Raw genomic sequence first — 239,918 nt, forward strand, 5'->3', positions numbered from 1 at the left:
TTCCGTGCTTTTCAATACTTGAGGATCCCCTTTCCATCAAACGGGGCGAAATGAATTTATTCTGTGTTATTCTTTACGCCACAGATCCTACAGGTCAAACAGTTTTGACCACTTTATTTAGACTCATCATCCCATCGGCAAAAGGAAGCTCGGTACTGTTGTTGTCACCGTCGTTAGGTGCCGTGTTGCACAACATTGCGAAAATGGTCTTTCCAGGACCATGATAGTTTTTGGCATTTTTTTTTTCCGAAGAACTGGCTTGCCACTACCTTCTTCTGGGAAGTGTGTTTACAAGACGGGTGACCCCAGCCATTATCAATACTCTTCAGAGAGTGTATGGCCTGGGTCTGTGGTCGTATAACCAGGGCTTGTGATATTCACCAGCTGCTCATAGGACAATCCACCATCTTTGCTCATGTCTTCAAGGGACCTGATCGTGAGGAGTGGGTGGAGGGTGTAGGCTGCAGCTAACCAGGTTCTACATCTTGCCCAAGGGTGAACTGCACTCTAGTGGAGAGGAGGAGCATTTTAGAACTCCTTTTGTAGTAACATATTCCCTCCAGCTGGTGCTGAAACATTCAAATCTATGTTTTAATCGTGTTTAATGTGCATAGGCTGTAACGTTGTGTAGGCGCCAACGTTCCCTCTATCTTTTTTCACAGGGGTGTGAACCAACCATTGTTCGCAATAGGAAACGTGACGCGGCCTGAAGACTGTGCGGCACTTCCAATGCGTTGTTTTTTTTGGCAATATGCACCTATGAATATTTAGAATGAAATTTAAATATATCATATACCTTTGATTTTATTTATCAAGTGAAGGTATTATATAATACAGTACAGCAAAGTAAAGCTTTCACGTTTCGGAAATGTTTTCTAGTTGTTCACAATTCCATCCGCGCTGCAACAGATGCCACACGCGCGGGAACTGACGTCACAGCGTGGCCGCGCGACCCGTGGAGCTCAGAGGGGACAATGACTCCCAACACCACACCACCATGACAGTGTTTGGTGCATCGCCGTGTCAGCGACAAAGTGTTGTTGCAAAACAGGGGGATTGCAAAAATTAGGCCGAGATCTCATCCGTGCTCATATTCGAGATGGGCGAGGTGTTGTCTAAATGGGAAATACAGACAGTGGCCATTCTATTAGGGACACCTGTACACGAACTCGTTAATGCTGATTAGCTAATCCCGTGGCGTCAACACAATTCATAAAAGAACATGCCGTATGTCAAGAAGTTCAGTTGTTGCTCAGTTGAAAGGCCATAACGTGGAAGACATGTGTTCTCAGTGACTTCCACCGTGGAATGCCAGACGGGGCATTATGAGTATCTCAAAAACTGCTCATCTATCCGGGATTTTCACACACAATTGATTCGGGTTGCAGAGAATGGTGAGTAAAAAAACCAATAAAGGAGTCAAAAGAATTGAAGTGAGCTGCCGTACTGTGAGTGAAAATGTCTCGTTAATGAGCGAGATCAACGAGAATGGCCAGATTGATTCCATCTGACAGGAAGACGACCGCAACTCAAGTACGCATGAGTTAAACAACACGATGAAGTCTGCAGATGTTGGAAATCCAACGCAACACATACAAAATGTTGCAGGAACTCAGCAGGCCGGGCAGCAACAAATGAAAGGTGTAAACAGGTAACCGTTTAGGCTGAAACCATTCTTCTGAACATGAAAGGAAGGGAGAACGTCAGGACAAGAAAATGGGGAAGGGGAGGATTAAGTACAGGGTGGAGTTTATAGAAGAATCCGGGAAAAGGTCAGGGTGTAAAGTAAATGACTGGGCAGTTGGTTAGTGAAAGAGATAAAAGGCTGGAAATGGGATATCTGATAGAAAAAGACAGAAAGTCACGGAAGAAAAGGAAGAGGGGAAGGCCCTCGATAGAGTGAATATGGAGAGGCGGGTTCCTGTGCTGGGTATCTCAGACCAGCCTTTTCGAACAGAAGTGAACAGGAATTTAGTTAGTCAGAGTGGCAAATCTTTGGAGTCCGAGGCAATGTGTGTATGTAAGGCAGAGGTCGACCGATACCTGATTATTCAGGCGTGATGGGATACGGGGAGTAGGGCTGAGAGGGAGGATGGATCAGCCATGATGAAATGGAGTAACAGACTCGGTTCTGTGTTTCTGCTCCTCCGGCTTATAGTCTTATGTGTCAACTAGTTGTTCCATCACTGACCAGCAGTCTCACGTAAAGGAGAACGGAATGTGTAATTCCTTTCCTGCAAGTGCATTCCCTCTCCAAGACCAAGCCTCATGTGGTGCCTTCTAACCGGCAACACAGGGAAACCGAACACATTTCAGTCCCAGGCTCGACTACAGAAGACAGGGAGGGGTTCGGCCCATGCACTCGTAGCACGCAGGCCCACCGGCGTGTGGGGATGCCCTGGTGCTCGTGAACCAAATCCCCAGCTATAGGTAATTACCCCACTGCATTGTGGCAGCCCCGAAGGAGGAGAAGGCTACAGGTTTAAACCCAGACAGAAAATCCGGACTGAAGCCCCTAACGTGCTGGACGTCACAGGACATCCTTCCGGCAGCTTTTGAAGCCAAGCCGGTAGAAACACAATGCTTCGTTTCCCTCTGGACTACACCGGTGAGACCGGGGTGGTGGGTGGATTTTGACGACCGGGTATCTTAAGATCTCCGTACATTCCACCCAAGCTCTGCCCTGGAGAGCTCACGCCACTGCCGCTGTTTGCAGCAACAGAACCAACATAGGAGGAAGCTGCTAAGATCAGAGTGGGTCGCCTCCACAGCCTGGCACAACATTCACCTGCAGAAACTGCAGCTAGACCTACCCCACCGGATGCAGAAGGTGTGGCAACTCTACAACGGACTGACCCATAGCGCAAAGTATATTTCCATTGTCCTTCCAGACAGACGGATGCCGTCATGATCATCAACATCATCATTAGCATCATCATCAATTTCTCATGGTCTTACTGTCGAAGTATAAAAACGGCACAGCACCTTTAGTGTTTTCGTAGAAGTTTGTGAAGATTTGGCATGGCTTCTAAAGCTTTCTTGACGCGCGGTGGAGCATAGGAGGGTGGTTGATAAGTTCGTAGCCTAAGGTGGAAGGAGTCAATTTTAGAAAATCCAGCACATTTATTTTTCAACATAGTCCCACCACCCACATTTACACACTTAGTCCTGCGGTCCTGGAGCATACGGATCCCTTCTTTGCAGAAGTCGGCGTCTTGGACCTCCAGAAGTGGTCCACAGCATGGAGTGATTGATAAGTTCGTGGCCTAAGGTAGAAAGAGATGAGTTATTAACTTCAAACTTTCTGCATAATCACTCAAAGAGTTGACTTGAAGGTGCAGTTAAAGAGAGCTGTATAACTCATCTCCTTCTACATTCGCTCAAACACACACACGGACGCAAACAGATACATGACTACACTTTCTTATCCGCATAATCTCCACCCTTAGAGTTTGATGACCAAGCATTGGCGTTAGAGATGCTTCCCTGACGATCCCTAGATGTTCGGACCGTGAAAGCGTGTCACTGAACAAATTGTAGATATTGAAGTGTTTAATTCATCATTACGAACAGGCATTTTATTGGACACACTCTCGAATGCAAATCTAAAACTCAAGTTGCAGCAGAATTTATAATCCTGGGGAAATGGTCATAAAAGGTCATTCTATATAATTTCGCAAGATACAATGACAGAATTTACTTCAATATTTTCAGTCTGATAAATAGTTCCTTTTACAGTGGAAGCACATTGTCATTGATAACTCTTTTGAAGGCTTAGACTATTTTCCTGAGTCCAACTAATTTAAACTAATTATCAAAAACATCTGAAAACAGAGAACCCAGGAGCTCAGGATGACTCTCTGTGAGGATGGGTCAGGCAGGGAATGCAGGAGACTGATCGTGTGTTGGTAGCTGGGATCTGTTTAATGTGACATAATGGTTAGCACAGACACTGTGGGACGAAGCGTCTGTTCCTGTGCTCTCCCTTTCTCCGCACTATGTAGGAGCAAGACAAATAGAAGGCAACAACGTTTCATTCCAAACATTTCTCTCAATGGTGATGAACGTAGACACGTCTTTGAACCAGGACACTGTTCGGTACACTTCACACAAACCAGCTGAGAATGGTTACTGGTAATCGAGAGTGAGAGATAATGTTACAGTGAGAAGAACTGTGATTGTAGTTGCTGGAGGATCAGAGTGGAAACGCCGGTTCACTCAGTGCATCTGCTCAGCCGATGGACAAAAGTCATACCGACACAAGATGAACCGGAGAGTTGGATCTGATGGTGTTTGAAACAATATCCCCTTTGCTAGAAGACTAACACTGGCAATTTACACACCTTAGCACCATCACTGTCACAATTGCTTGCAGTTTCACAATTAATTCACTCAGTTAATCACAATGTTGCACTGCGGAGATTGAACCCAGTAGTCCAAGATTGGACAGGCAGGGAATGCAGGAGGCTGATTATGAGGCGGTAGGTGGGATCCGCTTAATGTGACGTCATGGTTGGCACAGACACTGTGGGCCGAACGATCTGTTCCTGTGCTTTAGCTTTCTCTGTTCTCTATGGGAGTAAGAGGAACAGCAGGAAGCACGTTTCTTTCTGAGACCATACGTTTCTCTCAATGGATGAACATGTTTTTGAACCACGACACTGTTCGGTATCCTTCACAGAAACAAACCCAGGATGGGTGCGGGTAATCGGGACTGAGAGATAAGGTTACAGTGGAACGGCCATTTTACTCTCATTGGGTCTGCTCAGCCGATGGACAAAATTTGCCCCCATACAGCATGAAGTGGAGAGCTGTGTCTGATGGTGTTGAAGACAATATCCCCTTTGCTGGAAGAATTTTGGTCACCTAATTACAGGAAGGATACTAATAAGGTTGAAAGTGCGCAGAGAAGGTTTACAAGGATGTTGCCGGGACTTGAGAAACTGCGTATCAGAGAAAGATTGAATAGGTTAGGACTTTATTCCCTGGAGCGTAGGAGAATGAGGGGTGATTTGATAGAGGTGTATAAAATTATGATGGGTATAGATAGAGTGAATGCAAGCAGGCTTTTTCCACTGAGGCCGTGGAGGAAAAAGAAAACAGAGGTCTTGGGTTAAGGGTGAAGGGGGGAAAGTTTAAAGGGAACATTGGTTTGGGGGGCTTCTTCACACAGAGAGTGGTGGGAGTGTGGAATGAGCTGCCAGATGAAATGGTGAATGCGGGCTTACTTTTGACATTTAAGAAAAAGTTGGACAGGTATATGGATGAGAGGAGTTTGGAGGGATATGGCCCAGGTGCGACTAGGCAGAAAAATGGTTCGGCACAGCCAAGAAGGGCCAAAAGGCCTGTTTCTGTGCTGTAATGTTCTATGGTTCTATGGTTCTAATGCCTCTTACAATTTACACCCCTCATACGATCGCAATTTCCATTGTTTGCAGTTTCAAAATCAGTTCTTAAAATAATCACAATTAACCGCAGGAATGCACTTAGGTGACGTAATCGGTTTGTAAATAATTTATAAAGCTTTATTTTCACATCTGTTGAAATGTGCCCCTGCGGAGTCGCTGGATGGTATTAAAAGCCCAGGCATGTGCTGCCTCAACATTTCATTCCCAGAGATCGCTTGAGCATCGAGAGTGAACTCACTGGACAGAGACTATGTCTACAATGCTGGACAGGTACATGAGCGCGCATAAAGTATTGATCGTGTTCATTGGCGTCATTGGAGTTCCTGGTGAGTGAGCAGAGCATTTCATGTTTGATATATCTGTGTGTTAACCGGTATGAATCTACTTATGGTTATTTATAACTTCCAATATCTGTCATTGCTCTCATGTCCGTCAGTGATACAGATCCTGTCAAGTCAACATTCTGAAATTTCATATTTAATGACGTAACAAATTAAACCTCTGTCTCTCCTCCAACTCACGGGATCGACTCCAACTTTGTACTTGCATTCAATGGCACGTTGACCAGTGTGGTACCACTCTGAGGACTGGTGGCTCACCGGGAATGCCTGACTATATTGTGTAGTTGACTGTTCAGGAGTTATTGACCGGAGTGAACACTTGGTTCTTTGCTGACAACTTGTCTACAATCTGGCCCAATGCTGGATACAGGCAGCTCTCCCAGAAGGGGTTTCTAGGAAGGATCCAGTGGGACTCTGGCGGAGTTGTATCAGTGCAGGGGAGAGGTAGCTCTGCAGCAAAGTGTGAAAAGCAAGCGTTCAGTGGGACCCTGCCTAGAGTTGTACCAGTGCTAGAGACAGGAGGCTCTCTGGGAAGGGGTGACGAGGAGGGTTCTGGTAGGACCTTGTCTAGAACTTTCCCAGTGTTTTGGGCATATGTTTCGCCGGGACGGGGTGACTGGGAGCTACCGAGTGGGACATTGCCTGGTGTTGTCCCAGTGCTGGTGTCAGGCGGCTCTCCAGGAGAGAGTGACCAGAAGGGCTTCATTATGACCGTCTCCAGGTTGGTCCTGGTCTTGGGGTCGGGCGGCTCTCGGTGACGGTGTGACTGGGAGGGTTTTACATTGTGACGTTCACGGTTTCTGTGTTATTGATTAGAGTGAACCTCTCGTCGTGTGTTACGCGTCTCCCTGTGAAGTCTGTCACAGTCAGATCCCACGGCTTCTTAGTTAAAATTTGGGTCTGATCACATGAACCAGTGTCCAGGATCTAGTGATGTGTGATATCGAATAGAACTGCGCTGTGGAGTTAATCCATTAATGGAGCATTCAGCATCTGGTTACTAATTAGTTTCTGCTTTCCCTCTAAAATCGTCTGGAAACTTCTGAGAGTTTCTTTAATTCCAAGAACGCTGAGTTCCTCCAGAGTTTTGTGTGTTTTGCTTCGCTCTGGATCCCTCTTCGGTCCCGTCGGGTGCTGTTTTCAGGGCCTGGACCGTCAAGGTTATATCAGTGAAACTGGCCTCATCAGTAACTGGAATCGGGATTGCTACTGATCGTACTGGTTGACCCGACGCAGACTAGGAGTCCGTTTCGCTGAACACCTACGCTCTGTCCGCCAGAGAACGCAGGATCTCCCAGTGGCCACACATTTTAATTCCACGTCCCATTCCCATTCTGATATGTCTATTCATGGCCTCCTCTACCGTCAAGATGAAGCCACACTCAGGCTGGAGGAACAACACCTTATATACTGGCTGGTTAGCCTCCAACCTGATGGCGTGAACATTGACTTCTCTAACTTCCGTTAATGCCCCTCCCCTTCTTACCCCATCCCTGATATATTTAGCTTCTCTCTCTCTCTCTCTCTCTCTCTCTCTCTCTCTCTCTCTCTCTCTCTCTCTCTCTCTCTCTCCTCTCCTCTCTCTCTCTCTCTCTCTCTCTCTCTCTCTCTCTCTCTCTCTCTCTCTCTCTCTCTCTCTCTCTCTCTCCCCCCATCACTCTTCCTGTTCTCCATCTCCCTCTGGGCTCCCCTCCCACTTTCTTTTCCCTAGGCCTCCCGTCCCATGATCCTTTCCCTTCTCTAGCTCTGTATCCCTTTTGTCAATCACCTGTCTGGCCGTCAGCTTCACCCCACCCCCTCTGGTCTTCTCCTATCATATCGCATTTTCCACTCCCCCCACTACTTTCAAATCTCTTACTATCTTTCCTTTCAGTTAGTCCTAACGAAGGGTCTGGGCCCGAAACGTCGACAGCCCTTCTCCCTATAGATGCTGCCTGGCCTGCTGTGTTCCACCAGCATTTTGTGTGTGTTTTGCTTGAATTTCCAGCATCTGCAGATATCCTCGTGTTTACTACTGATCGTTCTTGTTCCTGACGATTACCCATAAATCCTCTGATCTCCATAATGAGGAAGGCAGTTCGGACACAGCATGACCCGTGTTTACTGTTAAATAGGGTGCTAATCACGGCCACCAGCACTCCTGACCTTTGGTTGAAACGCGAACCTGTATCCATTCCCGGCGAATATGCTCAATAATGTCCAGTGTCTGTTCTCTTCTGTCTCTCTCCCTGCAGTGAATTTAGTGGCGATTGTGATCCTGTCCCGGGGAAAGTGCGGACTCTCCACCTGTACTACTCGCTACCTGGTGGCCATGGCAGCGGCGGATCTACTAACCGTAGTCATAGAGATCCTTTTGCGTCCAGTCATGAATTATTATCTTCCGAGGAATTTTCTGAACATTACCCCTATCTGCAGAGTTAGCGAGGTACTGAGGTTCACAGCCACATACTGTTCTGTCTGGTTCACCGTCGCCTTCACTTTTGATCGCTTTGTGGCGATTTGCTGCCAGAAGCTGAAAACAAAATATTGCACCGGGAAAACTGCAGCTGTAGTTCTAATAACAGCCGGCGTGATGTCCTTTCTGAAAAACGTTCCCCGCTTCTTCCTCTGGGAACCCAGAGAGATAATCGATAATGTCCCGTGGTTCTGTAAACTCAGGGCCAGTACTTACACTGACCTCGGGTGGGTACTGTACGATTGGCTCGATATAGTTTTAAATCCGCTCATCCCTTTCGCTGTGATTCTGCTGCTCAACGCTCTGACGGTCCGGTACATTTTAATGGCCAGTCGTGTCCGTAGGGGGCTGAGGGGTCATATCAAGGGGGAGAACAGCAAGGACCCGGAGATGGAGAGCCGAAGGAGGTCTGTGGTTTTACTCTTCACTCTCTCCGGCAGCTTCATCCTCCTGTGGATGACGAACGTTGTAAATTTCATGTATTATGAGATCAAAGGGATAGGATTCAATTTCAATGATTCTGAAACGATCTTTCATTTCGTAGGAGCTTTGCTGAAGTATTTCAGCTGCTGCACGAACACATTTATTTATGCCGTGTCTCAGTCGAAATTCAGGGAGCAGGTGATCAGCGTGTTAAAATGTCCGTTCACCTTGTTGCGACAGTTCGTTAATAAAGCTATGCCATAGGCACAACCCAGATTCACTGCCTGATCCCGGGTGATATTCCCGGGCAGATTGTCCCACGGGTCAGCAGCTCCGGGTAATTAGGAACAGCAGTGGTGTGGATCATAAGGCTAGGAGGAGAGGGGATCGAGAGGTATGGAGACTGGTACGTGGTTGCGAGTGGAAGACGTGAGAGAGTGGCTGAATGAGGTGATGAAACGAGAGCGGGGCACGCGTGCTATTGGTGAGAATGGGAGAACGAGAAGGATATTATGTGTGTGTGTGTGTGTGTGTGTGTGTGTGTGTGTGTGTGTGTGTGTGTGTGTGTGTGTGTGTGTGTGTGTGTGTGTGTGTGTGTGTGTGTGTGTGTGTGTGTGAGTGAGTGAGTGAGTGAGAGACAGAGAGAGTGGGAGAGAGAGAGAGTGGGAGAGAGGGAGAGAGAGACTGGAAACGAGTTGAATGTGGTTAAACTGAGAGGAGTAGAAAAGATTTTCGAGAAATATGCCATGACTAGTGGGTCTGTGTTATCTGGGTATTTATTACTTGGAACTTCGGACATTGAGAGGTGACCGAATCGAAACGATCAGGGAAGCTGGACGGTAAGAGTTCAACATCCGCTGACCAATGGAGTCTACGATACATCTCTACTAGAGTGACCCATCCTGTTGGTCAGCTCTGTGTGGCTGGAGTTGAGGGGAGGGGAGGCAATTCGCGTGTATTTCATTAGTTTTGCCATCACTACTGCAGTGTTGCAGGGGCGGGTACAAATTCTGGGATCAGCGCACATATACTGTGAGTTCGCAAGATTTTGCGAGCAAGACGTGTCCCGTTCGTGTTATGTGCTTAATAAAGCAGACGGACTTTTACTTCCATTACGAGGAAACAAAATAGTAATCCCCTTACATTGTCGTCGGTATGTCAGGCACCAACTCTTAATAGGAACACAACAACTCAATGGCGGTGTTTGTGAATTATGTCCCACCGTTTCCATTACAGACCATTTGTGCCATTTGCCACACATTAACATTACCCTACAATTGAATCTGAGAGTAGGGTCTGTGGTGGCGGAGGGGAGAATCGCTGGTGCATCTCCCTCAATGTTGGGATCATGGCACAGTCCCTGTAGAGTCTCCTTTTGGTTCGAATCCGGTCCCGACCACCAAATTGGTGAATCATTTCTGCACCTTTCTGGACTAAACACGTCCTGCCTGAGGCTGATGGCCAGAGATTCACACAGTCCTCCAGCTGTGGTCTCGCCAACATGGAAATGTACAGCAGGGGAACAGGCCCTCCTGCTCACTGCGTTGTTTTGAACCAACTGAACCGGCAATTCCATGACTAACTAGAGCCATTCCTTCTGCCTGCATAAAGTGCACATCCTTCTATTTTTACATATTCATGTGGTATCTGATAACCTCCATCGAATCGGCCTCCACCATCACATACGGCATTCCTTCCAGACACCCACCACGATGAGAATGAAAACACTTGTAAAGCACATATCCTTTAAATATTCCGAGTCTTGTTTGACATCACTGGCTTGCATAAGTTTTTTTTTTAATTACAGCAGGAGTGGACGGAAATGATACAAAATTACACCAGGTTTTAATAAATAAATGCTCACATACATAAATTGTGCCAGAAAAGGAGTAAAAGGGTCTCGACCACAAATGTCGACGGCACTTTTATTTTTCATAGATGCTGCCTTTCTGCTGACTCCCCGAGCATTTTGTGTGTTTGGCTTGGATTTCCAGCAACGGGAGATTTTCTCTTGTTTGTAATGAGGTTCCGTTTCCCCATTGCACCTCAGGTACATGCCCTCTGACATTAGACATTTCTTCCTCAGGGAAAAAAGGACCCGGTTATCCAGTCTGTCTGCGACCCTCATTCTCCTCTGTGTGGCCTTCCTCAGCCTCTACTGTTCCAGGGCAAATATCCCGAGGTTTCCCAATCTCTCCTTATCCAGGCACCGTCATGTTCAGCGTCCTACTGCCCTTCCCTTCATATTAATTGGCATTACCATCACTGAGTTCACCACCGTCAGTCATTGGGGGAGGGTTCAGGGGGAAATTTATGTTGAATACAGAAACTGGGGATGCCTGTTTGCATTTTGGCGATGCAAAAGTTGCTGCAGAATTTGCAAGTGGGAAGAAGTGGAGTGATATTTGGAAATCTGACTTTTTAAAACATAATTTGGCAAGCAAACCACATATGGACAATATGCAAAAGCTTTGGGGAGAAAATCCTTCATTACCCGTTACAGGCCTGCTACATAGTTTGTGTGAGTGTACAGATGAACTGGATTGAACACAGAGGCCATCAAATTTCCTATCGACAGTGATTTGCTAGCTGTGAAAATGAATACCTCTCTATATTAAATTCACTGTGCACATCTTGTCACTGGGTAAAAAATGCCCAGTACAAGATTTATCTGCACACCAGTTATTACAAATTAAAGGGGGTATTTGAGGGAAGGAGGGGAGACCTCCAGTGTCCCTGATGCCCTCCCCTACACGATGTGCATCCAGCTGCAGCTTGTAACCCTGCACTTCAATGAGCTGCAACTTGAAATGGGTGAATTCCAGATAATCCAGCAGTTGGAGGGGATGATAGATATGACATTCAGAGAGGTGAGTTACACCCAAGATGCAGGACACAGAAAACTGGGTGAGAGTCCGGAAGGGGAATGAGGTTAAATATCCATCGCAGAGTACTCTTGTGGACATTTCACACAACTGGTGGACCACTTTAGAAGCTGTTGGGGGAAATTACCTGGCAGAGGAAAGTCAAAGGGCTGATACGGGATTCGTTAGTTAGAGGAACAGAACAAGAGGGGACGAATATCCTAGTGGTAAGGCTTGCCAGTGGTAGTGAACAGGGGAGGGGGTGATGTGGTTAAAATAAGTTGTAGGGGGAATGGGAGCCAGAATGACAGAACAGATAGTGGAGAGGGTGAATTGAATTGACTTTATTAGATACATATTTCATAAACATGAGGAGTAGAGATCTTTACGTTACATCTCCATCTAAATGTGCAATGTGTAATTTATATAGGTAGTTTCTACATAGGACAGCCAATATAACATCAAAATGCAATTGTATCAGCATGAATTAATCAGTCTGATAGCCTGGTGGAAGATGATGTCCCGGAGCCTGTTGCTTCTTATGCTGTGGTACTGTTTCCTGGATGGTAGCAGCAGGAACAGTTTGTGGTTGTGCTGAATTGGGCCTGTTTGTCCCCGATATTCTTCGGGCCCTTTTTACACACTTGTCTGTGTAAATGTACTGAATCGTGGAAAGTAGATTGTGCAGTGTAGAATTTCCTTGTTTATATTTAGAGACATTTTTTGGTGCATAAAATGATGAGGGGTATTGAGCATGTGGGTCGTCAGAGGTTTTTTCCCAGGGTTGAAATGGTTAACACGAGGGGGCATAGTTTTAAGGTGCTTGGAAATAGATATCAAGGGGATGTCAGGGGTAAGTTTTTTTTTACACAGAGAGTGGTGCGTGCGTGCAATGTCTTTCCAGCTGCGGTTGTTGAGGCAGATACAACAGGGTCTTTTAACAGCCTCTTAGATAGGAACATGGAGCTTAGAAAAATAGAGGGTGATATGCTGGGAAATTCTGGGCAGTTAGTAGAGTAGGTTACATGGTTGACACAACATTTTGGTCTGAATGGCCTGGAATATGCTGTAGATTTCTACGTTCTATTTTGAACAGTTAAGTAACTTCATTTCTTTAAACTGTACAGGGTCCACGATATTAATGCCGCTTTTCCACCCTCCCATAGAATCTTTGTCCATCTCCTGAGTAAATAGAGATGAAAAATTATTTAAGATCTCCCCCATCTGCTTTGGTTCCACACGTGGATTGCCATTCCGGTCTTCCAGAGGACCAACTTTGTGCCTTGCAATCCTTTTGCTCTTAATCTATCACTAGAATCCCTGAGGATTATCCTTCATCTTTTCTGTGACAGCAACCTCATGCCTTCTTTTAGACATCCTGATTTATTTCTTATACTCCATAAGAAACTGCTTGCCTATCCCTGTTATGCAACTCCATTTTGTGCTTCACCAGGGTCTCAATATCTCTTGCAATCCAAGGTTCCCTACAGTTTCTATCTTTACCTTTTATTCTGACATGCACATACCCACTTTGCACTTTCAAAATTTTGCTTTGAAGGCCACCCATTTACCAAGCACACCTTTGCCATAAAGCAGCCTGTCCCAATCCACAGTTGCCAGATGCTAGTGTTGATTCCAGGTGTTGATCCATGCCCTGAACACATCCACCTTTCCTACGCTGCTCCTTGTATTGAAATATACAGGGCTCAGCATATTCACTGCACCATGCTCAACTTTTTCATTCCTGACTTTGTCTGAGGCCTGAACAACATCTGTCTCCACAACCCCTCCACTATCATTCAGGCTCCCATTCCCCCTGCAACTTTAGTTTAACCCTCCTTACCCCCACCTCCCAGCATGCAGATCTATCACCCCTTTGGCTTTCCTCTCCCAGATCAATAAAAAGGAGGTGCATACCAGGTACAGGCATATAGGAACAAATGGGGTATTTATGAAATACAGGAAATTCAAGTGAACACTTATGAAAGAAATGAAAGAAGGCATGAGGTTGCTCCAGTAGACAAGGTGAAGGAGAATCCTCAGGGATTCTGCAGATATGTTACGAGCAAAACGATTGCAAGGGAAAAAATTAATTCTCTGGAAGATCAGAATGGTAATCCATATGAAGGGATATCATAGACTTGGGGAGATTTTTTTTGCATCCGTATTTACTCAAGAGATGAACACAGAGTCTATAGAAGTGAGGCAAAGCCGCATCAACTTCATGGACCCTGTACAGATTACAGAGGTGGAGGTGTTTGCTGTCTTGAGGCAAATTAGTGTGGATCAATCCCCAGGGCCTGACAAGTTGTTCACTAGGACCCTGCGGAAGACAAGTGCAGAAATTATCGGGGCCTTAGCACAAATATTTAAATCATCCTTAGTGACAGGTGAGGTACTGGGGGATTGGATGACAGACAATGTTGTTCTGCTGTTCTAGAAAGGCTGTAAAAATAAACGAGGAAATTATACGTTGGTGAGCTTGACATCAGAACTGGGAAAGTTATTGGAATGTGTGTGCAGGAACCAAGTATATACTGTAAGTATTTGGATAGGTGTGGACTGATAAAGGATAGACAGCTTGGCTCTCGCCAGTCTTATAGAGTCTCTCGAGGAAGTTATCAGGGAAGTGGATGAAGGCAAGGCAGTGGATGTTGTCTACATGGACTTTAGCAAGGCACTTGAAAAGTCTCATATGGGAGGTTGGTCAAGAAGGTTCAGTCACTCAGCATTCAAGATGAGATAGTAAATTGGATGAGACACTGTCTTTGGGAGAAGTCAGAGTGTGGTAGCAGATGGTTGCCTCTCTGACTGGAGGCCTGTGACTAGTGGTTGCCACAGGGATCAGTGCTGGATCTGTTATTGTTTGTCATCTATATCAGTAATCTGGATGATAGTGTGGTTAACTGTATCAGCAAATTTGTGGATGAAAACAAGACTGGGGGTTTAGCAGACTGCAAGAGGACAATCATGGCTTGCAGTGTGATCTGGACCAGGTGGGAAAATGGTTTGAGAAATGGAAAATGAAATTTAATGCAGACCAGTGTGAGTTGTTGCACTTTGGTATGAGCTACCAAGGGAGGTCTTTCACAGTGACTGGTCGGGCACGGAGCAGTGTTGTAGAAGAAAGGGACCTGGGAACATAAGTCCTTAATTCACTGAAAGTGGTAGATAGGGATGGAAAGAATGATTTCAGCCCATTGCCCTTCATGAACCAAAGTACTGATAACAATGGATGGATGTTATGTTGACTTCTAGAAGACATTGGTGAGGCCTAATTTGGAGTATTGTGTGCAGTTTTGGTCACCTACCTACAGGAAAGATGTAAAAGAAGTTCAGAGATTTCAGAGAAAATTCACAAGGATGTTGCCATGTCTGGAAGACTTGGATTATAAGGAAAGATTGAAGAAATCAGGACTTTATTCCTTGGAATGCAGAAGATGAGGGGAGATTTGATTGTGATAGAGTGGCACAGATAGTGTTAATGCAAGCTGGCTTTTTCCACGAAGATTGGGTGGGACGACAACCAGAGGCCATGGGTTAAGGGTGAAAGATGAAATGTTAAGGGGAACATGAGGGAAACTTCTTCACACAGACGGTTAACCGGCTGTGGAATGAGCAGCCAGCACAAGTGGTGCATGCGAGCTCGATTTCAACATTTAAGAGGTTTGTGTTGGTACCTGGATGGTAGAGGTGTGGGAGTGGGCTGTTTAAATAGTTCAGCACAAACTAGATGTCCCAAAGGGCCTGTTTCTGTGTTGAAATTTTCTATGACTGTGACAACAACCTGAAATAATACAAAAATTCACTCTAACCCCATTTGACAGCTGTGCGAACCAACCAGTCATTTCAGCAGGAATTTTTTATATTGCGTTAAAACTGTGGCACTTTAAGTTAATAATACATAAAAGAAGATCCCAGCTGCACGTCAAGAAAAATTATTTGTGTGAGACTGTTTCAGTTACTGTGGGGCCAGGCACCCATGCAGCTCAGCAGGAACAGGGAATAATACCAATGGAGAGAGACAAACTGAGCCAGGTCACAGATTGGAGATGGCAGAAATGCCCCATTCTTATAGAGACAGGAAGAGCATCAGGGAATTGATGGTCATTCCAGATACCAGCACTCTGCCCAGTCAGGAGATGATTTCTCTGTCCAACTTTCGTTGAACCTCACTGTAACAGTGTGATACCAGATCAAACCTTGGCAACTCAAGTAATCTCATATGAAATGTTGTCCTATAACGATTAATGGATTTTGTAAATCTTTTTACAGGTTAAAAATGAGAAGGAATTCGTCTCCAGGAAGCTCAAACACGGCACACCAGTTTTGTTGTCTCTGTCGAGATATTTAAGAAGTGGAGCAAGGGATCCAATTGACCATCCTTCCTGCTCAGACTGTGGGGAGGGATTCACTCAGTCATTTGACCAACTGGCACGCCTGTAATTTACACAGGAGAAAGGCCTTTCACCTGCTCAGACTGTGGGGAGGGATTCACTCGGTATCACAATTGAAGGTACATCAGCAAGTTCACACTGGGCAAGGCCATTCACCTGTTCTGTGTGTGAGAAGGGATTCAGTCGGTCTTCCCACCTGTGGACACACCAATCAGTTCACACCACACTGGGTAGAGGCTGGTCATCTGCTGAATTTGTGGGAAAGGATTCACTCAGTCATCTGACCTAATGGCACACCAGCGAGTTCACACTGGGGAGAAGCCATTCACCTGCTCAGTCTGCGGGAAGGGATTCACTCAGTCATCCAACCTACAGAGACATCAGCGAGTTCACACTGGGGTGAAGCCGTTCACCTGCTCAGTCTGTGGGAAGGGATTCACTCACTGATCCCAACTACAGAATCACCTGCGAGTTCAGACTGGGGAGAAGCCGGTCACCTGCTCAGTCTGTGGGAAGGGATTCACTCAGTCATCCAACCTACAGAGACATCAGCATGTTCACACTAGGGAGAAGCCATTCACCTGCTCAGAATGTGGGAGGAGATTCGCTGACTCTTCCACCCTGCAGAGTCATCAGTGAGTTCACACTGGAGAGAGGCCGTTCACCTGCTGAGAATGTGGGAAAGGATTCACTCAATCATCCCACCTACTGGCACACCTGTCAGCTCACAATGGGGAGTGGCCATTGTTATGAATCCCTAGGTTTTGCTTGCTGTGGACTGTCATTTTAAGAGAGAGAGAGAGGAAGAAGGCAAATCAGTCTGGCTTGCAGCTTGTTTACATCGCGTGCAGCTTGTTTAGTTTTAACCGAGGGCACAGACACTCAGAGTCAGACAGAGACGAAGGAGGAAAAATGGAAAGAATCGAAACCAGGGAACTAGTGGCCAAGGGTCACTGTTTGGAACTTTCATTTGCCCACTGGGCTATAAACATGCAAGAGCAGTGGGTGGTTCAGTGCTTTGCTCAAGGACACACACGCTGCCTCAGCTGAGGCTCGAATTCATGTCCTTCAGATCGCTAGTTCAACACGTTAACCACATGGCCACGCACCACACATTATGACATAGTGAAAGCTGTGCTCAAAGCTTACGAGTTGGTCCCAGAAGCAGACAGGGAAAAGATTAGAAATTTGAAGAAATCTGTGAACCAGTCATAGGGAATTTGCTTATGAGAAATTTGTATGTATTGACCACTGGTGCACATCTGAACATGTAAATGATGATTTTAACAGCTTGAAAGAGTTGGTTTTAATTGAAGAATTCAGAAGGTGCGTCCCTTATGACAAAGACATATTTAGATTGAAATGATGCTGCCACTATGCAGGAATCTGCTAGATTAGCAGATCAGTTTGCTTTAACTCATGAAGTTATGTTTACCCTGAATAAGAGTTTCCAAAAGGCACTTGTCAAGTTGTGGGTAAACCTAATGAGCTCACCCCAGTGGCCTATACCTGCATTCGGTGAACCCTGTTCCAAAGTTATAGTGGATTGTGCTGGCCCTTTGCCAAAGACTAAAGCTGGCCATCAGTATCTGCTAACTATTATGTGTACTGCATCCAGATTCCCAGAGGCAATACCTCTCAGAAATATTACAGCTAAAACTGTGGTGAAGGCTCTTACCAAGATTTTCACTTTATTCGATTTGCCTAAAGAAATCCAGTCTGATCAAGGATGTAGTTTTACATCTGGATTATTCCAGCAGGTAATTTCTGAACTGGGAGCAAAACAAATTGCATCATCTGCATACCATCCAGAATCACAAGGGGCTTTAGATAGGTTTCATTCTACCCTCAAAACAATGATTAAGACATATTGTGTTGAAAATGGAAAAGACTGGGATGAAGGCATACATTTGTTTTGTCCACAGAAAGAGAGTCAGTACAGGAATCACTGGGCTTTACTCCATTTGAACTTGTATTTCGTCGCAGAGTGACCTTTGACCTTGTTAAAAGGAACGGTGGATTGATGGGGATGTAAATGTTAACTTGTTAGACTATGTTTTGAAGTTCAAAAATAAACTACACCAAGCCTGTAGTCTAGCGAGACAAAACTTAAAGATGTCTCAAAACAAAATGAAGTGTTGGTTTGATAACAGGGCTCATGGAAGAAAACACCAGGTGTGAGATAAGGTGCTTGCCTTATGTTGACGAATCCACTTCAGGCGAAATTCAATAGACCGTATGAAATAGTCTCTCAAATTAATAATGTGAATTATGTAATTAAAACACCCAACTGACTTGAACTAACACAGGTGGTACACATAAATATGATAAAGCCTTTTTTGACAGGCAGGTACCATCTGTGTGTGTTGTTGTCAAAACAAATGAAACTGGCAACCCTGAGAATGAAACAATTGACTCGTCTGAGACTTTTCACAAGCCAAACATGGTCCCAGTTAGGCTAATGAACTCGGTTGTTCCAGAAAACATTGATAACAAGTTGTCTCATCTGCAGCCAAAGCAACAACAACAACTGAAGGAATTAATTCTGAAGATTAAAGAGTTTTTTCCCGTTGTTCCTAAGCAAACCACAGTCGTAGTACATGATGTAGATGTTGGTCAAGCCGAACTGATTAAACAACACCCATATTGCATGAACGTAGAAAAGTGTAAATTTGCTGACCAGGGAATTGAGTATATGCTGGAGAATGGTATTATTAGGCCTTCAAAATGAGATTGGAGTCACCCTGCATTATTGTGCCCAAACGTGATGGTAGTGTTAGATTTTTCACTGATTATAGAAAGGTAAATGCAGTAACAAAAACAGATGCCTATCCTATCCCTAGAGTGGATGATTGCATTGATAAGGCTGGAAAAGCTAATTTATTACAAAGATTAATCTGTTGAAAGGGTATTGGTGTGTTCCATTGACGGACAGAGGTAGAGAAATTTCTGCGTTTGTGACACCATCTGGGTTGTATGAATACAATGTTTTGCCTTTTCGAAGGAAAGATGTTCCAGGAACATCCAGAGAATGATTGATTCTGTAATTCGAGGGTTAGAACACACAGATACCTATATTGATGACTTAGTTACAGGGAGTGGCACTTGGGAAGCGCATATCTCTGCAGTAGAAAAGCCATTTGACAGGCTTTCCTAGGACAACCTTACAGTTATCTTGGCTAAGAGTGAATTTGGCCATGCCAGTGTGACCTGTCTTGGCTATGTTGTAGGTAAAAGGAAGTTGGCTCCTGTTCGGGCAAAAGTCCAGGCAATTTCTCAAGTTCCTATTCTGACTGCTAAGAAGGCTCTTAGAAGGTTTCTGGGAATGGATGGATATTATCGTAAGAACTTTTATTTCTGTTAATATTCCTCCAGGCTCACTGGACAGGAACACTGTAACATCAAGTGAGAAACAGCAGGAGGCCATTCAGCCCCTCTAACCATCAGCAAGATGGCGGCTGCTCTCCCATCTCAGCCACATGTTTCTGTCTGATCCTCATTTCCGCGATCCCTTCGGTCTGCACACATCTGCCGGCCTCTCTTTTATGTGAGGACAATCACCGAGTCTTCACCGCCCTCTGTGGAGGGGATTTACAGATATTCATCACCCTCGGAGTGAAGACATTTCCCCTCATCTTAGTCCCGGACAGTCCACCCACTGTTTCAGAGACTGGGATCCCTGGTTCAACCGGTAATGATGTTGTGCATTTCAGTGTGTTCACCTCTCAGTCCTCGATTCTCCAAATGACAGGGTTATCACATTTGATCTTTCTTCATATGATGACCCCACCACTCCAGGGATCAGTCAGGTGAATCTTCATTGCACTCTCTGTAACAAATATTCTCTAACCTCTTTGTTCATCCTCTGTAGAATTAATTTCCATATTCTGTAGCCCCGTGTCGCCCCAACCACTCACCTCCCACCCCTGTCACTATTTCCACCTGCCCACCTCCCCCCTCACCTGGATCCTCCTCTCACTCCCCAGCTCTTGCCCCATCCCCACCCCTTACCTCTTTTCTCTGACTATTTCCCGTCCACTCTCAGTCCAGAGGGAGGGTCTCGGCCCGAAATGTTGACGGTCCATTTCCCTCCACAGATGTTGTCCGACACATTGAGTTCCTCCGGCAGTTTGTTCTTTGGTCTGTATAACCCGTGTTAGTATGGGGAGCGGGATTTTACACCATATTCCAGGTACAATCTCAACAAAGCACAAATAATTGTCACTTTGCCCGGACCATCGGCCCCGCTTGCAGGGCAACAGTCTGCCGGTGTTTGCCCCCCAATGTGGTGAATCCCTCCGCTCGACACCACCGTGGGCTCAGACATTTCCACAGATGAGCCCCTCCTGTCCCCACCGGGACAAACATCCTGTCCGCCCCCTCTCACACCATCTTCATCCTTCCAATAAAATCCCCTCTCTCCCTCCCTCCCCGGGGAACCGGCATTAAATAGACCGGCCGAGCGGGCTCCTCCTACCTCTCAGCGATACATCAGACTCCGGCAGCAGAAGACGCTTCACAAACGCCCCAACTTCCCGCGGAGGGAAATGGAAATAAATCAGAAAGCGGACATTTACTTTGAGGTTTTCTCCGCTCCGATGAGGCGGTCGGCGCTTGAGCGGGAGACGGACTCAGTGGGGTAACGCCCACTCGGCTTGTTCCCCTCCGCGACTGGTTGTAACCAGTGATTGACATCGCTTCGCACCAATGGGAATAGCGCAGCTCCTGAATCCTCTGTTGACAGCGGTGAGGGAGGGGCTGGTCACGTGATTATTAGCCCAGCTGTTCAACCGATAAAGCTCGAGCACAGCAGCGCGTGGGTGACGTAAGACACCGCGCACGTGAGGGCAGATCCCGGTGTGGGGAGCCCATGTGTGACGTCACCTGTGGGAGAGCGCTGGCATTTAAAAGCACCTTAATGGACCTTTCAGTGGGACAACAACCTTAATCACGGGTTTCATCACTGAATCCAGTGTTGTGGGATGTAAAGTCCCCTGTTTTGTGTCCGGCTGTGCCGTGTTGTTAGTGGAGTGGGCAGCGTGGTGTTTGTCTCGATTCGGGTCACAACACCAGAATTGCCAGCGGGGTCCACACACAGTGTATTAGTCAACAGAAAACCTCTCGTCCCTGCAGTCTTTGTCTCCTGGTAAACTCAACACCCTGACAGTGTGGACCATAGATACCCCTTCCTCTCAGGGTCAGGGGATCACTCAGACAGCTGATCGCTGAGAGGAATTATATTTATTGGTCATTAAAGTTCACCCAGATTCGTTTGGACGGATTTGATGTGGAGTTCGGGGTGTCACAGTGAAAGGGCCGGACGGCCGAACTCTCTCCGTTGTCCAAACATCCTTCCAGGTGAGGCGACACTTCACCTGTCAATCTTCCGGGGTCGCCTGTTGTGTCCGCTGCTCCCGATGCGGCCGCCTCTACATTAGTGACACCGACTCCTCTGCAGTTGTGCGGGGTAGGAGTGTTTTTTCTGTGGGGGGGGGGGCGGTCGATGATATTGTTCCCTTTTGTGTGGGAGGGGTTGATTTTGGGGGTTTGATGATCGGGATGCTGTCTTTTTGATGCGGGTGGAGGTGGAAGTTTGATTTTTCTCTCTGAACGACTTTCATGCTCTTTCTTTGTTTCGTAGTTTTCTGAAGAAGAAAAAATGCTCAAAAGCTGTTTATGGATACCTGCTTTGATAATAAATTAACCTTTGAACTATCCGCTCCGAGCGGGACTTCCTGTTGTCCAAACATTTTCATTCCGATTCCCTCTGGGGAATCTATTGATGTAGGTCTATGATCATAAACCTCTGATTGCATTGTTTTATGCAGGGAGTGGGGTGGGAGTGTGATTTTTCTCTCTGATAGATGCTGCCCGGCCGGCTGAGTTCCGCCAGCGTTTTGCTTGTTGTGCTTTGGATTTCCAGCATCTGCAGACTTTGTCGTGTTTGTCATTTACCTCTCCGTTGTTCCTCCCGCCTCCGGCCAGTGTGCCTCTGTAGGGACCTCCGGCCACGGCTGGTGCAGCCCAGAACCTCCTGCTAAACGCAGGCGCAGTGCCGACCGTTATTCTGTTCAGCCGTCCGTGAATAAGGGTCTGATCTCGGGTTTGTGGAAATTGGGGGCCGGTTGGCGTGGAAGCACAACTTTGTGGGCCGAAGGGCCTGTATCGTGCTGTAGGTTTTCTATGTTTCTATGAAAAGTGCCGGGAACGAGTGCCGGACGGCTGGAGGCTCCGGGCTCTCCGGTCCTGCAGCCCCGGTTTTAGCTTTGCGCCCGAGCCCGGGCTGTGGGATCAGTTAGTTGTGGTTCCCAGGCTCGGAGGGGTTTGGGGTGAAGGGGATCTGTCTGTGTGTGTGTGGGTAGAGGTTACGGTGGACTGTGGGTGTGGGGTGAGAGGAGTGATGTTTTGTGGGACCGTATTCGGGGTGGGGGGGTGTTGGGGGGTGGGGTTGCTGTTGTGAGAAAGTGGGATAATCGGACGTTCCGTGACCCGGGTCAAATAAAGTTGTAAACAGCGGAGGATCTGCTCCGTTGTATCGGAAGCTCGCGTGTCCTTTCAGGAAGCAGCAATTCTCTTTTCAAATGAATTACTGTCTAATCTTGCTGTTACAAAGCCCCAGTGTCTGGAAGAGCTGTCACCGTCATGGGCTGTTGGTGCAGATTGGGATGGCGGTGGGGTGTCAGTGACCTCTGTATCAGAGAACAACACGGGTTTCTACATCCTCCTGTGAGATATAAATGTCCTCACAGTGGATTCGGATCAGCTGGCATAGCTGGAGATTGCAGAGGGAAAGGGAATAGGGAAGGGGCTGAGGAGACAGAGTTTTAATCAGCAACCCATCGTCCGGGATGGAGGGGTACAGGAGCTGTCTGATAGATCGTTTTACAGTGATTGTATTTTTATATAATCTCACAGATGGTGACTGAGGAAGAGGCTTGTTGAGGGAGGATACCCGGAGGTGAGCAGGTCAGACACGGTATCAGGAGAGTGACAGTGATGTGATTTCCTGTGTCACGGGTACAGACAGTCGTCTCAAGTGAGGAGTTTGTGTGGAGATGCAGCTTCCCTGGAGGTGGAGGAAAGAGGACACACCAACAGGTGGAACCAGCTGTGGGAAGACATGGTTTGTCAGGTCTGACGAGCTGAATGTACCATAACCTTCAGACTGAATCAGAAAATCATTTTGAGGGTATTTGAAATGTCAGAAGCAGGGGAGATGTGATCCCATGTTTCCACCAGACCCTCAGTGAGATGGTTCCAGTTATAACGTGCAGGGATGAAAGCACAGTGTTTGGGGTCTGATTTAATCACTGATTCTGACACAGTGAGAGGGTTAGTTTTGCTGTAAGGCAGCAAAATTAATGGAAGAAACTTCATCAATTGCCAGTTGTTTAGCAAAAGTGATCAACTTGTATGTTACCTTGACAGAAACAGATACTCACAGTGGTGATAAAAGGGTGCAGTCTGGTTCATTTCAGGTTAGAGAGGGGTGTGGAGTTTTGAAATCAATGCCTTGCAGTGCCGCCATCGTTAATTTAGCATGTCCGGAGCGGTGGATCACACAGCACGGAAACAGGCCTTTAGCCAGCCATTCCTGTTCTGGACCTATTTATCAGCACTTGGTTCATAGCCGACTGTATCTCGGCAGTTTCAATGCTCATCCACTTCGTAAATGTTGTGAAGGGACCTGCCTCCACCACCACCTCGGGCAGTGAGTATCAGAGTTCAGCTACCCTCTGAGTGACAAATCTCCTCCTCAGATCCCTCTAAACCTCCTCATCCTCTGCTTAAATCCATGCCCTCTGATCTGTGACTCCTCTGTCCCAGGATCGGGGCCGATATGGGCATCAGTGAGGCCTTTGATAAGGTTCACATGGTAAGTTGCTGTGGAAAGTCAGATCACGCGGGATCCAGGGAGAGCTGGCTCACTGGATGCACAGTTGTCTTGATGGTAGGAAGTAGAGAGTGATGGTGGGAGGCTGTTTATTGGACTTGAGGCCCGGGCCTAGTGAGGTTTCCCAGGGTTACACCCCATTGCTCTCATTATTCATTGATATTTAAATATATTTGCATTTGCACAGTTTGTTGAATTCTATGCTCCACTTGATCTTTCATTGATCCTGTTACTATTCTAAAGATTTGCAAAGTGTTCCTGTAGGAAAAACAATCTCAGGGTTGTATGTAGTGACATATACGTACTCTGATAATAACATTTACTTTGAACGTCAACCATTATTGTCATCTAGATCAATAATCTGGTTAAGAATGTACAGGATATGGAGAGTAGGTTTGCAGCAAGTTCAATTACATTTTTCTGAAAGATATTAAGTATAAACTCTTCACTCTGTTTCCCTCTCCGCACTCGAACACCCCCTCCCCTTACTGTCTTCCCTCTCTGCCCCGTCCTCCTTCTCACCCTGACATTGGACATAAGTTCAGGGTGAAAGTGAATTATTTTTGGGGAATCTGAAGGGGAATTCTTCACTCGGAGGTTGGTGAGAGTGTGGAATGAGCTGCCAGTGGAAGTGGAGGATGTGGGTTTGATTTAGACACTAAAGAGGAATTTGGGTGAGGACGTGGATGGGAGGTGTATGGAGGCTCTGGTGCAGGTAGTTGGAACCAGGCAGTAACAACAAAAACAGGTCAGCATGGACTAGAAGGGCCTGTTTCGGTACTGCTGCTCTCTGTGACTCGAATAATATTCTCATTTGTAATTTCCACAGTCATTACTTTGCTACTTATGAGTGAACCCAGAAATTTACTCAAACAAGAACTGAAAGACTCTTGGCTGGCTACAAAAAGTGTTTACAAGCTGTGATACTTGCCAAAGGGGATGTTACTCAGTACTGACCATGCAGGGCGCCCAAACTTTTGTTTCTGGCCCTTTTCCTTTTTTGTTATTTTGAAATTGTAAAAGATGGAAATAAAAATGTAATCTTGCTTAAAATATTAAAGGAATGTGTCATTGTTAACTTTATGCCTTTTGTAATCAGGTCATCTTTTACTCGCTTAGCTATTCACAGGAACAGAAATTTTGACCGCGGTGCCCAAACTTTTGGGAAACAAAAGGACCTGCAGATGCTAGAAATCTAGAGAGCTACGCACAAAGTGCTGGAGGAGCTCAGCATGTCAGGCAGCATCTATGGATGGGAATCAACATTTTGGGCCAAGACCCTTCACCGGGACTCTTGATCCCCACGTATCTGGAATATCAACAAGTGAAGAAAATAGAAAGTAGTGCAAAATAGGGAAAACCTTTGACAAAATTCAGTTCAAGGCTTTAAAAAAACTACCAAATAGAGCTCAGTAATTAACAAATACAACACAGGCAATAAACACTTTCATCAATACTGACATCGACTTATTTTAAAATAAAAATATCTTGGTCCCATTTCAATCAGTAAAATTTAGAAAGATAAACAAGAATTTAAGAAAGCTTTAGAAAAGACTATTTACACTCAAACCCACTGAGATTAACACTACCTTGGACAGATGGAGGAAGAGAAATAACACACATGAAATAAAAAATATCACAGAATAGTCAGATAAAACTTCTAGGTATATATATTTTCATCAAAAATGAACTGGATTCAGCACTCCATGTGTGTATATGCAATTGTGATATGAAATACAGACCGGAAATCTTAAATGAGAGGCCAATTCAGAAAAATTAATCATCACTATGGAAGGAAACATTAATCAGTTGAATGAGTACGACCCTCCATGGGAGACATCCCAACGATCTGAGCAGATGAGATGGTGACAAGATTATATGTTAATCAATACATTATTTCAGATAGGACAATCCATAATAACCATCTGGATACAATATTACAAGATAAACAAGCAGGAACAACTCCCTTAATAGATAAAGCATTTCCCAACACACACACATGTTCCTCGACCAGTGGAGCACTTCACCACAGGTATTGTTCGTGTCATCAGTCAAACAAAAGATTTTCTCTGTCAATCAGCTTCAAAATGTTTCTACTCTGACATTGCCACGCCTCACTTCTGATTTCCTTCTCCTCGACTTCTTCACTCTGCAGAAAACTCAAAGGAAACCTCTTCACCACAGAGTGGTGTCTGTTTGGAATCCGTCACCACTGGATGATGGATCCAGTGGTGGATCTCACCATCCAGGGAGAGCGAGAGATGAACAAAAGGAGAGGATTTAAAAGGACTGTCGTGGAACTGAATCACTGGCAGCGTCCAGCTGGCCTGAGTTGATTCTCTACTGTACACTAGGTGTGTTATAAATTCAGTAAGTACCAGAGACAGAGTTTAAAATAGAACTGATGTATTTGTCTCAGAGCCAGAATATTAAACTCCAGTCCCATTAAAGGTGAATGTGCAGCAGAAGAATCTCCTCCCATGCCCAGTGACCAGGGTGCAGGACTGGGTGTGGTGAGTAGCAGCAATAATTGCAGAGTTCAGCACCGACAGTCACTTTCAAAGTTGCATTCAGCAACTGTGATGGACAAATATCCAGCTTGCAGCTCATTGAAACTTTCTCCCCAGTGTGAACCGGCAGTGTGTCACAAGTCTTACATGCTGTAAGGTTTCACTGCTGATGTAACGACCTCTCAGTAATGTTTCCCAGCTGAGGTAATGGTTTCTTAGTAGCAGCAATGTTTAGGCTATGACTAGAGATAACAGGGTTTTGGAGTATGGGGCTGTCCAATAACAGAAATGTTCTTTCCTGTGAGTCTGGAAGAGTGATTTTCATGGTCTTTTGCCAGGGAGAGATGAGAAAATGCAAATGGAGAGAGTGGGCCCTTTTTCTTTTTTTTATTTGTTTTCTTTACTAACCCTCTGGTCAAAGTAAGAATTACAAAGCTCAATTGTTTAATCACATATTGTTTACTGTTATTTCAGGGTACTGATTTGTAGCAGGGGACACATCACACAGCATCCATCCAAACGAGATTTCTTAAGTTTAGCCAGGCTGTGGTCTATCACCCCTTATATTAAGCTGCTAGCTGAAGTGAGAGTTACACAAGGTTAATTCACTGAGTGAATTGCTTCCCAGATTCTCAGCAGGTGAACGGAATCTCCCCAGTGTCAACAGTGATACACATTTGGTGGATTTGGCTGAGAGAATTTTTTCCCAAAGTCTGAGCATGAAATCGGCCTCTACCCAGTGTGAACTCGCTGGTGTCTCTGTAGTTGAGATGTCCGAGTGAATCCCTTCCCACAGTCTGAGCAGCTGAACGGCCTCTCCCCAGTGTGAACTCTCTGATGTACCTTCAGTTGAGATGATGAAGTGAATCCCTTCCCACAGTCTGAGCAGGTGAATGGCCTCTCCCCAGTGTGAACTCTCTGATGTACATTCAGATGAGATGACATAGTGAATCCCTTCCCACAGTCTGTGCAGGAGAACGGCCTCTCCCCAGTGTGAAATCGCTGATGTATCTTCAGTTGAGATGACGAAATGAAACCCTTCCCACAGACTGAGCAGGTGAACGGCCCTTTCCCTGTATGGGCTGACTGGTGTGACAGCAGGTGAGATAACCCATTGAATCCCTTCCCACAGTCTGAGCAGGTGAACCGCCACTTCCCAGTGTGAACTGACTGGTGTCCCTGCAGGAAAGATGATTCAGTGAATCCCTTTCCACAGACTGAGCAAGTGAATGGCCACTCCCCAGTATGAACTAACTGGTGTCTCAGTAGGTGAGGTGACAAAGTGAATCCCTTCCCACAGACTGTGCAGGTGAACGGCCTCTCCCCAGTATGAACTCGCTGATGTACCTTCAGTTGAGATGAGCAAGTGAATCCCTTCCCACAGTCTGAGCAAGTGAATGGCCGCTCCCCAGTGTGAACTCGCTGATGTAACTTCAGTAGACATGACTGAGAGAATCCCTTCCCAATGTCCGAGCAGGTGAATGGCCTCTCTCCAGTGTGAACTCGCTGATGTACCTCCAGTTTATATGACCGAGTGAACCCCCTCCCACAGTCCGAGCAGGTGAACAGCCGCTCCCCACTATGAGCTCTCTGGTGAGCCATTAGGGTGGATGATTGAGTAAATCCTTTCCCACACTCTGAGCAGGTGAATGGCCTTTCCCCAGTGTGAACTGACTGGTGTACCAGTAGGTAGGATGACTGAGTGAATCCCTTCCCACAATCTGAGCAGGTGAACAGCCTCTCTCCAGTGTGAACTCTCTGATGTATCTTCAGTTTAGATGACGAAATGAATCCCTTCCCACAGTCTGAGCAGATGAACGGCCTCTCCCCAATGTGAACTCGCTGGTGAACCATTAGGTCAGATGACCGAGTGAATCCCTTCCCACAGTCTGAGCAGGTGAATGGCCTCTCTCCAGTGTGAACTCGCTGGTGAGCCATTAGGTCAGATGACCGAGTGAATCCTTTCCCACAAATTCAGCAGATGACCAGCCTCTGCCCAGTGTGAACTTGCTGAAGTACCTTCAGTTGAAATGACTGAGTGAATCCATTTCCACTGTCAGAGCAGGTGAACTCCCATGTAAAATGACGGGCATGCCAGTCGATCAGATGATCGAGTGAATCCCTCCCCACTGTCTGAGCAGGAAGGATGATCGTGTGAATCCCTTGCTGCACTTCTTAAATATCTGGACAAAGACAGCAAAACTGGCGTGTTGTGTTTGAGATTCCCGTAGACAAATTCCTTGTCATTTTTAACCTGTAAAAAAGATTTACAAAATCCATCAATGGGTGTAGGACAACATTTCAGATGAGATCACTTGAGTTGTCAAGGTGTGATCTGACATCACACTGTTACAGTGAAGTTCATCCCAAGTTGGAGAGAGAAATCATCTTCTAACTGGGCACAATGCTGGTATCTGGAATGACCATCAAACTCTCTGATGCTCCTCCTGTCTCTATAAGAATGGGGCATTTCTGCCATCTCCAATCTGTGACTTGGCTCAGTTTGACTCTCTCCATTGGTGTTATTCCCTGTTACCACTGAGCTGCATAGGCTGGTGGCCCCACAGTAACTGAACACTCTGATGCAAATAACCTTTGTTAACATGCAGATGGGAATCTCACACAAATGTCTGGAAGCGCATTTCACGCACCCACCACTACCTGTGTAGAAAACGTACCCCAAAATCCCCTCGGTATCTATTTCCAAGCAGCTTAAAACTATGCCCCCTCATGTTAGCCATTTCATCCCTGGGAAATTTCAACCATAGAAACATAGAGCATTACAGCACAGAAACAGGCCTTTTGACTCTTCTTGGTTGTGCCGAACCATTTTTCTGCCTAGTCCCAATGACCTGCACCTGGGCCATATACCTCCAAACCCATCTCATCCACATACCTGTCCAAGTTTTTCTTAAATGTCAAAAGTGAGCCCACATTCACCACTTCATCTGGCAGCTCATTCCACACCTCCACCACTCTCTGAGTGAAGAAGACACCCCAATGTTCCCTTTAAACTTTTACCCCTTCACCCTTAACCCATGACCTCTGGGTTTATTCTCCCCTGGCCTCAGTGGAAAAAGCCTGCTTGCATTCACTCTATTTATACCCATCATATTCTTATACACCTCTATCAAATCACCCCTCATTCTCCTACGTTCCAGGGAATAAAGTCCTAACCTATTCAACCATTCTCTGTAAATCAGTTTCTCAAGTCCCAGCAACATCCTTGTAAACCGTCTCTGCACTCTTTCAACCTTATTAATATCCTTCCTGTAATTAGGTGACCAAAACTGCACCCAATTCTCCAAATTCAGTCTCACCAATGTCTGATACAACCTCACCATTACATTCCAACTCTTATACTCAATACTTTGATTTATAAACACTAATGTAACAAACCTTTGGCTATCCACACGATCAACATCCCTCATCATTCTATAAAATTAAAAAAGTCTCTAAACATAAACAAGGAAATTACACATTGCTTTGAGGATTTGTCAGAAGTCTACAAAATAATGAGGGAGAAGATTGGGTAAATAAATGCAAGCAGCTTTTTCCACTGAGGTTGGGTGGGATGACAACCAGTGGTCATGGGTAAGTGGGGAAGGTGAAAATTTAATGGGAACATATGCAAAAGCTCTTCACTGAAATGGTTGTGACAGTGTGTAATGAGATGTCAGCACAAGTGTTGGATATGAGTTTGGTTTCACCATTTAAAAGAAGTTTGGATGGGAGCCTGGATGGTAGGGGTATGGCCGGCGATGGTCCCAGTGCAGTTAGTTGCATTAGACAGCTTAAATGGAAGCATTGGAAAGTCAGGAGGACACAACCATGGCTGAAATGAGAAGCCAAAGCCAACATAAAAGCCAAAGTGAGGGCAAACAAAAGAGCAAAAACTATTGGGAAGCTTTTAGAATCCAACTGAAGACCACTAAACAAAAAGTCAGATAAGCTCAGGGTGTGGCATTAATTACTGTACTCATTAATGAGTCTTGGTTGCACCCAACAGTCTGAGGCATTTAGAGGAACAAAATATCCAGGGTCTCAATATCTCTTGAAAACCAAGGTTCCCCGCACCAGTTACCTTACAACTTTTATTTTGGCAGGCACATACAAACTCTACACCCTCACTTCTGAAGAACTCCCACTTATAAGTACTCCTTTTCTAGAAAAACAGCCTGTCCTAATCCACACTTGTTAGATCTTTCTGATACCATCAAAATTGACCTTTCTCCAATTTAGAATCTCAACCCATCGTCCAGCTCTCTCTTTTTTCATATTTACTTGGAATCTTATGTCATTACGATTGCTAGATACAAAGTGTTTCCATACACTAATTTCAGTCACTAACACTGGATCATTTCCTAACAGTTTATTACACACTTCTACGTTAGGAATTCCACATCCAGATTAAGAGCACATTTGACAAGCTCTTCCCCATTTAGTCCTTTTACAGTATGGGAGTTCCACTCAATATATAAAAAGTTAAAATTGCTTACTATATCAACCTTTGTTTCTTAGCACAGTCTGTGATCTCTACAAAGTTTGTTCCTCTAAATCTCTGAGTGTTGGGTGCAACCAAGTCCCAATAATGGCTACAATATCATAATTCCCTGTCCTGAGCTCATCGGGCTGTCCTACGATGCTTCTTGCATTGTGATATACACAGCTCAGCACATTCATCGCACCAGGCTCAACCATTTGATTGCTGACTCTGTCTGAGTTCTGAACAGCATCTGTCTGGGTGTCTAGAAAGCAACCTCTCCCTCAATGTCACAAAAACAAGGGAACTGGTTGTGGATTACAGAAAGAATGGAGACGGGCTAACCCCTATTGGCATCAATGGATCTGGGGTTGAGAGAGTGAACAGCTTTAAGTTCCTTGACATAAACATCACTGAGGATCTCATGTGGTCTGTACATACCGACTGTGTGGTATGTGGCCGTATCCACATATGGTATGTATATGGTATTCATCCACCCCCCCAACGGTTTATAAAGTGGTCTACCTGTTGTTGTAGGAGATGGCCCCAAGGCTATTCTGCGATGGTTGTTTAACCTCATTCCCCTTTCTGACTCTCACTCAGTTTAATGTGTCCTGTACCTTGGGTGTAACTCACCTCTCTTGATGTCTTAACTATCACCCCCTCTGACTCCCAGATGATCCAGAATTCATACATTTCCAGCTCCAGCTCATTGAAGTGCAGGGTTACAAGCTGCAGCTGGATGCACATCTTGTAGGTGAGGGCATCAGGGACACTGGAGGTCTCCCCACCTTTCCACCAATGTCCCATCTAATTTGCGATGACAGGTGTGTCAAAACACCTTGTGCTGTGCAATTTTCACCCACTGACAACAAGACGTGCACACTGAATTTTAAATAGGGTGGTATTTCTTTTAACAGCTAGCTAGTATTGTATGTAGTTTTGCTACAATAAATGTATGGGACTTTGGAAAAGATGTTGAATTTCCCCATGGGGATGAATAAAGTATCTATCTATCTATCTAAATCACTGTCGATAAGAGCTTTGATCTCATCTGGATTTGATCGAGTTCATCTGCATTCTCACACAAAATATGTCGCAAGCCTGTTGCAGGTTATGAAGGATTTTCTCACTAGATCTTTTGCACACCCTCCGTATGTGATTTGCTTGCTAAATGATACTTTACAAAGACAGATTTCCAAATATCACTCCCCACTTGTAAATTTTCCAACTGTAATCGCCACAATACTGTAACACCAGTTTCTGTATTGTACATAAATATTTCCCCTGAACCCTCCCCCAAGTGACAGATGGTGTTGAACTCAGTGTGGCAATGCCATTGAACATAAACGGAAGGGCAGTAGTCTTTCTGTCTCATTGGAGTCTGGCACATTTGTGATGTGAAAGCTATTAGTTGCCCAGGACAAAGGTGTTTGATATCATTATGTGCCCAGAGAGAATGGGACAAAACATGTTCTCACCGGTAGAAAAGTGCAGACCGAGAGGCGGTAGCTCAAGCAACACACACAAAATGCTGGAGGAATTCAGCAGGCCAGGCAGCATCTATGGAAAAGAGTACGAATGCTGAGTTCCAGCATCTGCACATTTTCTCTTGTCTACGATTGGAGAAAGAACAAAGGTGATTTTCTCAACTGGTGATGTAAAAGATGTTTTTTTTCCCTTTCTCCGAGTTCCTAATCCTTGCATTTAGATAGCTGGAGATCAGCTCTGTCCGAGAGATCCATCAGTTCCCATTCCCTCATCAGCCGGAAGCTCACCGGGGCCCGCGTACGGATCGTGGGACTGAGAGAGAGGGAACAGAGCAGGACTGTCCCAGGATTGCGGACTATGATGTCCAGAGTTCACAGCAAATGTCCCTCAGTCGGTGTTTAAGATAGTAGCCCGGAAAATCATTCTTACCTTTACCGATCATCCGGAGGTCCTTTGTGTACGGCGCGCATGCGTGCTATTCGGTGACGTCATCGACCTTGATGCCTGCGCATTTGATCGTTGCTTCAGAGGCAGCGAAATTTTAAACCCAGGGGCTTATGGGTAATCGAGGTGCCATTAAACGTTCCTGCTAGCACCGGTTTCATGTCTACACCGCAGGGTTTTTTCTGTGTAGAAAACTTAGTAACTGTTTTAACGTAGAAAGCGGCTCCCAGAAACAATATACTCAACATCAACAGGCATTCCATTTATCTAATGCCTGTCGGACAACCCTCTTACAAAGGCAGATATAAAACACAAGAGATTCTGCAGTTGCTAGAAATACAGACACACACACGCACACACACACACACACACACACAATGCTGGAGGAACTGTGCAGTTCAGGTAGCAACTAAGCAGAGGAGTACACAGTCTAGGCATGCTAAAGGGGCTCGGCCTAAACGTCTATTTATTCCTCTCTACATTTGTTGCCTGATCTGTTGATTTCCTCCAGTATTTTGCAGAAATTAATCACCTTTTTTTCAATCAAACAGTTTCCAAATGTGTCTGATCTTTCATTTGTAGCCACATCCTGCAGGTTCAGTTTCTCTTCTTCCTCCTCCTTGTAAACTCCAGGCCCCATCTCTTTCTGGAGCCCCAAATCCCTGACTGGCAACTTGGTTTCTGACTCTGCTCCATCGAAGATTCACTCGCTAGTCTGCTGTCAGACTTCAGAGGTGCATTGTAACAACCCAGCAGTTCGAAGCAAAGACCTTTGAAATTAGTGAGAGTGACCTAAAACATTGAAAAGAGCGGAGAAGAAGGAGTTTAACCATCTTCGTCCAGAGCCCTGAAGAACGTCACAACCACAGTGAGCTCATTGTCTTATTCAGCCTGGAGAAAATCATGCAGGAAATTCATGCAGGTGTATAAGATGATGAGAGGCATTGGTCGTGTGGATAGCCAGAGGCTTTTTCCCAGGGCTGAAACGGCTAACACGAGGGGGGATAGGTTTAAGCTGCTTGGAAGTAGATACAGAGGAGATGTCAGAGCCAAGTTTTTTAAACAACAGTGGTGTTTGTGTATGGAATGCTCTGCCAGCGACGGTGGTAGAGTCGGATAAAATAGGATCTTTTAAGAGACTCTTAGATAGGTACATGGAGCTTAGGAAAATAGGGGGCTATGCGGTAGGGTAATTCTAGGCAGTTTAGAGACTAAGTTACATGGTCGGCGCAACATTGTGGGCCAAAAGGTCTGTAATGTGTTGTAAATTTCTGTGATTCTATGGAATTCACGGGAAATTTCCTATCCCACGGAGTGGTGACTAGTTGCAACCTGTCATCTACTCATGGGCAGAAACCAGATGGGCCGAATGGCCTCTCTAGCGTACATTGTGAGTGCGGTAGAGACTGTAAGTACCTGAGACACGGGATCTGATACAGGAGTGATTTATCTTTCACAGATCCACAATATTAAACACCAGTCTAGTTTAAGGCTAACATCAGCAGAACAGACTCCTCCAATGCTCAGTGACCAGGGTTCAGTCCTGGGTGCGATGAGCAGCCGCAAGAACTGCAGAATCTGACAGTAACAGTCCCTCATGAACCTGCAGCTGCCTTCAGTCACCGTGATGGTTAAACATTTAACACGGAGCTGATTTGAACTTCCTTCCTGATGTGAAGTTGCTGGTGTTGCAGCAGCTGGGATGATTGAGTAAAACTCTTTCCTCACTCCGGACAGAAATGTGGCCTCTATTTATTGTGAACTCACCGGAGCATCACAAGGTGGGTTAACTGAATGAGTCTCTTCGCACACACGGAGCAGGTGAACGGCCGCTTCCCAGTGCGAAGCTGTTAGTGTATCTGCGATGGCCAACTGAATCCCTTCCAAAATGAGAGCCAGTGAATGACATCCCACTGCTAAACGTCATGGCAATGTATCCAATCAGATCATGGACCTTGACACATGTTCGGGCTCTCCTTGTAGCGAGTGGGGCGCTGACTTCTCCGCCATCTCCGCCTCCACATTCAAGGATCGGCGGCATTCAAGCGCAGGTGAACTGACAGATACAGCGGAACTAACGAGCAATCACAAAGCAACTAACGTGTTTGTGATTCCCATACTCAAATCCTTTGACTTTTCTAAACTGTTAAAAGTTTTCAAACCACGTCAGTGGGTGAAGGACAACATTTCAACTCAGATAATTTTAGTTTCCATGGTGCCTTCTGAGAAAAACACTGTCACAACTCAAAACAATTTGGGGGGACAAGACTTCATCTTCTAACTGGCCACAGTTCCAGCATCAGGCACAACATCAAACGCTCTGCTTCCCTCTCTGTATCAAAATGAATCATTCCTCCCCTTCATCAGTCTGTGACTTGGCTCAGTTTGTCTGTCTCTTTCCCATTCTGAGCATGCGCCACACACCTACTGCGATCACATTTTATTTACACGGCTGTGACTAGAGACTTTCTGATTATTATGTCTCTCCCGTCATTTGACGGTGGTAAACTGAGAGTCAGCAATGGTATTGAACATCGGGAGTAGGTGATTAGGCTTTTTCGTTGGAGATCGATAAACTGCCGGTGGTGTGTGGCTGGATGAGTGGGCCGTTTTCAGACTGGAAGGAGGTAGCGTTTGGAGTACCCCAGAGATCAGTCCCTGACCACAGTTGTTCACAGTTTAATGTCCTGGCGGAGGCAGCGAGATGTGAGATGTCCCAGTCTGCTGGTGACGCAGAACGAATGGAGTTGGGGGAGGGGAGGCTATTCACATGCAATTTCGTAGCTTTGCAATCAGTACATGGTGCACTGTGGGGAGCAGTGGCGGGTTCCAATCTGCTAATTAGATTTGTTGACTACACTACATTGATCGGCCGAATCCCAAACAATAATGAGGTAGTGTACAGAGAAGAAGTCATCACCCCGACACTGTTGTGTCAAGAAAACAACCTCTCCCTCATTGTGACAAAAACAAAGGAGCTGGTTGCGGATTACAGGAGGAATGGAGACAGGGTCCAAATTCAACATTTCCAAGTCTATTATTGACACAAAATGCACTTTTTAATAGTGATCATGACACAATGTATTTTATATATTGTAAATGACATAAAGCATATTTATAGATTGGTACTGACAGCGAATCGTATAATTTGTGTTCCGTGTGTTAGCTGAATGTACTTGCCTGCGATGCTGCCACAAGTCAGTGTTTCTCTGTCCCTGTACCTTCCCGTACTTGTGCACTTGGCAATAAATTCAACAGGACCTGAGAAATCTCAGTGAGATTTGATTAGTGATGATCATCTTGGCAGCTCGGTAGGTGGAATGAGAGAGAGAGAGAGAGAGAGAGGGGAGGGAGAGAGAGAGAGAGAGAGAGAGAGAGAGAGAGAGAGAGAGAGAGAGAGAGAGAGAGAGAGAGAGAGAGAGAGAGAGAGAGAGAGAGAGAGAGAGAGAGAGAGAGAGAGAGAGAGAGACTTGAAAAGTTGATAGCTTCAGTTAGTCACAGCTGAGGCTTGGAACTCTCCTATGCCCACAAGAGTGGGTTGATCATCGGTACACGGAACCACAACGAACGTGTGTGGCTGTCACTTCGTATAATCCATAGGAGTGGATTTTGGAATATCTTGTGTTAACCCTTGCCTGGGTATGCTGTGTGGTAACCCCTGGAAGACGAGATTTACGAGAGTGACCTTCATCCAGAAGGTCCTGATGGACTGTTGCGGTTTCACGATCGACGACATCTACTGCATCCAGGACTTGGCTGAGTTCCTCGATGTCAGCTTCCGATGACCCGGAGGGTGGCAGAAGTTGCTCCAGCTGTTCCAAGCGAAGGGGAGAGAGGCGCCGCTGTCGCTGCTGCAAGCACAGCCCCTCTTTGCTGCCGCCCAGCAGGAACGGACGGTGGCCGACGTTCTGACATTCCTCGCTCGGTATGTGGAGAGCGTAGGAGCTTGTCTGGACGTGAAGGACAGCCTGGGATGCTGGACAAGCAAACGGCAGGTGAAGGTGAAGCTGAAGGTCGACTCCAACGGCTGCGTCGTCCACCTGCCCTCAGTCTTCGCCATCGGAGGGAACTGAGGCTACCTGGTCTACGCCGGGCAGCCCAGGGTGTGCCGCAACTGCGGCAAGGCGGGGCATGTCAGCCCAGTGCAGGGCGATAATCTGCAAGAACTGTAAGGTGGAGGGCCGCCTCACCAAGGACTGCACGCAGGCCAAGTCCTGCAATCTCTGTGGAGATACCGACCACCTGTACAGGGCCTGTCCGAAACATGCCGGGAACCTATGCACAGGCGGCCATGGGAGGTGCTGGCACTGGAAGGGCCCCGGCAGGATCGGATGTACCCGCCACCCCTGCAGAGGCGGCGCCCGAAGCGATGGAAGACGCCAGCAGAGGAGAAGGCGCAGCCACCCCGAGGGCCCCCACCCCATTGCAGACCCTCCAGGACCCTCCACAGGAAAAGGAGGAGGAGTCCATGGAGGAGGGGAGAGCCGAGGGGGAGGAAGGCTGGAGCGTTGTGGGCAAACGAAAGAAGGCCCAAAAAGCTCCGGTCAAATGACAGAGGGCGGAACGGAAGGAGCTCGTGAAGAGAAAGGCAGGGGACCGCGCAGCCTCCGGTAACCTGTCCACGTCAGACGAGGAAGGAGTTGGGGGAGGCCAGCAGCAGCCCCAGAAGACAAAGCAGCGGGCAAAGCCAACGGAGAGGAGGAGAGAGAGGGTGGGGAAAGTCTGCTGGCCACCCCCCAAGAACAAGCACAGGAGGCGGAGACCACCAGAGACCCCCAGCTCCGGGAACCCGGGAGCGGAGCCACGTATGGAGCCTCGCAGCCTGAAGGGGCAGCAGGCCTGGGAGACACCAAGTCCCCAGGCACAGAACAGGAACTGCCACACCCAGGGGAGGATGACCTGCAGTTCCTGAGCACACAGAAGGTGAAGGACTTCACAAAGGCCGTGGGCATGAAGGCTCAGGACTGCGAAGGTAAGGACAGTGTGCTTCTGAAATAAAGAACCGGTAAAGGCCGACGTGACCTTCCTCCAGGAGTGCGGACTGCCACACCTCCGCAACTACCGGAGGTGGTTGCATTGGTGGACCCGGGGTTTGTCGGTGTGGTCGGGGACGGTCTGGTAGCAGACGTCAAATACCGGGACACTCCGCTCCGGCTGACCACCGTGTGCGCCTCCCCCGTGCGGAGCGAGCGGCTCCCACCGCTGCTGGTGACGTCCCGGCCGGAGACGTCAACTGCACCATTGATGCGGCTGGACCATCCGGCAGCGCCGACGGCAGGCTGGACAGTACCTCTATCACGCAGATCTTAGACGACGGCAAGCGGGAGTGTCTGGAGCAGCCACTGACCCTGGACGAGCTGACTGGCTCCGTCCGTTCCTCTGAGTCGGGTAAGACTCCCGGAAGCGACGGCTTACCGGTCGAGTTGTACTCGGCTCTGTGGAACCGGATGGGCCCCGACCTGCTGGAAGTGTACAACGCTACGCTCCTGGCAGGCAGCATGTCAGAACCCTTGAGGAAGGGCATCATCACCCTCATCTACAAGCATAAGGGGGAGAGGGAAGACATTGGGAATCGGAGGCCCATCTCACTCCTGAATGTGGACTACAAGATCCTGTCCAAGACTATCGCCAACATGGTCAAGTCTGCACTGGAGCTGGTGATCCACCAGGACCAAACCTGTGCTGTACCGGGCAGGAAGATCTCAGACAGTCTCGCGCTGCTGAGGGACACCATCGCCTGTGTGCAGGACAGGGAGGTGGGTGCCTGCCTGGTCAGCTTGGACCAGGAGAAAGCCTTCGACAGGATATCGCACATGTACTTGGCGGATGTACTCTCCAAAGCGGGATTTGGGGAGGGAATCCAGAATTGGATCCAACTGCTCTACACGGACATTTGTAGCGCAGTCCAGGTCAACGGGTGGGAAACAGACAGCTTCCCCATCAGGTCTGGAGTCAGGCAGGGCTGCCCTCTCTCCCCTGTCTTGTTCATGTGCTGCATAGAACCCTTTGCCGAAGCCATCAGGAGGGATGAGGGCAGAAGAGGGGTGACGCTGCCAGACAGCGGAGGGGCACAAGTCAAAACCTCCCTGTACATGGACGATGTCACCATCTTTTGCTCCGATCCGAGGTCAGTTCGCAGGCTGATCAGCGAAAAGTTTGAGCTGGCGTCGGGGGCCAGGGTCAACCGCACGAAGGACGAATCCATGCTCTTCGGCAACTGACCCGACCGATCCAGTGTCCGCTTCACCATCCGGTCTGATCACGTGAAGGTGTTGGGGATCTGGTTCTGAGGGGCCGAGGCGTGCAGGAAGAACTGGCAAGAGCGGACTGCCAAGGTGAAACAGAAACTGGGATTGTGCTGAGGACTCCCCCTTTCGATAACGGGCAAGAACCTGGTCATCAGGTGTGAGGTGCTCTCAGGGCTGCTGTACTTGGCGCAGGTGTGGCCAGTCCCCCGCTCCTGCAGCTTGGAAATCACCAGAACCGTCTTCAGATTCGACTGGGGATCGAGGATGGAGTGAGTCAGACGGGCAGTCATGCACAAGTTCCTGGACAATGGGGGCAAGAACGTTCCCAATGTCGCCCTCACCCTGATGGCCAGTTTCGTGTGTGGATGCATCAGGTTGTGTGTGGATCCCAGGTACGTGGGCACCAAGTACCGCATTGTGCCGATGTTCTACCTGTCCCCCTGGCTACGAAGGATGGGTCTGGTCCCTTTCCCGCGCAACGCCCCAGTCAGCTGGTCGTTGCCGCCATACCTGTCTTTCTTAGAAAAGTTTTTCCAGGTCAAAGCCTTTGACCACAGGGCCATCAGGCAATGGTCCTGCAGGCACTGCAGGAGAAGGACATGATGGACACAGTGGGGTGGTTCCCTGAGCAGACCACCTATTCATTTGGCAAAATGTCTCATAGCCAGACCTCACCAACAGGCAGCAAGACCTCGCCTGGCTGGCCGTGAGAGGGGCATTCCCAGTCTGATCCCTCCTGTACGCCCGGAACGTCGTCTCCGCACCCTGCTGCCCACGGGAGGACTGCAATGAGGAGGAGTCAGTGACCCACTGCTTTGAACACTGAGGATTCATGGAGGAGGGTGGAAGGGACGGTGTCGAGATTCATCCCCAGCAGCTGCGTGACAGAGGACTCTCTGATCTACAGGCTGTTCCCGGGGACGCACAAGGAGACCAACATCCGGTGCTGCTGGCAGATCATCAACTCGGTGAAGGTCCAGAAACTTGATGGTCTTCCAGCACACGGAGATGACCGTGGGGGAATGCTGCCGACTGGCACCTTCTCGGTTGCAGGAGTATGTGCTGAGGGACGCGCTGATACTTGGTGCAGCCACCCCAAGGGCCCAGTGGGGAAGGACCACGGTTTAGGGTTCTTCTCCAGCAGGAGTGTGTGGGGTTGGGTGGTGGGGAGTTCACCCCTCAACAATGGTGTGTAAAGATGAACCAACAGAGTGCCACATGAGTGGCTGAAAGTGTGGAAATGCATAGAAACATCTGTTAATGGGAACATCTGTAAAGGACAGAGTCATCAAATGGTTTGTTGTAAATAATTTTATTTTTGAATAAAGTATATCTTGATTTAAAAAAAATCTCATGCCATAGAACAGGAGAGGGCGAAATGGACAGCGCGGAGGGAGGCAAATTCACTCTCTGTCTGACCCCGGGAGTGTGTGATGGGACGGTGTGGAGGGAGATTTTCTCCTCGTCTCACCCCGGGAGTGTGTGATGGGACGGTGTGGAGGGAGCTTCACTCTGTGTCTGACCCCGGGAGTGTGTGATGGGACAGGGTGGAGGGAGATTTACTCTGTGTCTGACCCTGGGATTGTGTGATGGGACAGTGTGGAGGGAGATTCACTCTGTGTCTGACCCCGGGAGTGTGTGATGGGACAGTGTGGAGGGAGCTTCACACCGTGTCTGACCACAGGAGTGTGTGATGGGACAATGTGGAGAGACTTCACTCTGCCTTTAACGCTGGTATTTCATCCCCCATCCGTCTTGTACTTGGGACTTCATGGACACACCTCTATTATAGTCGATTTTATCTGATGCGGAGCAGTTAGCCACGATGTGGGTTGGGTGGAGATGAGATCCTGGGCACCCAGACTCAGCCAGTCCGACCTCCCTCAGCCTGGAGCTGAGACGCGACTGTGTCAGTGTGAGGAGCTCCGACCCACTGTTGCAGTGCACAGGGTGCGGGGGGCAGCAGAAACCTCAAATAAAACTCGAGTCCGGCACCAGGACAGGAAGTTACAGCGGTTTATTGATTTCATCATGACAAATGTAAATTAAACAATGTGTGAGCTGCTGACGTGCGGGAATAAATAAGCTGCTCCCGACTCACTCACAGTCACACACAATTAACTGACCGGCGACAACGAGTGACCGGTTGAATAATCAGTCCCGTTTCTCACCGTCACTCTGCATCGGGGAACCGATGATTATAAAATCACACTTCAGGACCGTGTCCGGGATCGCAGCAGATCCAGGGTCACTGCCGAGGGATTTGTCAATTTAACATCATTATATCGGCCAGACTGCCGAATGCACCGTCCTCAGCAAAGGGAGCAAAAGGATTCTCACCTTGGATTATCCCACCCCGGGACACCGCTGTCCCAGACTGAGCCCTGGACCCCGGACTCTTCTGGTCTTTGTACTTCCTGGGGCAGTCTCGAACCCACACAGGTGGCAGCTAGACAACAGGCGGAAATAGGTCACTGCGGGACGGCTTCCGATGTCACCGAGCTCGATACTGGAGCCGGTTCCGTTAAAACCATTGGGAATTAAATCCGGCACGCGGCCATTAAAGGTAATGGCGGGCGTTAAAGGGGAGGGCGGAGAATCGGGCAAAATGCCACCATTCCACGGACAGGGATGTTCACACATTCAGATGTTCACAGATCACTCTCAGTCCGGGTCTGACTCCCTGCAGACATCTCAGTTCCTTACCCCCGATCTCACTGAACTGATTCGACCCCAGGCTGAAACAGTTGGGAGAATAAAGATGAAATAAACAGATTACACAACAGTGTCAGTAACAGGGGACTGGGGTTAATGTTTTAACAACTCTCACAGACAAATATCACCAGAACACCCGTAGATCTGCTGATATTTTATCACATTAAACATTAACACAAACACTCACCAGATCCACTCCAGACTCGGGAGGGTCAGTATGAGGCGGCAGAGAGCTGGAACAAATCGGTCTGTGAGCGAGTTTAATCCCAGGTTCAGCACCGTCAGTGATGGGTTTGTACTGAGAGCGGAGACGAGATCCTCGGCACCAGAATCTGTGAGACCGACCTTGTCAAGCCTGGAGATGAGAGAGAGTGAGGGTGAAGGACACAGAGAGACAGGAGACGGTACAAATCCCCAGTGTTTATCAGTAACACAATTACTGATCACATTAATGTTCAGTGTCAGACACCCAGTGACGGTAAACTCAATCTCCCACAGTCTGGTACTTACCACAGTTTCTGTATTTTACACTCCGGGTTCCTCAGAGCCGCAGACACCAGTTTCACTCCTGAATCCCCCAGTTTATTACCACTCAGGTTCAGCTCCGTCAGTGATGGGTTTGTACTGAGAGCGGAGGCGAGATTCTCGGCACCAGAATCTGTGAGACTGACACGGGTCAGCCTGGAGATGAGAGAGAGTGAGGGTGAAGGACACAGAGAGACAGGAGATGGTATAAATCCCCAGTGTTTATCAGTAACACAATTACTGATTTTTTTCTTCAGCATGACTGCGCAAGTCGGCCAGTGAGAACAGCAGAAAGAGTTTAAAAGGAAGACAAATTTACAGAGCGAGCGTCAGAGGAGCGGGAGACAGAGTAGGAAGGCTTTGGCTCAACGGGGCTTCGGCGATAAAGGGTCGAGGCGAGGTAGGTTATCTGTTTACAATACAGACAGAGTATGTGTGTGAGGCTGGTTTTCTGTGCTCGGTGTCAGATGTGGGAGATCCTGGAGACTCCCAGACTCCTGGACGGCAACATCTGCACCCGGTGTGTCGAGCTGCAGCTCCTTAGGGACCGAGTTAGGGAACTGGAGATGCAGCTCGATGACCTTCGTCTGGTCAGGGAGAGCGAGGAGATGATAGAGAGGAGTTACAGGCAGGTGGTCACACTGGGGCCACGGGAGACTGAAGAAGTGGGTCACAGTCAGTTGAGTGAAGGGCATGAAGCAGGTACTAGAGAGTACCCCTGTGGCTGTCCCCCTTGACAATAAGTGCTCCTGTTTGAGTACTGCTGGAGGGGGGGAACGGCCTCCCTGGGGGAAGAGGATGGCAGCAGTAATAGGGGACTCTATAGTTAGGGGTTCAGATAGGTGATTCTGTGAACGCAGGAAAGAAACGCAAATAGTAGTTTGCCTCCCAGGTGCCAGAGTCCAGGATGTTTCAGATCACATCCAAGATATCCTGCAGTGGGAGGGAGAACAGCCAGAGGTCGTGGTACATATTGGTAAAGGAAAAGGGAATAATTCCTGAAAACAGACTACAGGGTGTTAGAAAGTAAATTGAGAAGCAGGACCATAAAGGTAGTAATCTTGGGATTACTGCCTGTGCCATGTGGCAGTGAGAATGGAAATAGAATGAGGTGGAGGATAAATGCGTGGCTGAGGGATTGGAGCAGGAGGCAGGGATTCAGATTTCTGGATCATTGGGACCTCTTTTGGAGCTGGTGTGACCTGTACAAAAAGGACGGGTTGCAATTGATTACCAGGGGGACCAATATCCCGGCAGGGAGGTTTGCTAAAGCTATTAGGCAGAGTTAAACTAGAATTGCTGGGGGTAGGAACCGAACTGATGTGATGGAGGAAAGGGAGGTTGGTTCACTAATGGAGAAAATTTGGAGACAGTGCGAAAGGGAGGATAGACAGGTGATATAGAATGGACGCGCTCGGTCCAATGGTGTGAGATGTGTCTATTTTAATGTGATGAGTATTATGAACAAAGCAGATGAGCTTAGAGCGTGGATCAGCACTTGGAGATATGATGTTGTGGCCATTACAGAGACTTGGAGGGTGCAGGGGCAGGAATGGTTACTTCAAGTGCCGGGTTTTAGATGATTCGGGACGGACAGGGAAGGAAGCAAAAGAGGTGGGGTTGTGACACTGTGGATCAGAGATAGTGTCACGGCTGCAGAAAAGGAGGACGTCATGGAGGGATTGCCTACAGAGTCTGTGTGGGTGGAAGCTAGGAACAGGAAGGGGTCAATAACTCTACTGGGTGTTTTGTATAGACCACCCAACAGTAACAGGGACATCGAGGAGCAGATAGGGAGACAGATTCTGGAAAGGAGTAACAATAACAGGGTTGTTGAGGTGTGAGATTTTAATCTCCCAAATATTGATTGACATCTCCCTAGAGTGAGGGATTTAGATGGGGTGGAGTTTATTAGGTGTATTCAGGAAGGTTTCTTGACACAATATGTAGATAAGTGTACAAGAGGAGAGGCTGTACTTGATCTGCTATTGGGAAATGAACCTGGCCTGGTGTCAGATCTCTCAGTGGGAGAGCATTTTGGAGATAGTGATCACAATTCTATCTCTTTTACCATAGCATTGGAGAGGGATAGGATCAGGCAAGATAGGGAACCCTTTAATTGGAGTAAGGGGAACTATGAGGCTATCAGGTTTGAACTTGTAAGCATAATTTGGAAACAGATGTTCTCAGGGAAATGTACCGAACAAATGTAGAAAATGTTCAGGGGATATTTGCGTGGGGTTCTGAGTCGGTACATTCCAATGAGACATGGAAAGGATGGTCGTGTACAAGATCCGTGGTGTACAAAGGCTGTTGTAAATCTAGTCAAGGAGAAAAGAAGGGCTTACGAAAAGTTCAAAAAACTAGGTAATGATATGAATCTGGAAGATTATAAGGCTAGCAGGAAGGAGCTTAAGAATGAAATCAGGAGAGCTGGAAGGGGCCATGAGAAGGCCTTGGGGGACAGGTTTAAGGAAAATCCCAAGGCATTCTGCAAGTACGCGAAGAGCAAGAGGATAAGATGTGAGAGAATAGGACCAATCAAGTGTGACTATGAAAAACTGCATATGGAACCGGAGGAAATAGTGGAGGTATTTAATGAATCATTTGCTTCAGTATTCATGACGGAAATGGATCTTGGCGATTGTAGGGATAACTTGCAGCGGACTGAAAAGCTTGAGAATGTAGATATTAAGAAAGAGGATGTGCTGGAGCTTTTGGAAAGCATCAAGTCGGATATGTCACCAGGACATGGCGGGATGTACCCCAGGCTACTGTGGGAAGCGAGGGAGGGGATTGCTGAGCCTCTGGCAATGATCTTTGCATCATCAATGAGGACGGGAGAGATTGCGGAGGATTGGAGGGTTGTGGATGTTGTTCCCTTATTCAAGAAAAAGAGTAGGGATAACCCAGGAAATTATAGGCTAGTGAGTCTCACTTCAGTGGTTAGTAAGTTCATGGAGAAGATCCTGAGAGGTAGGATTTATGAACATCTGGAGAGGCAAAATATGATTAGGAATAGTCAGCATAGCTTTGTCAAAGGCAGGTCATGCCTTACGAGCCTAACTGAATTTTTTTGAGGATGTGACTAATCACATTGATGAAGGTAGAGCAGTGGATGTAGTGTATATGGATTTCAGCAAGGAATTGATAAGGTAACCCATGCAAGGCTTATTGAGAAAGTCAGGTGGCATGGGATCCAAGGGGACATTGCTTTGTGGATCCAGAACTGTCTTGCCCACAGAAGGCAAAGAGTGGTTGTAGATGGGTCATATTCTGCATGGAGGCTGGTGACCAGTGGTGTGCCTCAGGGATCTGTTCTGGGACCCTAATCTTTGTAATTTTTATAAATGTCCTGGATGAGGATGTGGAGGGATGGGTTAGTAAGTTTGCTGATGACACTAACGTTGGGAGTGTTGTGGACAATGTGGAAAGCTATCAGAAGTTACAACGGAACATTGATAAAATGCAAAACTGGGCTGAGAATTTGCCCATGGAGTTCAACCAAGATAAGTGTGAGGTGTTTCATTTTGGAAGGTCAAGTATGATGGAAGAATATGATATTTATGGTAAGTCTCAGCAGTGTAGAGGATCAGAGGGATCCTGGGGTCCCAGTCCATAGGTCACCCAAAGCTGCTACGCAGGTTGGCTCTGTGGTTAAGAAGGCATACGGTGCATTGGCCTTCATCAGTCGTGGGATTGAGTTTAAGAGCCGAGAGGTAATGTTGCAGCTATATAGGACCCTGGTCAGACCCCACTTGAAGTATTGTGCTCAGCTCTGGTCGCATCACTACAGGAAGAAAACAATAGAAATGGTGCAGAGAAGATTTTCAAGGACAAATCAACATGGTACAAGCAAGCTGGATGAACTCAGCAGGTCAGACAGCATTCGCTGAAAGGAGCAGTCAATGTTTCAGGCCGAGATCCTTTGTCAGGTCTCGGCCCGAAACGTTAGCTGCTCCTTTCAACGGAGGCTACCTGACCTGCTGAGTTGATCCAGCTTGTTTGTACGTGTTGATTTGACCACAGCATCTGCAGTATGCTTTGTCTTTACAAGGATGTTGCCTGGATTGGGGAGCATGCCTTATGAGAATAGGCTGAGAGAACTCGGGCTTTTTCCATGGAGTTACGGAGGATGTGAGGTGACCCAATAGAGATGTATAAGAGGATGAGAGGCATTGATCGTGTGGGTAGTCAGCGGCTTTTTCCCCAGGGCTAAAATGACTTGCATGAGTGGGCATAGTTTTAAATGTGCTTGGAAGCAGTTACAGAGGAGATGTCAGGGGTAAGTTTTTTACGTAGAGTTTGTTGAGTGTGCGGAATGTGCTGCCGGTGGTGGTGGCGGAGGCGGGTACGATAGGGTCTTTAAGAGACTCATGGATGGCTACATGGAGCTTAGAAAAACAGAGGGCTGTGAGTAAAGCCTAGTTAGTTCTAAGGTAGGGACATGATAAGCACAGCTTTGTGGGCCGAAGGGCCTGTATTGCGCTATAGGTTTTCTATGTTTCTTTGTTTCTACTGATCACATTACTGTTCAGTGTCAGACACCCAGTGACTGTAAACACAATCTCCCACAGTCTGGTACTTACCACAGTTTCTGTATTTTACACTCCGGGTTCCTCAGAGCCGCAGACACCAGTTTCACTCCTGAATCTCCCAGTTTATTACCACTCAGGTTCAGCTCCATCAGTAATGGGTTTGTACTGAGAGCGGAGGCAAGATCCTTGGCACCAGAATCTGTGAGACCGACATAGACCAGCCTGGAGATGAGAGAGAGTGAGGGTGAAGGACACAGAGAGACAGGAGACGGTACAAATCCCCACTGTTCATCAGTAACACAATTACTGATCACATTAATGTTCAGTGTCAGACACCCAGTGACTGTAAACACAATCTCCCACAGTCTGGTACTTACCACAGCTTCTGTATTTTACACTCTGGGTTCCTCAGAGCTGCAGACACCAGTTTCACTCCTGAATCTCCCAGGTTATTATTACTCAGGTCCAGCTCCATCAGTGATGTGTTTGTACTGAGAGCGGAGACGAGATCCTCGACACCAGAATCTGTGAGACCGACATCCCCCAGCCTGGAGATGCAGGAAAGTGAGGGTGAAGGACACAGAGAGACGGGAGACAGTACAAATTCCCAGTGTTTATCAGTAACACAATTACTGATCACGTTAATGTTCAGTGTCAGACACCCAGTGACTGTAAACACAATCTCCCACAGTCTGGTACTTACCACAGTTTCTGTATTTTACACTCCGGGTTCCTCAGAGCCGCAGACACCAGTTTCACTCCTGAATCTCCCAGTTCATTCTGCCCAAGTCTAAACACAAACAGCCAAATTGATGAACAAAGTCATTCAAACAGTGGGTCTGAGGGAATCTCTCTCACTCGGATATTTCAGGAAAAATTAAGCCCTTCAGTAAATCACTAATCGAGGTTCCCATCACTGTCGATGTCCCTCACTGTCCAGGTCCAGCGTATTCACTGAATATCAGTAATTTAGTCTGTTGGTGTGACCCTGCAATCTGCACATCTTCTGTCTCATTCCCCGATGGTTAGAAAAGTGTTCCTGATGTGAGAGGGTAGGGAGGGGCAGTGATGATGGATGGGAGAAAGTCCCACAGTGAGGAAGAGTTGTGAATATGGAAATGTCGATAGGAGACGGTGGAAGAGACCCCACCTGAGGAAAAGGGATGGGAGGACAGAACCTACAAGAGGAAGGTGGATGAGTATGAGAGGTTCCACTGGAGGAAGTGGGGACAGGGAAGAGATGTCCCACAGGATGAAGAGGAATGATGATGAGAAGTCCCACAGCAGTATACCAATGGGAAAAGATAATCCAATAAATTGAGATAATCCAGAAATAGATTGCATGGGAGGGGTGTGTCTGAACTGAGACCCACAATCGGGAGAGGAGATGCGCCCATGGGTTTTGGGTATCTGGTAGTGAGCACAGTCACACAGGTGGACTGATGGTGATAATCATACATGGGGAAGGGCAGGGGAGGACAATCTCACAATGGTATTTCTTTCCTTCTCACTGGGACAGTCTGCTGACGGTCTCTTGTCCCTCACCGGGAAGGGGATGTGATTCTCTGACACACCTGCTGCAGTCAGTGTCTGTCTGGGTGTCAGTAACAGTGAGAAGGAACATTGTCAATGGACGTGTCACAGGCAGCGAGAAACATGGCCATTCCTGTGAGTTACTACCATTAAACCAATGGCCGTTGTTCACTGATCTGATGAAGTCTCCAACATCCCTTCACAAGGAACCACAGAACCCTCCCGTCCTTGGGGAATTACTGACCGATCCCCTGGGTCATTTGTCACAATTCATCACAATCTGATTTACTGCAGTTTTAAGCAAATCCCTTTACATTTAAACAATGCAATGGAACAGTTTCACAGTTCAGAGTGAGAGATAAATCAAGTTACCTCAACTCATGGCACTTGTGCAGCCTGGGTCCCAGCCGCTGGATTCCTTGACACTGAATGTGGCAGTTCCAGAGGTCGAGCTGTTTTGTTGTATCACAGAGTCCGACGACATGAGACAGGACTGCGCAGTCAATCTGGGTCAGTGTCATTGCACGGAATGAAAGTGTTTCCACAGATCCCAGCGAGGCCTGAGCCAGTCCACGATTCTGAGACTCAAACAGGTAGTGCAATGTGTTCAGGAGGCTCCTTTTACCAGCTTCACTCCTCGTGTTTCCACTCTGACGTGTAACCTCCTCCTTCACCCAGTCAATCACCCGGCAGATTGTTTGATGAGGAAATGGACCCAGAAACTCCTCCAGGCCCCGAGCTGTCATTGGGGAGGAGAGACCCGCAACAAAACGGAGAAATACTTCAAATCGCCCATCTGTCGTGTTGTGAGCTTCAGTGAGGAGTTTCGTAATATCTCTGCCATCTGAAATCAGGAATTGTGCGACTGCAGCTACAAACTCTTGGATGGTGAGGTGTGGGAATGTGTACACCACGCTCTGGGCAGAATCCTCTCTCTCCAAAAGCTCCATCAGGAACCCAGACAGGAACGGGGAAGGCTGCAGATTGCTCTTCATCAAATCTCCATCTGTAAACACAATCTTCTTCTCGGACACTCCTCTGAAGGCCATCTGACCAACCCTGAGTAACACATCACGGGGGTTCTCAATCTCACGGCTGTGGTTTTTCAGGATGTTGTAAATATAGTAGGAATATAGTTGGGTGATGGTCTTGGGAACTCGCTGTGGGTCCCTGACTCTTTGTGTGAAGAAGGGGCCCAGTGCCAGAGCGAGGATCCAACAGTAGGAGGGGTTGTAGCTCATGGTGTACAGGATCTCGTTCTCTTCCACGTGTTTGAAAACAGCAGCTGCTACCGTCTGATCTTCAAAATGCCTGAAGAAATATTCCTTTCGTTCTTTACCAACAAATCCCAGGATTTCAGCCCAGATACTGATCTTCGCCTTTTCCAATAAATGTAGCACAGTAGGACGGGTGGTCACCAGCACTGAACACCCTGAGAGCAGCTTGTGCTGGATTAAACTATACACAATATCAGACACCTTGCACTTGAATTCAGGATCTGTGCATGTGTACTGAGGTCCTGTGTCTCTCTGACTATCAGAAAAATCAATTTTGTCATTGAATTCATCCAAACCATCAAATATAAAGAGCAATCCCTCTGGGTTCTTCCAGACCTCTCTCAGGATATTCCCAAAGTAAGGATACAGATCCAGAATCAGTTCCTTCAGGTTTATTCGACAGTTAGTACTGTTTAAATCCCGGAATTTGAAATTGAAGACAAACTGGAACTGTTGGTATATTTTCCCTGTGGCCCAGTCATAAACAATCTTTTGTACCATTGTTGTTTTCCCGATCCCTGGGACTCCGGCCACTGCTGCCGAAATCACAGATTTGGATTTACTCCGGGAAAAACTGCTCTGGAACAACTGATCAGTCCGGATTTTTTCCACATTTCTGCGGAGATGTTCCTCTCTCAATTCTTCATGGTGTCTACCTCTTGACAGCAGCTCATGTTCCACCAGTCTCCGATCTCGAACAGTAGAAATGACCGTGAGCTCAGCGTATCGATCAACCAGCTGGAAAACCTTCACCTTCTCCCTCATCAGGATCGTGTTCACTCTCAGTGTTTCAGTTTGTGCCCGCAGAGTCTCCTTGTGTTTCTGTTGAACATCTTCCATGGGAACAGAGAACATAGCCAAAATGTTAAATGGCTCAACTGACAAAGAATATTATAACTGCATTTCAACATTCAGTGTTTGAGATTACATGAATTAATTTCATACTTCCATAGATATTAGAACAGAAAATAAAATTCTTTTCACAGACACCACGACTGACAGTGATGGGTGTCCCAGAAAATGTCCAATCCTCATATTCTGGTACTAATTACTTGTGAAGTTGAACATTCCCCTAATATCCTATTCCAATCCTGACTGCTCTCCCGTTACAACATTTCACTATATTTAAAACATTGTTTGCATCATTAACAGATAATGTTAATGCTGATCTGTTGTGGAACTATAGAGAGCAGGACACTCTGCATTTTAGCAAAGCTGCACACTGGGGAGTCAAAGGTGTCCACTGCTCTTGTTTGCATCAAAACAAGAGCAGAGTATGTGGGAAATACTCAAGTCAGGCAGCATCTGTGAAGAGAATCACAGTGAGGTTTCAGATCGATAACCCATCGGAATGACAAGAATGAAAATGGATAGTTTTCAGTCTCAGTGATGGAGGAGCAGAGGAAAGATGGAACGGAATCTCCATGACTGGCAAAGAGCATAAGCGTCTCAGTGGTGTACATCGTGTGTGTGGAGAGGGTGGTGAAGTCTTGGCAACTGCTACTGATCAGTCTGGCCGGTGGAGTGTGGGGCACTGTATTATGATGCCTCCGCCTATCAGAATTGACCATGGATATTGTGTCCCAGCTGACTGGATACGCAAGACAGGACACTTTTTCATTGGTTAACTTTCTTTTCTTATGATAGTTTCTTCATTTTTATGGCTTATGTTTTCATTTCTGTTCAGTGATGTGTACCGCTTATCAGAATTACATATGCCTGTACAGAGTGCTGGCGTTGCGTTGATGAAAATATATCCTTAGAGCTAATTGTGGATTTCAGTAATGGCAAGATGAGGGAACACAACACACCAGTCCCCAGAGAGATCTGATATGGAAAGAGTAAGCAATTTCAAATGCCTGGCTGTCAATATCTCCGAGTATCTAACCTGGCCCCAATATATCGATGCAGCTACAGATAAGGCACAAAAGCGGCTATATTTCATCAGGAGTTTCCAACATCACACAAATATTTCTACAGGTGTGACTTGCAGAGCATTGTAACTGGCTGCATCACCGCCTGATTCATTAGGACTACTGTACAGGATCGGATTAAGGCGCACACTCAATGATTCAGGAACAACTTCTCCTCTGCCATCCAGTCTCCGAATGGACATTGAACCCATCGATAGTGACTCACTAATTTCTTTTTTTTTTCTATTTCTACACAATTTATTTAATTTAATTTTATAGAATCACACAAATATGCATAGCTATATATGCTGTATATGGTTTCTTTGGAAATTAGTACCATTATTTGAATTAATTGTGTTAGCTTTAGTGATGCAAGAACTAATTTCCAATCATCCCTGTATAGCTGTGTCAAAGTATAATTTAACATATAACATATAACAATCACAGCACGGAAACAGGCCATCTTGGCCCTCCTAGTCCATGCCGAACTCTTAATCTCACCTAGTCCCACCTACCCGCACTCAGCCCATAACCCTCCACTCCTTTCCTGTCCATATACCTATCCAATTTTACCTTAAATGACACAACTGACCTGGCCTCTACTACTTCTACAGGAAGCTCATTCCACACAGCTATCACTCTCTGAGTAAAGAAATACCCCGTGTTTCCCTTAAACTTTTGCCCCCTAACTCTCAAATCATGTCCTCTCTCGTTTGAATCTCCCCTACTCTCAATGGAAACAGCCTATTCACGTCAACTCTATCTATCCCTCTCAAAATTTTAAATACCTTGATCAAATCCCCCCTCAACCTTCTACGCTCCAATGAATAGAGAACTAACTTGTTCAACCTTTCTCTGTAACTTAAGTGCTGAAACCCAGGTAACATCCTAGTAAATCGTCTCTGCACTCTCTCTAATTTACTGATATCTTTCCTATAATTCGGTGACCAGAACTGTACACAATATTCCAAATTTGGCCTTACCAATGCCTTGTACAATTTTAACATTACATCCCAACTTCTGTACTCAATGCTCTGATTTATAAAGGCCAGAGTTCCGAAAGCCTTCTTCACCACCCTATCTACATGAGACTCCACCTTCAGGGAACTATGCACTGTTATTCCTAGATCTCTCTGTTCCACTGCATTCCTCAATGCCCTACCATTTACCCTGTATGTTCTATTTGGATTATTCCTGCCAAAATGTAGAACATCACATTTCTCAGCATTAAACTCCATCTGCCAACGTTCAGCCCATTCTTCTAACCGGCATAAATCTCCCTGCAAGCTTTGAAAACCGACCTCATTATCCACAACACCTCCTACCTTAGTATCATCGAAATACTTACTAATCCAATTTACCACCCCATCATCCAGATCATTTATGTATATTACAAACAACATTGGGCCCAAAACAGATCCCTGAGGCACCCCGCTGTCACTGGCCTCCATCCCGTTAAACAATTATCCACCACTACTCTCTGGCATCTCCCATCTAGCCACTGTTGAATTCATTTTATTACTCCAGCATTAATACCTAAGGACTGAACCTTCTTAACTGACCTTCCACGTGGAACTTTGTCAAAGGCCTTGCTGAAGTCCATATAGACTACATCCACTGCATTACCCTTGTCAACATTCCTCATAACTTCTTCCAAAAATTCAATAAGGTTTGTCAAACATGACCTTCCACGCACAAATCCATGCTGGCTACTCCTAATCAGATCGTGTCTATCCAGATAATTATAAATACTATCTCTAAGAATACTTTCCATAAATTTACCCACCACTGATGTCAAACTGACAGGTCTATAATTGCTAGACTTACTTCTAGAACCCTTTTTAAACAATGGAACCACATGAGCAATACGCCAATCCTCCGGCACAACCCCCGTTTCTAATGACATCTGAAAGATCTCTGTCAGAGCTCCTGCTATCTCTACACAAACTTCCCTCAAGGTCCTGGGGAATATCCTGTCAGGACCTGGAGATTTATCCACTTTTAAATTTCTTAAAAGCGCCAGTACTTCCACCTCTTTAATTGTCATAGGTTCCATAACTTCCTTACTTGTTTCCCACACCTTACACAATTTGTTCATTATTTTTTTCTGATTTGATACCTGATTTGTGTCCATTTCAGTAAATTAGACAACCATAGTGGGCTTTGTAATTCGCTCTGGAAAATGTCTCCATTTATTTTGATAACAGTGGTTGTTCCTCGGTGGTTGTTAATATGGCGATTATCGTACGCAAATGCTTCATCAGATGTTGTAGAAACTTAACAAAGATTGGGTGCATCTTATATATATTAGGAACTTCTCTTATACACACGAGGGACAGAATCAAATGGTTTTTGATAGACAATATTGAAAGATTTCTGCTTTCCCCAGGGCTTGCTATAGAATTGCATAATCTATTATCAGTTGTTCCTTAAATCCGTTCATACCCAAACTTATTCTTACTGCTCTTCTGTATGTCTACTGTGGCTATCTGTGTGTGGTAATTAGTTACAAGATGCACGATATTACAATATCATATGTAAAATTGTCTTGTCATTGAAAAGCCAATAATAACATATTTGGTGACCTTTCAATCGTCTTATAAATGCAGAATTAAAGCTGTCCTTGAGGCTGGTGGTACATACATTCAGCCTTTTATATCTTCTGCCCCATGGGAGTATGAAAGAGAGAATGTTTGAGGTGGGTTTAGGGTTCAGCAGCGAGGTTTTGGGGGGGGGGGGGTGGGGGAACTTGCGTCTTGCCAACTTGATTGAATTCTTCCAGGAGGTGACAAAGGTGCTGGACGAAGTTGCACATGGATATTGTCTGCTTGGATATTATTTGGGTGTTTGACAAGATCCCACATGGGAGGCTCATACAGAAAATTAACATGCTTGAGAACCGTGTGAATTGTCCTGGCTGCCGGGGACCCATACTAGGAGAAATTTCTTTCGCTGCTGGGTGGTGAATCTGTGAAATTATTGTCATAGATAGCTGAGGAATACAAGTCATTGGGTCTATTTAAAATGCAGGTCAATATGTTCCTGATTAGAAAGACTGTCGACGTTTACTGGGATAATGGGGTACAGAGGAATTGAAAAGCAAATTCACTGAGCCGAATGGCTTAATTCTGCTCCTGGATCTCATGGTTTGAAGGAGCATCTGGAGTATTGTGTTCACTTCTGATTGTCCATCTCTTGGAAGGATTGGAGAGGGTGCAGAACAGGTTCATCAGGGTGTTGCCTGGATTTGGTGACATGTGCTACAAGCAGAGATTTGATAAAGTTCATTTGTTTACTCTGGTGGTAGAATAGAGATATGACAGAGGTGTAAAAGTTTGAGAGATAAGAGTTTAGGTACACAACCTGTATTTTGTTGTTTTTTTTCACATATGACTGGTGTCTAGTACCTGAGGGCATTTGGTTAGGGTGAGATGGGGTAAATTTACAGCACATGGGTAGATTTTTTTCACATGGTAGTGGGTGACTGGAATTTATTGCCTGAGTCATGTCGGAGGCAACTATGATATAGATCCTCCTAGATATACACATGAAATGTGCAGCAAAGCAAGGGTATGGTCAATAATATAAAAGAGGATACCAAAGTATTTTTTTCTTTCCTAGATATATAAAGAGTAAAAAAAAGTGAGAGGGTCAATATCAGAATGCTGAAAACTGATGTTGTAGATTTAGTAATGGGTGAAAAGGAAATGGCAGACAAACTCTGTGAAAGTCACTAGCAGAATTTCAAAATGTAAAGAGCCTCCGCGGACAGAATTGAAGGCAGCTGCTATTATGAAGGAGAAGGTCCTTCGGAATCTGAAAGGTCTGAAGATAGAAAAGGCACCTGGACTGGGTCATACAGTGTATCAGGAGCCTGTCTGGGGTGTGTGGGCATTCCCAGAGCAGCAGGAACAGGAGTGAGGGTTTCAGCAGTCACAACAGCTGGATTAACACATTAACAGCTGAAACAGCTAGAAAAATACATTTTAGAATATTGAGGCTGCGACGAGAGATTATCTGAATTGTAACCTGAAACTGGAGATCAGTGAATGATTAATGGTGAATTTTTAATCCCAGGTTCTGCCAAGTCACAGTCAAACATTTGAGATCTGGTTTGAACAGAGCATTTCATCACTCACCTATCAGGTGAAGGGATAACTCAGAGAACCCTTGGGCGATGTTCATGTATTCCAGTGGATCAGGACCTGTTTAAATCAAAACAATGTCCATGAAAACAGAACTAAAATAATTAAAACTGTTTATTTCAATGTGACTTTGTGTTCAGTGCGTGTTTTTAATGTACCAAGTTCCTGTATTTCCTTCAGTATTTTGTCCAACTTCGGTAACTCAGTCCTCCACATCACAAAGGATTCCCACATCGCCCTCCGGGCCCGGGAACCTTTGACCATCACCAAACTGAGGAAGAGTCTGGAACTCTCTGTCCGGTTTCCCTTCTCTGTCAGTTCAGTGACTTTCTATAAAAGGAAAACAATGAATTTATTGTGGAGCAGACAGACAGACATGGAGAATGTGCAGGAAAATATCTGTTCATGGCCCCAGTAGCTTCAGAACAGATGCAGTCACTGGGCTGCTGCTTCATCCTCCCTGGGTTGTCCTTAACAGAGAAACAGTAACTGAAGGAAATTCCAAATCAATATTGTGTAAGAATAAGGATTCACTGACACCCTGCAGTATATTCAACATGATTAATTTACTTGTCTGTCGATGTGCAACATTACATCAAAAAGATGTGACAACAGGAACGGAAGAGAGAGGGAGAGTGAGAGAACAAAAAAATGGATGACAGGCATCACTGAATCGTGGCTGAAAGAAGATCTTAGTTGGGTGATTACGTCTATGGATAAATACTTCATCGAAATGATAGGCAAGTAGGTGAAAGGGTTGGGTTGATTCCATGCTCATAGAAAAATAAATGTCCTTATAAAGAAGTGATATCGGATCGGACGACAGAGATTTTAAGAAACCACATCATAGGAAAAATGACCCTGATGGAACAGTAACCAGGATGTGGGCTACAAATTCCTGTGGGGGAGAGAAGAGGCATGTAAACAGGTTAATATAGTGATGGGGAATTTCAATACGCAGGTAGCCTTGGAAAATCAGGTCGGTGCTGAATCCCAAGTGAGTGAATTTATAGAATGCCTATAAGATGGCTTTTGAGAGAAGCCCATGGTTGAGCCCGCTATAGGAAAGGTGTATCTGGAGTCTGTGTTGAGAATTGCAGCAGATTGGTTGGGGAGCTTCAGCTAAATAAACCCTTAAGAGGCAGTGATTGTAAAATAGCAGAACTCTGCCAGCAGTTTGAGAGGGAGAAGGTAAATGTTAGATGTATCCATATTACAGTGGAATAAAGGAATTACAGAGGCATGAGAGAGAAGCTGGGCAAAAATAAATTGGACGAGGACACTAGCAGAGGCAACAACAAAGCAGAAAAAGATGAGGATTCAGGGAGCGATTCGGAAGGCGCAGGTAGAGGTAGATAATCCCAAAGATGAAAAATTATACCAGAGGGAGGATGATCAACCGTGGCTGACGAGGAAGTCAATGCCAGCACAAAAGCAAAGGAGAGAGCATAGAATATAGCAAAATATAGTGGAAAGCTGGAGGACTGGGAAGCTTTTACTAACCAGCAGAAAACAACTAAAAATCTGTAAGTAGAGAAAATATGAAATATGAAGGGACGCTAGCTAATAATGTAGAACGGCTCACCAAAAGGTCTGTCTGATATATATGCCCTTTCAGGACAACCTATTTGAATTTTGGTGTCATATGTTATCAGCTTTGTACATGGTAATTCATGTCTAACCAATCTTAATGTTTTCCCAGGAAGTTACCAGGAAAGTTGATGAATGGAAGGAAGTGGATGTCGCCTCTATGGACTTTAGCACGGCATTTGACAAGGTACCGCATAGGAGGGTGGGCAAGAAAATTCAGTTGCTCAGCATTCAAACTGGATTAGACAGTGGCTTTTTAGAAGAAGACAGAGAGTGGTTATGGACTGTTGCATCTCTGACTGGAAGTTTGTAACTCGTGCGGTGCCACAGGGATCGGTGCTGGGTCCGTTGTTGTTTGTCATCTATATCGATGATCTGGATGAAAATGTGGTTAACTGGATCAGCAAATTTGCGGAGGACACCAAGTGTGGGAACGTGTAGCGGAGAGTGAGGAAGACGACCAAAGTTTACAGTGGTGTCTAAACCAGCTGAGAAATGGGCTGAAAGATGACCAATGCAATTTAATGCAGACAAGTGCAACATGTTGTACTTTCGAATGACCAAGCAGGGTCGATCTTATACAGTGACGGTAGGGCACTGAGTAGTGTGGTAGAACAAAGTGATCTGGGAATACAGGTCCATAATCATTAAAAGTGGCAGCAAAGTTAGATAGATCGGAAAGAAAGTATTTGGTACACTAGCCTTCATAAATGAACATATTGAGTACTGGAGATGAGATATGATACTGAACGTGTATAAAACATTGGTGAGGTCTAGTTTTCAGTATTGTGTGCAGATCTGATCATCTACTTAGAGGACAGATGTAAAGAAGTTTGGAAGAGTACAGAGAAAATTTACGAGAATGTTGCCAGGACTGGATGAATGACCTGAGGTATAAGAAAAGATTGAACAAGTCAGGGCTTTATGCCTTGGAATGCAAAAGATTAAAGGGTGATTTGATTGATGTACACAACATTATGAGGTGTATAGATAGGGTAAATGATGGGAAACTTCTTCACTCAGGGGGTGGTGAGAGTGTGGAATGAGCTGGCAGTGCAAGTGGTACAAGCGGTTAAGAGAAGTCTGGATAGATACCTGAATGATAAGGGTATAGAGCGCTACGGCCCAGTGCAGGTCAATAAGAATAGGCAGTTTCAGTAGTCCAGCTTGGACCAGAGGGACCGTTTCTGTGCTGTAATTTTCTATCACTATGCCAAGTCATCCAGTCAATGTTCGGGAACTCAGATGGAGACCAGACCAGCTGTGGTTAGCAGGCTGCCCTCCCTCAAGTACGGCAGTGAAGCCAGTTGGCCCAATTTACAACCTGACAATTTCATATACATCCTGCATTAATGAGCTGAAATGAATTTGACCGATGGTCCTGATAAGATGCAAAATTAATTTTATACTGAATGCCTGTTCATCAGTCCAGATATGCAGCCACTGTTCTTATATCACACGGATAAATACAGCAGGTGTGAGAGGAAAAGGTGATACTGTACCTGTAATTCCCAGTGCTCCCCCGCCCCCTTATCAGCTGATATCAGATCAGTTGGAAACAATTAGAGATGAAAGTCTCCGTTGCCATGTAGAAATCCTAGAACGTGCTGGAGATTAATATTGATCACTATTCCCACCGATATCAGCAGTTCGGTGACAATACACTAAATACACTCACCTCATTTTCTTCTCTACTGAAATGTCCCTCCTTTGTCAACATCCAACCGAGTCTTTCAACCTTTTCTTCAATCGCTTGTTTGAGTCTGTCCCTGTAGAACTTTGTCAGTTGGTACAGTCGATATTCACCCCCCTCTGCCAGGAGTTCGGAGATTGTAAACTCTGGCCCTGTGAATATAAAAAGAGAATGTAGTCACAATATCACTTGTCTCCACCGCTCTCACACAACTCAACAAACCAATCATGTCTTGAATCTCAGTGCTCACCTGCTTTTAGCTAAAAACACATATTTTGCCCTAATCTCCAACACTAATCTTAAAACTGACCCATCAATGCGCTGGGCATGACTTACCAGAAGGACCACATTGACTAGAAACCTGTCTCTCCCACCGTCCCACTCACTCAACAATTTTGGTTTAAGATGGGCAATAAATGTTGGGACTAATGACAGTCACTTCCTAGAGATACTCTCTCCATGCTTGCGAATACATTTCCTTTCACTCATAACTTGGAAATACTCTCTTATCCAGATAGCTGCATTTCCTCCGATACACATCCTGGAAATTATCAGAACAAGTAGTACATTTCCTGTAGTGGGGTAACGGGTGCCTCACTATATCACATACACCACACCCACACATTTCCCCTCTCTGACCAACCCTCTAACAAGCAAACACATTTACCCGCTTCCTGCCTTATTCTCCGAACACATCACCCGCATATTTCACTCACCTGCACCTTGTTGGGGAGTTGTCAATTCCGTGTTTAATGAGCTTCCGAGCTGACAGGCGGTCGTCTCACTTGTGCCGGTTCTGGGGTCCTGATCAGTGTCTCTTACGCCACTGTCTCTGGGCTGAATTTGCTCCAATTCCACTGCAGCCGGACCGCTTTCCATTGGGACATTGCTCTCAATCTGACCCTGCTTTGGTACCTTGCTTCCCGTGTCCCGATCATCTTCCTTCGATGAACTGCCTGGTATAAACCTCTTCAGTACTCTCCGTGCCCGATTTAATTTCCCACCTGAAGTAAATGATGAATAGCAGGTTTGGAGTGATTTATACTCGAACAAAGATTCACAATGGGTGGGTATAATGGAGCCGAGACTCCAGCTGACCAGATTTGGAGTGGGACGTTGCTGGTGACTTTGCATGCACTCCCAGAAAAAGAACTGGATATACACAGCAATACTGCTCACCCACTATGAATTATTTGAACACACTGATAACCAGCGGTTATTAATGGAACAGCATCAGGTGATACCAGGAATTATCACTGGGATTATCTTCCACAAACATAAACCTCCCTGGATTACAAACTGTCCAGTCACCTGTGTCACTCACAGACAGGCCACTGGATTACTGATGGTCCGATCCTCTAGATCACACGTTCTCTGTTTGCTTTGTCACACACTGTCTTGTCCCCTGGGTCACAGACTGACCATTGCCTTGAGACAAACAATGTCCAGTCCCCTGGGTTACAGACTGACCATAACCTTGAAGCCCATGATGCCTGGTTCCCGGGTCCCATCCCGTCTCCTGGATGATGATCGTCATGGAACAACTACACAAGTCACTGGCAAAGGGAGAGTCTTGAGTGAAGTTCTAGGAGCTAAACTTCAAGTCTCACTTTTGCAGTTGCTAATCTATAGGATGGGTGTGATTCAGCTGGAGAGTGCAGAGGAGATTGACAAGTACATTACTGGACGGGGCTGTTTGGTTTTTGTGTTATATGGTTCGGCTGGGACAGTTTGCCCCGGATCATGGGAGCTGGAAGGGTGACCTTACACAAGTACATAAAATAATCAGGGGTGCAGATATGGTAGATGGTCGTAATCTTTTCCTCAGGATAGGTGAGTCTGAGACTCGAGGGCAGAAATTTAAAAGGAACTGAAGGGGCATTTTTTCACGTTGCGGGTGACGGGTTACGTGCAGCCAGGGGAGGCTGTAAACACAAATAAAATTACGAAGTTGAGAATATGTGGCAGGAAAAAGGATAGAAGAAGTCTGCAAGGGAAATTTGGGAAAAGCTGCTGGGAAATTCGACAAGCTCAGAGACATTTAGAACAGCATGAATTAGTTGGGCCAAAGGACCTGTTTCCACACTGTAATCTCCGTTTTTTTCCACCTAAAATCACAGAGTTGAGCACAATCATAATGTCTGCCGGAGACAGAGACAGTTGGTCATTGGTTATACCGGGTCTCCGATCAGAGATACTGCGTATTTAAATTCAGGTAGCAGGTCATCTCAAGAGGGAAATATTGAGAACTCACGTTCACCATTTGGCCACAGACCGGACATGGATTGTGGTATTAAAACAGAATCAGAATCAGGTTTATTATCACCAACATGTGACGTGAAATTTCTTAACTTAGCAGCAGTTCAATTCAATACATAATCTAGCAGGGAACAAATAATAATGGATAAAATAAAATATAATAAACAAATAAGTAAACTAATTACGTATGTTGAATAGATTTTAAAAAAACATGCAAAATCATAAAGAATGTATATTAAAAATAAAGTAAGGTAGTATCCAAAGATTGGATGTCCATTTAGGAATTGGATGGCAGAGGGGAAGGAGCTGCTCCTGAATCGCTGAGTTGTGTACCTTCAGGCTTTTGTACCTGCTTTCTGATGGTAACAGTCAGAAAAGGGCATGCCCTTGGTGCTGGAGGTCCTTAATAATGGACACTGCCTTTCTGAGACCCCGTTTCCTAAAGATGTGTTGGGAAATTGGTAGGCGAATACCCAAGATGGAGCTGACTAGATTTATAACCTTCTGCAGCTTCTTTCAGTCCTGTGCAGTAGCCCCTCCATACTAGACAGTGATGTACCGAAGCAGACCACAACTTTATCTAAAATGAAAGGTCTCCTGATCCTCAGCTATTTCCAAGGCCGGCAATGTTCTCGGCTCAGCTACAGAAAACAGAGTTTGAAAAATTCCCCTCATCTACTTTGCGCATTGAGGGGGGAGTTGATAGCTGTCCTGACAAAACCTGAAATGTATTATCACAGAATCTCTGAAATCCCGGAAATGCTCTTATCACCTGCCTCTGAATTTTATAAATGATAGTAGGAGATGTCTTTCACCTCTAAACAGTCCCTGATGTGTAACAAACCCTGAACCTGGACTTTTACGTAACAAACAACACCGCTGTCACATTCCTGTTTGTGTTTCACTCTCAACCTGCTGATTCAGGGTCTCCTGCTCCTTTCACTCAGGTGAAGCTTTGCATGGTGGGCGGAGTCATTCGACCATTACTGGTGTCAGGTCCCTGCGCTGGAACTGTTGGATTGATCGACTACACAAAGCTGCTTTACCAGTGGGATCAGTGACACTACTTGATGAAACTTTTCTCTGCCCTGTTAGCGCCTGTGTAAGTTTCTTCATCTGAACCACTGTGCACCAACAGGGCAGAAGTTTAATTATAAAGATCCCAGTGAACATACCTGTAGCCATTCTGATTCTGACTGTCGATTGTTGATTGTCGTCGTCTTGTTTACACTTTGATCACAGTGCAGGACAGCTCCATCTGCTGGTGATGCCCTGAATTACACAAAACAAGCATACAGGGAGTCAGAGAGGGTAGGATTACTTTACAAATGTTACAGTATCGCCATCCTCTGTATCAGAGCAGCAGTTTGCTTAGGGACCAAACATTCCCTGTTAACATCAACTCCCACACCATGTCTGTATGTCTATCCAGTGATATCTGTTACATCCTACTGATAGAGGCACAGAGCAAGAGAGCACAAACACAGACACTTCAGCCCATTGAGACAATGCTGACCACAGTGCCCACACAGATGGTCCTTATTTTCTAAGTTGGGCCCATTTCCCTCCAGGCCTCTTCATTCCATCTTCACATCCCAACTTCTAGAATTATACAATCATGCCTGCCTCGTCCACTTCCTCTGGCAGGTCCCTCTGCATCATCACCAGCCTCTGCATGAAACCATTGCTGCTCGTGTTGGTTTTGCAATCTTCTCTGCCCATTTAGATCCCCTATAAGCTACGATAATCTTCATCATGAGTACCATCTACTAATTTTGTGTCCTTGCAACACCTTGGGCTTTTGTTTATCCAACTTCTAAAGGACTCCTCATGTTCCTTTCAACCTCTAAATCTCTTCTTAAGCTCCTTCCAGGCTACCTTATAATTCACTAGAGCCTTGCTCGAATGTTGCTTCCTAAACCTAAATAATGCTTCCATTTCCCTTTTGCTAAAATGTTCTCATCTCCTGAGAACCACGGCTTATTTATATAAACATTCTTTCACTGTGTGTGGAACAAACCTACCCTGAACCACATTCAAGTGTTCCTGAAACAACCTTCACAGTTCCATTGTGCATTTCCCTTTGAAAATGTTTTCCCAATTTGCACTCCCATTACGAATACCATTGTAACTATCCATCCACTGATTAAATACTGCCTCCTATCGTCTGCTACTATCCTTGTCCATGACCATGATAAAAGTTGGGGTGTTGTGGTCACTGTCTCAAAAAGGTCACCCATCATGACATCTGTCACTTGACCAGCATCATTGCCTCCTACTAGATGCAGTATGGCAAATCCTCCAGTTAGCCCATCCACATACTATGTCAGGAATCCTTCCTGGAAGCACAATGCATTCTGCTCCATTGACACATTTTGGAACAAGGAGGTGGGATCAACATCAGGAAAGTTGAGGTCAATAATGATAACAACCTTGTTGCTTTTGCACCTTTCCCAAAACTGCCAAGTTATCTGATCTCATCATCCCTATGGCTTTGGGGGAGGCCTGTAGAATACTAACAGAATGATAGCCCCCTTCCCGTTTCTGACTTTCACCTACATTGATGTCCTCTGTTTATGTAGCTGTCATACCATCCCTAATTAGTAAAGACAATTCTCCCTCTTTCACCACCCCCCCCCCCATATGTATTATGAAACAACTAAAACCTGGAGCATCAAACACCAATCCTGCCCTTGTAACAGTCAGGTCTGTGTAATGGTGATAACATGTACCATCCATGTTCTAAGTTACTCGTATTCTTAATACATATTGTATTGAATTAAAGACATTTCCAACTGACTACATGATGCCCTGTCCACAACTGATCCTTCCACAATCTCTGTGAACTTAGCATCTACCTTTATATCAACTCTTCTATCATCTGACCCAACACTCTGGTTCCCATCCCGCAACGACTGAGTTTAAACCGACCCCGGCAGCTTCAGCAGTCCTGGCTGCAAGAACGTTTGTTCAACTCAAGTACAGATATAATCTACGCCTTTGGTACAGGGTCAAAGGTGAACATAACTTCATTGTAAAAGCTAATTCTGCTTAATCACAGATTCGCAGGTTCGGACAATTTATTAGTAGAAAAGTACTTGTATGTAAATGTAAATTATTGGTTGGCATTTGCTAGTTAGGACTGAATGAAATGTGGTACTGGGACATTTGGCTTCAAGAGGGTTTGCTCTTAGCAGAGGCTTGCACGACGATACACTCGAGGACAAGTATATCATTGCAGCTTGCAATAGACAGAGGAGTCAATGACATGTTGCTGTAGTTCATGGTAATTCCACATTTCTGCAATCACTACAGCAGGAAACAACTGCGGCCTCTTATAAAGGGAGAAAATTCTCAATGCATTTTGAGATTATTGTGAGCTAACACAGCCAAGCAAGGAAACAGCAGAACTGATAAGAGTTTGAAATGAGTAAACAATATGAGGGAATGTGTGTGGCTTCACAGATCTGGGATGCTGACAGCACATTAGCAAACCTGGAGTAATTGCAACTGGCACCTCTATATTTATTCAATCCCGCTCCAGCTATTTCCTACCTTCCTTGGTGCAGAAATGTAAAGTCTAAAGGACCAGTGTTCGAATAAATGGGACTCAGTTTTAAAGGGAAGCTTCTTTATTCTGAGTCTGTGCTCACAGATCGCAGCCTCCCCATCTAATGGAAACAGCCTCTCCAGATCCACTGTATCCAAGCTTGTCAGCACCTGGTAAGTTTACTTAACCATACATTTCATCCCCCCACCCCCCACCATTGTCCCTCGGAACTGCATTGAGCACAAAGCCCAGAACCATTGACTAACGGATAGGTGACAGTGAGGGGGAAACTCCAAACTTGGTTTAACCACTGAATCTCCTGGGTCCAATTCTACTGCTACAAACATTTAATGACCACATCACCCTGTGAGGGATGGAATGAGAATTCAATGCTCTAATTAAATTAGCAGTTATTTTTTCTGAAGGAACTCCAGAAACAAGCAACTGAGACCAGACCAGAAATACTCGCTCAGCACCTCATAAGCCCAAGTAGCTTGATCCCCAGAGCCATTTTACCCGGGTCAAAATCTGTGATATCCCAGGACCCAATCTCACAGGGCCACACAGCTGAATCTGCCACTTACTGACCCTGGAATCCTCACACATCATCCCACATCAGGGATTCTGCAACAACCAATGCCCAGCTGCCTCAGATTTCTGATTCATTGTGGAAGAAGGAACATCTGCAGAAGTAGTGACCTGGGCCAAATCCCAAATACTGAGAGTTCCCTAAGCCCAGAGTCTCCATCCCAGGATAATAGCCCAAGCACCAATTTTCCCAGGACTCTTTGTTGCCAGTAACATGCTGCAGTGACTCTGCCATTCAGAGTTCAAAAACTAACACTCCTACCTCAACCTGTGGCAGAATGGGAACCTGATGATCCTTTGACCAAGACAGCGATCAGGTTGGAAAACCTGGGTGTGGGTCACTAGATACCAGAGATACATTTCACATCGTCTCCAGCAGCTAAACTGAACACATTTTATTATCTTATTGTTAAGTGGAATCTTGCCCAGCACAATTGCCCATCACATTTCCTGTAAACTAACAGGAATAAAATGCTTTTAATATAAAATTGAAATTAAAATGCTGGAAACTCGGTACATCAGATTGGATGTGCAGAAAGAGAAACTGTGGAAGACCCAGTATCAGAACTGGAACTGTCCAGGATGCTGCCTGATCTGCTGAATGGTTCCAGCATTTTCTCTTTTTACTTCAAATGATGCATTACTATTGACTGATTACAGGATGTTTGTGACGGTCTGAACAAATTTGCACAAATGAAATGCCCACATTCATTAGTTTTCCCTTTATTCAAACACAGGGTTAATACAGTCGACACAGTCAATGCTCACAACATCCTCCCCACCCCACTATCAAGCTGTTATATCTACTCCTGAGGCCACTAACTCTCACTGAGGGACAGTGAGCAGAGAGTGAAAAAATATTCACCACTCCCTGCACATCTGGTGGGCTGTTACTCTGGCAAAGGAGAAAGCGCCTCTCCAAAAATGACCGGAAAAGAAAATAACTTCAAATTTTAACTTTATCTTTAAAATTCAACTTTAAATACAGCAAATTACCTTACCAGAAAGAGTAGCATAATGGCCATTTTGTAATTTGGAAACTAAAATTGTAATGACTGTCTTTACCCTTCCTCATGCTGCATTCAATAAATCCTCTGGTAGTTCCAGGTAACAAACACCGATTACGGAAATAACTTAGTGAGACAAAATACTTCACAATGAAGACAATGGAGGAGAAATATTGTTGATATCTGCTAATGGTTGATATATATCATTGAGGTGGTGGGATACAGACTGGACAGAGGTTGAACAAGATGGTTGATATATATCATTGAGGTGGTGGGATACAGACTGGACAGAGGTTGAACAAGATGGTTGATATATATCACTGAGGTGATGGGATACAGACTGGACAGAGGTTGAACAAGATGTTTGATATATATCACTGAGGTGATGGGATACAGACTGGACAGAGGTTGAACAAGATGGTTGATATATATCATTGAGGTGGTGGGATACAGACTGGACAGAGGTTGAACAAGATGGTTGATATATATCACTGAGGTGATGGGATACAGACTGGACAGAGGTTGAACAAGATGGTTGATATATATCATTGAGGTGATGGGATACAGACTGGACAGAGGTTGAACAAGATGGTTGATATATATCATTGAGGTGGTGGGATACAGACTGGACAGAGGTTGAACAAGATGGTTGATATATATCATTGAGGTGGTGGGATACAGACTGGACAGAGGTTGAACAAGATGGTTGATATATATCATTGAGGTGGTGGGATACAGACTGGACAGAGGCTGAACAAGATGGTTGATATATATCATTGAGGTGATGGGATACAGACTGGACAGAGGTTGAACAAGATGGTTGATATATATCATTGAGGTGATGGGATACAGACTGGACAGAGGTTGAACAAGATGGTTGATATATATCACTGAGGTGGTGGGATACAGACTGGACAGAGGTTGAACAAGATGGTTGATATATATCATTGAGGTGATGGGATACAGACTGGACAGAGGTTGAACAAGATGGTTGATATATATCACTGAGGTGGTGGCATACATGCTGCACACGGGCTGAATGAGGTAGGAAGTAACAGATGGAACCAGGTGGGAGAAGGGATCAAGGGTGATCACTGATGGTTCTCAAGCAATACATGGCTACCGAATTAATGAAACATACTGTGCTGCTCTGGGGAGTGGGTGAGGTCGTGGTCGACAACCCACCCCTGCATTCCTAATCACCAGCACTGTTCGTTGTTCTTGTGTTAAAATGCATTTGCGAGATTATGGTGGGAATATCCAGTTCACTTATTGCTACATTTTAACCTGGGTTATACAGTAATTTGCTCTTGTTGTTTGTGGGTCAGACTAACTGTAACCGGGGTGTGTGATGGTCTACTCTCCCATCTGTTGGAGACTGGTTGGGTTCACTCTCCGTGTCACGGTGCCCAGTCTTTTTGCGTTTATCATAATAAAACCATTATTGAGATTAAGCAGCACCCTCGTCTGTCATTATGGACCAAATGCTCGCCAGAATACCACTGTATAAATGATACCAAAATGACAATGCTAGAACAAACTGTATGAATTTTGTCATATACACTTTGCCAATCACCAAATTTTATCAATGCATCATAAAAAGTTTTCCATCCGGATACTTTACGCCTTGGTATGGCGACTGCTTTACCCGTGACCGCAAGGAACTGTAAAGTTACGGACACAGATCAGCTCATCACAGAAACCAGTCTCCCCTACGTGAACTCCTTCTGGACTTCCCGCTCCCTCGGTAAAATCAAAGATCCCCACAACCCGGGTTCTCCTTTCTCACCCACACCATTAGGGAGAAGACACAACAGTCATTAAGTACGTATCACCAGACCGTGGGTGGGTCTCCCCGACAATGAACCGATTCTTTAAGACAGGGGTGTCAAACTCATTTTAGGTCACGGGCCGGATTGAGCAAAATGCTGCTTCATGCGGGCCGGATCAGTCGGACACGTGCAAACGCAGCTTTCGTTGCCTCCATTTTTTCAGCCTGCTCTCATGTGTCTCAGTCTCTGCTATAACTACAAAGTGTTTCACTTTACAAGTTCCGTTTCTTATGAAGAAGACTGCTGAGCAAGACTGCCGAATAAACACTAAAAACCCTGAAAACCTGGTACCTGAATAAACTCAGCATTAGCCATATCATACGCCATAGGCGCTTCAATTACTGGGGCCAGCTTTAATAGTAATTAGATATTATCTCGTGGGCCAAAGATAATTCCACCGCGGGCCGGATTTGGCCCACGGGCCTTGAGTTTGACATATATGCTTTAAGACATACGAGCATAATTAGGCCATTTGGCTCATCAAGTCTGTTCCGGCATTCAATCATGTCTGATCCTTTTTCCCTCTTCAGCCCCACTCCCCGGCCTCCTCACCGTAACCAATTAACAACCTATCAATCTCCATCTTAAATACCCCCAAACTGGCCTCCAAAGCTGCCTCTGCTAATTCCACAAATTCACCCACACTGGCTAAAGAAATTTCTCTGAGTTCAGTGAAGCGTATCCCTCTGATCATCAACACTGTTCAGGGTTTTGCATTTAACAGTGTACTGTCTCATACATTCGACCTACCGAGCTGCCAAGATGATCATCACTAATCAAATCTCACTGAGATTTCTCAGGTCCTGTTGAATTTATTGCCAAGTGCACAAGTACGGGAAGGTGCAGGTACAGAGAAACACTGATTTGTGGCAGCATCACAGGCAAGTACATTCAGTTAACACACGGAACACAAATTATATAAAATCTCTGTCAGTAACAATATAGAAACATGTTTTACGTCATCCTGCTAATAGGACCAGAACAACAGGGGCTGAGCGGCGGCTCATCTCAGACGGTTCGGTGTGAAGGTCTCACAACCCGGACCGACCCCGACAGATTCTGTGAAGGAAGCGAGGCGAGGCCGCCAGTTCGGGAAAGTTCATCCCCTCCCCCTTCAGGTTTCACCGATCACCTTGTGTTTCTCTCTCCCTCCCCCACCCCCACCTTTTATTCTCCAGTCCTGCCGAAGGGTTTCGGCTGCTAATGTGACTGGAATCTTTTCCTAGATGCTGCCCAGCCTGCTGAGTTCCTCCAGCATTTTGTACACGTTGCTCGCATTTCCAGCAACTGCAGATTTTCTCTTGTTTGAGTTCGGGAAAGTTAACTCACTCCCCAACGTCAGACCTCCCGCTCGGGACAGGCTTCAATACTCACCAAAGGAAAATTGTTGGTATTGCCCCGCAGAGAAGGAACCCCTCCCAATGCCAATCCCACTGCTGACCCACTTCCAGAACGAACGGAAAATACCACTCTTCAAGGACTCAGCATGCGCAGTGTGAACATTGCGTCATCTGTGCGGAAGGCGGGGCTCAAAAACGAACCTGCAGATGCTGCAGCTCTGCGGCAAAATGGGGTCACGTGACAGGTGGAGAGTCTCTCATGTGACCCGGTGACTCTGCTCCTCGCCCCTCACACGCTGCCCGACCCACAGCCTCATCTACAACACTATTTCATATTTACAACAGCTACATTTGTAATTTTCTCTCTGCATCTTCCCCGTCCCATCCCACTACACCCGGGTCACAGAGTTTTGGGTTCAGTTCCCATCCTGATCCGACACAGAAGTCAGACACAAACAGGAACTGCACAAGTCGCATTTAAATCATTTTATGTTTATAAGCACTAATTCGGTGACCAGTGGTGGGCCTCAGGAATCTGTTCTGGGACCCTTACTTTTCATGATTTTTATAAATGATCTGGATGAAGAAGTGGAGGGATGGATTAGTAAGTTTGCTGATGACACAAAGGTTGGGGGTGTCGTGGATAGTGTGGAGGGTTGTCAGAGGTTACAATGGGACATTGATAGAATGCAAAACTGGGCTGAGAAGTGGCAGATGGAGTTCAACCCAGATAAGTGTGAGGTGGTTCATTTTGGTAGGTTAAATATGATGGCAGAATATAGTATTAATGGTAAGACTCTTGGCAGTGTGGAGGATCAGAGGGATTTTGGGGTCCAAGTCCACAGGATGCTCAAAGCAGCTGTGCAGGTTGACCCTATGGTTAAGAAGGCATACGGTGTATTGGCCTTCGTCAATTGTGGAGTTGAATTTAGGAGCCGAGAGGTAATATTGCAGCTATATAGGACCCTGATCAGACCCCACTTGGAGTACTGTGCTCAGTTCTGTTCTCCTCACTACAGGAAGGACGTGGAAACCATAGAAAAGGTGCAGAGGAGATTTACAAGGATGATGCCTGGATTGTGTAGCATGCCTTATGAGAATAGGTTGAGTGAATGCGGCCTATTCTCCTTGGAGTGATGGAGGATGAGGTGACCTGATAGAGGTGTATAACATGATGAGAGGCATTGATGGTCTGGATAGACAGAGGTTTTCTCCCATGGCTGAAATGGCTAGCACAAGAAGGCACAGTTTTAATTGCTTGGAAGAGGAGATGTCAGGGGTAAGTTTTTTTTCACGTAGAGAGTACTGAGTGCGTAGATTGGGCTGCCGGCGGCGGCGGTGGAGGTGGATACAATAGGGTCTTTAAAGAGACCCCTGGAGAGGTACATGGAACTCAGAAGAATAGAGGGCTATGGTTAACCCAGGGTAATTTCTAAGATACGGAGATGTTCAGCCCATTATTGTGAGTCAAAGGGCCGTATTCTACTGTAGTTTTTCTATGTTTCTAATTTCTATTCACATTCCTCTGGCCTCACTGGACAGGAACACTGCAACATCAAGTGAGAAAAAGCCCCTCGTCCCTGACCAAACCATCAGCAAGATGATGGATGCTCTCCCATTTCAGCCTCATGTTTCTGCCCAATCCTCATTTCCTCAATCCCTTTGCTCTCCACACATCTGCCGGCCTCTGATTTATGTGGGGACGATCACCGAGTCTTCACCGTCCTCTGTGGAGGGGATTTACAGACATTCACCACTCTTGGAGTGGAGACGTTTCCCCTCATCTCAGTACCGGACAGTCCACCCCCTTTTTCAGAGACTGGGATCCCTGGTTCAACCGATCATGATGTTGTGCATTTCAATGTGTTCACCTCTCAGTCCTCGATTCTCCAAATGAAAGGGTTATCGCATTTGATCTTTCTTCACATGATGACCCCACCACCCCAGGGATCAGTCTGGTGAATCTTCATTGCACTCTCTATAACAAATACTCTCTGACCTCTTTGTTAATCCTCTATGGAATTAATTCCCATCTTCTGCAGCCCCGTGTTGCCCCAACCACTCACCTCCCACCCCTGTCACTATCACCACCTTCCCACCTCCCCCCTCACCTGGATCCACCTCTCTCTCCCCAGCTCTTGCCCCATCCCCACCCCTCACCTCTTTTCTCTGACTATTTCCCATCCACTCTCAGTCCAGAGGGAGGGTTGACGATCCATTTCCCTCCACAGATGCTGCCTGACCCACTGAGTTCCTCCAGCAGTTTGTTCTTTGGTCTGTATAACCCATGTTAGTATGGGGAGGGGGATTTTACACCATATTCCAGGTACAATCTCAACAAAGCCCAAATAACTGTTAAGGTCATTTTCATTCTTATACCCAATAACTCTTGCAATAAATACATTGTACCTTGGACCTCCCTCCCTACCCTCTACACCTCAGTCCATCTCCATTGAATCACACTCGGGATTTTGGTTTGTCCTACAGAAGTGGGTGATCTCACATTTCCCACATTGGGCTCCAGCTGACCTGTTGTTCCCACTCACTTATTTTGCCTCCGTAACCCCGAAACATTTGACAAGAGACACAGAACATAGAACAGTACAGCACAGGAACAGGCCATTTGGCCCACAATGTTTTGCTCAAACTATTCAATTAATCAAATTGCCAACTAAACTAATCCCTACACAATTTTCCCTCACATTCATGTGTCTATCTAAACATCTCTGAAATGTCCCCAATATATCTGCCACTACCATCACCCCAGGCAGCACATTCCAGCAACCCACCACTCTGTGTGAAAAAAAAATCCCCTTAACATCTTCTTTCAAACTACCCCTCTCACTGCAAATGCATGCATCTTGATTTAGACATTTCTACCCCGGGTAAAAAGGGAGGATCTTGTCCAGTGGATCAGACAGCTCAGCTCGCATGTCCTTTCAAGATTATATTAATATTAATATAATGTTCATATTAATTACCATTTATCAATTAATCATATTGTTGTGAATATTAATATTCATATTTACTAATTCATATTTATTGATATTCATATTAATTACTGTCGAATCTTACTGTTAACATTGTGGTTATTACAAAGTCCCAGAGTCTGGGACATCTGTCACCAGCATGGTCTGGGAGTGCAGATTGGGAAGGGGGAGGCGGTGTCAGTGACCTCTGCACCAGAGAAGGACACGGGTTTGTACAACCTCCTGTGAGATACAAATGTCCACACAGTGGACTCAGATCTGGTGGCATATCTGGAGTTGCCGAATCTTACTGTTAAATGGGATCTTGCCCAGCACAACTGGACATCAGGCTAACAGGAATAAAATACTTTTAATATAAAATTGAAAGTAAAGTGCTGGAAACTCGGTACATCAGATTGGATGTGTGGAAAGAGAAACACTGGAAGACCCAGTATCAAAACTGGGACTGTCCAAGATGCTGCCCGATCTGCTGAACGGTTCCAGCATTTTCTCTTTATACTTTAAATGATGCACAACTATTGAACGTTCAACCCCACTATCAAGCTGTTATATCTGCTCCCGAGGCCGCTGCTCTCTTTGAGGGACAGTGGCCAGAGAGCGAAAAAACGTCCACCATTCCGTGCAGGTCGTGGGCTATTCCTGGCAACAGAGGAAGAGGCTCTCCAAACATGACCAAAAAAGGAAATTGCAGACTCAACTTTAAATGCTGAGTCTCCTTCTGACAAAGATTAACGCAGCGGTCATTTGGTGAATTGAAACTAAAACTGTAGTGACTGTCTTTACCGGACCTTGTGCTGCATTCAAGTACATTTGCTAATTACGCGTAACAAACACCGATTTCAGAAATAACTCAGTTCGGGGAAGTTACCGGGACTCAGTGCCCAACATCAGACCTCCCGACCCGACACGGGCCTCAATACCCACCGATGGGAAACTGATTTCTCCCCCGGCTCCCCGCCCGAGGGGGCGAGGACCCCCTCCCTTTCTCTCCCGATCCCACAGACGATCCGCTTCAACAACAAACGGGATGAAAACAAATCACCGCCCACGCGGGGGCTGTGAGCACGAAGGGTGATCATTGTGTCATCAGAGCGGAGCGTCACCCCAGGGGGAAAATTCCAGCGAACGACCCAGCAGACTCCGTGGGGAACACAAACTCGACCCTCACATCTCTTTTAAACTACACCCCCCCCCCCCCCCCCACCCACTTATCTTAGACATTTCAACCCTGGGGAAAAAGATATTGTCTAACTGCTATATCGACATCTCTGAAATTCATACAAACGTCCATCCTGTCTCACCCCAGCCTGCGCCGCTCTGGAGAAAACAACACAAGTTTGTCCAGCCTCTCGTTATAGCTCATGCCCTCTAATCCAGGCAGTGTCCTGGTAAACCTCTTCTGCGCCCTCTCCAAAGCCCCGACATCCTTCCGAGAATGGGGGCGACCAGAACTGTATGAAACACTCCAGATGTGGTCTAACTAGTTTTACAAAGCTGCAACACAACTTCCCGACTTTTGAACTCAGTGCTTTAACTAATAAAGACAACCATGCCATTTGCCTTCTTAACCACCCGATCAATCTGTGCAGTCTCTTTCAGGGAGCGATGAACTTCGAGTCTAAGATCCCTCTGATCATCGACACTGTTCAGGGTTTTGCATTTAACAGTGTACTGTCTCATACATTCGACCTACCGAGCTGCCAAGATGATCATCACTAATCAAATCTCACTGAGATTTCTCAGGTCCTGTTGAATTTATTGCCAAGTGCACAAGTACGGGAAGGTAGAGGGACAGAGAAACACTGACTTGTGGCAGCATCACAGGCAAGTACATTCCGTTAACACACGGGACACAAATTGTACAATTCTCTGTCAGTAACAATATGGAAACATGTTTCACTTCATCCTGCTAATAGGACCAGAACAACAGGGGCTGAGTGGCGGCTCATCTCAGACGGTTCGGTGTGAAGGTCTCACAACCCGGACCGACCCCGGCAGATTCTGTGAAGGAAGCGAGGCAAGGCCGCCAGTTCGGGAAAGTTCATCCCCTCCCCCTTCAGGTTTCACCGATCACCTTGTGTTTCTCTCTCCCTCCCCACCCCTACCTTTTATTCTCCAGTCCTGCCGAAGGGTTTCGGCCGCTAATGTCGACTGTATTCTTTTCCTGGATTCTGCCCGGCCTGCTGAGTTCCTCCAGCATTTTGTGCGCGTTGCTCGCGTTTCCAGCATCTGCAGATTTTCTTTGTTTGAGTTCGGGAAAGTTAACTCACTACCCAACGTCAGAACTCCCCGCTCGGGACAGGCTTCAATACTCACCGAAGAAAAATTGTTGGTGTTGACCCGCCGAGAATAATCCGTCTCCGGCTCCCCGTCCAAGGGGGCGAGAACTCCCTCCCGCTCCCGATCCCTCTATCGACCCGCTTCCACACAGAACGAAAAAAACACTGCCTTTCCCGGGACTGTGAGCATGCGCAATGTGCTTGTTGATGAACAGGCGGTGGGCGGGGCCTCGGAATCAAACCCGCAGTTGTTGCTGCCGATCTGAGGTAAACGGGATCACATGACGCTGAAGGGTCCCACGTAATCCGGTGACTGTTCCTCGCCCTTCATATACTGCCGTACCCACCGCCGCATTTCTCACATTATTTAATTATTTCCCTATTTACAACAGATACGTATTTAGTTTTTCCCTCCATATCTTCCTCAATTCTTTTCCCTCCATCCCCAGGTCACAGCGTTAGAGTTTCGATTCCCATCCCATCCCGACACACATTTCAGACCCACACAGGAAATGTGCAGGTTTCATTTAAATCAGTCTATGATTATAAACACTCATTCCTCTTCACATTCCTCCGGGATTACCGGACAGGAACACTGAAACAGCAGGAGGTGGCCATTCAGCCCCTCTAACCATCAGCAAGATGGCGGATGCTCTCCCATCTCATCCACATGTTTCTGCATGATCCTCATTTCCTCGATCACTTCGGTCTCCACACATCTGCCGGATTCTGTTTTACGTGAGGACGATCACTGAGTCTTCATTGACCTCTGTGGTGTGGATTGACAAACATTCACCACCCTCGGAGTGGAGACATTTCCCCTCATCTCAGTCCCGGACAGTCCACCCCCTTTTTCAGAGACTGAAATCCCTGGTTCAACCGGTAATGATGTTGTGCATTTCAATGTGTTCACCTCTCAGTCCTCGATTCTCCAAATGAAAGAGTTATCACATTTGATCTTTCTTCATATGATGATCTCACCACTCCAGGGATCAGTCTGGTGAATCTTCATTGCACTCTCTATAACAAATACTCTCTAACATCTTTGTCAATCCTCTATGGAATTAATTTCCATCTTCTGCAGCCCCGTGTTGCCCTAACTACTCACCTCCCACCCCTGTCGATATTTCCACCTTCCCACCTCCCCCTCACCTGGATCCACTTCTCATTCCCCAGCTCTTGCCCCATCTCCAACCCTCACCTCTTTTCTCTTACTATTTCCTGTCCACTCTCTGTCCAGAGGAAGGGTCTCGGCCCGAAATGTTTCCACAGATGCTGCCTGACCAACTGAGTTCCTCCGGCAGTTTGTTCTTTGGTCTGTATAACCCGTGTTAGTGTGGGGATCGGGATTTTACACCATATTCCAGGTACAATCTCAATAAAACACAAATAATTGTCACTTTGCCCGGACCATTGGCCCCGCTTGCAGGGCAACAGTCTGCCGGTGTTTGCCCCCAATGTGGTGAATCCCTCTGCTTGACAACCCCGTGGGCTCATACATTTCCACAGATGAGCCCCTCCTGTCCCCACCGGGACAAGCATCCTGTCCGCCCCCTCTCACACCATCTTCATCCTTTCAATAAAATCTTGCCTCTCCCTCCCCGGGGAACCGGCATCAAACCGACGGGCCGAGCGGTCTCCTCCTACCTCTCAGCGATACATCAGCCTCCGGCCTCAGGAGACGCTTCACAAACGCCCCAGCTTCCCTCGGAGGGAAATGGAAATAAATGAAAAAACAGTTAATTTATTTGGGATTTTTTTCCGCTCTGACGAGAGTTCGGCTCCACAGCGGGAGACGAACTCAGCCGGGATAACGCCCTCTCCGCTGGTCCGCCTCCTCTATTGGGTGTAACCAGTGACTAACATTCCTGCGCACCAATGGCAATAGGGCAGCTCCTGCAGCGTGGGCAGTCGGCGGTGGGGGAAGGGCTGGTCACGCGAATAGTAGTTCAGCCGTTAAACCGATAATGCTGGAGCTCACCAGCGCGTGGGTGACGTAAGACACCACGCACGTGAGGACAGATCCCGGTGTGGGGAGCCCATGTGTGACGCCAAGCGCGTGAGTGAGCCTGTGTGACGTCACTTGTGGGGGAGCACTCCTATTTAAAAACACGTAAATGAAATGTTGCTTTTCTGCCCAGCGTGCACGCTCTTCAATGATGACTGGTTATTTTATATCATTCCACAAGATAGCTGTTCTCTCTCCGGATTCATAGATAATACTGCATTGATCTCTGCAGTCTGGATCCTCTATCCAGTATCGAAGATTCCCAAAATCTTTGAAAGGCTGTTTCTCTGGAATTCCCCAATCATCACTAATATCCATGTGCTTATCAAAGTCTGTGAAGAAATTGACACGAAAGGTATGCTGTTTGTCTAATTTGCATCAATTTGCAATTATTTTTACCGCATCCACAGCAAAAGCTGGTGAACTGTATCATCTGTTTCTGAGTAAAATTCATTTGTAATATCCCCAAACTTTGAAAAGATCTTCTGGATAACATTTCGACGTTTCTCTAGCCGATCTGGTCCAACTTGTGGTACATTATCCACAACAATAACAGAATCTATTCCATCAGCTTCTAGAGGTTGATCGTTTAAAACATCACCCCGCAATTCCTCGTCGGAGATAGCATCATCCACGAAGCCTTCGGGATCACTGAAACCTTCCTCTTGCTCCTCCAACTCCTCCAACGTTTAGAGCCCCGTGGAGCTGTTGACACTGATGAGCTGGATGATTGGGAGGAAGAGACAGTTGATTTTATTTCTGACAGAAGGAATTATCCCTGCTGGAGATCAGGAGTAGTCTTATACAGTGCCACCATATTTTTCAGCGAAGCTGAATTCTCCTGTGTCACCTGGAAGTTCAATGTGCTCCACTCTGCAAAGATCATCACAGTGCCTTTTCCTGTATCACTCTCCGTGGTGCTGATGAAGACGCTGCCTTCACTTTTACTAATTGTGAATAAATTCCACTAATTAGCAGCAGCTCAGCAGTTTACTTTGTGCAACTATCACTAGTCACTGTGGAAGCTGTCATTGGTTTAAGTAAGTATATTATTGAGGCACTCTTTCCCGTAGCCATGGGCTATTTTTACATCCATGGTAAGTTAACATTGTATTTTGTACGGAGGATTATTGAGACTACAAAGAGAATTATTACGTATTTTAGTGTCCACACTGGACTGTATCCTCCTCCATTCATCAAATGGGATAAAATAAACCTTAGTAACACAAAAAAAAAAACACGTAAATGGAAGTTTCTTATGATTTCGGTGGGACAACAACATTAATCACGGGTTTCATCACTGAATCCAGTGTTGTGGGATGTAAGGTCCCCTGTTATGTGTCCGGCTGTGCCGTGTTGTTGGTGGAGTGGGCAGCGTGGTGTTTGTCTCGATTCGGGTCACAACACCAGAATTGCCAGCGGGGACCACACACAGTGTATTAGTCAACAGAAAACCTCTCGTCCCAGCAGTCTATGTCTCCTGGTGAACTCAACACCCTGACAGTGTGGACCATAGATACCCCTTCCTCTCAGAGTCAGGGAATCACTCAGACAGCTGATCGCTGAGAGGAATTATATTTATTGGTCATTAAAGTTCGCCCAGATTCGTTTGGACGGATTTGATGTGGAGTGCGGGGTGTCACAGTGAAAGGGCCGGACGGCCGAACTCTCTCCGTTGTCCAAACATCCTTCCAGGTGAGGTGACACTTCACCTGTGAAACTTCCGGGGTCGCCCGTTGTGTCCGCTGCTCCCGATGCGGCCGCCTCCGCACTGGTGACACCGGCTCCTCCGCAGTTGTGCGGACTAGGGGTGTTTTTTTTTACCGGGTGTGGATATTTTTCTTCCTTTTGTGCGGAGGGGTGGGTTTTGGGGGTTGATGATCGGGATGCCGTTCTTTTTTATGCGGGGGGTTGGGGTGGGAGTTTCATTTTTTTTCTCTCTGATCGACTTTCATGCTCTTTCTTTGTTTCGTGGTACTCTGGAGAAGAAAAAAAAACTCAGCGTTCTTTATGGATACCTGCTTTGATAATAAATTAACCTTTGAACTATCCACTCCAAACGGGACTTCCCGGTGTCCAAACATTTCAATTCCGATTCCCATTCCCGTTCCGACGTGTCAGCCCATCTTGTGCCAAGATGAGGCCACCGTCAGTGTCCAAGATCAGAACCTTATGTTCCGTCTAGGTACCCCCCCCCCCCCCCCCCGCCCCCGCCTTCGAACCTGATGGCATGAATATAGATTTCTCCTTCCGGTGAACAAATTTCCCTCACACCCGTCCCTCCCTCTCTGACTTTTCACGTCCTCTCACCTGGTTATCACTTCTCTCTGGGTCCGCTGCTCCATCCCTTTCTCCTATTCTCCACTCTCCTCTCCTATTAGACTCTATTTTCTTCTGCTCTGGAGCTTTCCCACCTACCTGGCTTCACCTATCACCTTCCAGCGAGACATTTCCTCGCCCGCCCCGATTTTATTCAGATATTTCCTGAAGGAGGGTTCAACTGGAAACGTCGACTGTTGACTCTTTACGATAGATGCTGCCCGGCCTGCTGAGTTCCGCCAGCATTTTGTTTGTGTTGCTCTGAATTTCCAGCATCTGCGGACTTCGTCGTGTTTGTGATTTCCCTCTCCGTTGTCCCTCTGGCCTCCGTCCACTGGTGGGGCTGTGCAGACCTCTGTCCACCGGTCTTGCTTCGGAGTACCTCCTGCTAAACGCAGGCGCGGCGTTTCTCCTATTCGGGCAGGGGTGAGTAAAGGGCTGATCCCGGGGTTGTGTAAATCGGGGCCGAATGCAGAGGGAAAGGCCTGGGATCGAGCTCGGCCAGACGGCTGGAAGCTCCGGGCTCTCCAGTTCTGCAAACCCGGTTTTAGCTTTGCGCCCGAACCCTGTGGGATCGGTAGGTTGTGGTTCTCCGAGCCGGAAGGATGCTTGGAACGAAGGGGATCTGTCTGATTGTGTGGATAGAGCTGATAGGTGGATGTATAGGTGTGGGGTGAGTGAGCGGATGAGGGATGTGGGAGCAGAGTGGTGATCGGACGTTCCGTAACCCGGGGAAGAGAGGTCCCGGGACAAAATAAGTTGTTAACTAGGGAGAATCTGGGCAATTGGATGAGCCAGTTGGCGAGTCCTTCCAGGAAACAGCAATTCTCTGTTCATATTAATTACTGTGTCATCTTGCTGTTAACATTGTGTTTGTTACAAAGCCCCAGAGTCTGGGAGCCCATGGGCTGCGACTGCAGATTGGGAAGGGATGTGGGGGGGAGGTCAGTGACCTTTGCATCCGAGGAGGACACGGGGTTGCACAGATGGTTCGGATCTAGTGGGACATCCGGTGTTTACAAAGGGAGAGAGAGTTTTAACCAGCGAAGCATGGTCAGAGGTGGAGGGGTACAGGAGCTGCCTGACAGATGGTTCTACAGTAATTGTATTTTTTTATAATCTCACAGATGGTGACTGAGGAAGAAGCTTGTTGAGGGAGCAGACCCGGGGGTGAGCAGGCCAGACACGGTATCAGGAGAGTGACAGTGATGTGATTTCCTGTGTCACGGGTACAGACAGTCGTCTCCAGTGAGGAGTTTGTGTGGAGATGCAGCTTCCCTGGAGGTGGAGGAAAGAGGACACACCAACAGGTGGAACCAGCTGCGGGAAGACATAGTTTGTCAGGTCTGACGACGAGCTGAATGTACCATAACCTTCAGACTGAATCAGAAAACCATTCTGAGGGTATTTGAAATGTCAGAAGCAGGGGAGATGTGATCCCATGTCTCCATCAGACCCTCAGTGAGATGGTTCCAGTTATAACGTGCAGGGGTGAAAGCACAGTGTTTGGGGTCTGATTTAATCACGGATTCTGACACAGTGAGAGGGTTAGTTTTGCTGTAAGGCAGCAACATTAATGGAAGAAGACACAGAAACCATCAATTGCCAGTTGTTTAGCAAAAGTGATCAATTTGTATGTTACCTTGACAGAAACAGATATTCCCAGTGGTGACAAAGGGGTTTACTTCAGGTTGGAGAAGGGTGTGGAGTTTTGAAATCAATGTCTTGCGGTGCCACCATCGTTAATTTAGCATGTCTGGAGTGGTGGATCACACGGCACGGAAACAGGCCTTTGGCTGGCCATACCTGTTCTGACCATCCACTCACTGTCTCCACTGGTCCCATTTATCAGCACTTGGTTCATAGCCGACTGTATCTCGGCAGTTTCAATGCTCATCCTCTTCGTAAATGTTGTGAAGGGACCTGCCTCCACCACCACCTCGGGCAGTGTGTTCCAGATTTCAGCTACCCTCTGAGTGAGAAATCTCTTCCTCAGATCCCTCTAAACCTCTTCATCCTCTGCTTTAATCCATGCCCTCTGATCTGTGACTCCTCTGTCCCAGGATCGTGGCCTAGTTGGGCATCAGTGAGGCCTTTGATAAGGTTCAGCATGGTAAGTTGCTGTGGAAAGTCAGATCACACGGGATCCAGGGAGAGCTGGCTCACTAGATGCACAGTTGTCTTGATGGTAGGAAGCCGAGTGTGATGGTGGGAGGCTGTTTATTGGACTCGAGGCCCCGGCCTAGTGAGGTTCCCCAGGGTTACACCCCATTGCTCTCATTATTCATTGATATTTAATTATATTTGCATTTGCTCAGTTGGTTGAATTCTGTGCTCTACTTGATCTTTCATTGATCCTGTTATTATTCTAAAGATTTGCTAAGTGTTCCTGTAGGAAAAACTATCTCAGGATCTTATGTGGTATGTGACTATATAAAATTTATGTACTCTGATAATAAAATTTACTTTGAACATCAACCATTGCTACTTGTCATCTTGATCAATAATTTGATTAAGAATGTACAGGGTATGGAGAGTAGGTTTGCAGCAAGTTCAAACAATTAGTTTTTCTCAAAAATATTATGTATAATCTCTCTGCTCTGTTTCCCTCTCCGCACTCGACCACCCCTCCCCTTACTGTCTTCCCTCTCTGCCCCATCCTCCCTCTCACCCTAACACTGGACATAAGTTCAGGGTGAAAGTGAATTATTTTTGGGGAATCTGAAGGGGAATTCTTCACTCGGAGGTTGGTGAGAGTGTGGAATGAGCTGCCAGTGGAAGTGGAGGATGTGGGTTTGATTTAGACACTAAAGAGGAATTTGGGTGAGGACGTGGATGGGAGGTGTATGGAGGCTCTGGTGCAGGTAGCTGAAACTAGGCAGTAACAAAAAAAACAGGTCGGCATTGACTGGAAGGGCCGAAGGGCCTGTTATATTGCTGCTGCTCTCTTTGACTCTAGTAATATAGTGATTTGTAACTTCCACATCAGTACTTTGCTGTTTATGACTGAACCCAGACATTTACCCAAACAACAATTGTAAGACTCTTGGCTGGCTACAGAAAGCATTTACAAGCTGTGTTTCTTGCCAAAGGGGTTGTTACTAAGTATCTGAGGGGAATCTGAAGGGGAATTCTTCACTCGGAGGTTGGTGAGAGTGTGGAATGAGCTGCTTGTGGATTTGGAGGATGTGGGTTTGATTTAGACACTAAAGAGGAATTTGGGTGAGGACGTGGATGGGAGGTGTATGGAGGCTCTGGTGCAGGTAGCTGGAAATGGGCAGTAACAACAAAAACAGGTCGGCATGGACTAGAAGGGCTGATGGGCCTGTTTCATTGCTGCTTGGCTCTGTGATTCTAATAATATTGTGATTTGTAATTTCCACAGTAAGTACATTGCTACTAATGTCTGAACCCAGAAATTTGCCCAAACAAGAATTGAAAGACTCTTGGCTGGCTACAAAAAGTGTCTACAAGCTCTGATACTTGCCAAAGGGGTGCTACTGAACATGTAGGGCACCCAAACATTTGCTTCTGGCCCTTTTCCTTTTTTTGTTATTTTCAAACTGTAATAGATTGAAATAAAAATGTAATCTTCCTTAAATATTAAAGAAATGTGTCATCTCTAACTTTATGCCTTTTGGAAATCAGGTCGTCTTTGACTCGCTGATCTATTCACAGTAGCAGAAATTTTGACAAGGGGTCAAAATCAAGGAAAATCATTGGGAAAATCAGATCGCTACTGGAAGAGTGGATTGGGAAAATCAGGTCGGCAATGGATCTCAAGAGAGCGAATTTCTAGAATGTCTACGGGACGGCTTTTTAGAACAGCTTGTTGTTGAGCCCACAAGGGGATCGTCTGTACTGGATTGGGTATTGTGTAATGAACCAGAGGTAATTAGAGAGATGGAAGTGAAGGAACCCTTAGTGATGACAACATGATTGAGTTCACTGTGAAATTTGAGAAAGAGAAGCCGAAATCAGATGCGTCGGTATTTCAGTGGAGTAAAGGAAATTACAGTGGCATTAGAGAGGAACTGGCCAAGGTTGACTGGAAAGGGACACTAGCAGAGCAGCAGTGGCTGGAGTTTATGCGAGAAGTGAGGAAAGTGCAAGACAGATATATTCCAAAGAAAAAGAAGTTTTCGAATGGATAAAGGATGTAACCGTGGCTGACAAGAGAAGTCAAAGCCAAAGTAAAAGCAAAGCAGAGGGCATACAACGAAGCAAAACTTAGTGTGAAGACAGAGGATTGGGAAGTTTTTTAAAAAACTTATGAAAGGAAAGTATGAAGGTCATTAATAGAGAAAAGAACAACTATGAAAGAAAGATAGCAAATGATATCAAAAAGGATACTAAAAGCTTTTTCAAGTATATAAAGAGTAAAAGACAGGTGACAGTAGATATAGGACCGAAAGAAAATAATGCTGGAGAAATTGTAAATGGAGATAAGGATATGGCGGAGGAACTGAACTGACTCCATGTGTGTATATGCAATTATGATAAGAAATACAGACCAGAAAACTTAAATGAGAAGCTGGTTCAGAAAAATAAATCATCACTCTGGAAGAAAACATTAACCAGTGAAATGAGTATGACCCTCCATGGGAGACATCCCAATGATCTGAGCAGATAAGATGGTGACAAGGACGCATCGAGCATCTAACTGAGAGTTGGAGACCTCTTCCCAAAAAAAAGGGGTTCCTTGCGGAAATACAGGATGAGGTGGGTAACAAAAGTAAAACAAATCGAAACTTCATGAAATACAAACAAACAAGGCAGTAAGTGCAGAAAAGGCCAAGAGAAACCAGACACAGTCCAACACATTCCAGGTTCCTGCAGCAGTTTAACTCAATCTGATTACTTACGCAGGTACAATCAAGTGGCAAATATCATTCACCAAAATCTTGCTTTAAAATACAAGCGGATGAATGACCACGGTAACTTCATTAAGGCACCATAAATTCAAGCCTGATTCAGTTAAGGACATAATCTCACAATTTATATGATAATCAATACATTATTTCAGATAGGATCATCTCAAATAACCATTTGGATATAATATTACAGGATAAACAAGCAGGAATAACTCCCTCAATAGGTATAACCATTCTCAGAACACACATGTGCCTCCACCACAGGCATTGTTCGTCAGTCAGATAACCAAATTATTTCCTCTGCCAATTAGCGTCCAAATACAGGACAAAGTAGTTAACAAAAGGAAAAAAATTCAGAATACTTGAAATATAAACAAACAAGGCAGTAAGTGCAGAAAAGGCCAAGTGAAACCAGACAAAATCCAACACTTTCCAGGATCCTGCAGCAGTTTAACTCAATCTGATTACTTACAAAGGTACAATCAAGTGGCAAATATTATTCACCAAAATCTTGCTTTAAAACACAAACTCACGAATGCCCTCCATCACCTCATGAAGGCACCATAAATTCAAGCCGGATCCAGTTTTAGAGTCAAAATCTTACAAATTATATGATCATCAATACATTATTTCAGATAGGTCAATCCATCTGGTTATATTACAGGATAATCAAGCAGGAACAACTCCCCCAATAGATAAAACCATTCCCAACACACGTGTTCCTCAACCAGTGGAGCACCTCACCACAGGTAGTGTTTGTGTCATCAGTCAGATAACCTAATTACTTTCTCTGTTAATCTGCTTCCAAATGTCATTCGTTGCCATGCCCCACTGCTGAATCCCTTCTCCTCATCATATGTTCTTACCTCGACCATCGTTTAGAGCCCCAAACTCTGCTCTGTGCAGACTCGCCTCTGGTTTCTGAACCAGCTTCGTTGAAAATCCAATTGATGGTTTCCCACTCTGCTTTCAGGCTTTAGAGGACAATGGTGTTCGCTAACAACACTTTAGAAGTGGGGAAAGTGACCCATAATGTGGACATGAGTCGTGATTAAGGAGGTTAACTCCCAATGTCATTCTTCCTCAGCCCAGAGATTTGAGGGGCAAAAAACATCTCAGACAGATGTGCAGTCAGCTCCACTTCTTCAGTCTGCAGAAAATTCAAGGGAAACCTCTTCGCCCACAGAGTGGTGACTGTTTGGACCTCATCCCAGGGAGAGTGAAAGGTGAACAACAGGGGAGGATTTGAAAGATCTGTTGTGTAACAGAATCACTGGCAGGGTTCAGCCGGCCTGAGTTGACTCTCTACTGTATACTAGGAGTGTTATAAATTCACTAAGTACGGGAGACAGTGATTAAAATAGAGCTGATTCATTTGTCACAGATCTAGTCTCATTAAAGGCGAATATGCAGCAGAAGAAACTCCTCCCATGCCTGGTGAGCAGCAGCAATAATTGCAGAGTTCAGCACCGACAATCACTCTCGAAATTGCATTCAGCAACGGTGATTGACAAATATCCAGCATGCAGCTTATTGAAACTTTCTCCCCAGTGTGAACCCGGTAGTGTGTCGTAAGTGTAACACACTGTAAGGTTTCACTGCTAATGTAATGGCCTCTCTGTAACGTTTCACTGCTGAGGTAGTGGTTTCTCTGTAGCAGCAATGTCGAAGTTACAACTAGAGATAACAGGGTTTTGGAGTGCTGGGCTATCCAATGACAGAAATGTTCTTTCTTGTGAGTCTGGATGAGAGAATTTCATGGGCTTTTTCTGGGGAGAGATGAGAAGCCACAAATGGGGAGAGTGGGCCCTGTTTTATTTTACTTTACTAACCCTATAGTCAAAGTAAGAATTATGAATCACATATTGTGTACTGTTTGTTATTTTGGGGTATTGATTTGTAACAGGGGACACGGCACAGCATCCACCCACATTTGGCCGAGCCAGGGGGCTATCACCCCTATATTAAGCTGCTAGCCGGAGTGAGAGTTACATAAGGTTAGATGACTGAGTGAATACATTCCCACATTAACAGGAGGTGAACGGCCTCTCCCCAGTGTGAACTGACTGGTGCGTCAGTAGGCGAGATGACCGAGTGAATCCCTTCCCACAGTCTGAGCAAGTGAATGGCCTCTCCCCTGTGTGAATTCGCTCATGTACCTTCAATTGAGATGATTGAGTGAATCCCTTCCCACAGAATGTGCAGGTGAACGGCCTCTCCCCAGTGTGAACTGACTGGTGTGCTTGTAGGCCAGCTAACTGTGTGAATCCCTTCCCACAGTATGAGCAGGTGAACGGCCGCTGCCCAGTGTGAACTCGCTGATGTACCTTCAGTTGAGATGACCGAGTGAATCCCTTCCCACAGTCTGAGCAGTTAAACGGCCTCTCCCCAGTGTGAACTAAATGGTGTGCTTGTAGGGTAGCTAACTGTGTGAATCCCTTCCCACAGTCTGAGCAGATGAACGGCCTCTCCCCAGTGTGAACTCGCTGATGTACCTTCAGTTGAGATGACGAAGTGAATCCCTTCCCACAGTCCGAGCAGGTGAATGGCCTCTCCCCAGTGTGAACTCGCTGATGTACCTTCAGTTGAGATGACCGAGTGAATCCCTTCTCACACTCTGAGCAGGTGAATGGCCACTCTCCAGTGTGAACTGACTGGTGTGTCAGTAGGCAAGATGACAGAGTGAATCCCTTCCCACAGTCTGAGCAGGTGAACGGCCTCTTGCCAGAGTGAACTGACTGGTGTGCTTGCAGGCTAGATAACTGTGTGAATCCCTTCCCACAGACTGAGCAGTTGAACGGCCTCTCCCCAGTGTGAACTGACTGGTGTGCTTGCAGGCCAGAGAACTGTGTGAATCCCTTCCCACAGTCTGAGCAGGTGAATGGCCTCTCTCCGGTGTGAACTCGCTGATGTACCTTCAGTTGAGATGACAAAGTGAATCCCTTCCCACAGTCTGAGCAGGTGAATGGCCTCTCCCCAGAGTGAACTGACCGGTGTACCTTCAGTTGAGATGACCGAATGAACCGCTTCCCACATTCTGAGCAGGTGAATGGACACTCTCCAGTGTGAAATGACTGGTGTTCTCATAGGTTAGCTAACTGTGTGAATCCCTTCCCACAGTCTGAGCAGTTGTACGGCCTCTCCCCAGTGTGAACTCGCTGATGTACCTTCAGTTTAGATGATGAAGTGAATCCCTTCCCACAGTCTGAGCAAGTGAACGGCCTCTCCCCAGTGTGAACTGACTGGTGTGCTTGTAGGTTAGCTAACTGTGTGAATCCCTTCCCACAGTCTGAGCAGTTGAACGGCCTCTCCCCAGTGTGAACTCGCTGATGTACCTTCAGTTGAGATGACGAAGTGAATCCCTTCCCACAGTCTGAGCAAGTGAACGGCCTCTCCCCAGTGTGAACTGACTGGTGTGCTTGTAGGCCAGCTAATTGTGTGAATCCCTTCCCACAGTCTGAGCAGGTGAATGGCCTCTCCCCAGTGTGAACTCGCTGATGTATCTTCAGTTGGGATGAGTAGGTGAATCCCTTCCCACATTCCGAACAGGTGAATGGCCTCTCCCCAGTGTGAACTTGCTGGTGAGCCATTAGGTCAGAAGACCAAGTGAATCCTGCCCCACAACTTCAGCAGATGACCAGCCTCTGCCCAGTATGAACTGACTGGTGTGTCCACAGGTGGGAAGACAACTGAATCCCTTCTCACCCACAGAACAGGTGAATGGCCTTGTCCAGTGTGAACTTGCTGATGTACATTCAGTTGAGAAGACCCACTGAATCCATTCCCACAGTCTGAGCAGTTGAACGGCCTCTCCCCAGTGTGAACTCGCTGATGTACCTTCAGTTGAGATGACGAAGTGAATCCCTTCCCACAGTCTGAGCAAGTGAACGGCCTCTCCCCAGTGTGAACTGACTGGTGTGCTTGTAGGCCAGCTAATTGTGTGAATCCCTTCCCACAGTCTGAGCAGGTGAATGGCCTCTCCCCAGTGTGAACTCGCTGATGTATCTTCAGTTGGGATGAGTAGGTGAATCCCTTCCCACATTCCGAACAGGTGAATGGCCTCTCCCCAGTGTGAACTTGCTGGTGAGCCATTAGGTCAGAAGACCAAGTGAATCCTGCCCCACAACTTCAGCAGATGACCAGCCTCTGCCCAGTATGAACTGACTGGTGTGTCCACAGGTGGGAAGACAACTGAATCCCTTCTCACCCACAGAACAGGTGAATGGCCTTGTCCAGTGTGAACTTGCTGATGTACATTCAGTTGAGAAGACCCACTGAATCCATTCTCACAGTCACAGCAGATGAACGGCCTCTCCCCTGTGTGAAATGACCGCTGTGCCAGTGGGTCAGATGACCAAGTGAATCCCTCCCCACAGTCTGAGCAGGAAGGATGATCGTGAATCCCTTGCTCCACTTATTAAATATCTGGACAGAGACAGCAAAATTGGCGTGTTGTGCTCGAGATTCCCGTAGATAAATTCCTTGTTTTTAGCCTGTAAAAAGATTTACAAAATCCATCAATGTGTGTAGGGCAACTTTTCATATGAGATCACTTGAGTTGTCAAGGTGTGATCTGGCAACACACTCTTACCTTGAAGTTCATCCCAAGTTGGAGAGAGAAATCATCTAACTGGGCACAGTGCTGGTATCTGGAATGACCATCAAACTCTCTGATGCTCTTCCTGTCTCTATAAGAATGGGGCATCTCTGCCATCTCCAATCTGTGACCTGGCTCAGTTTGACTCTCGCCATTGGTATTGGTCCCTCTTCCCACTGAGCAGCACGGGCTCCTGGCCCCACAGTAACTGAAATACTCTCACACAAATAGCCTGCAGTGCATTCCATGCACCCACCACTCTCTGGGTAAAAATCTTACCCCTGACATCCCCTCGGTATCTATTTCCAAGCACCATAAAACTATGCCCCCTCGTGTTAGCCATTTCAGCCCTGGGAATAAACCTCTGGCTATCCACACGATCAATGCCCCTCATCATCTTATACACGTAAAAAAGGCTCTAAACATAAACAAGGAAGTTATACATTGCTTTGGGAAATTGTTAGAAGTATACAAGATTATGAGGGTATAGATAGGGTAAATACAAGCAGCTTTTTCCACTGAGATTGGGTGGGATGACAACCAGAGGTCATGGGTAAGTGGGGAAGGTGAAAATTTAACAAGAACATTTGGAAAAGCTCTTTACTGAAATGGTCGTGAGAGTGTGGAATGACATGTCAGCACAAGTGGTGAATATGAGCTCATTTTCACCATTTCAAAGAGGTTTTGATGGAAGCCTGGATGGTAGGGGAATGGAGGGCGATGGTCTCGGTGCAGGTAGTTGCAATAGACAGCTTAAATGTTTTTTTGGCATTGACTAGATTGGCCAAATGGCCTGTTTCCGTATTGAACGTCTCCATTATTCTATGACAGAGAAGCTGGCCAAACTTGTTTGGAAGGGAAAAGGTTGGAGTGACAACGGAGCAGCAATGGCTGGAGTTTCTGGGAGCAATTCGGGAGCTGAGTGATCGACACATCCCAAAGAAGTGAAAGCATTGGAAAGGCAGTAGGACACAACCATGGTTGAATTGAGAAGCTAAAGCCAACATAAAAGCCAAAGAGAGGGCAAACAAAAGAGCAAAAGCTATTGGGAAGCTAGAAACCAACAGAAGACGATGAAAGAAAATGTTCAGATGAGCTCAGGGCATGGATGATGATTAATGAGTCTTGGTAGCACCCAAAAGTCTGAGGCATTTAAAGGAACAAAATATCCGGGGCTTCAATATCTCCAGAAAGCCAAGATTCCTTGCACCAGTTACGTTTCAACTTTTACGTTGTTAGGCACATACAAACTCTACACCCTCAAAATTTCACTTCTGAAGGCCTCCCTCTTACTAAGTACTCCTTTGCAGAAAACAGCCAGTCCCAATCCACACTTGTCAGATCCTTTCTGATACCATCAAAATTGACCTCTCTCCAATATAGAATCTCAACCCATGGTCCAGACCTCTCTTTTTTCATCTTTATTTTGAATTTCATGGCATTATGATCACTAATGTCTGTCACCAGCCCTGAACATTGCCTAACAGCTTATTGCACACTGCTACATTGGGAATTTTATGTACCAATTAAGGGCACATTTGACAAACTCTACCCCATCTAGTCCTTTTACAGTGTGGGAGTCCCAGTCAATATATGGAAAGTTAAAATCGCTTACAATCTCAATCATTGTTTCTTGGCATGGTCCGTGACCGCTCTGCAAATTTGTTCCTCTAAATCCCTCAGACTGTTGGGTGCAACCAAGCCCCAATAATGGCTACAATATCATAATTCCCTGTCCTGAGGTCATCTGGCTTTCCTACGGTGCTTCTTGCATTGTGATATACACAGCTCAGCACATTCATCGCACCATGCTCAACCATTTGATTGCTGACCCTGTCTGAGGTCTGAACAATATCTGACTGGTATCAAGAAAACAAACTCTCCCTCATTATCACAAAAACAAAGGAGCTGATTGTGGAGGACAGGAGGGATGGAGACACAGATAAGGGCATCACCCTGGGACTAGTGAACAACCGACAGCTTCCCCAGTTTCCGAATCCCCAGTGGTGGGCATTTAATCTGGACTCCACCACTTTTGAACCCCTTCCGCCAGCGGCCGACCCTCATGTGACTCTGTGCTATGACCCTCCGGGGTGCTCATTGAGGAAAGCCAATATTATGCACCCCTCGAGCGAGAGAGGTTCCCAGTCATGGTGATTGGACAGGATTAAGGAAAAGAGGGCAGTGCATTACTGGCCGAAGTTCCGGATTTCCTTTGGTGACAGACAGGACTGGTGGCTCCCCATACCATCGTTAGGGTTTGCCCTGGGTTCAAGTCAAAGAGCCTAGAGTTCATTGCCTACACCCTGAGGAAACAAGCCTCCAGCATCGAGGGAGACTGGCAAGACTTGGCCGCGGGCCAACTCCGATACTGGAAGGACTGTGAGGTGAAGACAGGACATCTGGTAAGACGCTCTTTTAATATTGATTGAACCCAAGACATTGCACACAATCTCTGCTCAATTTCAGGCAATGAAGTTGACTGCACCAACTGCCCCCCATCCAGATCACCATGAAAGGAGGACAGACTCTCCCATCCATTCCGCAATACCCACTCTAGCCCGAGGTAACGTTTCTTGAGGATGGAAGCTCTTTTGTGGATCCATCAGGAAAACGACATTCTGACTATGCGATAGTGACGGACAGTGAAGTAATTGAACAGGCCTCTTTTGAAGCAGCTGTCTCCGCCCAGAAGGCTGAGCTGTTTGCTCTGACTCGTGCCTGTATCCCAGCAACAGACTAAAGTGGGAACATTTACACAGACTCCCGTTATGCATTTGGAATTGTACATGACTACGGGGCTCTCTGGGAACATGGGGATTCCTGACTTCTTCTGGCCACCCCATTAGTAATGCCACCTTTGTAAACAACCTACACAGCGCTCTACAGCCTCCTCGAGTTTTGGCTATTATTAAATGAGCAGCCCACACCCACATGTCGACTGAGTCACTAAATGCAATGCTTTAGTGGATGAGACAGCGAAAAGTGTGTCACAATCCTCAGTAGTTGTAGTCCCCTCGGGTTCCCGTCAAGCAACCCTCCGTGACTTATGCAGAACGGGTTTGCCGGACATGTGGGAGGTACGTACTTTTCAGGGGGACGTCTCTGAGGAGGAGCGCAAATTGTGGTCCCAGATGGGGTGCCAGAAAGAACCCAACCTAGCTTTTTGGATTACCCAGCGGGACAGGTTTGTGTTCCTACACAGTTTTTACCAATATTGGTCGATCATATACATGATTTAACACACCTGGGAAAGGAGGGAGTAGTTGGTAACCTGTACCCTGCACATTGGGTAAGACTCCTTGCCAGGTGGACCCTTTTTGTGTCTACAAGTTGATTTTATTGAATTGCCTAGAGTACATTGCTATAGATACTGCTTAGTTATTATCGATGTGTTTAGTAGATGGATTGAAGCTATTGCAACTACAAATAATACTGCTATGTCTGTTGTGAAGTTATTATTATGGGAAATATTTCCCATGTATGGCCTGCCAAAGAAGCTGAGCTCTCACAATGGCCCACACTTTGTGGTGAAAGTAAACAAAGGGGTACGTAACAAACTAGCTATCAAGCAACAATTCCACTGTGTACACCACCCACGGGCCGCTGGCAGAGTGGAAAGAGTCAATGGCATTCTGAAGAGTAAACTGGCCAGACTAACAGCGGAGACTGGACTCACTTGGTTGAAGGTCCGACCATTGGCCCGATTCCACATGAGGGTTACCCCACAGGGGAAAACAGGGTTGTCACCAGCTGAAATCATTTCTGGATGGCCCATGAAGACACCCTGGGGACTAAGACCTTGTGTACCATTGCTCCCAGAAAGTCTACCAGCAAAATTGGATATGCATACCCGAAGGGAAGAGATTGGGAAATATGTATGCCAACTAACCAAAATTTTCCAAGCATTACATTCACAGGTACGACAGGCTTACAAGGAAGAGAACTACCCCGCAGAGAGGAGTGACTATCCCACCACAAAACATGGGAATTTTGTCCTAATCCAGAACTGGGATTGAGGAAAACTCTGACCTCAGTGGAGAGGAACATATCAGGTGTTACTGACCACTCTCACAGCTGTGAAACCGAAGGGGCAATCTCGATGGATACAATGAACAGACTGAAAATGTGTTACAGAAGGAACTGAGTAGAAGGGCTCTCTTGGACTTAAGGAAAATGTATTCGTTGATAGTGGTCTTTGTGTTTTGTCTTATTGCTCAAACAACATCCGTGGGCCCCCATGTTAACACCTTTCTGTCTCTCTGTCACACCTATGCCAAACAGGCAGAACTAGGAGCCTGCTGGGTTTGTGCTGCAATTGCACAGCATGATAAAACTATGATTCCAATCTCAGTAATCCCGCTCAACCAGCGTGAGGAACTCTCAGCCTGGGCTTTCTCAAATGACACTCGGGGAAGTGAGGTGAGTAACTGTGGTCCAGTCAGAGATGACTGTGACTGTCAGTGTTTTGAGGGATGGTATCTCAAGTTCCCATCAAATGGAACTTCCTACACTGGGAAACATGCATCCTGGTCTTACTTGCAAGGTGCCCAGCAGCGGAGAGGAATAACAGATTGAGTGCTTTTGGATAATCGCTTTTCTCTCCTATGGAGTAGCCAGGAATTCACAAGAGATAATCAATTTGGATACAGCACTTGAGGAGCTGGGCACAATACTGCAGGGGCCCTGACAGAAACACAGGCCCAAGTAACAGAAATATCTACTGAAATGATTGCAATCTGGCAAACAGTCATGCAGAATTGTATGGCTTTAGATTTTATCCTAGCTGAGAAAGGGGGAACCTGTGGTATTATTGACACAGAATGCTGCACCTATATCCCTGAAGAGTCTACTAACATTACATCCCTCTCCGAGCACACTGCCTAGGAGATTGACAGCATCTAGAAAGTAAGGCAGGATTTACACTGGTTCACTGAAGGGTTAAAATGGTGGTCTTTGTAGGTCAGTTCAGTAATACATGGAGCAGTATATTGCATTATGGCCTAATAATTGTCCATATCATTGTTATAAATACTGTTGTACGCTGTTTTTTTCCCCACTGTTAAGTCAATGTAGTACTTGTTTGCTTTCCCTGCAAAAAATTACTGCTTTGTTGATTATGTAATGATCAAAAGGAGGGAATGATAAAATGTGTAAAAGGGTTAACACTTTGTTAAAAAATAGCAGCCTGTTTTTCTGAAAGAAACTGCTGATAATCAACAGATGTTCTAAGCCATGCTGAGCCATATTTCTTCTTGCGGGTAGCTAGCTAGGGTTTCAAGATGCTTATCTCCTTGCGCATTCACATCTAGAGATAGGATAGCTTCGGTCTGTTCTGTGTGTGTAAGCCATTATGACTGTTTTGTAATCTGTCTTTAGGGGCTCCAGCTTGTCATATAGTAAATAACTTTGGCTCCAGCCTTTCTTGTGTGGGGAGTATCTGGACGGATATATCTGTGGTGAAGGGGAATTGTTAGTCAGTTAGTGGATTGGGCGGGAACAGTCATCAACTGTTCCTTTTTGAGCGACTAACTGAGTAAGCCCGATGCTTGGAATAAAGAGTTTTTACTTATACAGTCTCTCAGTGACTTTATCCGGATTCGACTTCCACATAATGGGAGTGGTTTCAAAGGGCTGGGCTGCTGGATGCACATTACCAGACCTGGAGTGATTGCAACTGGGTCTGACAGAGGCATAACTGGTTCTTCTGGGCATGTTCAGTCTCACCCCAGCTATTTCCTACCTTCCTTTGTACAGGTACGTAATGTCTAAATAACAGTAAATGAGACTCACTGAACTTTCTCCTGACTGAATCACTGGAATCTCCAAGCCAGTTGGGTTCTCTCCAGTTGATGCTCTCAGTCCTCGGGCTGGTTCACTTGTTGCTGTTCCCTCGTCTTCACTCGTGGTTTGCTTCCAGTTGGGGTTTTTCTTCCAATAAATCTCTCACTGCAGGTCTAACTTTAAATTGAAAGATAATGACGCAAATTAACAACAAAAAAGAGAACCAAACATTTCTGCTTAATGTTATTAAGAACAAAACTCACTGAAATTTAAATATTGAAGGCAAATATACAGTAATGATCTCAATGAACAATCGTTTATTGTCCCACACACGTCACAAAACGATATGGGATAAGAAGGAGCCATCATTCAGTCATGGTAAGACATAAGCAACAGAATCAGATGATTCAATCCATCTGATCTGCTCCACCATTCAACCATGGTTGATTTTTATTCCGACACCATATTCCTGCCTTCCTCCTGTAACCCTGTAGCTACTTAGCAATCTTGAATATATTAATCTCCGTCATAAATATATCCAAACGGCAGCCTCAACCAAACCCTGCGGCAACAAATTCCACACTTCAGACACCTTTTGGCCAAAAGATTTTTCTCAACTGAATTTTAACAGGAAGCATTTGTATTCTGAAACAGTGCTGTTAGATCACAGACTCTCCGTTTAATAGAAACACCTCTCCATGTCCACTGTATCCAGGCTTTTCAGCATTCGGTAGGCTTACCTAACCATACATCCGCCCCACATCCCCCCACCGTCCCTCTGAACTCCATCGAGCACAGGTCCGGAGCCATCAAATGCTCCTCATACATAAAGCCGATCGTTCCTGATATTATTCATGTCAACCTTGTTATCAACACGCCACGTGATCTTGCGTCACAAAGCGGAGGGCGGGGGAGATCTCCGGCACACAGCCTTACGTGACCTGTTCGTGGGTCTCCCATTTCAACCCTGCGGAAATAGACAGCCTGGACTCCTGGTTTGAATCGTTCAATGCAGATTAAGTGAAGTCGGCACATTTTTGCCGAGCCCATTTAACTGGAAAATAAATGAGTAACTGGCCCTCAGTTCGGGGCTCACGGCCAACATCGGATCTCCCCGCTCGGGATCGGTATCAATACTCACAAATAGAAAAGTGATATCTTCAGCCTGGAGGCAGTAATCCGGATCCCCAGCTCCCCGAGATAGGAGACGCGAAGCCTTTCTCGATCCCGCAGACTTCAGCACTGAGCGTTAGGGAAAACACCACATACCCGGAGACAGTGAGCATGCGCGAAATGTGTGGTACGTCACCAAGAGGGCGGGGCCTCAGAAACGGATGCGCAATGTTGCCATCCTGCGGTTTAATAGGGGGGGGGGGTAAACTGCATCATGTGACCCCCAGACAGATGTCCAGTTACCCACCACTCTGTGGAAAGAAGCAATCTTGTCGCTCAGATCTCCTCTCACCTTAAATGTATTAGACATTTCAACCCCCAGGAAAAATATAGCGTCTGTCCACTCGGTCTACTCCTCTCGTAATCTTATAAACGTCCATCCAGTCTCACCCCAGCCTGCGCCGCTCTGGAGAAAACAACAGAAGTTTGTCCAACCAGGACGGGCAGCATCCGTCGAAACGAGCAGTCAACGTTTCGGGCCGAGACCCTTCGTCAGTCCTGACTTCCTCCAGCGTGTGTGTACGTGTTGATTTGACCACAGCATCAGCAGTGTACTTTGTGTTCGTCCAACCTCTCGTTATAGCTCTTGCCTCCTGGTAAACCTCTTCCCCGCCCTCTCCAAAGCCCCGACATCCTTCCGAGAATGGGGCGACCAGAACTGTATGAAACACTCCAGATGTGGTCTAACTAGTTTTATAAAGCTGTGTTACGAACCGTAACGTTTTAGAAACGAACCAGCAGCAACAGAGTTCACACTGGAGTCTGGTTTTGATGTTAATACCACTCTCTTTATTGGTCTCTACTTATAACATAGTAACTTAACGAAATAAAGGAAAGTTAGCAGTGTTAAGTGTATATATGTGTAAATATTGCTCCCAGACTATCGAGCCTGAGGGAACAAAGCTCAGAATCTTGAGATAGTAAAGTAGGAAAGTTCAGTAATCCACGGAATAAATGATGGGAGAGAGATATTTGTAATCCAGGGTGAAACGTAGAGAAAAGGCCGTTACATCAAAATAATGTCGACGAAGTTCTTATCCGTTGAATCCGTCCACATACGAGTTAACAGCGAAATTGACCTGTCACAGGAATACCGTCTTCCAGGGGTTACTGCACAACATACCCAGGCAAGGGTTAACACAAGATATTCCAAAATCCACTCCTATGGATTAGACGAAGTGGCAGCCACACTCATTCGTTGTGGTTCCGTGTCCCGATGATCAACCCACTCTTGTGGGCATAGGAGAGTTCCAAGCCTCAGCTGCGACTAACTGAAGCGATCAGCGTTTCCAGACTCTCTCTCTCTTTAGACTGGCTGACTGGCTGTCTGCAGATCGCTCTCTCTCTCTCTTAAGGTTCAGTCCACCGTCAGCGCTGTCAGTCTGTGACTGACGTCATAGCCCCGCCTCCTCACGCCGGCGCTCTTAAAGAAACAGTCACAGTACGACCGCAGGCTCGTAACAGCCGCAACACAACTTCCCGACTTTTGAACTCAATGCTTCAACTAATAAAGACAACCATGCCATTTGCCTTCTTAACCACCCGATCAATCTGTGCAGTCTCTCTCAGGGAGCGATGAACTTGGAGTCTAAGATCCCTCTGATCATCGACACTGTTCAGGGTTTTGCATTTAACAGTGTACTGTCGCATACATTCGACCTACCGAGCTGCCAAGATGATCATCACTAATCAAATCTCACTGATATTTCTCAGGTCCTGTTGAATTTATTGCCAAGTGCACAAGTACGGGAAGGTACAGGTACAGAGAAACACTGACTTGTGGCAGCATCACAGGCAAGTACATTCAGATAACACACGGAACACAAATTGTACGATTCTCTGTCAGTAACAATCTATACATATGTTTTATGTTAATAACGATATATAAAATACATTGTGTCATGATCAATATTAAAATGTGCATTTGTGTCAATAACAGAGTTGGAAATGTTGAATTTGGTCCCTGTCTCCATTCCTCCTGTAATCCACAACCAGCTCCTTTGTTTTTGTCACAATGAGGGAGAGGTTGTTTTCTTGACACAACAGTGTCGGGTGATGACTTCTTCTCTATACGCTGCCTCGTTATTGTTTGGGATCCGGGGGATCAATGTAGTGCCGTCAGCAAATCTAATTAGCAGATTGGAACCCGCCGCTGCAGCCCCACAGTGCACTATGTACTGATTGCAAAGCTACGAAATTGCATGTGAATAGCCTCCCCTCCCCCAACTCCACTCTTTCTGCGTCACCAGCAGACTGGGACATCTCACATCTCGCTGCCTCCGCCAGGACATTAAACTGTGAACAACTGTGGTCAGGGACTGATCTCTGGGGTACTCCAAACGCTACCTCCTTCCAGTCTGAAAACGGCCCTCTCATCCAGCCACACACTACCGGCAGTTTATCGATCTCCAACGAAAAAGCCTAATCACCTACTCCTGAGCTTCAATACCATTGTTGACTCTGAGTTTACCACCGTCAAATGCCGGGAGGGACATAATAATCAGAAAGTCTCTAGTCACAGCCGTGTAAATAAAATGTGATCTCAGTAGGTGTGTGGCGCATGCTCAGAATGCGAAGGAGACAGACAAACTGAGCCAAGTCACAGACTGATGAAGGGGAGGAGTGATCCATTTTGATACAGAGAGGGAAGCAGAGAGTTTGATATTGTGCCTGATGCCGGAACTGCGGCCAGTTAGAAGATGAAATCTTGTTCCTCTAAATTGTTTTGAGATGTTACAGTGTTTTAATCAGAAGGCACCATGGAGACTGAAATTATTTCAGTTGAATTGTTGTCCTTCACCCACTGACTTGCTTTGTAAACGTTTAGCAGTGTAGGAAAGTCAAAGGATTTGTGTATGGGAATCACAAACACAACAGCACGTTAGTTCCGCTGTATCTGTCAGTTCACCAGCGCTTGAATGCCGCCGATCCTTTCATGTGGAGGCGGAGATGTTGGAGAAGACAGCGCCCCACTCGCTACAGGGAGAGCCCGAGCACGTGTCCATGTCCGTGACCTGATTGGATACATCGCCCTGACGTTCTAGCAGTGGGACTTTATTCACTGGCTCTCATTTTGGAAGGGATTCAGTCGGCCATCGCAGATACACCAACAGCTTCGCACTGGGAAGCGGCCGTTCACCTGCTCCGTGTGTGTGAAGAGACTCATTCAGTTAACCCACCTTGTGATGCTCCGGTGAGTTCACAATAAATAGAGGCCACATTTCTGTCCGGAGTGAGCAAAGAGTTTTACTCAATCATCCCAGCTGCTGCAACACCAGCAACTTCACATCAGGGAGGAAGTTCAAATCAGCTCCGTGTTAAATGTTTAACCATCACGGTGACTGAAGGCAGCTGCAGGTTCATGAGGGACTGTTACTGTCAGATTCTGCAGTTCTTGCGGCTGCTCATCACACCCAGGACTGAACCCTGGTCACTGAGCATTGGAGGAGTCTGTTCTGCTGATGTTAGCCTTAAACTGGACTGGTGTTTAATATTGTGGATCTGTGAAAGATAAATCAGTTTGTATCAAATCCCGTGTCTCGCTTGAGAGGCCGCTCGGCCCAGCTGGTTCCTGCCCATGTTTCTGTTCCATATCAGTATATGAAAATCTACCCCTGCCGTTCCCCTCTCCCCCTCCCTGAGATGACAGGTTGCAACTAGTCAGCACTCCGTCGGATAGGAGATTTCTCTTGAATTTCATAGAATCACAGAAATCTACAACATATTACCGATGCTTTGGCCCACAATGTTGTACCGACCATGTAACTTACTCTAGAAACTGCTTAGAATTACCCTACCGCATACCCACCTATTTTCCTAAGCTCCATGTACCTATCTAAGAGTCTCTTAAAAGACCCTATTGTATCCGCCTCTACCACCGTCGCTGGCGGTGCATTCCACACACACACCACTCTTTGCTTATAAAATCTTAGCTCTGACATCTCCTCTGTGCCTACTTCCAAGCAGCTTAAACCTATTCCCCCTCGTGTTAGCCGTTTCAGCCCTGGGAAAAAGCCTCTGACTATCCACACGACCAATGCCTCTCATCATCTTATACACCTGCATGAATTTCCTGCATGATTTTCTCCAGGCTGAATAAGACGATGAGCTCTCTGTGGTTGTGACGTTCTTCAGGGCTCTGGACGAATTTGGTTAAACTCCTTCTTCCCTGCTCTTTTCAACGTTTTGGGTCATTTTCACCAATTATAAAGGACTGTGCCTCAGACAGCTGGGTTGTTGCAATTGTTACGGACCAGCAGCAATAGATCACTAACGGAGTCTGGTTTCGATGTTAAAACCACTATCTTCATTCGTATTGTAACGGGGTCCTGAATTACCCATTTGAAGTGTGTTTTTGAAGAGAGAGAGGGAGTTGTTGTTCAACACCGAACACCTTGTTGGAGAGAGGGAGAGAGAGAGAGAGAGAGAGAGAGAGAGAGAGAGAGAGAGAGAGAGAGAGAGCGAGAGAGAGAGAGAGAGAGAGAGAGAGAGAGAGAGAGAGTGAGTGACAGAGAGAGAGAGAGAGAGAGAGAGAGAGAGAGAGAGAGAGAGAGAGAGAGAGAGAGAGAGAGAGAGAGAGAGATATGGTTTCTCTGCAAGCTTGTTTACACTTTTACAAGGACACTGTCAGCTTCTGTGTTCTTACAGAGAGAGAAGGGAGGAACTGTTTGATAGACAGCTGGGGCTCACCACGGTGAGATAAGTAGGAGGTCCGCTGATAGACCTCCAGACACATGGTTTTGGACACTGAATGAGCTTTGTTGTGTCCACAGAAAAAGATGGGTTTTGGAAGATCGATCAGGAGCATCGATCAGTGGCTCTCGCAGTGTGAAAAGGCTGTGACCGGTGGGGAGTTATTCGTGTGCCCATCCCTCGCCTGGGTTAATAACTCCACCACAGAAGAACGGTCCCGTTTGTAGTGGTCACAGTCGGTTACTTCCAAAGGATTTCAGAGGACGACGGGACTATCGACGGCGTCAGCTTACCTGAAGACTCAAAACTCTCCCTCTCTCTCTCTCCATCACTACTCGACTCAATCCCACGAACTGAACTGAACTTCACTCATCACCGTAAGACGGCATCCATTCACCCCGAGGCGTGAAGAAGCTTGGCTTTCCTATTTCCACACAGACACACACACACACACACGCACGCACACACACACACACACACACACACACACACACACACACACACACACACTCACACACGCAGGCACGCACGCACGCACACACACACACACACACACACACACACACACACACACACACACACATAATCATTGCTAACCTGTTTGATATATCTGCATTAATATTGCTGTATCGCGTAGTTACTAATAAATAGCATTAGTTTATAGCAATACCAGACTCCAGGGTGTTTTCTATTTCTGCTGGTTCTTTGACCCGTCACGGGGTACGTAACAGTATCTACTCCAAATATAAAAGATTAAAGGAAATAAACAGAAGTTAACAGTATTATGCGTATATATAGCTCCCAAACTATCAAGCTTGGGAAACAATGCTTAAAGTCTTCAGATGGTAAAGTGGAAAAGTTCAGTAATCCACGGAATAAGTGAGTGAGAGGAGAGATTTGTAAATCCACACGAACAAGTAGAGAGAAGGCAATTACGAAGAATTCCACACACATTCCACGCTGGGTAAACGAAATAACAGTCGCCGAAGATCTTATCCGTCGATTAGTTCCGAAATCCACTTAGAAATATCACCAGGTGACAGTCACAGGAATATCGTCTTCAAGTGGTTACCACAGAACACCCCGATTCCAGGTAAGGGCCAACAAAAGTGATATCACAGGATACTCCAGCAAATCCACACATATGGATGATACGAAGTGACAGTCACACATCCGTTGTGCACTGCGTGCCGATGATCAGATCAACCCAACCTTTTGGGCATGGAAGAGTTGCAGCTTACAGCAGTCACACGCTGAAGTTCCAACAGCTTGTCTCCCGCTCCCTCTCCCGCTCCCGCTCCCGCTCCCTCAGGCTGCCGCAGCTTGTGTCTGACGTCACAGCCCCGCCTCACTCAGGCACTTAAAGCGACACTCACAGCAAACGAACCTGCGGTCTCGCAATACAATGCACCTCTAAAGTCTGACAGCAGACTAGCGAGTGAATCTTCGATGGTGCAGTGTCAGAAACCGAAGATTTGCCAGCCTGAGACAGGGGTTCCAGAGAGAGATGGGGTTCAGAGCAGGAGGACGAATAAGATAGATAGATAGATACTTTATTCATCCACATGGGGAAATTCAACATTTTTTCCAATGTCCCATACACTTATTGTAGCAAAGCTAATTACATACAATACTTAACTATTTAAATACATTGAATGGTAACTGAAGCTCAGTCCTAATCCCCGCACTTTAACATATCTTACTCCTGGCGGTTGAATTGTAAAGCCGAATGGCATTGGGGAGTAGTGATCTCTTCATCCTGTCTGAGGAGCATTGCTTCGATACCAACCTGTGTAGACCAGCAGGATGTGGTCAAAAGTGAAAGATTAAAAGCATTTGGAAACTGGTTGATCGAAAAAAGGTGGTTAATTTCTGCAAAACACAGGTGGAAATAAACAGATCAGGCAGAAATTTTGGAGAGGAATAAATAGAAAACGTTTAGGCAGAGCCCCTTCAGCATGCTTAGCCTGTGTACTCCGCTGTTTAGTTGCTCTCTGATTTGCAGAGTTCCTCCAGCGTTTTGTATGTGTGCGTCTCTGTATTTCCAGTAACTGCAGAATCTCCTGTGTTTTATATCTGCATTTTACTTTGGCATTAGATACACGTTGATATCGAGTATATTGCTTATGGGAGCCGCTTTCTGCGTTAAAACAGCTGCAGATTTTTCTATACACATGATTTTAAAAAATGAGGTATGGACATTGAACCGATGCTTGCAGAAATGTTTAATGGCACCGTGATTACCCATAGGGCCATGCGTTAAGAATTTCGCCGGCGCTGAAGCGCCGATGAAATGCGCATACGTCAGGCTGAGGACGTCCCCAGGTATCACGCATGCGCGCAGTACACAGAAGATTTTCAAAATGTCGGTTGCAGGTAAGAGCGATTCTCTGTGTTTTTATCTTAAACACCGACTTCGGGATAATTCCTTTGAATTTCGGACACCGTGGTCAGCAATCCCGGGACAGTCCTGCCCTCTTCCCTCTCTCTCAGCCCCACTATCCGTACACGGGGCCCGGGGTGCTTCCGGCTGATGAGGGAATGGGAACCGATGGATCTCTCAGACAGAGCTGAGCTCCAGCTATCTAAATGCAAGGATTAGGAACTCGGAGAAAGGGAACAAAATGTTTTACATCAGCAGTTGAGAAAATCGGCATTAGTACTCTTTTCCATAGATGCTGCCTGGCCTGCTGAGCTCCTCCAGTATTTTGTGTGTGTTGCTTCCTCTACCTCCTCTTGCTCTGGACTTTTCTACCGGTGAGGACATGTTTTGACCCATTCTCTCTGGGTACGTAATGATATCAAACACCTTTGCCCTGGGCAAAAAGTAGCTTTCGCATCACAAATGTGCCAGACTCCAGTGAGACAGAGAACTGCCGCACTTCCCTTCATATTCATTGGCATTGCATTCACTGAGTTCACCACCGTCAGTCATTGGGGGAGGGTTCAAGGGGAATATTTATGTAGAATACAGAAACTAGTGATGCCTGTTTGCATTTGGGTGATGCAAAAGTTGCTGGAGAATTTGCAAGTGGGAAGAAGTGGAGTAATATTTGGAAATCTGACTTTTTAAAGTGTAATTTAGCAAGAAAACCACATATGGGCAATGTGAAAAAGCTTTGGTGAGAAAATTCTCCATTTCTGTTACAGGCCTGCTACATAGGTTGTGTGAGAGTGCAGATGAACTCGATCAAACCCAGAGGAGATCAAAGTTCCTATTGAGAGTGATTTGCTAGATGTTAAAATGAAAACCTCTCTATATAAAATTCACTGTGCACATCTTGGAACAGAACAAGAGGGGACGAATATCCTAGTGGTAAGGCTTGCTAGTGGTAGTGAGCAGGGGAGGGGGTGATGTGGTTAAAATAAGTTGTAGGGGGAATGGGAGCCAGAATGACAGAACAGATAGTGGAGAGGGTGAATTGAATTTACTTTATTAAATACATATTTCATAAACATGAGGAGTAGATATATTTACCTTACATCATCTGAATGTGCAATGTGTAATTTATAGTAATTTATAATAGATAGTTTCCACATAGGACAGTCAATATAACATAGAAATGCCACTGTATCAGCATGAATTATTCAGTCTGATGGCCTGGTGGAAGATGATGTCCCGAGGCCTGTGGGTCCTTTTGCTGTGATACCGTTTCCTGGATGGTAGCAGCAGGAACAGTTTGTGGTTCTGGTGAATTAGGCCAGTTTGTCCCCGATATTTGTTGGGCCCTTTTTACACACCTGTCCGTGTAAATGTACTGAATCGTGGAAAGTACATTGTGCAATGTATAATTGTTTATATTTAGAGACATTTTTTGGTGTATAAAATGATGAGGGGTATTGAGCGTGTGAGTGGCCAGAGGAGTGTTTTTTTTTCCCCAGGGTTGAAATGGTTAATGCCGCTTTTCCACACTCCCATAGACCCTTTGTCCATCTCCTGAGTAAATAGAGATGGAAAAATATTTAAGATCTCCACCATCTGCTTTGTTTCCACACGTGGATTAACATTCTGGTCTTCCAGAGGACCAACTTTGTGCCTTGCAATCCTTTTGCTCTTAATCTATCACTAGAATCCCTGAGGATTATCCTTCACCTTTTCTGTGACAGTGACCTCATGCCATCTTTTAGCCATCCTGATTGATTTCTTATGTGTTCTCTTGCATTTCTGATATCCATAAGAAACTGACTGCCTATCCCTGTTATGCAATTCCATTTTGTGCTTTACCAGGGTCTCAATATCTCTGGCAATCCAAGTTTCCCTACAGTTTCTATCTTTACATTTTATTCTGACATACCCGCTTACTACTTTCAAAATTTTGCTTTGAAGGCCTCCCATTTACCAAGCACACCTTTGCCATAAAGCAGCCTGTCCCAATCCACAGTTGCCAGATCCTAGTGTTGATTCCAGGTGTTGATCCATGTCCTGAATGCATCCACCTTTCCTACACTGCACTTTGTATTGAAATATACAGGGCTCAGCATATTCACTGCACCATGCTCAACTTTTTCATTCCTGACTTTGTCTGAGGCCTGAACAACATCTGTCTCCACAACCTCTCCACTCTCTGTTCTGTTATTCAGGCTCCCATTCCCCCTGCAACTTTAGTTTAACCCTCCTTACCCCCACCTCCCACCATGCAGATCTATCACCCCTTTGGCTTTCCTCTCCCAGATCAATAAAAAGGAGGTGCATACCAGGTACAGGCAGATAGGAACAAATGAGGTACTTATGAAATACAGGAAATTCAAGTGAACACTTATGAAAGAAATAAAAGAAGGCATGAGGTTGCCCCAGCAGACAAGGTGAAGGAGAATCCTCAGGGATTCTGCAGACATGTTAAGAGCAAAAAGATTGCAAGGGAAAAAAATAATTCTCTGGAAGATCAGAATGGTAATCCATATGAAGGGATAACATAGATTGTGGAGATTTTTTTTTGCATCCGTATTTACTCAAGAGATGAACACAGAGTCTGTAGAAGTGAGGCAAAGCCACATCAACTTCATGGACCCTGTACAGATAGATAGATAGATACTTTATTCATCCCCATGGGGAAATTCAACATTTTTTTTTCCAATGTCCCATACACTTGTTGTAGCAAAACTAATTACATACAATACTTAACTCAGTAAAAATATGATATGCATCTAAATCACTCTCTCAAAAAGCATTAATAATAGCTTTTGAAAAGTTCTCAAGCCCTGGCGGTTGAATTGTAAAGCCTAATGGCATTGGGGAGTGTAATGGATTACAGAGGTGGAGAGGTTTACTGTCTTGAGGCAAATTAATGTGGATCAATCCCCAGGGCCTGACAAGTTGTTCACTAGGACCCTGCAGAAGACAAGTGCAGAAATTATTGGAGCCTTAGCACAGATATTTAAATCATCCTTAGTGACAGGTGAGGTACTGGAGGATTGGAGGACAGACAACGTTGTTCTGCTGTTCTAGAAAGGCTGTAAAAATGAACTAGGAAATTATATGTTTGTGGGCTTGACATCAGTACTGGGAAAGTTATTGGAATGTGTGTGCAGGAACCCGATATATACTGTAAGTATTTGGATAGGTGTGGACTGATAAAGGATAGACAGCATGGCTCTCGCCAATCTTATAGAGTCTCTCCAGGAAGTTATCAGGGAAGTGGATGAAGGCAAGGCAGTGGATGTTGTCTACATGTACTTTAGCAAGGCACTTGACAAAGTCTCATAAGGGAGTTTGGTCAAGAAGGTTCAGTCACTCAGCATTCAAGATGAGACAGTAAATCGGATGAGACACTGTCTTTGGGAGAAGCCAGAGCGTGGTAGCAGATGGTTGCCTCTCTGACTGGAAGCCTGTGACTAGTGGTTGCCACAGGGATCAGTGCTGGATCTGTTGTTGTTTGTCATCTATATCAGTAATCTGGATGTTAGTGTGGTTAACTGGATCAGCAAATTTGTGGGTGACACCAAGACTGGTGGTGTAGTGGACAGTGAGGAAGACTATCATGGCTTGCAGTGCGATCTGGACCCACTGGGAGAATGGTTTGAAAAATGGAAAATGGAATTTAATGCAGACCAGTGTGAGTTGTTGCACTTTGGTATGACCTACCAAGGGAGGTCTTTCACAGTGACTGGTCAGGCACTTAGGAGTGTTGTGGAAGAAAGGGACCTGAGAATACAAGTTCTTAATTCACTGAAAGTGGTATCACAGTTAGATAGTGACGGAAGGAAAGATTTTAGTTCATTGGCCTTCATGAACCATATACTGACAATAGATGGATGTTATGTTGACTTGTAGAAGACATTGGTGAGGCCTAATTTGGAGAATTCTGTGCAGTTTTGGTCACCTGCCTACAGGAAAGCTGTAAAAGAAGTTCAGAGAGTTCAGAGAAAATTCACAAGGATTTTGCCAGGTTTGGAGGAGTTGGGTTCGAAAGAAAGATTGAACAAATCAGCACTTTATTCCTTAGAGTGTAGAAGATTGAGGGGTGATTTGATTGTGATAGAGAGGCACAGATAGTGTTAATGCAAGCTGGCTTTTTCCACGAAGATTGGGTGGGACGACAACCAGAGGCCATGGGTTAAGGGTGAAAGGTGAAATGTTAGCGGAACATGAGGGGAAACTTCTTCACACAGACGGTCATCTGGGTGTGGAATGAGCAGCCAGCTCAAGTGGTGCATGCGAGCTCGATTTCAACATTTAAGAGGTTTGTGTGGGTACCCGGATGGTAGAGGTGTGGGAGTGGGCTGTTTAAATAGTTCAGTACAAATCAAATGGCCCAAAGGGCCTGTTTCTGTGTTGAAATTTTCTATGATCATGACAAGAACCTGAAATAATACAAGAATTCACTCTATCCCCTTTTGACAGCTGTGCGAACCAACCAGTCATTTCAGCAGGAATTTTTTATATGGCGTTACAACTGTGGCACTTTAAGTTAATAATACATAAAAGAAAATCCCAGCTGCACGTCAAGAAATACTATTTGTGTGAGAGTGTTTCAGTTACTGTGGGGCCAGGCACCCATGCAGCTCAGCAGGAACAGGGAGTAATACCAATGGAGAGAGTCAGACTGAGCCAAGGCACAGATTGGAGATGACAGAAATGCCCCATTCTTATAGAGACAGGAAGAGCATCAGGGAATTGATGGTCATTCCAGATACCAGCACTCTGCCCAGTCAGGAGATGATTTCTCTGTCCAACTTTATTTGAACCTCACTGTAACAGAGTGATACCAGATCAAACCTTGGCAACTCAAGTAATCTCATCTGAAATGTTGTCCTACACCCATTGATGGATTTTGTAAATCTTTTTACAGGTTAAAAATGAGAAGGAATTCGTCTCCAGGAAGCTCAGACACGGCACAGCAGTTTTGTTGTCTCTGTCTAGATATTTAAGAAGTGGAGCAAGGGATCCAATTGACCACCCTTCCTGCTCAGACAGTGGGGAGGGATTCACTCAGTCATTTGACCAACTGGCATGCCTGTAATTTACACAGGAGAAAGGCCTTTCACCTGCTCAAACAGTGGGAATGGATTCACTCAGTTATCACAATTGAAGGTACATCAGCAAATTCACACTGGGCAAGGCCATTCATCTGTTCTGTGTGTGAGAAGGGGTTCAGTCGGTCTTCCCACCTGTGGACACACCAGTCAGTTCACACCACACCGGGCAGAGGCTGGTCATCTGTTGAATTTCTGGGAAAGGATTCACTCAGTCATCTGACCTAATGGCTCACCAGCGAGTTCACACTGGGGAGAAGCCGTTCACCTGCTCAGTCTGTGGGAAGGGATTCATTCAGTCATCCCACCTACTGAGACATCAGCGAATTCACACTGGGGAGAAGCCGTTCACCTGCTCAGTCTGTGGGAAGAGATTCACTCAGTCATCCAACCTACAGAGTCATCTGCGAGTTCACACTGGGGAGAAGCCGTTCACCTGCTTAGAATGTGGAAAGAGATTCACTCATTCATCCCACCTACAGAGTCATCAGCGAGTTCACACTGGGGAGAAGCCGTTCACCTGCTCAGTCTGTGGGAAGAGATTCACTCGGTCATCCCACCTACAGAGTCATCAGCGAGTTCACACTGGGGAGAAGCCGTTCACCTGCTCAGAATGTGGGAAGGGATTCACTCAGTCATCCTACCTACAGAGTCATCTGCGAGTTCACACTGGGGAGAAGCCGTTCACCTGCTTAGAATGTGGAAAGAGATTCACTCATTCATCCCACCTACAGAGTCATCAGCGAGTTCACACTGGGGAGAAGCCGTTCACCTGCTCAGTCTGTGGGAAGAGATTCACTCGGTCATCCCACCTACAGAGTCATCAGCGAGTTCACACTGGAGAGAAGCCATTCACCTGCTCAGTCTGTGGGAAAGGATTCACTCTGTCATCTACCCTACAGAGTCATCAGCGAGTTCACACTGGGGAGAAGCCGTTCACCTGCTCAGTCTGTGGGAAGGGATTCACTCAGTCATCCAACCTACTGGTACATCAGCGAGTTCACACTGGAGAGAAGCCGTTCACCTGCTCAGTCTGTGGGAGAGGATTCACTCTGTCATCTACCCTACTGGTACATCAGCGAGTTCACACTGGGGAGAAGCCGTTCACCTGCTCAGAATGTGGAAAGAGATTCACTCATTCATCCCACCGACTGAGACATCAGCGAGTTCACACTGGGGAGAAGTCATTCACCAGCTCAGTCTGTGGGAAAGGATTCACTCGGTCATACCACCTACAGAATCATCAGCGAGTTCACACTGGGGAGCGGCCATTCACCTGCTCAGTCTGTGGGAAAGGATTCACTGTGTCATCCACCCTACTGGTACATCAGCGAGTTCACACTGGAGAGAAGCCGTTCACCTGCTCAGAATGTGGAAAGAGATTCACTCATTCATCCCACCTACTGAGACATCAGCGAGTTCACACTGGGGAGAAGCCATTCACCTGCTCAGACTGTGGGAAGGGATTCACTCGGTCATCCAACCTACAGAGTCATCTGCGAGTTCACACTGGGGAGAAGCCGTTCACCTGCTTAGAATGTGGAAAGAGATTCACTCATTCATCCCACCTACAGAGTCATCAGCGAGTTCACACTGGGGAGAAGCCGTTCACCTGCTCAGTCTGTGGGAAGAGATTCACTCGGTCATCCCACCTACAGAGTCATCAGCGAGTTCACACTGGGGAGAAGCCGTTCACCTGCTCAGAATGTGGGAAGGGATTCACTCAGTCATCCTACCTACAGAGTCATCTGCGAGTTCACACTGGGGAGAAGCCGTTCACCTGCTTAGAATGTGGAAAGAGATTCACTCATTCATCCCACCTACAGAGTCATCAGCGAGTTCACACTGGGGAGAAGCCGTTCACCTGCTCAGTCTGTGGGAAGAGATTCACTCGGTCATCCCACCTACAGAGTCATCAGCGAGTTCACACTGGAGAGAAGCCGTTCACCTGCTCAGAATGTGGGAAGGGATTCACTCAGTCATCCCACCTGCAGAGTCACCAGCAAGTTCACACTGGGGAGAGGCCGTTCACCTGCTCAGTCTGTGGGAAGGGATTCACTCAGTCATCCCACCTACAGAGACATCAGCGAGTTCACACTGGGGAGAGACCATTCACCTGCTCAGTCTGTGGGAAGGGATTCATTCAGTCATCCAACCTCCAGAGTCATCTGCGAGTTCACACTGGGGAGAAGCCATTGGTGATGCCTAATTTGAAGTATTGTGTGCCTGGAGGACTTGGGTTATAAGGAAAGATTGAACAGGAACTTTATTCCTTGGAATGTTAGAGATTGAGGTGAGATTTGATTGTGATAGAGGGGCATCGATAGTGTAAACGCAAGCTGGCTTTCTCCACTGAGTTTGGGTGGAACGACAACCAGAGGCCATGGGTTAAGGGTGAAAGGTGAAATGTTAAGGGGAACATGAGGAGAAACTTCTTCACACAGACAGTCACCCGGGTGTGGAATGAGCAGCCAGCACAAGTGGTGCATGCGAGCTCGATTTCAACATTTAAGAGGTTTGTGTTGGTACCTGGATGGTAGAGGTGTGGGAGTGGGTAGTTTAAATAGTTCAGCACAAACCAGATGGCCCAAAGGGCCTGTTTCTGTGTTCAATGTGAGTGAATCTGCAGATGCTGGAAATAAATAAAAAAACACAAAATGCTGGCAGATCTCAGCAGGCCAGACAGCATATATGGGAGGAGGTAATAATGACATTTCGGGCCGAAACCCTTCATCAGGAGTGAAGTAACGTGGGATGGTCGGTGGGGGATAAGAAGTGGGGGGAGGGATGAAGTAGAGAGCTTGGAAGTGATAGGCTGGAGGGAAATGGGCTGGGGGAAGGTGGAGAATTATGGGAAATAAAAGAGAAAGAAAGGTAGGGCTGGGGGGAGAGATTATAGTGAGGGGGGAAAAGAGAGAGAAAGAGAACCAGACTAAAATAATAGATAGGGATGGGGGTAAGGGTGGGGGCAGGGGTATCAACGGAGGTCAGTGATTTGGATGTTCATGCCGGCAGGTAGAAGGTGTGTGGCCACAGGGAGATCCCGCCACTGCTGGAGGACCGAGCGCCGGTGTTCCGCGAAACGGTCTCCCAGTCTGCGGCGGGTCTCCCCAATGTATAAATGGCCACATCGGGAGCTCCGGGATGGTGGTGAGGGAAGAAGTGTGGGGGCAGGTTTAGCACCTCTTCCGTTTGCAGGGATCAGTGCCCGGAGGGAGGTCTGTGGGGAGGGATGGGGGAGATGAATGGACAAGGGAGTCACGTAGGGAGCGATCCCTGCGGAAAGCCGAGAGAGGGGGGAAGGTGAAGATGTGGTTGGTGGTGGGATCACGTAGGAGGTGGCGGAAGTTGTGGAGGATTATACGTTGGATCTGTAGGCTGGTAGGGTGATGGGTGAGGACCAGGGGACTCTATCCCTGGTGGGCTGGCAGGGGGATTGGGTGAGGGCAGAGGTGCATGAAATACGGGAGACGCGATGGAGGGCAGAGTTGATAGTGGATGAAGGGAAGCCCCTTTCTTTAAAAAAGGAGGACATCTCCTTTGTCCTAGAATGAAAGGCCTCATCCTGAGAGCAGATGCGGTGGAGGCGGAGACATTGAGAGAAAGGGATAGCATTTTTGCAGGAGACAGGGTGGGAGGAGAAATAGTCTAGGTAGCTGTGGGAGTTAGTAGGTTTGTAGTAGACGTCGGTGGATAGGGTGTCTCCACAGATAGAAACAGAAAGATTTCGAAAGGGGAGGGAGGTGTCGGAAATAGACCAGGTGAATTTGAGGGTGGGGTGAAAGTTGGAGGCGAAGTTAATGAAGTCCAAGGCCCCAGACAGTCCTTTCAGGTGAGGCACCACTTAACCTGCGAGTCAACTGGCGTGATCTACTGTATCCGGTGCTCCCGATGTGGCCATTTATACATTGGGGAGACCCGCCGCAGACTGGGAGACCGTTTCGCGGAACACTGGCGCTCGGTCCTCCAGCAGTGGCGGGATCTCCCTGTGGCCACACACATCAATTCCACAGACCACTCCCACTCTGATATGTCTGTCCATGGCCTCCTCTACCATCAAGATGAGGCCACATGCAGGTCGATGGAGCAATACCTTATCTCCCGCCAAGGTAGACTCCTTCCTGCCGGCATGAATGTCCAATTCACTGACCTCCATTGATACCCCTGCCCCCCCCACCCTTACCCCCATCCCTATCTATTATTTTAGTCTGTTTCTGTGTTGTACATTTCTAGAAGAACCTGAAATATTACAAAAATTCACACTAAGCCCTTTTAACAGCTGTGCAGACCAACCATTCATCTCAGCAGGAATTTTTAATATGGCGTTAAAACTGTGGCACTATAAGTGAATAATACATAAAAGAAAATCCCAGCTGCACGTCAAGAAAGACTATTTGCCTGAGACTGTTTCAGTTACTGTGGGGCCAGGCCCCCATGCAGCTCAGCAAGAGAAGGGAATAATACCAATGGAGAGAGTCAAACTGAGCCAAGGAACAAATTGGAGATGGCAGAAATGCCCCATTCTTATGGAGACAGGAAGAGCATCAGGGAATTGATGGTCATTCCAGATACCAGCACTCTGCCCAGTCAGAAGATGATTTCTCTGTCCAAGTTGGGTTGTACATCACTGTAACAGTGTGATACCAGATCAAACCTTGGCAACTCAAGTAATCTCATCTGAAATGTTGTCCTAAACCCATTGATGGATTTTGAAAATCGTTTTACAGGTTAAAAATGAGAAGGAATTTGTCTCCAGGAATCTCAAACTCGGCACGCCAGTTTTGCTGTTTCTGTCTAGATATTTAAGAAGTGGAGCAAGTGATTCAATCGATCTTCCTTCCTACTCAGACTGTGGGGAGGGATTCACTCGATCATTTGACGAACTGGCACACCCGTCATTTTACACAGGAGAAAGGCCATTCACCTGCCCAAACAGTGGGAATGGATTCACTCAGTTATCACAATTAAAGGTACATCAGCAAGTTCACACTGGGCAAGGCCATTCATCTGTTCTGTGTGTGAGAAGGGGTTCAGTCGGTCTTCCCACCTGTGGACACAGCAGTCAGTTCACACCACACCGGGCAGAGGCTGGTCATCTGCTGAATTTCTGGGAAAGGATTCACTCTGTCATCTGACCTAATGGCTCACCAGCGAGTTCACACCAGGGAGCGGCCATTCACCTGCTCAGTCTGTGAGAAGAGATTCACTCACTCTTCCACCCTGTGGAAACACCAGCGACTTCACACTGGGGAGAAACCGTTCATCTGCTCGATCTGTGGGAAGAGATTCACTGAGTCATCCACCCTACTGGTACATCAGCGAGTTCACACTGGGGAGAGGCCATTCACCTGCTCAGTCTGTGGGAAGGGATTCACTCAGTTAACCCACCTACAGGGTCATCAGCGAGTTCACACTGGTGAGAGGCCATTCACCTGCTCAGAATGTGGGAAAGGATTCACTGAGTTATTCAGCCTACAGAGACATCAGCGAGTTCACACTGGGGAGAAGCCGTTCACCTGCTTAGAATGTGGAAAGAGATTCACTCATTCATCCCACCTACAGAGTCATCAGCGAGTTCACACTGGGGAGAAGCCGTTCACCTGCTCAGTCTGTGGGAAGAGATTCACTCGGTCATCCCACCTACAGAGTCATCAGCGAGTTCACACTGGGGAGAAGCCGTTCACCTGCTCAGAATGTGGGAAGGGATTCACTCAGTCATCCTACCTACAGAGTCATCTGCGAGTTCACACTGGGGAGAAGCCGTTCACCTGCTTAGAATGTGGAAAGAGATTCACTCATTCATCCCACCTACAGAGTCATCAGCGAGTTCACACTGGGGAGAAGCCGTTCACCTGCTCAGTCTGTGGGAAGAGATTCACTCGGTCATCCCACCTACAGAGTCATCAGCGAGTTCACACTGGAGAGAAGCCGTTCACCTGCTCAGAATGTGGGAAGGGATTCACTCAGTCATCCCACCTGCAGAGTCACCAGCAAGTTCACACTGGGGAGAGGCCGTTCACCTGCTCAGTCTGTGGGAAGGGATTCACTCAGTCATCCCACCTACAGAGACATCAGCGAGTTCACACTGGGGAGAGACCATTCACCTGCTCAGTCTGTGGGAAGGGATTCATTCAGTCATCCAACCTCCAGAGTCATCTGCGAGTTCACACTGGGGAGAAGCCATTGGTGATGCCTAATTTGAAGTATTGTGTGCCTGGAGGACTTGGGTTATAAGGAAAGATTGAACAGGAACTTTATTCCTTGGAATGTTAGAGATTGAGGTGAGATTTGATTGTGATAGAGGGGCATCGATAGTGTAAACGCAAGCTGGCTTTCTCCACTGAGTTTGGGTGGAACGACAACCAGAGGCCATGGGTTAAGGGTGAAAGGTGAAATGTTAAGGGGAACATGAGGAGAAACTTCTTCACACAGACAGTCACCCGGGTGTGGAATGAGCAGCCAGCACAAGTGGTGCATGCGAGCTCGATTTCAACATTTAAGAGGTTTGTGTTGGTACCTGGATGGTAGAGGTGTGGGAGTGGGTAGTTTAAATAGTTCAGCACAAACCAGATGGCCCAAAGGGCCTGTTTCTGTGTTCAATGTGAGTGAATCTGCAGATGCTGGAAATAAATAAAAAAACACAAAATGCTGGCAGATCTCAGCAGGCCAGACAGCATATATGGGAGGAGGTAATAATGACATTTCGGGCCGAAACCCTTCATCAGGAGTGAAGTAACGTGGGATGGTCGGTGGGGGATAAGAAGTGGGGGGAGGGATGAAGTAGAGAGCTTGGAAGTGATAGGCTGGAGGGAAATGGGCTGGGGGAAGGTGGAGAATTATGGGAAATAAAAGAGAAAGAAAGGTAGGGCTGGGGGGAGAGATTATAGTGAGGGGGGAAAAGAGAGAGAAAGAGAACCAGACTAAAATAATAGATAGGGATGGGGGTAAGGGTGGGGGCAGGGGTATCAACGGAGGTCAGTGATTTGGATGTTCATGCCGGCAGGTAGAAGGTGTGTGGCCACAGGGAGATCCCGCCACTGCTGGAGGACCGAGCGCCGGTGTTCCGCGAAACGGTCTCCCAGTCTGCGGCGGGTCTCCCCAATGTATAAATGGCCACATCGGGAGCTCCGGGATGGTGGTGAGGGAAGAAGTGTGGGGGCAGGTTTAGCACCTCTTCCGTTTGCAGGGATCAGTGCCCGGAGGGAGGTCTGTGGGGAGGGATGGGGGAGATGAATGGACAAGGGAGTCACGTAGGGAGCGATCCCTGCGGAAAGCCGAGAGAGGGGGGAAGGTGAAGATGTGGTTGGTGGTGGGATCACGTAGGAGGTGGCGGAAGTTGTGGAGGATTATACGTTGGATCTGTAGGCTGGTAGGGTGATGGGTGAGGACCAGGGGACTCTATCCCTGGTGGGCTGGCAGGGGGATTGGGTGAGGGCAGAGGTGCATGAAATACGGGAGACGCGATGGAGGGCAGAGTTGATAGTGGATGAAGGGAAGCCCCTTTCTTTAAAAAAGGAGGACATCTCCTTTGTCCTAGAATGAAAGGCCTCATCCTGAGAGCAGATGCGGTGGAGGCGGAGACATTGAGAGAAAGGGATAGCATTTTTGCAGGAGACAGGGTGGGAGGAGAAATAGTCTAGGTAGCTGTGGGAGTTAGTAGGTTTGTAGTAGACGTCGGTGGATAGGGTGTCTCCACAGATAGAAACAGAAAGATTTCGAAAGGGGAGGGAGGTGTCGGAAATAGACCAGGTGAATTTGAGGGTGGGGTGAAAGTTGGAGGCGAAGTTAATGAAGTCCAAGGCCCCAGACAGTCCTTTCAGGTGAGGCACCACTTAACCTGCGAGTCAACTGGCGTGATCTACTGTATCCGGTGCTCCCGATGTGGCCATTTATACATTGGGGAGACCCGCCGCAGACTGGGAGACCGTTTCGCGGAACACTGGCGCTCGGTCCTCCAGCAGTGGCGGGATCTCCCTGTGGCCACACACATCAATTCCACAGACCACTCCCACTCTGATATGTCTGTCCATGGCCTCCTCTACCATCAAGATGAGGCCACATGCAGGTCGATGGAGCAATACCTTATCTCCCGCCAAGGTAGACTCCTTCCTGCCGGCATGAATGTCCAATTCACTGACCTCCATTGATACCCCTGCCCCCCCCACCCTTACCCCCATCCCTATCTATTATTTTAGTCTGTTTCTGTGTTGTACATTTCTAGAAGAACCTGAAATATTACAAAAATTCACACTAAGCCCTTTTAACAGCTGTGCAGACCAACCATTCATCTCAGCAGGAATTTTTAATATGGCGTTAAAACTGTGGCACTTTAAGTGAATAATACATAAAAGAAAATCCCAGCTGCACGTCAAGAAAGACTATTTGCCTGAGACTGTTTCAGTTACTGTGGGGCCAGGCCCCCATGCAGCTCAGCAAGAGAAGGGAATAATACCAATGGAGAGAGTCAAACTGAGCCAAGGAACAAATTGGAGATGGCAGAAATGCCCCATTCTTATGGAGACAGGAAGAGCATCAGGGAATTGATGGTCATTCCAGATACCAGCACTCTGCCCAGTCAGAAGATGATTTCTCTGTCCAAGTTGGGTTGTACATCACTGTAACAGTGTGATACCAGATCAAACCTTGGCAACTCAAGTAATCTCATCTGAAATGTTGTCCTAAACCCATTGATGGATTTTGAAAATCGTTTTACAGGTTAAAAATGAGAAGGAATTTGTCTCCAGGAATCTCAAACTCGGCACGCCAGGTTGCTGTTTCTGTCTAGATATTTAAGAAGTGGAGCAAGTGATTCAATCGATCTTCCTTCCTACTCAGACTGTGGGGAGGGATTCACTCGATCATTTGACGAACTGGCACACCCGTCATTTTACACAGGAGAAAGGCCATTCACCTGCCCAAACAGTGGGAATGGATTCACTCAGTTATCACAATTAAAGGTACATCAGCAAGTTCACACTGGGCAAGGCCATTCATCTGTTCTGTGTGTGAGAAGGGGTTCAGTCGGTCTTCCCACCTGTGGACACAGCAGTCAGTTCACACCACACCGGGCAGAGGCTGGTCATCTGCTGAATTTCTGGGAAAGGATTCACTCTGTCATCTGACCTAATGGCTCACCAGCGAGTTCACACCAGGGAGCGGCCATTCACCTGCTCAGTCTGTGAGAAGAGATTCACTCACTCTTCCACCCTGTGGAAACACCAGCGACTTCACACTGGGGAGAAACCGTTCATCTGCTCGATCTGTGGGAAGAGATTTACTGAGTCATCCACCCTACTGGTACATCAGCGAGTTCACACTGGGGAGAAGCCATTCACCTGCTCAGTCTGTGGGAAGGGATTCACTCAGTTAACCCACCTACAGGGTCATCAGCGAGTTCACACTGGTGAGAGGCCATTCACCTGCTCAGAATGTGGGAAAGGATTCACTGAGTTATTCAGCCTACAGAGACATCAGCGAGTTCACACTGGGGAGAAGCCATTCACCTGCTCAGACTGTGGGAAGAGATTCACTCAGTCATCCACCCTACAGAGTCATCAGCGAGTTCACACTGGGGAGAGGCCATTCACTTGCTCAGAATGTGGGAGGAGATTCACCCGCTCTTCCAGCCTACAGAGACATTAGCAAGTTCACACTGGGGAGAAGCCGTTCATCTGCTGAGAATGTGGGAAGGGATTCACTCAGTCATCCCAACTACTGGCACACCAGTCAGTTCACAATGGGGAGTGGCCATTGTTATGAATCCCTATAGGTTTTGTTTGCTTTGGACTGTCATTTTAAGAGAGAGAGATTAAGAAGTTGAATCAGTCTGACTTGCAGCTTGTTTACATTGCTCGCAGACTGTTTATTTTTAACCGAGGACACAGACTCTCAGAGTCAGACGGACATGAAGGAGGAAAAATGGAAGGATCGAAACCAGGGAACTAGTGGCCAAGGGTCACTGTTTGGAGTTTTCCTATGCCCACAAGGGTGGGTTAATTATCGATTCAGCGTACATCGAATGTGTGGTTGTTACCTTGTTTGATCCGTAGGAGTGGATCTGATTTGGGGTATCCTGTGAAGACCACTGATGTGTTAACCCTTGCCTGGGTGTGGTGTGGTAATTCACTTGACGATACCTCTTGTGACAAGTCACTTTCGGTGATAATTCGTATGTGAATTTGAAATGACGACAGATAAAATCTACAGTGACTGTTCTCTCATTTTACCACCATGGAACCTGTGGAATTCAACATAATTGCCTTCTCTCGACATTTACCCTGGATTACAAATATCTCTCTCATCACCTATTCTGTGGATGAACTGAACTTTCATACTTTACCATCTCAAGACCCCGAGCTCAATAGTTTGGGAGTTATATTTACGCATGACACTGTTAACTTTTGTTTATCTTCCTTAAGTTACTATATTATAAGTAGATTCTATTAAAGATAGTTTTAACATTAAAAACAGACTTCATTGCTGCTGGTTCGTTTCTAAAGCATTACAATTCAGAATAAAATTGGGGCCTGTGTCCGGAATATGAACAGATTTGGGGGTGTATTGATTAATTATCGATTTCATTTGGGAAATTCCATTTGATTTATTTGTGTGTGGAAAATCAGCAGCCATGGATGTTGATAGATGTCAGGAAGCGCCAACCTCTGAGGCATCAGAAGATGCCAGAAGGATTGAGTTGAATACTGCCAGAAGGTTAAAACTTGCTAAGGGGAAATTGACAATGAGGAGGGCACAGATGCAGAGGATAATAGCTGAACATTATGTATCTGAGGGTGTGTTTAAAGTGGAGGAGTTGGAGGAGTTTCCTGAAAGTAAACCTGTGAGCTTGAGCTCCAGTACAAGTGAGAAAAATTAAAGATGGAGGCTGCGGAAAGGCAGAGGCAGTTTGAGGCTAGAGAGGCAGAAAAACAGAGGGAGGAAGCAGAAAGACAGAGGCTGTTTGAGCTGGAAAAGATAGAGATTGCAGCAAAGGGGTCTAGCGTTGGACTCTGGTGATAAATTGAGGCCAGTCAAGAAGTTAAATTGGTACCTCCATTTGACAAGGCAGAGGTTGATAAATACTTTCAGCATTTTGAGAAGTTTGCTCAGAGTTTAAAGTGGCCAAGAGAGGGTTGGCATATTCTCTTACAAAGTGTAATTCAGGGGAAGGCTTAGAAAGCCAATTCTGCTTTGACAGCTGATGAAGCAGCTGATTATAGAACATAGAATAGTACAGCACAGTACAGTACAGGCCCTTCAGCCTACAATGTTGTGCCAATCCTTAAACCCTGCCTCCCATATATCCCCCCCCCCCCCCCGCCACCTTAAATTTCTCCATATACCTGTCTAGTAGCCTTTTGAATTTCACTATATCTGCCTCCACCACAGACTCAGGCAGTGCATTCCACACACCAACCACTCTCTGAGTAAAAAAACCTTCCTCTAATATCCCCCTTGAACTTCCCACCCCTTACCTTAAAGCTACGTCCTCTTGTATTGAGCAGTGGTGCCCTGGGGAAGAGGTGCTGGCTGTCCACTCCATCTATGCCTCTTAATATTTTTTATACCTCTATCATGTCTCCTTTCATCCTCCTCTCCAGAGAGTAAAGTCCTAGCTCCCTTAATCTCTCATCATAACACATGCTGACTAAACCAGGCAGCATCCTGGTAAATCTCCTCTGTACCCTTTCCAATGTTTCCACATCCTTCCTATAGTGAGGCAACCAGAACTGGACACAAATGTGGCCTAACCAGAGTTTTATAGAGCTGCATCATTACCTTGCGACTCTTAAACTCTATCCCTCAACATATGAAAGCTAACACCCCATAAGCTTTCTTAACTACCCTATCTACCTATGAGGCAACTTTCAGAGATCTGTGGACATGTACCCCCAGACCCCTCTGCTCCTCCACACTACCAAGTATCCTACCATTTACTTTGTACTCTGCCTTGGAGATTTCACCTTCCAAAGCCTCACACTTCTGAGGGTACAAGCAAAAAGTAGTAAGGTGAAAAGTAAAAGTGGCAGGCAGGCAAATCCAGGGCAAAAATCAAAAAGGGCCAGTTTTCAACATAATTGTATAAGGGCTAAGAGTGTTTAAATACAAGGCTGAAGGCTTTGTGGGTCAATGCATGGAGCATTTGTAACAAGGTGAATGAATTGAATGTGCAAATAGTTATTAATGAATATGATATAGTTGGGATCAAAGAGACATGGCTCCCGGGTGACCAAGGATGGGAGTTCAACATCCAGGGATATTCAATATTCAGGAGGGATAGATAGGAAAGAAAAGGAGGTGGGGTAGTGTTGCTGGTTAGAGAGGGGATTAACACAATAGAAAGAAAGGACATTAGCCTGGAGGATGTGGAATCAATATGGGTAGAGCTGCATAACACTAAGGGGTAGAAAACGCTGGTGGGAGTTGTGTTCATGCCCCCTAACAGTAGTAGTGAGGTTTGGGATGGCATTAAACAGGAAATTAGAAATACGTGCAATAAAGGAATAACAGTTATAATGGGTGAGTTCAATCTACATATAGATTGGCTGCACCAAATTGGTAAGCGTGCTGAGGAAGAGGATTTCTTGGAATGTACGTGAGATGGTTTTCTGAACCAAAATGTTGAGGAACCAACTAGAGAGCAAGCCATTCTAGACTGAGTATTACTGAGCGATGAGGAAGGGTTAGTTAGCAATCTTGTCGTGCGAGGCCCCTTGGGTAAGAGTGACCATAATATGGTGGAATTCTTCATTAAGATGGAGAGTGACGTAGTTAATTCAGAAACAAAGGTTCTGAACTTAAAGAAGGGTAACTTTGAAGGTATGAGACAGGAATTAGCTAAGATAGACTGGCAAATGATACTTAAAGGGTTGACGGTGGATATGCAATCGCAAGCATTTAAAGATCGCATGGATGAACTACAACAAGTGTTAATCCCAGTTGGCAAAAGAATAAACCAGGGAAGGTAGTGCACCCGTGGCTGACAAGGGAAATTAGGGATAGTATTGTAAGATTCAAAATTAAGATGTGCGTTTCTGACAGGTCCGGGTTAAAGTCAAAGGACAACTGTGATTTAATTATGTCTGGGTTAAAGTCTGTAAACAAGTGTGATCTAATTATGAATGCAGAAGCCTTGACAAAATTAACTGTTTGTGGAATCATTGAAGTCCTGAGATATGGACTATTGTTTTACAGAAACGTGTAAAAAAACAACTCCAAATATGGAATCGGATAAGACTATGTACCTCCCGAGTCAGGGAGGAGGGGTGGTAAGGAAGAAGGATAAAACCTGCTACCCTGTAAGGTTCAGGGTTCCCTTCTCTGAAGGGGCCCAGCTCTGCAGAACTGTTAATAAACTTTGTTTCCTTGAATTTGCCTTGAAGCCATTATTCGGGAGCGTGGCTCGTTTCTGACAAGTATCAATTCCAAAGAAGAAACATACAAATTAGCCAGAAAATGTGGCACACCTGAGGACTGAGAGAAATTCAGAGTCCAGCAGAGGAGGACAATGGGATTAATTAGGAAAGGGAAAAAAGATTATGAGAGAAAGCTGGCAGGGAACATAAAAACTGACTGTAAAAGCTTTTATAGCCTTTTAAAGAAAATGATTGGTTAAGACAAATGTAGGTCCCTTACAGTCAGAAACAGGTGAATTGATCATGGGGAATATGCAGACCAATTGAATAACTACTTCGGTTCTGTCTTCACGAAGGAGGACATAAATAATCTTCCGGAAATAGTAAGGGACCGAGGGTCTAGTGAGATGGAGGAACTGAGGGAAATACATGTTAGTAGGGAAGTGATAATTTTTCAAAACTCTTTAGATTCTGGATTAATTCCTGAGAATTGAAGGGTGGCTGATGTAACCCCACTTTTTAAAAAAGGAGGGAGAGAGAAACCGGGGAATTATAGACCGGTTAGCCTGACGTCGGTGGTAGGGAAAATGCTAATCAGTTATCAAAGATGTGATAACAGCACATTTGGAAAGCGGTGAAATCATCGGACAAAGTCAGCATGGATTTGTGAAAGGAAAATCATGTCTGACAACTCTTTCAGAATTTTTTGAGGATGTATCAGTAGAATGAATAGGGGAGAACCAGTGGATGTGGTATATTTGGATTTTCAAAAGGCTTTTGACAAGGTCTCATACAGGAGATTAGTGTGCAAACTTAAAGCACACGGTGTTGGGGGTATGGTATTGAAGTAGATAGAGAATTGTTTGGCAGACAGGAAGCAAAGAGTGGGAATAAATGGGAACATTTCAGAATGGCAGGCAGTGACTAGTGGGGTACTGCAAGGCTCAGTGCTGGGACCCCAATTGTTTACAATATTTATCAATGATTTAGACAAGGGAATTAAATGCAGCATCTCCAAGTTTGCAGATGACATGAAGCTGGGTGGCAGTGTTAGCTGTGAGGAGGATGCAGGGTGACTTGGATAGGTTTGGTGAGTGGGAAGATTCATGGCAGATGCAATTTAATGTGGATAAATGTGAGTTTCTCCACTTTGGTGGCAAGAGCAGGAAAACAGATTATTATCTAAATTGTGGCCAATTAGCAAAAGGGGAGGTGCAATGAGACCTGGGTGTCATTGTACACCAGTCATTGAAAGTGGGCATGCAGGTACAGCAGGCGATGAAAAAGGCAAATGGTATGTTGGCATTCATAGCATGAGGATTCAAGTACAGGAGCAGGAAGGTTCTCCTGCAGTTGCCTTGGTGAGAACACACCTGGAGTATTTTGTGCAGTTTTGGTCCCCTTAATCTGAGGAAGACATTCTTGCCATAGAGGGAGTACAAAGAAGGTTCATCAGATTGATTCTGGGATGGCGGGACTTTCATATGAGGAAAGACTGGGCTTATACTCACTGGAATTTAGAAGATTGAGGGGAAATCTTATTGAAACGTGTAAAATTCTAAAGGGATCGGACAGGCTAGATGCAGGAAGATTGTTCCCGATGTAGGAGAAGTCCAGAACGAGGGGTCACAGTTTAAGGATAAAGGGGAAGCATTTTGGGACCGAGATGAGGAAAATCTTCTTCACACAGAGAGTGGTGAATCTGTGGAGTTCTCTCCCACAGGAAACAGTTGAGGCCAGTTCATTGCCTATATTTAAGAAGGAGTTATATATAGCCCTTGTGGCTAAAGGGACCGGGGGTACGGAGAGAAAGCAGGTACAGGGTTCTGAGTTGGATGATTAGCCATGATCATACTGAATAGTGGTGCGTCCTCGAAGGGCCGAATGGCCTACTACTGCACCTATATTCTATGTTTCTATCATCCGAACATCAACTCCCTAATCATTCTGCATCACTTATTAATTCATTTTTAATTGATTATGGCATAATTACATTTGGAGGGATACACATCCTAGTGATAGTGAATACTCTTTTTTTCTCACATGTTCATAATAAATATTCGAAAATCGACTATTTTATAGTCGACCCCCGATTTCTATTTAATGTTCAGAAATGTGAATATGATAGATAGACAGATACTTTATTCATCCCCATGGGGAAATTCAATTTTTTTTTCCAATGTCCCATACACTTGTTGTAACAGAACTAATTACATACAATACTTAACTCAGTAAAAATATGATATGCATCTAAATCACTCTCTCAAAAAGCATTAATAATAGCTTTAAAAAAAGTTCTTAAGTCCTGGCAGTTGAATTGTAAAGCCTAATGGCATTGGGGAGTATTGACCTCTTCATCCTGTCTGAGGAGCATTGCATCGATAGTAACCTGTCACTGAAACTGCTTCTCTGTCTCTGGATGGTGCTATGTAGAGGATGTTCAGGGTTTTCCATAATTGACCGTAGCCTACTCAGCGCCCTTCGCTCAGCTACCGATGTTAAACTCTCCAGTACTTTGCCCACGACAGAGCCCGCCCTCCTTACCAGCTTATTAAGACGTGAGGCGTCCTTCTTCTTAATGCTTCCTCCCCAACACGCCACCACAAAAAAGAGGGCGCTCTCAACAACTGACCTATAGAACATCTTCAGCATCTCACTGCAGACATTGAATGACGCCAACCTTCTAAGGAAGTACAGTCGACTCTGTGCCTTCCTGCACAAGGCATCTGTGTTGGCAGTCCAGTCTAGCTTCTCGTCTAACTGTACTCCCAGATACTTGTAGGTCTTAACCTGCTCCACACATTCTCCATTAATGATCACTGGCTCCATATGAGGCCTAGATCTCCTAAAGTCCACCACCATCTCCTTGGTCTTGGTGATATTGAGACGCAGGTAGTTTGAGTTGCACCATATCACAAAGTCCTGTATCAGTTTCCTATACTCCTCCATCTCTGATCATACACCTTTAAACCTAATATTTGAACTGAAAGATGTTGCTTCTACCAGACCACTTTGGTGTTTTCCAGAACATTTTTCAACAAAGTTCTGAATTTGTTGAGTTTATTGAAACTCAGATAAAAGAGTTTTTTTCTCTTTAATAATACAAGAAACGTCTCAAAGTTAGTAATTTGGGATACATTAAAAGCCTATTTAGGTGGTCAGTTTATTTCATATATAGCTAAACGGAAGAAACAGACAAGAATGGAATTAGATAAAATCTCTAAACAAGGAGTCAGCGGGAGACGCTTATGGAGTGAGTACCGTTTTAGACCCGCTCCATAACCTTTACTTTTTTTAACCTTTGATAGATAGATAGATAGATAGATAGATAGATAGATAGATAGATAGATAGATAGATAGATAGATACTTTATTCATCCCCATGGGGAAATTCAACCTTTTTTCCAATGTCCCATACACTTGTTGTAGCAAAAACTAATTACATACAATACTTACATCAGTAAAAATATGATATGCATCTAAATCACTAACTCAAAAAGCATTAATAATAGCTTTAAAAAAAGTTCTTAAGTCCTGGCGGTTGAATTGTAAAGCCTAACGGCATTGGGGAGTATTGACCTCTTCATCCTGTCTGAGGAGCATTGCATCGATAGTAACCTGTCACTGAAACTGCTTCTCTGTCTCTGGATGGTGCTATGTAGAGGATGTTCAGGGTTTTCCATAATTGACCGTAGCCTACTCACCGCCCTTCGCTCAGCTACCGATGTTAAACTCTCCAGTACTTTGCCCATGACAGAGCCCGCCTTCCTTACCAGCTTATTAAGACGTGAGGCGTCCCTCTTCTTAATGCTTCCTCCCCAACACGCCACCACAAAGAAGAGGGCGCTCTCCACAACTGACCTATAGAACATCTTCAGCATCTCACTACAGACATTGAATGACGCCAACCTTCTAAGGAAGTACAGTCGACTCTGTGCCTTCTTGCACAAGGCATCTGTGTTGGCAGTCCAGTCTAGCTTCTCGTCTAACTGTACTCCCAGATACTTGTAGGTCTTAACCTGCTCCACACATTCTCCATTAATGATCACTGGCTCCATATGAGGCCTAGATCTCCTAAAGTCCACCACCATCTCCTTGGTCTTGGTGATATTGAGACGCAGGTAGTTTGAGTTTCACCATATCACAAAGTCCTGTATCAGTTTCCTATACTCCTCCTCCTGTCCATTCCTGACACACCCCACTATGGCCGTGTCATCAGCGAACTTCTGCACATGGCAGGACTCCGAGTTATATTGGAAGTCTGATGTGTACAGGGTGAACAGGACCGGAGAGAGTACGGTTCCCTGCGGCGCTCCTGTGCTGCTGACCATCGTGTCAGACCTACAGTCTCCCAACCGCACATACTGAGGTCTATCTGTCAAGTAGTCCACTATCCAATCCACCATGTGAGAGTCTACTCCCATCTCCGTTAGTTTGTGCCTTAAGATCTTGGGCTGGATGGTGTTAAAGGCACTAGAGAAGTCAAGGAATGTAATCCTCACAGCACAACTGACCCCATCTAGGTGAGAGAGTGATTTGTGCAGCAAATACGTGATAGCATCCTCCACACCCACCTTCTCCTTATACGCAAACTGAAGCGGATCCCGGGCGTGCCTGGTTTGTGGCCTTAGATTCTGTATTATCAGCCGCTCCATGGTCTTCATCACGTGCGACGTCAAGGCAACAGGTCTGAAGTCATTCAACTCCTTTGGTTGTGGTTTCTTCGGTACCGGGACAATACAGGATGTTTTCCACGTCTGGGTACTCTTCTCTGATCTAGGCTCATGTTGAAGATGCGCTGTAGTGGTTCTCCCAGCTCAGTCGCACAGGCCCTCAGTAATCGTGGGGAAACTCCATCCGGTCCAGCCGCCTTGCTGGTACAGATCTTCCTCAGTTGACCTTCCACCTGTGCAGCCGTAATCCTGGGTGTGGGCAAGGTCTCCTGTGAGTGGCTATTTTCCTGTGAGGGAAGTAAGCCTGGTGTGGAGTTCTGCGGTGAGGATGAGATTGTGCTGTCGAACCTATTGAAGAAGTTGTTCAGCTGGTTCGCTTTCTCCACATGTCCACTTATGTTTGCCCCCCGCTTTGCACCGCATCCGGTGATGATCTTCATCCCATCCCACACCTCCTTCATGCTTTTTTTCTGCAGCTTTTGTTCTAGCTTCCTCCTATACTGCTCCTTTGCCCCCCTTATCTGTACTCTGAGTTCCTTCTGAACTCTTTTAAGCTCCAACCGATCACCATCTTTAAAGGCCCTCTTCTTCTGGTTTAGGAGGCCTTTGATGTGACTAGTGATCCAGGGCTTATTATTGGGATAGCAGCGAACAGTTCTAACAGGAACAATGGCATCCACACAAAAATTAATATAGTCCGTTGTGCATTCAGTGACCTCCTCAACGCCCCCACAGAGCCCCCCTTGCAGTACATCCCAGTTAGTAGTACCGAAGCAGTCTCTCAGGGCCTGTTCAGCTTCAGGAGTCCACTTTCTAAAAGAGCGTGTGGTAGTGGGATGCCTCATCACAATTGATTTATATCTGGGCTGTAACAAAACCAGGTTGTGATCAGCTTTCCCCAGTGCAGGCAGCGGGGATGCACTATATGCATCCTCTACGCTTACACCAAAAGATTCTTGCTATTTTCTCGGGCTTATCGTTAAGAGTTTATTGTGAATTTTTGAAGATATGCAATCAGAAATGGCTCTTAGATCCAAAGGACGAGAACCGGGGCGTAACCCGAACGGTAATGGAAAGAAGCAAGCTCAACCGCAACGCACTGAGTTAACTTATGAACTGTTTATGGAGGTTTTGGATAAAAAAAATTCGATGAACTACAAGTTTTTAAACAAGATATAAAGGCTTTTCAAGATTATATGGTTAAGACGGATTCAGTAATTAGCCAGCAGCAAGCTCTTATCGCGTCTCTTCAAGAAGAAGCTCGGAAACGAGATTTGACAATCGAAAAATTGCAACAGGATTTAATTTCGACCAATAAACTGGTGGAAACACTTAAAGCCAAGATTGTCGACTTGGAGAATCGGTCCAGAAGACAGAACCTACGTGTACTTGGTCTCCCAGACGGCATAGAAAAAGGCGATCCTTCGAAATATTTTGCTCAACTTTTAAAAGATGCGTTTCCGTCGGTTTTTCCAGAGAAGCCCCCCCCCCCCCCCCCATTAATTGACCGAGCACATAGAATTTGGAGTCGTTCATCGAGTGCTTCAGCTAAACCCCCGTTGGTAATTGTCCGGTTTCACTATGTACACGACAAAGAACAACTTATTCGTGAGGCTCGGAGGGCTGGGATGATTACATTTCAAAATTACTACTTCCGTTTGGTGGAAGATTTTAGTCCTGAACTTATGAAAAAAAGGCTTCTTTTTAAACCTCTGATGTCTGAATGTTATGAGAAAAAACTAAAACCTGCGCTCTTATACCCTGCGAAGCTTAGAATATCTCCGTCGAATGCTCCACGCCAGGTTTTTCTTTCTACATTTGAAGCGAGAAAGTATCTGGAGGAGAACTTCCCTACTGCTATAGACACTAATCCCTAATAAATGAGTGATTCTGATCGTGTAAGATGGTTTTCGATTCCTCAAACCAGGGTTAGTCTCTGGTTATTGGTGTAGGTTTATCCTATACTTCATATTTAAGTTAAAGTGTGTTTTCGTTATATTAACCGTTCTGTCTTATACACTTTAACCACTATACTATATTTTTGACTATTATTTTTGTTCCCTTGAAGGTATATTTTTAACCTTTCGAAGGGAAATTTTTTTATTATCAAGATGGTGGTTTTTTGCAAAAATATTCTTGGTTTTGTTTAAGATGGCGTTATTGTTTCTTCTTTCGTCTTCCTATAATGCATCGCTTATCATAGTTTAAATACTTCTTGATTTGTTTGGGTTATATCCCGATTTATAAACTTTTAGTGATTGTATTCTTTTTTTACAACTAAGCATATTAAGAAGCGTAGATTTTAGTATTGTAATCATAATTTTTAAAGTTGGGGTGGTTTTTTTATATATCCTTTAAATACGGAGTGGTCTGCCGCTGACATGGGGGTAGAATTAGTCTCATTTTTTCGTTTTTCTAGCCATATTTTGGCTTTTTTTTTTTTTCTTGTGGGGGTGGGGGTTGGTCTGTTTTCCTTTTTTATTTTTATTTTATCAGTTTGTTTCAGTTTTTTAATTCGGGCTGTTTTTGAACTACAAATATGTCTACGATGTCGTCGCTTCCGGGTCCGCTCTTTATTTTTGTTACTCTTCCGGGTGCATGAGTTTATAATTTGGTTAACCCTTTCTATACCAAAGGGTTGACTTTAGAAGCATGGCTCAAACCATTAACTTTGTGTCTTGGAATACTAATGGTTTAAACCATCCGATTAAACGAAAAAAGATTTTCAAAGTATTCCAAAGACTTAATGCTCATATCATTTTTGTACAAGAAACTCATGTGAGGAAGGAGGACAAATATCGCTTTTTTAGGTCTTGGCAGGATCAACAGTATCATTCGAATTCGAATGCCAAAGTTAAGGGAGTTTCAATTTTTATTGACTCCTCTATTGCATTTGTTCAACAAGATATCCTTTCGGATCCGAATGGTAGATTTTTGTTAATTACGGGTTTACTCTGTAATAAAAAGGTTGATATGGTTAATGTTTATGCTCCAAATGTGGATTGTCCTGATTTTTTTAAGTCCTTATTTACTTCTTTACCTAATTTAAATGAATATGTTAATAATGGGTGGTGACTTTAATTGTTGTTTGAATCCTTTGATGGACAAATCTATATCTATTCAGACTTTACCCAATAAGTCGGCCACTTGTATTAACTCCTTTTTGACTGATAATGGAGTTTTTGATATTTGGAGATTTCGCCATCCTAATGACAAAGAGTTTTCTTTTTTCTCATATGTTTATCATTCCTATTCGAGAATTGATTATTTTTTTATTGACTCTTGTTTTATTCCATCGGTAATTGGTTGTAATTATGATATTAGAGCTATTTCTGACCATGCTCCATTAAAACTTTCTATTAATTTTACGGATACAGCTTCTAGTGCTAGACAATGGCGATTTGACTCTACCTTATTGCAAGATCCGGACTTTATTAAATTTATGAAGGAGCAGATCGATTTCTTCTTTTCAACTAATTCCACAGAAGATATCTCTTGCGGAACCCTTTGGGACACTTTTAACGCGTATATACGTCGACAGATTATCTCTTACTCTGTTGGTCTGAGAAAACGCATTTAAGAAGGAAACTCTTTTATTGGTTGATAAAATTAAAGAGATTGACAAGAAATATTCGACCAGTCCTAGTAGGGAGCTTTACAAACAAAGGGTTGAACTTCAAATGGAACATAGTTTAGATAGATAGATAGATAGATAGATAGATAGATAGATAGATAGATAGATAGATAGATAGATAGATAGATAGATAGATAGATAGATAGATAGATAGATAGATACTTTATTCATCCCCATGGGGAAATTCAATTTTTTTTTCCAATGTCCCATACACTTGTTGTAACAGAACTAATTACATACAATACTTAACTCAGTAAAAAAAAATATGATATGCATCTAAATCACCATCTCAAAGAGCATTAATAATAGCTTTTAAAAAGTTCTTAAGTCCTGGCGGTAGAATTGTAAAGCCTCATGGCATTGGGGAGTATTGACCTCTTCATCCTGTCTGAGGAGCATTGCATCGATAGTAACCTGTCGCTGAAACTGCTTCTCTGTCTCTGGATGGTGCTATGTAGAGGATGTTCAGAGTTATCCATAATTGACCGTAGCCTACTCAGTGCCCTTCGCTCAGCTACCGATGTTAAACTCTCGAGTACTTTGCCCACGACAGAGCCCGCCTTCCTTACCAGCTTATTAAGACGTGAGGCGTCCCTCTTCTTAATGCTTCCTCCCCAACACGCCACCACAAAGAAGAGGGCGCTCTCCACAACTGACCTATAGAACATCTTCAGCATCTCACTACAGACATTGAATGACGCCAACCTTCTTAGGAAGTACAGTCGACTCTGTGCCTTCCTGCACAAGGCATCTGTGTTGGCAGTCCAATCTAGCTTCTCGTCTAACTGTACTCCCAGATACTTGTAGGTCTTAACCTGCTCCACACATTCTCCATTAACGATCACTGACTCCATATGAGGCCTAGATCTCCTAAAGTCCACCACCATCTCCTTGGTCTTGGTGATATTGAGACGCAGGTAGTTTGAGTTGCACCATATCACAAAGTCCTTACATCTCCGATTGAAAATCAATTAATGAAAACCAGAGCTGATTTTTATACACATAGTGATAAATCGGGAAAACTGTTAGCTAGTCAGCTGAAGAATGTTTGGGTTAAACGTCAAATCACTAAGGTTCGTCAGCAGAATGGGGATTTGACAGTTAACTATGATGATAGAAATATGTCTTTTCAAGACTTTTATACCTCCCTGTATCAATCTGAATTCCCTCAGGATCATAATACCATGTGTGATTTTCTTGGGAAATTGAATTTTCCAAAATTATCATCCGATGAACTTTCAGTATTAGATACTCCGATCACGGATGCGGAAATTAAAGGGGTTATTTCCTCAATGAATTCTGGGAAAGCACCAGGTCCAGATGGGTATACAGCAGAATTTTTAAAATGTTTTTCTGCTACTCTCTCTCCTTGGTTATGCAAGGTTTTTGAAGAAGCAATTAGATTGGGGAATTTGCCACAATCTTTTTATAGAGCTTCCATTTCCTTAATACTGAAGAAAGATAAAGACCCTACTGACTGCATCTTATAGACCAATATCTTTATTGAATGTGGACTCCAAGATCTTTTCCAAGCTACTGGCTTGCAGGCTGGAGAAGGTATTACCCCAAATTATTTCGGAAGATCAAACCGGTTTTATTAAAAATCGCTGTTCTTTTTTCAATGTTAGGAGATTACTGAATATTGTTTATACTCCTTCACATAGCACTTCAGAATGTGTTATTTCATTAGATGCGGAGAAAGCATTTGATAGAGTTGAATGGCCTTACTTATTTTATGTGCTGGAGAAGTTTAATTTTAGTCCGACCTTTATTTCTTGGATTAAACTGATTTATCAAACTCCAGTAGCCTCGGTGTTTACTAATAATCAAAGATCTCCCTTCTTTCGTTTATTTCGGGGCACTAGACAAGGTTGTCCTCTTAGCCCATTACTATTTAACATTGCTTTAGAACCTTTGGCAATTGCCATCAGAGAATCACAGGATATTTTGGCTATTAACCGTGGAACAGATATTCATAAGGTATCTTTGTACGCAGATGATTTATTATTATTCATTTCTAACCCTGAGAAATCTATTCCAGCAGTTTTATCATTGTTGGCTCAATTTAGTGAGTTTTCTGGGTATAAGTTAAATCTTAATAAGAGTGAATTGTTTCCTTTGAATAGACAGGTCCCAAGCTATGGTAATTTACCTTTTAAATTAGTTAATGACTCTTTTATTTACTTAGGGATTAAAATTACAAAAAACCATAAAGAATTATTTAGGTTTAATTTTCTACCCTTAATTGATCAGATTAAAGGCTTGTTTACTAAGTGGTCACCATTATCTTTATCTCTGATAGGTAGGATGAATGCTATTAAGATGGTTATTTTACCTAAGTTTTTATATATTTTTCAAGCGGTACCAATTTTTATTCCGAAATCCTTTTTTACTAATGTTGATTCAAAAATTTCCTCATATATATGGCAGAATAAAAATCCCAGGTTAGGTAAAACATACTTACAGAAGACAAAGAAGGAAAGTGGGTTGGCATTACCCAATTTCAGATTTTATTATTGGGCAGTTAATATTAGATATTTGTTATGTTGGTTGAAAGAATGGGATGGTCCTTTTGGCCCTCATTGGGTGAGTTTGGAAATTAAATCGGTACCAGGTTATGCTTTGGGTTCTATTTTAGGGACTTCTCTCCCTTTTGCTCTTTCTAAATTGCCGAAACGAATTGACAACCCGATAGTTAAATATACCTTACGTATATGGTTTCAATTTCGGAAATTTTTCAGGTTGACTCAATTCGTTTTAAATATTCCTATTGTATCTAATTGTTTTTTCCACCCCTCAATTATAGATCAAGCTTTTTTGGCTTGGAAAACTAAGGGTTTATTAAGATTTTCTGATTTATTTTCGGACAATTGTTTTATGTCTTTTGAGCAATTATCTAATAAATATAATTTGCCTAGATTTCATTTTTTTAGATACTTACAGGTTAGGCATTTTTTTAAGTACGGTACTTCCTACGTTTCCAAATTTGGTGTCTTCAGATATTTTGGAGAGTTTGTTTGAATTAAACCCTTTTCAAAAAGGGCTTATATCAAAACTTTATAATATAATTATGAAGATACGTTCAGGGCCCCTTGATAAGACCAAAAAGGATTGGGAAAGAGAGCTCAGTCTTATTATTCCTATTGAGAATTGGGATAGAATTCTTTAATTAGTTAATACATCATCTATATGTGCCAAACATTCATTAATACAATTTAAGGTTGTACATAGGGCCCATATGTCCAAGGATAAATTAGCTCATTTTTATTCTTATATAAACCCTATTTGTGACAGATGTCAATTGGAAATCGCGTCTTTAACTCATATGTTTTGGTCATGTCCGCTTTTGAAAAAATATTGGAAAGATATTTTTGATATTATCTCTGCGGTACTGAACATCGATTTACAACCCCATCCTATTACCGCAATTTTTGGTTTACCAATGATGGACTCACTTCATTTATCTCCTTCCGCCTGTCGAATGATTGCTTTTCTGACTTTGATGGCTTGAAGATCTATTTTGTTGAATTGGAAGGAAATTAATTCTCCCACTGTATTTCATTGGCTTTCTCAAACTATATTATGTTTAAATTTAGAAAAAATTAGAATTGGTGTATTCGATACTTATATTAAATTTGAAAAGATATGGAGACCATTTATTCAATATTTTCATATGATGTAATACGACCCTGTTCCAAGCTTATTGGTTTTCTCAGCTTTAATCGTATTTATGTTGAGAGGATCGGAGTTGACGACATTGATGTTTATGTATTCTTGTAAGATAATATAAACAGCCCTTTTTTCTCTCTCTTTTTTAGTTTTTCTTTTTTTTTCTTTTTTTGCTTCCTTTTTTCCCTTAGATACTAGATTAGTAGATTAGTCAACTTTGCATATATATATATATATATTCTTTTTATATTATATATTATGAAATATCTTGATTTACCTTGTTCATATATATACTATATGGTTCATGTTTCGGGAAAACTTATTTATACTGTATTCATTGCTTATGTATTCTTTCACGTGTAATGGGAATTTGTATGTGTGTAATCCCTTTGTTAATATATCAATTGTATTTTGTTCATAATATTATTAATACTAATAAAAAGATTGAAAAAGAAAATCTCTAAACAAATTAAAGAATCAGTGCTACCTCTCCAAGTGTTGTTTTGTTTAAAAGAAGAGTGGAATTACAATCACAGTATAATTTATTACTAACATATCCTATTGAAGGATATTTGCTTAATTGAAAAGTCAGTTTTATATTTTTGGGGATTAAAATAATAAGCACCGCTTCCCAATTAATGGCAGCTGGAGCTAAAAGACAAATTTTAAAGATTCGTAAAAATAACGGAGATATATCAAGTAACGATGAAGACATCAATAATACTTTTCAGGATTATTATTCTGATCTTTATAGATCTCAACTTTCTGCAGATTCCTCCAAAATGAAGGCTTTTTTTTAAACATAAGATTAAATTTACTCAAATTACTGTTGAAGATCAGCAGATGCCTGATGCTCCAATTATTGAGCATGGAATTCAGAAAGCTATGTTGTTAATGCAGTCAGGTAAAGCTCCTGGACTTGATGAGTATTTGGTAGGATTTTACATAAAAATTGAAAGGTTACTTTCACCATACCTTTTGGAAATATTTCATGAATCCTTTGAGAAGGGTAGTTCACCTTTTTATGAAGCTTCTATTTCCTTAATCCTTAAGAAAGATAAAAATACTACTGAATGTTCATCATATAGACCTATTTCGTTATTAAATGTGGATTCAAAATTTCTCTCTAAAATAATGGCTAACCGCTTGGTTAATATGTTAACTGAAATTATCTCGATGGATCAAACAGGCTTTATTAAAGGCTGTTACTGTTTCTCCAATGTTCAGAGATTGATGAACATTATATATTCATCACTACCTAAGGAACCCCAATATGTTATCTCTTTCGATGCAGAAAAGGCATTTGATAGAGTTGAGTGGTCATATTTGTTTAAAGTTTTAGAAAAAAATTGGTTTTGGTAATAATTTCAATAGGTGGATTCAACTGATTTATAAGAATCCTATTGCCACAGTTATTACTAATAATTTCAGGTCCTCTTTTTTTCACTTTTACATGGCACAAGACTGGGTTTTCCATTAAGCCCTTCATTATTTAATCTTGTACTGGAGCCTTTGGCCATAAAACTCTGTGAAGCTAAAAATATTCATAGTATTTCTATGAATTGAACCGTACATAAGATTTCTCTTTACACAGATGATCTTTTGGTTTTTATTTCAAACCCTGTGGAATCAATTCCTAATCTTTTGGAATCACTAAAAGATTTTGGTAAATTTTCAGAATATAAACTTCAATAAAAGGGAATTCTAGCCATTAGTGTAAGAAATGCAATCATTCGACAAGCGGAAAAAGATAAATGAAGTGAGTCCATCATTGGTAAACCAAAAATTGCGGTAATAGGATGGGGTTGTAAATCAATGTTCAATACCGCAGAGATAATATCAAAAATATCTTTCCAATATTTTTTCAAAAGCGGACACGGCCAGAACATATGGGTTAGAGACGCTATTTCAGATTGACATCTATCACAGATAGGATTGATATAGGAATAAAAATGAGCCAATTTATCCTTGGACATATGAGCCCTGTGTACAACCTTAAACTGCATTAATGAATGTTTAGCACGTATAGATGATGTATTAACTAATTGAAGAATTTTATCCCAATTCTCAATAGGAATAATAATGTTGTTGAATTGGAAGGAAATTAATCCTCCTACTGTATTTCATTGGCTTTCTCAAACTATGTTATGTTTAAATTTAGAAAAAATTAGAAGTGGTGTATTTGACACTTCTACTAAATTTGAAAAGATATGGAGACCATTTATTCAATATTTTCATATGATGTAATAGGACCCTGTTCCAGGCCTATTTGATTTTCCAGTTTTGATTGCATATGTGTCAAGAGGATCGGAGTAGACGACACTGATGTTTTGTATTTTTGTGAGATATTATAAACAGCCCTTTTTTTTCCTCTTTTCTATTTTTTTTTCTTTTTTTTCTCTTCTATTATTAGAATTTTTGATTAGTTTTTTGCATAATAATTTTTTTTCTTATTTTCTTTTTCTTTTTTCATTTTATATTATGATACACTTAGGTTTGCCTTATCTATTTGTATATTGTATCATTTACGATGTGGGAATACTCATTTATACTGTAATCATTGCTCTTGTAATCTTTTATAGTTAGTTGAAATATGTATGCGTGTAATCTCATTATCTATGCATCAATTTTATTTTGTTGTTATTAACAATGATAATAAAAAGATGGAAAAGGAAAAAAAAAGATCTTTATAAAGCTAACTCATTTCGATAGATGCGGCCTGGCCTGTTGAGTCCCAGCGGCATTGTGTGCGTGTTGCTTTGACTTCCAGCATCTGCAGATTTTCTAGTGTTTCTTTTTCCACTGAGGTTGGGCGAGACTACAGTCAGTGGTCATGGGTGACGGATAGAAGTTGAAAAGCTGAAGAGGAAAGTGAGGGGAAACTTTTTCACTCACTGGATGGTGAGAGTGTGGAACGAGCTGCTACTGCAGTTGTTGCATGCGAGCCCGTTTTCAGCGTTTCAGAGAAGGTTGGATAGGTACCTGGATGGCAGGGGCATGGACGGCTGTGGTCCGAGGCAGGTCGATGCGAATAGGCAGATTTTTTCACAGAATAGATGAGCCGAACAGACTGTTTCTGTGTTGTACTTCTATGTCTCTGTGAATCTGTGTCTCGTTACCGGAAATCAAACCCAATCCAACTTCCATTAGTTCCCACTCTGTCCGCCCTCTGAGCGAAGAAGTTTCCCCTTATTTTCATATTAAATATTTCACCTTCCACGTCACACTTAACCCATGACCTCTAGGTCCAGTCACACACAGCCTAAGTTGATAAAGCCTGCTTGAATTAACCCGATCTATACCCTTCAGAATTCTGTGTACCTCTTCTCTGTTCCTTACGCCACAACGGGGGTTTCCTACGCCCAGTATAGGTCTCCGTATCCCACGCTGCAAACTGTTTCCTTGAAGCTAACTGTTTTCCAATCTCTCGCCCTCTCTCTCCCCAGCGTTCTCTTCCTCTCTCCCTTCCTGTTTCAGCTACTCCCCCTCTTGCTTTCTGTCACCAATTCCGGGTGTTCCTCACTCTCCATCTATATCTGTGTGTGTGTCTCTCTCTCTCCTCCCTTTCTCTCTCCCTCCCCCACTCTCTCCATTCACCACAGTCCCTGTCTTCTCCACTCACTCTCTCTGCCGTAGACCATAGCCTATCAGTTTGCGAATGTCATCAGCGCTTTTGTCCGCACTCCCTTAAGTATTTTAAAATTGGAAATGATTCCCTTCCTGACTCCCATTTTTCCTACCACACAACTCCCTGGCTGGTTCTAATTTTCAATAAATCAGTCATTCCCACCCTGACCGCCGGGTTAACTGCGGTGAAGATAGTCAGCTTCTCCGTCTCTCCCTCCCCGACGGCCATTCCAATAACAGCGAGGACGCCCATCTCAAGTTCATGCGTCACTCCCTCAATAGCGCCTATTTCCAAACAACCTCTAACTCCCGACATGGGCACAATTTCTGGCCATTTAGAATGGGCGTCTGTTAAGAAAAATAAATTTCTCAAATCTTTCTGACGCCGTGAGACTCAACAACCCGCTGGTTAACCGAGGGGGAAGGTGTTTCTGTGGCAAGAATTGCCCGGATGGAAATACAATAATCAGTTAATGCTGGAGTCAATAAATGAATAGTCATAAACATCCCTGAATTGTACAGGGGCGAACTGGCTTTTGTTTGTTTCCAGAATAAAGGGTGAAATTACATGTCCCGGAACATGCAGTCATATAAAACAACAGCACAGAAACAGGCCCTTCAGCCCATCTAGTCAGTACCGAAACCGGTTAAAATTTCTACCCCCACCAACCTACACTGGGATCATAACTCTCCATATCCCTACTACCCATGTATCGATATAAACTTCGACTGAACATTGAAATCAAGCTCGCCCGCACCACTTGTACTGCAGGCTCATTCCATACTGTTACAATGCTCTGAATGAAGACGAATTGCCTAGAGGTAAACCTAGGTAATTTCTAAAGTAAGTACATGTTCGGCACAGCATTGTGGGCCGAACGGCCTGTATTGTGCTGTCGGTTATCTATGTTGCTATATTTCCCTCCATATTCCCCATAAACTTCTCACATTTCACCCTGATTGTAGCCCTACCCAACCTAAATAGAAAAAGCTTGCTTGCATTTACCCCATCTATGCCCCTTGTAATTGTGTTTAACTTTATCAAATCCCCTCTCAATCTTCCATTCTCTAAGGAATCCAGTCTTACCCTCCGCAATCTTTCCTTATTACAGAGGTCCCCGCGATCCGGCAACACGCTGGTATTTTTTCTGTAATCCTTCAACCTTGTTTACACCTTTCCTGTAGGTCGGTGACCAAAACTGCTCACAGTTCTCCTAATTAGACTTCACCACCGTATTATACAACTTCAACATAACAGCCTGTCTCCTGTACTCAATACATCGACGTATGAATGGCAACGTGGCAAAAGCTTTCTTGAGGACCCTATCTACCTGTGGCACAACTTTTACTGGATTATGTAGCTGTGTCCCCAGATCTCTTTGTTTATTCACAGTCCTCAGTGCCCCAATGTTCACTGTGTGAGACGTAGCTTGGTAGGTCTGAGAGAAGTGCGAAGCCTTGCTCTGTTCTGCATTAATTTCCATCGGCCATTTTTCAGCCCACTTTACAACTGATGCAGATCCTTCTGCAAGCCATGATACCGTCCTCACTGTGCACTACAGCCCCAAAGGTGGTGGCATCCGCAAATCTGCTCATCAGTGAATCACATTATCCTCCAGATCATTGATATAGATGACAAACAACAAAGGGAAAAGCACTGATCTCTATCTGAGGCTGTGTCCTCTTGTCCTAGACTCTTCCACGTCCTGTCCACATCTACTCGGTCTAGCCCTTTCAGCTTCGAAAGGATTTAAATGAGATTCCCCTTCATCCTTTTGAATTCCAGCGAGTGCTGACCCAGAGTCATCAAACTTTCCTTGTGATAACACTTTCTTTCCCAGAATCATCCCTGTGAACCTCCTCGGGACTCTGTCCAATACCAGCACATCCATTCTAAGCTGAGGGGCCGAAACTGTTCACAAAACTCAAGGTGAGGCCTCACCCGGGCCTTGTTAAACCTCAGCATCACATCTTTGTTCTTGTATTCTAGATCTCTTGAAATGAATGTTAACATGACATTTGCCTTCCTCACCACCGACTCAGCCTTTAAATTAAACTTCTGGGTGTTCTGCACAAGGAGTCCCAAGTCCCTCTGCATTTCAGATTCCTGGATTTTCTCCCCGTTATACAAAAATAGTCCGCACATTTATTACTACTACTAAAGTGCTTGACCATGCATTTTCGAATATTTTCATGCTCATTCTCCTAATCCGTCTAAGTCATTCTGCATCTGACCTGTTTCCTGAGCTCTATCTGCCTCTCCAACAATCTTCCTATCATCTGCAAACTTGGCGATAAACGCATCTGTTCAATCATCTAAATTTTTAACATACAGCAGGAAAAGAAATGCTTCCAACACCAACTGCTGCGGAACACCACTAGTCACTGGCAGCCAACCAATCCTCTATCTTCCCACTATTTTTTGCTTTGTTGTATGCCCTTTCTTTTGCTTTTACAATAGCTTTGACTTCCCTTGTCAGCCCCGGTTGTTCTATTTTGCCATATGTGTATTTCTTCATTTTTGGAATACACATGTCCTGCGGTTTCCTCATTTTTTTCCAGAAAGTCATGCCATTGCTACTCTGCTGACATCCCTGCCAGCAGCTCCTTTCAATTTACTTTGGCCAACTCCTCTCTTCTCACACAGTAATTTCCCTCACTCCACTGAAATACCGCTATATCAGACTACACCAGATTATCATTTTGCTCTTCCAGAGGTCCAACTTTATTCAGTGCAATCCTTTTGCTCGGATCATGTTTGTGGAATCCTCAATAATTCTCTTCACCTCGTCTATCAGAGGAACTTCATGCCTTCTTGTAGCCGCCCGGATTTCTCTCTTGAGCGTTCTCTTGCATGTATTAGACTCCATAAGGACCTCATTTGATCCTACTTGCCATTCTCTGCCATTCACCTCCTTTCTTCTTTTAACCAGCGCCTCAATAATTCTTGCATATCAGCGTTCCTAGACTTGCTATTCTTACCTTTAGTTCTGCGTGGCACTTGCAAGCTTATAGTCTCAAAATTTTGTTTTTGAAGGCCTCACACCTTCCAAGTACATTTTTGCCACAAAGCAGCAGCCAGTCTCAATCCACACTTGCCAGTTCCACTCTGACACCATCAAAATTGCGCTTTCTCCAATTCAGAATCTCAACGCACGGATCAGGCCTAAGTTTTGCATATTTAAGTGCATATTTTTGGCATCATGGTCACTGGATGCAAAGTGTTCCTATGCACAAACTTCTGTCCCCTGCCCTGCCTCATTCCTTCATAACAGATTCAATACTGTATACTCGCTTGTTGGGACCTTTGGTACTGATGAAGGAAAAGTTGTTCGACACATTTCACAAACTCTATCCTCCCTTGTCCATTTGCATATAGGTCAAACTCAAGGCCCGCGGTGGAATTATCTTTGGCCCGCGAGATAATATCTAGTTACTATTAAAGCTGGCCCCAGTAATCGAAGAGCCTATGGCGTATGATATGGCTAATGCTGAGTTTAATCAGGTACCAGGTTTTCAGGGTTTTTAGTGTTTATACGTCAGTCTTCTTCATAAGAAACGGAATTTGTAAAGTGAAACACTTTGTAGTTATAGCAGAGACTGAGACACATGAGAGCAGTCTGAAAAAACGGAGGCAACGAAAGCTGCGTTCGCACGCGTCCGACTGATCCGGCCCGCATGAAGCTGCATTTTGCTCAATCCGGCCCGTGACCTAAAATGAGTTTGACACCCTTGTTTTATTCGAACTCCGCAGCCTTGCTTTAAAGCCTCCCTCATCCCGCCCTCCCCGGGCGCGGATGCTCCAAGAGACACGTACTCACAAACCCCCGCAGGCTTTTCTCCCTTTGTTGCGGACCTAGCCTTTGTGCCTGCACGCTGGCTAATTGTGAGCCGGTTCGAGTGTGCTAGGAAATGGGTCGCCACAGTCCCGTTAAAGTGGCCATACCTTTCTTATTTCCCAGTTCCACACAGGACGCCTCACTAGTCCTGTTTGCAGTCTGTCCTGACGGAGCACTGCCGTGACATTTTCTCTGGCCCTGCGCCGGACAGTCCCGTTCACACACAGGGTGGAGCCTCAACCCAGCAGGATCAAGATCTGCACGGAAATCCAGACAGAAACTACATGCGACCGCAAGGGAAGGTTCACAAAGTCTCTGTAGTTCTGTCTGCATTTGCTGCATTTGTCCTGGTTCCCTCTCCTCCCGCTGACCGACCTGTACCTGACCGGCGAGCAGGTGAGGGATCAGAACTGCGGACTGCCTCATTAACCCCGGCTCATCCGGATAGGGAATCAGCGACTGACACTGTATAACAGCATCAGCAGCAGCAGTACAGACTGAATTCTCGGTGCATGGTCGGCATGTTTGTCATCTGGGACCGCCACTGAACCCCGTCCGGTATCAACATCAGAGGTAAATGTTGTCTCCGATTCTGCAAATCAGTGAGCGTTTACAGCGGGGCTCAGCTTTTGTCGGGGTCGGGAGGGAATACAAGGGGAGAAGGGAGACGGTCAAGTTAACAAATTAATTGTTGACCAGATCCGTTACAAGAAACGACAACGTTCCCTTCTGTCATACACATTTTCTACGGTGGTTTCTACTGAGTCAGTGCAGATGAACCTTGCCCACGGAGAATGACATCTAAAATGTCCCACAGGTCCCTTCTTCGATTTCTCTCACTCTCTGCCTCCCCCTCTCCCCCTCTCTCCCTCTCTCCCTCTCTCCCCCTCCCGCCCTCTCTCTCTCACTCTGTCACGCAGAGAGACACACACGCATTCACACAAAATAAAAACTAACTACTCAGAATAACAGAGCGACCGTGAGATTTTGCTGTTTTACTACTCGGCAGTCGCTCTGGAGAATGTCAAAGATCAATTTATTTAAATAAATTGCAAAAAAATGATATTAAAACTATAAATGTAGAGAGTTTGGAGTAAAATTAAATATTGGAATCTCACAAAGTCTGGTAGCAATTATAACCAGTAGTCATTCAGATTGCAGACACTGGGGAACTTTCTTTTATATATCAACGGGTGTTTATTGTTTTATTTTCCTGTAACAGAAATACTTAAATACAACATTAATCCACCTTTGTGCACAGTTGAAGAGGAGAGTCGAACTGGTCTGTTTGGTTTCAGCAGAGAATCCGCCCTGCGGACAGGCAGCAGCTTGCACACCGAAAATCACGCTGTGAGTCTCACTGAACAGCAACCCGGCCCCTCCCCCGCAGCTTCTAAATATCTGTCGCTGGACTGGTTGGACTGAAGTTAGCAGAAAACGACTTGAAAATATACCGACACGGAGACAGAACATTCTTGTTGAATTGAGGTGAGACTAACTCAGCTTCTGATTTTTTTTTCCGGATCTTTATTCCCAATCAGCACGTTGTCTGTGTTTTGGATCGCTGATCAAGAAGTCATCAGTTCTATAGTAACCTCATCTGGCGGTGGTGGTGTCAGTGATCCTGCAGTTTACCGTCCGCACGGGTGAGATTTTCCACAATTTATGTCAAGGTTAAAAACAGTTCTCGAACCAGAGGTTACGGTTTCAAAGCCAGCGTGTGAAAAGCTGTTTTGCCAACACGGGTTCCGTTTCCAAACTTGTCGTTTCAGATGAATGTGTGTTCTTTCCTGTTTGTGACTGTGTTTATTCTGGGTGTTTCGAGCTGATCTCCTCAGCGTCATGTAGAAGCAAAGACTTTGATTTTGCTTCAGGCCTCGATACAGTCGGAGGTGGGGATGGGGAAACAGTTACAGAAAGCGGCAGGTGGTATTACAGAACGAAAACCATGATTTCACTGTGTGCGCAGAAAGCCCGATGGGCTGAGTGGTCAACTTCTGCGTGGTATGTTTACAACAAAAGCTCTGACTACAGTCATTGTAAATCAATTTAATGCAAACGGCCCATAACACATGTAAATTACCTGTCGCCGAACTAAAGCCGCAATTAAATCATCCAGGGCGTTGACATAGATGATAAGCAACAATAGACCCAGCACCGGTCCATGGGGCATCCCACTACCCACTGGTCTCCAGTCAGAGAGTTAACCATCTTTCAGCATTTGCTGGTTTCTCCCGCGAAGCCGATGGCCAAACCAATGTATCACCACATCCAGCATCTCCAAGCCCCTGAACCTCAGACCATAAGACAGAGGAGCAGGAGCAGGCCATTCAGCCCATCGAGTCCACTCTGCTAGTCCATCATAGCTGATCCCGGATTCCACTCAACCCCACACACCTGCCTTTTTGCCAAATCCTTTAATACCCAGAGCGATCAGGAAACGATCAACTTCCACCATAAATATCTGCATGAACTTGGCCTCCTCTGCAGTCCGTGGTAGAGTATTCCACAGATTTACTGCTCTCTAGCAATGAAAAAACTCTTCCTTACCTCTGATCTACAGGGTTGCCCCTCAATTTTGAGGCTGTGCCCTCTAGTTCAGGATACCTCCATCATCAGAAAAATCCTATCCTAACTAATCCTTTCAACTTTCAGTAGGTTTCAATTGGATCCCCAGACATTCTTCCAAATTCCAGTGAGTACAGGCCCAAAGCCGTCAAACGCTCCTCTTATGTTAACCCCTTCATTCCCGGAATCATATGCGTGAACTTCCTCTGGACTCTCCAATAACAACACATCCATGCTGAGATATGTCCAGAACTGTTGGCAATACTGCAAATGCGACCTGACTAGTCTCTTATAAAGACTCAGCATAATCTCCTTGCTTTTATATTCTATTCCTCTTCAAATAACTGCCAACATTGTTTTTACCTTTTCCCAAAGACGCAACCTGTAAATTAACCTTCTGGGAGTCTTGCACGTGGACGCCTAAATCCCCCTACACCTCTGATGTTTGAAACTTCTCCCTATTTAGATAATAGTCTGTGCTATTGTTTCTTTTACCAAAAACGCATTGTCATACATATCCCAACAGTTTATTCCATCTGCCACTTTTTCGCCCATCCTTCCAATTTGTCTAATTCCTGCTGCAATCACATTGCTTCCTCGGCACCACCTTCCCCTCCGGCTATATTCCTATCATCCATAAACACTGCCACAAAGCCATCAATTCCATTATCTAAATCATTAACAAACAATGTGAAAAGCAGCGATCCCATTACTGACCCCTGAGGAACACCGGTAATCATGGGCAGGCAGCCAGAAAAACCCCCTTTTATTCCCACATGTTGTCTCTTGCCTGGCAGGCATTCCACTCTCCATGACAGTATCTTTTCTATAACGCAATCGGATTTTATCCTGATTTTAACATGTCTTGTGTGTGGCACCTTATCAAACGCCTTCTGAAAATCCAAGTAAATGATATCTGTTGTCTAAGCCCTTCATGTATCCAAAGGAAAACTTTAATTTTGTTTTCTTTACTACTCTGAAAGCATCATATCTGACACCGGCCTAACTAATAGCACTACGGAGATGTGACTGTAAGACCGGGTCTAGATGCTCATTATTACAGATTACACAGTGCTGTGAAAGAACAACAGCTCAAAGGGGAAAAATCGGTGTAGATGTTAACTAAGGAATCTGAATGTTCTTTAATCAAGATATAGAGGTAGTATTAATGCACAATAACTGTGATTTTAAATACCTAACAGCAGGGAAAAGGGGGATACGGAGATAATAAACAATAGAGATCCGGCAGATGTGGAAAAAAGAGATTCGCACGCGAAATGCTGGAGGAAGTCCGCAGGCCTGGCATCATCGATGGAGAGGAATCTCTCGACCTGAAACGTCATCTGTCTATTCTCCGTAGATGCTGTGTGACCTATGATTTCTGCCAGCATTTTGTGGTTGTTATGGGTACAGTGTCATAGACCCCAGAATAAGATCTGTCAATTGGGTGAAGGTAAGTATCTTTTGAAGTTTTGCAGCTACGTATTGAGAGACGAGCCAATTGACAAGGCTATCGCAATATGTCACAATATTTTTAGAGTGTACATTATAGCCCTCTGCGGGAAAATTTTATTTTTGGTTTTCTCCTTTTGTGCAACAAATATGGATTCATAAGAAACATTGTGAGTGGCTCCATGCCGTTGGACGCAGGATCAGGCTCCGCCGAATGGGGCTGAGTCACGGGGCCTCTGGTTATCTCCAGCCCGATCATGGCATTAGGTAGCACTGGAGACACAGCACGTTTGTAAGGATTTGCAGTGATGCTATGGCCCGACTATTGCCATGCTGCTTATTAAGTCCCCCGATTTGATCCTGGTCTTATCACAGGACAATTTACAATGGCCAAATAACCTGCCTACTGTGTGGGGACGGAGGCATCCGGATCACCCGGAGGAAACCCATGCGATCACAGTGAGAACCTACAAACTCTTACTGGCAGCAGCGGGAATTGCATCCAGGTCATTCAAACTGTAAAGGCTTGGGCCATTGTATAAGTCGTTGGTGAGACTGTGTTTGGAGTACAAAGTATGGTTCTGGCCGCTATATGTTTGAAAAGGCTTGGTTAAAGTGGAAAGAGTGCAGGGATTTGCGAGTCTGTTGTCAGGGCCAGAGATCTCCGTTCTGGGGAGAGAATGTCCGCTCTATGTCTTTACTCCCTGGAATGTCGGAGACTGAGCAGCAATCTTACAGAAGTGTTTTAAATTATGAAGGGCAGAGTAACTGACACGCTCTATTTTATTGTGTAATTCAGGTTATCGCCAGCAGGTGGTGCTTTCTTCTACCCAGACTGCAGACAAGCAGACAACAATCAACCAACGACAGTCAGTCATAATGGACACAGGTATGTTCACTGGGCTCTTTCTCACTAAAACTCTGTCATCACAGTACACGTGTATATAGAACATAGAATAGCACAGCACATTACAGGCCCTTCGACCCACAATGTTGAGCCGACCCTCAAACCCTGCCTCCCATATAACCACCCACCTTAAATTCCTCCATATACCTGTCTAGTAGTCTCTTAAACTTCACTAGTGTATCTGCCTCCACCACAGACTCAGGCAGTGCATTCCATGCAAAATCCACTCTCTGAGTGAAAAACCTTCCTCTAATATCCCCCTTGAAATTCCCTCATCTTACCTTAAAGCCATGTCCTCTTGTACTGAGCAGTGGTGCCCTGGGGAAGAGGTGCTGGCTGTCCAATCTATGTATTCCTCTTAAAATCTGGTACACCTCTATCATGTCTCCTCTCATCCTCCTTCTCTCCAAAGAGTAAAGCCTTAGCTCCCTTAATCTCTGATTATAACCCATACTATCTAAATCAGGCAGCATCCTGGTAAATCTCCTCTGTACTCTTTCCAATGCTTCCACATCCTTCCTATAGTGAGGCGACTAGAACTGGACACTGTACTCCAAGTATGGTCTAACTAGAGTTTTATAGAGCTGCATCATTACATCGCGACTCTTAAACTCTATCCCTCGACTTATGAAACCTAACACCCCATAAGCTGTCTTAACTACCCTATCTACCTGTGAGGCAACTTTCAGGGATCTGTGGACATGTACCCCCAGATACCTCTGCTCCCCCACACTACCATGTATCCTGCCAGTTACTATGTACTCTGCCTTGGAGTTTGTCTTTCCAAAGTGTACCACCTCACACTTCTCCGGGTTGAACTCCATCTGCCACTTCTCAGCCCAGTTCTGCAACCATTCAGTGTCTCCCTGCAACCTTCGACAATCCTCTGCACCACCAACCTTTGTGTCATCTGCAAGCTTGCCAGCCCACCCTTCTACCCCCACATCCAGGTCATTAATAAAAATCATGAAAAGTAGAGGTCCCAGAACCGATCCTTGTGGGACACCACCAGTCACAACCCTCCAATCCAAATGCACTCCATCCTCCTTGACCCTCTGCTTTCTGCAGGCAAGCCAATTCTGAATCAGTTAATGTAATCAACTAATTTCCCAGTATGGGCTGCACATTTAATAATGGTCAAAACTCGAGGTAGCAGTAGAGCGGTGAGTAAATTGTTTACAAAGGTTGCATTACTAATTGGGCGGCCAGAGGAAGTCAGGAATCCCCATGTTCCCAGAGAGCCCCGTAGTCATGTACAATTCCAAATGCATAACGGGAGTCTGTGTGAACGTTCCCACTTTAGTCTGTTGCTGGGATACAGGCACGAGTCAGAGCAAACAGCTCAGCCTTCTGGGCGGAGACAGCTGCTTCAAAAGATGTTTGCTCAATTACTTCACTGTAAATCACTATCGCATCGTTTCCCTGCTGGATCTACAAATGAGCTTCCATCCTCAGAAAACGCTGCCTCGGGCTTGAGGGAGTATTGCGGAAAGGATGGGAGAGTCTGTCCTTCTTTCACGGCTCATGGGGGGGGGCATTGCTGCTGCTGAGCTCGTGGCCTGAAATTGCCCAGAGATGGGGTAGAACGTCCTGGGTTCAGTCAATATTAACAGAATATCTTACCAGATGTCCTGTCTTCACCTCAAAGTCTTTCCAGTATCAGAGTTGGCCTGCAGCCAAGTCTTGCCAGTCTCCCTCAGTGCTGGAGGCTTGTTTCGACAGGATGTAGGCAAGGAATCCTGGGCTCTTTGGCTTGAACCCAGGGCAAACCCTGATGGTGGTATGGGGAGCCACCAGTCCTGTCTGTCACCAAAGGAAATCCGGAACTTCGGCCAGTAATGCACTGCCCTCTCTTCCTTTAACCTCTCCAATCACCGTGACTGGGAACTTTTGTCCCTCATGGGGTGCATGATATTGGCTTTCCTCAGAGAGCACCCCATAGAGTCATAGCACAGTCACATGAGAGTCGGCTGCTGGCGGAAGGGGTTCAAACGCAGTGGAGTCCACAGCACTGGGGATTCGGAAACTGGGGAAGCTGTCAGTTGTTCGCTAGTCGCAGGGTGATACCCTTGTCTGTGCATAAAATCTCAACTTCCAACGGACAGAGCAAGTCTCTCCTTACGAGATTACACCCCCAATTGGTGGTGACTGTAAATGAAACCTCACACTGGTTCCCCTGGAATTCCACCTGCAGTGGCTGGGTACGTGAATACGTACGTTCCGTGCCTCTGAACCCAGACAGAGTGATTGTCATCTCTGATAGCTGGAATCCCTTTTCCGATACTATTTCCTGATCAAGAGTGACTGTGGTTGCCCCCATATCAATTATAAACGGAATTGGAATTCCAGCAACTGTCAATATTACATTGGGCTCTTCCTGAGGGTTGGTACTTACGCTAGGAAGCATCCTTGCTTGTCAATTTCTAAACAGGTTGTTGTCCCCACCTGTCCCTTGGTAGGTTTTGGTTCCCATTTCTGATCCCCAGATGTAGCCCGCTCACGTCCTTCTTCCTGCTGAACATATTCACCTTTAATATTAGTTCCCTTCAGGGTTGATCGGGATTCGAAAGCCGGGTCCCAATAATATGTCAAAGCTCATCGCATTCGATTTCGGTCATTGTCAGGCCAATACATAATATTTGTTTTAATCATGTTGGCTAACTCAGTTGGTAAGCATTGGAGCAGTAAGGTATTATACTGGGGGGACAGATTCCCATCATTAAATGTTTGGTAAATCCACACGAACATGTAGAGAGAAGGCAATTACGAAGAATTCCACACACATTCCACGCTGGGTAAATGAAATAACAGTCGCCGAAGATCTTATCCGTCGATTAGTTCCGAAATCCACTTAGAAATATCACCAGATGACAGTCACAGGAATATCGTCTTCAAGTGGTTACCACAGAACACCCCGATTCCACGTAAGGGCCAACAAAAGTGATATCACAGGATACTCCAGCAAATCCACACATATGGATGATACGAAGTGACAGTCACACATCCGTTGTGCACTGCGTGCCGATGATCAGATCAATCCAACCTTTTGGGCATGGAAGAGTTGAAGCCTATAGCAGTCACAGGCTGAAGTTCCAACAGCTTGTCTCCCTCTCCCTCTCCCGCTCCCGCTCCCTCAGACTGCCGCAGCTTGGGTCTGACGTCACAGCCCCGCCTCACTCAGGCACTTAAAGCGACACTCACGCACTTAAAGCGACACTCACAGTAAACGAACCTGCGGTCTCGTAACACATTGCACCTCTAAAGTCTGACAGCAGACTAGCGAGTGAATCATCGATGGTGCAGAGTCTGAAACCGAAGATTTGTCAGCCTGAGTCAGGGGCTCCAGAGAGAGATGGGGTCCAGAGGAGGAGGACGAATAAGACCAGCAGGATGTGGTTAAAAGTGAAAGATTAGAAGTATTTGGAAACTGGCTGATTGAAAAAAAAGGTGGTTAATTTCTGCAAAACACAGGTGGAAATCAACAGATCAGGCAGAAATTTTGAAGAGGAATAAATAGAAAACGTTTAGGCAGAGCCCCTTCCGCATGTCTAGCCTGTGTACTCTGCTGCTTAGTTGCTCTCTGAATTGCAGAGTTCCTCCAGCGTTTTGTGTGTGCGTCTCTGTATTTCCAACAACTGCAGAATCTCCTGTGTTTTATATCTGCATTTTACTTCGGCATTAGATACACGTTGACATTGAGTATATTGCTTATGGGAGCCACACAATTTCTGCGTTAAAACAGCTGCAGATTTTTTCTATACCCAAGATTTAAAAAATGAGGTATGGACATTGAACCGGTGCTTGCAGAAATGTTCAATGGCACCGTGATTACCCATAGGGCCATGTGTTCAGAATTTCACTGGCGCTGAAGCGCCGATGAAATGCGTAGGCATCAGACTGAGGACGTCCCTGAGTATCATGCATGCGCGCAGTACACAGAAGGCTTTGAAAATGTCGGTTGCAGGTAAGAGCGATTCTCAATGTTTTTATCTTAAACACCGACTTCGGGATAATTCCTCTGAATTTCGGACACCATGGCCAGCAATCCCGGGACAGTCCTGCCCTCTTCCCTCTCTCTCAGCCCCACGATCCGTACACGGGCCCCGGGGAGCTTCCGGCTGATGAGGGAATGGGAACCGATGGATCGCTCAGACAGAACTGAGCTCCAGCTATCTAAATGCAAGGATTAGGAACTCAGAGAAAGGAAACAAAATCTTTTACATCACCAGTTCAGAAAATCGGCATTAGTACTCTTTTCCATAGATGCTGCCTGGCCTGCTGATCTCCTCCAGTATTTTGTGTGTGTTGCTTCCTCTACCTCCTCTTGCTCTGGACTTTTCTACCGGTGAGAACATGTTTTGTCCCATTCTCTCTGGGTACATAATGATATCAAATACCTTTGCCCTGGGCAACAAGTAGCTTTCACATCACAAATGTGCCAGACTCCAGTGAGAGAGAACTGCCCTTTCCTTCATATTCATTGGGATTTCATTCACTGAGTTCACCACCGTCAGTCATTGGGGGAGGGTTCGGAGGGAATATTTATGTAGAATACAGAAACTAGTGATGCCTGTTTGCATTTTGGTGATGCAAAATTTGCTGGAGAATTTGCAAGTGGGAAGAAGTGGAGTGAAATTTGGAAATCTGACTTTTTAAAGCATAATTTAGCAAGCAAACCACATATGGACAATGTGAAAAAGCTTTGGTGGGAAAATCCTCCATTTCCTGTTACAGGCCTGCTACATCGGTTGTGTGAGAGTGCAGGTGAACTGGATCAAACCCAGAGGAGATCAAACTTCCTATTGACAGTGATTTGCCAGCTGTGAAAATGAATACCTCTCTATATAAAATTTACTGTGCACATCTTGTCACTGGGTAAAAAAATGCACAGTACAAGATTTATCTGCACACTGGCTATTACAAATTATAGGGGTATTGGAGGGAAGGAGGGGAGACCAGTGTCCCTGATGCCCTCACCTACAAGATGTGCAGCTTGTAACCCTGCACTTCAATGAGCTGCAACTTGAAATGGGTGAATTCCAGATCATCCAGCAGTTGGAGGGGGTGATAGAGATGACATGAAGAGAGGTGAGTTACACCCAAGGTGCAGGACACAGGAAACTGGGTGAGAATCAGGAAGGAGAATGAGGTCAAATAGGCATCGCAGAGTACTCTAGTGGCCATCCCCCACAACAACAGGTGGATCACTTTAGTAGCTGTTGGGAGGAAAGTCAAAAGGCTGATAGGGGATTCGTTAGTTAGAGGAACAGAACAAGAGGGGACGAATATCCTAGTGCTAAGGCTTGCTAGTGGTAGTGAGCAGGGGAAGGGGTGATGTGGTTAAAATAAGTTGTAGGGGGAATAGGAGCCAGAATGACAGAACAGATAGTGGAGAGGGTGAATTGAATTGACGTTATTAGATACCTACTTCATAAACATGAGGAGTTGAAATATTTACCTTACATCTCCATCTAAATGTGCAATGTGTAATTTAAAGTAATTTATAATAGATAGTTTGTACATAGGACCGTCAATATAACATCGAAATGCAATTGTATCAGCATGAATTAATCAGTCTGATGGCCTGGTGGAAGATGATGTTGTTGCTCCTTTTGCTGTGATACCGTTTCCTGGATGGTAGCAGCAGGAACAGTTTGTGGTTGGGGTGAATTGGGCCTGTTTGTCCCTGATATTCATTGGGCCCTTGTTATACACCTGTCCATGTAAATGTACTGAATCATGGAAAGTAGACTGTGCAATGTATAATTTCCTTGTTTATATTTAGAGACATTTTTTGGTGTATAAAATGATGAGGGGTATTGAGCGTGTGAGTGGCCAGAGGAGTGTTTTTTTCCCCCCAGGGTTGAAATGGTTAATGCCACTTTTCCACACTCCCATAGACCCTTTGTCCATCTCCTGAGTAAATAGAGATGAAAAAATATTTAAGACCTCCCCCATCTGCTTTGTTTCCACACGTGGATTGTTATTCCGGTCTTCCAGAGGACCAACTTTGTGCCTTGCAATCCTTTTGCTCTTAATCTATCACTAGAATCCCTGAGGATTATCCTTCACCTTTTCTGTGACAGCAACCTCATGCCATCTTTTAGCCATCCTGATTTATTTCTTATGTGTTCTCTAGCATTTCTTATACTCCATAAGAAACTGACTGCCTATCCCTGTTATGCAATTCCATCTTGTGCTTTACCAGGGTCTCAATATCACTTGCAATCCAAGTTTCCCTACAGTTTCTATCTTTACCTTTTATTCTGACATACCCGCTTACTACTTTCAAAATTTTGCTTTGAAGGCCTCCCATTTACCAAGCACACCTTTGCCATAAAGCAGCCTGTCCCAATCCACAGTTGCCAGATCCTAGTGTTGATTCCAGGTGTTGATCCATGCCCTGAACACATCCACCTTTCCTACGCTGCTCCTTGTATTGCAATATACAGGGCTCAGCATATTCACTGCACCATGCTCAACTTTTTCATTCCTGACTTTGTCTGAGGCCTGAACAACATCTGTCTCCACAACCTCTCCACTATCTGTTCTGTTATTCAGGCTCCCATTCCCCCTGCAACTTAGTTTAACCCTCCTTACCCCCGCATCCCACCATGCAGATCTATCACCCCTCAGGCTTTCCTCTCCCAGATCAATAAAAAGGAGGTGCATACCAGGTACAGGCAGATAAGAACAAATGACAGGAAATTCAAGTGAACACTTATGAAAGAAATAAAGGCATGAGGTTGCCCCAGCAGACAAGGTGAAGGAGAATCCTCAGGGATTCTGCAGATATGTTAAGAGCAAAAAGATTGCAAGAGAAAAAATAATTCTCTGGAAGATCAGAATGGTAATCCATATGAAGGGATAACATAGACTTGGGGAGATTTTTTTTGCATCGGTATTTACTCAGGGGATGGACACAGAGTCTATAGAAGTGAGGCAAAGCCACATCAACTTCATGGACCCTGTACAGATTACAGAGGTGGAGGGGTTTGTTGTCTTGAGGCAAATTAGTGTGGATCAATCCCCAGGGCCTGACAAGTTGTTCACTAGGACCCTGCGGAAGACAAGTGCAGAAATTATTGGGGCCTTAGCACAGATATTTAAATCATCCTTAGTGACAGGTGAGTTACTGGAGGATTGGAGGACAGACAATGTTGTTCTGCTGTTCAAGAAAGGCTGTAAAAATAAACTAGGAAATTATACGTTGGTGAGCTTGACATCAGAACTGGGAAAGTTATTGGAATGTGTGTGCAGGAACCAAGTATATACTGTAAGTATTTGGATAGGTGTGGACTGATAAAGGATAGACAGCATGGCTCTAGCCAATCTTTTAGAGTCTCTCGAGGAAGTTATCAGGGAAGTGGATGAAGGCAAGGCAGTGGATGTTGTCTATATGGACTTTAGCAAGGCATTTGACAAAGTCTCATATGGGAGGTTGGTCAAGAAGGTTCAGTCACTCAGCATTCAAGATTAGACAGTAAATTGAATGAGACACTGTCTTTGGGAGAAGCCAGAGTGTGGTAGCAGATGGTTGCCTCTCTGACTGGAGGCCTGAGTCTAGTGGTTACCACAGGGATCAGTGCTGGATCTGTTGTTGTTTGTCATGTATATCAGTAATCTGGATGATAGTGTGGTTAACTGGATCAGCAAATTTGTGGATGACAACAAGACTGGGGGTTTAGCGGACTGCGAGAAGACTATCATGGCTTGCAGTGTGATCTGCACCAGGTGGGAAAATGGTTTTAGAAATGGAAAATGGAATTTAATGCAGACCAGTGTGAGTCTTTCACAGTGACTGGTCAGGTACGGAGGAGTGTTGTGGAAGAAAGGGACCTGGGAATACAAGTCCTTAATTTACTGAAAGTGGTATCACAGGTAGATAGGGATGGAAAGAATGATTTGAGCCCATTGCCCTTCATGAACCAAAGTACTGATAACAATAGATGGATGTTATGTTGACTTCTAGAAGACATTGGTGAGGCCTAATTTGGAGTATTGTGTGCAGTTTTGGTCACCTACCTACAGGAAAGATGTAAAAGAAGTTCAGAGATTTCAGAGAAAATTCACAAGGATGTTGCCATGTCTGGAGGACTTGGGTTATAAGGAAAGATTAAACAAATCAGGACTTTATTCCTTGGAATGCAGAAGATTGCGGGGAGATTTGATTGTGATAGAGAGGCACAGATAGTGTTAATGCAAGCTGGCTTTTTCCACGAAGATTGGGTGGAATGACAACCAGAGGCCATGGGTTAAGGGTGAAAGGTGAAATCTTAAGGGGAACATGAGGGGACACTTCTTCACACAGACGGTTATCCGGCTGTGGAATGAGCAGCCAGCACAACTGGTGCATGCGAGCTTGATTTCAACATTTAAGAGGTTTGTGTTGGTACCCGGATGGTAGAGGTGTGGGAGGGGGCTGTTTAAATAGTTCAGCACAAACTAGATGGCCCAAAGGGCCTGATTCTGTGTTGAAATTTTCTATGATTGTGACAAGAACCTGAAATAATACAAAAATTCACTCTAACCCCTTTTGACAGCTGTGTGAACCAACCAGTCATTTCAGCAGGATTTTTTTATATGGCGTTAAAACTGTGGCACTTTAAGTTAATAATACATAAAAGAAGATCCCAGCTGCACGTCAAGAAAAACTATTTGTGTGAGAGTGTTTCAGTTACTGTGGGGTGAGGAACCCATGCAGCTCAGTGGGAACAGGGAATAATACCAATGGAGAGAGTCAAACTGAGCCAGGAGACGGCAGAAATGCCCCTTTCTTATAGAGACAGGAAGAGCATCAGGGAATTGATGGTCATTCCAGATACCAGCACTCTGCCCAGTCAGGAGATGATTTCTCTGTCCAACTTTCGTTGAACCTCACTGTAACAGTGTGACACCAGATCAAACCTTGGCAACTCAAGTAATCTCATCTGAAATGTTGTCCTGCACCCATTGATGGATTTTGTAAATCTTTTTACAGGTTAAAAATGAGAAGGAATTCGTCTCCAGGAAGCTCAAACACGGCACAGCAGTTTTGTTGTCTCTGTCGAGATATTTAAGAAGTGGAGCAAGGGAACCAATTGACCACCCTTCCTGCTCAGACTGTGGGGAGGGATTCACTCGGTCATTTGACCAACTGGCACGCCTGTAATTTACACAGGAGAAAGGCCTTTCACCTGCTCAGACAGTGGGAATGGATTCACTCGGTTATCACAATTGAAGGTGCATCAGCAAGTTCACACTGGGCAAGGCCATTCACCTGTTCTGTGTGTGAGAAGGGGTTCAGTCGGTCTTCCCACCTGTGGACACACCGATCAGTTCACACCGAGCAGAGGCTGGTCATCTGCTGAATTTCTGGGAAAGGAAATCTCAGTTATCTGACCTAATGGCTCACCAGCGAGTTCACACTGGGGATAAGCCGTTCACCTGCTCAGTCTGTGGGAAGAGATTCACTCATTTATCCCGACTACAGAGTCACGAGCGAGTTCACAATGGGAAAGGCCGTTCACCTGCTCAGTCTGTGGGAAAGGATTCACTCTGTCATCGACCCTACTGGTACATCAGCGAGTTCACACTGGGGAGAAGCCGTTCACCTGCTCAGTCTGTGGGAAGAGATTCACTCGGACATCCAACCTACGGAGTCACCAGCGAGTTCACACTGGGGAGAAGCCATTCACCTGCTCAGTCTGTGGGAAAGGATTCACTCTGTCATCTACCCTACTGGTACATCAGCGAGTTCACACTGGGGAGAAACCGTTCACCTGCTCAGTCTGTGGGAAGGGATTCACTCTGTCATCTACCCTACTGGTACATCAACGAGTTCACACTGGGGAGAGGCCGTTCACTTGCTCAGTCTGTGGGAAAGGATTCACTCTGTCATCTACCCTACTGGTACATCAGCGAGTTCACACTGGGGAGAGGCCGTTCACCTGCTCAGTCTGTGGGAAAGGATTCACTCTGTCAGCGACCCTACTGGTACATCAGCGAGTTCACACTGGGGAGAAGCCGTTCACCTGCTCTGTCTGTGGGAAGAGATTCACTCGGTCATCCATCCTACAGAGTCACCAGCGAGTTCACACTGGGGAGAAGCCGTTCACCTGCTCAGTCCGTGGGAAGGGATTCAGTCATACATCCCACCAACAGAATCACCTGCGAGTTCACACTGGGGAGAGGCCATTCACCTGCTCAGTCTGTGGGAAGAGCTTCACTTATTTATCCACCCTACAGAATCATCAGCGAGTTCACACTGGGGAGAAGCCGTTCACCTGCTCCGTCTGTGGGAAGGGATTCACTTGGTTATCTGGCCTACAGAGACACCAGCGAGTTCACACTGGGGGGAAGCCATTCATCTGCTCAGAATGTGGAAAGGGATTCACACAGTCATCCAACCTACAGAGTCATCAGCGAGTTCACACTGGGGAGAGGCCGTTCACCTGCTCAGTCTGTGGGAAAGGATTCACTCTGTCATCTACCCTACTGGCACATCAGCGAGTTCACACTGGGGAGAAGCCGTTCACCTGCTCACTCTGTAGGAAGGGATTCACTCATTCATCCCACCTACAGAATCACCAGCGAGTTCACACTGGGGAGAAGCCATTCACCTGCTCAGAATGTGGGAAGAGATTCACTCAGTCATCCCACCTACAGAGTCATCAGCGGGTTCACACTGGGGAGAGGCCATTCACCTGCTCAGTCTGTGGGAAAGGATTCACTCGGTTAGCTAACCTACAGAGACATCAACGAGTTCACACTGGGGAAAAGCCGTTCACCTGCTCAGTCTGTGGGAAGAGCTTCACTCAGTCATTCCACCTACAGAATCATCAGCGAGTTCACACTAGAGAGAGGCCGTTCACCTGCTGAGAATGTGGGAAAGGATTCACTCAGTCATCCCACCTACTGGCACCCCAGTCAGTTCACTATGGGGAGTGGCCATTGTTATGAATCCCTAGGTTTTGTTTGCCGTAGATTGTCATTTTAAGAGAGAGAGAGAGAGAGAGAGAGAGATTAAGAAGGCAAATCAGTCTGACTTGCAACTTGTTTAGTTTTAACCAAGGACACAGACACTCAGAGTCAGACGGAGACGAAGGAGGAAAAATGGAAGGATCGAAACCAGGGAACTAGTGGCCAAGGGTCACTGTTTGGAACTTTCCTATGCCCACAAGGGTGGGCTAATTATCGATTCACCGTACATCGAATGTGTCGTTGTCCCCTCATTTGATCCATAGGAGTGGATCTGATTTGGGGTATCCTGTGAAGACCACTTATGTGTTAACCCTTGCCTGGCTGTGGTGTGGTAATTCATTAAGACGATACCCCTTATGACAAGTCACTTTGGGTGGTAATTAGTATGTGGATTTGGAAGGATGACAGATAAAATCTACAGCGACTGTTGGTCTCGTTTTACCACCATGGAACCTGTGGAATATGATATAATTGCCTTCTCTCAACATTTACCCTGGATTACAAATATCTCTCTCTCATCACGTATTCCATGGTTGAACTGAACTTTCATACTTTACCATCTAAAGACTCCAAACCTTATTTCCCCCGAGCTCAATAGTTTGGGAGTTATATTTATACACATTTATACACATAACACTCACGAGGTAATCTGCAGATGCTGGAAATTCAAACAACGCACATAAAATGTTGGTGGAACACAGCAGGCCAGGCAGCATCTATAAGGAGAAGAACTGTCGACGTTTCAGACTGAGACCCTTCGTCAGGACTAACTGAAAGGAAAGAAACTAAGAGATTTGAAAGTAGTGGGGGTAAGGTGAAATGTGAAATGATAGGAGAAGAATGGAGGGGGTGGGATGACGCTAAGAGCTGGGAAGGTGATTGGCGAAAGTGATACAGAGCTGGAGAAGGGAAAGGATCATGGGACGGGAGGCCTCGGGAGAAAGAAAGGTGGGGGGGGGGGGAAGCACCAGAGAGACATGGAAAACAGGCAAGCAATTAAATATGTCAGTGATGGGGTAAGAAGGGGAGGAGGGGCATTAACGGAAGTTAGAGAAGTCAATGTTCATCCCATCAGGTTGGAGGCTACCCAGCCGGTATATAAGGTGTTGTTCCTCCAACCTGAGTTTGGATTAATTTTGACAGTTGAGGAGGCCATGGATAGACATATCAGAATGGGAATGGGACATGGAATTAAAATGTGTGGCCACTGGGAGTAGTCTGTTGCTGCTGGTTCGTTTCTAAAGCGTTACGGTTTGTAACAAAATGGGGCCTGCATCTGGGATATGAACAAATTTAAGGATTGATTTAATATCAATTTTATTGGGGAAATCCCTTTTGATTTATTTGTGTGTGGAAAATCAGCAGCAATGGATGTTGATAGATATCTGGAAGTGTGATCCTCTCAGGCATTAGAGGACACCAGAAGGATTGAGTTGTAGAGTATTGCTAAAACGTTAATACTTGCTAAGGTGAAATTGACAATGAAGAGGGCACAGATGCAGAGGATAATAGCTGAACATTATGTATCTGAGGGAGTGTTTAAAGTGGAGGAGTTGGAGTTTCCTGAAAGTAAACCTCGTGAGCTTGAGCTCCAGGACAAGTTAGAAAAATTAAAGCTGGATGCTGCGGAAAGGCAGAGGCAGTTTCAGGCTGGAGAGGCAGAAAAGCAGAAAGAAAATTCTCTGAAGCAGCTTATTATTTATTTATTTATGCTGCCCCAGTCATCACCACTGGGCTATAAATGTGCAGGAGCAGTGTGTGGTTCAGTGCTTTGTTCAAGGACACACACGCTGCCTCGGCTGAGGCTCGAACTTATGACTTTCAGATCACTAGTTCAACACCTCAACCACATGGCAATGCACCACACATTATGACATAGTGAAACAGGCTGTGCTCAAAGCTTACGAGTTGGTCCCAGAAGCAGACAGGCAAAAGTTTAGAAATTTGAAGAAATCTGTGAACCAGACATACAGAATTTGCTTATGAGAAATTTGTGTGTATTGACCGCTGGTGCACATCTGAACATGTAAATGATGATTTTAACAGCTTGAAAGAGTTGGTTTTAATTGAAGAATTCAGAAGGTGCGTCCCTGATGGCATAAAGACGTATTTAGATGGAAATGATGCTGCCACTGTGCAGGAATCTGCTGGATTAGCAGATCTGTTTGCTTTAACTCATAAAGTTATGTTTACCCTGAATAAGAGTTTCCAAAAGGCACTTGTCAAGTTGTGGGTAAATCGAATGAACTCACCCCAGTGGCCTGTACCTGCATTCGGTGAACCCTTTTCCAAAGTTATAGTGGATTGTGTTGGCCCATTGCCAAAGACTAAAGCTGGCCATCAGTATCTGCTAACTATTATGTGTACTGCATCCAGATTCCCAGAGGCAATACCTCTCAGAAATATTAAAGCTAAAACTGTGGCCAAGGCTCTCACCAAGATTTTCAGTTTATTCGAATTGCCTAAAGAAATCCAGTCTGATCGAGGATGTAATTTTACATCTGGATTATTCCAGCAGGTAACTTCTGAACTGGGAGCAAAACAAATTGCATCATCTGCATACCATACAGAATCACAAGGGGCTTTAGAAAGATTTCATTCTACTCTCAAAACAATGATTAAGACATATTGTGTTGAAAATAGAAAAGACTGGAATGAAGGAATACATTTGCTTTTGTCCATAGAAAGAGAGTCAGTACAGGAATCACTGGGCTTTACTCCATTTGAACTTGTATTTGGTCGCAGAGTGACCTTTGACCTTGTTAAAAGGAACAGTGGATTGATGTTAACTCGTTAGACTATGTTTTGAAGTTCAAAAATAAACTACACCAAGCCTGTAGTCTAGCGAGACAAAACTTAAAGATTTCTCAAAACAAAATGAAGTGTTGGTTTGATAACAGTGCTCGCGAAAGAAAATACCGGGTGTGAGATAAGGTGCTTGCCTTATGTTAACGAATCCACTTCAGGTGAAATTCAATAGACCGTATGAAATAGTCTCCCAAATTAATGATGTGAATTATGTTATTAAAACACCCAACTGACTTGAACTAACACAGGTGGTACACATAAATATGATAAAGCCTTTTTTGACAGCAGGTACTATCTGTGTGTGTTGTTGTCAAAACAAATGAAACTGGCAACCCTGAGAATGAAACAATTGACTCGTCTGAGACTTTTCACAAGCCAAACATGGTCCCAGTTAGGCTAATGAACTCGGTTGTTCCAGAAAACATTGCTAACAAGTTGTCTCATCTGCAGCCAAAGCAACAACAACAGCTGAAGGAATTAATTCTGAAGTTTAATGATTTATTTCCCGATGTTCCCAAGCAAACCACGGTCGCGGTACATGATGTAGATGTTGGTCAAGCCAAACTGATTAAACAACACCCACTTCGCATCATCGTAGAAAAGTGTAAATTGGCTGACCAGGGAATTGAGTATTTGCTGGAGAATGGTATTATTAGGCCTTCAAAATGAGATTGGAGTCACCCTTGATTATTGTGCCCAAACGTGATGGTATTGTTAGATTTTGCACTGATTATAGGAAGGTAAATGCAGTAACAAAAACAGATGCCTATCCTATCCCTAGGGTAGATGTTTGCATCGATAAGGCTGGAAAAGCTAATTTCTTACAAAGATTGATCTGTTGACAGGGTATTGGTGTTTTCCATTGACGGACAGAGGTAGAGAAATTTCTGCGTTTGTGACACCATCTGGGTTGTATGAATACAATGTTTTGCCTTTTGGAAGGAAAAATGCTCCAGGAACATACCAGAGAATGATTGATTTTGTAATTCGAGGGTTAGAACACACAGATACCTATATTGATGACTTAGTTACAGGGAGTGGCACTTGGGAAGAGCATAGCTCTGCAGTAGAAAAGCTATTTGACAGGCTTTCATTGGACAACCTTACAGTTAACTTGGCTAAGAGTGAATTTGGCCATGCCAGTGTGACCTGTCTTGGCTATGTTGTAGGTCAAAGGAAGTTGGCTCCTGTTCGGGCAAAAGTCCAGGCAATTTCTCAAGTTCCTATTCTGACTGCTAAGAAGGCTCTTAGAAGGTTTCTGGGAATGGATGGATATTATCGTAAGTTCTGTAAGAACTTTGCTGATATCGCTCTTCCTCTGACCAATCTCCTGAAGAAGGGTGAAAAGTTTGTTTGGATCGAGCCTTGTCAGAAGGCATTTAATTGATTGTTATCAGTATTTCAAATTAGGCCAATCAATGTAGTGCTGTCAGCAAATTTAATTAGCAGATTGGAGCTGTGGGTGGCAACACAAGTCATGGGTGCACAGAGAGTAAAGGAGGGGGCCAAAGAGACAACACTGTTGGTTATGTGTCCTGAGGGTCAGAGAGACAGAGGAGATGGAGCCCACTCTTACCACCTGCCGGCGATCTGACAGGAAGTCCAGGATCCAGCTACACAAGGCAGGGTGAAGGCCGAGGTCTCTGAACTCCTTGTCGATACTTCACGCCTTCGTATGGCTACTGCTCTGCCCATGACTGCAAGGAACTTCAGAGAACTTTGGAGAGCAGAGAACATCAGAGAAACAGGCCTCCCCTCCATGGACTCTTCCTACACTTCCCCTCCCTCGGAAAAGCAGGTCATGTACTCAAAGAACCTCACAATCTGGACATTCTTGCTGCAAACCCGCTCCAACATTGGCGGAGATATACAAAAGCCTTAAAGCGCGTAACACCAGGCTGAAGGATGGCTTCCTGTCTGCAGTTATAAGCCAAATGAATGATAAAATGGACTCGGCCTCACAATGTAACTCGACCTGACCCTGCACGATATGTCTATCTGTACTGCACTTTCTCTGCAGCCATAATACTTTGTTACAGTTATTGTTCTGTCGTATATCAGCTCAATGTACTGTCGTAATGTATCGATCTGTGTGGATGGTACGTCAGGCAGGATTTTCACTGTAGCTCAGTACGTGATGATAATAAATTCCCCATTTTAATTGTGTGGAACTATTTGACTGGGTTGTTGCTTTGGTAATTCTGAAGTGAAGCTGAACTAAACTTTACACATTAATGAGAAGCTCAGATAAATACAAATGGCTAAATTCTCACATAAATGGGTCATACACCCAGAAACACTGGCAACACTTCAGCACCTCAAAACAGTGAATGAAACATGCAGAAAATATTGCAGGAAAAAAACATTGTCCACCAACAATGAGAGGACGTGACAGATCCGGATCTCACTGCCTTGTCTGAACGGGGAAAGGTGAAGCTACACGTACACGTAGAGCAGTGACCCGCAGATGCTGCAGATCTGCGGAAAAACGTGAACACGAAACGGGGTCACGTGACGGGTGGAGGGACTCCCTCCTGAACCGGTGACTCTGCTCCTCTCCCCTCACACGCTGCCCGACCCATCCACCGCATTCCCCACATTATTCCATTTTTACACCAGGTACATGTCTACTTTTCCACACCATCTCTACACCGATCCCTTTCCCTCCACCCCCAGGTTACAGAGTCACAGGTTCGATTCCCATCCCGGTCCAAAACATAATTTAGACCCAATCAGGAAATATTCACATTTCATTTAAATCAGTTCTGTGTTTATAAACACTAATTTCTATTCACATTCCTCCGGAGCCTTGCTGGACAGGAACACTGAAACATCAAGTGAGAAACAGCAGGAGGCCATTCAGCCCCTCTAACCATCAGCAAGATGGCGGCTGTTCTCCCATCTCAGCCACATGTTTCTGCCCGATCCTCATTTCCTCGATCCCTTCGGTGTCCACACATCTGCCGGCCTCTCTTTTATGTGAGGACGATCACCGAGTCTTCACCGCCCACTGTGGAGGGGATTTACAGATATTCATCACCCTCGGAGTGAACACATTTCCCTCATCTCAGTCCCGGACAGTCCACCCACTGTTTCAGAGACTGGGATCCCTGGTTCAGCCAGTAATGATGTTGTCCATTTCAATGTGTTCACCTCTCAGTCCTCGATTCTCCAAATGAAAGGGTTATCACATTTGATCTTTCTTTATATGATGACCCCACCACTCCAGGGATCAGTCTGGTGAATCTTCATCGCACTCTCTATAACAAATACTCTCTAACCTCTTTCTTCATCCTCTATGGAATTAATTTCCATCTTCTGCAGCCCCGATTTGCCCCAACCACTCACCTCCCACCCCTATCACTATTTCCACCTTCCCACCTGCCCCTCACCTGGATCCACCTCTCACTCCCCAGCTCTTGCCCCATTCCCACCCCTCACCTCTTTTCTCTGACTATTTCCAGTCCACTATCAGTCCAGAGGGAGGGTCTCGGTCCATTTCCCTCCACAGAGTTCCTCCGACAGTTTGTTCTTTGGTCTGTATAACCCGTGTTAGTATGGGGAGCGGGATTTTACACCATATTCCAGGTACAATCTCAACAAATCCCAAATAATTGTCACTTTGCCCGGACCACTGGCCCCGCTTGCAGGGCAACAGTCTGCCGGTGTTTGCCCCCAATATGGTGAATCCCTCTGCTCGACACCACCGTGGGCTCAGACATTTCCACAGATGAGCCCCTCCTGTCCCCACCGGGACAAACATCCTGTCCGCCCCCTCTCTCACCATCTTCACCCTTTCAATAAAATCCCTCCCCGGGGAACCGGCATCAAACCGACGGGCCGAGCGGGCTCCTCCTACCTCTCAGCGATACATCAGACTCCGGTCGCAGGAGACGCTTCACAAACGCCCCAACTTCCCTCGGAGGGAAATGGAAATAAATCAGAAAGCGGACATTTACTTTGAGGTTTTCTCCGCTCTGAGGAGGCGGTCGGCGCTTGAGCGGGAGACGGACTCAGCGGGGTAACGCCCACTCGGCTTGTCCGCCTCCGCGACTGGTTGTAACCAGTGATTGACATCGCTTCGCACCAATGGGAATAGCGCAGCTCCTGAATCCTCTGTTGACAGCGGTGGGGGAGGGGCTGGTCACGTGATTATTAGCCCAGCCGTTAAACCGATAAAGCTCGAGCACAGCAGCGCGTGGGTGACGTAAGACACCGCGCACGTGAGGGCAGATCCCGGTGTGGGGAGCCCGTGTGTGACGTCAGGCGCGTGGGGGGGGGGGAGGAAGAAGCTGTGTGACGTCACCTGTGTGATTGCGCTGGCATTTAAAAGCACCTTAATGGACTTTTCAGTGGGACAACAACATTAATCACGGGTTTCATCACTGAATCCAGTGTTGTGGGATGTAAAGTCCGCTGTTATGTGTCCGGCTGTGCCGTGTTGTTGGTGGAGTGGGCAGCGTGGTGTTTGTCTCGATTCGGGTCACAACACCAGAATTACCAGCGGGGTCCACACACAGTGTATTAGTCAACAGAAAACCTCTCGTCCCTGCAGTCTTTGTCTCCTGGTAAACTCAACACCCTGAGTGTGGACCATAGATACCCCTTCCTCTCAGAGTCAGGGGATCATTCAGACAGCTGATAGCTGAGAGGAATTATATTTATTGGTCATTAAAGTTCACCCAGATTCGTTTGGACGGATTTGATGTGGAGTTCGGGGTGTCACAGTGAAAGGGCCGGACGGCCGAACTCTCTCCGTTGTCCAAACATCCTTCCAGGTGAGGCGACACTTCACCTGTGAATCTTCCGGGGTCGCCCGTTGTGTCCGCTGCTCCCGATGCGGCCGCCTCGACACTGGTGACACCGGCTCCTCCGCGGTTGTGCGGGGTAGATTTGTTTTCTTTTTATCGGGGGTCGATGTTATTGTTCCCTTTTGTGCGGGAGGGGTGGGTTTGGGGGTTGATGATCGGGATGACGTTCTTTTTTATGCGGGGGTTGGGGTGGGAGTTTGATTTTTCTCTCTGATAGAGGCTGCCCGGCCTGCTGAGTCCCGCCAGCATTTTGTTTGTGTTGCTCTGAATTTCCAGCATCTGCAGACTTTGTCGTGTTTGTGATTTACCTCTCCGTTGCCCCTCCCGCCTCCGGCCACTTTGTGGGCCGAAGGGCCTGTATCGTGCTGTAGGTTTTCTATGTTTCTATGAAAAGTGCCGGGAACGAGCTCTGCCGGACGGCTGGAGGCTCCGGGCTCTCCGGTCCCGCAGCCCCGGTTTTAGCTTTGCGCCCGAGCCCGGGCTGTGGGATCAGTTAGTTGTGGTTCCCAGGCTCGGAGGGGTTTGGGGTGAGGAGGATCTGTCTGTGTGTGTGTGGGTAGAAGTTATGGGTGGACTGTAGTCGGGGGGGATGGGGGGTGGGGCTGCTGTTGTGAGAAAGTGGGATGATCGGACGTTCCGTGACCCGGGTCAAATAAAGTTGTAAACAGGGGAGGATCTGCTCCGTTGTATCGGACGCTCGCGTGTCCTTTCAGGAAGCAGCAATTCTCTCTTCAAATGAATTACTGTCTAATCTTGCTGTTACCATGGTGTTTGTTACAAAGCCCCAGTGTCTGGAAGAGCTGTCAGCGTCATGGGCTGTTGATGCAGATTGGGATGGCGGTGGGGTGTCAGTGACCTCTGTATCAGAGAACAACACGGGTTTCTACATCCTCCTGTGAGATATAAATGTCCTCACAGTGGATTCGCATCAGCTGGCATAGCTGGAGTTTGCAAGGGGAAAGGGAGTAGGGAAGGGCCTGAGGAGAGAGAGTTTTAATCAGCAAACCATCGTCCGGGGTGGAGGGGTACAGGAGCTGTCTGATAGATCATTTTACAGTAATTGTGTTTTTATATAATCTCACAGATGGTGACTGAGGAAGGAGCTTGTTGAGGGAGGAGACCCGGAGGTGAGCAAGTCAGACACGGTATCAGGAGAGTGACAGTGATGTGATTTCCTGTGTCACGGGTACAGACAGTCGTCTCAAGTGAGGAGTTTGTGTGGAGATGCAGCTTCCCTGGAGGTGGAGGAAAGAGGACACACCAACAGGTGGAACCAGCTGTGGGAAGACATGGTTTGTCAGGTCTGACGACGAGCTGAATGTACCATAACCTTCAGACTGAATCAGAAAACCCTTCTGAGGGTATTTGAAATGTCAGACGCAGGGGAGATGTGATCACATGTGCAGAGGACAGGGGTTATGTCTCCATCAGACCCTCAGTTAGATGGTTCAAGTTACAATGTGCAGGGATGAAAACACGGTGTTTGGTGCCGGATTTAATCACTGATATATTACCTTGTCAGAAATAGCTATTTCCAGTGGTGACAAAGGGGTGCAGTCTGGTTTATTTCAGGATGGAGAGGGATGTGGAGTTTTGAAATCAATGCCTTGCGGTGCCACCATCGTTAATTTAGCATGTCCGGAGTGGTGGATCACACAGCACGGAAACAGGCATTTGGCCAGCCATACCTGTTCTGACCGTCCACTCACTGTCTACACTGGTCCCATTTATCAGCACTTGGTTCATAGCCGACTGTATCTCGGCAGTTTCAATGCTCATCCTCTTCGTAAATGTTGTGAAGGGACCTGCCTCCACCACCACCTCGGGCAGTGAGTTCCAGATTTCAGCTGCGCTCTGAGTGACAAATCTCCACCTCATGTCCCTCTAAACCTCTGCATCCTCTGCTTAAATCTATGCCCTCTGATCAGTGACACCTCTGTCCCAGGATCGGGGCCGATATGGGCATCAGTGAGGCCTTTGATAAGGTTCACATGGTAAGTTCCTGTGGAAAGTCAGATCACACGGGATCCAGGGAGAGCTGGCTCACTGGATGCACAGTTGTCTTGATGGTAGGAAGCAGAGAGTGATGGTGGGAGGCTGTTTATTGGACTCGAGGCCCAGGCCTAGTGAGGTTCCCCAGGGTTACACCCCATTGCGCTCATTATTCATTGATATTTAAATATATTTGCATTTGCACAGTTTGTTGAATTCTATGCTCCGATTTGCTAAGTGTTCCTGTAGGAAAAACAATCTCCGGGTTGTATGTGGTGACATATATGTACTCTGATAATAACATTTACTTTGAACATCAACCATTATTGTCATCTGGATCAATAATTTGGTTAAGAATGTACAGGATATGGAGAGTAGGTTTGCAGCAAGTTCAATTACTTTTTCTGAAAGATTTTCAGTATAATCTCTCTGCTCTGTTTCCCTCTCTGCACTTGAACACCCCCTCCCCTTACTGTCTTCCCTCTCTGCCCCGTCCTCCCTCTCACCCTGACATTGGGCATACGTTCAGGGTGAAAGTGAATTATTTTCGGGGAATTCTTCACTCAGAGGTTGGTGAGAGTGTGGAATGAGCTGCCAGTGGAAGTGGAGGATGTGGGTTTGATTTAGACACTAAAGAGGAATTTGGGTGAGGACGCGGGTGGGAGGTGTATGGAGGCTCTGGTGCAGGTAGTTGGAACCAGGCAGTAACAACAAAAACAGGTCAGCATGGACTAGAAGGGCCTGTTTCAGTACTGCTGCTCTCTGTGACTCTAATAATATTCTGATTTGTAATTTCCACAGTCAGTACTTTGCTACTTATGACTGAACCCAGACATTTACCCAAACAAGAACTGAAAGACTCTTGGCTGGCTACAGAAAGTGTTTACAAGCTGTGATACTTGCCAAAGGGGGTGTTACTCAGTACTGACAATACAGGGCACACAAACTTTTGCTTCGGGCCCTTTTCCTTCTTTGTTATTTTGAAATTGTAAAAGATGGAACTAAAAATGTAATCTTGCTTAAAATATTAAAGAAATGTGTCATCTTTAACTTTATGCCTTTTGTAATCAGGTCATCTCTTACTCGCTTAGCTATTCACAGGAACAGAAATTTTGACCAGGGGTGCCCAAACTTTTGCATGCCACTGTATATATCCTGTGCCTTCCAAATTGCTTCCAAAAATTCCAGCCATTGCTGCTCCATTTTTGTCCCTGCCCGTGTTCTTTTTAAATCAATTTTGACCAATTTTTCTCTCATGCCTCTCTAATTCTCTTTATTCCACATCTGACTTTAGCTTCTCCTTCTCTAATGTCGGGGTGAATTTGATCATATTAAGAGCACTTGCCCCTAAGTGTTCTTTGGACTTTAGTGACCTAATTAATTCTGGTTCATTACAACAATCCAGAATATCTGATCCCCAAGTGGGCTCAACCACGAGATGCTCGGGAAAAAAAGCATCTTGTAGGCATTCTAGGAAATTCCTCCTCTTGAGACTAACACCATCCTGATTTTCCTAATCACCTGCTTGACAATCCCCCATGACTATTGTAACATTGCCCGTATGGCACGTATTTTCTATTTCGCATTGAAATTTGTGGACCTCATTCTTACTACTGTTTGGAGGTCCCTATACAATTCCCATCAAGGATTTTTTTTGTACATTTGCTGTTCTTTGATTCTACCCACATATTCTACACCTTCCAACCCTATGCCACCTCTTTCTAATTATTTTATTTAATATTTTACCAACAGAGCCACACAACCCAATAGCAGCTTGATCTTTCAATAAATATGTAAGTATCTGGGAAACAAGAGGACCTGCAGATGCTAGAAATCTAGAGAGCTACACACAAAGTGCTGGAGGAGCTCAGCATGTCAGGCAGCATCTATGGATGGGAATCAACATTTCAGGCCAAGACCCTTCACCGGGACTCTGGGTACCCACGTATCTGGAATATCAACAAGCAAAGAACATAGAAAGTAGTGCGGAATACGGAAAACCTTTGACAAAAGTTAGTTCAAGGCTTTAAAAAACCTACCAAATAGAGCTCAATAATTAGCAAATACCACACAGGCAATAAACATTTTCATCAATACCGACACTGAATTTTTTTTAATAAAATTATCTTGGTCCCATTTCAATCAGTAAAATTTAGAAAGATAAACAAGATCTTAAGAAAGCTTTAGAAAAGACTATTTCCACTCAAACCCACTGAGATTAACACGACCTTGGACAGAAGGAGGAAGAGAAATAACACACATGAGGAAAGATCACACAACAGTCAGATAAAACTTCTAAGTATATAATTTAATCAAAAATGAACTGGATTTAGCACTCCATGTGTGTATATGCAATCGTGATAAGAAATACAGACCAGAAAACTTAAATGAGAGGCCAACTCAAAAAAATGAATCATCACTCTGGAAGGAAACATTAAACAGTGGAATGAGTATGACCCTCCATGGGAGACATTCCAACGATCTAAGAAGACAAGATGGTGACAAAATTATACGTTAATCAATACATTATTTCAGATAGGACAGTCCATAATAACCATCCGGATATAATATTACAGGATAAACAAGCAGGAACAACTCCCTCAGTAGATAAAGCATTTCCCAATGCACACAAGTTCCTCGACCAGTGGAGCACCTCGCCATGGGTATAGTTTGTGTCATCAGTCAGACAAACAAAAGATTTTCTCTGTCAATCAGCTTCCGAATGTTACTACTCTGTCATTCGTTACCACGCCCTGCTGCTGTGATGGTTTCTCTGTAGCAGCAATGTTTAGGTTACGACCAGAGATAACAGGGTTTTGGAGTGCTGGGACTATCCAATGACAGAAATGTTCTTTCTTGTGAGTCTGGAAGAGAGATTACCACGGGCTTTTCCCAGGGAGACATGAGAAAATGCAAATGGAGAGAGAGGGCACTTTTTCTTTTTTTTAATTTTCTTTACTAATGCTATGGTCAAAGTAAGAATTATAAAGCTCAATCATTTAATCACATATTGTTTACTGCTTGTTATTTGAGCATACTAATTTGTAACGGGGACACCTCAAGCAGCATCCACCCAAACGAGATTTGTTAAGTTTGACTGGGCTGGGGTGGGGGTCTATCACCCCGTATATTAAGCTGCTAGCCGAAGCGAGAGTTACATAAGCTTAGATGACTGAGTGAATACGTCCCCACATTCACAGTAGGTGAACAGCCTCTCCCCAGTGTGAACTCAATGGTGCACATTTGGTTGATTTGGCTGAGAGAATCTTTTCCCAAAGTCCGAGCAGGTGATCGGCCTCTCCCCTGTGTGAACAACGCTGCTGTCTGTAGATGAGATGACTCAGTGAATCCCACACACGGAGCAGGTGAACGGCCCAGTATGAACTGGTGTGCCAATAGGTCGGATGACCGGGTGAATCCCTTCCCACAGTCTGAGCAGGTGAACGGCCTCTCTCCAGTGTGAACTCGCTGATGTGCCATTAGGTCGGATGACCGAGTGAATCCCTTCCCATAGTCGAACAGGTGAACCGCCTCTCTCCAGTGTGAACTCTCTGATGTACCTTCAGTTGAGATGACCGAGTGAATCCCTTCCCACAGTCTGAGCAGGTGAACGGCTGCTCCCCACTGTGAACTTGCTGGTGTGCCATTAGAATGGATGACTGAGTGAATCCCTTCCCACAGTCTAAGCAGGTGAACGGCCTCTCTCCGGTGTGAACTCTCTGATGTACCTTCAGTTTAAATGACTGAGTGAATCCCTTCCCACACACTGAGCATGTGAATGGCCTCTCCCCAGTGTGAACTCGCTGATGTACCTTCAGTTCAGATGACTGAGTGAATCCCTTTCCACAGTCTGAGCAGGTGAATGGCCTCTCCCCAGTGTGAATTCGCTGATGTACCTTCAGTTGGGATGAGCAAGTGAATCCCTTCCCACAGTCTGAGCAGATGAACGGCCGCTCCCCAGTGTGACCTCGCTGATGTACCTTCAGTTTGTATGAGAAAGTGAATCCCTTCCCACAATCTGAGCAGGTGAACGGCCTCTCCCCAGTGTGAACTCGCTGATGTACCTTCAGTAGGGATGAGCAAGTGAATCCCTTCCCACAGTCTGAGCAGGTGAATGGCCTCTCGCCAGTGTGAACTCGCTGATGTACCTTCAGTTCAGATGACTGATTGAATCCCTTCCTGCAGTTTGAGCAAGTGAACGGCCTCTCTCCAGTGTGAATTCTTTGATGTACCTTCAGCTCGGATGAGCAAGTGAATCCCTTCCCACAGTCTGAGCAGGTGAACGGCCTCTCTCCAGTGTGAACTCGCTGATGTCTCAGTAGGTGAGATGAGGAAGTGAATCCCTTCCCACAGTCTGAGCAAGTGAATGGCCTCTCTCCAGTGTGAACTGACTGGTGTCTCAGTAGGTGAGATGAGCAAGTGAATCCCTTCCCACACTCTGAGCAGGTGAATGGCCTCTCTCCAGTATGAACTGACTGGTGTGCCAGTAGGTCGGATGACTGAGTGAATCCCTTCCCACAGTCTGAGCAGGTGAACGGCCTCTCCCCAGTGTGAACTCGCTGATGTACCTTCAGTTGGGATGAGCAAATGAATCCCTTCCCACAGTCTGAGCAGATGAACGGCCTCTCTCCAGTGTGAACTGACTGGTGTCTCAGCAGGTGAGATGACCTAGTGAATCCCTTCCGACAGACTGAGCAGGTGAACGGCCGCTCCCTAGTGTGAACTCGCTGGTGAGCCATTAGGTCAGATGACCGAGTGAATCCTTCCCCAAAAATTCAGCCGATGACCAGCCTCTGCCTAGAGAGAACTGACCGGTGTGTCCACACGTGGTATGACCAACTGAATGCCTTCTCACCCACAGAACAGATGAATGGCTTTGCCCAGTGTGAACTTGCTGATGTACCTTCAGTTGAAATGACTGACTAAATCCACTCCCAGTGTCCCAGCAAATGACGGGCACACCAGTCGGTCAGATGATTGAGTGAATCCTTCCCCACAGTCTGAGCAGGAAGGATGATCGAGGGAATCCCTTGCTCCTCTCTTAAATATCTGGACAGAGACAGCAAAACTGGCATGTTGTGTTTGAGATTCCCGTAGACAAATTCCTTGTCATTTTTAACCTGTGAAAAGATTTACAAAATCCATCAATGGGTGAAGGACAACATTTCAAATGAAATGACTTGAGTTGTCAAGGTGTGATCTGACATCACAGTGAAGTTCAACTCAAGTTGGAGAGAGAAATAATCTTGTACCTTGGCACAGTGCTGGTATCTGGAATGACCATTTAATTCTCTGATGCTCTTCCCGTCTCTATAATAATAGGGCATTTCTGCCATCTCCAATCTGTAAACATCACCAAGCATCTCACATGGTGTGTATGTACCGGCTGTGTTGTGAAAAGAGCACAGCAGCACCTCTTTCACCTCAACAGTATTTAGAACTTTGGGATGGGGCCACTGAGGACTTTCTACAGGGACACAATTGAGAGCATTGTGATTGACTGCATCACTGCCTGGTATGGGAACTGTACCTCCCTTAATCGCAGGAAACTGCAGAGAGTGGTGCGGATAGCCCAGCTCATCAGTAGATGTGAACCTCCCACTATTCAGTACATTTACACAGACAGGTGTGTAAAAAGGGCCCAAAGGATATCGGGGACCAAATTCGCCACAACCACAAACTGTTCCTGCTGCTACCATCAAGGAAATGGTACCACAGCAAAAGGACCAACAGGCTCCGGGACATCATCTTCCACCAAGCCTTCAAACTGATTAATTCATGCAGATACAATTGCATTTTGATGTTATATTGAATGTCCTATGTACAAACTATCTATTATAAATTACTATAAATTACACATTGCACATTTAGATGGAGACGTAACGTAAAGATTTCTACTCCTCACGTTTATGAAGTATGTATTTAATAAAGTCAATTCAATTCAATTCACCCTCTCCACTATCTGTTCTGTCATTCTGGCTCCCATTCCCCCTACAACTTATTTTAACCACATCACCCCCCCCCCCCCCCAACATTACGTCTAGCAAGCTTTACTACTAGGATATTAGTCCCCTCTTGTTCTGTTCCCCTATCACCCCTTTGACTTTCCTCTGCCAGGCAATTCCCCCCAACAGTTTCTAAAGTTGTCCACCTGTTGCTGTGTTGGATAGCAACAAGAGTACTTGGCGATGGCTATTTAACCTCATTCCCCTTCCTGACTCGCACCCAGTTGCCTGTATCCTGCACCTTGGGTGTAACTCATCTCACTTCATGTCATATCCATCACTCCCCTCCATCTGCTGGATGATCTGGAATTCACCCATTTCAAGATCCAACTCCATAAAGTGCAGGGTTACAAGCTACAGCTGGATGCACATCATGTAGGTGAGGGCATCAGGGACACTGGAGGTCTCACCACCTTCCCACCAATGTCTCCTGTAATTTGTAATGACCAGTGTGTATGTAAAGCTTGTATTGTGCATTTTTAGCCAGTGACAACATGTGCGCAGTGTATTTTATTCAGATTCAGATGTATTCATTTTCACTGTCAATAGGAACTTTGATCTCCTCTGGGTTCGATCGAGTTCATCTGCACTCTCGCACAACCTATGTAGCAGGCCTGTAACGGGTAATGAATGATTTTCTCACCAAAGCTTTTGCACATTGTCCATATGTGGTTTGCTTGCTAAATTACACTTTAAAATGTCAGATTTCCAAACATCACTCCACTGCTTCCCACTTGCAAATTCTCGGGCAACTTTAGTACCACCACATGCACACAGGTATCACCAATTTCTGCATTCTACATAAATATTTCCTCTGAACTCTCCCCCGGGTGACTGACGGTGGTGAACTCAGTGATGGGAATCCCAATGAATATGAAGGGAAGGGCAGTTCTCTGTCTCACTGGAGTCTGGCACATTTGTGATCTGAAAGCTGCTTGTTGCCCAGGGCAAAGGTGTTTGATATCATTACGTACCCAGAGAGAATGGGACAAAACATGTTCTCACCGGTAGAAAAGTCCAGAGCAACAGGAGGTAGAACAAGCAACACACACAAAATGCTGGAGGAACTCAGCAGGCCAGGCAGTATCTGTGGAAAAGAGTACTAATGCTGAGTTCCGCCGGCATTCTGTCTGTGTTGCTTGGATTTCCAGCATCTGCAGATTTTCTCTTATTAGTGATTGGAGGTAAAACAAAGGCGATTTTCTCTACTGGTGATGTAAAAGATTTTGTTCCCTTTCTCCGAGTTCCTAATCCTTGTATTTAGATAGCTGGAGCTCAGCTCCGTCTGAGAGATCCATCGGTTCCGATTCCCTCATCAGCCGGAAGATCCCCGGGGCCGGTGTACGGATCGTGGGGCTGAGAGAGAGGGAAGAGAGCAGGACTGTCCCAGGATTGCGGGTCACAGTTTTCGAAGTTCACAGGAATTGCCCTGAAATCGGTGTTTAAGATAAAAAGACTTAGAATCGCTCTTACCTGCACCGAAATCTGCAAGGCCTTCTGTGTACTGCGCGCATGCGTAATATTCGGAAACGTCACAGCCCTGACGCCTGCGCATTTCATCGGTGCTTCAAAGCCGGTCAAAATCTTTTAACGCAGGACCTTATGGGTAATGTGGGTGCCATTAAACATTTCTGCAAGCAGCGGATCAATGTCCATACCTCAGTTTTTTTTCGTGTGTGTGTAGAGAAATCTGCAGCTGTTTTAACGCAGAAAGCGGCTTCCAGAAACAATATACTCAATTTCAACGTGTAGCTCATGCCAAAGTAAAATGCAGGTATAAAACACAGGAGATTCTGCAGTTGCTGGAAATACAGAGACACACACACACAAAATGCTGGCGGAACTCTGCAGTTCAGGCAGCAACTAAGCAGCGGAGTACACAGTCTAGGCATGCTGAAGAGGCTCGGTCTAAACGTTGTCTATTTATTCCTCTCCACATTTGCTTCCGGATCTGTTGATTTCCAGCAGTATTTTGCAGAAATTAACCACCAATTTTTTCGGTCAACCAGTTTCCAAATGTTCCTTTTGTAGCCACATCCTGCTGGTCTGATTCCTCTTCCTCCTCGTAAGCTCTAGACCCCATCTCTCTCTGGAGCCCCAAAGCCCTGACTCAGGCTGGCAACACTTTGGTTTCTGACTCTGCTCCATCGAAGATTCACTCACTGGTCTGCTGTCAAATCTCTCCTCTCACTCACTTATTCTGTGGATTACTGAACTTTTCTACTTTACCATCATAAGACTTTAAGCATTGTTTCCCAAGCTTGATAGTTTGGGAGCTATATATATGCACAACACTGTTAACTTCTGTTTATTTCGTTTAATCTTTTATATTTGGAGTGGATACTGATAAAGATAGTGGTTTTCACATCGAAACCAGACTCCGTTAGTGATCTGTTGCTACTGGTACATAACAATTGCAACAACCCAGCTGTCTGAGGCACAGTCCTTTAAAATTGGTGAAAATGACCCAAAACTTTGAAAAGAGCAGAGAAGGAGTTTAACCAACTTCGTCCGGAGCCCTGAAGAACGTCACAACCACAGTGAGCTCATCGTCTGGAGAAAATCATGCAGGGAATTCATGCAGGTGTATAAGATGATGAGAGGCATTGGTCGTGTGAATAGTCAGAGGCTTTTTCCCAGGGCAGAAACGGCTAACACGAGGGGGAATAGGGTTAAGCTGCTTGGAAGTAGGTACAGAGGAGATGTCAGAGCTAAGTTTTTTAAACAAAGAGTGGTGTGTGTATGGAATGCACTGCCAGCGACGGTGGTAGAGGCGGATACAATAGGGTCTTTTAAGAGACTCTTAGATAGGTACAGGGAGCTTAGGAAAATAGGTGGCTATGTGGTAGGGTAATTCTAGACAGTTTCTAGAGTAGGTTACATGGTCGGCACAACATTGTGGGCCAAAGGGTCTGTAATGTGTTGAAGATTTCTATGATTCTATGAAATTCAAGGGAAATCTCCTATCCCACGGAGTGGTGACTAGCTGCAACCTGTCATCTCAGGGAGGGTGAGAGGGGAAAGGCAGGGATAGATTTTCATAAACTGAAATGGAACAGAAACATGGGTAAGGATCTGATGGGCCGAGTGGCCTCTCTCGTGTACATTTTGAGTGCGATAGAGACAGTAAGTACCTGACACACGGGATTTGATTAAAAAAAACTGGTTTATCTTTCACAGATCCATTGTATTAAACGCCAGTCTAGTTTAAGTCTAACATCAGCAGAACAGACTCCTCCAATGCTCAGTGACCAGGGTTCAGTCCTGGGTGCGATGAGCAGCCGCAAGAACTGCAGAATCTGACAGTAACAGTCCCTCATGAACCTGCAGCTGCCTTCAGTCACCGTGATGGTTAAACATTTAACACGGAGCTGATTTGAACTTCCTCCCTGATGTGAAGTTGCTGGTGTTGCAGCAGCTGGGATGATTGAGTAAAACTCTTTGCTCACTCCGGACAGAAATGTGGCCTCTATTTATTGTGAACTCACCGGAGCATCACAAGGTGGGTTAACTGAATGAGTCTCTTCGCACACACGGAGCAGGTGAACAGCCGCATCCCAGTGCGAAGCTGTTGGTGCATCTGCGATGGCCGGATGAACCCCTTCCGAAATGAGAGTCAGTGAATGACGTCACGGTGCTCTGAACGTCATGGCAATGTATCCAATCAGATCATGGACATGGGCACGTGCTCGGGCTCTCCTTGTAGCAAGTGGGGCGCTGTCTTCTCCAGCATCTCCGCCTCCACATTCAAGGATCGGCGGCATTCAAGCGCTGGTGAACTGACAGATACAGCGGAACTAACGAGCTGTTGTGTTTGTGATTCCCATACACAGATCCTTTGACTTTTCTACACAGTTAAAAGTTTACAAAGCTTGTCAGTGGATGAAGGACAACATTTCATTTTTCAAAATGTTCTTGAGACGAGCGGGGTAATTTAGTGAAGGTTTATAACCTTCGTTATATAACTCAGCCATGACTTTTTTTTATACTTAAAACGTTCATTTAATACCCCGGGCAAATAATCAACGACCAGCCTTATCTTATCATCTTCAAAGTTAATCATACCTAACCGACGAGATGGCGAATTATAGTAACCTTTCTTTTCAAGAAACGCAATGATCACAGGTGGAGGTTTCTGCTGAGAAGAGGATTTAAACACTGGGGCTCGGTGTACCCGGTCTATTCTGGGCGGAGTCTCCAAAACGTCAGAAAACATACGAGCCAACAGCTTTGCAAAAAATTCTGAAGGTCGATTGCCTTCGACCAACTCAGGAAGACCCAAAATTCGTATATTGTTCCTTCTTGATCTATTCTCAAGGCGACAATCTTTCGTCTTAGAGATTCAACGATTTTCGATTGTTTATCTCCGAACTTCCCCAACTCATCCGTCTTAGTATCGAGTCTCGTTACAGCATCTTCATGTTCCTGAATCTGAGTAGTCTGTTCCTGCAAAGTGTTTTGAATAGTCTGCAGCAGAATCTCAATTCGTTTAAGCTCTGTGGTAACCTTTAAACACACATCCGAATGTGGTTCAGACGTTTCGCTCTGAGCTTCCGAATTAGCTCCGCAATAGCTTCCACAGTCACAGAAGGATCCTCTTCTTTTTTCCAGAAGTTTTAGCACGAGACATCAACGCAGATTGGATTCAGTAACTTAAAAAGAACGAAGCTGTTCGAGAAACACGTCTACTCCATGCAATGCCAGTAGGAGGGGAAGGACAACATTTCAACTCAGATAATTTTAGTCTCCATGGTGACTTCTGATACTGTCACAGCTCCAAACAATTTGGAGGAATAATACTTCATCTTCAAACTGACCGCAGCCTCGGCACCAGGCACAATATCAAACTCTCTGCTTCCCTCTGTGTATCAAAATGGATCATTCCTCCCCTTCATCAGTCTGTGACTTGGCTCAGTTTGACTGTCTCCTTCGCATTCTGAGCATGCGCCACACACCCACAGAGATCACATTTTATTTACATGGCTGTGACTAGAGACTTTCTGAATATTATGTCCCTCCTGGCATTTGACGGTGGTAAACTCAGAGTCAACAATGGTATTGACCCTCAGGAGTAGGTGATTAGGCTTTTTCGTTGGAGATCGATAAACTGCCGGTGGTGTGTGTCTGGATGAGTGGGTCGTTTTCAGACTGGAAGGAGGAAGCATTTGGAGTACCCCAGAGATCAGTCCCTGACCACAGTTGTTCACAGTTTAATGTCCTGGCGGAGGCAGCGAGATGTGAGATGTCCCAGTGACGCATAAAGACTGGAGTTGGGGGAGGGGAGACTATTCACATGCAATTTCGTAGCTTTACAATCAGTACATAGTGCACTGTGGGGGCTGCAGTGGCGGGTTCCAATCTGCTAATTAGATTTGCTGACCACACTACATTGATCGGCCGAATTCCAAACAACTGCTGAACAGTGTCAATGATCAGAGGGATCGCAGACTCCAAGGAGGCGGGGCTATGACGTCAGTCACAGGCTGCCGGCGCCAACTGTGGCCTGAACCATAAGCGAGAGAGCGATCTGCAGACAGGCAGTCGGCCAGTCTAAAGAGAGAGAGAGAGAGACTGGAAAAGCTGATAGCTTCAGTTAGTCGCAGCTGAGGCTTGGAACTCTCCTATGCCCACAAGAGTGGGTTGATCATCGGTACACAGAACCACAACGAATGTGTGTGGCTGTCACTTCGTATAATCCATAGGAGTGGATTTTGGAATATCTTGTGTTAATCCTTGCCTGGGTATGTTGTGTGGTAACCCCTGGAAGACGGTATTCCTATGACAGGACACTTTCGCTGATAACTCTAATGTGACGGATTCAGTTCAGTTTCCTTCTGTGGTTCCAGAGCAGAAAATCAGTCTGTCTAAAATTTCCACACAATTAAAATGGGAAATTTGTTTATTCTCATAACGTACTGAGCTGCAGTGATAACTTTGCCTGACGTACCATCCACACAGATTGATACATTACAACAGTACATTGAGCTGATATACGACAGACAATCCTTGTAACAAAGCATAATGGCTGCAGAGAAAGTGCAGTCCAGATAGACGTATGGTGCAGGGTCACGTCGAGTTACATTGTGAGGCCGAGTCCATTTTATCATTCATTCGGCTTATAACCACAGACAGGAAGCCGTCCTTGAGCTTGTCATTACTAATAACTGCAGGTCTTTTTTTCTCACTTTCTCGTGGCACTAGACGGGAATGTCCATTAAGCCATTTATTATTTAATCTTGTATTGGAGCCCTCAGCTATAACACTACGTGAAGGTAAAAATATTCTTGGTATCTCTATGAATGGAACCATACATAAGATTTCTCTTTATGCAGATGATCTTTTGGTTTTTATTTCAGATCTTGAGGAATCAATTCCTAATCTTTTGGAAACACTTAAAGATTTTGGTAGATTTTCAGGATATAAAATTAACTTGAATAAAAGCGAATTGTTTCCATTAAATGTCCATGTTAGTATTTATGATGATATTCCTTTTAGAATTGTTAATACATTTAGATATTTAGGTATTATAATTACTAAAAAATATAAAGATCTCTATAAAGCGAATATAGTTCCTTTAATGGACTCCATGAAACAACTATTTTCTAGATGGAATTCACTTACTTTTTCTTTAATAGGTCGTATTCATGCTGTGAAAATGATGATTTTACCTAGATTTTTATATATTTTCCAAAATATACACATCTTTTTAACTAAAAAAAATCGATCAAATTGACTCTCTTATTTCTTCCTTTATTTGGACCAATAAGAGACCAAGAATTAATAAGTATCATTTACACAAATCTAAAAAAGATGGTGGACTTGCACTTCCTAATTTAAGACTGTGAATTTAATTGGGCTGTGAGTATTAGACAATTATGTTTTTGGTTACATTGGCTTGATAAGAACCAAAAATCATTATGAGTTGATTTGGAATTAAAAGCTGTTAAACAATTTTATTTAACTTCAATTTTAGGAGCTCCATTACCTTTACAGCTCTCTAAAATTCCAAATTTAAATCTTTACCCGGTTATTAAACAATCCCTACGGATTTGGGTTCAGTTTCGTTTTTTTAAAAAAAAAAATTTAAACGATTTAAGTTGACTAGTTTTTATATCGAAACTTTTCATTTAAACCTTCAACAACTGACCCAATTTTTCTCCTATGGAAAAATAAAGGGATCCATTCGTTTACAGATTTATTTTGTGATTGTCGATTGATGACCTTTGAAGAGTTATTTAACAAATTTTCTCTCGCTCATACACATTTTCAGCAATATGTTCAGATTGGACATTTTTAACTGCAATATCTACATAAGTTTCCATATTTACAAGAATCTGATTTGTTGGATAAGATTTTGAAATCAAATCCCTTAGTGAAAGGTTCCATTAGCAGAATTTATAATTTATTTTTGTTACAAAAAGAGAACCTATCACTAAAGACTAAATAAGATTGGGAGAGAGAACTTCATATGGCCTTTGTTAATGAAGATTGGCTTCGAGTTTTGAAAAACTTAAATTCTTCTTCTGTATGTGCCCACCATCGTTTAATTCAATTTAAAATTGTTCATCGTTATTATTTAACAAAGGAGAGACTATCTAAAATATTTCCTTGTATAGACAAATGTTCTGATAGATGTAAAACTGAAGTAGCTACTTTGTCACATATGTTCTTGTCATGTACTTCATTAAAATCGTTTTGGAAATCTTTATTTTCTACAAGTTCTAAAGCTCTGAAAATTAATTTACAACCTAATAGATTGACTGTTCTATTTGGAATAGTTCCATATCATATTCAGGGTATTTCATCTTCAGATCAACATGTAATTGCATTTGTTACACTACTGACAAGAAGGGCTATTTTATTAAAATGGAAAGATATTTCTTGCCCAACATTAATTGAAAGGTTTTCTCAAGGAATGTTATGCCTTAGTTTGGAAAAACATAGAAGTAGAACTTTTGATCCTCGATTCGATTTTGAGAAAAGATGGGGTTCTTTTGCCAAATATTATCATTTAAATTGAATTACGCTATATGGTTTCCTTCCAATTTTATTTTTTTATAAATATGAAATGGCGGTTGATGATTCTTATTTTCATATTTAGATGATGGTCAAATGTGTGTTTCTTATGTAGTTAGTGTTTTTTTTTCCAAGTTAAATGGTTTTTTTTCCCCTTCTATATATTTCCAATTTTATATTTTACGATCAGTTTTTTCAGCTTTATTAATTGCATACATATTAATCTATTGAAGTTTTGTACATTTTTTAGCTGTAGAAGATTCTGTACCAATAAAAAAAATTCTAAAAATGAAAAAAAAAATGAAAACGACAAAACAGTAACTGCGACAAAGCATTAAGGCTGCAGAGAAAGTGCAGTGCAGATAGACATATGGTGCAGGGTCACGTCGAGTTACATTGTGAGGCCGAGTCCATTTTAACATTCATTTGGTTTCTAACCACAGACAGGAAGCCGTCCTTGAGCCGGGTGGTTCGCGCTTTAAGGCTTTTGTATCTCTTCCCCGATGGGGGAGCGGGTTTGCATCAAGAATGTCCAGGTTGTGAGGATCTTTGAGTACATGGCCTGCTTTTCCGGGGGAAGGGAAGTGTAGGAGGAGTCCATGGAGGGAAGGCTTGTTTCTCTGATGTTCTCTGCAGTTCCTTGCAGTCATGGGCAGAGCAGTAGCCATACGAAGCCGTGAAGTATCGACAAGGAGCTCAGAGACCTCGGCCTTCACCCTGCCTTGTGTAGCTGGATCCTGGACTTCCTGTCAGATCGGCGGCAGGTGGTAAGAGTGGGCTCCATCTCCTCTGTCTCTCTGACCCTCAGCACACATACCCCACAGGGTTGTCTCCTTGCCCCCTCCTTTACTCTCGGTGCACCCATGACTTCTGTTGCCCCCCACAGCTCCAATCTGCTAATTAAATTTGCTGACGGCACTACACTGACTGGCCTGATCTCAAATAATAACGAGGCAGCCTACAGAGAAGAAGTCATCACCCCGACACAGTGGTGTCAAGAAAACAACCTCTCCCTCATTGTGACAAAAACACAGGAGCTGGTTGTGGATTACAGGAGGAATGGAGACAGGGAACAAATTCAACATTTCCAAGACTGTTATTGACACAAAATGCACATTTTAATATTGATCATGATACAATGTATTTTATATATTGTTAATGACACAAAACATATTTACAGATTGTTACTGACAGAGAATCGTATAATTTGTGTTCCGTGTGTTATCTGAATGTATTTGCCTGTGATGCTGCCACAAGTCAGTGTTTCTCTGTCCCTGTACCTTCCCGTACTTGTGCACTTGGCAATAAATTCAACAGGACCTGAGAAATCTCAGTGAGATTTGATTAGTGATGATCATTTTGGCAGCTCGGTAGGTCGAATGTATGCGACAGTACACTGTTAAATGCAAAACCCTGAACAGTGTCGATGATCAGAGGGAACTTAGACTCCATGTTCATCGCTCCCTGAAAGAGACTGCACAGATTGATCGGGTGGTTAAGAAGGCAAATGGCATGGTTGTCTTTATTAGTTGAAGCATTGAGTTCAAAAGTCGGGAAGTTGTGTTGCAGCTGTTACGAGCCTGCGGTCGTACTGTGACTGTTTCTTTAAGAGCGCCGGCGTGAGGAGGCGGGACTATGACGTCAGTCACAGGCTGACAGCGCTAACTGTGGACTGAACCATAAGAGAGAGAGAGCGATCTGCAGACAGGCAGTCGGCCAGTCTAAAGAGAGAGAGAGAGACTGGAAAAGCTGATCGCTTCAGTTAGTCGCAGCTGAGGCTTGGAACTCTCCTATGCCCACAAGAGTGGGTTGATCATCGGTACACGGAACCACAACGAATGTGTGTGGCTGTCACTTCGTATAATCCATAGGAGTGAGTTTTGGAATATCTTGTGTTAACCCTTGCCTGGGTATGTTGTGGGGTAACCCCTGGAAGACGGTATTTCTGTGACAGGTCACTTCGCTGATAACTCGGCTGTGGACGGATTCAGCGGATAAGAACTTCGACGGCGGTTATTTTGAAGTAACGGCCTTTTCTCTACATTTCACCTTGGATTACAAATATCTCTCTCCCATCATTTATTCCGTGTATTACTGAAATTTCCAACTTTACCATCTCAAGACCCTCAGCTTTGTTCCCTCAGGCTCGATAGTCTGGGAGTTATATTTACACATATATACACATAACACTGTTAACTTTCCTTTATTTCGTTAAGTTACTATATTATAAGTCGATACTACTAAAGATAATGGTATTAACATCAAAACCAGACTCCAGTGTGAACTCTATTGCTGCTGGTTCGTTTCTAAAACGTTTCAGTTCGTAACACAGTTTTATAAAACTAGTTAGACCACATTTGGAGTGTTTCTTACATTTCTGGTCGCCCCCATTCTCGGAAGGATATCGGGGCTTTGGACAGGGCGCAGAAGAGGTTTACCAGGATACTGCCTGGATTAGAGGGCATGAGCGAGAACGTGAGGCTGGACAAACTTGTGTTGTTTTCTCCAGAGCGGCGCAGGCTGGGGTGAGACTGGATGGACGTTTATAAGATTACGAGAGGAATAGATAGAGTGGACAGACGATATATTTTTCCTGGGGGTTGAAATGTCTAATACATTTGAGGTGAGAGGAGATGTGAGCGGCAAGCCTGCTTCTTTCCACAGAGTAGTGGGTAAATGGACATCTGTCTGGGGGTCAGCGACCAAAACGGCCATGTGATCCCGTTTCCTTTTCACGTTTTCCGCAGATCTGCAGCATCTGCGGGTCACTGCTCTACGTGTACGTGTAGCTTCATCTTTCCCCGTTCAGACAAGTCAGTGAGTTCCGGATCTGTCACGTCTTCTCGTTTTGGTGGACAATATTTTTTTTTCGGCAATATTTTCAGCATGTTTCATTTCACTGTTTTCACCTGCTGAAGTGCAGCCGATGTTTCTGGGTGTCTGACACACTTATGTGAGAATTTAGCTTTTTATAATTATCTGAGCTTCTCATAAATGTGTACAGTTCAGTTAAGCTTCACTCCATTACTTCCAAAGCAACAACCCAGTCAGTCAAATAGTCGGCACAATTAAAATAGTTTATTACATCTTTTTTTCATTTTGTGCTTTTTTTAATTTAACAATGTGATATTTATATTCTTATATTAAATCACGATTGTTAAAATCCATGGTTAAAATTAGGCTCTACTGCTGAACGTATTTCATGACATATGCCGGTGCTATTAAACTTGATTCTGGTATTGATATGGGAGACCCACCACCGGTCACCTGTTCCAAGTTACCGCAGATCGTAATGAGAGATTAAAGCCTTTTCTATTTATTTGCGTTCCTCAGAAAGACAACAGTTCAGTTTCCTTCTGTGGTTCCAGAGCAGAAGCTCAGTCTTATATTTACACACAATCAAAATGGGGAATTTGTTTATTATCATCATGTACTGAGCTACAGTGAAAATCCTCCCTGATGTACCATCCACACAGATAGATACATTACAACAGTACATTGAGCTGATATACAACAAAACACTCACTGTAACAAAGCATTATGGCTGCAGAGAAAGTGCAGTGCAGATAGACATATGGTGCAGAGTCACGTCGAGTTACATTGTGAGGCCGAGTCCATTTTATCATTCATTTGGCTTATAACTGCAGACAGGAAGCCGTCCTTCAGCCTGGTGTTACGCACTTTAAGGCTTTTGTATCTCTCCGCCAATGTGGCAGCGGGTTTGCAGCAAGAATGTCCAGGTTGTGAGGTTCTTTGTGTACATGCCCTGCTTTTCCAAGGGAGGGGAAGTGTAGGAAGAGTCCATGGAGTGGAGGCTTGTTTCTCTGATGTTCCTTCCAGTCATGGGCAGAGCAGTAGCCATACGAAGGCGTGAAGTGTCGACATGAAGCTCAGAGACCTCGGCCTTCACCCTGCTTTGTGTAGCTGGATCCTGGACTTCCTGTCAGATCGCCGGCAGGTGGTAAGAGTGGGCTCCATCTCCTCTGTCTCTCTGACCCTCAGGACACACAACCCACAGGGTTATCTCTTTGGCCCCCTCCTTTACTCTCTGTGCACCCATGACTTGTGTTGCCACCCACAGCTCCAATCTGCTAATGAAATTTGCTGACAACACTACATTGATTGGCCTAATCTCAAATAATAACTTACAATCGATCAAATGCCTTCTGACAAGGCTCGGTCCAAACAAACTTTTCACCCTTCTTCAGGAGATTGGTCAGAGGAAGAGCGATAGCAGCAAAGTTTTTACGATAATATCCATCCATTCCCAGAAACCTTCTAAGAGCCTTCTTAACAGTCAGAATAGGAACTTGAGAAATTGCCTGGACTTTTGCCCGAACAGGAGCCAACCTGCTTTGACCAACAACATAGCCAAGACAGGTCACACTGGCATGGCCAAATTCACTCTTAGCTAACTGTAAGGTTGTCCTGAGAAAGCCTGTCAAACGGCTTCTCTACTGCAGAGATATGCTTTTCCCAAGCGTCACTCCCTGTGACTCAGTCGTCAATACAGGCATCTGTGTGTTCTAACCCTCGAATTACAAAATCAATCATTCTCTGGAATGATCCTGGACCATTTTTCCTCCCAAAAGACAAAACATTGTATTCATACAACCCAGATGGTGTCACAAATACAGAAATTTCTCTACCTCTGTCCGTCAATGGAACACACCAATACCCTTTCAACAGATGAATCTTTGTAAGAAATTTAGCTTTTCCAACCTTATTGATGCAATCATCCACCCTAGGGATAGTATAGGATTCTGTTTTTGTTACTGCATTTACCTTCCCATAATCAGTGCAAAATCTAACACTACCATCAGGTTTGGGCACAATAACGCAGGGTGAGCTCCAATCTGATGCTGAAGGACTAATAATACCATTTTCCAGCATATACTCAATTCCCTGGTCAGCCAATTTACACTTTTCTACGTTCATGCAATATGGGTGTTGTTTAATCGGTTTGGCTTGACCAATATCTACATCATGTACTACGACCGTGGTTTGCTTGGGAACATCGGGAAATAAATCTTTAAACTTCAGAATTACTTCCTTCAGCTGTTGTTGTTGCTTTGGCTGCAGATGAGCCAACTTGTTAACAATGTTTTTTTGGAACAACCGAGTTCATTAGCCTAACTGGGACCACGTTTGGCTTGTGAAAATTCTCAGATGAGTCAATTGTTTCATTCTCAGGGTTGCCAGATTCATATGTTTTGACAACAACACTCACAGATGGTGCCTGCTTGTCAAAATAAGGCTTTATTATATTTATGTGTACCACCTGTGTTAGTTAACGTTGGTCGGGTGATTTAATAAGATAATTCACATCATTAATTTGAGAGACTATTTCATACGGTCTGTTGAATTTCGCCTGAAGTGGATTCATCAATATTGGAAATAAGGCAAGCACCTTATCTTCCACCTGGTATTTTCTTTCTGAAGCCCACTTATCAAACCAACACTTCATTTTGTTTTGAGAAATCTTTAAGTTTTGTCTCACTAGACTACAGACTTGGTGTAGTTTATTCTTGAAATTCTAAACAAAGTCTAACAAGTTAACATGTACATCCCCATCAATCCACTGTTCCTTTAACAAGGTCAAAGGTCCCCTCACTCTATGACCAAATACAAGTTCAAATGGACTAAAGACCAGTGATTCCTGTACCGACTCTCTTACTCCAAACAAAAACAAATTTATTCCTTCATCCCAGTCTTTTCCATTTTCAACACAGTATGTCTGAGTCATTGTTTTGTGGGCAGAATGATATCTTCCTAAAGCCCCTTGTGATTCCGGATGGTACACAGCCGATGTAATTTGTTTCACTCCCAGTTCATAAACTACCTGCTGGAATAATCCAGATGTAAAATTACTTCCTTGATCAGACTGGATTTCTTTAGGCAAACCAGATAAAGTAAAGAACTTGGTAAAAGCCTTCGCCACAGTTTTAGCTTTAACATTTCTGAGAGGTATTGCATCTAGGAATCTGGATGCAGTACACATAATAGTTAGCAGATACTGATGGCCAGCTTTAGTCTTTGGCAATGGGCCAGCACAATCCACTATAAATTTTAAAAAGGGTTCACTGAATGCAGGTATAGGCCGGAGTGGGGCCACTGGCGTGACCTGATTCGGTTTACCCACAACTTGACAAGTGTGACAGGTTCTGCAAAAGGTCACAACATCTTTCCTCAAATTAGGCCAGTAGAATTATTTCATAATCCTGTTTACAGTTTTATTCACTCCAAAATGTCGACCTAATGGCATACTGCAGGCCAAAGTTAAAATTACAGCCATATAACTTTAGGAACTACAACTTGGTGAACAATTTCCCATTCCTCACTCGCTGGTATAGCAGGTGGCCTCCATTTCCTCATTAACACTCCATCCTTGAGATAATACCCTACTGGCACTTTCTTAATCTCATCATTTCAGAGAGTTGTTTCTTTTAAAGCTTCAATCTCAGGGTCTCGGTTCTGTTCTGCTATAAACTCCTTCCTACACAGGGATAAATCTTTCTCATCAGACTTACGACCTGAATCCTGTTGAAACAATGAAGGCAGAAATTCCCTGACAAGTCATCATAACCTGAATCCCGATTTTGGTTATCATGGGTATCAGAGTCATGCTGCACAGATCCGTCTGCATTGGCAGACTTTTTAGCCATACTTCGAGTTACTGCACAGGAAGGATAAATGTTAAAATCCATCTGTGGGTCGTCAGTGGTTGTCTTAGTTGTCAACAGCACTGCAGGAACAACTTTAGGTCATTCCCTAACAGCAAACTAACATCTTCCAATGGTAAACTGGAGTATAATCCGATTTTAGCAGGTCCCAAAACCAACCCTGACAGTAAAGTTACCTTGTACAACAGCACAGAAACCATGCCACCCCCAATGCCTTTAATAAGATTTACCTCACCAGTGTTAGTCTCATCACCAAACTTTAGAACGCTGTCTAATATAAGTGACTGAGTAACCCCAGTAACTCGAAGAATTTTCACTCATACCGGGGTTGACCCTTCCTTTACTAATACAAACCCATCTGACATAAAATGATCGAATCCCTTCTTAACTCGGTCAGAACTCTCAGTCCATAACTGAGCCTGAAACAGAATGTTCAGAACCCTGTGGGTTTATAGGTGCTTCAACAAACTGAACACAGGCATTCGGGACTGCCTTCTTTTCCTTTTTCTTATTCAGGAAAGAACAATTAGCCATCATATGAACAGCTTTCTTACAATAGTAACAAGTATGACCAGAAAATTTCTCCTTCAACTGCTTCCCTTCATCCTTACTCTTGTCACTAGTCCCAGCTGTAATTTCTGGTTTACCCTGGTGATCCCTGGCACTCTTTTGGAAGCTCTTATTCTGGGTAAACTTAACCTTGCGAGTTAAAGCAAACTCATCTGCTAATCTAGCAGACTCCTGCAAAGTGGCAGCATCCTTTTCATCTAAATACATCTTTATATCATCAGGAGCACACCTTTTGAAATCTTCAATTAAAACTAACTCTTTCAAGCTATTAAAATCATCATATATTTATCATCATCATATATATCATCATATATGTGCACCAGCGATCAAAACACACAGACTTCTCATAAGCAAATTACATATGTCTGGTTCACAGATTTCCTCAAATTTCTAAACTTTTGCCTGTATGATTCTGGGACCAACTCGTAAGCTTTGAGCACAGCCTGTTTCACTATGTCATAATCAGCTACTTAATCAACTGACAAAACAGAATAGGCTTGCTAAGCCTCCCCCTTAATTTGTAAGAGAATAGGCCAACCCTCTTCTGGCCACTTTAAATTCTAAGCAACCTTCTCAAAATGCTGGAAGTATTTATCAACCTCTATCTCATCAATTGGAGGTACGAATTTAATTTCCTGACTGGCCTCAAACTTATCACCAGAGTCTAACGCTAGACCCCTTTGCTGCAACCACTTTATCTTTTCCAGCTCAAATAGCCTCTGTTTTTCAGCTTCCTCCCTCTGTTTCTCTGCCTCTATAGCCTCAAACTGCCTCTGCCTTTCTGCAGCCTCCATCTTTAATTTTTGTCACTTGAACTGGAGCTCAAGCTCACCAGGTTTACTTTCAGGAAACACCTCCAACTCCTCCACTTTAAACACACCCTCAGGTATATAATGTTCAGCTGTTATCCTCTGCATCTGTGCCCTCCTCATTGTCAAGTTCAACATAGCAAGTTTTAACCTTCTGGCAAGACTCAACAACTCAATCCGTCTGGCATCCTCTAATGCCTCAGAGGTTGCCGCTTCCAAACAATAATCAGCATCCGCTGCTGATTTTCCACACACAAATCAATCAAAAGCGACTTCCCCAATGAAATCGATAATTAATGACTACGCCCGCATAGCTGTTCATATCCCGGATGCAGGCCCCAATTTTGTTATGAATCGTAAAACTTCAGAAACGAATCAGCACCAATAGACTACACCTGGAACAACACACACAAAATGCTGGTGGAACACAGCAGGCCAGGCAGCATCTATAAGGAGAAGCACTGTCGACGTTTCAGGCCGAGACCCTTCGTTAGGACTGCCTGAGTCTGCCTGACGAAGGGTCTCGGCCTGAAACATTGACAGTGCTTCTCCTTATAGATGCTGCCTGGCCTGCTGTGTTCCACCAGCATTTTGTGTGTGTTTGAATTTCCAGCATCTGCACATTTCCTCGTGGAGTCTACACCTGGAGTCTGCTATTGATGTTAAAACTATCTTTATTAGAATCTACTTATAGTATAGTAACTTAAGCAAGATAAAAAAAAGTTAACAGTGTTATGTGTATATATGTGTGTAAATATAAATCCAAAACTATTGAGCTTGGGGGAAACAACGTCTGGAGTCTTGAGATGGTAAATTATGAAAGTTCAGTTCAACCACAGAATAGGTGATGAGAGAGATATTTGTAATCCGGGGTAAATGTCAAGGGAAGGCAATTATGTCGAATTCCACATGTTCCATGGTGGTAAAACAAGAGAACAGTCACTGTAGATTTTATCTGTCATCCTTCCAAATCCACATACGAATTATCACCCAAAGTGACTTGTCATAAGGCGTATCATCTTCAAATGAATTACCACACCACACCCAGGCAAGGGTTAACACATCAGTGGTCTTCATAGGATACCCCAAATCAGATCCACTCCTATCAATTAAACGAGGTGACAACCACACATTCGATGTACGCTGAATCGATAATTAACCCACACTTGTGGGCATAGGAAAATTCCAAACAGTGACCCTTGGCACTTATTTCCCTTGTTTCGATCCTTCCATTTTTCCTCATTCATCTCCGTCTGACTCTGAGTGTCTGTGTCCTCAGTTAAAACTAAACAAGCTGGGAGTGATGTAAACAAGCTGCAAGTCAGACTGATTCACCTTCTTAATCTCTCTCTCTCTCTTAAAATGACAGTCCACAGCAAACAAAACCTAGGGATTCATAACAGCTGACTGGTGTGCCAGTAGTTGGGATGACTGAGTGAATCTTTTCCCACATTCTCAGCAGGTAAATGGCTCCTCTCCAGTGTGAACTCGCTGATGTCTCTGTAGTGTGGAAGACCGAGTGAATCTCTTCCCACATTCTGAGCAGGTGAATGGCCTCTCTCCAGTGTGAACTCGCTGGTGTTGCAGAAGGTGGGATGACAGAGTGAACCGTTTCCCACATTCTGTGCAATTGAACAACTTCTCACCGGAGTGAACACGCTCATGTCTCAGTAGGGTGGAAGACTGAGTAAATCCCTTCCCACATTCTGAGCAGGTGAATGGCCTCTCCCCATTGTGAACTCGCTGATGTCTCTGTAGCTGGGATGACTGAGTAAATCTCTTCCCACATTCTGAACAGGTGAATGGCTTCTCCCCAGTGTGAACTCGCTGGTGTTTCTGTAGGGTGGATGGATCAGTGAATCCGTTCCCACAGACTGTGCAGGTGAACGGCCTCTCCCCATTGTGAATTCGCTGATGATTCTGTAGTTGGGATGACTGAGTAAATCTCTTCCCACATTCTGAACAGGTGAATGGCTTCTCCCCAGTGTGAACTCGCTGGTGTTTCTGTAGGGTGGATGGATCAGTGAATCTCTTCCCACAGAATGAGCAGGTGAACGGCTTCTCCCCAGTGTGAACTCGCTGATGACTCAGTAGTTGGCATGACTCAGTGAATCTCTTCCCACATTCTGAGCAGATGAAAGGCTTCTCCCCAGTGTGAGCTCGCTGGTGTCTCTGTAGGGTGGATGAATGAGCGAATCTCTCCCCACAGACTGAGCAGGTGAACGGCCTCTCCCCAGTGTGAATTCGCTGATGACTCTGTAGTTGGGATGACTGAGTAAATCTCTTCCCACATTCTGAACAGGTGAACGGCTTCTCCCCAGTGTGAACTCGCTGATGACTCTGTAGTTGGGATGACTCAGTGAATCCCTTCCCACAGACTGAGCAGGTGAATGGCTTCTCCCCAGTGTGAACTCGCTGATGACTCTGTAGGTGGGATGACTGAGTGAATCCCTTCCCACATTCTGAGCAGATGAACGGCTTCTCCCCAGTGTGAACTCGCTGATGTCTCTGTAGGGTGGATAACCGAGTGAATCCCTTCCCACAGTCTGAGCAGATGAATGGCCTCTCCCCAGTGTGAACTCGCAGATGACACTGTACTTGGGATAACTGAGTAAATCCCTTCCCACATTCTGAACAGGTGAACGGCTTCTCCCCAGTGTGAACTCGCTGATGACTCTGTAGGGTGGATGAATCAGTAAATCCTTTCCCACATTCTGAGCAGGTGAACGGCTTTTCCCCAGTGTGAACTCGCTGATGTCTCAGTAATTGGGATGACTGAGTGAATCCTTTCCCACATTCTGAGCAGGTGAACGGCTTCTCCCCAGTGTGAAGTCGCTGATGTCTCAGTAGGCTGGATAAGTCACTGAATCCTTTCCCACATTCTGAGCAGGTGAACGGCTTCTCCCCAGTGTGAACTCGCTGATGTACCAGTAGGTTGGATGACTGAGTGAATCCCTTCCCACAGACTGAGCAGGTGAACGGCCTCTCCCCAGTGTGAACTCGCTGGTGATTCTGTAGTTGGGATAAATGAGTGAATCTCTTCCCACAGACTGAACAGGTGAATGGCTTCTCCCTAGTGTGAACTTGCTGGTGACTCTGTAGTTGGGATAAATGAGTGAATCCCTTCCCACAGACTGAACAGGTGAATGGCTTCTCCCCAGTGTGAACTCGCTGGTGAGCCATTAGGTCAAATGACTGAGTGAATCCTTTCTCAGAAATTAAACAGATGACCAGCCTCTGCCCGGTGTGATGTGAACTGACTGGTGTGTCCACAGGTGGGAAGACCGACTGAACCCCTTCTCACACACAGAACAGATGAATGGCCTTGCCCAGTGTGAACTTGCTGATGTACCTTCAATTGTGATAACCGAGTGAATCCATTCCCACTGTCTGAGCAGGTGAACAGCCTTTCTCCTGTGTAAAATGACAGGCTTGCTATTTGGTCAAATGACCAATTAAATCCCTCTCCACAGTCTGTGTAGGAAGGATGGTCGATTGAATCTCTTGCTCCGCTTCTTAAATATCCAGACAGAGACAGCAAAACTGGTGTGCCGTGTTTGAGATTCCCGGCAACAAAATCCTTCTCATTTTTATCCTGTGAAAAGATTTACAAAATCCATCAATGAGTTTAGGACAACATTTCAGATGAGATTACTTGAGTTGCCAAGGTTTGATCTGGTATCACACTGTTACAGTGAGGTTCAACGAAAGTTGGACAGAGAAAACATCTCCTGACTGGGCAGAGTGCTGGTATCTGGAATGACCAACAATTCTCTGATGCTCTTCCTGTCTCTATAAGAATGGGGCATTTCTGCCGTCTCCGATCTGTGACCTGGCTCAGTTTGACTCTCTCCATTGGTATTATTCCCTGTTCCGGCTGAGCTGCAAGGGTGCCTGGCCCCATAGTAACTGAAACAGTCTCACGCAAATTGTCTTTGTGGATGTGCATCTAGGATTTTCTTTTATGTATTATTAACTGAAAGTACTACAGTTTTAACACCATATAAAAAAAATTCCTGCTGAGAGGAATGGTTGGTCCGCACAGCTGTTAAAAGGGGTTAGAGTGAATTTTTGTAATATTTCAGGTTCTTGTAGAAAAGTACAACACAGAAACAGGCCCTTTGGACCACCTAGTCTTGTGCTGAACTATTTAAACTGCCACTCCCACACCCCTACAATCCAGGTACCTACACGAACCTCTTAAATGTTGAAATCGAGCTCGCATGCACCACCTGGGATGGCTGCTCATTCCAAACCTAGATGACCATCTGTGTGAAGAAGTTTCCCCTCATGTTCCCCTTAACATTTCACCTCTCACCCTTAACCCCTAGCCACTGGTTGAAGTCCCACCCCCATCTCAGTGGAGAAAGCCAGCTTGCATTTACACTATCTATGCCCCTCTACCACAATCAAATCTCACCTCAATCTTCTACATTCCAATGAATAAAGTCCTGACCTGTTCAATCTTTCCTTATAACCCAAGTCCTCCAAACTTGGCAACATCCTTGTGAATTTTCTCTGAAATCTCTGAATCTCTTTTAAATCATTCCTGTAGGTAGGTGACCAAAACATCACACAATACTGCAAATTAGGCCTCTTTTACAAGTCAACATAATATCCATCTATTGTCAGTATTTGGTTCATGAAAGCCAATGGGCTAAAATCTCTTTTTTCCTTCACTATCTAACTGTGATACCACTTTCAGTGAATTAAGGACTTGTATTCCCAGGTCCCTTTCTTCTAAAACACTCCTCCGTGCCCGACCAGTCACTGTGAAAGACCTCCCTTGGTAGGTCATACCAAAGTGCAACAACTCACACTTGTCTGCATTAAATTCCAATTTCCATTTCTCAAACCATTTTTCCCAGGGGGTCCAGATTGCACTGCAAGCCATGATAGTCTTCCTCGCTGTCCACTACACCACCAGTCTTGGTGGTCATGAATCTGCTAATCCAGTTAACCACACTATCATCCAGATTACTGATACAGATGACAAACCACAACAGATCCAGAACTGATCCCCGTGGCACACCACTAGACACAGGCCTCCAGTCAGAGAGGCAACCATCTGCTACCACACTCTGGCTTCTCCCAAAGACAGTGTCTCATCCAATTTACTGTCTCATCTTTAATGCTGAGTAACTGAAACTTCTTGACCAACCTCCCATATGAGACTTTGTCAACTGCCTTGCTAAAGTCCATGTAGACAACATCCACTGCCTTGCCTTCATCCACTTCCCTGATAACTTCCTCGAGAGACTCTATAAGATTGGTTAGACATGGCCTATCATGCACAAAACCATGCTGTCTATCTTTAATCAGTCCACATCTATCCAAATACTTATATTTCCGGTTCCTGCATATACGTTCCAGTAACTTTCCCACTATTCACTACTAGTCACCACTCCGTGGGTTTGGAGATTTCCCTTGAATGTCATAGAATCATAGAAATCTATAGCACGTTACAGACCCTTTGGCCCACAGTGCTGTGCCGACTTTTAACATACTCTAGAAACTGCCTGGAGTTTCCCTAGCGCATAGCCCTCTATTTTTCTGAGCTCCATGTAACTATCTAAGAGAGTGTTAAAAGTCCCTGTTGTATCCGCCTCGACAACCGCTGCTGGCAGTGCATTCGACACATCCAACACTCTCTGTGTAAAAAACCTACCCCTGACATCCCCTCGGCATATATTTCCAAGCACCTTAAAACTATGCCCCCTCCTGTTAGCCATTCTAACGCTGGGAAAAAATCCTCTGGCTATCCACACACTCAATGCCCCTCATCATCTTATACACCTAAAAAAGGCTCTAAGCATAAACAAGGAAATTGTACATTGCTTTGAGGATTTGTTAGAAGTAAACAAAATTATCAGGGTATAGATAGGGTAAATGCAAGCAGCTTTTCCCACTGAGGTTGGGTGGGACGACAACCAGAGGTCATGGTAAGTGGGGAAGGTGAAAATTTAATGGGAACATTTGGAAAAGTTCTTTGCTGAAATGGTCGTGAGAGTGCAGAATGAGATGTCAGCACTAGTGGTGAATATGAGCTCGATTTCACCATTAAGAGAAGTTTGACAGGTACCTGGATGGTACGGGTATGGAGGGTGATGATCCCGGTGCAGGTAGTTGCATTAGAGAGCTTAAATGATTTTGTGGCATTGACTAAATGGGCCAAACAGCCTGTTTCTCCACTGAACTTCTCCATGTTTCTGTGACAGAGAAGCTGGCCAAATGTGTTTGGAAGGGAAAAGGTAGGAGTGACAACAGAGCAGCAATGGCTGGAGTTTCTGGGAGCAATTCGAGAGCTGAGTGATCGATACATCCCAAAGACGTGGAAGCATTGGAAAGGCAGCAGGGCACAACCGTGGGTTAAATGAGAATCCAAAACCAACATAAAAACAGAGAGGGCAAACAAAAGAGCAAAAGACCATTAGGAAGCTTTTAGAATCCAACAGAAGACAACTAAAGGAAAGTCAGATGAGTTCGGGAGTGGAATTATGAAATGGTTGTCATTAATGAGTTTTGGTTGCACCCAACAGTCCCAGGGCCTCAATATCTCTTGAAAACCAAGATTCCCTGCACTAGTTACCATTCAACTTTTATTTTGTCAGACACATACAAACTCTACACTCTTAAAATTTCACTTCTGAAGAACTCCCACTTACCAAGTACTCCTTTGTTAAAAAACATCCTGTCCCAATTAACGCTTGTCAAATCCTTGCAAATATCATAAAAATTGGACTTTCTCCAATTTAGAATCTCAAGAGAGGTCCAGGCCTCTGTTTCTCTGTATTTACTTGGAATCTCATGATCAGTAGATACAAAGTGTTCCCATACACTAATTTCTGTCACTGGCCCTAGATCACTTCCCAATAGCTTATTGTACACTTCTACATCAGGAATTTTACATACTGATTAAGGTAGATTTGATAAGCTCTATCCCATCTAGTCCTTTTACAGCCTAGGAGTCCAGTCAATAAATGGAAAGTTAAAATCACTCACTTTATCAACCTTTGTTTCTTGGCATAGTCCGCAATCTCCCTACAGATTTGTTCCTTGAAATCCCTCAGACTGTTGGGCTAAGGACAAGTCCAAGTAATGGCTACAATATCATAATTTCATGCCCTGAGGTCTGAACGACATCTGTTTGGTGTCAAAAAAACAACCTTGCCCTCAATGTCACTGAAAGAAAGGAGCTGGCTGTAGACTACAGGAGTAATGGGGACAGGCTGACCCAGGATCTGGGGTTGAGAGGGTGAACAGCTTTAAGTTCCCTGGCATACACAACACCGAGGATCTCACCTGGTCTGTACATACTGGCTGTGTGGTGAAAAAGGCAGAACAGCACCTCTTTCACCGCAGGCAGTGCAGGAAGTTTGGGATGGGGCCCCAAATACTAACAACTTTCTACAGGGGCACAATTGAGAGCATCCTGACTGGCTGCATCACTGTCTGGTATGGGTGCTGTACTTCACTCAGTCACAGGAGTCTGCAGAGAGTGGTGCAGACAGCCCAGCACAAATGTAGATGTGAACTTCTCACTATTCAGGACATTGACAAAAACAGGTGTGTAAAAAGATCATTGGGGACCAGAGTCACCCCAACCACAAACTGCTCCAGCTGCTACCATCTGGGAAACGGTACCACAGCCTGAAAGCCCGGACCAACAGGCCCAGAGACAGCTTCTTCCACCAGGCCCTCTGATAGATTAATTCATGCTGATACAATTGTACTTTTATTTATTCTGACTGTCCTGTTGTACATACTATTTATTATAAACTATTATAAATTTCACATTGCACATTTAGACAGAGACGTAACATAAAGATTTCTACAACTCATGTATATGAAGGATGTATGTAATAAAGTCAATTCAATTCAATTCACCCTCTCCACTATCTGTTCTGTCATTCTGGCTCCAATCCTCCCTGCAACTTTAGTTTAACCACCCACCCCACAGGGGAGCACTAGCAAGCCTTGCCACTAGGATATTAGTCCCCTTCTAGTTCTGTTCCCCTAACTAACAAATCCCCTATCACTCCTTTGACTTTCCTCTGCCAGGTAATCCCCCCCAACAGTTTCTAAAGTGGTCCACCTGTTGTTGTGTGGGATAGCAACAAAAGTACTCTGCAATGGCTATTTAACCTCATTCTCCTTCCTGACTCTCACCCAGTTTCCCGTGTCCTGCACCTTAGGTGCAACTCACCTCTCTGCACGTCATACCTATCACACCCTCCGACGCTTGGATGATGTGGAATTCATCCATTTCCAGCTCCAACTCCATAAAGTGCAGCTGGATATATACCTTCTACGTGAGGGCGTCAGGGACACTGGAGGTCTCCCCGCCTTCCCACCAATGTCCCCTCTAACTTGTAATGACCAGTGTGTGCAAAAATATTGTGCTGTACAATTTTTACCCAGTGACAACATGTGCAAACTGAATTTTATATAGAGAGATATTCATTTCAACAGCGAGCAAATCACTGTCAGTAAGAACGTTAATCTCCTCTGGGCTTGATTGAGTTCATCTGCACTCTCATACAACCTATGTAACAGGTTAATGAAGGATTTACTCGCCACAGCTTTTGCAAACCACCTATTTGTGATTTTCTTGCTAAATGATGCTTTAAATTTCAGATTTCCAAATATCACTCCACTTCTTCCCACTTGAAAATTCTCCAGCAACTCTTGCATCACCACAATACACACAGTATTGTACATAAATAGTTCCCCTGAAGTTTCACCCAGGTGACTGACAGTGGTGAACTCAGTGATGGTAATGCCAATGAATATGAAGGGAAGGGCAGTAGTCTGTCTCACTGGAGTCTGGCACATTTGTGATGTAAAAGCTACTTGTTGCCCAGGGCAAAGGTGTTTGATATCATTATGTAGCCAGACAGAATTGGTGGAAGCATGTTCTCACCGGTAGAAAAGTGCAGACCGAGAGGAGGTAGAACAAGCAACACACACAAAATGCTGGAGGAACTCAGCAGGCCAGGCAGCATCTATGGAAAAGAGTACTAATGCTGAATTCCTCCAGCAATTTGTGTGTGTAACTTGGATTTCCAGCATCTGCAGATATCCTCTTTGTGATTGGAGGTAGAACAAAGATGATTTTCTCAACTGGTGATGTAAAAGATTTTAGAGCCATAGAATAGAACACTACAGCACAGTACAGGCCCTTCAGCCCTCCATGTTGTGCCGACCCATATAAACCTTAAAAAAAAGAACTAAACCCACACTACCCCGTAACCCTCCATTTTTCTTTCATCCATGTGCCTGTCCAAGAGGCTATTAAATACCCCTAATGTTTTAGCCTCCACCACCACCCCTGGCAAGTCATTCCAGGCACTCACAGCCCTCTGTGTAAAAAAAAACTTACCCCTGATGTCTCCCCTAAACTTCCCTCCCTTAATTTTATACATATGCCCTCTGGTGTTTGCTATTGGTGCCCTGGGAAACAGGTACTGACTATCCACCCTATCCATGCCTCTCGTAATCTTTTAGACCTCTATCAAGTTCTAGACCGTTCAGATTATTTTACATTTCATAAAGATTGAAACAGAATAGGCTGAAACACACTGTTCAAAAGTGCTGGCGTTCGATCCACTTGGTGCATTGACTCATAACATTTTTTGGGTGTATGTTTGACAGAAACACATCCAACAGATTTCCCATCAGAAGTGCAGGTAAATTCTGGACCTGATTTCAAATGAACCGCTGAGCGCTCTAAAAAAAAAGCTGCTGCAGAGGCCGATTTCTCCCTTGTGCTTTTATTTTTAGTGTGAACTATGTAACATTGATGGTGATTAATGATCATTACTTTCAGGTGACAGCCCTCCAATCATGTGACTAACCACAGTAAAACTTAGTGAACCTGCCATGGTTGGGTCTTGGGTGTCGGACGAGCAGATTTTCTGTATTATTAGATGTTCTCATATTAATACATCATACCTCACTTCCAAATCACTGTTTTTAGACATCACATTACAGAATGATGTGTTCCACATAACCTGCAAGTTTAAAAGAAGCTCAGAAAATAAGGTCAAAGTAAGTTTCAAAGGCATCTGGGAAACAGAAACGTGCAAGTTTAAAGGGTGCAGAGATACCTGACTGACCTGCATGAGGTGTTGAGCTACCTAAAATGCATTCTTGAATGTATAATGTAGATTTAAAGCAATAATTTGATTTAAATTATTTTATTAAATACACATTATCTTGGATCTCTTAATCACAATTCACATTTAATGTAGGATTAACCTTTCTGCATTTGGATAACTACAATTTTTGCTCTTTTCTTTCGAAAAATGCAGTCACATCATAACACTATTCAAACTTCGGACCCAAAGTCTTTTTCCCAGGAAAAAAAATACTATAAACTTTTTGCTATTTAAAATTGGTAACATTTATCAATTTATGCTATTGTTTAAAATTAAATTGCTTAACTCCCTGTAGCAAACTTGTAAGTTCACTAGCTAATAAAGATTTGAACAAAGAGGATTGTATATTTTACACACAAAGCAGCATAATATCAATGCTCCTACATCATAAATTGGGAGACGAATATACACATCCCAAACTTATTAGGTATTTGCACTCAATTTTTCCCACAGATGGTGAACTGCTAATCTTGGCTGGTTCATCAGGCACAGCACGGAGTAGATCTGAAGGGAGGTGGGGTGGTTTGTGTATTTTCAGCAGTGCTGGGAGGAAAAATCAGCATGAATGATGAATGTCTTTAATGTCCCTTCCTATAAAATGCTCTACAAATGTCTCACACTTATTTGACCTTGAGCTTTTTTTAAAACCATATTACACTTTAGTCAGGATTACTTAGAATTTCAACATCTCTTTTCCAGCGAAAATAATAAGTGGGCAGGGGTATAATTTAAAGATCCTATATATTCAGTTTAATCCACCCCTTTCTAATGAAATGTTTATTCAGTTATTCATGCTATTGACAAGGCTCTGAATAAAGCAAATGAGGACCAATAGGTGTGGTCCATTCTTACAACCAGTTCGATGGCATAATTTTAATCTCACTTCTCCATGTCTTCACATTTAGGAGCAGAATCACAAGAAGAGGTGGCAAATGACCAGGTGGTAAAAGCTCTCATTTCCTTTCCAATTCTATTTGAAAGTACTGTCTTAGTCTTCAACAATACTGTCCTGTGGATATCCAGTAAGTGTGCTCTGGAAGTCCAACCCAAAGTAGAATCCTTGCTAATCTACAATGCTAGCACTGTACCTCACCATACTTTATGTCTGGTAATTTAGCCAAGATTCCTATTTTCTAATCACAGGAAAGACTAAGTGTTAATTTAAAACAAAGGCTAAGATTTAAACTTTCATCTTATGGTGATGATCATCTAATGTTATACTGCTTTTCCCTATATAAAAGGGGTGATAGATAAGTTTGTGGCCTAAGGTTGAAGGAGTCAATTTTAGAAAATCTAGCACATCTATTTTTCAACATAGTCCCCTCCTACATTTACACACTTAGTCCAGCGGTCGTGGAACATACGTATCTTGGACCTCCAGAAAGTGTCCACAGATGGGTTTTGTTCCCTTTCTCCGAGTTCCTAATCCTTGCATTTAGATAGCTGGAGCTCAGCTCTGTCTGAGAGATCCATCGGTTCCCATTCCCTCATCAGCCGGAAGCTCCCCGGGGCCCGTGTACGGATCGTGGGGCTGAGAGAGAGGGAAGAGAGCAGGACTGTCCCGGGATTACTGGCCACGGTGTCAGAAATTCACAGGAATTATCCCGAAGTCGGTGTTTAAGATAAAAACACAGAGAATTGCTCTTACCTGCAACCGACATTTTCAAAGCCTTCTGTGTTCTGCACGCATGCGTGATACTCGGGGACGTCATCAGCCTGACGCCTGCGCAGTTCATCAGTGCTTCAGTGCCTGACAAAAATTATTACCGCAGCGCCTTGTGGGTAATAACGGTGCCATTAAACATTTCTTGAAGCACCGGTTCAATGTCCATATCTCATTTTTTTTCGGGTGTATAGAAAAAATCTGCAGCTCTTTTAACGCAGAAAGCGGCTCATGTAAACAATGTACTCAATATCAACGTGTATCTAATGCCAAAGTAAAATGCAGATATAAAGCAGGAGATTCTGCAGTTGCTGGACATACAGAGACGCTCACACACAAAATGCTGGAGGAACTCTGCAGCTCAGGCAGCAACTAAGCAGCGGAGTACACAGTCTAGGTATGCTGAAGAGGCTCGGTCTAAAAGTTGTTTATTTATTCCTCTCCACAATTGTTGCCTGATCTTTTGATTACCACCAGTATTTTGCAGAAACTAACCATCTTTTTTTTTGGGTCAACCAGTTTCCAAATTTTTCTGATCTTCCTTTTGTAGCCATATCCTGCTGGTCTGTTTCCTCTTCCTCTTCCTCCTCGTAAAATCTAGACCATTCTCTCTCTGGAGCCCCAAAGCCTGACTCAGGCTGGCAAATCTTTGGTTTCTGATTCTGCACCACCGAAGTTTCACTCGCTAGTCTGCTGTCAGACTTTAGAGGTGCATTGTGTTGCGAGATCGCAGATTCGTTTACTGTGAGTGTCGCTTTAAGTGCCTGAGTGAGGCGGGGCTGTGACGTCACACACGCGCTGCAGCAGAGACAGAGGGGGGAGAGAGGGAGTGGAGGGAGAGGGAGAGGAAGAGAGAGAGAGAGACTTCAGCTTGTCACTGTTATGCCCAAAAGATTAGGTTGATCATCGGCACGCAGTGCACAACGGATGTGTGACTGTCACTTCGTATCATCCATATGTGTGGATTTGCTGGAGTATCCTGTGGTATCACTTTTGTTGGCCCTTACCTGGAATCGGGGTGTTCTGTGGTAACCACTTGAAGACGATATTCCTGTGACTGTCACCTGGTGATATTTCTAAGTGGATTTCGGAACGAATCGACGGATAAGATCTTCGGCAACTGTTATTTCGTTTACCCAGCGTGGAATGTGTGTGGAATTCTTCGTAATTGCCTTCTCTCTACATGTTCCTGTGGATTTACAAATCTCTCCTCTCTCTCACTTATTCCGTGGATTACTGAACTTTTCTACTTTACCATCTGAAGACTTTAAGCATTGTTTCCCGAGCTTGATAGTTTGGGAGATATATATATAGGCATAATACTGTTAACTTCTGTTTATTTTGTTTAATCTTTTATATTTGTAGTAGATACTAATGAAGAGAGTGGTTTTAACATCGAAACCAGACTCCGTTAGTGATCTGTTGCTGCTGGTACATAACAATTGCAACAACCCAGCTGTCTGAGGCACAGTCCTTTAAAATTGGTGAAAATGACCCAAAACGTTGAAAAGAGCAGGGCAGAAGGATTTTAACCAACTTCGTCCGGAGCCCTGAAGAACGTCACAACCACAGTGAGCTCATCGTCTTATTCAGCCTGGAGAAAATCATGCAGGAAATTCATGCGGGTGTATAAGATGATTAGAGGCATTGGTCGTGTGGATAGCCAGAGGCTTTTCCCCAGGGCTGAAATGTCTAACACGAGGGGGAATAGGTTTAAGCTGCCTGGAAGTAGGTACAGAGGAGATGTCAGAGCCAAGTTTTTTAAGCAAAGAGTGGTGTGTGTGTGTGGAATGCACTGCCAGCGACGGTGGTAGAGGCGGATACAATAGGGTCTTTTAAGAGACTCTTAGATAGGTACATGGAGCTTAGGAAAATAGGGGGCGATGCGGTAGGGTAATTCTTGGCAGATTCTTGAGGAAGTTACATGGTCGGCACAACATTGTGGGCCAAAGGGTCTGTAATGTGTTGTAGATTTCTATGATTCTATGAAATTCAAGAGAAATCTCCTATCCCACGGAGTGGTGACTAGTTGCAACCTGTCATCTCAGGGAGAGTGAGAGGGGAACGGCAGGGGTAGATTTTGATATACTGATATGGAACAGAAATATGGGCAGGGACCAGATGGGCCGAGTGGCCTCTCTAGATTGCATCGTGAGTGTGGTAGAGACTGTAAGTACCTGACACACGGGATTTGATACAGAACTGATTTATCCTTCACAGATCCACAATATTAAACACCAGACTAGTTTAAGGCTAACATCAGCAGAACAGACTCCTCCAATGCTCAGTGACCAGGGTTCAGTCCTGGGTGCGATGAGCAGCCGCAAGAACTGCAGAATCTGACAGTAACAGTCCCTCATGAACCTGCAGCTGCCTTCAGTCACCGGGATGGTTAAACATTTAACACGGAGCTGATTTGAACTTCCTCCCTGATGTGAAGTTGCTGGTGTTGCAGCAGCTGGGATGATTGATAAAACTCTTTGCTCACTCCGGACAGAAATGTGGCCTCTATTTATTGTGAACTCACCGGAGCATCACAAGGTGGGTTAACTGAATGAGTCTCTTCGCACACACGGAGCAGGTGATCGGCCGCTTCCCAGTGCGAAGCTGTTGGTGTATCTGCGATGGCCGACTGAATCCCTTCCAAAATGAGAGCCAGTGAATGATGTCACACTGTTATAAGGTCATGACAATGTATCCAATCAGATCACGGACATGGTCACGTGTTCGAGCTCTCCTTGCAGCGAGTGAGGCGCTGTCTTCTCCAACATCTCCGCCTCCACATTCAAGGATCGGCGGCATTCAAGCGCTGGTGAACTGACAGATACAGCGGAACTAACGTGCTGTTGTGTTTGTGATTCCCATACACAAATCCTTTGACTTTCCTACACTGCCAAACGTTTACAAAGCAAGTCAGTGGGTGAAGGACAACATTTCAACTGAAATAATTTTAGTCTCCATGGTGCCTTCTGTTTAAAAGACTGTCACATCTCAAAACAATTTAGAGGAACAAGATTTCATCTTCTAACTGGCCACAGTTCCGGCATCATGCACAATATCAAACTCTCCGCTTCCCTCTCTGTATCAAAATGGATTATTCCTCCCCTTCATCAGTCTGTGACTTGGCTCAGTTTGTCTGTCTCCTTCCCATTCTGAGCATGCGCCACACACCCACTGAGATAACATTTTATTTACACGGCTGTGACTAGAGACTTTCTGATTATTATGTCCCTCCCGGCATTTGACGGTGGTAAACTCAGAGTCAGCAATGGTATTGACCCTCAGGAGTAGGTGATTAGGCTTTTTCGTTGGAGATCGATAAACTGCCGGTGGTGTTTGTCTGGATGAGTGGGTCGTTTTCAGACTGGAAGGAGGTAGCGTTTGGAGTACCCCAGAGATCAGTCCCTGACCACAGTTGTTCACAGTTTAATGTCCTGGCGGAGGCAGCGAGATGTGAGATGTCCCAGTCTGCTGGTGACGCAGAAAGAGTGGAGTTGGGGGAGGGGAGGCTATTCACAGGCAATTTCGTAGCTTTGCAATCAGTACATAGTGCACTGTGGGGCTGCAGTGGCGGGTTCCAATCTGCTAATTAGATTTGCTGACCACACTACATTGATCCCCCGGATCCCAAACAATAACGAGGCAGCGAATAGAGAAGAAGTCATCACCCCGACACAGTGGTGTCAAGAAAACAACCTCTCCCTCATTGTGACAAAAACAAAGGAGCTGGTTGTGGATTACAGGAGGAATGGAAACAGGGACCAAATTCAACATTTCCAAGACTGTTATTGACACAAAATGCACATTTTAATATTGATCATGACAAAATGTATTCTTCATATCGTTAATGACATAAAACATATTTACAGATTGTTACTGACAGAGAATCGTATGTTCCGTGTGTTATCTGAATGTACTTGCCTGTGATACTGCCACAAGTCAGTGTTTCTCTGTTCCTATACCTTTCCGTACTTGTGCATTTGGCAATAAATTCAACAGGACCTGAGAAATCTCAGTGAGATTTGATTAGTGATGATCATCTTGGCAGCTCGGTAGGTCGAATGTATGCGACAGTACACTGTTAAATGCAAAACCCTGAACAGTGTCGATGATCAGAGGACTCCAAGTTCATCGCTCCCTGAAAGAGACTGCACAGATTGATCGGGTGATTAAGAAGGCAAATGGCATGGTTGTCTTTATTAGTTGAAGCATTGAGTTCAAAAGTCGGGAAGTTGTGTTGCGGCTGTTACGAGCCTGCGGTCGTACTGTGACTGTTTCTTTAAGAGCGCCGGCGTGAGGAGGCGGGGCTATGACGTCAGTCACAGGCTGACAGCGCTGACTGTGGACTGAACCATAAGAGAGAGAGAGCGATCTGCAGACAGGCAGTCAGCCAGTCTAAAGAGAGAGAGAGAGACTGGAAAAGCTGATAGCTTCAGTTAGTCGCAGCTGAGGCTTGGAATTCTCCTATGCCCACAAGAGTGGGTTGATCATCGGTACAGGGAACCACAACGAATGTGTGTGGCTGTCACTTCGTATAATCCATAGGAGTGGATTGTGGAATATCTTGTGTTAACCCTTGCCTGGGTATGTTGTGTGGTAACCCCTGGAAGACGGTATTCCTGTGACAGGTCACTTTTGCTGATAACTCGTATGTGGACGGATTCAACGGATAAGGACTTCGTCGATGGTTATTTTGAAGTAACGTCCTTTTCACCCTGTATTACAAATATCTCTCTCCCATCATTTATTCCGTGTATTACTGAACTTTCCTACTTTACCATCTCAAGACTCTAAGCTTTGTTCCCTCACGCTCGATAGTCTGGGAATTATATTTACACACATATACACATAACACTGCTAACTTTCCTTTATTTCGTTAAGTTACTATATTATAAATAGATACTAATAAAGAAGGTGACTTCAACATCAAAACCAGACTCCAGTGTGAACTCTATTGCTGCTGGTTCGTTTCTAAAACGTCACAGTTCGTAACACAGTTTTATAAAACTAGTTAGACCACATCTGGAGTGTTTCATGCAGTTCTGGTCACCCCCATTCTCGGAGGGATGTCGGGGCTTTGGAGAGGGCGCAGAAGAGGTTTACCAGGACACTGACTGGATTAGAGGGCATGAGCTATAACGAGAGGCTGGACAAACTTGTGTTGTTTTCTCCAGAGCGGCGCAGGCTGGGGCGAGACTGGATGGACGTTTATAAGATTACGAGAGGAATAGATAGAGTGGACAGACGATATATTTTCCCTGGGGGTTGAAATGTCTAATACATTTAAGGCGAGAGGAGATGTGAGCGGGAAGTTTGCTTCTTTCCACAGAGTAGTCACTGCCTGGGGTGGGAGACCAAACCGGTCAGCTGATCCCGCTTCCTGTTCACATTTTTCTGCAGATCTGCAGCATCTGCGGGTCACTGCTCTACGTGTACGTGTAGCTTCATCTTTCCCCGTTCAGACAAGGCAGTGAGATCCGGATCTGTCACGTCCTCTCGTTGTGGTGGACAATATGTTTTTTTTTCTGCAATACTTTCTGCATGTTTCATTCCACTGTTTTTACCTGCTGACGTGCTGCCGATGTTTCTGGGTGTCTGACCCATTTATGTGAGAATTTAGCCATTTGTATTTCTCTGAGCTTCTCATAAATGTGTACAGTTCAGTTAAGCTTCACTCCACTACTTCCAAAGCAACAACCCGGTCAGTCAAATAGTTCCACACAATTAAAATAGTTTATTACATTTAAAAAAATATTTTTGTACTATTTATATAATTTAACTACTTAAAATGTATATTCTTATTTTAAGTCACAATTGTTAAAATCTATTGTTATGAATTAGGTTCTACTGCTGCCGCAGAGACAACGAATTTCATGACACGTGCCGGTGCTATTAAACCTGATTCTGATATTGATATGGGAGACTCACACCGGTCACCTGATCCCTGTTACCGCAGATCGTAATGTGAGATTGAAGCCTTTTCCATATATTAGCTTTCCACAGAAATGACAACAGTTCAGTTTCCTTCTGCGGTTCCAGAGCAGAAGATCAGTCTGTCTAATATTTCCACGTAATTAAAAGGGAAAAGTTGTTTATTCTCATAACGTACTGAGCTACAGTGAAAATCTTGCCTGACGTACCATCCACACAGATCGATACATTTCAACAGTACATTGAGCTGATATACGACAGAACAATAACTGTAACAAAGCATTATGGCTGCAGAGAAAGTGCAGTGCAGATAGACATATGGTGCAGGGTCACGTCGAGTTACATTGTGAGGCCGAGACCATTTTATCATTCATTTGGCTTATAGACACAGACAGGAAGCCGCCCTTGAGCTTGTCATTACTAATAACTGCAGCTCTTCTTTTTTTTCTCACTTTCTCGTGGCACTAGACGGGGATGTACATTAAGCCCTTTATTTTTTAAACTTATATTGGAGCCTTTAGCTATAACACTACGTGAAGCTAAAAATATTCTTGGTATCTCTATGAATGAAACCATACATAAGATTTCTCTTTATGCAGATGATCTTTTGGTTTTTATTTCAGATCTTGAGGAATCAATTCCTAATCTTTTGGAAACACAAAGATTTCGCTAAATTTTCAGGATATAAACCTAACTTGAATAAAAGTGAATTGTTTCCATTAAATGTCCCTGTTAGTATATATAATGATATTCATTTTAGAATTGTTAATACATTTAGATATTTAGGTATTATAATTACTAACAAAAATGTAAAGATCTCTATAAAGCGAGTATAGTTCCTTTAATGGACGCCAGGAAATAACTATTTTCTAGATGCTATCCACTGACTTTTTCTTTAATAGGTCGTGTTCGTGCTGTGAAAATGATGATTTTACCTAGATTTTTATATATTTTCCAAAATATACCTATCTTTTTAACTAAAACATTTTTCGATCAAATTGACTCACTTATTTCTTCCTTTATTTGGAACAATAAGAGTCCAAGATTTAACAAGTATCACTTAGAAAAATCTAAAAAAGATGGTGAACTTGCACTTCCTAATTTAAGACTGTATTATTGAGCTGTGAAAATTAGACAATTATGTTTTTGGTTATATGAACCAAAAATCATTATGCGTTGATTTGGAATTAAAAGCTGTTAAACAATTTTATTTAACTTCAATTTTAGGAGCTCCATTACATTTACAGCTCTGTAAAATTCCAAATTTAAATCTATACCCGGTTATTAAACAATCACTACGGATTTGGGTTCAGATCCGTAAATTTTTAAAATTTTAAACAATTTAAGTTGTCTAGTTTTTTTGCATCGAAACTTTTCATTTAATCTTTTAACAACTGACTCTATTTTTCTCCTATGGAAAAATAAAGGGATCCATTCTTTTACAGATTTATTTTGTAATGGTCGCTTGATTACCTTTGAAGAGTTAATTAACACATTTTCTCTCGCTCATAAACATTTTTTGCAATATGTTCAGGTGAAACTTTTTTTACAACAATGTTTACCTAAGTTTCCATATTTACAAGAATCTGATTTGTTGGATACCATTGTGAAATTGAATCCCTTAGTGTAAGTTTCCATTAGCAGAATTTATAATTTATTTTTGTTACAAAAAGAGAACCTGTCACTAAAGATTAAACAAGATTGGGAGAGAGAACTTAATATGACCTTTGTTAATGAAGTTTGTCTTCGAGTTTCGAAAAAATGTAAATTCTTCTTCTGTACGTGTCCACCATTGTTTATTTCAATTTAGACAATAGACAATAGGTGCAGAAGTAGACCATTCGGCCTTTCGAGCCTGCACCGCCATTTTGAGATCATGGCTGATCAATTCCTTATTCCTTATTGAATTGTCCGGTTCCTGCCTTGTCCCCATATCCCTTGATTCCCCTATCCATAAGATACCTATCTAGCTCCTTCTTGAAAGCATCCAGAGAATCGGCCTCCACTACCTTCCGAGGCAGTGCATTCCAGACCCCCACAACTCTCTGGGAGAAGAAGTTTTTCCTTAACTCTGTCCTAAATGACCTACCCCTTATTCTCAAACCATGCCCTCTGGTACTGGACTCTCCCAGCATCTGGAACATATTTCCTGCCTCTATCTTGTCCAATCCCTTAATAATCTTATATGTTTCAATCAGATCCCCTCTCAATCTCCTTAATTCCAGCGTGTACAAGCCCAGTCTCTCTAACCTCTCTGCGTAAGACAGTCCAGACATCACAGGAATTAACCTCGTGAATCTACGCGGCACTTCCTCTGCAGCCAGGATGTCCTTCCTTAACCCTGGAGACCAAAACTGTACACAATACTCCAGGTGTGGTCTCACCAGGGCTCTGTACAACTGCAAGAGGATTTCCTTGCTCTTGTACTCAATTCCCTTTGTAATAAAGGCCAACATTCCATTAGCCTTCTTCACTGCCTGCTGCACTTGCTCATTCACCTTCAGTGAATGATGAACAAGGACTCCGAGATCTCTTGGTATTACTCCCTTACCCAACTCTATACCGTTCACATAATAATCTGCCTTCCTGTTCTTACTCCCAAAGTGGATAACCTCACACTTATTCACATTAAACGCCATCTGCCAAGTATCTGCCCACTTACCCAGCCTATCCAAGTCACCCTGAATTCTCCTAACATTCTCATCATATGTCACACTGCCACCCAGCTTAGTATCATCAGCAAATTTGCTGATGTTATTTTCTATGCCTTCATCCAAATCGTTCATAAAATTGTTCACCGTTATTATTTAACAAAGGATAGACTATCTAAAATATTACCTAGTATAGACAAACACTGTGATAGATGTAAAACTGAAGTAGCTACTTTGTCATATATGTTCTGTTCATGTTCTTCATTAAAATTGTTTTGGAAATCTTTATTTTCTGCAATTTCTAAAGCTCTGAAAATTAATTTACAACCTAATAGATTGACTGTTCTGTTTGGAATAGTATTTCATCTTCAGGGTATTTCATCTTCAGATCAACATGCTAATTGCATTTGATACACTACTGACAAGAAGGGTTATTTTCTTAAAATGGAAAGATATTTCTTCCCCTACATTAACTGAATGGTTATCTCAAGTGATGTTATGTCTTAGTTTGGAAAAAAAAGGAAGTAGAACTTTTTGATCCTCGATTCGATTTTGAGAGAAGATGGGGTTCTTTGCCAAATATTATCATTTAATTTGAATTATGCTATATGGTTTCCTTCCGGGTTGTTGATTCCTAATGGTTTTTTTCCCCTTTTTTGTAATTAGTGGGTTTTTTTCCTAATTAGATGGGGTTCATTATTTCCTTCTTTTTTTTCCATTTTTATATTTACGATCAGTTTTTTCAGTTTTTTACTTGTATACATATTAAGATTTGTATCATTTTATAGCTGTAGAAGATTTTGTACAAATAAGAACGATTCTAAAAATGAAAAACGAAAATAATAAAACAATCACTGTGACAAAGCATTATGGCTGCAGAGAAAGTGCAGTGCAGATAGACATATGGTGCAGGGTCACGTCGAGTTACATTGTGAGGCCGAGTCCATTTTATCATTCATTTGGCTTCTAACCACAGACAGGAAACCGTCCTTGAACCGGGTGGTTCGCGCTTTAAGGCTTTTGTATCTCTTCCCCGATGGGGGAGCGGGTTTGCAGCAAGAATGTCCAGGTTATGAGGTTCTTTGTGTACATGGCCTGCTTTTCCGAGGGAGGGGAAGTGTAGGGAGAGTCCATGGAGGGGAGGCTTGTTTCCCTGATGTTCTCTGTTCTCCAAAGTTCTCTGCAGTTCCTTGCAGTCATGGGCAGAGCAGTAGCCATACGAAGGCGTGAAGTATCGACAAGAAGCTCAGAGACCTCGGCCTTCACCCTGCCTTGTGTAGCTGGATCCTGGACTTCCTGTCAGATCGCGGGCAGGTGGTAAGAGTGGGCTTCCTCACCTCTGTCTCTCTGATCCTCAACACTCATACCCCACCGGGTTGTCTGTTTAGACCCCTCCTTTACTCTCTGTATTCCCATGACGTGTCGCCACCCACAGCTCCAATCTGCTAATTAAATTTACTGACGACACTACACTGACTGGCCTGATCTCAAATAATAACGAGGCAGCCGACAGAGAAGAAGTCATCACCCCGACACAGTGGTGTCAAGAAAACAACCTCTCCCTCATTGTGACAAAAACACAGGAGCTGGTTGTGGATTACAGGAGGAATGGAGACAGGGACCAAATTCAACATTTCCAAGTCTGTTATTGACACAAAATGCACATTTTAATGTTGATCATGACACAATGTATTTTATATATTGTTAATGACATAAAACATATCTATAGATTGTTACTGACAGAGAATCGTATAATTTGTGTTCCGTGTGTTATCTGAATGTACTTGCCTGTGATGCTGCCACAAGTCAGTGTTTCTCTGTACCTGTACCTTCCCGTACTTGTGCACTTGGCAATAAATTCAACAGGACCTGAGAAATCTCAGTGAGATTTGATTAGTGATGATCATCTTGGCAGCTGAGTAGGTCGATTATATGAGACAGTACACTGTTAAATGCAAAACCCGAACAGTGTTGATGATCAGAGGGATCTTAGACTCCAAGTTCATCGCTCCCTGAAAGAGACTGCACAGATTGATCGGGTGGTTAAGAGCAAATGACATGGTTGTCTTTATTAGTTGAAGCATTGAGTTCAAAAGTCGGGGAAGTTGTGTTGCAGCTGTTACGAGCCTGCGGTCGTACTGTGACTGTTTCTTTAAGAGCGCCGGCGTGAGGAGGCGGGGCTATGACGTCAGTCACAGGCTGACAGCGCTGACTGTGGACTGAACCATGAGAGAGAGAGAGAGAGAGAGAGAGAGAGAGAGAGAGAGAGAGAGAGAGAGAGAGGAGAGAGAGAGAGAGAGAGAGAGAGAGAGAGAGAGAGAGAGAGAGAGAGAGAGAGAGAGAGAGAGAGAGAGAGAGAGAGAGAGAGAGAGAGAGAGAGTGAGAGAGAGACTGGAAAAGCTGATCGCTTCAGTTACTCGCAGCTGAGGCTTGGAAATCTCCTCTGCCCACAAGAGTGGGTTGATCATCGGTACACGGAACCACAACGAATGTGTGTGGCTGTCACTTCGTATAATCCATAGGACTGGATTTTGGAATATCTTGTGTTAACCCTGGCCTGGGTATGTTGTGTGGTACCCCTGGAAGACGGTATTCCTGTGACAGGTCACTTTCGCTGAGAACTCGTATGTGGACGGATTCAACGGATAAGAACTTCGACGGCGATTATTTTGAAGTAACGGCCTTTTCTCTACGTTTCACCCTGGATTACAAATATCTCTCTACCATCATTTATTCCGTGTATTACTGCACTTTCCTACTTTATCATGTCAGGGCTCTAAGCTTTGTTCCCTCAGGTTCGATAGTCTGGGAGTTATATTTACACATATATACACTTAACGCTGTTAACTTCCCTTTATTTCGTTAAGTTACTATATTATAAGTAGATACTAATAAAGAGAGTGGTTTTAACATCAAAACCAGACTCCAGTGTGAACTCTATTGCTGCTGGTTCGTTTCTAAAACGTCACAGTTCGTAACACAGTTTTATAAAACTAGTTAGACCACATCTGGAGTGTTTCATACAGTTCTGGTCGCCCCCATTCTCGGAAGGATGTCGGGGCTTTTGAGAGGGCGCAGAAGAGGTTTACCAGGACACTGCCTGGATTAGAGGGCATGAGCTGTAACGAGAGGCTGGACAAACTTGTGTTGTTTTCTCCAGAGCGGCGCAGGCTGGGGTGAGACTGGATGGACGTTTATAAGATTACGAGAGGAATAGATAGAGTGGACAGACGATATATTTTTCCTGGGGGTTGAAATGTCTTATACATTTAAGATGAGAGGAGATGTGAGCGGCAAGTTTGCTTCTTTCCACAGAGTAGTGGGTAACTGGACATCTGTCTGGGGGTGGGAGACCCTCCACTGTCACGTGATCCCGTTTCCTGTTCACGTTTTTTCCGCAGATCTGCAGCATCTGCGGGTCACTGCTCTACGTGTACGTGTAGCTTCATCTTTCCCCGTTCAGACAAGGCAGTGAGATCCATATCTGTCACGTCCTGTCGTTGTGGTGGACAATATGTTCCTCCTGCAATATTTTCAGCATGTTTCATTCCACTGTTTTTACCTGCTGAAGTGCAGCCGATGTTTCTGGGAGTCTGACCCATTTATGTGAGAATTTAGCCTTTTCTATTCCTCTGAGCTTCTCATAAATGTGTACAGTTTAGTTAAGCTTCACTCCACAATTTCCAAGTCAACAATCAGTTCAAATAGTCCACACAAATAAAATAGTTTATTACATTTTTTAATTTTTATTTTTGTACAATTTATATAATTTAACTATTTAATATGTATATTCTTATTTCAAATCACAATTGTTAAAATCTATTGTTCTGAATTAGGTTCTACTGCTACCGCAAAGACAACGAATTTCATGACATATGCCGGTGCTATTAAACCTGATTCTGATATTGATATGGGAGACCCACCACCGGTCACCTGATCCCAGTTACCGCAGATTGTAATGTGAGTTTCAAGCCTTTTCCATATATTTGTATTCCACAGAAATGACAACAGTTAAGTTTCCTTCTGAGGTTCCAGAGCAGAAGCTCAGTCTGTCTAATATTTCCACACAATTAAAATGGGGAATTTGTTTATTCTCATCATGCAATGAGCTACAGTGAAAATCTTGCCTGATGTACCATCCACACAGATGGATACATTGCAACAGTACATTGAGCTGATATACGACAGAACAATAACTGTAACAAAGCATTATGGCTGCAGAGAAAGTGCAGTGCAGACAGACATATGGTGCATGGTCACGTCGAGTTACATTGTGAGGCCGAGACCATTCTATCATTCATTTGGCTTCTAACCACAGACAGGAAGCCGTCCTTGAGCTTGTCATTACTAATAACTGCCGGTCTTCTTTTTCTCTCACTTTCTCGTGGCACTAGACAGGGAATGTCCATTAACCCCTTTATTGTTTAATCTTGTATTGGAGCCTTTTGCTATAACACTACGTGAAGGTAAAAATATTCTTGGTATCTCTGTGAATGGAACCATACATAAGATTTCTCTTTATGCAGATGATCGTTTGGTTTTTATTTCAAATCTTGAGGAATCAATTTCCAATCGTTTGGAAGCACTTAAAGATTTTGGTGAATTTTCAGGATATAAACTTAACTTGAATAAAAGTGAATTGTTTCCATTAAAGGTCCATGTTAGTATATATAATGATATTCCTTTTAGAATTGTTAATACATTTAGATATTTAGGTATTGTAATTACTAAAAAATATAAAGATCTCTATAAAGCGAATGTAGTTCCTTTAATCGACTCCATGAAACAACTAATTTCTTGATGTAATCCACTTACTCTTTCTTTAATAGGTCGTATTCATGCTGTGAAAATGATAATTTTACTTAAATTTTTATATATTTTCTAAAATATACCTATCTTTTTCTTTCTTTTTACAATATTTTTATTCAGAAGAAAAAAAAGATTTACAGAGTGCAACACATTCATATATTGTAATAAAATTGATCAAAATGTTATACCATAACACATAAAGGTATACCACTCTGTAGTCAAAAATTTAAAGATAGGTCATACATCATAAAATAATTTTTTTATATATAAAAAAGTCAACCCCATACCAACTACCAAAGGAAAAAGTTGATGGATGACAATGGATAATTAGAAAAAAAAACATATTCACTTAAAAAGTGAAGATAAAAATATACATAAAATTCTGTGTACTGTTAAACTTTATAAATTGGAAAAGTAATTTAGGAAAGGACCCCAAATATCATAAAAAGATTGTTTCGAATTTAAGACTGAGCAGCGGATCTTTTCTAAATTTAAATACGACATATTATCACGTAGCCATTGAAGATGTGTAGGAGGGTAGACTCCTTCCATTTAAGCAAGATTGCTCTCCTTGCTAAAGGAGAGGGAAAAACTAAAACCTGTAGGTTAGGATTATTTAAAGTTATATCTTCGTTTGCAATAATACCAAACAAGGCAGTAAGGGGCAAGGCAGTAATTGGTCATTTGACCAATTGTCAAATAAATTTGCACTCCCAAAATCACATTTTTACAGATATCTTCAAATTAGAGATTTTCTACGTTTCCAATGAGCTACTTTTCCGATAGGTCCTGATAAAAATTTACTGGACGATCTTTTAAATTTAAAACCTTTTGTTAAAGGTTCTATTACCGGTATCTATAACTTGTTGATTGATTCTAGACAAGACTTTTTAGATAAAATAAAAAAAAGCTTGGGTGGATGACCTAAATTGTCAGATTTCTGATGATAGATGGAATAAAATTCTTAAACGGGTTAATAAATAATCTTTCTGTGCTCGTCATTCTCCTCTACAATTTAAAGTGGTTCATAGAGCTTACATTTCTAAACAGAAGCTCTCCAGTTTTTACCCGAATGTTTCTCCACTTTGTAATAAATGCAACTCTGCTGATGCCTCTTTAATTCATATGTTTTGGTTTTGCCCTACAATTGAAAAGTTTTGGCGGGAAGTATTCCATACCTTTTCACAACTTTTTAGGGTCCAATTTGACCCAATTCCCCTTACTGCCTTGTTTGGTATACCTATGTTTTTAAGTAAAAAATTTTTCGATCAAATTGACTCTCTTATCTCTTCCTTTATTTGGAACAATAAGAAACCACGAATTAATAAGTATCATTTACAAAAATCTAAAAAAAGATGGTGGACTTGCACTTCCTAATTTAAGACTGTATTATTGGGCTGTGAATGTTAGACAATTATGTTTTTGTTTATATTGGCTTATGGGTTGATTTGGAATTAAAAGCTATTAAACAATTTCATTTAACTTCAATATTAGGAGCTCCATTACCTTTACAGCTCTCTAAAATTTCAAATTTATATCTTTACCCGTTTATTAAACAATCCCTACCGATTTGGGTTCAGTTTCATAATTTTTTTAACATTTGAAACAATTTAGTTGTCTAGTTTTTTATATCGAAACTTTTCATTTAAACCTTCAACAACTGACCCCATTTTTCTCCTGTGGAAAAATAAAGGGATCCATTCTTTTACAGATTTATTTTGTGATGGTCGATTGATGACCTTTGAAGAGTTAGTTAACAAATTTTCTCTCGCTCATATACATTTTTTGCAATATGTTCAGGTTCGACATTTTTTACAACAATGCTTACCCAAGTTTCCATATTTACAAGAATCTGATTTGTTAGATACCATTTTGAAATTGAATCCCTTAGAGAAAGTTTCCATTAGCAGAATTTATAATTTATTTTTGTTACAAAAAGAGAACCTATCACTAAAGATTAAACAAGATTGGGAGAGAGAACTTACTATGACCTCTGTTAATGAAGATTGGCTTCGAGTTTTGAAACACGGAAATTATTCTTCTATATGTGTCAACCATTGTATAATTCAATTTAAAATTGTTCACCGTTATTATTTAACAAAGGAGAGACTATCTAAAATATTTCCTAGTATAGACAAGTGCTGTGATATATATAAAACTGAAGTAGCTACTTTGTCACATATGTTCTGGTCATGTTCATCATTAAAATCGTTTTGGAAATCTTTATTTTCAACAAGTTCTAAAGCTCTGAAAATTAATTTACAACCTAATAGGTTGACTGTTCTATTTGGAATAGTTACGCATCATATTCAGGGTATTTCATCTTCAGATCAACATGTAATTTGCATTTGTTACACTACTGACAAGAAGGGCTATTTTATTAAAATACAAAGATATTTCTTCCCCTAAATTAATTGAATGGTTTTCTCAAGGAATATTATGTCTTAGTTTGAAAAAAAGTAGAAGTAGAACTTTTGATCCTCGATTCGATTTTGAGAGAAGATGGGGTTCTTTGACAAAAATTATCATTTAATTTGAATAATGCTATATAGTTTCCGTTCAATTTTATTTTTTCATAAATGTGAAATGGCGATTGATGATTTAATTTTTATATTTAGATGATGGTTAAATGTATTGCTCCGGGGGGTTGATTCCCCCCGAGTTAGATGGGGTTCTTTTTTTCCTTCTTTTTCCTATATATATTTTCCATTTTTATATTTTACGATTAGTTTTTTTCTTCAGCTTTATTAATTTTATACATATTAATCTATTGAAGTCTTGTTTCATTCTATAGCTGTAGAAGATTATGTACTAGTAAAAAAGATTCTAAAAATGGAAAAATGAAAATGACAAAACAACAATGTAACAAAGCATTATAGCTGCAGAGAAAGTGCAGTGCAGATAGACATATGGTGCAGGGTCACGTCGAGTTACATTGTGAGGTCGAGTCCATTTTATCATTCATTTGGCTTCTAACCACAGACAGGAAGCCGTCCTTGAGCGGGGTGGTTCGCGCTTTAAGGCTTTTGTATCTCTTCCCCGATGGGGGAGCGGGTTTGGAGCGAGAATGTCCAGGTTGTGAGGGTCTTTGAGTACATGGCCTGCTTTTCCGAAGCAGGGGAAGTGCCGGCAGGTGCTAAGTGTGGGCTCACTCACCCCTCTCTCACTCTCTGACCCTCAGCACACATACCCCACAGGGCTGTCTTATTGCCCCCTACTTTACTCTCTGTATTCCCATGACGTGTCGCCACCCACAGCTCCAATCTGCTAATTAAATTTACTGACGACACTACACTGACTGGCCTAATCTCAAATAATAACGAGGCAGCCGACAGAGAAGAAGTCATCACCCCGACACAGTGGTGTCAAGAAAACAACCTCTCCCACATTGTGACAAGAACAAAGGAGCTGGTTGTGGAGTACAGGAGGAATGGAAACAGGGACCAAATTCAACTTTTCCAAGTCAGTTATTGACACAAAATGCACATTTTAATATTGATCATGACACAATGTATTTTATATATCGTTAATGACTTAAAACATATTTGCAGATTGTTACTGACAGAGAATCGTATAATTAGTGTTCCGTGTGTTATCTGAATCTACTTGCCTGTGATGCTGCCACAAGTCAGTGTTTCTCTGTACCTGTACCTTCCCGTGCTTGTGCACTTGGCAATAAATTCATCAGGACCTGAGAAATCTCAGTGAGATTTGATTAGTGATGATCATCTTGGCAGCTCGGTAGGTCGAATGCACGAGACAGTACACTGTTAAATGCAAAACCCTGAACAGTGTTGATGATCAGAGGAATCTCAGACTCCAAGGAGGCGGGACTATGACGTCAGTCACAGGCTGACAGCGCTGACTGTGGACTGAACCATAAGAGAGAGAGAGCGATCTGCAGACAGGCAGTCGGCCAGTCTAAAGAGAGAGAGAGAGAGACTGGAAACGCTGATAGCTTCAGTTAGTCGCAGCTGAGGCTTGGAATTCTCCTATGCCCACAACAGTGGGTTGATCATCGGTACAGGGAACCACAACGAATGTGTGTGGCTGTCACTTCGTATAATCCATAGGAGTGGATTGTGTAATATCTTGTGTTAACCCTTGCCTGGGTATGTTGTGTGGTAACCCCTGGAAGACGGTATTCCTGTGACAGGTCACTTTCGCTGATAACTCGTATGTGGACGGATTCAACGGATAAGAACTTCGTCGACGGTTATTTTGAAGTAACGGCCTTTTCTCTACGTTTCACCCTGGTCACAAATATCTCTCTCCTATCATTTATTCCGTGTATTACTGAAGTATGGAGCCAGTGATCATTAATGGAGAATGTGGAGCAGGTTAAGACCTACAAGTATCTGGGAGTACAGTTAGACGAGAAGCTAGACTGGACTGCCAACACAGATGCCTTGTGCAGGAAGGCACAGAGTCGACTGTACTTCCTTAGAAGGTTGGCGTCATTCAATGTCTGTAGTGAGATGCTGAAGATGTTCTATAGGTCAGTTGTGGAGAGCACCCTCTTCTTTCTGGTGGCGTGTTGGGGAGGAAGCATTAAGAAGAGGGACGCCTCACGTCTTAATAAGCTGGTAAGGAAGGCGGGCTCTGTCGTGGGCAAAGTACTGGAGAGTATGACATCGGTAGCAGAGCGAAGGGCGCTGAGTAGGCTACGGTCAATTATGGAAAACTCTGAACATCCTCTACATAGCACCATCCAGAGACAGAGAAGCAGTTTCAGCGACAGGTTACTATCGATGCAATGCTCCTCAGACAGGATGAAGAGGTCAATTCTCCCCAATGCCATTAGGCTTTACAATTCAACCGCCAGGACTTAAGAACTTTTTAAAAGCTATTATTAATGCTTTTTGAGATAGTGATTTAGATGCATATCATATTTTTTTACTGAGTTAAGTATTGTATGTTATTAGTTTTGCTACAACAAGTGTATGGGACATTGGAAAAAAAAAAGTTGAATTTCCCCATGGGGATGAATAAAGTATCTATCTATCTATCTATCTATCTATCTTTCCTACTTTATCATGTCAGGACTCTAAGCTTTGTTCCCTCGGGTTCGATAGTCTGGGAGTTATATTTACACATATATACACTTAACGCTGTTAACTTCCCTTTATTTCGTTAAGTTACTATATTATAAGTAGATACTAATAAAGAGAGTGGTTTTAACATCAAAACCAGACTCCAGTGTGAACTCTATTGCTGCTGGTTCGTTTCTAAAACGTCACAGTTCGTAACACAGTTTTATAAAACTAGTTAGACCACATCTGGAGTGTTTCATACAGTTCTGGTCGCCCCCATTCTCGGAAGGATGTCGGGGCTTTTGAGAGGGCGCAGAAGAGGTTTACCAGGACACTGCCTGGATTAGAGGGCATGAGCTGTAACGAGAGGCTGGACAAACTTGTGTTGTTTTCTCCAGAGCGGCGCAGGCTGGGGTGAGACTGGATGGACGTTTATAAGATTACGAGAGGAATAGATAGAGTGGACAGACGATATATTTTTCCTGGGGGTTGAAATGTCTAATACATTTAAGGTGAGAGGAGATGTGAGCGGCAGGTTTGCCTCTTTCCACAGACTACTGAGTCGCTGGAGTCTCTGCCTGGGGGGGGGGATGGGTCACCAATCCTGACACGTGATCCCGTTTGCCCCTCCCATTTAACCGCAGATGGGCAGCACCTGCGCGTCTGTTTCGGAGGCCCCGCCTCCGGAATCTCTTCGCGCATGCTCACAGTCTCCGGGTGGACGGTATTATCCTCTCGACTCAGAGCTGAAGTGGGTCGGCTGTGTGTTTCGGGAAAGACTTTCGTCTCTTCCGTCGGGATCGCTGTCTGCGGGCCGAAGATATCACTTTCCCATCGGTGAGTATTGAGACCGATCCCGAGCGGGGAGATCCGATGTTGGCCGTGAGCCCCGAACTGAGGGCCAGTTACTCATTTATTTTCCAATTATCTGGGCTCGTCAGAAATGTGTCGACTTCACTTAATCTGCATTGAACGATCCAAACCAGGAGCCCAGGCTGTTTGTTTCCGCAGAATTGAAATGGAAGTTCCGCCAACAGGTCACGTGAGATTGTGTGCCGCTGATCTGCTCCGCTTTGTGACGCCCGATCACGTGGTGTGATTTTGTTCATTTGGTCCCATTAACTTTCCTAACTCGCCTCGCTTCCTGAGGCTCCTCACATTTGTCCTGGAGCTTTATGGCTGTTGTGACTTCTCCCGGAGTGGGGTGGGTGAGAAAGGAGAACGTCCCAGGTTGTGGGGATCTTTGATTTCACAGCCTGCTTTACCGAGGGACTGTGAAGTCTCGGGGTGGAGAATGGTTTCTGTAATGTGCCGATCTGTATCCAAAGGTCTCTGCCGTTCCTCACAGTCACGGGCAGAGCAGTTACCATGCAAAGCGTGAAGTGTCCGGATGGAAAACTTTCTATGGTGTGTTGATAAAAATTTGGTGAGGGTCAAAGTATATATGGCAAAGTTCTTGTTGTTTCTTCTAACTTTGTCATTTTCGAATCTTTTATACAGTAGTATGTATCATTAATTCAGTATCTCTGGTGTGTTCTGACGTTTCCGGATCGGCTTTTTCGTGTTTACAACAGTAGGATTAGACCCGTGAGTCTGGTGTTCAAACTGTGTTTGGAAATTCCCCCCCCCCCCCCCCAACTGTCACCAGTCTGTCATTCGGTGGAAATCAAGCAGAATCTCAAGTTGCTGGAGATCTGCACTAAAAACTGTAAATATTTGAAGTCATTCTGACAAAACGTCATTAACCTGATAAGTAAAGTTTGTTCCCCTCCCCGCAGCTGTTCCTTACCTGCTGAGCGTTTCTGGTAATTCCAGTTTCTTTTTATTACATTCACCCTACACTGGTTGATATTTCCTGAAATGGACCTGATTTAACGTGGAAATGGAAATGACTCATTCTGTGATAGTACATCAGTAAAGGAAGCACAACTTTTCCCTGTCAATTATCCTGGTACCAGTTTGTCTGTTATTCCTGGAAATGTGTTCAGTACAGTTGTTGCTAATGAGGTTCACATGAATAATCTCAGGAATGATCGGCTTTATGTATGAGGAGCATTTGATGGTTCTGGACCTGTGCTGGATGGAGTTCAGAGGGACGGTGAGGTTTGTGGAGGCGATGTATGGTTAAGTAAACCTACCGAATAGTGAAAAGCCTGGATACAGTGGACATGGAGAGGATGTTTCCATTAGACAGAGAGTCTGTGATCTGACAGCACAGTCTCAGAATAAAAATGCTTCCTGTTAAAATTCATTTGAGAAACTTTTTTTGCCAAAAGGTGTCTGAAGTGTGGAATTTGTTGCCGCAGAGTTTGGCTGAGGCGGCCAATTCTGTTGGCCTTAATTCTGTTCCTTATTTCTTACCATGACTGAATGATGGCTCCTTCTGATCCCATATCGTTTTGTGTCATGTGAGGGACAATAAACGATTGTTCACTGAGATCATTACTGTATTGCCTTCAATGTTTAAATTTCAGTGAGTTTTGTTCTTAGTAACATTATGCAGAAATGTTTGGTTTGCTTTTTATTGTTAATGTGCTTCATTATCTTTCATGTTAAAGTTAGACCTGTGGTGGGAGATTTATTGGAAGAACAACCGCAACTGGAAGCAAACCACGACTGAAGATGAGGGAACAGCAACAAGTGAACCAGCCCGAGGACTGAGAGCATCAACTGGAGAGAACCCATCTGACTCGGAGATTCCAGTGATTCAGTCAGGAGAAAGTTTGGTGAGTCTCATTTACTCAAACACTGGTCTTTTAGACATTACATACCTGTACAAAGGAAGGTAGGAAATAGTTGGAGTGAGACTGAATGTGCCCAGAAGTACCAGTTATGCCTCTGTCAGACCGAGTTGCAATCACTCCTGGTCTGGTAATGAGCTTCCAGCAGCCCAGTCCTTTAAAACCACTCCCATTCTGTGGAAGTCGAATCCGGATAAAGTCTCTCAGAGACCGTATAAGTACAAACTCTTTATTCCAAGTACCTGGTGCTTACTCAGTTAGTCACTCAAACAGGAACAGTCGATGGCTGTTCCCACCCAATCCACTAACTGACCAACAATTCCCCTTACACCACAGATATATCCATCCAGATACTCCCCACACAAGGTAGGCTGGAGCCAAATTTATTTACTACATGACAGCCCCTAAAGACAAATTACAAAATAGTCATAATGGCTTGCACACACAGAACAGACAGAAGCTGTCCTATCTCTACACAAGGAGATAAGCATCCTGAAACCCTAGCTAGCTACCCTGAAGAAGAAATATGGCTCAGCACGGCTTAGCACATTGGTTGATCATCAGCAGTTTCTTTCAGAAAAACAGGCTGCTTTTTTTTTTTAACGAAATGTTAACCCTTTTACCTTTTTTGATGTTAAAACCACTTTCTTTATTCATATCTACTTATAATATAACAAATTAAGCAGAATAATCAAAAGCTAAAAGTGTTATGAGTACACATATGTGTAAATATAACTCCCAAACCACTCAGCTCAGGGAATACCAAGCTTAAAGTCTTGAGATGGTAAAGTATGAAAGTTCAGTTCATCCACGGAATCAATGACAAGAGAGAGATATTTGTAATCCAAGGTGAATGTCGAGAGAAGGCAATTACGTTAAATTCCACAAATTCCACAGTGGTAAAACAGGATAACAGTCGCCATAGGTCTTATCCGTCGTTGTTCTAAATCCACATACGAATTATCACCAGAAGCAGCTTATCACAGGAGTACTGTCTTCAGAAGGAACTACCACCCAGGCAAGGGTTAACACACAGGTAGATTCCGCAAGGTACTCCCAATCCAGATCCAACACACAAAGTATTACCGACCGTGATTTCCACAGAATATCCCTTCTCACAAGTGGTTACCACATAACACACATAGACGTTACATACCTGTACAAAGGAAGGTAGGAAATAGTTGGGAGTGAGACTGAATGTGCCCAGAAGTACCAGTTATGCCTCTGTCAGACCTAGTTGCAATCAGTCCAGGTCTGGTAATGTGCTTCCAGCAGCCCAGCCCTTTGAAACCACTCCCATTCCCTCGCAGTGGTTACTCTTGCATCTTCTGAAGTAGCTTTTGGTCAGTTCTGAGTGGGGAGAGGGAAAGAGAGGGGAGTGTTCATACTGACTGTCTTTCAAAAAAAGTAATTGTTTGAACTTGCTGCAAATTCTCTACCCATACCCTGTACTTTCTCAACTGAATTATTGACATAGATGGCAAGTAGCAATGGGTGTCGCCCTAGGAAACGTCACTAAGCACGGGACTCGAGTCCAAGAGACGCTCAGGGTCGGTGAGTGGCAGGTTCAGCTGTGCGACTCTGTGAGGTTGGGTCCTGGGATATCAGTTTTTGATCCAAGTAAAATCGGTGGAAATCAAGCAGAATTTCAAGTTGCTGGAGATCTGCACTAAAATCTGAAAATTTTTGAAGTCATTCTGATGAAACGTTATTAACCTGAATTGTAGATCCCACAGCTGTTCCTTACCTGCTGAGCGTTTCTAGTAATTCCAGTTTCTTTTTATTACAATCACCCTGGACTGATTTGTATTTCCTGAAATGGACCTGATTTAACCTGGAAATGGAAATGACTCGTTCTGTGATAGTACATCAGTAAAGAAAGCACAACTTTTCCCTGTCAATTATCTGGTACCATTTTGTCTGTTATTGCTGGAAATGTGTTCAGTACAGTTGTTGCTAACGAGGTTTACATGAACAATCTCAGGAATGATCGGCTTTATGTATGAGGAGCATTTGATGGTTCTGGACCTGTGCCCAATGGAATTCAGAGGGATGGTGGGGGTGGTGGAGGGATGTATGGTTAAGTAAGCCGACCAAATGCTGAAAAGCCTGGATACACTGGAAAGGGAGGGGATGTTTCCATTAGACAGAGAGTCTGTGATCTGACAGCACAGTCTCAGAATAAAGATACTTCTCTTTAAAACTGAGATGAGAAATATTTTTTGGCCAAAAGATGTCTGATCTGTGGAATTTTTTGCCGCAGAGGTTGGTTGAGGCTGCCATTTGGGTATATTTATGACAGATTAATATATTGATGATTGCTGAGTAGCTTCAGGGTTACAGGAGAAAGGCAGGAATATGGTGTTAGAATAAAAATCAGCTGTTGTTGAATGGTGGGGCAGACCAGATGGATCGAATCACCTAATTCTGTTCCTGTGTCTTATATCTTACCATGATTGAATGATGGCTTCTTCTTATCCCATATCGTTTTGTGACATGTGAGGGAGAATAAAAGATTGTTCACAGAGATCATTAAATCTGCTTTCAATGTTTAACTGTCAGTGAGTGTTGTTCAGAGTAACATTAAGCAGAAATGTTTGGTTCTCCTTTTTATAGTTAATGTGCTTCATTATCTTTCATGTTAAAGTTAGACCTGTGGTGGGAGATTTATTGGAAGAAAAACCGCAACTGGAAGCAAACCACAACTGAAGACGAGGGAACAGCAACAAGTGAACCAGCCCGAGGATTGAGAGCATCAACTGTAGAGGACCCATCTGACTCGGAGATTCCGGTGATTCAGTCAGGAGAAAGTTTGGTGAGTCTCATTTACTCAAACACTGGTCCTTTAAACATTACATACCTGTACAAAGGAAGGTAGGAAATGGTTGGGAGTGAGACTGAATGTGCCCAGAAGAACCAGTTATGCCTCTGTCAGAACCAGTTGTGAAGAAGCCCTCCCAATGTTCCCTTTAAACTTTTCGCCCTGCACCCTTAACCCAAACCCTCTTTTTTTTTCACCCCTAGCCTCAGTGGATAAAGCCTGCTTGCATTCACTCTATCTGTACCCATCATATTTTTATATACCTCTATCTAGTCTCCCCTCATTCTCCTACGCTCCAGGGAATAAAGTCCTAACCTGTTCAACCTTTCTCTGTAACTCAGTTTCTCAAGTCCTGGCAACATCCTCATAAACCTTCTCTGCACTCTTTTAAACTTATTAATATCCTTCCTGTAATTTGGTGACTAAAACTGCATACAATACTCCAAATTCGGCCTCACCAATGCCTTATACAACTTCAGCATAACATTCCAAATCTTATACTCAATACTTTGATTCATAAAGGCCAATGTACTAAAAGCTCTCTTTACTACCCTATCTACCTGTGACGCCAGTTTTAGGGAATTTTGTATCAGTATTCCTAGATCCTTCTGTTGTAGTGCACTCCTCAGTGCCCTACCATTTAGCCGGTATGTTCTACCTTGTTTTTTCCTTCCAAAGTGCAATACCTCACACATGTCTGTATTAAACTGCATCTGCCATTTTTCAGCCCATTTTTCTAGCTGGTCCAGATCCCTCTGCAAGCATTGAAAACCTTCTTCACTGTCTACTACTCCTCCAATCCTTGCATCATCAGCAAATTTGCTGATCCAATTTACTAAATTATCATCCAGATCATTGATATAGACGGTAAATAACAATGGACCCAGCACTGATCCCTGTGGCACACCACTAGTCACAGGCCTCCACTCAGAGAAGCAATCCTCCACTACCACTCTCTGACTTCTCCCATTGAGCCAATGTCTAATCAAATTTACTACCTCACCATGTATACCTAGTGACTGAATCTTCCTAACTAACCTCCGATGTGGGACTTTGTCAAAGGCCTTACTGAAGTCCATACAGACAACATCCACTGCCTTGCCTTCATCCACTTTCCTTGTAACCTCCTCAAAACCTCTAATAGATTTGTTAAACATGACCTACCACACACAAAGCCATGTTGATTCGCCTAATAGGTCCTCGTCTATCTAAACTCTTGTAGATCCTATCTCTTGGTACTCCTTCCAATAATTTACCCACTACCAACGTCAAACTTACCGGCCTATAATTTCCTGGATTACTTTTAGAGCCTTTTTTATACAACAGAATGAGCTATCCTCAAATCCTCTGGCACCTGTCCTGTAGGTAACAACATTTTAAATATATCTGCCAGGGCCCCTGCAATTTCAACACTGGTCTCCTTCAAAGTCCGAGGGAATACCCTGTCAGGTCCTGGAGATTTATCTACTCTGACTTGCCTCAAGATAGCAAGCTCCTCTTCTATCTGAAAAGGTTCCATAACCTCACGAATTGTTTGCCTTATTTCCATTAACTCCATACCAGTTTTCTTAGTAAATACAGGCGCAAAAAAAAACATTTAGGATCTCCCCCATTTCTTTTGGTTCCATAAATAGCCGACCACTCTGATCTTCAATAGGACCAATTTTATCCCTTACTATCCTTTTGCACTTAACATACCTGTAGAAGCTCTTAGGATTATCCTTCACCCCGACTGCCAAAACAACCTCATGTCTTCTTTTAGCCTTCTTGATTTCTTTCTTAAGTATTTTCTTACTCTTTTTATACTCTGCAAGTATCTTATTTGCTCCCTGTTTCCTATAACTGCTCCCTATAACTGACATTATACATGTCATACATCTCTCTCCTTTATCAGAGTTCCAATATCCCTCGAGAACCAAGGTTCCTTATTCTTATTCACTTTGCCTTTAATCCTGAGACTTTGTTCCCAGCGTGTCCTCGTGGGCCATCCAGAAATGATTTCAGCTGGTGACAGCCCTGTTTTCCCCTGTGGGGTAGCCCTCATGTGGAATCGGGCTAATGGTCGGACCTTCAACCAAGTGAGTCCAGTCTCCGCTGTTAGTCTGGCCAGTTTACTCTTCAGAATGCCGTTGGCTGTTTCCACTCTGCCAGCGGCCCGTGGGTGGTGTACACAGTGGGATTGTTGCTGGATAGCTAGTTCATTACGTACCCCTTTGTTTACCTTCACCACAAAGTGTGGGCCATTGTCAGAGCTCAGCATCTCTGGCAGGCCGTACCTGGGAATTATTTCCCGTAATAATACCTTCACAACAGTCACAGCAGTATTAATGGTAGTTGGAATAGCTTCAATCCATCTACTAAACACATCTATAATAACTAAGCAGTATCTATAGCAATGTACTCTAGGCAATTAAATAAAATCAACTTGTAGACACGAGAAAGGTCCAACTGTCAAGGGAGACGTACCCGGTGTGCAGGGCCCAGGTGTGTACAAATACGTACATAATCAAACAATATTGATAAAAGCTGTGTAGGAACACAAACCTGTCCCGCTGCGGTGATCCAGAAACCTGGGTCGGGGTCTTTTTGGCACCCCATCAGAAGCCCTGTTTGCACTCCTCCTCAGAGGTGTCCCCCTGAAAATTACGTAACTCCCGCATGTCTGGCAAACCCGTTCTGCTTTAGTCACGGAAGGTTGTTTGACGGGAACCCGAGGGGACTACAACTACTGAGGATTTTGCCACAGTTTTCGCTGTCTAATCTGCTAAAGCATTGCCTGTAGTGACCAGGTTAGACATGCGGGTGTGGGCTGCACATTTAATAATCGCCAAAGCTCGAGGTACCTGTAGAGTGGTGAGAAAGTTGTTTACAAAGGTGGCATTACTAATGGGATGGCCAGAGGAAGTCAGGAATCCCCACATTCCCAGAGATCCCTGTAGTCATGTACAATTCCAAACACATAACGGAGTCTGTATAAACGTTCCCACTTTAGTCTGTTGCTGGGATACAGGCACGAGTCAAACAGCTCAGCCTTCTGGGTGGAAAAAGCTGCTTCGAAAGAGTCCAGCTCAGTTAATTCACTGTCCATCACTATCACATTGCCAGAATATTGTTTGCCTGCTAGATCCACAAAAGAGCTTCCATCCTCATAAAACGGTGCCTTGGGCTTGAGGGGGTAATACGGAATGGATGGGAGAGTCTGTCCTTTCACGGTGATCCGGTCAGGAGGCAGTCAGTGCGGCCAACTTCATGGTCTGCAGTTGCTCAGAGATTGGGTACAACGCCTTGCGTTTGGTCAATATTAAAAGAGAGTTTTACTAGATAATAGACAATAGTAGGTGCAGGAGTAGGCCATTCGGCCCTTCTAGCCAGCACCGCCATTCACTGTGATCATGGCTGATCATACAGAATCAGTATCCTGTTCCTGCCTTCTCCCCATACCCCTTGACTCCACTATCTTTAAGAACTCTATCTAACTCTCTCTTGAATGCATCCAGAGAATTGGCCTCCACTGCCTTCTGGGGCAGAGCATTCCACATATCCACAACTCTCTGGGTGAAAAAGTCTTTCCACATCTCAGTTCTAAATGGCCTACCCCTTATTCTTAAACTGTGGCCTCTAGTTCTGGACTCACCCATCAGCAGGAACATGCTTCCTGCCTCCAGTGTGTCCAATCCCTTAATAATCTTATATGTTACAATCAGATCCCCTCTCATCCTTCTAAATTCCAGTGTATACAAGCCCAGTCGCTCCAATTTTTCAACATATGACAGTCCTGCCATTCCGGGAATTAACCTTGTTAACCTACGCTGCATTCCCTCAATAACAAAAATCTCCTTCCTCAAATTTGGAGACCAAAAACTGCACACAAATACTCCAGGTGGGGTCTCACCAGGGCCCTGTACAGCTGCAGAAGGACCTCTTTACTCCTATATTCAATTCGTCTTGTTATAAAAGCCAGCATGACATTAGCTTTCTTCACTGCCTGTTGTACCTGCGTGCTTGCTTTCATTGACTGATGTACAAGAACACCTAGATCTCGTTGTACTTCCCTTTTTCCTAACTTGACTCCATTTAGATAGTAATCTGCCTTCCTGTTCTTGCCACCAAAGAGGATAACCTCAGATTTATCCACATTAAACTGCATCTGCCATACATTTGCCCACTCACCCAACCTGTCCATGTTATCCTGCATTCTCATAACATCCTCCTGACATTTCACACTGCCACCCAACTTTGTGTCATCTGCAAATTTGCTAATGTTACTTTTAATCCCTTCATCTCAATCATTAATGTATATTGTAAACAGCTGTGGTCCCAGCACTGAACCTTGCGGTACCCCACTGGTCACAGCCAGTGTCCAGTCCCATCTTCACTTCCAACTCCTTCCAGTATCTGGGTTAGCCCACAGGAAATCTTGCCAGTCTCCTTTGGTGCTGGAAGCTTGTTTTGTCAGGGTGTAGGCAGGGAACCCAGGGCAGCCTGATGCTGGTATGGGCAGCCACCAGTCCTGTCTATCGCCAAAGGAAATCCAGAACTTCAGACAGTAATGAACTGTCCTCTCTTCCTTTAATGTGTCCAGTCACCATGACTGGGAACTTCTGTCCCTTGAGGGGTGCATAATATTGGCTTTCCTCAGTGACACACCCTGTAGGGTCAAAGCACAGAGTCACACGAGAGTCGGCTGCTTGCAGAAGGGGTTCAAACGCAGTGGAGTCCAGATTAAGTGCCCACCACTGGGGGTTCAGAAACTGGAGAAGCTGTCGGTTGTTTGCTAGTTGCAGGGTGATAGAGAATCTCAACTTCCAACGAACAATGCAAGTCTCTCCCTGCTAGATTACACCCCCGACTGGTGGTGACTGTAAATGAAACCTCACACTGGTTCCACCTGCAGTGGCTGGGTACGTGAATACGTACGTTCCGTGTCTTCGAACCATGACAGAGTGATTGTAGCGTCTGATAGCTGGAATCCCTTTTCCGATACTATTTCCTGATCAAGAGTGGTTGTGATTGCCCCCACATCAGTCATAAACAGAAATGAAATTCCAGCAACTTGCAATATTACATTGGGCTCTTCCTGAGGGGCAGTACTCACAGTAGGAAGCATCCTTGCTTGTCAATTTCTAAACGGGTTGTTGTCCCCACCTGTCCCTTGGTAGGATTTTGTTCCCATTTCTGATCCCCAGATGTAGCCCACTCACATCCTCCTTTCCAGTGAGCATATTCACCTTTAATATTAGTTCCCTTCAGGGTTGATCAGGATTCGAAAGTCGGGTCACAATGATATGTCAAAGCTCATCGCATTCGATTTTGGTCATTGTCAGGCCAATCCATATTATTTTTAATTGTGTTGGCTATCTTAATTGGTAAGCATTGGAGCAGTAGGGCATTAAACTGGGGGGACAGATTCCCATCATTAAAGGCTTGGTCTCCTGCGAAGGTGCCGTAGCATGCCACAAATTACGCCCAATAGTCTGGTCCCGATTCCCCAGGCTTAGGTTTGCATTCAAGTACTTTAGTGATGTTTACAGGTTGCTAGAGCCAAGGCTTGAATAATCTGGTCTGTCTGTTCATTCTCATTATGGTTTCCTGCCTGTAACTCCTGACAGCTTTGGTATCTCAAATCTGCCTTCCATTTCCACCCCTCGTCATGCAGAATCTTGTGGAGTCGCAGTAAACATTTTTGTACTGTGGACACACTGAGCAAACTGTGCTGGTTTTTCTTTTCTATCTGGGGCCTGATTCATGATCATTATCATTTCTTGAGGCTTCCAGGGTGCATACACAGGGATCACTGAGGGCTGTTCCTCCTCCTGCTCATGGATTGGGCAGCATTCGGGTGGGTAATTGTCTTTGTGGAGCCATTAACTCTGGGGTTTTATTGGATTCTTCCCTCCCTGTCTCGGAATAATCCTCGGTATTCCCATTCGGGATCTTAGAGTAAAGAGAACCTCCCTTCCCTGTCCCGCTGTGTTACCCGAGCAGCCACCATTGGGGTTTGGGGGCACTGGGTGCATTTGGCCCCTCGTAAGGTAGGAGAGGTACGGGTGGTGCCCACTTCTCATCACGGTCACTGTCCTCAAACAGGGTCGGTATGACAGACATGGGTTTGGGATCCATTGTTTCCCTATCAGTATGTAACAAAACCCAATTTCCTTCGGGATCAATAAAGTATATCTGTCTGTCTGATGTTCCTGCCCTTCTCTCCTATCTAGGCTGGCCTTGGTTTGCTTACTTTGTTTCTCCTGCTCTCGTTTTCGGCATCCATGCACCCATTCACACTTCACTTTTAGCGTCTCCCAACCTTTGCAGTACATACCTCAATTCCATTGTCACATGCATTCTTACTCCAACTTGCTAATAATATACTGTTCCACTGCACATCTGCTTTTCCTTCCATTCCCTTTACCACAACTTCCACTTCATTCCACAGTTCATTTTCCATTTTAAATTTACTGCTTATTCTCATGAGGTAATATCCCAGGTTCCCCCCCAGTGGCCATATATTGTTCCCCGATTTCTTATTCAGCGCTGCACTCAACATTTGAAAATCTTTTTCCTTGTCTGGAAAACTCTCAATCGACTGCAATTGACCCATGTTCTCTTTGTCATTAACTCGGCACAAAGCCTCCTGCTCAATTATCAATCAGGTAAATTTACCCGGCTGGCACCTCCTGCGCAATTGATTAATTTACATGGCACGTCTGCCTCCTGCCCGCAAGCTAAGCAATCAGCCTTGGGCGAGGGACTGTACCTCCAAAGGAACTAACGGACAGTGACAAAAGTTAAAATACCTATTGGGCACCCGGTCAGTCTCTGCAGTCCCCAGAGTGGTCCAGCCAGTTGCTCAGCCCGTCTGCTTGGTACTCCCTGTATTGGGATCCTGTTCATGATGACAAATGTTAAAAGTTGAATCCAAATATAACTCGGGAGCCCAGTTTCTTATCATCATCACGGTTTATTGTGCATTCTCCTGCAGGAGTTTGAGACCCAGTTGTCAAAGGGAAGGCACGTAAGCACTGCCACCTTCTGACAAGTGGACTGACTTGTTATGGACTCAGGTTCCAGCCGTATACTTGTACATAGCAAGCCCATACCTTACTCTTGCAAGATGTTATTTGAACTGGTACACCCAACAAGTCTGTTGGTGCAAAACTTAATTACTTAGAATTCAGAGTTTACTAAATCAAGGTTTTAATTACAGATGGATGTACTGTCCAGTCCTTGTCAGTTATTCCCTTTGCAAGGCCCTGGCTTAATTACAAACAGAAGTTCATTCCTGTCCTATCAGTGAGTCCTCCTCCATTTACTCAAACAAGAATACAATCGTTATCAGCTAATGACGGTATAATGTATAATGTTATCAGCTAATGACGGTATAATGTATAATGTTATCAGCTAATGAGGGTACAATATATAATGTTATCAGTTCTCAGTGTGTCTCTCTGCAAGCTGCAAAGAACTGGTATTGAGCCTGTCTTAGCTAAACGCTGAAGACTGAGTTCACTTCAGTTCAAAATTCCTATTCAGTCCCAATTGTTCTTTTAGCCAGAGGTTACATCGGTTCAAAATGATTTTTTTATATATCCTCAATTCCTCAGGTGGGTTCAGAGGAAATATTTATGTCCAATATAGAAACTGGTGTTACCTGTGTGTATTGTGGCGATGCAAAAGTTGCTGGAGAATTTGCAAGTGGGGAGAAGTGAAGTGATATTTGCAAATCTGACTTTTTAAAGCATAGTTTAGCAAGCAAACCACATATGGACAATGTACAAAAGCTTTGGTGAGAAAATCCTTCATTACCCGTTACAGGCCTGCTACATAGGTAGTGTGAGCATGCAGATGAACTCAATCACATATAATGTGTAATCTCCTTGTTCATGTTAAGAGCCTTTTTTAGGTGTATAAAATGATGAACGGCATTGATCGTGTGCATAGCCAGAGGATATTTTCCCAGAGCTGAAATGGCTAACACGAGGGAGCAGAGTTTTAAGATGCTTGGAAATAGATGCTGAGGGGATGTCAGGGTAAGTTTTTTTTACACAGAGAGTGGTGGGTGCATGGAATGCACTGCTGGCTTTTTGTGTGAGAGTGTTTCAGTTACTGTGGGGCCAGGCATCTCAGTGGGAACAGGGAATAATATCAATGGAGAGAGTCAAACAGAGCTAGGTCACAGATTGGAAATGGCAGAAATACCCCATTCTTATAGAGACAGGAAGAGCATCAGAGAGTTTGATGGTCATTCCAGATACCAGCACTGTGCCCAGTTAGAAGGTGATTTCTCTCTCCAACTTGGGTTGAACCTCACTGTAACAGTGTGATGTCAGATCATACCTTGACAACTCAAGTAATCTCATCTGAAATGTTGTCCGACACCCATTGATGGATTTTGTAAATCTTTTTACAGGTTAAAAATGACAAGGAATTAATCTATGGGAATCTCAAACACCACACACCAGTTTTGCTGTCTCTATCCTGATATTTAAGAAGTGGAGCAAAGGATTTACTTGATCATCCTTCCTGCTCAGACTGTGGGGAGGGTTTCACTCTATCATCTGACCGACTGGCATGCCTGTCATTTTAAACAAGGGGGAAAACCCATTCATCTGCTCAGACAGTGGGAATGAATTCAGTTGGAAATTTCAACTGAAGGGACATCAGCAAGTTGACACTGCGACAAGGCCATTCACCTATTCTGTGTGTGAGAAGGGAATCAGTCGGTCTTCTCACCTGTGGACACACCAGTCAGTTCACACTGGGCAGAGGCTGGTCATCTGCTGAATTTGTGGGGAAGGATTCACTCGGTCATCTGACCTAATGGCTCACCAGAGAGTTCACACTGGGGAGAGGCCGTTACTCTGCTCATTCTGTGGGAAAGGATTCACTCGGTCATCCGACCTACTGGGACATAAGTTAGTTCACACTGGAGAGAGGCCGTTACTCTGCTCATTCTGTGGGAAAGGATTCATTTCATCATCTAACCTGAAGGTACATCAGCGAGTTCACACTGGTGAGAAGCCGTACACCTGCTTAGACTGTGGGAAGAGATTCACATGCTCATCGGAACTGAAGGTACATCAGCGCGTTCACACTGGGGAGCGGCCGTTCACCTGCTCAGACTGTGGGAAGGGATTCACTCAGTCATATCAGCTGAAGGTACATCAGAGAGTTCACACGGGGGAGAGGCCATTCACCTGCTCAGACTGTGGGAAGGGCTTCACTCGGTCAATCGACCTCCTGGGGCACAAGTCGGTTCACACTCAGGAGAGGCCGTTCATCTGCACAGACTGTGGGAAGGGATTCACTGCATCATCTCGACTACGGAGACACCAGCGAGTTCACACTGGGGAGAGGCCGTTCACCTGCACAGAATGTGGGAAGGGATTCAGTCGATCATGTCAACTGCAGACACACCAGCGAGTTCACACTGGCGAGAGGCCGTTCATCTGCTCAGAATGTGCAAAGGGATTCAGTCAGGCATCTCACCTACTGAGACACCAGCGAGTTCACACTGGGGAGAGGCCATTCACCTGCTCAGACTGTGGGAAGGGATTCACTTGCTCATCCCAACTGAAGGGACATCAGCGAGTTCACACCGGAGAGAACCCGTTCACCTGCTCAGACTGTGGGAAGGGATTCACTTGCTCATCCCAACTGAAGGTACATCAGCGAGTTCACACTGGAGAGAGGCCATTCACCTGCTCAGACTGTGGAAAGGGATTCACTCAGTCATCCCATCTGAAGGAACATCAGCAAATTCACACTCGGGAGAGGCCGTTCACCTGCTCAGACTGTGGGAAGGGATTCACTCAGTCACACGAATTACTGGTACACAAGTCAGTTCACACTGGGGAGTGGCCATTCACCTGCTCAGACTGTGGGAAGGGATTCACTCTGTCACACGCACTACTGGTACACAAGTCAGTTCACACTGGGGAGTGGCCGTTCAACTGCTCAGTCTGTGGCAAGGGATTCACTTGCTCATCCCAAATGAAGGTACATCAGCGAGTTCACACTGGAGAGAGGCCATTCACCTGCTCAGACTGTGGAAAGGGATTCATTCAGTCATCCCATCTGAAGGAACATCAGCGAGTTCACACTGGGGAGAGGCCGTTCACCTGCTCAGACTGTGGGAAGGGATTCACTTGTTCATCCCAACTGAAGGTACATCAGCGAATTCACACTGGGGAGAAGCCATTTATCTGCTCAGACTGTGGGAAGCGATTCACTTGTTCATCCCAACTGAAGGTACATCAGCGAATTCACACTGGGGAGAAGCCATTTATCTGCTCAGACTGTGGGAAGGGATTCACTCAGTCATTTCAACTACAGAGACACCAGCGAGTTCACACTGAGTAGAGGCTGATCAACTTGTCAGACTTTGGGAAAAGTTTCTCTCAGCCAAAAAACCAAATTGTGCATCACTGAGTTCATACTGGGAAGAGGCCGTTCACCTGCTGTGAATGTGGGAAGGGATTCATTCACTTATCTATCCTTATGACACTACCTGGTTCACAATGGGGAGAGGCGAATCAGCTGCTGTGAACGTGGAAAGGGACTCGCTCAGTCATCTAACCTGATGTAACCCTCGCTTTGGCTAGCAGCTTAATATAAGGGGGTGATAGCCACCCAGCCCGGCCAAACATAAGAAATCTCATTTGGGTGGATGCTGTGTGGTGTGTCCCCTGTTGTAAATATGTACCCTGAAATAACAAATGATACACAATATGTGATTTAGTGATTGCTCTTTATAATTCATTCTTTGACTATAGGGTTAGTAAAGAAAACAAAAAAAAGAAAAAGTGCCCACTCTCTCCATTCACGTCTTCTCATCTCTCCCCAGCAAATGGTGGTGAAATTCTCTCTTCCAGACTCACAAGAAAAAAAGCATTTCTGCCATCGGAAAGCCTTGCACTCCAAAACCCTGTTATCTCTAGTCGTAACCTAAACATTGCTGCTACAGAGAAACCATTGCATTGGCAGTGAACCCTTACAGCGTGTTACACTTGTGGCAGACTACCGGGTTCACACTGGGGAGAAGGTTTCAATAAGCTGCATGCTGGATATTTGTCCATCACTGTTGCTGAATGCAATTTCGAGAGTGACTGTCGGTGCTGAACTCTGCAATTATTGCTGCTGCTCACCACACCCAGTTCTGCACCCTGGTCACTGGGCATGGGAGGAGTTTCTTCTGCTGCATATTCACCTTTAATGGGACAGGAGTTTAATATTCTGCATCTGAGACAAATAAATCAGTTCCATTTTAAACCCTGTCCTTGGTCCTTGGTGAATTTACATCACACCTATTGTACAGTAGAGAGTAAACTCAGACCGGCTGGACCCTGCCAGTGATTCTGTTCCAGGATAGTCCTTTTAAATCTTCCCCTGTTCTTCACCTCTTCTTCTCTCTGTAGTGGGTTCCAAACAGTCACCACTGTGTGGGCGAAGAGGTTTCCCTTGAATTCTCTGCAGACTGAAGAAGTTAAGCTGACTGCAGTTCTGACTGAGATGTTCTTTACCCTTGAAATCTCTGGGCTGATGAAGAATTAATTTTGGAGTTACCCTCCTTACTCATGGCTCATTTCCACATTGTGGGTCATTTTCTCTGCTTCTAAAGGGTTGTTGAAAATGCCACTGTCCTCTAAAGACTGAAAGCAGAATGGGAAACCATTAGATGGATGTTCAATGGAGCAGGGTCAGAAACCAGAGGCGGGTCTGGACAGGGCAGAGTTTGGAGATCTGGACGATGGTCGGGGTAAGAACTTATTATGAGAAGGGAATCAGCAGCGGGGCGTGGCAACAAATGACAGAGTAGCAACATTTGGAAGCTGATTGATAGAGAAAATCTTTTGGTGGTTTGACTGATGACACAAACTATACCCGTGTGACATCTGTGTGTTGGGAATGGTTTCATCTATTGAGGGTGTTATTCCCGCTTGTTTATCCTGTAATATTATATCTGGATAGTGATTATGGATTGTCCTATCTGTAACAATGTATTGATTGTCATATAATTTATAGGATTTTGACTCTAAACCTGGATCAGGCTTGAACTTACGGTGCCTGTATGAAGTGATGGAGGGCAATCATGAGTCAGTATTTAAAGCAAGAACTTGGTGAGTGATATTGTATCTTTATAAGTAATCAGATTGAGCTAAATTCCTGCTGGATCCTGGAATGTGTTGGATTGTGTCTGGTTTATCTTGGCCTTTTCTGCACTTACTGCCTTAAATACAAACAATATTGTATGTATTTTTGATTTTTTTCCCCTTTTGTTAACCAACTTGTCCTGTATTCCTGCAAGGAATCCCTCTGTTTCTGGGAAGAGGAGTCCAACTCTCAGTCAGGTGCTCGATGCTTCCTTGTCAACATCTGATCTGCTCAGATTGTTGCGATGCCATACTCATTCCACTTCTCAATGTTTTCTTCCAGAGTGATGATTTATTTTTCTGAGTTGGCCTCTCATTTAATTTTTCTGATCTGTATTCCATATCACAACTGTATATACACACATGGAGTGCTGAATCCAGTTCATTTTTCTTGAAAATATAGAAGTTTTATCTGACTGTTTTGTGATCTTTTTTCATGTGTTATTTCTCTTCCTCCTTCTGTCCCAAGGTAGTGTTAATCTAAGTGGGTTTCAGTGTAAATACTCTTTTCTAAAGCTTTCTAAAATTCTTATTTACCATTGTAAATTTTACTGATTGAAATGGGACCAATATATTTTTCTTATTAATAAGTCAATGCCGGTATTGAAGAAAGTGTTTATTGCCTTTGTTGTATTTGTTAACTAGTGAGCTCTGTTTGACAGGACTTTTCATGCCGTGAACTAAATTTTGTCAAAGGTTTTCCCTATTTTGCACTACTTTCTATTTAATTGCTTGTTGATATTCCGGATACGTGGGTATCAAGAGTCCCGGTAAAGGGTCTTGGCCTGAAATGTTGATTCCCATCCATAGATGCTGCCTGACATGCTGAGCTCCTCCAGCACTTTGTGTGTAGTTCTCTAGATTTCTAGCATCTGCAGGTCCTCTTGTTTCCCAGATACTTATATATTTATTGAAGGAACAAGACAAAAACAAGCTGGTAGTGGGGTTGTGTGGCTCTGTTGGTAAAATATTAGATAAAATCATTAGAAAGGTGGCAAAGGGTTGGAAGTTGTAGAATTAAGGAACAGCAAATGTAAAAAAAAAAAATCCCTAATGGGAATTGTACAGAAACCTTCAAACAGTAGGAAGTATGAGGTCCTGAAATTACAATGGGAGATAGAAAATGCGTACCAAAGGGCAATGTTACAACAGTCATAGGGGATTGTCATGCAGGTGATTAGGAAAATCAGGATGGTGTTGGTCTGAAGAGGAGGAATTTCCAAGAATGCCTACACGATGCTTTTTAGAGCAGCTCGTGGCTGAGCCCAGTTGGGGATCAGCTATTCAGGATTAGGAGTTGTAATGAACCGGAACTAATTAGGTCACTGAAGTTCAAAGAACCCTCAGGGGCAAGTGATCTTAATGTGATCAAATTCACCCCGACATTAGAGAAGGAGAAGTTAAAGTCAAATGTGGAATAAAAAGAATTAGAGAGGCATGAGAAAAAAATAGGTCAAAATTGATTTAAAAAGAACACGGGCAGGGACGAAAACAGTGCAGCAATGGCTGGAATTTTTGGAAGCAGTTTGGAAGGCACAGGATATATACAGTGACATGCAAAAGTTTAGGCACCCCGTTCAAAATTTCTGTTACTGTGAATAGCTAAGCGAGTAAAAGATGACCTGATTACAAAAGGCACAAAGTTAAAGATGACAAATTTCTTTAACATTTTAAGCAAGATTACATTTTATTTCCATTTTTTACAGTTTCAAAATAGCAAAAAAAGATAAGGGCCAGAAGCAGAAGTTTGGGCACCCTGCATGGTCAGTGCTTAGTAACATCCCCTTTGGCAAGTATCACAGCTTGTAAACACTTTCTGTAGCCAGGTAAGAGTCTTTCAATTCTTGTTTCAGTAAATTTCTGGGTTCAGACATTAGTAGCAATGTACTAAATGTGGAAATTACAAATTACAATATTATTAGTATCACAGAGCCAAGCAGCACTGAAACTTGCAGTCAATGCTGACCTGTTTTTGTTGTTACTGCCCATTTCCAACTACCTGCACCAGAGCCTCCATACACCTCCCATCCACGTCCTTGCCCAAATTCCTCTTTAGTGTCTAAATCAAACCCACATCCTCCACTTCCACTGGCAGCTCATTTCACACTCTCACCAACCTCCGAGTGAAGAATTCCCCTTCAGATTCCCCGAAAGTAATTCACTTTCACCCTGAACGTATGTCCAATGTCAGGGTGAGAGGGAGGACGGGGCAGAGAGGGAAGACAGTAAGGGGGAGGGGGTGGTCGAGTGTGGAGAGGGAAACAAAGCCGAGTGTTTATACTTAATATCTTTCAGAAAAACTAATTGTTTGAACTTGCTGCAAATCTACTCTCCATATCCTGTATATTCTTAATCAAATTAGTGATCCAAATGACAAGTAGCAGTGGTTGATGTTCAAAGTAAATGTTATTATCAGAGTACATATATGTCACCACATACAACCCTGAGATTGTTTTTCCTACAGGAACACTTAGCAAATCTATAAAATGGTAACAGGATCAATGAAAGATCAAGTGGAGCATAGAATTCAACAAACTGTGCAAATGCAAATATAATTAAATATCAATGAATAATGAGAGCAATGGGGTGTAACCCTGGGGAGCCTCACTAGGCCTGGGCCTCGAGTCCAATAAACAGCCTCCCACCATCACTCTCTGCTTCCTACCATCAAGACAACTGTGCATCCAGTGAGCCAGCTCTCCCTGGATCCCGTGTGATCTGACTTTCCACAGCAACTTACCATGCTGAACCTTCTCAAAGGCCTCACTGATGCCCATATCGGCCACAATCCTGGGACAGAGGTGTCACAGATCAGAGGGCATACATTTAAGCAAAGGATGAAGAGGTTTAGAGGGATCTGAGGAAGAGAATTCTCACTCAGAGGGTAGCTGAAATCTGGAACTCACTGCCCGAGGTGGTGGTGGAGGCAGGTCCCTTCACAACATTTATGAAGAGGATGAGCATTGAAACTGCCGAGATACAGTCGGCTGTGAACCAAATGCTGATAAATGGGACCAGTGGAGACAGTGAGTGGATGGTCAGAACAGGTATGGCCGGCCAAAGGCCTGTTTCCGTGCTGTGTGATCCACCACTCCGGACATGCTAAATTATCGATGGTGGCACCGCAAGGCATTGATTTCAAAACTTCTCACCCCTCTCCAACCTGAAATAAACCAGACTGCACCCCTTTGTCACCACTGGGAATATGTGATTCTGTCAAGGTAATATACCAATTGATCATTTCTGCTGAACAACTGGCAATTGATGAAGTTCCTGTGTCTTCTTCCATTAATGTTGCTGCCTTACAGCAAAACTAACCCTCTCACTGTGTCAGAATCAGTGATTAAATCAGACCCCAAACACTGTGCTTTCATCCCTGCACGTTATTACTGGAACCATCTCACTGAGGGTCTGATGGAGACATGGGATCACATCTCCCCTGCTTCTGACATTTCAAATACCCTCAGAATGGTTTTCTGATTCAGTCTGAAGGTTATGGTACATTCAGCTGGTCGTCAGACCTGACAAACCATGTCTTCCCACAGCTGGTTCCACCTGTTGGTGTGTCCTCTTTCCTCCACCTCCAGGGAAACTGCATCTCCACACTAACTCCTCACTGGAGACAACTGTCTGTACCCGTGACACAGGAAATCACATCTCTGTCACTCTCCTGATACTGTGTCTGACCTGCTCACCCCCGGGTATCCTCCCTCAACAAGCTTCTTCCTCAGTCACCATCTGTGAGATTATATAAAAATACAATTACTGTAGAACGATCTGTCAGGCAGCTCCTGTACCCCTCCACCTCTGACCATGCTTCGCTGGTTAAAACTCTTTCTCCCTTTGCAAACACCGGATGTCCCACTAGATCCGAACCATCTGTACAACCCCATGTCCTCCTCTGATGCAAAGGTCAGTGACCTCCCTCCCCC

At 44.6% G+C, this 239,918-nt stretch overlaps 7 protein-coding genes and 1 long non-coding RNA gene across 15 annotated transcripts; 3 read left to right on the forward strand and 5 right to left on the reverse strand.

Annotated features, from left to right (window-relative positions):
• Positions 1–26,665: 26,665 nt before the first annotated feature.
• LOC140720665 (uncharacterized) lies at positions 26,666–28,325 on the reverse strand. Its single transcript, XM_073035517.1, has one exon. It carries the CDS (start codon positions 28,228–28,230, stop codon positions 27,025–27,027), a length of 1,206 nt encoding a protein of 401 aa, XP_072891618.1. The 5' UTR covers positions 28,231–28,325; the 3' UTR covers positions 26,666–27,024.
• A 12,633-nt stretch (positions 28,326–40,958) lies between these two features.
• LOC140720551 (ribonuclease inhibitor-like) lies at positions 40,959–46,951 on the reverse strand. Its single transcript, XM_073035388.1, has 4 exons — positions 46,788–46,951; positions 42,184–42,354; positions 41,861–42,028; positions 40,959–41,696 (listed from the first exon to the last, which is right to left on the reverse strand). The coding sequence occupies exons 1-4, from the start codon at positions 46,883–46,885 to the stop codon at positions 41,594–41,596; spliced, it is 540 nt and encodes a 179-aa protein (XP_072891489.1). The 5' UTR covers positions 46,886–46,951; the 3' UTR covers positions 40,959–41,593.
• A 142-nt stretch (positions 46,952–47,093) lies between these two features.
• On the reverse strand, positions 47,094–74,885 carry LOC140720608 (NACHT, LRR and PYD domains-containing protein 3-like). The gene is made up of 9 exons (XM_073035438.1): positions 74,770–74,885; positions 62,322–62,418; positions 59,604–59,891; positions 58,873–59,039; positions 55,763–55,934; positions 55,599–55,664; positions 48,642–50,379; positions 47,440–47,526; positions 47,094–47,284 (listed from the first exon to the last, which is right to left on the reverse strand). The coding sequence occupies exons 2-9, from the start codon at positions 62,329–62,331 to the stop codon at positions 47,110–47,112; spliced, it is 2,703 nt and encodes a 900-aa protein (XP_072891539.1). The 5' UTR covers positions 62,332–62,418; positions 74,770–74,885; the 3' UTR covers positions 47,094–47,109.
• Positions 74,886–83,742: 8,857 nt separating this feature from the next.
• Positions 83,743–191,395, reverse strand: LOC140720655 (uncharacterized). Of its 2 annotated transcripts, XM_073035502.1 has the most exons (7): positions 189,713–191,395; positions 170,178–170,613; positions 169,522–169,673; positions 141,421–141,457; positions 87,742–87,827; positions 87,101–87,491; positions 83,743–86,512 (listed from the first exon to the last, which is right to left on the reverse strand). In XM_073035502.1, exons 1-7 carry the CDS (start codon positions 191,209–191,211, stop codon positions 85,961–85,963), a joined length of 3,153 nt encoding a protein of 1,050 aa, XP_072891603.1. In that variant the 5' UTR covers positions 191,212–191,395; the 3' UTR covers positions 83,743–85,960. The 2 variants fall into 2 exon arrangements, with proteins under 2 accessions (XP_072891603.1, XP_072891604.1); XM_073035503.1 differs by lacking the exons at positions 83,743–86,512; positions 87,101–87,491; positions 87,742–87,827; ... (1 more) ...; positions 169,522–169,673; positions 170,178–170,613 and having other exon boundaries at positions 189,247–189,786; positions 190,627–191,395.
• Positions 88,038–95,577, reverse strand: LOC140720658 (uncharacterized). Its single transcript, XR_012097240.1, has 3 exons — positions 95,456–95,577; positions 94,324–94,491; positions 88,038–88,426 (listed from the first exon to the last, which is right to left on the reverse strand). It is a non-coding gene; the product is annotated as an uncharacterized lncRNA (long non-coding RNA).
• On the forward strand, positions 107,880–119,378 carry LOC140720564 (uncharacterized). The gene is given in 4 exon segments (XM_073035401.1): positions 107,880–109,895; positions 112,759–113,175; positions 113,329–113,868; positions 116,989–119,378. Coding segments are annotated over 4 exon segments (3,396 nt in total). The 3' UTR covers positions 117,412–119,378.
• On the forward strand, positions 144,291–165,064 carry LOC140720566 (uncharacterized). The gene is made up of 4 exons (XM_073035403.1): positions 144,291–144,420; positions 145,265–145,354; positions 154,845–156,199; positions 165,038–165,064. The coding sequence occupies exons 1-4, from the start codon at positions 144,291–144,293 to the stop codon at positions 165,062–165,064; spliced, it is 1,602 nt and encodes a 533-aa protein (XP_072891504.1).
• Positions 191,396–218,978: 27,583 nt separating the features above from the next.
• Positions 218,979–236,402, forward strand: LOC140720656 (uncharacterized). 7 transcript variants are annotated; one of them, XM_073035505.1, is made up of 5 exons: positions 218,979–219,112; positions 220,834–221,001; positions 223,664–223,831; positions 231,042–231,127; positions 232,245–234,670. In XM_073035505.1, exon 5 carries the CDS (start codon positions 232,655–232,657, stop codon positions 234,194–234,196), a length of 1,542 nt encoding a protein of 513 aa, XP_072891606.1. In that variant the 5' UTR covers positions 218,979–219,112; positions 220,834–221,001; positions 223,664–223,831; positions 231,042–231,127; positions 232,245–232,654; the 3' UTR covers positions 234,197–234,670. The 7 variants fall into 7 exon arrangements, 6 of the variants coding, with proteins under 6 accessions (XP_072891606.1, XP_072891605.1, XP_072891607.1 ...); XR_012097237.1 differs by lacking the exons at positions 231,042–231,127; positions 232,245–234,670 and adding an exon at positions 235,859–236,402; XM_073035504.1 differs by lacking the exon at positions 231,042–231,127.
• The last annotated feature ends 3,516 nt before the right edge of the window (positions 236,403–239,918 follow it).

This window comes from Hemitrygon akajei, unplaced genomic scaffold, assembly GCF_048418815.1.
Source record: "Hemitrygon akajei unplaced genomic scaffold, sHemAka1.3 Scf000045, whole genome shotgun sequence".
NCBI lineage: Eukaryota > Metazoa > Chordata > Chondrichthyes > Myliobatiformes > Dasyatidae > Hemitrygon > Hemitrygon akajei.

Coding starts and splice junctions, on each gene's coding strand:
- LOC140720665 (XM_073035517.1), bottom strand. CDS start 28,230: ATGGCTCACCAGCGAGTTCACACTGGAGAGAGGCCATTCACCTGCTCA.
- LOC140720551 (XM_073035388.1), bottom strand. CDS start 46,885: ATGGAGCTGAACCTGAGTGGTAATAAACTGGGAGATTCAGGAGTGAAA. Junction 42,355..46,787: donor TGTAAAATACAGAAACTGTG/GTAAGTACCAGA, acceptor TCTCATCTCCAG/GCTGACCCGTGTCAGTCTCA. Junction 42,029..42,183: donor TGTAAAATACAGAAACTGTG/GTAAGTACCAGA, acceptor TCTCATCTCCAG/GCTTGACAAGGTCGGTCTCA.
- LOC140720608 (XM_073035438.1), bottom strand. Junction 55,665..55,762: donor GAAGGAAATACAGGAACTTG/GTACATTAAAAA, acceptor TGATTTAAACAG/GTCCTGATCCACTGGAATAC. Junction 47,527..48,641: donor CACAAGTGCCATGAGTTGAG/GTAACTTGATTT, acceptor GTTTGTGTTTAG/ACTTGGGCAGAATGAACTGG.
- LOC140720566 (XM_073035403.1), top strand. CDS start 144,291: ATGCTGGAGGAAGTCCGCAGGCCTGGCATCATCGATGGAGAGGAATCT. Junction 144,421..145,264: donor GCATTTTGTGGTTGTTATGG/GTACAGTGTCAT, acceptor TGTGTAATTCAG/GTTATCGCCAGCAGGTGGTG. Junction 156,200..165,037: donor ACCTACAGAATCATCAGCGA/GTTCACACTAGA, acceptor ATAATCTCACAG/ATGGTGACTGAGGAAGGAGC.
- LOC140720655 (XM_073035502.1), bottom strand. CDS start 191,211: ATGGCTCACCAGCGAGTTCACACTGGGGAGAAGCCATTCACCTGTTCA. Junction 170,614..189,712: donor TGTGGGAAGGGATTTACTCA/GTCTTCCACCCT, acceptor GGGATTCACTAG/GTCATCTCACCTGCTGAGAC. Junction 86,513..87,100: donor CTTCATCATCTAAACTGAAG/GTACATCAGCGA, acceptor TCTCAACTGAAG/GTACATCAGCGAGTTCACAC.
- LOC140720656 (XM_073035505.1), top strand. CDS start 232,655: ATGGCTCACCAGAGAGTTCACACTGGGGAGAGGCCGTTACTCTGCTCA.